General features: G+C 41.4%; 4 protein-coding genes and 1 long non-coding RNA gene across 12 annotated transcripts; 3 read left to right on the top strand and 2 right to left on the bottom strand.

The window, feature by feature from the left end:
• Positions 1-6275: 6275 nt before the first annotated feature.
• On the bottom strand, positions 6276-10214 carry tpgs1 (tubulin polyglutamylase complex subunit 1). 2 transcript variants are annotated; one of them, XM_055658444.1, is made up of 3 exons: positions 9983-10214; positions 7693-8293; positions 6276-6600 (listed from the first exon to the last, which is right to left on the bottom strand). In XM_055658444.1, the coding sequence occupies exons 1-2, from the start codon at positions 10172-10174 to the stop codon at positions 7715-7717; spliced, it is 771 nt and encodes a 256-aa protein (XP_055514419.1). In that variant the 5' UTR covers positions 10175-10214; the 3' UTR covers positions 6276-6600; positions 7693-7714. The 2 variants fall into 2 exon arrangements, with proteins under 2 accessions (XP_055514419.1, XP_055514417.1); XM_055658442.1 differs by having other exon boundaries at positions 6276-8293; positions 9983-10213.
• A 1575-nt stretch (positions 10215-11789) lies between these two features.
• Positions 11790-31779, top strand: LOC129711069 (G-protein coupled receptor 54-like). 5 transcript variants are annotated; one of them, XM_055658439.1, is made up of 9 exons: positions 11790-12730; positions 12973-13213; positions 14185-14309; positions 20245-20380; positions 21264-21502; positions 22963-23022; positions 27497-27579; positions 31496-31544; positions 31689-31779. In XM_055658439.1, exons 1-7 carry the CDS (start codon positions 12416-12418, stop codon positions 27551-27553), a joined length of 1173 nt encoding a protein of 390 aa, XP_055514414.1. In that variant the 5' UTR covers positions 11790-12415; the 3' UTR covers positions 27554-27579; positions 31496-31544; positions 31689-31779. The 5 variants fall into 5 exon arrangements, with proteins under 5 accessions (XP_055514414.1, XP_055514413.1, XP_055514416.1 ...); XM_055658438.1 differs by lacking the exon at positions 31496-31544 and having other exon boundaries at positions 11791-12730; XM_055658440.1 differs by lacking the exon at positions 27497-27579 and having other exon boundaries at positions 11793-12730.
• A 3389-nt stretch (positions 31780-35168) lies between these two features.
• On the bottom strand, positions 35169-46518 carry LOC129711071 (uncharacterized). 2 transcript variants are annotated; one of them, XR_008725775.1, is made up of 4 exons: positions 46401-46518; positions 45614-45736; positions 41937-42061; positions 35169-40641 (listed from the first exon to the last, which is right to left on the bottom strand). It is a non-coding gene; the product is annotated as an uncharacterized LOC129711071 (long non-coding RNA). The 2 variants fall into 2 exon arrangements; XR_008725774.1 differs by lacking the exon at positions 46401-46518 and adding an exon at positions 46035-46163.
• LOC129711068 (AT-rich interactive domain-containing protein 3A-like) lies at positions 45752-101428 on the top strand. 2 transcript variants are annotated; one of them, XM_055658436.1, is made up of 7 exons: positions 45752-46529; positions 76107-76179; positions 78832-79015; positions 83302-83546; positions 86068-86334; positions 88770-88856; positions 91195-101428. In XM_055658436.1, exons 1-7 carry the CDS (start codon positions 45813-45815, stop codon positions 91347-91349), a joined length of 1728 nt encoding a protein of 575 aa, XP_055514411.1. In that variant the 5' UTR covers positions 45752-45812; the 3' UTR covers positions 91350-101428. The 2 variants fall into 2 exon arrangements, with proteins under 2 accessions (XP_055514411.1, XP_055514410.1); XM_055658435.1 differs by having other exon boundaries at positions 45754-46529; positions 88767-88856.
• A 9267-nt stretch (positions 101429-110695) lies between these two features.
• Positions 110696-231422, top strand: wdr18 (WD repeat domain 18). The gene is made up of 10 exons (XM_055658433.1): positions 110696-110963; positions 114534-114644; positions 119440-119573; positions 122946-123087; positions 160557-160700; positions 185194-185258; positions 189922-190046; positions 211899-212065; positions 229242-229310; positions 230906-231422. The coding sequence occupies exons 1-10, from the start codon at positions 110736-110738 to the stop codon at positions 231032-231034; spliced, it is 1314 nt and encodes a 437-aa protein (XP_055514408.1). The 5' UTR covers positions 110696-110735; the 3' UTR covers positions 231035-231422.
• Positions 231423-233387: the final 1965 nt, after the last annotated feature.

Genomic DNA, 233387 nt, shown 5'->3' with positions numbered 1-233387 from the left:
GATCTGTTCTATATTCATGCTTACTATATTCTGTTGTGCTGAAGCAAAAGCAAGAATTTCATTGTCCTATCTGGGACATGACAATAAACTCTCTTGACTCTAATCAAAAATCTATCTATTTCTGCCTTAACAATATCCATTGACTTGGCCTCTGCGACTTCTGTGGCCAAGAAAGGTAGTCCAAGTTGCTAGCACACCTGAAACAAGATTCTTTGAGCAGACGCTATACTGACAAGAAATTACCAACAGAGGAAACATTCAACAGAGGAAAGAATTCAACAATGTTGTGGAAGCCTCCTTCAAAAAGTGTAACTGATTCATAGGAATCCCTGGTTCACAACTGCTCGAAATGGAGAAGGCACATTCAGGATGGTATTGAGAACCCGGAGTCTCTTCAAATGGAGCACACAGTGGAAGGAGCAAACCAGATCCCACATTGAACCAAACGATAATGGACCTTCTGGTCTTATTGTGACAGAGTTTGTAAGTCCTGCATTAGTCTCCTTCACCACCTAAGAATACATGGGTATGGAATGGAAGAAAATGATCCTCAAACCCCAAGAGGATTAATATAGTACGGTATGTTCATAGGTTATAGGAGCAGAATTAGGCCATTCAGCCCATCGTGTCCACTACGCCATTCAATCATGGCTGATCTATCTATTCCTGTCAACCCCATTCTCCTGCCTTCTCCCCATAACCCGACACCCGTACTGATCAAGAATCTGTTAATCTGTGCTTTAAAAATACCCAATGACTTGGCCTCCACAGACGTCTGTGGCAATGAATTCCAGATTTGCCACCCTCTGACTATAAAAATTCCTCATCTCTTTCTAAAGGTACATTCCTTTATTCTGAGGCTATGCCCTCTGGTCCTAGACTCTCCGTTCGTGTCGAAGTCAGACTTAAGTCAGTCTGAAGAAGGGTCTTGACCCGAAACATCACCCATTCCTTCTATCCAAAGGTGCCGCTGAGTTACTCCAGCATTCTGTGTTTATCTTCGGTGTAAACCAGCATCTGCAGTTCCTTCCGACCATGATGAACTGAATTTTCAGTGGTTCATCAATTTTATATTTGGAATAATCAGTACGCAGAAGTTGCAGGCTCAAATTCTGAGGTATATATTCTATATATATATATAGAACAGATGCATGGGAGTAAGATGAAGGCTAGAATTCATTCATGAATTTGTTAGTTGCCTCCTTTCCATGTTGATTCTGCCGTTTGTATATAATCCCCGGCAGAGAATGCCAAGTTAGGAATGAAGGAGAGAGTGTAATCATGTTGCTGTTGCCGGCTCCGATGAGGACCTGGACATTCTGTGTAACGCATTTCTAAATCGACTCAAGGTTTTCAATGAAGATGTCACAGTTTACGCTGCCCTCCCCCCGCACTGATTTGGCCTTGTACGACATCACACCAACATTGTGACTAAAGCAAATGATCTACGTTCGAGCTCGAGTCATTTCAATTCATTGTGTTTAGCTTTCAAATGAGGTGCAATGGATCAGCACACCTCAGCTGTATGGGTTACAAATATGTAGGATGGCTCTGTGGGAACTGTTAACACTGCTGTTCCCAGACTGGAGGATATTCGTTGCCAACATGTTCTTGGCTTGGTGGAAGTGGGCTGGGTTCAGGATTCTTGCTTCATTCGGATTGGATTTTGAAGAAGATGAAGACGTTCTCAAGTATGAAATGGACTCGACCTTTGAATTACCCACGGAAGATTCCATGGAGTCTATCACCACGCCGCCCCCGGTTGTTAAGAGGCGCAGAGCCTCCTGGGGAGGAGATGACGAGGTGAAGGTGGACCGGCTCAACCAGACCTTCCAAATGGGGATGGCTGATGTTAGCAGAGTGTACGCCAGAGACCTCTCTCGCACGTCAAAGTTGCCCCGGGGTAGAGGCAAACCAGAGACCAAGTTACCCCCCCGTAGGGACCACCGGCTGCGCGGGAGCAACTTCCACAGGAAAACCGGCAGGCGGGAGAAGGATTGGATGAAACGGTGGATGGAAAACATGTTGGAGAGGCAGAAGTAACTCCTCCCGCACCAACGTTGATTGCAAGATCTTGACTTCCAAAAGAAAGTTGTGAAACTTTGCAGGGAAAACTTGAGAATGCAAGCCACTGTAGCCCAAGTATATCTAAGCTGAATATATAAATGGAATTTTGAATTTAAAAATTGACCGCACTTTTGAACTCCCTCTGCAAGTGACCTTGGGTGCCGTGAAACCAACAGATTACTCAGTTGGTGCTCTGATTGAGGATTCCTCTTGCAAGCTTATTTACTTTCACTCATCCTTGGAACACATCATGAATAAAATGTCCGGTTTTTAATTGTTTTACTAAAGAGTTTAAAAAAAGGTTTTCAAATTCCCTGACTTGATAGCAGGGGGAGCTAAACAGATGGGTGTACAGGGAGGATACAAGGAACTGCAATTGCCGGTTTACTAAAGAAAAAAAAGACACAAAGAGCTGGAGCAACTCAGCAGGTCAGGCAGCATGTCTGGAGAACATGAATAGGTGACGTTTTGGGTCAGGACTATTTCTTCATTCCATCCCAAAACGTCGCCTATCCATGTTCTCCAAGATGTTGACTAACCCACAGAGTCTGAAGACGGAATGGTAACATTTGAAGCCGCCGTTTCGGTGATAAGCATTAACTATGTGTGTCGCCAAAACAAAACGGCTGCGCCAAAAAGTACCAGACCTTCTGAAGAAGGGTCTCAACCCGAAACGTCACCTATTCCTTCGCTCCATAAATGCTGCCTCACATAGAAACATAGAAATTAGGTGCAGGAGTAGGCCATTCGGCCCTTCGAGCCTGCACCGCCATTCAATATGATCATGGCTGATCATCCAACTCAGTATCCCGTACCTGCCTTCTCTCTATACCCCCTGATCCCCTTAGCCACAAGGGCCACATCTAACTCCCTCTTAAATATAGCCAATGAACTGGCCTCAACTACCCTCTGTGGCATAGAGTTCCAGAGATTCACCACTCTCTGCGTGAAAAAAGTTCTTCTCATCTCGGTTTTAAAGGATTTCCCCTTTATCCTTAAGCTGTGACCCCTTGTCCTGGACTTCCCTAACATCGGGAACAATCTTCCTGCATCTAGCCTGTCCAACCCCTTAAGAATTTTGTAAGTTTCTATAAGATGAGTTTCACCCGCTGAGTTTCTCCAGCATTTTTGTCTACCAGAGTTACTCCAGCACTTTTGTGTCTTTTCTTTTAAACCAGAATGATCCCTGGACTCCAAGGGCTAAAATATGAGGAGAGATTCCACAAACAAGTTTTCTTCCATGCATTTAGATGCTTAATAGATGATTAATAGATCAATATTTTCAAGATGTTTAGAGGACCTGATAGATTGGACAGAAACTACTCCCTCCGCTTGGGGAGTCCAGAACATAGTATTTTGTCAAACGAATTAGAGGCAGGCCTTTCTGGACAAAATTTTGGAAACATTTCTACTCATTCAGGGCAGTTGAACTTTGAAAGTCTCGTCCACAAATGATAATTGATGCGAGGTCAATTGGTCATTGTAAATTGATAGGCTTTTGATAAGCAAAGATAATAAGAGGTATGGTTCATACATTGTAGGTGCAGAATTAGGCCATTTGGCCTATAAAGTCTACTGCGCCAGTTAATCATGGTTGATCTATCTTTCCCTCTCAACCCCATTCTGCTGTCTTCTTCCTGTAACCCCTGACACCCTTACTAATCAAGAATCTATCACCACCATAAAAATATGCATTGACGGCCTCCACAGCCTTCCGTGGCAATGAATTCCACAGATTCACCACCCTCTGCCTAAAGAAATTCCTCCTCATCTTTCTAAAGGTATGTCCTTTTATTCAGAGGCTGTACCCTCTGGTCCCAGAGTCTCCCACTAGCAGAAACTAGGTATGTTGCAAAACCTACCTTTAGCAGTGCTGCAGATCTGTCGCTACCCGTGTGTGAGATTTTGGCGCCTTTGAGAGGGGGACGGGTTTAAAACACAATTTTCTCTTGGCTATTCAAATCGAGGTTGTTCAGCCTACTTAGTTGCTGATGAAAAATCGCTGCGAGGTTCGCTGCAGGTATTTTTAAACTATATTGGTTAATTTAATTGTTATAGTAGGTTAAAAATCATCCTCTAAACCCGCGACCGCCGACAACGGGACGGATCTCATGCAGGGGACAACGGAAGGTAGGTTGTTTATTTTTACATTAAAAAGCGCTTCTTAAGATCCCTTTATACAAATTTTTATGTTACGAGTAGCTAATTTGGGGGCCCATTAAATCCTGCAGTATTTTTCTGGGCATATGGGGTACAAATCCACCGCAATGGGAACGTTCCAAACCAGCGCGTTCCAGAGTTCCACAGGATCCCACTCGAAAGCTGATTTAAATGGCCATTAATTTACAGCAATTGAACACTAAATTCCTTCCATTTGGCCTATAAATTAATGTAAATGTTGGGGGGTGGGAGGGGGGGGGGAAACTTTTTAAATCTCTCCCTGCACTGGAGACCCGACCTTTTCTCGTCGGGTTTCCGTTGTCGTTGGGGCCGCAACGAGGAGCGGCCTCCAACAGGAAGAAGCCGGGGACTCTGGTGCTACAACTCACCGTCGCCGTCGCGGGGCTGGCCGAGTCCGGAACGGTTGGAGCGGTGGAGGAGCGCTGCTGCTGCTGCTGCCGCTGCTGCTGCTGCTGCTGCTGCTGCCGATGCCGCTGCTGATGCGGAGGCTGCTACTGCGGGTCTGCGGACGGCGGCACCGGGAGCCCGCGGATCCCTGGAGGGAGACCGCTTTTCGGGGCTCCTGCAACGGCGAATTCTCCCGCCCGTGTTGCGGGGTTGAAGAGCTCCTGGAGCGGGGCCTGACACCACTGCCCCGCGCGGCTGGAATGGCCGCGGGACTTTGCGAGCGCACACCGGGGGCTCCAACACCAAGATCCGGTGTGCGACCTCGCACCACCCGGCGTGGCTTCAATGGCCGCGGGACAATCGCCATCACCAGCCGGGGGCTTTGACTTTGACTCTGACATCGGGGGGGGGGAGAGTGCAGTGGAGAGATAAGTTTTTTTGGCCTTCCATCACAGCTATGTGATGGATGTTTATGTAAAATGTAATTATGTTGTGTCTGGGGTCTATTTGTGTGTAATGTATGGCTGCAGAAACGGCATTTCGTTTGGACCTCCAGGGGTCCAAATGACAATTAAATTGACTCTTGACTCTTGAAATGAGATTTCAAAATCATGGTTTATTGTGAATTCTTTGTGAATGTTATTTGGACACTTAGGCTATTTAAAAATGTTAATCTTTTCTTAAGAAATGGATAGATGTTTAGATCTAGTAATTGAAGTTTGGAATTAGCTACAATTGGGAAACTAACTAATTATATGCTTTAATTTCAGGTCATCCAAGTAAGATAGTTTAATATTTGTTTCAGAATGCTTCAATCTATAATAACTGAAAATGTCTTTCAGTTCTCTTAATTTTTAATAGAGTTATGGCCATTTCACTGTCCTTGATCACAGCTTTTGTGTTAAGTCAATGGAAAATCAATAGGGAACAAGATGCTAATTTCCAAGTATGAAAATGGCCAAAACCTTTTTAATACTGAAGATATGAAAGTGAATTAGGTGTCAAATTAAACTTATTGTTGTGCTTTATCTGATGGGATAAATTGCAGACTTGATTTTTAAAATCTCAAAATTTTGTAACATTGATACAGACACATCTCTCCACATCCACTATATCCAGGCCTCTATCCATGGTGTGCATGGAGTTACGCCTCCAATTGTTGGGAATGATAGGACACACTCCAAGGGCTGAATGGCGTCCACTTGTCCAAAATTTTCCACTTTGATGGGAAGTTTCTTTGGTGACAGGTTAACACATGCGAGCCACGAGATTTACCGTGAGAATTCTCCGCACCAGCGCCCTGTGATGGGGCTGTGATGTCTTTAACCGCCCAGCTTTCATAGGATACTGGTGTTCCACTGATCTACGATGAAAGTCCGGTAGCATCGCTGTATTTCACCAAGAAAGCGGCCCTCCGGCAAGTGGGTTGATAGGCCTCCAGGAACAGCTGCACTTGGCTGAGGAAAGAACATGGTGCGATTGTAGCGTCACCTACCATCGAGGAGAAACCCCCTGACCACGTTCACTGTCTGTCTAGTGCAAAGAAGTCCACACCCTTCAGAGGTGATACCTTTGGGAGATGGTTCACAAAAGAGATTGGGGGGAGGGGGGGGACTAAAACAGAGAGGAAACAGGAAATGTGAATACAATTTGTTTAATTTAATCTTGCAAAACACAGATATAAAATAAGAAACAACCAAGCAATCAACAATCATTAATAATACATCTAATCAAACAAATAAGGTGTACAAAAGATTAGTGACTTACTTTCATGTGGTAATGCTGTAATACCAGCATGGCACCACCAGGGACAGTCATGCACCGTGCCCTTGGGATGGGGGAAGAACTAAATCAGACAGTGGTTCTCCTCTTGGTCCCTTATCCTGGGATGAAAGTTCCTTGCTCCTAGCCCTCATCCAGTCCAAAACACAAAGTGCTGGAGGAACTCAGCGTGCCAGACCGCATCTGGGGAGGGAAAGAACAGGTGACGTTTCGCGTCGGGATTGAACCCACAGCTCCTCCGGCACATTGTGTTTTGCTCAAGATTCCACCTCTTGCAGTCTCTAGTGTCTCCTTACCCAGTCAGGTTTAGGTTCGGAAGAGTCTTGCTCCCAGTCCCCAGCAACATCCTCTCGGTTAAGGAGTTTGTGTGGCCAGGAACTCACTTGAAATGCAGTCATTGGCAGACATCACTCGGGTACAAATTTGGGAGGTGAGCCTAACTCAACACAAATGATTGATAAAATAATCACAATTGGCAAGTGGCACACCAAGTAAATGTCTCAACTTGAGCTGGAGTCTGAAACACACAGAGAGAAGGGAGCTGACAACAAACCCTTGTCTCCAGATGGTGGAGACGGACCACGCAGGTGACCAAGGCCTGGACTGAGTGGACGTGGAGAGTATGTTACCACTGGTGGGAGCGTCTAGGAACGGAGGCTATAGCCCCAGAATAAAAAGATGTACCTTTAGAGAGGAGATGAGGAGGAATTTATTTAGTCAGAGGATGGTGAATCTCTGGGATTCATTGCCACAATGAAGGCTGTGGAGGTCAAGTAAATGGACATTTTTAAGACTGAGTGATTAGTACGGGTGTCAGGGGTTATGGGGAGAAGGCAGAAGAATGGAGTTGAGAGGGAAAGATAGATCAGGCATGATTGGATGGCGGAGTAAACCTAATGGGTCAAATGACCTATTTCTGCTCCAAGAACTTATGACAGCAAGGGCACTAACTAAACCTCCCCTCTGCCTCCACCCAGCAAGTTAGTTGGCAAGAGAACTGGAGGATAGATGTGGTGGGCTAGTTTGGTGGAGCGCGAGATACAACCCAGGAACTTGGAGTGGAGGGGGGAGGCAGCATCCTAGGAGAGAGCAAGACAGAGCAAGGGCAAGGGAGGTGATGGTGGGGGATGGGTGAAAGTGTGGTTTGCCTCAGGAAGGACGGTAACTCGACAGCGCACTGCAGTCAAGCCAGGCCACAATATGCCAGCATCACTGGCTGAGGGGGAACATGCAGCAATCTGGTGATGACAACACTGGGCGTTCTGTATTTGGCACCTTGCTACCAGCTGCTCTCCAGTCAACACATGGGCTTCACTCTCTGAATGAAGAGAGGAGCGGTGAGCTGAGTGAAGTCCTCCCGAGTCATCGGCGGTGATGTTTCGTTTCTCCGCAACCTCATGGCTTGCTCCATGGTGTGCCCCAGCTGGTCAGGGCTGAGCTTGGAAGCGGTGTCCAGGCACCTGGTGCCTCTGGCTGACCCGCTGGTGCTCAGTGCATCCTGCAGGGCCTCGAGCAGAGCCTGGCACACTGTCCGACTGGCCTCGCCAGACTCCGCCACCACCTCAAACAGCCGCCGAGAAATCTTCACGTAGTCCAGGAAGACGAAGCAAGTCAGCACTCCGTGCCTGAAGACGCCGAAAGGGACAGCCTCGTGATCCCAGCAGCGCAGTTTGTGGATCAAGGAGCTGGAAGCGGGGCCTGCACTGCCACAAATCTGCTTCAGGAGCTCCGTGTACACTCTGCCTTTGAGACCAGGCTTCTTCCTCTTGTTTGTTGGGCAACTGAGGATCTGGAAGGCCAGGGCTGTGTTCCGGCTGAAGGCTGGTCTGTTGTAGTGACAGAACAGCAGCTGTTTCAGTGCGTTGGAGACCTGCTCCTGCAGAGAGAGCAAAGTGTGTTACTCTACTATCCAACTCTCCCTGTTCTCGCTCACCCCCAGACCTCAAGAGGCACAACCTCTCCCTCAAATGGTGGCGCAATGGAAGAGTTGTTGCCTCACAGCGCCAGAGACCCCAGTTCAATCCTGACCATGGGGGCTATCTGTACAGTTTGTACATTCTCGCTGTGACCAAGTGGGTTTTCTCCGGGTGCTCCAGTTTCCTCCCACAGTACAAAGACTGTGGTCGGCTTGGTCGGCTAATTGGCTTCAGTAAAAAAAAAAAATTGTAAATTGCTCCGAGTGTATAAATAGTGTTAGTGTACGGGTGATAGCTGGTGGTGCAGACTCAGTGGGCCAAAGGGCAAGTTTCTACGCTGTATCTGTAAACTCTAAAGGGAAAGGGCTTTACAGTAGGATTCTTTTTCAGAGTGGGTAGAATCTGGAATGCACTAGCCGCGGAGGCAATGGAAGCACGTACTCTCAATATAATATTTAAGAGGCACCTAGTTAAGTACTTGAGTTGTCAAGGCATCAAAGCAATAGACCAAATGTGGGTAAATGAAACCAGTGTGGATAAGTCTGAAGGAGTGTTTCGGGCCGAAACGTTGCCTCTTTGCTTCGCTCCGTAGATGCTGCCGCACCCACTGTGTTTCTCCAGCATTTTTGTCTACCTTGGATAAGCACAATGGTCGGCCCGAGGGAAAAACACAAAGTGCTGGAGTAACCCTCACCCATTGAGGCAATGCCTCCCTGACCGCCTCCCATTCTCGGCACCTTCTTTCCAAATCGCATTGAGTCCTAAACCTAAACGTTATCACGAGTACAAGCCCGCAGTCCAGGACATTGTGGTGAATAATCCGCCTGAACTTTGAATGAAAATCGTCAGTGGAGCCAGAAGCCAGTTGACAGATTGAGCTGGGTGTGATGACTGCATGGAACTCTGGGTTCAAATGTGGGGGATTCCGTCACTTTCCAAAGCTTCTCATACAGCCAGAGAAAGATACAACATAGATACAACTAGCCTTTCATGCCTACACCCACTATGCATCCCCCACCTCTTTCACTTACATCCCTCCCGTTTTGCAGTTCATTCCTCTTCTCTGACATATTTTTTATCTCCAGTTCATCTCCAGCTTTCATCTACCCATAAAACTCCCCTCACCTGTATCCACCTACCACTCGCCAAGCTTTGTTCTGCGCCCATCTCTGTCCTGGCTTTCTCCTCCCTGCTGCAATCAGTCTGAAGAAGGGTCCTGACACGAAAGAAGGGTACTAGTCTAATCCCTCTACAGACTACGGGCCCCTCTCCCTGGACAAAGGCCCCGGGCCGGGGGTAGACACTGGGCAAGGGCCCCTCCTACAGCAAGGGCCCGGGGGTAGACTACGAGCTCCTCGTCTGGACAAAGGCCCCGGGCCGGGGGTAGACACTGGGCCCCTCTCCGTGGGCAAAGGCCCCGGGCAGACACTGGGCCCCATCCTCACAGCAAGCCCCCCAGGAAGGGGTTAGACTACGGGCCCCTCCTCAGACAAGGGCCCGGGCCGGGGGTAGACTATGGGCCCCTCGCCGTGGGCAAAGGCCCCGGGCAGACACTGGGCCCCATCCTCAGACAAGGGCCCGGCCCGGGGGTAGGCTACGGGCCCCATCCTCAGACAAGGGCCCGGTCCGGGGGTAGACAAGGGCCCCACCTCCTGCGTCCTCGGGACGAGTTTCTCTTCGGAGGCCGCGGCCGCCGACGCCAGGCTTTGGAAGTAGTCGCCCAGGAAGGAGACGGGGTCCTGAGGCCGGTTCTCCAGCACCTTGAGCAGCGCCTCCCGGAGGGTGAGTGAGAGGCCGCCCGGGAGCGGCGGCTCCGCGCCCCCCGCCGCCGCCGCCGCCATCTTAGTGCGGGGCAAGGAGCGGCGTCACCTGCAAACCTGCCCCCGGCCCCACAGTAGCAGAACATTCGTACCGGGAACCTCCCTCGCGTTGGAGATCGCTACCCGGGGGGGTCATGTAATATGTATGGGGATATTGATCTTTTTGTCTGGAGGTGCTGCCTGACCCGTTGAGTTACTCCAGCACTTTGTGTTTCGGTGTTTGTGTTCTGCTCAATGTGTTTTGTGTTTTGCTCAATACTCCAGAATCTGTAGTTCATTGTTTCTCCATTCGTAAAAGCTAGTCGGGAATTTAACACACTACACAACGCTAACGTCAACTTCGAACTATGGTCGTTGGTTGCACGAAGGAATTCGTTGTTTTGTTTTGCTCTAGTGTTATGATGATTAATTTATTTAATTTTAATCCATTATATATTCGATGTGTATTGTGTTTACATGCCTGTTCTATCCATATCCTCAATCTTCCATCACTCATGTTGTCCTCTTGTTGTCCATAAGCTAAGGGAGATGTGTGTCGCCTAGTTATTCTATCTCAGTCCTTCATTATTTTATATAACTTGGTTTAAATCTCCGCTCTATTTTAAAAAGATACCCAGCCCATCCTTAGCTAAAATTTTCCAAACCTGCCAGCCTTCTTGAGAATCTCCTCCCCACTCTCCAGACCATGGCATATTTATGTAAAATGGTATTAGAACTGTACTCAGTTTTCCAGCTGAGGTGTAACTGGGGAGTCTATCTCCCTCCTCTTCTACTCTATGCTACAAAGGAAAGCATCTTGTGCGTCGTTTTAACCATCTTATTGACTTGCCTCGCTATCTATAAGCATCTTTTGGCATTTGTTCCACCTACCGTTCAATATCGTCCCATTTTAATTTGGTTTAGTTTACAGCGTTGGAAATAGGCCCTTCGGCCCACCGAGTCCGATCGACCATCGATCACCCCTTACACCAGTTCTATTCCACACACTAAGAACAATTTACAGAGACCAATTAACCTACAAACCCGCGTGCCTTTGGGATGTGGGAGGAAACCGTAGCGCCTGGAGAAAACCCACGTGCTCACAGGGAGAACATACAAACTCCATACAGACAGCACCCGTAGCCAGGATCGAACGCAGGTCTCTGGCGCTCTAAAAGTTTCACGGGTACCTGCCGTTATGGCCACGAGTCGCTAAGTTGCGTCCACGAGTTCCGACGTTCCCGCTACGACAATTGTACGTGATTACCACGAGTTAAATTCTCCAGAGGAACCCGCTCCCCGTAGGGGCAGAAGCTGATGGTGTGCAAGGTACGTCTTGTTCTTGGGGTGGCGGATGAGGGGGGCGCAGCTCGGGCTGTGGGCGAACTGCCACTTGTCGCCGTAGCGGCCCATCGGGGAGCGGGTTCCTCTGGAGTTGGAGCGGGGCTGGGCTGGAGTTGCTGTTGACTGTGGGTCTCTAGGTTCTCCGTGCTTGCAGTGGGCCTGGGGGTCGGTGTCCCGTTGGTCCTGACGTCTCCGGCCAACCCCCTGGGCAGGAGCTGAGACTGGGAACTGTACCGACCTTGCCCCCTCCCTCTGCAACGGCAAATAACCCTACTCTCCTGCTCACCTTTCCCTCCCAACTCCAGTCCCGACCCGCTGGGAAACTGAAGGGAGCGACTGCCCCGGGGCGACTGGTGCCTCTCGGGGTACCTCTTGTGTCAACTCGCAACGTGAGACTCAGCTTTACACCAGCACTTTGTGTCTATCTTTCATTCATGTAATTTAAAGATGTAGTCAAGAGTTTGTCGATAAACCAGGGCACATGATAGATGTGGCCCGCCATCCGCTCACAGACATGCGTCCTGGCCCCTAAGCAGAACAAGGTTGTCGACCCCTGATCTAGCCAGTCTCGTCAGCGTACTGCGGAATGTTATTCCCCTGCCAGCAGTTGGATGAAGGGTTTCACATCCCTGAAGCAATCTACTCTTACGAAGAACAAACCTATACGTCGCCAAAAATCAATTCGTTTTGCCAGACCCAATATGAACAAAGCTGCAGAAGGTGTGATTTGGCCATTGAGACACTGGTCCGTGCCTCATGTCGTTGCCTGACCAACCCCGTATTCACGGGCACAGTAGCATTGTTGATGCATTGAATGTTAAGGAAACTAATGTTGAGGAAACTTAAATGTTAAGGATGCTTTCAAGAGAGAGTTAGATTTTAGCTCTTAAAAATAGCGGAGTCAGGGGATATAGTGAGAAGGCAGGAACGGGATATGCCATGAGGCTGATCATCCACATTCTAGCTCGCTCAAAGGGCCGAATGGCCTACTTCTGCACCTATTGTCAATTGTCTATTGAAACTAGATTCGGGTTTAAAGCCTATGCGGAGCCAATCTTTATTGACAGAAATGGGAGTTTGTGGAATCCAGACATTGTCTTCATTAAAGGCGGTGGAAGTGGAAGACAATGTCAATACTCTCAGCGGGGCAACTTACCTGAGAAACCAAACAAATATCGCCATCTAGAGGAGTCCATAATGGATAAGTGTAACATGGCCACTGCCAACTTCATGGCTTTCTCATCAGTGCTCGTGGTACGTTGTTTTCACAAGTCTCCTTCCTTTGCTCTGACTGGTTCTGATCGCAGGTTGCAAAGAACCGACTAGGTTCCATCGGTCATGGACGACAGATATCAATGGACTCAAAATCCCATCTTCACAAGAGGAGGATAGAATAGCCTGCGCGGAGCTCTCGGGTGACGTTCAATTTATACCCGCTTTTTCCTTTGTAAATGTGGTGATTTTAACAGCATCGCGTTTTTATTATTTTACGGCAGAACATGAACTTTTCTACGAAGCTCTCGATAAATGAATCCTTTCAATATATCGCCGGGTCTTGTCCGGGATACATCTGTAGTAACACGACAGCTGCCCCGACCCCTCCGGTGCTAATAGACGCCTGGTTGGTACCTCTCTGCTTCGGGATTCTGATGGTGTTTGGACTCGCTGGAAACTCGCTTGTGATCTATGTGGTAATGAAGCACAGACAAATGCGAACAGTCACCAATTTCTACATAGGTAACAAGATCCATGTGTAAATACAAGGTCCACGTGTTTGTTTACTGAATAATCTATCGGCTAGTAGATTTACGTTCACTGTGGGTAGGAACTGCAGAGGCTGGTTTGCACCGAAGACAGACACAAAATGCTGGAGTAACTCAGCGGGCCAGGCAGCATCTCTGGAGAGAAGGAATGGGTGACGTTAATATACATTCAGCATATGTGTAGGTTTAGCCATGAATGATTAAAGTATTAGTCACGCTAAACATAAATTGAATTGAAATTAACGTTAAATTAATTAAAAAGGAACAATTTCAAGGTATATTCGATCGAGTTCAGTGCCTGTAAAAACAATAGCAAATGTATACATACATTTTCCAAGTTAATATTTTGTATTAAATTGAACCAGTGGAAGTTGTGCAGAGCATGATGTTTCATAACTGGAAATCTGATAGACCGGGTCACTGCGCAAGACGGGTCCCATTGACAGGTTAACTAGAAGGAATATAATAATACTTTAGATGGATCTTACTGAGAAATACATTCTAATTTATTTACTTAATTATGTCAGCATTGCATTGTTTAAGCATCAGCATTGCATGTAACCTGAAAGTACACCGAGTGCTGGATTCACTCAACAGGTCGGGCATCATCTCTGCAGAACATGGATAGCCTGGATAGGTGATTCTTTTGGCCCGTTGAGTAACTACAGCGCTTTTGTCTTTTTGTAGATTAGCCAGCATCTGCAGGAAGGAACTGCAGATGATGGTTTGAACCGAAGCTAGACACAAAAAGCTGGAGTTTCTCAACGGGTCAGGCAGCTTATCCAGAGAAAAGAATCTGTGACGTTTCGGGTCGAGACCCTTCTTCAGACCGAGATTCTTTGTGCCTAACCTGCATCTGGAGTTCTTTGTTTCCAGTAAGCAACTTGACTTGTTTTCCTAACCTCTTCAAGATTTAAATTGTTTTGAGCTTTTTCTTTTTTCCAGCAAATTTGGCCGCAACTGATATTATCTTCCTGGTGTGCTGCGTGCCTTTTACTGCGGTCCTGTATCCTCTACCAAGCTGGATTTTCGGGGAGTTCATGTGTAAATTTGTCAGCTACATGCAACAAGTAAGCTTTCCTGTCATTATGCCATCCCGTTTTTTTTTCGATTGACCCAATAAGGGCATTTGATTCCCTTGTCCCCTGCTAATCATTAACCACCAGTCACAGATGCAGTGACAATAGTAAGATCTTTGTGCCGTCTCAGAACATATATTCTCATCTTAATCTATAAAACATTTATATAAATCTATAAACATCTAGTATAATGGATTTCCTATTGAGGGGGAAACCGAAAATAGCCACAAAAAGCTGGAGTAAAAAACAGTCGTAGAGCTTGCCCGAATTGTACACTGGAGAGAGAGTAATTAATTGGGGGCATTAAGTCTCCGTCGTTTTAGCAAAACTGAAACTGCACTTACGCCAGGCTGAAAGGTAGACAACAAGAAGAGAGAAACTCCTCGGCCAGAGCCAGCAAATTAGGCCCCTGCAATCAATCCGAAGAAGGGTTCAGACCACAAGCGTTGCTCAATATTATCCAGTGCAGATATTTGGCAGTTGCTTCTGATACGAGGCTCAATATTCACCTCGCCACCACACTCTCATTGTAATCTACTGCATTCACCATTTCAATGTAAGAAGATTATTTCAATAACACCTTCCCATGGTAGAAACGTTACCAATGCAAAGGGAAAGTGCAATAACTCCCTCACTGCGAAAAACTGGAATCATTTAACACCTTAGTCCAGCTTTTCTCAACCAGGTTCACCCGGAACACTAGGGTTCCCCGAGAGGTCGCTAGTGTTCCGAGAGAAATAGCGATAAATAGGCTAATCATATGTAAATGCATTTTTGAATCATTTTTGTGTTTAATTTCATATTCATAATTTTATTATACACGTACGGCATATTTAGCAACATCCATTTAACATATTTAGCGACGTCTATAAGGCGCCAGTGTGAAATGGCCTTTAGTGGTCAGTGGACAGGAGCTGTACGTGACGGATTTGTGTATCGTCAAAGGACTCATTCGAGTACAGACGCATGCACAGTCCTGTCTGTGCTTCCTGCCGTGCACGCACAGTCCCTCATTCACCCACGCTATTTAGTAATTTTTACCCATCATTGAGGGATGTTATATGAATTTATAAATGTTTATCAAAAGTTTATTTATGTATGTTTATGAAAAGTTTATGTGTGTTGTTTTCTCTCTCTCTCTCTCCTCGAAGGTTCTGTTTGACTTTATTTGCTTCAGTTTTGAACAAGCAGTTTGATTTCAGTTTTTTTTTTGCATTGTGAATAAACTTGAGAAAAACGTTTTTTTTGCTTAAACCAGTTATCAGAAAAATTATATTATGTTTGCCTTAAGTTTATGAAAGAGAAAGAAGGAGATTAATAAAGATATAATATTAATAAATATATAATAATTTTTATGTAGGGTTCCCTGAGATGAAAATTATTACAAGGGTAAAAAGGTTGAGAAACGCTGCTTTAGTCTATGAGGATACAGTGGGTAAAACAACTTTTCAAGTTAATAAAGGATAGGTAATAATATGATTTTGTCAGCACATCACTCATGTCCCAAGCACATACATTTTAATAGCATCTGAATATAGCAGAGGCTTACTTTTTCAGTTTTCGTAAGTCAGAAGTATGACTCTTTCATTGCACTTCATCTTGATTAGGAAGCTTTTCACAGTGGAATTAAAATCCTGGAACTCCCTATATTTTTTTGCCAGTGTTATAATTGGAATAACCTGGATATAGGTTTGGGTCGTTCTAAAACACAAGACAGATGGATGGTCTCCTAGGCTTTAACAGATCAAATATTCTCAACGTTAACTAAAAGAGGCAAGCAAATCTCCTGATTACCATGTTTGATCAGATTCCATGAGACCTAATGAAGTCTGGGATCAATGCTCAAGACTCCCATTGCCACAGCTTCCTGCTTGTATTCCTCTGGTGTACTGTTCTGCCAGTGGGGTAGAACATCCCCCAGTTATTTGCGAGGAGAATTTTGTAAAGCCAATTGGTCAGGAACTTAAACATCAGATTCTTTCAATTCAATTCAACAGGCCTTCTTATCCATAGCCCTGTCCAAATGTGTTTTAAATGTAATTGCTTCCCTTGGCAACTCATACCATTTATATATGTTCCAGGTGATTATGTAATGTTTTCTGAATTTCACACAGAGTTACAAAAAGGCTGAGAGTATATTCCCCCGCCCCCATTTGCAAACCCATTTTAGTTAACGGAAAGAAAGCCAATTCATTTGTAATAGTATCCTCAAGAAGACAGCTGGAGAGCACCATCTGCTGTGGGCTAATCAATGCAATAGCACTGTGTTTTCACTGATGAGTTTAGTGGCTAGAGCATGTTTAAAAAGAACATTTCAGTTGCGAAGGAATAGTCAACTCATCCATGCCGATCAAAGTGCGTTCCTTAGCTTGTCTCACTTGCCTATATTTTGCCCACATACCTCTAAACCCTTCTTATCCATAGCCCTGTCCTAATGTGTTTTAAATGTAATTACTTCCCTTGGCAACTCACTACCACGTTCAGTGTGCAATTCAGTAATCCTGCTCCTTAGGTCCCCTTTAAATCTTTCCTCTCTTACCTTAAACCTATGCCTGAAGAGTCTGTAGAAAGGCCTCGACCCCGGCGACCCTGCTGAAAATAAAACTGCATAAGGTCATGTTTGCTCCAGCGAAAATAATTCCAGCCTATCCATGTAATGTTCTTAGTTGATCACAGCTAATTGATAGTAGACTAGCTTTAATTTTCCTCAATATATGTGGGTTAGGTAAGTTCCTTCTTCTGATCATATTGCTATGATTCCTTATTTTAAAATGAAAATTGGACAAGCATAGGAATGGACCCACTTGCAAATCTTACCATGGTAGAATAACCTACCAATATTCACAGAAGAAATTCACTCTGACAAAGAAATATATAAGGGAGAATCCACCATTTGTGGAAAAACAAAAAAAGTTAAGAGATAGTATTAAACTTTATTTATAAGCAAATATTGTGTAAACACAGTTGGCAGATCACAAGATTGGATGGAAGATTTTAAAAAAAAGCAAGGAATTACGGAAAGATTCAAAAGGGCTAAAGAATTTTGAGATGAAGCTTATCAGAAATAAGAAAAATGTGTAAAACTTCCACAGGTATTCCTATAGATATTTTAAAAAGTAACAGAGCATTAGTCCAATGATTTAAGCAGGTACTTTGCATCAGTCTTCACCGTAGAGGATACAATAACATCCCAGGTGTAATTCATGAAATGTTGGGCAGAGAGGAATCCAGAAGAAAATAGCTTCATCATGTAAGTGGCACAAAATAAATTGTCAGAACTGTAAGATGACAGGTATTTGGATCCTGATGGACTTCATCCTAGGGTCTTAAAAGAATGGCCTGTGAATAGGTTTAATGTTTTATCTTCCCAAAGTATCCATTAGATTAAAAATAAATGTAATTAATTTAATCAAAAAGAGGAGATAGAAACATAAAGTTATAAGCCGGTTAGCTAAATATCTGACATTGGTAAAATGACGGAAGCTGTTATCAAAGATGTTCTAATATTTCAGATAATCGGTCAGAGTCAAAGCAGTTTTGTGAAAGGGAAGATAGACACAAAAAGCTGGAGTAACTCAGCGGGTCAGACGGCATCTCTGAAGAAAAGAAATAGATGAGGTTTGGGTCAAGACCCTTCTTTTAGGTCTAAAGGAATCAAGGGAATGGGGACAAAGCAGGAACGGGGTATTGATTTTAGATGTTAACCATGATCATATTGAATGGCGGTGCTGGCTCGAAGGGCTGAATGGCCTATTGCTGCACCTATTTTTCTATGTTTTTGGTCTGAAGAAAGGTCTCGACCCAAAATGTCACCTATTCCTTTTCTCCAAAAATGCTGTCTGACCCACTGAGTTACTCCAGCTAGTGGGCTAAAGAGGGCTAAAGAGGGATCTGGTTGTGCTGGTGCATGTATTACAAAGACTATTATATACTGATAAAACAATAATAATCTACTATTTGATTATTTGGAAATCCCGATGGTTCAGCACTGGCTCATTGGATGATGTTTGCCGTGCTTCCCTGTAAACTCGTTGGGGCCCCGTTTCCAGGACTCTCTTTAAACACACTGGTTTTATTTCCTGTACTCCTTTTGAGATCAAAGGCCCTGTTCCCCAGGCTCCTTTGAAACTCACCTGGTTCTGTTTCTCGCCTACCCTTTAAACTTACTGGGTTGACTGGAAAAAGTATTATGCCACTGTGTTACATCTAAAAAAATAGTAGATTTAAAAAACATTGGGATATTAATAGGCATAGTCATAGGCAGTGTATAAAGACATAACTACCAATAGTCTAGAAAATCTTCCAGTCTGGCACCAAAGTTCTGAACATGCAGCATTTAACAGCAGTGCGAAAAAAATTATGCTTCATTTATGTAGTGCATTGGAAAGAACATGTCTGGAGTACTGTGTACCATATTGATCTCCTTATTTATGGAAGGATTTGTTGGAAGCAGTTCAGAAATTGTTTATTGCACTAAGGGATAGGAAGTTTGACAGGCTATCTGCATCTGTGGGAGTTAAGAAAAGTGTGAGGGAATTTGATTGAAACATTCCTGAGAGATTCTGAGTGAATGCGGAGAGAATGTTCCCTCTTGTTGGAGAATTTAGAACGAGGGGTCACTGTTTATGAATAACAGAGATGGAGTGACATCCATTCCTTTGGAGAGTTGCAAGTCTTTGAGATTCTCTTGATGAAGGGGTGATTAAAGCAGAAACCAAATATTTTTAAGATAATGGGATATTTAGTAGGGTGGATGGGAATGTGGAGTCGAGGTTGAATTCAGATTGTCATAAATGTTCAGCAGATGGATTAGTAAATTAGTAAAAAGAGACAACAAAGTAATATTCAGTGGTTAAGTGAATAGGTGAGAAGTCGGCAAGTAGAATATAACGTGGGAAAATGCATGGTAGGAAAAATGAAAAAGTAAGTTATGATTTAAAGGAAATGATGTGGCAAAATATTGCAGTACAAAGGGATCTGGGGTACCTGGTGCATAAAACACCAAGGGTTGGATTGTGGGTTCACTAAGTAATTAGACAGATGAAATGTTGGCCTTTATTGAAAGTTTACTGAATATAAAGATGGGGAAAGTTTAATGAAACTTTACAGGGTGCTGGTGACACCACATGTTGATTACAACAGCAGTTTTCATCTCCATATTTAAATTAGGATATACTTGCATTGGAGACAACACTGAGAAGGTTCACAAGGCTCTTTCCTGGGACTGAATGGTTGATAAGTGAAGAGGTTGAGCAGGTTAGATCTATACTTTCTGGGGTGAGAGGTGATATTGTGGAAACATAAGATTCTGGGGGGATTTTACAAGGTAGAAACTGAAAGTGTTTCCCCTAGCACTGCAGATGGGTGATATCTAAAACTAGGGGTGGGTCATTGTTTTGGAATAAAGAGTTGGCCATTTAAGACAGAGACAAGAAGTGAATCGACGAGTACTGGGAGAGTAGGATAGAGGCGTTGAGGCCAAAAATGGATCGGTCATGGCCTTTATAAATGGTATAGGCACACAGGCCTTTTGGTCTTCACCTGCTCCAGAATATTATATTCCCATATTATTAAATAGTAACACAGGCTTTGGTAGTTGAGTGGCACACCCCTGCTCCTAATTTGTTTGTTTGTATATTAATATGTAGTACTAACTGTAATAAAGTCATTGTTTTTGTATAAAAACACTATCACTGACAAGTGATAAATGATAAGTTCTTAATGCCGATTACTGCTTTTGCTAACGTTGAAATGGAGGACAGGGATCTAGGTTTGGACAAATAGTTATCTTGTGAAGTTCAAACTGTTTGTAATTATTTATTCATTGCACGCGATCAACAAAACCTTGCATAATTCAGCACAATCCTGTTGGTGAAAATGCTTTCTGTTGGCCTAGCTTTCAGATATGTACTCTTTGTTCTTGCAGGTATCAGTACAGGCAACATGTATTACACTGACTGCAATGAGTGTGGACAGATGGTACGTGACAGTTTATCCACTCAGATCCTTGAGGCATAGAACCCCGCGAGTGGCTTTGGGCATCAGCCTTGCGATATGGATTGGTAAGCCAAGAACAAAATACTTAATGCTGAAAATGTTTGGATAGTACTTTTTTTCCCAGAAGTCACTGATTCAATTGTCAAATATTATGAAATATTTACTTTGTGGAAAGAACCATTTACTGATAATAAGAATTGATTCATATCAACAAGCACTTTGGGAAAAGTGAGTTTCTACCTCATCTTTTTTAATTCATTAGCTTCGTTAAAATATCAGTTATTATTTTCCGACTAACTTAAAAAAGGATGAATCAATCTTTCCCAAGCAAACAACAATCATATAGCTCAATATTATTCCTTCAAAGTACAGATCAATATAGATAAACCACATTAAACTGTAAAATAAGACGATGTATTGATTACATGCGTTTTCTCCCCAAATCCGTGGCTAACCTAGCGGAATCAAGAGATATGGGGAGAAGGCAGGCACGGGTTACTGATTGTGAATGATCAGCCATGATCACAATGAATGGTGGTGCAGAATCGAAGGACCAAATGGCCTCTTCCTGCACCTATTTTCGATGTTACCATGTTTAACCTTATCATTTTGCACTACCTAAATTAATCAATATCTCCAATTGAAGTCTCTTCCTTTCAGACACTCTAAAGTTCACTGCTTTGAACAAACCTTTAGTCAAACAGCTCCCTGTAGTTTCCCAGTCTGTGACCTGGCATTTACGTTCACTTTTGATGTGTGCAGCACTGAGATATTCTTCTGTTATATGTAAACGGCTATTTCATCATTGTCACTTAATAATATGATCATTTCTATGAGCTTAAAGTAATAATTAAGACTATTAAGACAAAATATCAAATGAAAACTTTGTGGAGTGAAGTATAAAGAATCCCTTTATTTATTATGCTAACCTTTTGCAAACTGTTGTAGGTTCTTTTATCGTGTCCATACCAGTGGCTATCTATCAGAAGATTCAAAATGGATACTGGTTTGGGCCCCAAGTTTACTGCAGTGAATCTTTTCCATCAGCTTCCCTTGAGAAGGCCTTCATTATACATAACTTCCTAGCTGTTTATCTTCTGCCACTCACCACAATCTGTGTGTCCTACACAGCTATGCTACATCAGATGGGACAACCAGCTGTGGAGCCTATTGATAATAACCTTCAGGTAGATTTTAATTCTGTGAACTGGTTTAATTTAAATATTTTGTGCTTTGAATACATTAGGAACAGCCTCCCATGAAATGTACTCATCAAGCCATTACACTTGATTCAATCTCTATTTCTGAATAATTTCCGAGGTGATCATTCAATTGAAATGGTACTAAATTCCAACACCAGGTTTCTGGTTTGGCTTTGACAATCCTTTGGCATTTCCTGCAAAAAGGATTTGCAGAAAGTATCAGAAACAAGAGAAATCAGGAAGAAAGAATGAAAACTAGATAATTGGCGTGTTGAGATAGAGAAGGAAGAAGTCAACATAATTTGTTTTATTAAACATTTACAGAAATAATTTATTTTACAGGTAATTCAAATTGAATATTTTTTGGGCTCAGTTAAGGATTGTCTAATCAATGATTTAAATTTTAATCGCATAAACTAAATGGGGGGGTCTGCAAGCAATAAAATACTGTATGTCTGATAGATTTAAAATATACTGGAGATATTATCTTGTTATAATTTAAAAAAACTGCAAATGGTGAAAATCTAAAACCAAAACAGAAAATGCTGGGAATACTCAGCAGGTCCAGGCAGCATCTGTGAGACGAGAAACAGTCGATATTTCAGATCAGCAACCCTTCGTCAAAACTGAGGATAAAAAAAGCTTGTAAAGCCGTAATGGGTTTTTGATAAGGTTAAAACCTGGCTGATTATAGGGATTACCACATTACTGGTAACAATTTCTTGGTTCATCAGTGAATGAGAGCAGTTAGAGGGTGAGATTCTAGGTTCTCCAGGTTCCTTTGTCCATGTTTTCACTCGCTAACTACAAGCATTCACTCATTTACCTGTTTACAGCTTATGCCCAAGATCACCCCAGTTTACTCTATCAGAGAGATCTCTCTCTTCCATCCTGCCTGCAGCTTCAAAAGCTTCTATTGTCTTCTTTTCAGTCTGACAAAGGATTTCTGATTTGAAACTGTGCCTCGGTTTTTCTTCCCGCAAATGCAACCTGATCTGCTGAGTATTTTCTGTTTTCATTTTATGCTTTTGTTCTGGTTCCACTTCTGCTGGAGAGCTGACATTGAAATCTCAAAGGGTCACTTGGAAGGATGGATGAAAGGTAACATTTCCATGTTAGCTATTGGCAAGACAAGTTTATACAGGACTGAACTTCCATAGGCAAGTGATCATCCCAACTCTACTTTCACGTTTGTTCTCTGTGATTACACAATGTTTGTGCAAAGTGAAATGAATTTTTACTATACTGCACTGGACTGTGATGAAGGGTATGCAAGAACAAATTAAATTTGGATTAAATTTTGAGTGAGTAGTTACACCAAGCTTTCTCTCTGAAAATTAGCATATACTATAATAAGATAGGTTCCACAAAATGAATGCCCTTGATGGAACAAATTGTTCTTTCTCAATCCATGCTTCTAATCACAAACTAAAACTGTTTTGCAGGTACAGCTTCTTGCTGAAAGATCAGAGGCTATGCGTACAAAGATCTCCAGGATGTTAGCAGTTATGGTCTTTCTCTTTGCCATCTGCTGGGGTCCCATCCAGTTTTATATCCTTTTACAGACTTTTCTTCCAAACTTTATCAGGAATTACTATACGTACAAAGTGAAAATCTGGGCCCATTGTATGTCTTACACAAATTCCTCCATCAATCCTATTGTGTATGCATTTATGGGTGCCAACTTCAGAAAATCATTCAAAAAAGCATTTCCATTTATCTATAAGCAGAGAGTTGGGAGCATAAATAGTGGAAATGCTGCTTGTAATACAGAGATGCATTTTGTCTAAACCAGAACATAAAATTGTAAATAGTAAGGCACCAATTACTTAGTTTTTCAAATCAATTTGCATGGTCAAATAATTGTTCCTGCACTCCCTAGAATAATAATATAATAATAACTTTATTTATAGAGCACTTTAAAAACAACCACTGTTGCAACAATGTGCTGTACATGACTAATCATGGACAAGAAATTATTACACAACAATAAAAACATTAAAAGAGATAGTAAAAACAATAAAATTAAAAACATTAAAAGCAGTAAAACAGGAGGAAAGTCTCAAGCAGGATCAAAAGCCAAGGAATATAAATGTGTTTTAATACTGGTTTTGAAGATGGACAGTGAGGGGGCCTGTCTGATGTGCAACAGCAGAGAGTTCCATAGCGCCTGAGCAGCAACAGAGAAGGCTCTATCCCCTCTGAGCTTCCGCTTAGACCTCAGTACCTCCAGGAGCAGCTGATCAGCTGACCTGAGGCACCGGGCAGGAGCGTATGGATGGAGCAGCTCAGAGAGGTAAGGCGGGGCGAGCCCATTTAGAGATTTAAAAACAAATAAAATAATTTAAAAATGAACTCGAAAGTACACCGGGAGCCAGTGGAGGGAGGCAGCAGCAGCAGCAATTAATTTCTGCTTACTTATGATTCATGGTAAAATAGATTTGAAACAAATAATCCCAGAGCATGGTTGGCTTGGTCACTTAGACTCAAAATGCACTATCCTACTTAATCCACACCAAACTTAAAGCTCAGAAAAGTCCTTCAGTTGATCTTGAATCTTTGTTCAGTTAGCTTTGTTGGTATTGGTATCTTCCCCTGCTTTTCAATGTTTCAATGAACCAACAATGGGCTATTGATTTATTAAATGACAACACTGAAATAGTGACGAAATACAATACATACATTTTACTATTTTAGCAGAAGGCAGAAGGGATAAAGAGGGAGCTATCAAATTTCAAGACATCAAAAAACAGAGACTGAGAAACTGGACAGACCATTACACAAATGAACAGCAGGAAATAAAAACACCCCCATCCCAACTATGTTATTTAAGAAAAATCATCCATTGCTTTCGGGCATGCTTGGAATTGAATTGAAAATAAGCCCTTGTTGAGATCTGGGCTCAGAATTAGTTTTAGATAAGAGAGGTGAAAGGTGCTGCATTCATCCAAAACAGAGCTTTGATTATTAGGATATAAGGGACTGCAAATGCTGAATCATGTAGCAAAAATAAACAGCTGGTACCAATTAAGCAGTATCTGCGGGTTGGGAAGGAATGTGTGACATTTCTGGCCAAGACTCTGCATTAGCTGGCTGTGGAGATAGCCAGAATAAAGAGAAGGGCCCAGGTGAGATAGGGGCCAGCAGGTGATGAATGCACCAAGGAGGGGTGAAGGATGACAGGAATTTGAAGCCAGGTGGGGGAGGGGAATGGGTGGAGTTAGGAGACAGTGGTAGGTGGGTGATAGGAAGAAGCAGACAGAAAAAAAAGCAGGTGGAGTTAGATGGGGGAAGGAGAGGATGTGAGTGGAGACAGTTGCTGGAGGGTGCTAATTCCTGATACAAGGACAACTGGTGCTGGAATCTGATAAGTAATGATGGTGATAATGGGAATCATTATGGGAAACTGAGGGCAGATGGAACCAAAGAGGAAAAGATGTAATAAGTGTAAGGTGGGTGGGAGGGATAGGAAAAAGCTCAAGCAGAAAAAAAAAAGCAGGGAAAAAAAGTTCAGTGTGTGTATATTAGATAGACATACTCATAGAGGGTGAGTAGTGCAAGACAGTTGGGTCTGTTGCGGTTGTGGGGGGGGGAGGGCATGCTAATTCCTGATTACCCTTGATAAGGAATTTGGACAACCCTGGTGCTGGAATCTTGATAAGTAATGAGTAGGTGAGTGATAAGGGAGAAGCATTATGGGGAAAGGAGATGAGATGCAGATGGGGGGAAATGGGGGAAAATGATGTAAAGGTGGTGTAATGTGAGGGAGGTGAGGTGGATGGCAGATGGACTCAAGGTACACTGGAAATAAAAAAAACGGAGATGGGGGAAAAATGGAGAGAGGTGGAATGAAAGTGTGTGTATATATACAGTTTTGAGGGAGAGACATACTCAGTAAATGAGGGATAGTGGCAGAATACATGAAAGTGAGGTCTGTGTATAATCCCCCAAACGTGCGGTTGTGGGGGGGGGGAGGGCATGTGTGCGTCACGCACACTAATAATATCCAGTGAGGACAGTGACAGATACGTGGGAGTCCCCCCCCCCCCCCCCCGCACACACGCTTATTACGTCCCTTGGGGTAAATATTATTAAGCGTTTTGCACACTATTTTACCCCATAACCACCCTATCTACTGACGCATAGCACCCAACTTGGGTCACGTGCGTGTGGGGGGGGGGGGGAGGGGGGTAGAAGTCAGCAGAGAAGAGGGCAGAGAGAGGGCAGAGGTGGTGGGCAGAGAGAGTAAGGGCCAGAAGAGGCAAAGAGGGGAGAGGGAGGGGGCGGGGAGGGGAGTGGGGAGGGAGGGGTCCAAGGGGAGGGGTGAGGGATGAGACGGAGGACATTGAGAGATAGGAGGAGTGCAGTCACATCTAGAGGAGCCAGGGGATGAAAGTGCGGGAAAGGGGGGGGGGGTGAGAGGGGGGGGTGGATGGGGAGAGAGGGAGAGGGCAGAGCCCCCAGGGGAGGGGCAGGGGAGAGGGGGAGAGAGGAGGGGGAGGGGAGAGGGGGGGGGAGGAGGGAGGGGGAGAGAGAGGGAGGGGAGAGAGAGAGAGGGTTGAGGAGTGTGAAGGGGGGGGGGGGTGAAGGGGGGGGGAGAGAGGGGAGTGGGGAGAGGAGGTGACCGAGCATTACGTGAGAGGGTGTCATTGGGGTGAGGGATCTAGCGTGGGGGGGGGTGGGGGGGGGGTTAGGTGAGGGCAGGAGAGGGGCAGAGACAGAAAGAGGGGGCAAGAGGGAGGGGAGAGGAGGAAAGAGGGGGAGGGGGGAGAGAGAGGGGGTGAGAGTGATGGGGTGAGAGAGTGCTGAGAGGGGGGGAGGAGCAGGGAGGGGGAGAGTGGAGGGAAAGGGGTAGGGGGTGGGGAGGAGGGGAGAGAAAGAGGGGGGGGAGACCGGGGGAGGGGGAGGGGAGAGAGAGGGGGGTGAGTGAGGGGGAGAGAGAGGGGGGTGCCGAGAGGGGGGTGAGGTGAGGGGGAGAGGGGAGAGTAGGGAAGGGGGTAGGGGGGTGTGGAGGGGAGGGGGGTTTAGGAGAGGGAGGGTGGGGGGGGAGAGTGCTTTTTTACTTCAACCCAAACAACCATTTGCAGGCAGTGCCTTTTTACGTCAAACCAACCATATTTTCATTTTCAAACCACATTAAGGGCACTCACAGTTGAGTAGACATGTGTTCAGTGTTATTCAGAGCTCAGAGAGGTGTGACCTCCATCTTGCAGAGACTGAGTGAGGTACACCACTTCCTGGTTTTATAGTCCCACCCCCTCCCTCCAGCAGGGGCAGCAAAGAGAATGGTGATTTTTTTTTAAACATTAATATGTCTCTGATTTTTCATCGATGGGAAAAATCCTCTGGTCCAGGAAGGCGGAGGGGGCTTCTGAGCGAGGTGGCCAAACATGACGGCCGTAGGTGGCGGCGTTCTCTCGGAAATCGCAGCAGTGGGCCAAAAGCGGTCAAGATCAGACTTTTAGTAATATAGATATACATATATATATATACACACACGCACACACAAAAAAACAAACAATTAATGTGCAATAACAATAATAGCCTATAGTAGTTCAGAGCTTATTTGAGGTTGTAGTATTTAATAGCCTGATGGATGTAGGGAAGAAGCTGTTCCTGAACCTGGACATTACAGTTTTCAGGATGGTCCTGTACCTTCTGCCAAATGGCAGGAGCGAAATGAGTGTATGGCCAGCGTGGTGTGGGTCTCTGATGATGCTGGCTGCCTTTTTGGAGGCAGCGACTCTGGTAAATCCCTTTGATGGTGGGAGGTCAGAGCGGTATTTGTCTCTGCAGTGTTCACAACTTTTTGCAGTCTTTTTCGCTCCTGGGCATTCATGCTGCCGAACCAGGCTGTGATGCAACCATTCAATATGCTCTCCACTGCACACCTGCAGAAGTTTAAGAGAATCCTCTCTGATATACCAAATCTCCGAAATCTTCTCAGGAAATAGAACTGATGTGCTTTCTTTATAATAGCATGAATGTGCTGGATCCAGGAAAGATTTTTGGAAATATGCACGCCCAGGAATTTGAAGTTTTTGACTCTCCCCACCAAACAGGTTTGTGGGTCCCCATACTTCCTCATCCAAAGTCCACAATCAGTTCATTGATTTTATTGATATTGAGAGCCAGGTTGTTGTGCTGGCAACATTTGGTCAATCAGTCGATCTCACTTCTATACTCTGAATCATCACCATCTGTAATTCGTCCAACAATGGTGTAGTTGGCGAACTTGAAGATGGAGTTCGCATTGTGTCCGGCTATACAATCATGAGTATAGAGTGAGTAGAGCAGGGGGCTGAGCTTGCAGCCTGGAGGTGCTCCGGTACTGATTGTTAATGAGGAAGAAGTGTTTCTGCCAATTCAACCAGACTGTGGTCTGTGGATGAGAAAGTCCAGGATCCAATTCCAGAGAGATGCGCAAAGACCCAGTTCCGTGAGCTTGGTAACCAGCTTTTTTTTTATATCAAAAATAATTTATTTAATTACGTGCATGATACAAAACAAAACAAAACCTAAACCGTGGTGACACCCACCTCCATATTACAAAATCACCAAACTAGTCAGACATTAAATTACAACCAACTATGTTACAAATGACACCTGGTAGAATAACTGGTAGGAGTGGAAAGGCGTCAGGGGGAACGAGAACATCCATTGACTCATTGTCCAAGGAGTCCCCTTCCACCCACTCACTGCAGATGGAGACACCATTCCCATCCCCAGACACACCCTTCGTGCTTGATACTCCCGCCCCACCCTGTGCGCCAATTGCCTCTGCCCCACCGCTGGTCTCTCCTGCATCTCAGTCCCAACCCTTGGGGTCATGGCAAAGGGGCCTTCTATGGTCATAGTCAGGTCTTCAAGGAGCTTACATGATTTGTTCATTCTCAGGCACTGCACCATGTCCACCATATTTGAGCAATCATGCATGCTACTGTTTTGCAGTTTGCAAACAAGCGCTTTCTCCAGAATCTCCACTTTGCTGGAGGAACAGCACCTCATGGTATGCTTAAGTAGCCTACAAACCAATCATGTCAACAATGAATTTTCCAATTGCGGGTAACCCATTCTCTGCATTCCTTTCCTACTTTTAACAGTGCACCCAGGAACCTCTCTCTGTTTGTTCACCTTTTCCATACTGCCACTGGTCATCTAGACTCATCACCCTCCATGCCGTTCCATCTACCTGTCATTGACATACCTATGTGGCTCGGTTTAGATTTAGCTCTTAGGGCTAACGGAATCAAGGATTATGGGGAGAAAGCAGGACCGGGATACTGTTTTTGGATGATCAACCATGATCATATTGAATGGCAGTGCTGGTTCGACGGGCCGAATCGTCTACTCCTGCACCTATTTTCTATGGTTTCTTCTCCTATGGTTCTTCTTTCCTATCAACTACCCCTCATGGTCCTCTCCGCCACCATCCCTCCTTATCTGGTTCCACCTATTACCCCACCTATTACTTCCCAAAACCATATCCTTCATGTACACGCTCAGTTTCCATGCATGTTATGAACTTGAATTGTTAACCATTCCTTAGACTCCATAAATTCTGCTTGACCTGCCGAATTCTTCCAGCATTTTCATTCGTTGCTCTAAATTCCAGTTTCTGCAGACTCTTGTCTCCCTACATGAAGCAAATGGATTTGACCATTTCCTATTTAATACTTAGTTATGATTATTCAAATTTTAGATTTTTTTAAATCTGTGTGTCCTTTGTGATTTGCTGATTGTTCTGTGATATTTTGTCATTGAAGTTTGTGTACTTGAAAGTTATTAATACAAATATATTGCATTAAATACTCCGCATTTAAATTTATCATTGCAAATTCTATGAAATACGAACATGTGCACCATTTAAAAAAAATTATAAGCAGTTGGTTGTGTAATCTGAAGACATATTCACATAGTCAGGGTGCAGCAAGCTTCAGGCAAATTGGTCGTATTCTAGTGGGTAAACAAGCTCATGTTACTGGACCTACTAAAGTTTCTGTCAATTAATTTGCTAATAGGATAAGGGAGCCAGCTTTAGCTCACAGCTTTCTGGGAAGCTTGTCCTGCAGGTTTGCTTTCAATAGGTATTTACTAAAAACAGGGGCCAAAGATCCTACAAGATACAAAAGACACAGAAATACTTTCTTAAAACAAGTTTCCATATACAACTATTAAAAATGTTAAGTTATTCTTCTTATTGGTGCAGTTATTTCCGAGAAACCAAAACATTCTAGAGAAATTATTTTAATGTGGATTAAACGTTGTACGTAAAATATGGCTGCCACTTTTACCTGTTATTTTTAAAACTTATTTTGCCATTCAAATAAATGACTATGAATTTATTGTACTGCAGGAAAAATGTAGCTACGACACCTTGAAACTCAGGAAATAATGGTGCGACACAAAATGTTGGAGTAACTAGCGGGTCAAGCAGCATCCATGGAGAACATGGATGGACGATGTTTCAGGACGGGAGTTTTCCTCAGACTGAATTCAGACTTTTCTGCTCTACAATCTGAAAAAGGGCCCCGACCCAAAATGTCGCCTACCCATTTTCTTCAAGGATGCTGCCTGACTTGCTGAATTACTTTGCATTTGTGTCTATCTCAAGACATTTTAGATGTACAATGAATTACCACTCAATGCAAACAAAAACTAGGATTGAAAGAGCATGGTTTTATACTCAAACGTGGGATATGTCAAATTCTCAACCTTCTGTCATTGCCTTGTTCAGCCATGTGCTCTCATTGCCAGTTTATCTGATCTGCATTACTAAACTATAATAGATAATAAGTCGAGAAAATGCTTAACATCTGAAAAACAAAGATCCTCCCTGCCCCTGCTGAACAATACCACTAATTGAAAATAAATGTTCATGATGACCCTAGGAATTCTTCTGACATCTCGAGAGTCACCCCTTAACGAAGGCATTCGTCAATGATAATATTCACAGTTACCTTCAATGTGCTGGTTTAGACATAAGCCATTTTTGGAAAAATGTGTTTGAAGATCATGATCTCAAACCAGGCAAAAGTTATCCCCTTTTTCTCCTTCTTACTTCATCTAGAGAGCAAGAGTATTTAATTGTCGTATATACCGTCAACTGAATAATGACATTATTACTTGCAGCAACATAACAGACCTGTAAAACAATACACATGAATAAAGTACCTCAAAGCACTGGAGATATATCACATGCTTCTTTTCAAAACCTTCCAAATTGATTAGCAGGACATGAGTAACGTCAGCACCATTTCCCAGGCCAACACCCCTAGCTTTGAGACTCTAATTACATTAATTTGAATCCAATGGAGGGATACAGCATTTATAAAGCACCTGTAATGTGTGAAACATCCCATGGCACTTTTGTGGAACATTGTTGAAAAGGATACAAGTAGATACTATATCAACTAAGCTAAACATTTTAAAATCAAAAACAGATTAGAAAGGGGAATTTTAAATGTAAAAAAAATGAGAGTGAGAGAGGCAGATATGGGGTGGGAACCATATAGCTTAAGACCTCGGGAGTTAAAGACACGTCAGCAATGGTAAAGGAAGTTAATCCCTGGAAGAAAAACAAATTACTACATCAACTGACCACTTTTAAAGTATTTATCACAAATTCCAGCCATAACTGCCATCAGGTCTGTTATCAGATAATGCATAATATCGTGATTACATCAATTAACTTTTTTAAAGTTTACAACAGGGAGAGTTTTTCAAGATACAGATCTAGTACTTGCAATGTAAAAAAAAAAAGAATAATTTTACTCACAATGGGCATTCTTTAATATATTGTTGAAATGTTTAATTAAAGAGAGAGTATGTTTCATGCTCGATATCTGCCAAACAAAGGGCCTTTTAACTTTTGATTCATTTTACTACTCAATATATATTTATAATATTGGATCTGAATGGATTTAGTTTGCAACTTTAAAATCTGTCGAACATAATTTTTGTTTCACAATCATACAGATTTAGTATATAGCTGGAAATACACTGGGGAGATGTTTGCTGAGCGAAGGTATGTATCCCCTGAAGAATCAGTTGCCTATTTGGATTAGATGCTCTATGAAAGAAATTGTGCATTTTGCAATGTTTGCCACAAAGCTAATTTAACATCATACTGACTAGACTTCCCATCATTGTCTCCACCTACACTTCACAGCACCTCGGAAAAGCAGCCAACAAAATCGAAGACGTCCCACCCCAAGTCGTTCCTTCTACTCTCTGATCGCATCCAACAGAAGCTACAAATGCTTGAAAGCATGTACCACCTGACTCAGGAACAGCTTCTTCCCCTCTGTTATCGGACTTCTGAATGATCCTTCCATAAGCTGGGATAAATTCTGAATCATCTCCACCCCATTGTGGACATTGGACTTTGTCAATGGAACTGATTTGATAAAATGCATTGCAATGCTGAGAACTCTATTCTGTATTCTGTATCTTCCCCTTTGCTCTATCTATTGTACTTGAGTTTGACTTGTGTTTATGCATGGTATATCTGATCTGGTTAGTTTGCATACACAACAAAGCTTTTCATTGTACATCACTACCAATGACAATAATAAAATTAAACCTAAACCAATAACTTTCTTGCATCAGTTTATATTTCTCTGTGAACCATGTAAACAAATTCACAAATATATTTGAGGCTCTGTAGTATTCAAACACCTTCTTTACTTTAATGACAGTGGCACCTACATTTTAAATATGTTGATTTGACCGAGTGATTATATGAAAGTGATTATATAAGTGCCAATTCCTTCATTCTTAAATATTAAAACAAATATGGTTGGTTAATTTGGAATACCACAAGATCATAGAAGGACAAGGCCATTCAGACTGACCATGGCAGTTATATCTCTGGCCTCAACCAATCCTCTGTACCAGACTCCCATGGATCTCAACACTCCAATCTTTCAAAGATTTTTCTACTTACATTTTAAATATTTTTTAAAAGCTACCTTCGTAACTCTCTAGGATAGTGAGAAATTCCAGAGATTCTCTAACCTCTGCAAGAAGAAATTTCTATGTACCTCTGTTTTAAAAGACAAGTTCTTTATCTTGGAAATGTGTAACTTCACTCAAAACTCTCCTGCTCCTGATGGATCTCAGTGCTTCCTTTTGTGACCATATTTGTTACAGTAAGATCTCCTCTTATTTTTCCAAATGCTAAAGAATACAGATGCAACCCATTATATTTTTAAGGCATTAGCCAGTTGATTCCCCTTTGGACTGTCTCAAACAATATCCTTTCTTAGGAAAATGAACCAAAATCATGCACAATACTGTATGTATGGTCTCACCAACACTGTATAAATATGACCGTGATATTTTTTTGGATACCTTTCCATTACATTCACGATAGTTTCTGTTCTTCAAGTTTGCAACGGATTAAGCAAAGCATTAATATATTATGCTACTAAAAGGTGTCAAAATGTCACTTTTGTACGTCCAATATCAGTCCAATTCTTTGACTGTCTTTTTCATAGAGTTTCATTTCAATCTTAAATGTAGCCAATGAAGTTCAATTTATCCTTAACTCTGCAGCTGCACTGGGCTTCCTGTGTTTATGAATGCTCTCACATCTATTCACAAAAGGAACAATCAGCAAATGCCATAGCTTTCAGATGAGGAAAACAAGTCTCCACTTCCTTAAGAATGGTTAGTTTCTGATAGTGTCAAGTTTCATAGCCTCAAAAAGTGGGTTAGGTGGTCAACTAACATTAAAAACTACTGATGAAACTTAATCTGACTTGCTTTGTTTTAGGGATAATCTTTTTGCACATCAGAAGCATAACACTTGTCAATTATTCAAATAGTTACACAAATTTTCAATCATTTTTCCACTTCATTTGTAGTAATGTGTGAAGCATATTATTAAATAAAAGTAGCAATGATGGAAAATTAGGGCAGAATACATAATCAAACTGAAAATAAAAACTTGTAACAGGCCCCAGAGGTTAACTGTCAACTATCGTATATTTGTTCCTAAAATGTTATGGCGGGCGAATAAGCAAGCCATGCATGGTGAAACAAAGAGATCTTTATTGACAAAGTAAAGAGAACAACACACACGCGAATGGGGGAAGGTTAACCCGGGGTTCATTATATATACCAGGGCACACTCCTAAACCCCGTGACGACTCCTTCCCGCCAAACCCAGCCACATGACCTTGACGACGAGGCTGGGCCACCAGCACAGGTTGACTAAGGTCAACATGGGCCGGCTTCAAACGAGCCACCGACACAGTCTCACACCGACCCCCCATGTCCAAATCAAAAGTTGTAAGTCCATGCTGCAGCACCCGGAAGGGCCCCTTACCAGGGTCTCTCGGGAAAGGCGGTGCCACTGAACTACGGGTGAACGCAGGGCCTGGTCTCTGGGCCCTCCAGGGCACTTCCAACACCCGATCGATCAAACCACCTTGGACTGCCAGAGTTTGTCTGCACGCTCTGCTAACTGCAGGGGGGGGGGCAGCAAAATCCTCACCAGTGAGAAGCAGGCGGATGTCATCCAGCATCTGTTCCAAGAAGGCGTGTTCGAAGAGAAGGCAGGGCTGATGACCGTCCATAAGGGTGAATATTTCACTCATGAGCACCAATGGCTTGCGTCGCCGAGGCAACACCGTCCCAGCGGCTGAGCCCAAAGGTACGCAGGAGTACCATTTTGAGGCCCTCGTATTTGTCGTAATCTGGCGGCGTTGGTAATGGACCAGGCGACCGGCCGTCTCCTGATCCAACACGCCGACCACATAATAGTCCTGGATTCATCAGCCATGATGCGTCAGCTGTGGAACTGGGCCTCGGCCTGCTAGAACCACACTTGGGGCTGCGATGTTTAGAACACGGGCAGCTTCAGGGAGACAACATACTGCTGGGCTGGATTGACAGCGACCTCAGGTTGTTGAGGTTGATCATTGGCTGTGTCCATAGTTTAAATCTAAAATGACTGTTTTGGATCGTCGGAGTCACCAATATGGCAGGCGAATAAGCAAGCCACGCATGGTGAACCAAGGAGATCTTTATTGACGCAAATGGGGGAAGGTTAACCCGGGGTTCATTATATATACCAGGGCACCCCCTAAACCCCGTGACGACTCCTTCCCGACAAACCCAGGCACGTGACCCTTTCCCTGACTGCTGAGGGTTCGCACAGTAAGTGGCCTAACCACCGGGTGGCGCCACAATGTTCGTTTTCTTTAAATAGTTATTTTGTATTTAATTTTGATTTTAAGTGTGACTTTGCTGCTTTGTACAATCATTGGTAGTAGGAAGTTGAAGAGAATCATGACGTTACTATAGGGGCCAAGAAATTGAATGTTGCATTAAGAGCAGGCAAACTTCAGTAGCCTGAGCCCAGGGTATTCCAGAAAGCCTCTCTACTGCAAAGAAAATCTAAAGAAAATCAGATAAAGCTGGGTCTGGCTTACAATGGGAAAGAGTAGTTAGGACAGTCCACATGGAGGAAGGGAAGTAATGAGAGTTTGGTGGAGGCAGGGTAAACTGAGGGTGATGCAACAAATTGCTCGGGATCAGTAACGATGATCAGGCCCAATTCTGCTGTAGGGGATCAATAATAGTAACAAGTACTTGAAAATGATTTTAAAAAAAGGCTTTTATCTTAAATTTGATTGAATAATACCATTAGCATCAGAGATATCCGAATGTTTCCATCCTGTAAATTCAGTGATAGTGACATTATTATTCTGGTGGCTGCAATAAAAGACTCATTGCCAAAGCTATGCAGCTGACAGAGATAGTGTTAATCATGATAAACAAGTAGATTGTGATATCTGAATCTTGTATTAACCGTCGAGCCTTTTGTTCCAAAATAATACTTGTGATCTTTGATTTGATCATATAAGTTGAATGATCAATGAGTCAGAGGTAACAATCATTTATTTTCAATTAAATAAAATATATTGCTAATAATGTTTAATAGTTAATAATACAATTATATAATATTTAAAAACAGCTGGAACAACATGTTATTATATACTAACAGTTAAGCGCTGCATTCACAATTGTATCAACATTAGGCAGTGGCTGTTTATCTAACCACAAATTGCTTTATCAGTAAAGAAGTCTTGAAAAATGTCAGAGATAACTCCTGGTCTTTTTCATCAAATTATGCATTAGATGATATAACATTCAGAAGGCCTTGGGAGGTCATTTATTTACCATCATATTATTCAAAGGAACCTGTACAATAACTTTCTAAATATATCTTTGCAGATGAAAATGCAAAAAAACATTAGTGCACTTCAATTCTAGTCTCTGAATATTGTGTCAATTGCCTGGTTTTATTTGCAGGCATAACCTGTTTTTTAGTCACTTTCTGATTTCTGCTACACGATAGCCTGTTTGCCAAGTCAAATTATATAGCCCAGTAACGATCAACTGACTCTATTACCACATTCAAATTCATTACCATTTTTAACTGTCAATGTTGTCTAAGCCACGAAACAAAGGGCGTGCCATGAAAAATATCTGAAGAACGATCTCGACACAAAACATCACCCATTCCTTCTCTCCAGAGATGCTGCCTGTCCGGCTGAGTTACTCCAACGTTTTGTGTCTATCTTTGGTTTAAACCAGCATCTGCAGTTCCTTCCGACATTCTTCTCATTTTGTTTTGTCTGGTTCAATCACTTGTCTTAAAATTAATTATTTATAATCATGTCTGCATAGTTATTATATGCATGAATTGTATTTCTTGCAGCTGGTATCATAATTTGTTCCTTAATTTAACATGATGAAACATTCTTCAAAAAGATCACAGTGAAGTTATGTGGGGGAAATTATTTAACTAATTCTGGAATTGAATAGGCCCGATTTCATTAAAGCAGATCATCTAATCGCAACTGCTGTACGTTAGAATTGTACTTGAACATTTGGGTTTTCTAAAAACCTTATATGTGTGGTAAATTGCAAATAAAATGAAGCAAACCTGAACATCACAAGCTCCACTGCATCTCATTACAATCACATTGAAGGATTGAAATTCAAACAATAAACGGTGAGGGAGTGTCAAGGACAATGAGTGTAATTTTGTAATAATTTGCTGAACAATGTAGTCATATTATTTGACAGGCTTAGAAAACATATTGTGACAATTTATTTGATTCCCTCATAAGATCAAATAAGTAGCACGGAAACCAAAATAGTTATTAGAAAGGTAGACACAAAATGTTGGAGTAACTCAGCGGGACAGGCAACATCTCTGGAGAGAAGGAATGGGTCACGTTTCGGATCGAGACCCTTCACTGTTAGTACCAAACTGATGCTTAACTGTTAGTACCAAACTGACGTTTCGGGCTCGACACCTCTCCCCAGACTGAGGAAGGGTCCCGATCCGAAAAGTAATTAGAAAAATCAATTATAATGATACAATTGAAAATAAGATCAGAAAGTGCTGGAAATGCACAACAATCCTGGGAGCAGAAGTGGAGAGAGGAAGTTAAAGTCAATATTTCACGTTGATGAGATTTCTGTATAGCGCGTTGATGTGAAGTTTTAGCTTTATTTTCCTGCCTTCACAGTTGCAGCATTGTGTGGAGAATTTTTCCAGATACTTTGTTATTATAAAATAGATCAAATAGTTTGACGAACAATTTCATTTCATACTGGATGTATTGAAATATTAAAATAAATGTTAAAGCAAACCGACTGATACATCATTTCTAGTTGGTACTTCAAAGAAATGTATTAAATAATTGAAAGCAATTCTCACATTTCCATTGGCAGTTGAATTACTTAAGGAAATAGTTTTGTTTGCAGTATATAACAGTGCAATACGCAACTTGTAATAAATTTGAACTGCTTCAGAGTTGTCCAAAGAATATCTAGGATGTGAATGGAAAACTCACACTAGGGTATTTCAGGATGTTTTTCATGAAATTAATTTGAAGTGGAATGCAGGGCCTCACTCCAAAGGTCCTGTCTCTATTTTACTTGAGGTTGCAATGTTTGACTGAGGCACCAGTATATAAAATGTAAATACATACTATTATAGTTCTCTCCATTCCATCTAGTTACATATTGCAAGATTTAATTGACCAGTAGTATCACAGATAGAGCTGGCCAGATAGAAGTACAATGTGCATGTTTGAAGGATGTGTTCAATACCTATTCAGAGCAGAACATGTTCTTGGTTCTACGAAGGACATAATAATAATAATCATAATAATAATAATAATAATAATAATAAACTTTATTACGGACTCGAGGTCCAGACAAGGGGCAACATTACATTTAAAAAAATGCATTGCATATTAAAAAAAAAACCATAAAGTATATATAAAATCTTAGTATATCACTTATAAAAGCATCATAAATTATATATTTTTAAAAACCCAATACATGAGTTAAAAATTCAGATTGAAAGAATGATCAATGTCCTACAACGAGACAATGATACCAGTGTCTCCACAGCTGGGATTCATAGCGTGTAGTGCTAACCCTTATGTTTGACAAGGCTGTAATAATTACATTTTTAGAGTCATTTATCCTGCAAATGAATTTATACATGTGATTTCTTGGGATAGCTTCTAAAGTACTGACTCCTGCAGCCACAAACATATTACGGGCACTACACCATCTAGGTTTCCTTAGCAGTGTTCTCATGGCATCGTTATATGCCACCTTTAGTCTCTGCAAACTTGTCTTTCCATAGTTCGACCACAGGTGCGCAGTGTAGAGTGGTGTGCAGTATGCTCTAAATAGCGACATCTTCACCACATCTGCACACGCACCAAATTTACGCAAGAGAATATTCGCCTGTACATACAGCATGCGTTGTTGCCAATAAATATCCTCATCATCGGAGTGACTCACGTCGCAGCGGCCTCTGCAGTCCGTCTGTCGTTTTTTATTTTTTGTCTTGTTTGAATGTAGCTTAAAGTGTTATTTTTTAAAACTGGGTATGTGTGTGGGAGCGGGGGGTGGGGTGGGGAAACTTTAAAAATCTTTCCCCTGCACGGAGAACCTGACCTTTTCTCTGTCGGGTCACCGTTGTCGTTGGGGCCTAGCACCATGGAGCAGCCTCCAACCGGAACGACCTGAGGCTCCAGTCGCGGAGCTGCGGACTTACTTACCATCGTGGAGCTGGCCGAGTTCGGAGCGGGAGGAGCTGTGGTGGCTCGCTGCTGCGGCCCAACCCCAGAGATTCGGAGGCTCCAACCGCAGGTCTGGTGGACGGTAACACCGGGAGCCCACGGGTCCCTGCTGGGAGACCGCTTTTCGGGGCTTCCGCAACGGCGATTTCTCCCGCTGTAGTTGCGGGGTTGAGGATGACCTGGAGCGGGGCCTTACATCGCCCGGTGCGGCTTTAACGGCCGTTGGATTTGCTAGCCCACGGCGGGGGCTCCAACACCAAGACCCGAAGCGCGGCCTTGCATCACCTGGCGCGGTTTTAATGGCTGCGGGACACTTACCATCGCCCGCCGAGGGCTTTGACTCTGACATTGGGAGGAGAATGAGGAGTGCAGGGGAGAGGTAAGACTTTGCCTTCCATCACAGTGAGGAGGAGATTCGCTGTGATGGATGTTTGTGTAAATTGTGTTGTGTCTTGGTTCTTTTTCTTGTGTGTATGACTGCAGAAACCAAATTTCGTTTGAACCTCAATGAACCTCAATGAGGTTCAAATGACAACAAATAAATTGTATCGTTGTATTAATCATCTGTCATTTGTTCTGTAATAATATGCCCTAGATATTTTACCTTATTACAGACACTAAGATTATTGTCAGACAATTTAAAATCAGGAAATTTTAGACATTTATCCTCTTTGGTTCTACAGATCATAACAGCACTCTTACTAGCATTATATTTAATATCATGTTCCACACCATACACAGAACATATAGTAAGGAGCTGCTGGTGACCAGCGCTAGATGGACTAAAGACCACAAGATCATCTGCATACATAATATGGTTCACTAAAATATTTCCAATCACGCACCCAGTATTACAGGCTTTCAATTGTTTAGACAGATAATCAATATATAGATTAAAAAGGACTGGGCATAAAATTCCACCATTGCTAACCCCAAATGGGGCTGAGACCCTATTGCCCCATTTTATTTGCATAGTCTGGTGGGCATATCAGGAGGGCAGAATTCTTACAATGTATTTAGGCACCCCTCTTTGACTGATTTTACCAAACAGCTTTCTGTGATGAACACGGTCAAAGGCTTTGGAAGCATCAATAAAGCAGATAAGGATTGAAGAGTTTTTGCCTCTATATTTGTTTACAATCTCTTTTAGGGCATATATGCATAAGTCAGTGCCGTGTTTAGCTTTAAAGCCAAACTGGTTATCTGTGGAGTTAACAAACTCATTTATTCTATCCAGCAGAACTCTTTCTAAAACTTTTGACAATATGCTGACTAAAGCTATGGGCCTGTAATTATTTAGACTGCCTACTTTACCAGCTTTGTCCTTAATGACCAGCACTAACAGAACAGACAACATTGAGTCTGGTAACAAGCCATGAATCATAAAGCCAGTAAAACAAATAGCAAGGAGAGGAGCTATCCTCATGCTCGCATACTTAAGATGTTCAGCAGAAATATGATCCAAGCCACTTGCTTTGTTGTTGGACAGCTTGTTCATGGCATGATACACCTCATGTGACATAATCGCCATCGAGTCATTACTCTCAATATTGTCCACCCTATACAAGTCACCTTGGACACAGTTGAATAAAGTACTATAATGTTGTCGCCATAACTCCGCGATATTAGCTGTTCCGGAGATTCCATCTACAGTGCATGGTAGAGATGTTTTGCAACTGTTAAGAGCTCTCACTTCCTTCCAAAAATCTGTAGCATTGTTACTTAGCAGCTTCTTAGCCATGGAATCAGCCCTCATAGCTTGCTCATTTTTACAGATAAGCAAACAGCATACTTATCTCTGCATTAGTGAGCTTCTTGTGCTCAAACACAGGCCCCTGTCTGGGTCTACCTGCCATAGCCCATGCATAGTCTGTGACAACAGTAAAATTAATCTGAATTCTTACAATTTTGACATATCCACAAGAATAGCTCTGTTGCATTTTCCTTTAAAAGATCTTATCCTGATGTCCTCTTCCACTTGATAATTTGTTTCATCTACAGAAGTAGTAAGATACTTTATTGAATAATTATACAATACTTCTGGCAACAAACAGACACATGAAGATGGTTAGAAATTATTTAACACATTTTTGAAATGATGTATCAATCAGTCTGCTTTAAAATTATTTTTGTTATTTATACTTATCCAGTTCTAAAGTTGGAAATAAATTTGTTCATCAAACTATTTGATCTATTTTACAATCCTTACCAATCTGAATAATTCAGCATTTTGTTTTAGGTAACTACACATTTTAATCAGCATTTAAACTATAAGGAGGGGAATCCTCAATTTGTATTCTTTGACATTTTTCAAGATGACTATTCAGAGAACATTTGGAGATTGTAGGAAAGGGGACAGTAAAAGGCTAGACCCAATGAAGGAATAATGTACAAGTTCTTTCCTTTTCTTATCCATCCATTAGTTCATTGTTTCACTCATCAAACTAAACAAGGTAAATTAATCTTCTGACAGTGGAAAAATAGATTACCATCATCCTAATTTGCCTAGTTCTTTTACCTCTTCTCACATCACACAAATCACCATTATATTACATTTAATGATTAATCAGTAAAACTACCCACTTTGATTGAAGAATGAATTTGACGGAAATGCTTCAAATAATTCACGTAAAAATAATGGGAGCAAATAATACCGGCACAGAAAAAAGAGGAACCAGCTGAGCACCCCACATACATTCTGTGTAAAGGGGACCTGGATACCACCATAAGTCAAGGTTTTGAACATGAAAGACTACTGCAAGTATAACAAAGTGTGCCTTTAAAATTTTAGCATTTAAGTGTGTGCACAAAGCGTTTTAGCTGAGACAGATCGGATATAAACTCACTGTCACCTCTCAATTATCTCTGTTCCATCAGTGGCCATTGGTTGTGTAGTTAGCAGGATCTCTCTTTGCTTTTCCATCAAGATGTTACAACTGAATTGATGAAATAGATGCTCTCTGTTGTAGTTGTAGTCTTACAATTGTTATGTATATATCCCAAGGTTGCATGATGACTTTCAGCAATGTCTGAATTTAAAGATCACTTTCTCTTTAAGAGGTGCAGGTGTAACATCAATTAGTAATGCCTAGTTTCAATGGCTGACCAAAACTTACAAAATCTCTCTCAGTTGATATGCAAAAAAGATTAATAAAGAATGAGCAGCAGTTCCAAATTTATTATATTTTACAAATACAAACTTCACACCAATGACCCTGGTAGAAAATGGCATGGATCTATCAACTGGGTACCACTTTATTACATTTACGGACAATGTAATTTCAAGTCACCTTTTCATTCTTTAATTCAGCTCCTAGGATTTTCAAATAAAACGTTGCCTGTTATTGGTCTCAGCATGGACAGCAATTATGTGTGTACCCTCTCCAATACCTGCGCAAATCAATTTGAGATGTTCCTCAAATTAACAACAGATGAGCAACATTTTATCAGTGCTAAAAATGAAAAAAGACACTGGAAATACTCAGCAGGTCAGGTTGACATAAATGGAAAAAGAAATGGAGTTAATGTTTCACGTCAAAGATTCTTCAACAAAACTGATTTGATTTTCATATTATCTTTTGGTTCTATTTACAAAGGCTACTATGTTTTACTTTAATGACTGAATTGTCTACAATATCATTTTGTTGAAGAATCTTTTGCATTCCCGCCTATGATCAGCCTTCATTCCCAGTCACAGATTCAGTATTTTAGTTGTCCTATCCATTTTAATCTTCATCCTAACATGATGCAAGTTTTTTATTCCTGCTGGATAGGATTGTTTTCTGCAATTTCATGTACTCAATCACACTTGCGTTCCATCTCTCAATTCACTTTCCATCACATAAATATCATGCACCTTGCTAAATTTATGGTCAAGGTCTTGGGAAAACTGGCCAGTGTATTAATTCTTCCTCTCTTATGTATCAGAGTATTTTCCATTCGGATTTCTGCTCAGGAAAGAGTCAATATGGGAATATCTAACAGAGTGATTTTTTATTGCAACCTTGCTTTCTTTCCATAAGCTCGTACACACTGGAGTCCAGACATGAAATCATGTCTGCCCTATCCTTGCTGTATTATTTTTTTAAATCTGGTGAAAGTTGACATGTTTTGGGGGGAAAAGAACATCATGTATTAAGCACGAAAACAGTGGACCCAATGAATTGATGAATCCAGCTTATAAGAACTCTCACAACTACTTGATACAAAAAAGCAGCATCTCTTCCGCTCATCCTTTCACCATATTTGCACTCAAGCTTACACTCCTTACAGCTCCTCTGGAGAGTTAAATGAAAAATAGTTAATCATTTAGTCAGTATTGTGTTTGCTTCCATAGATTTTTACCACTTTAATTCCTCTTCGTTACTGTTATCATGCAGCTTAGCCGAAAAGTCAAAACCATTTTGATTATTCAATAATTGTCCATTAGTTATAAAAGAGATGCGTATCTTGGCACAATGCAGCACTTTATTTCTTCAGATGAGACCGGTCCACTGAAGTTGAGGGTGCCACCTTGTGACTTAGTGAAAAATTATTGAAGCTTTCCCAAGGGCTAGTGATTACAGTAGTATAAACGAGAAGCTGCCACTGCTGATTCAATAGTTATAAATACCAAAAGATAAAAGATAGAAAAGCAAAATGTGAAATTAGCAATTTGGTGCTTTTATACTTAGTTAATAACTGATAATTACTTCAAGAAAGTGTATATTTATATAAATATTATATGTTTATAATGTTAATGAATTGTAGATGTTATTGTGCTACAATACATTTGACGTGATGTTGACAGTACACAATTATCTTAGAGAATATGACAGTTTTTGGTTTAGATTGATTTAGTTTTTTGTCACTGTATTAATGTACAGTGAAAAATTATTGTTTTGTGCTATCAAGTTAGCAGAAAGATTATACATGATTACAACCAAGCAATCCACAGTGTACATATACAGGTTAAAGGGAATAACATTTAGTGCAACATAAAGTCCAGTAAAGTCTGTTTTATTGTCGTATGTCCCGAAACGGAACAATGGACCAGAGACCCTGGATCGATCCTGACTAAGGGTGCTGGATGTACAGAGTGTGTACATGCTGCCCGTGACGAAGTGGGTTTTCTCCGGGTGCTCCAGTTTCCTCCCACACTCCAAAGACGTACAGGTTTGTAGGTGAATTGGCTTCAGTAAAGATTGTAAATTGTCCCTAGTGTGTAGGATAGTGCTCGTGTAGAGGGATTGCTGGTCGGCGTGGATTCGGTGGGCCGAAGTGCCTGTTTCTTTGCTATACCTCTAAACTAAACTACTCTGTAAAACCCATAATAAACAACAAATAAAGTTCAATATATATAAAATAGACAAACAGGCAAATAAATAGACAATAGTAGTGCAAAGTCAAAAATAAGTCCCTGAATCTATATAGTTTGGAACCTATTTGGAGGTTATAGTGTTTAATAGCCTGATGGTTGGAGGGAACAAGCTGCTCCTGAATGTTACAGTATTCAGGCTCCTATGTCTTCTTCCCGATGGCAGGATTAAAATGAGAGCATGGCCAGGATGGTATGGGTCTCTGATAATGCTGGCTGCCTTTTTGCACAGTGACTCTTGGAGATCCCTTTAATGTCAGGGGAGATCAGTACACGTGATGGGCTGGGCAGCATTCCCTACTTTCTGCAATCTACTTCGTTCCTGGGCGTTCGAGCTTACGAACCAGGCCATGATGCAACCCAACATTATGTTCTCTACTGTATACCTGCAGAGGTTTAAGAGATTATTCATTGACATTCGAAGGAAGTAGAGGCAATGATGGGCTTGCATGATGATTGCTGGGTCCAGGATAGATTTTCAGAGATATACATGCCCAGAAACTTGAATCTTTTGACTATCTCCACCAAAGATCCTATAGCGGAGCAAGATAGACCACTCTTGCTAAATGCAATGGGCTGACGTGTAGTGCGCAATGGAACGGAACGTGGGCCTTTTTTTCATCCATTTCCGTAACCGGACCGGACCCAACCCGACTCGCAGTGTAATCAATGTTGCGAGGGAACAGTTTGTGTTAATAAATTAAAATTCTGAAAATGAGGAGAAGATTTTTACCAAATAACTTTTATTTTTACGAGGATGTTTCCGTAACCGTCTTTGCACTATTATCCTATGGGATCTTTGGTGCGGAGACGGAAGCCAGTTACGGAAATGGGTCCTTAAATTACCCATGAATCTGCCCATGACCGTACTACATCTTTTTCGTCGAGTTGACTATCTTGCTCGCTATAGGATCTTTGATCTCCACCACCGTCCCGTCAATTAAGACAGGTTTGTGGATCCTTGTTCTTCCTCTTCCAAAGTCCACAATCAGTTCCTTGGTCTTACTGACATTGAGAGCATGGTTGTTGTTGAGGCTTCATTTAGTCAGTCAATGGATCTCCCACCGATACTCTGACTCATCGTCATTTATAATCCTCTGTGTCCAAAAATACCAGTTAAAGAATCTTTGCCATTCTTTCATATTCTGATAAAAGATGTAAACAATGTTATCAGTTGGTCTTGATAGGTGTTCCTTTTACTTGTTTTTTAATTGTATTTTCACTAGCTGCATTTATTTTCTTATTTCCTTTTCAGTTGTCATGAAATATTTTGTAAAATAATTTCAAAGAGAAGAACATAATTAACTTTCCCTCAACATTGCTTATAAATTATTTGCCACCCAGTCCTTTTAAAATCTTTTTTTCAGATCATGTTGAAAATATTGCCTCATAACAGTGTGTCTTAACACTTTACATTTTCTGTCTTTCTATAGTGTGGCTTAACAGCTTTTTTTTCTGCCTCGGGGACACCAGAACACCTGAAAAGCAATCTATGAAAAGTTGCGGAATCTCTCTGCACCCTCCCCCCACTACTCGCCGAGACTCATAAATAGTTACCAAGTCTTTCTATTAGTCAGTCATCCCATCCACCCGTTGATTGTCGTTTCTTACCAGTAATAGACACGAAAAGCTGGAGTAACTCAGCGGGTCAGGCAGCATCTCTGGAGAAAAGGAATAGGTGACGTTTCGGGTCGAGACCCTTCTTCAGACAATATCGTGTCCTGGTAAATCCGCCTGACAGAGCGAGGGTGTGGGGGAGAGAGAGAGAAAAAAAGCGTGAGGAGGGGAGGGGGGACGGCCCGTGGAGGCCATGAAGTTGCAGGCGGTGATGGAAAACCTGCAGAGGCAGCAGCGTGCGCGGCTTGAGCTCGAGGCCCGGCAGCATCAGCTGGCGCGGGAGCATCGCCAGCAGCAGCCGCCGCCGCCGCGCGCGCGGGCCCGGATCCAGGCCGGGCCGCAGCAGCAGCAGCAGATTCAAATGGAGCAGCGCGAGCCCCGGGGACCAACGGCCGAGGGTTCCAGGGACAAGCACCTGGCAAACGCGCAGCAGCGGCAGATCGCTGCCCAGCAAGCCGCGGCGCTGGCCGCCATGAGAGCTGCAGCAGCGGCAGCCGCCTGCGGCACCACTGACGACTCGGCCCAGCGCGGCGGCGCCCAAGAGGAAATGGACATGGAGCGAGGCGACAGCCCGAGGCTTTCCGAGAGCAGCGAGGCCTTGTCTGGAGGAGAAGAGATGGAAGGGGCGACGGAGCAGCGTTATCCCGACCCTCTAGAGTCTGAGGAAGAAATGGCTGCCGAGGAAGAGGAGGAGGAGGAGGAAGGGAGAGAGGAGGAGGAATTCGAGGACGAGATAGCCGAGGAAGGGGGAATCGGAGTGAAAGAGGAGCCGGGGACGCACCACTGCAGTGAAGTTCTTCGGCAGCCGGGGCAGCGGCGCCCGGGAGCCGGGCTGCCTTACCCCTCACACCCGCAAATGCAGCAAGTCCAGGATCAGGCCGACTGGACGTACGAGGAGCAGTTTAAACAGGTAGTTACACGATTTATAAAATCTTATTTATTATCTTTAGTTTATACGGTTCCATTTGCAATATTAATTGAATTTTCATTTTTGCAAAACTGATATAATGAATGTCATGACAAAACTGTATTCTGTCATAAAACGATTTGTGGATTACTGTATTTTCAAGTTCATTTATATAAACAGATTCTTTCAACATTGAATGTGAGACCGAGGGAATGGATAATACAATATACGTATGTTCCTAAATCCACTGTTTATTAAGTATATGCAATAAATACATACACGTCTGCAGCCTGTATACAATCATTGGGCTACTTTAATCTGCTGGATGATAACTTTCTTTCGCAAATCACCATAAACATTATTTTCTATAGATTATTAATAAAGTAGAAACCTGTACTAATATTTATATTGCGGTGAAAAGTTAATATCTCCACATAATTCTGTTTTAATTAATGCTTTTGTGACAATAATGAGCAGACCTGGAGTCTTAATTTTTTGTTTGTTTTGCAGTTTTATGCACAAGATTTTATTTCTAAATTCTATCATTTCGGTTAAATAGTAGCCTTTAAATATTTACAAGTCTTTCTATTTGTTAAATCTCAAGTTATTAAGATACAGTCTGAATCGAAGGAAATCTTGTTAAGTAAGTGCTGTATATTTTACCATTTTGTATTGAAATAAAATAGATTCATTTTATCTTTGGCATCTGTGTATATTGTTAAGAGTTATCCTGATCACTGAGGAAATCAAAATGTTTTGTGAAAATGTCATTTTAGCTTTTGCAAATCGTGGGAAATTTTAAATTGAATATTTGGCAAAAGATCAAAAGTTTAGTTTGGTAAATTTTAATGGAAATTAGCCAAACCATTTAGTGGTTTGTAGGTTTGGCAGAACTTAAAATAATATTTTGCAATACATTTTTTTAAGGCTTTGGAGATTATGTTAATCGGTTGAGCGAGAATGTAAATATAAGATGGCTCCTTGCCAAATAGCAAAGACTGTGCTGTTCTGTAGATAAAGTTATTTATCTACTACCTCTGTCCATTTTGAGTCAAGATGTTTTCTTGAATGGATTTTATTTACCTGATAAATTTTGTAATTCTGGGTGTATATTGCTAATACGGGTAAATATTACTATTCTGAGTGATAGCTGTTTAAATAACTGATAATTAGAAATGAAAATTAAAATGTTGATTGAAATTTGCTGCCTATCTCTGAAAGGTTGCGATTTAAACCAAAATCACACTTTACATGTTTTATTGATAATAAATTCTATACATTGAATATTGTGTTAATGAGCCACAGTGCCCTACATACTGTTTGGGACAAAGACCCATCATTTATTTATTTGCTTCTGTGCTCCACAATTTGAGATTTGTAATAGAAAAAAATCATATGTGGTTAAAGTGCACATTGTCAGATTTTATTAAAGGCCATTTTTATACATTTTGGTTACACCATATTGAAATTACAGCTGTGTTTAGACATAGTCCCCTATTTCCCCCCCCTCCCCCCTCTTCAGGGCATCATAATGTTTATAGAAACATAGAAATTAGGTGCAGGAGTAGGCCATTCGGCCCTTCGAGCCTGCACCGCCATTCAATATGATCATGGTTGATGATCCAACTCAGTATCCCGTACCTGCCTTCTCTCCATACCCTCTGATCCCCTTAGCCCCAAGGGCCACATCTAACTCCCTCTTATATATAGCCAATGAACTGGCCTCGACTACCCTCTGTGGCAGAGAGATCCTGAGATTCACCACTCTCTGTGTGAAAAAAGTTCTTCTCATCTCGGTTTTAAAGGATTTCCCCCTTATCCTTAAGCTGTGACCCCTTGTCCTGGACTTCCCCAACATCGGGAGCAATCTTCCTGCATCTAGCCTGTCCAACCCTTAAGAATTTTGTAAGTTTCTATAAGATCCCCTCTCAATCTCCTAAATTCTAGAGAGTATAAACCAAGTCTATCCAGTCTTTCTTCATAAGACAGTTCTGACATCCCAGGAATCAGTCTGGTGAACCTTCTCTGCACTCCCTCTATGCCAATAATGTCCTTCCTCAGATTTGGAGACCAAAACTGTATGCAGTTTGGGACACATGGCTTCACAGGTCTTTGTAATTGCTCAGGTGCCTCCTTAATGCAGGTATAAGAGAGCTCCCAGCACCTAGTCTTTCCATCAACTTTGGAAACTTTTATTGGTGTTTATCAACATGAGGACCAAAGTTGTGCCAATGAAAGTCAAAGAAGCCACGAGACTGAGTAACAAGAATAAAACTGTTAGAGACATCGGCCAAACCTTAGGCTTACCAAAATCAACTGTTAAGAACATCATTAAGAAGAAAGAGAGCACTGGTGAGCTTACTAATCACAAAGGGACTGGCAGGCCAAAGAAGATCTCCACAGAAGATGACAGAAGAATTCCTTCTATAATAAAGAAAATCCCAAGCACCTGTCCAACAGATCAGAAACACTCTTCAGGGGTCAGGTGTTGATTTGTCAATGACCACTGTCCACAGAAGACTTCATGAACAGAAATACAGAGGCTACGCTGTAAGATTCAAACCATTGGTTAGCCACAAAAATAGGATGGTCTGATTACAGTTTGTCAAGAAGTACATAAAAGTGCAACCGCAGTTCTGGAAAAAGGTCTCATGGACAGATGAGAGGAAGATTAACTTGTATCAGAGTGATGGCAAGAGCAAGGTATGGGGGGCAGAAGGAACTGTCAAAGATCCAAAGCATACTACCTCATCTGTGAAACATGGTGGTGGGGGTGTTATGGCTTGGGCATGTATGTCTGCTGAAGGTACAGGTGCACAACCTTTTATCCGAAAGCCTTGGGACCAGACACTTTTCGTAATTCAGAATTTTTCGGCTTTCGGAATGGAAGATTTTTAGCGTAGATTTTAACGGCTGGCGCAGTGGTAGAGTGCTCGGCTCATATCCGCAAGGTCGCGAGTTTGCGCCTCGATCCCGGCAGTTACTCGATCGTGAGTTTGAGTCTTCAGTGTAGTTTTTTCTTGCAGAATAGGAGAGAATAGGGAGGGTTAGGCTGGGATCATTCTCTGCGAGATGATCTTAGTGCGAGAGACAAGTGTAGGAGAGGTGTACTGACTGTGTGGGCAGAACTTTGGAAGTTATTGCCCACCATTCTCAAAAGCCGCTGTGTCTCCCTGTCCCTCCAACTCCAGAGGAATCCGCTCCCCGATGGGCCGCTACGGCGACAAGTGACAGTTCGCCCACAGCCCGAGCTGCGCCCCCCTCATCCGCAACCCGGGTTCCTCTGGAGTTGGAGCGGGGCTGGGCTAGAGTTGTTGCTGGCTGTGAGTCTCTGGGATCTCCGTGCTTGCAGTGGGCCTGGGGGTCGGTGTCCCGATGAGGGGGCGCAGCTCGGGTTGTGGGCGAACTGCCACTTGTCGCTGTAGCGGCCCATCGGGGAGCGGCTTCTGGTGATCCTGACGTCTCTCAGCTCCTGTCCAGGGGGATGGCCGGAGACGTCAGGACCAACAAGAACCCGCTCCCCTATGCGCCGCTACAGCGACAAGTGGCAGTTCGCCCACAGCCCGAGCTGCGCCCCCTCATCCGCAACCCGGGTTCCTCTGGAATTGGAGCGGGGCTGGGCTAGAGTTGCTGCTGGCTGTGAGTCTCTGGGATCTCCCGTGCTTGCAGTCGGTGTCCCGTTGGTCCTGACGTCTCCGGTCACCCCCCTGGAATGGAGCTGAGACTGGGAACTGTACCGCCCTAGCCCCCTCCCTCTGCAACTACAAACAACCCCACAGTTCCCAGTCTCAGCTCCTGTACAGGGGGGTGGCCGGAGACGTCACAGCCCGAGCTGCGCCGCATCATCCGCAACCCCAAGACCAAGATGTACCTTGCACACCATTAGCTTCTGTCCCTACGGGGAGCGTGTTCCTCTGGAATTGGAACGGGGCTGGGCTGCTGCTGGCTGTGGGTCTCTGGGATCTCCGTGCTTGCAGTGGGCCTGGGGGGCGGTGTCCCGTTGGTCCTGACGTCTCCGGTGACTGGCACTGGCTCCGACGTGAAGACAGTGCAAAGCCCCCGCGCCGGTGCAATGGCGGGGGGGGGGGACTGGAGAGGGGAGGGAAAGGGTCACACACATGGCCGGGAAGCAGAGGGGTGTAGGTGGGGTGAAACTGAAGGGAGCGACAATCTGCTGCTACCTGCCCGCTGAATTAAAAAGTTCCCACGCAAGACTCACGATACACTGTGTATCGTGAGTCTACCGTGGGAACTTTTTAACTCAGCGGGCAGGCAGCAGCAGATTGTCAATTATTAACCCTCCCGCGCAGTATACCCTCACCTTCTCTTTTATGAATGGGGATTTAGTTCCCCTTTCTTCGAGGACCGACCGGAGGTTCCGATGTCACTTCTGCGGGCCGCCCTCGGTGAACGTCTTCAAGGACCTTTCTTCAAGGACCTAAAAAATGTCCACTATTCGGAGCTTTTCGTTATTTGGATCTTCGGATAAAAGGTTGTGCACCTGTACTGGCTCACTTATCTTCATTGATGATACAACTGCTGATGGTAGTAGCATAATGAATTCTGAAGTGGATAGACACATCCTATCTGCTCAAGTTCAAACAAATGCCTCAAAACTCATTGGGCGGCAGTTCATTCTACAGCAAGACAATGATCCCAAACATACTGCTAAAGCAACAAAGGAGTTTTTCAAAGCTTAAAAAATGATAAATTCTTGAGTGGCCAATCACCTGATCTGAACCGAATGAGCATGCCTTTTATTTGCTGAAGAGAAAACTGAAAGGGACTAGCCCCCAAAACAAGCATAAGCTAAAGATGACTGCAATGTAGGCCTGGCAGAGCATCACCAAAGAAGATACCCAGAAACTGGTGACGCCCATGAATCGCAGACTTCATGCAGTCATTGCATGCAAAGGATATGGAACAAAATGCTAAACATGACTACTTTTATTTACATGACATTGCTGTGTCTCAAACATTATGCTGCCCTGAAATGAGGGAGACTATGTATAAACACTGCTGTAATTTCTACATGGTGAAAGCAAAATGTATAAAATGGCCTTTATTAAAATCTGACAATGTGCACTTTAACCACATGTGATTTCTTTTTTTTCTATTACAAATCTCAAATTGTGGAGTACTGAGGCAAATAAATAAATGATGGGTCTTTGTCCCGAACATTATTGATTGCACTGTATTTATATGAATGAAGTTTGAAATTTTAGTTTCAAATTTAATTCATTTATTTGCTGTTACTTTAGTTCAGTATTAGGATAATATAAATGAAGATCAAAACGTACCCAATTAAATTGTGACAACTCAGTATTGTGGAATGTCAGTCTGTGTGGGTGTTTTTTCCCTCCTAACATAATTTTTGTTGTGCTTGATAATTGATTGACTCTCTATCAATTATTTAAGATAGGAGGGAGGAAAATTCCTGAGGATTGTCAATTTAATGTCATTTGGAGGGCCAATTACTTGGATCGATTTTCAGAAACAACGTAACTGAACATTTTGAAATATGAGCATATCAAGGAGAATTGAGAAAGATTTATGACTGATGGCTTGCATTAGCTTTAAAACAAAAGTAAAATATTGTGGACACTAGAAATCTAAAATAAAATCTGAAAATACTTCACAGATCATGCGAAGAGAGGACAGTTAATGTTTCAGGTCTGTGGCTTCCTCAGTCTCATAAGTGGTCATGTGTCAAAAATGTTACCATTGTTTCCCTTTCTCCATATTTGAGCCACTTATTAACAGGATGGATGTTTCTTGCATGGATTTTTGCAAAAGATATTTATAGAAACCTTGTACTAAAATGTCCTTATTTGACTTCAATGGTTTTTCCTTCCATCAATTTATCCAGCAGTCAGTTCAGAATGTTTGTGCTTTTTGGACAGAAGTTTGAAGGGCTGTTGTGTCTATAATTATCTTTAATTATCAAAAGCTTCATCTTAGAAGCTCACTGCAAGCTGGGCAAATTTGCAAATGGTCAGACTAGGAGTGCTAACAACATCAAAGAATGCTGAAACAACAAGTACAAGCAAGCAGCACATAACAAAGCAAATTAAATTTAATTTCAAACATATGTAAAGATCTATACACAGGAAATGAAAAAAATACCAAATCACAAATAACGTTGAATAACAAGGAGAGAATGCAAAACTATTAAATCTGTGCTACAAAGTTTAAACAATAAATACATTGGAAAGTTCTGGTCAGACCCCACCTTAAGTGCTGCGAATAGTTCTAATTATAAGAAACAAAGGCACATTGAAGAACTTGAGGCATGCTAAAGGTTTGAGCCTGGGGGGGGGGGGAGGAGGGGGGGGGGGGGGGGGGAAGAACTGTCAAGATTTTCTATCATTGAAAAAGAGGTCACCAAAGAGGTGACTTTATAGGAGATGCATAAAAGAGTTAAAAAAGTGGACAAAATAAACTGGAATGCATTATGTTAAAAGAAGCTGACAGATTCAAATAAGCAATTGTTAAAATGTGCAGGAAGGAACTGCAGATGCTAGTTTAAACTGAAGATTACACAAAAAGCTGGAGTAACTCAGCAGTTCAGATAGCATCTCCTGAGAAAAGGAATAGGTGACGAAACATCACCTATTCCTTTGCTCCAGAGATGCTGTCTGACCCGCTGAGTTACTCCAGCATCTTGTGTCTTTCATTAGCATAGGTAAACTTGGAATCAATGATTGTGTAGAAATGGCAATTATGTTTTTTTGGTATATAACTTGGAGAGGAACTTGCAGATAGTGATGTTTCCATTTGCCTATTATCTTTATTCTCCTTGGCTGTAGTTTATATGTTTGAGAGTTGCTTTGCTGAGGTATTCCAGTAGGTTTTGTAGATAATATATGCTGCAGCCATTGTGAGATTGTTTTTGAAGCTGTATCCATTCAAGAAAGTTGAGAATATTCCAACCTGAAAGTTGAGAGTATTCCAACCTGACTTGCTGTAGGCTACCCAATCACTGTTATATTTCTAACATCGGCACTTTTTGAATTACTTTAGTTTTTCTTGAAAAAAAACATTTAAATTTAATGTATACCTAACTAATATGAATCACAGAACATGCAACAAAACGGAACAGTACAGAGAAGGAGCAGCCCTACAGTTCACCATATTTGCACTGATCATAATGCAAATCTAAACTAATCAAATCTGCCTGCATATGGTCGATATCCCTGCTCCCCTACCTGTGAATGTTAATCTAAACATTGTTGTCATCTCTGATTCTACCACTTTCTCTTGCAGCCTGTTCCAGGGACCTATTACTCTCTGTGTGGTGGGGGTAGGAGAGAGAAACTTGCCTGGCACATCCCCCTTAAAGTGAATGTTTGATCGTAGTGGTTCAGTCTGAAGAAGGGTCTTGACCCGAAACGTTAGCCATTCCTTCTCTCCTGAAATGCTGCCTCTGAGTTACTCTAGCTTTTTGTGTCTATCTTCGGTTTAAATTAGTATCTGAAGTTCCTTCCTACACATTAGCTATGCTTGATATGGCTGCAACTTCCATTTTCTGTAATCTGTTCATTTTTGATCCATGCATCATTTAGTTTTCCAGCTTTCTTCTTCACCCCCCCCCCCCCCCCCCCCCCCCCCCCCCCCCCCCCCCCCCATCACTGAAGATGGGTTTCAACCCGAAATGTCCCGCTGGTTTACTCCAACACTTTGTGTCATTTTGCAAAAATTAGTTGTCACAGTACCAATGTTAGTGATAGTTTCAATTGCCTGTGGGATTGCTGAGTTAGTTATATAGATTCATTCTTTTGTTTGGTATGAAAAGCTTTGTGCTGCACTGTCCTTCATTTGAGTCTGGCATTGGATCTTTGTTCAATTATTATTATGCTTAATAAAGCATAATTGAACAAAGACACTCTCCTCCATTTAAATGAAAAGACCCTCGGTCCGAACATCTTAATTGACCGGAGGAAATTTTTTTTTATCTCCAGCTAAAATTTTCAGTTCTTAGAGAAAAAAAAAAGAGCTTTTATGACTAGCATTTTAATGGCTTATTCTAAAGAAAGACCATCATCTCCAATTTCTCAAATTATTCTATGGTTTAGATATTTTGGCTTGAAAATTTCAATTTATTGGATATATAGGTGACATCATCCCACCTCCCACAATCCCAGAAAACTATGCAAATAGCAATTTTCTGTAATGCGACGCCACCTCATCTGTGTATGTGTCAAGAAGTGAGTGTTGAAAATGATACATTTTGTGTATTTAGCTTTTCACATTTCGCAAGAGGAAATTAGAATAGAATTTGTGAATTTTGTGAGGGTGAATTTTTGTTAACTTAACTGCCCGAACATGGGGGTTGCCAGTAGTTCTTATCTGAGTAAGGCATTAAGTATTTCTAAATAAGTTGATAATGTTCGTTAACTGAATTTAATTCAAGCTCCATACCCTGATGCTGAACTGTGAGATGGAGCAGTTTGTAAGCAGCGATTGGCTCTTCGATGATGGATCCTTAGGCTTTGCCCTAAATTACTCTTTGACGGCTTTCTGTAATCAAAGGTCTCTTTACTACTATTACATTTGTTTTTCTGGTTGCCGCTGGATTTTGAAATGTTCAAAATTTTTCGACAACAGTTGGCGGTAGTGGGTTTGATGTCAATGAGTGTAGCTTGACTTCTGACGTTGGTGCTGTCAGGATGACGTATGTTGTCGCCAGGTGATATAGGTTGTCGCTGGTGCTGACTTGAGTGAATTCCATTGGCAACTGCCTACGTCAACCGGCGACTGAATTGTCTTCAATTGTTGCCTACAGGGTCATACCTTGTCGTAACTTGTCACGGGTGGATGTAGGTGGAAGTTGTAGATGATATGTGCATGTACTTTTAACATAGTGACCTCACCACTACTAACCACTCCCCATATCACAAGTATAATTACAACCTCCCCACCCACTGATCTCTCTCTAGTTCCCGTGACAGACCACGTACAGCTAGTGCAGTAATGTATGTTACAGTATGAATAAAGTGAAGTAAAGACACAGTGCGTTGATGACACTTCTTTACATGGTGTCATAAATCTTACCCTTGCGCCTCCTGTTTATCGGTTGTTTATTCACTTTTGACCCAGTTCCCCGTCCCCTTTCTCTATTTCCTCGTTATGGCCACTTCCTGCCGCAAGCCAGACGTGCTTGTCTTTGATTCTGACATTGCCCATCGGTGAGATGTCTTTCAATGTGACTTCGACCACTATGTCACAATCGCTCATCCTGCCGCCACCCCTGAGGTCAAAGCTTCTCTGCTTCTCAACCTGGCTGGTCCCGATGCCCTGGAAGGGTCTGACTCATTCGTCTACGCTGCAGATGAAACTGCTCGGGACCCGGTATGTTTAATGGCTAAGTTTACCGCGATGTGCGACATCCCCTCTAACTGCATCTTAGAGCGTTTTAAAATGTTCGGGTGGCGTCAGAACCCAGGTGAATCCATTGATTCGCTGCGCTGCGACACCTGGCCAGGCGGTGCCGCCTGGACACGCTGACCCCCGATGAACTGACCAGCCTGACGAACTCCATATGTCTGACTCGAGTTCCTCCCAGGGGGAGACCAGCATATTTTCAGTGTTGGATGCACCTGCACTGATAACGGACCCTTCAGTTCGTGTAGCTGTGAGCAACTCGACCTTCACCGCGAAAAATCGACACGGGGGCGGTCGCAAATGTAATGTCAACAAGCCTTTTCAGGAAGATAAGAACTAATGAGAAAGTCACTTAGTGCCTATGGGGGAGATACTGGAGACCTCTCGGCCCCTCACTCTTTATCTGCTAGATACAAACTGCATCACCCTGTTGGGCATCCGAGCTTGGGCCTGGTCTCCTTCCACCGTGACATCCACCAGGTGCAGACCCTTATGAACCCCCTGATTGAATATCCAGACCGCTTTGACGACGAGCTGGGCAAGTTGCCCTGCTACAACAAGATTGTTGTCGACCGCAATGTCGAGCCAGTGATTCGTCCGCCACACCGCGTCTCCTTCGCCATGAAGGATAAAGTTGAGTCGACGCTGCACAACATGGTTACCATGGGCATCCTGAAAGAGGTGAGCGAACCCACAGGGTGGGTCTCCACTATGGTTGTTGCCGCGAAAAAAGACAAAAGCGAGAAATACGCATTTGCATCAACCCCAAGGACCTGAACCTTGCCATCAAACGACCACACTACCCCATGCGAACGGTAGAGGACGTCGCTGCACAAGTTGGCCCGGCCACAATCTTTTCCGTTCTCGATGTCAAAAGTTCCTTCTGGCAGATACCGCTTGACGAGCAGTCCTCATACCTGACAACTTTCAGCACCCCTTTCGGCAGGTTCCGGTTCCTCCGGATGCCATTCGGGATCAACTCTGCCAGCGAGGTGTTCCAGCGGACAATGGAGCAACTGTTTGCCGGGTCTACCATGTGCCATCATCGTTGACGACATCCTGGTCTACGGTAAGGATGTTGCTGAGCACGACTTCAACCTCCGCCAAGTCCTGGACCGGGCCCGGAAGATTAACCTCAAATTAAACCCCAAGAAGTGCCGATTCCGCGTCCCGGAGGTCACTTATGTGGGCCACGTTTTTACAGCCTCGGGGCTGAAGCCCGATCCGCAGAAAACGTCTGCCATCTCCGGAATGTCTTCACCTACTGACGTGCCCAGCCTGCAACGTTTCCTGGGCATGGTTAATTACCTGGGGAAGTTCATCCCCGACCTCAGCGAGCTGAGCACGCCCATGAGGGAGTTGATTTAGAAGGACACTGCCTGGGCCTGGTTCCCTCAACACCAGAGAGCTTTTGACGTCCTGAAGTCCAGGTTGGTCAGCACCCCCACGCTCAAATTTTTCGACCTACAGCGTCCCATTGTCATCACCTGCGACGCCTCCCAGTTCGGTCTTGGTGCCGCTTGTCTACAGCTCCACGATGGCCTGCAGCTGCCTGTTTCCTGCCAAGGATCCTGCCCTGCAACAGCTTGCAGACGTCATCCAGCAGGGCTGGCCGGACCGTCGCTCTGCTTTGCCGGCAGGTGCCGTGCCCTACTTCCTGGTCCGGGGTGAGCTCGTGCTGCACGACGGCGTGGTTGTGAAGGGACACAAGGTGGTTGTGCCTGCTGCGCTGCACGACCACTATTTTCAGGCCACCCACCGCGGTCATCCTGGGGCCGAGGCCACTTTGTCTCACGCTCAGAGCCAGTTCTACTGGCCCGGTATGGCTCGGTACATCCCTAATGGGTCGCTGGTTGTTGGTAGTTGACATCGACTACGTCGTAGGTTGTTGTAGCTTGTCTTACACATTGTCGTAGGGGGATCCAGTCGTCAGTTTTTCGGCGATCTACTACGACTATGACCCTTAAGTGATGAAATACTCAGTTGCAACAACACTTGACTTCCATGTTACGATGCACAGGTATTGAAGCCATAAAAATGTGCTGACCTGTGCATTAAGTAATTGGCAAAATGCTGGTATATTTTGATTTAGTATGTTCAACAGCCAGTTCCTTTTGTTCAAAGCATAATTTGGATAAACGTAAGCATTTACACAAGAAAACTTACTGCAGGAAAATACTATGTATGATTCAATTCTTCTTGGGTTGAATTCAAACTCTTGCTCTCATGCATTGATTGTTGTTGATGTTTCATTTGAAAATATCCTTTCATGGTAATTTTTGGCATAATTTAATTATACAGTATACTAAAACAATGTAATGACCCAGTTCCTGTTAATATGATTTAGTCTACAAACTACTAATCTTGCTAAAGTAAGAAAGTACGTATTTCTTTCCTTTTCCAGACTGTTTCTTAGTTATATTTTAATCGGGTTAATAAAGTGCAGTACTATATATGGATGCGTTTTAAGTTAAACTAGGTAAAATGTACCCTTTTCACATTGACAGATTGAGAATTTTCTTCTGTTTATATCTGCATGCTGGTTCTTTACAGAGAAACATAGAAAATAGGTGCAGGAGAAGGTCATTCGGCCCTTCGAGCCAGCACCGCCATTCATTGTGATCATGGCTGATCGTCCCCAATCAATAACCTATGCCTGCCTTCTCCCCATATCCCTTGATTCCACTAGCCCCATGAGCTCTATCTAACTCTCTCTTAAATCCATCCAGTGATTTGGCCTCCACTGCCCTCTGTAGCAGGGAATTCCACAAATTCACAACTCTCTGGGTGAAAAAGTTTTTTCTCACCTCAGTCTTAAATGGCCTCCCCTTTATTCTAAGACTGTGGTCACTGGTTCTGGACTCGCCCAACATTGGGCACATTTTTCCTGCATCTAGCTTGTCCAGTCCTTTAATAATTTTATATGTTTCTATAAGATTTTCCCCTCATCCTTCTAAACTCCAGTGAATACAAGCCTAGTCTTTTCAATCTTTCCTCGTATGACAATCCCGCCCCAGGGATCAATCTCGTGAACCTATGCTGCACTTCCTCAATCACAAGGATGTCCTTCCTCAAATTAGAAGACCAAAACTGTACACAATGCTCCAGATGTGGTCTTACCAGAGCCCTATACAACTGCAGAAGAACCTCTTTACTCCAATGCTGAAATCCTCGTGTTATGAAGGCCAACATTCCATTAGCTTTCTTCACTGCCTGCTGTACCTGCACGCCAACTTTCAGTGACTGGTGTACAAGGACACCCAGGTCTACATGCACCCCCCCCCTTACCTAACCTAACCCCATTGAGATAATAATCTGCCCCCTTTTTTTGCTGCCGAAGTAGATAACCTCACATGCATCTGCCATGGATCTGCCCACTCACTCAAACTGTCCAGGTCACCCTGCAAACTCCTAACATCCTCTTCACAGTTCACACTGCCACCCAGCTTTGTGTCATCCACAAACTTGTAGTGTTGCTCCTAATTCCCTCTTCCAAATCATTAATATATGGTAAATTGCGGCCCCAACACCGAGCCTTGTGGCACTCCACTCGCCACTGCCTGCCATTCTGAAAAGGCAGAACTCACTCCTACTCTTTGCTTCCGGTCTGCCAACCAATTTTCTATCCATGTCAACACCCTACCCCCCAATACCATGTGCTCTAATTTTAGTCACCATTCTCCCGTGCGGGATCTTATCAAAGGTTTTCTGAAAGTCTAGATACACTACATCCACTGGCTCCCCTTCATCTATTTTACTTGTCACATCCTCAAAAAATTCCAGAAGATTAGTCAAGCATGATTTCCCTTTCATAAATCCATGTTGACTTGGACTAATCTTTTTACTGCTATCCAAATGCTCCATTATTACCTCTTTAATAATTGACTCCAGCATCTTTCCCACCACAGAAGTCAGGCTAACTGGTCTATAAATCCCTGTTTTCTCTCTCGCTCCTTTCTTGAAAAGTGGGATAACATTAGCTATCCTCCAATCCACAGGAACTGATCCTGAATCTATTGAACATTGGAAAATGATCACCAATGCGTTCACTATTTCTAGAGCCACCTCCCTGAGGTCCCTGGGATACAGACCATCCAGCCCAGGGGATTTATCATCCTTCAGTCCCATTAGCCTACCCAATACTATTTCTCGCCTAATGAAAATTTCTTTTAGTTCCTCTACCCCCTTAGATCCTCTGTCCTCCAGTACATCTGGGAGCTTGTTTGTGTCTTCCTTAGTGAAGACAGATCCGAAGTACCTGTTCAACTCTTCTACCATTTCCTTGTTACCCATAATAATTTCACCCATGTCTGCCTTCAAGGGACCCACATTTGACTTAGCTACTCTTTTTCCCTTAACATATCTAAAGAAGCTTTTACTGTCCTCCTTTATATTCCTGGCCAGCTTCCCCTCGTACTTCATCTTTTCAGCCCGTATTGTCCAGTTTGTTTCCTTCTGTTGTCCTATGACAGTTTCCCAATCATCTGGCTTCTGGCTACTCTTCGCTGTGTTATACATATCTTTATTTTATTGGAGTCAACATTGTGAATTTTACCCTGTACATTGACCACTCCCCACCGCCCTGCCTGACATGGTCGCACCACCACCCCGGCTGGCCCTACGATATCCCTTGCTTTTAATGCCACCGCTGGCTCACACAGCTTCCTCATTCGCTCTCAGGCCACGCTTGCTGCCTCCACCATCGACCCTTACCTGCACTCTGACCGCCTGCCGGCCGTCCATGACTATTGACTGCTGACCTTTGGGCCATCAACTCACCTGGATTACAGGTCGAGTTCTGACTGAGAATCTGAAGAAGGGTCTCGACCCAAAACATCACTTATGATGATAGGTTACTTGGTTATAGTGGACTAGACCAAGTGGGACCCGTTAGGTTCCTGTCTCACGGGAGGCCTGGTCCCCCAACACAATATTGCACCACTCACCCATAGCCCCCACGGGACTGTCAGAAACCTCTCATAGCACAGTAACAGTTATTCTGAGAATTTGGCTTTTTGAACCGTTTAAATATCAATAACGTGAAATATAACATCAAATCTGAAGGAAGCTTGACAGGAATGACCACGGGACAAAGGTGCGTAAAGTGATGCAAAAATGTATGCGCTACTGTGTACCGTTTGGCATAGGTCCCCCCCCTTTATTACAAAATCTTGAGTTTTTAAGTTTAAAAATGTAAAATTTCTTGTAAAATATAACATCAAATGTGAAGAAACTTGATAGGAACGTCCACGGGGAAAAAGCTGAGTAAGATCCTGCAAAAATGTTTGCGCTATTGTGTACCATTTTGGCGTAGTTCCTTGATCTCACAGACAGACAGACAAACAAGGCAAGACTTTTAATAGTATACTAGACCAAGTGCAGACCCGTTGGGTCTGCTCCCCCAATGGTGTGATCCCCCAACCCAATATTCCACCATGCACCCGTCTCCTCCAATGGAACTGAAGCCGTTCTCAAAAGTAAGATTCCAGCACTGCCCTGCCTCCCTCAGCAGTGGATTTAAAAAAAAAATCCAATGGCACCTACCATGCCTGCTGCAGCAGTGAAAAGTTCAGAGTGTTCCTGTCTTGCAACTTTGTTTCGAAGTGTGTTGGAAGCTGACATGTAAATGGAGAAGCCAGTTTATTTTTGAAATACTTGGGGGTGGGGGGCGGGGGGGGGAAAGAAGGATTTGATTAAAAACGTGTACTTCAACACGATGAAATGTAATGAGGAGCGGATACTTAGAAAGAAAAGCGAAATCTCTACCGAAATGGAAAAGATCTCGGCGATTGAGCGTCTGGATTGGGCGTGGCAATGAATCGAAGGAAGAAATGCAGCCGGCAGCCGTACATGCAAATGGATCCATTCCCATTGGACATCTGCGAGCATCGGCCATTCCGATTGGACATCTGCGAGTATCGGGCACGAATCAAAAGGCAGAAAGGGATCTGGACGGCAGCCGGACGGATAGCCCCAGAGTTTTATAGATATAATAGAAGATAGATATAGATAGATAGATATAGATAGATAGAAGATAGATAATGGAAAATAACCCCCCCCCTCCCCCAACACCACCATGTCTGTTATAAGAGTTTACTGTTCATAAATCTGTATATATGGTTCCCAAGCATGACAATTTGCATGCTGTTTACTGCATACTAATATCTGCATTTATCAAGGCTGATTGCACTTTTCTAAAGATAAAACAATTTATATAAAAAAAGCATTTACTCCTGCCCCTGAAATATAGAGGCATGTTCCTTCCAAGGTCACAAGAGCAGTAGATCAATTTAAACAGATATGTATAAGGAAGAATGCAGATGTCCTGTCTGGACGTTTTGAGTCTGGAGAGTTCCTTTATTTCTTTGTTTTCTTTATCTGATGTTGAAATTTAATGGTCAGGAAATGTATGGCAGGCAAACCTTTTTTTTTTAATGCATAAATCTGGTTAATTCTGTTCTAAACTTTTTTTTGAAGTTTGAAATATCCTGTCCTTTTATAATTGTGTATCCACATGCAAAGTCAGGTGCCAGGCTCATTATTTTAAGGCATCTGCATAATTCCTCACCACACCCTGAATGTTCATAGTCAGCGTGTTAATAATGAATTTTGTGTGCTGATAGATTGTCTTGCCCAAATAACCAGTTGTTCTGATTCAAATTATGTACACAAGCGGAAAATATATTCGAAACTATTAGCAATGTTTTTAATTGCTTTTGGGCATTTTTAAAAATCATTTGTTTTGCCAGATCAATCATTGTTATAACAAGTGCGTAATTAAACTTAAGTAAAAGGTAGAAGTCCTCAACAGGCCAGGCTGCACCTGTGTGAAGAGAAACGGGAGTCAACACATTTGTAATTTTTTTAGAAATCTGTCTTCATACTCGCTTTCCCCCCCCCCCCCACCCTCTATCACTCGCTTTCTTTCCCATTCCCCAACGACCCCATCTGCCCATCAGCTGCGCAGTCCTCCTGCTGGGTCATACAGTGTGGCCCAACTTGCCCACGCCAACCAACATGTCCTGTCTACCACCGTCCCACCTGCCTGTGCTTGGCCCATAACCCTGTGAACCTGTCTTATCCATCTACCTGTCCAAATATCTCTTAAACATTACAATAGTACCTGCCAATACTATCTGCCAGTCTCATCAACAGGACTGAATAGCAGATCAAAAACAGATTATGATTGCTTTGCTTAATGTCATTTTTTTTTTAACATTTCAAAAATAAACTTTAATAATGGAATCAATGACAAGAAATTAGAAAATAGTTCATGGATTTATTTACATTTATAATGTTATTCTGTCTATAAATTCATTGTCATCCATTCTAAACATGCATATGTATCGTTAGTACTTTCTTTACAAAAACGTAACGGCACTCGTGTGACTTCCTTGGACGATACAAACTCGAAATGTTTGAGAAGGTTTTTGCACGGACTTTGCCTCCCATTGTCCAGTGGTAGCAGTATCTTAGACTACTGTTCGTCCCCACAAAGCTGTAATTAGCTGCACCAAGCTTCATTACATCCTTTGGCATGTAATTGTGCAGCTTGGAATTTGCCAGTTGACAGCATCCACTTATGGGCATCTTGATAACTGGAAGATCATCAAGCTTTTGGCAGACCAAAGTGCATCTTTCACTGTGTTGATGATCTTCCAGCAGCACATGATACTTGCCTTGGTGTGCCTATCTTAATAGCCCATAGCTTAGTGTCTTTGTTAATGCTGCTGTTCAGGATGAACCATTTCAGCAGAGGTCGGCAACATTGTTCTGCATAGGGGCCGGACGAATGTCTGTGAGCGGATGGTGGGCCACATCTATCACGTGCACACATGGATCTCGCCCCCATCCCGCCCCGGATGGCAGGCAACAAATCGCGTGTCACATAGATCCCGCCCCTTTGAGGACGCCACCCGGAGCGTTGGCCAAAGATCACAGATACTCCACTATGCAGTATATGCACTATGCAAAATATACAGTACTAACAATGCCAACCATTTGCATGGGATTGTAACTGAAGGTGCAGGGTACAAAGGCAAGGAGATTGTGTTGAACGTCGTTAAAACATTGGTTTCATTAAGGCTGGGATATTGGGCACTGCACTGTACAGCGCGAAAGCATGGCTGAGGGCGCAGGCAAGATTTACTAGAACAATGTAGGTAGGAACTGCAGATGCTGGTTTACATCGAAGGTAGATGCAAATTGCTGGAGTAATTCAGCGGGACAGGCAGCATATCTGGAGAGAATGAATGGGTGAAGTTTCGGATCGAGCCTCTTCTTCGTTTTTACGTACATAAATAATGGCAGTAAATCAACTGTACATACAGAAAGCATATGGACCACAGACACTCCACCTCTCCCATCCCACCATCAGTCCAAACCAGTTATATAATTCCATACAACGCCTCCACGGGGTCTATATTCCACAGAGATACAAAGAGTACTTGTGAATAGACACAATTTGCTGGAGTAACTCAGCGGGACAGGCAGCGACTCTGGAGAGAAGGAATGGGTGACATTTCGGGTCGAGACCCTTCTTCAGACTGAACTGAACTCTTGTCGGTGAGAGTACTTGTGATTGTCTGAAGAAGGGTCTCTACCCGAAACATCACCCATTCCTTCTATCCAGAGATGCTGCCTGTCCCGCTGAGTTACTCCAGCATTTTGTGTCTATCTTTGATGTAAACCAAAATCTGCAGTTCCTTCCCATACAAGAGTACTTGTGACTTGTAGCTGAATGTCTGGGTACTTAACAATTTGAGTCTCGTGATAAATTATTGTCCGAATATACGATCGGGTGTTCCGGGACCGTTTCTTCAGGAAACCCTTTTATTTCATGTATATGAATATTGGATGCATATTGGCAGTACATTTCATATGATTAATTATTAAAGCAGGCTTCCGTCAGTTAATGGCTAGTGTTTCATCACGTTTTGAGTCCATTTCGTAATACCCCTGATAATGAGACCAAACAACTATAATCCGTTTTACAAAATAATGTGGAGATTTATACATCAGCAGGTCAGAAAGAGTGGGGCGTATATTCACTATTTTTTAAAGTGTCTTTCGTTGAACATAAATGAGTTGCTCATTTCTTGTGGATTCCCTCAAGTTTTTTTTAATGTGGATTTGTATCAAGTTGCGTCGTTTCAGGTTTCACATTTGGAATTTATTTTGGAGCTGGGTTCAGCTGGAGGTCCACGGAAGTTGGAAGAATTTTGCTTACTGGGAATAAAGACCAGAGGCAGAGCAGCACGGACACTTCCCGTTTCTGGGGCGTGCAAGCTGGCACTAACTCACGGCGATTCATACTTGCACACACGTGGACATATGCCAGTGTGATCGTATTTTATGCACGGGCAACTCATAATGCCGAAGAAGGGTCTCGACATGAAACGTTACCCATTCCTTCTCTCCAGAGATGCTGCCTGTCCAGCTCTGTTACTCCAGCATTTTGTGTCTATTTGCAAGTTCAGAGTTAAATAAAAAAACACAGAGTGCAGAGCAACTCAGCGGCCACCAATCCAAGACAGGTGCTGAGGTGTGGGGAAAAAAATATGCCTGCTGACCGGAATGGTTCCGGGGCGCGCTGAGCAGCAGGCACCGGAGCCACTGCAACCACACTTTTAGATGCGGGAAAAAAAAAATTCCGACCACGGGCCGGATGAATGCGGGGAAAAAGAAATCGGCCTTCGGGCCGGATGATTTCGGGTTACGGGCTACATTCGGCCCGACAGCCGTAGGTGGCCGACCCCTGCATTACATTGCTATACTTTTCCAGACCTACTGCAAATTCACAATCCAGAAGGTGGTGGGAAATGACTTTCATTGCAGCTGTCTCGAGGGTGACGTTGAACTTCCTGTTCTTGCCACTTTAATTCCCCATCCCACTCCCACTCTGACCCATCAGTCTGTGCCTCCTATACTATCACAGTGTGTTCCAATGTATGCTTGAGGTATAGAACTTTTTATTTGGGCATATTGAGGTCATGTGGACTATATTGGTTCTACAAGTTCAAGTAACTTGATTTCTCCATCTGTAAAATAAGCTCCACTTTTTTTTGCTCTCTCTGCAAGTAGAGCACAGCCTAACATGTGGGAGGAAAGAACTGCAGATCCTGGTTTAAATCGAAGGAAGACACAAAATACTGGAGTAACTCTGTGGGACAGGCAGAATTTCTGGAGAGAAAGAATGGGTGACGTTTAGGGTCGAAACCCTTCTCCAGACTGACCTGTGGAATCTGCCCTGTTCTGCATTTTGCAACTCCCTCATACTTTTGTCAGTTTTCCCACTCTGTAACTGCTTTCATTGACTAGGTAACCTTGAGCTTATCCTCGTGGTCATTTTGGTTTTACCCAATTGGAGACATTGCTTCCTCTACCCTCCCTACAACTTTATGAGCTCCTTTTGTCTCCTTTGCAATTATGATGACGATCTCTGACCTGAAACCTAGAAACATAGAAATTAGGTGCAGGAGTAGGCCATTCGGCCCTTCGAGCCTGCACCACCATTTAATATGATCATGGCTGAAACATTAACTTGTTTCCCTTCCCACATATGCTAACTGACCTGCTAATTATTAGCAGCATTTTTCTGTTTTTGTTTTGTATTTCCAACATTGGCAGCCTTTTGATTTACACAAAAAGGATTTTTAAATTATTATTGATGGAGGGAGAAAAATGTTGACTTGCCTATTATGTTGCATCTGATTAAAAATGTAAATGATTGTTTGACAGAATTGATTAGTTGTAACTGTTAAATATATCAGTTTGGCATACCACTATATTTCTTATGGAGTACAAGAGCAGAGTCTAGTCAGGCTGAGACTTCCCTTTCTTCTGGATCCCAGCATCAGTCTAGATCTGGGCTAGAATTTGAGACTTTATTGATTTCACTTCCAGCTTTGCTGGCATTCAAAGGTTGTAGAATTAGCTTGACTTTATTGTTTCCCAGGTTTCCCAGGTCCTTTTGAAACTTTGTCATATCTGAAGAAGGGCCCTGATCTGAAATGTCATCTGTCCATTTCTCTCCACAGATGCTGCCTGTCCTGTTGAGTTGCTCCAGCATTTGTTGTTTACTGTCTCATACTATTGGATTCCAGGTGGAGGACCAGCAAAATGGCCTGGTTGGAGATGCCTAAATGCAGATACCATGTGGATGGTGGACTAGGCCAGCAAGATTATTTGGTCTAGATGATGATTATAGAAAGTATATTAGTAAGCACCTAAAATTAAAAATTGTGATCAATTGAAGTTACAGTGGTTGAAAATAATTATTTGAGGGAAAAACACCTCTTGTTTAGTTAAGTAGGGTAATATCTTGGTGCTATTGAAGTTCACATGAAGGGCAATATCAGTTAGAATCTCCTAAAATGAAAGGGTTTAGAGACTGTTTTAATTATGTCAATCAACTTGGATGCCATTTTTTAAAATGCCAAATATCCCTGAATGTACTTCTCTACCAATTAAGAACAGGCCAGGGGCATCTGTGGAAACAGAAACATTTAACATTTTCGATTGAAGAATCTTCTTCAGAATTCTATTATGATTGTCCCAATAAGCGGCCCCTGACTTAAAAAAATTAACTTTTTGTTTCCACAGATGTTGCCTGATCTGCTAAGTTTGTACAGCATTTAAAACTTTATTTCGCGTTTCCAACATCTGTATTTTTGAATTTTTATTTTTGAAAAGTCATTTTTTAAATACTGTGAAGTGTACTTTAAACAGTACTGTGAATATTTTAGAAGGATAGCTAAGGCCAGACAGAAAATGTGAATATTTTAGTAACTGTGCTGGAACGTCGTTTGAGGAGAAGCATAATATTGCACAAAGGAAAATGAGGTTACGGGGTTGGGGATGGGGAAGTCGGGGGATAGAGAGAGTCTGTTGGAGAGGCAACAACCCTACTAGATGCACCACTGTGTTGCTCTCTAACACTATACCTGTTTATAAAGTAATTTAATTATTTATGAAGTCATAAGAATTTTAGCATTAAAAAAATCTGAGGACATATTAATATTTTTTATAACTGACCAGATTGAAACTAGTCAATAGTCAGGTTCTGTATGACTTGGATTAGGTAGCCAGACTTTATATCACATTTCTTTCGCAAAAAGAATAATAATAATAAATCAGGATTTTGTTGCGCCAATCCAACATTTTTATTTCACTACAGATTTTTCTTTCTCTGGAGCAAATTGAACATTATTACTATTTGGTTTTCAATGGAAACTATTTTTACTAAACCAATATGTTAAATTATAATTTTCAGATATGAGTGAAGCTATTGTTGTATAGAGGTGTCTAAAATGTTCGCTTTTAAGTTCATTCATTAACAGTCATGTTAAGTATTAAGGATGTTAAGGATTTGAGTATAGGAGCACGGAGGTTCTACTGCAGTTGTACAGGGTCTTCAGGGCTCTCGCTTAACCTTTTTCCCCTGTTGCCAGCCGGGCAACCTTGGCAGCTTTTTAGGTTGCCAAATGACAGTTTAGGTGGTCATTTAAGATGGCTTGCATGACGCGTGCTCGGACAAAGTGCGAAGTTACCAGTTGTAATTATGCTCAATGAAGCATTCGCATATTATTTCTGCTTCAAATAAAGTCACAAACTAACATATTCACCAATCAAGACATGATATATACCTCAATGACATGCAGCAAAATTATAATATGGTATCTCAACTCTTTTTACACATTGCAATTAATGCAATTTTTATTATTTCTTTCCACTTCCAAACAAAAATGTGGTTGGATTATTCAGCGAATGATCAACCTGTGTCAATAAATCCTGGACCTTGATAACATGTATGCTTAACCATGCACACTACAGATTGATGCAAGCATGTCTTCTGTGAAGGACCGAAAATTATCATGACATGACATGGGTTGTTATTGCTATTGGTACGGAAACACTCTCGCTTCCCACATAATTTATCCACAACAAAATATACAGGTTGCAAGGAATTTTCTAAAGGCATTTTATGATAATAGCTGTTAAAACTGACTATACCCATCTGACAGGTTAAACATGACACTAGAGATGGCCAAAGGACACCTGGTGTATTGCGCCAGTTTTTGCTGGCTGTGGGCTGGGGTGCGCCCGCTGACTCCCGGGGGCCACCGCGGCGTTTGTGGAGGCTCCGTGCGGGATGGTCCACTCGGCCGCAGCGGCGGAGAGCCCGGATCTGCCACGTCCCCCCTCCAATCACCCCCCCCCCCCCCCCCACACTCTACGTCCGCCTCTGACCGACACCTCCCTCCTCCAAAGGTTTGTTTTGAAAGCGCCGTTATCAGGCAGGGCGGGGTGCGGGAGGAGGAGGAGATGGAGCCATCGCCGCTGCTGCTGTGTGGGGCCCGTCATTCGCTCCGACCCTCTGTTACGCCACACTTTCCCACAACTGTCGCCGACACAATACGTCACGTTCCTTTTCTCCAGTTGCCATAGATGGTCTGAGATGCTGCAGGACCCGCGGAGTTACTCCAGTGGCGGTTCGGCAACGATTGCATTTAGCGGCAGAGAGCCCCTGGGATCGTTAATCAAGCCCTGGTCTTGTTGAGCTGGTGTATTGCGGTCTCCTGATCTTGACTGCCATAGAGGGAATAGAGAAGGTTACAGACTGATTCCTGGGATGGCAGGACTTTCGAAGAAAGACAGGATAGAGTTACACGCAGGAATTTAGAAGATTGAGGGGGGATCTTATAGAAACTTACAAAAATTCTTATCCTTTGTTTCCAGAACTAGGGGTCACAGTTTAAGAATAAATTCGAACGCATTTTTTACACAAATCATTCTCTGCCACAGAATGGCCAGTTCATTGGCATTTAAGAGGGAGTTAGACTACAGATATGGAGAGAAATGATAAATGATTGATCATATTGAATGGCGGTGTAGGCGCGAAGGGCCGAATGGCCTACTCCTGCACCTATTTTTATGTTTCTATGATCTCTTGCTGATTTGCAAAGATCCTCAGAACAGCGTCCTAAAAGCTTCTTCAGACATTGCAGCATCTGTGATGGAAATGGACAGATAACGTTTCAGGCCAGGACCCTTCTTCAGACTGAAGGAGTAAAGTGGCAAAAGCTGGTAGAAAGTGGTGAGGGAAAGGAGTGGAAATAGAGCTGATACGTGAGAAGTGGATCTAGGTAAGGTTAATTGGCAGATGAATTGGGTGTAGAAGATAAGGGTGGAGATGATTACCAAGACTAGAGATTTGGGTAGTTGATGAAAGGGACAGAGGAGGTGGTGGAGAGTACGGCATAGAAAAAGTGAAAAGAAACGCCCAAGTTATCTACAAAGTAGTATTGGTGTAAATTGTTGGGAGTGTGCTGTAGAAATACTAAAATTCAATGAGATTGCAAGCTTATCGTTTCTCTTGAGATTCTGAGTCTGCACTTTATTTGGCATACATGATTGAGTGTGGTAGGAAACATGAATCTAAATTTTAAATTGCCAGATTAAAAAAAAAAGTTGTGTGTGATATCAACTGTATCCTTAATAGATCAACATTTTCTTCAAGTTGATGCTTAGTAAAATATTGCTTCATTTGAATAGTTCTAAGGCCATTAATAAAATGTGATGTTGTATTTCCAATTCTTTTATTCTGGAGTAGCAGTAGTATTTTGTATTTATGAACATGTAAAAAGATGTTTTAGCTCCATGGTAAATGAGCCATCAAACAGTGGAAGTGTAAATTGTACATGTGTAACAAAGAAGGAAATACTTCAGACATGAGCAACTGCAAATACTGGTTTATTTAAAAAGACACTAAGTGATGGAGTAACTCAGCGGGTCAGGCAGCATCTCTGGAGGACATGAATAGGTCTCCAGAGATGCTGCCTAACCCACATTCAGACTCATTGTAGTAGGGGGAACAATGCTGGAAAAGAGGCGGAACAGGATAAAGCCAGGCAAGTGATGGGGGATACAGATGATGCCAGTGATTGATTGGGCAAAGACCAGAGATGAAAAGACAAAAGGCTGTAAGATGAGAACCGGGGTGTGAAATGTGAAGCTAGAGGAAGGAATATGGCAAGAAGGGGAGGGGGGTTGGGGTAAGCAGAAAAGGGGTTGGATTATGGGAGAAATGGGTTGTACATCCAAGTAGGGCACATGAGAGGGGGGGGGGGGGGGGGGGGGGGGGGGTTGTTGGTTAGTTAACTAAAATTGGAGAATTCAATCTTCATGTGGTGGCCTCGCTCTGCCATTGGAGTAGGTCCAGGACCGAAAAGTCAGTAGGAGAATGGAAAAGAAGTAAAATGGTTAGCAACTGGGAGATCCATCTGGCCTTGGTGGACTGGGCGTAAGCATTCACCTAGTATATGTTTGGTCTTGCCAATATAAAGGAGGCCACGTCATGAGCACCAAATGCAGTAGATGGGGTTAGAGGAGGTGCATGTGAACCCCTGTATCACCAGATAGGGCTGTTGGGGTCTCGGGATGGTTGTGTGGGAGGAGGTGTAGGTACACATGTTACATCTCATGCAGTTGCCGGGAAAGGTACCTGGGAAGGGGGTGGTTGGATGGGGAGGGATGAGTGAACCAAGGAGGTTTGAAGGGAGTGGAAAGGGGTGGGGATAGAAAGATATGACTAGTGGTGGGATTACATGGGAAGTGACGGAAATGTTATAGAATGATGACCTGGATGTAGAGGTGGGTGGGGTGAAAGGTACAGACCAGAGTCTTTGTTCCTTCAAGAAGTAGGGGAACCAAAGATTGAGGACAAATACTTTGTTCAAAGTTCCTTGTTATTCTAAACCATACATTCAGTTTTCAATTCTCTAGTTAAAGTTAGAGTATTTACAGCAGTGACTTCTCTTTTCAACATTAGACTGTTGTCTCCAGATATGTCTTTTTTTTCTTCTCGGTTTCATTTTGTATCTGTGTGCAGCTGTTTGGTTGTATTGTTCAAAATTGGCATGTGTTTCCACCAAGGCTACTACCACCCAACTTCAACATGTCGCCTCTTCCAAGGTGCTTGTATCATCACAAAATTTCAGAATGCTTGACCAACCATTCAGTACTGTTCAGGCAGAAATTACCTTTAAATAAAAACACTAAAACTCCAATAATCTGGTATCCAGTTGTTCAGAAATCCTGTTAGTTTGGCACCTAGCCACTCATTAGTATCTGCTACTGAATAAATTTATTCTGGTCCAATCCACAACTTGCACTGCTGCAAACACAAAATAAATTATAGATTTAGTTACAAAATGCTGCAGCAACTCAGTGGCTCAAACAGCATCTCTGGAGATAAAACAAATAGGTGATGTCGGGACTCTTCTTCAGACTTAAAGTAGGGGTTGGATGTGATGTGAATAGCTGGAGGCGAGAAAAGACCAGGACCAATCAGGGCCGGCCACAAAAGACCTCGGGTAGGATGGTGCCCTGTTTGGCCCATTGTTGTTTAGAGAAGATGTCATCTCAAGGGGGATACAATGTAATGAACTGTGGAATTGGTAACTGAAACAACTGAACCACCCTACCAAGAACTAGAGAGCAGTCCCAAGCTATTACCTACCTCTTTGGAGATCCTCGGACTATCTTTGATCAGACTTTATTGTACTTTACCATGCACTAAACGTTATTTCTTTTATCATGTATTTGTACACAGTGGTTGGCTTGATTGTAATCATGTATTGTCTTTCCGCTGACTGACTAGCATGCAACAAAAGCTTTTCTCTATACCTCGGTAAACGTTACAATAAACTGAACTCAAACTCCTGTGGTTGCAGGGTAAAGTACCTGGGGAGGTGGTGGTTTAGGTGGGAAGGGATGAGTGAACCAAGGAATTGTTAAGGGCTTGGACAAGTTCAAGAAAAGGAGTAAGCAATTTAGAACGGAGACGATGAAACACTTTTTCTAACACAGAGTGGTGAGTCTGTGGAATTCTCTGCCTCAGAGGGGGGTGGAAGCAGGTTCTCTGGATGCTTTCAAGAGAGAGCTAGATAGGGCTCTTAAAAATAGCGGTGGGGATATGGGGAGAAGGCAGGAACGGGGTACTGATTGGGGATGATCAGCCATGATGACATTGAATGACGGTGCTGGCTCGAAGGGCCGAATGGCATACTCCTGCACCTATTGTCTATAATTGTGGAGGGAGCATTCTCTGCGGAAGGCAGAAAGAGGCTGAGATAGGAAGATGTGATTAATGGTTGGATCGTAGGAGGTGTCGGAAATGTTTTTGGTATAAACCAGCATCTGCATTTCTTTGTTTCCACAAATTGCAGAGTGTTTATTTTGAACATTCTCTTAGTTTTCTTTTCCTAGTCAAAACCTTGCTCCATTTCCTGCTCTCTTTATAGTCACCGGGCTCTGCTTCCCATGCATCCTTTAAACTCACCAGTTCCTATTTACCATGCTCCTTTTAATTCACTGGGTTCTGCTTCTCACACTCCATTTGAAACTCATTGAGTTCAGTGCATTATATAATTGTGAAATGAGTTTAAAAATGAAAAGTGAAATGTGTGTTGGTGTTTTGATAGGAATAATTTTCAATAGACTGGAAAATCTCCTAGTCTGTCACTATAAAAGTCTTGTGATTATTGCAGTGTGCAATATAATATTGCAGTGTTGTAATGCAGTATTATTACTGTTTAAGGAAGAGTGAAATTATTTCCTGTGGTTGCTGTTGCAAACTTTGTTCTATGGCTCTCAACTTCATTCCTTTCCCTGGTAACTGTCTGCAAGTGAACAAGATTGTTCACGAGTAGATGTTATATGATCTTGAGTTGAATTTTGAGCCATTGTCCATGTCATCTTCATCAATATTTGTCATTTTCATCTACAGCACCTCTGCCTTGTTCATTCTGAAGTCAAAACCTTGATCCATGTTTTACCTCAACTTTGCTATTCCAATGCATTCTTCGTTCTAGTTTTTATAAACAAAGTTATCTAAAACTTCACTGCTGAGGACCTAACGTACCAATTCCTGTTAAGCATTTATTCTGCTTGCTGATCTATTGTGATTCCTAGTTAAGTAATTCTCATAGGTGACGATTTGGGTTAGGACTCTTCTTTCTAATGCTGTTCAGAGATGCTGCTTTGTTACTTTGGCACTTTGTCTTTTATTTTGTAAACTAGCATCTGGAGTTCCATATTTCTACTACTTGGAAGTAATTATCATCCTATTTTCAAATCCCTGTCTGACTTTGCGCCAACTACCTCTGTAATTCCTCAACACTATGACCTCCTGTGCCTCCACCATCTGTAACAGTGACAAAGCATTTTGCCTATCAACTGAGTAACTGTTTGCTCACATTCCCCCTACCTGCCATTTGTTAAGGCTGCTCTAAAATGGAAAAAAATATCAATACCAACCTCTCATTCATAAAGAACTGTTTAAAATCATGGCAGTCTTTTAAGGAAACAACAGTCAATGTACTGGCTACTGACACGCACCAAATTCCAGATAGAAGGTACACATGGCTCCAAAAAAAATTGCAAGATGCAAATTACTCAGCGTGTGATTTTGGCCATGAACCCCAACAAGGAAGGCATCTTCTCAGCTTGCCTATTAAGATTTGTTGTAGGAGTCACCTCACTTCCTACTTCATATCTCAGAAAGTTATCAAGTAGATTGACTAACTAGACATGACACAAAAGTGTGACACTTTTCATATGGGGGGGAAAAAAACGTTATTGCTGTACTTTTAGAAGAACAGCTGGAAATAAGAACTTTAGTTATGAATGAACATCCAAGAAAAATAGTTGGGAGATATTCAAAACTATTAGGGTATTGATCAGGCAAAGATATTATGTCTGATCAGTTGTAAGTTTAGTTTGATGCAAAATTGTTTGTAAAGGATTAAGGAATAGGTCAGATTTTAAAACGAATAAAGAAAAATAAGTAGAAAAAAATAATTACTGGAAATTGAGGGCAGAGGCCAAGACTGAATTCATTTAGACTCTACATAAGGTTTAGAACAAAAGTATTTGTGCTCCACATATCCCACAAGACATTCAAATAGGAGTATTATTCATAGGCTTGCATTGGCCTCTAGCCATTTTCTCTCTTCTGTCATTATCTTGTTGCTGGAGTGCAGAGATTGCAGGACTTCATGCTGGCTTCAATTGAATTTGCAAAGAATCGTGAATTTTGCTTAGGTTTTGATTTTTGTTGGTTGTTTTTGTTTAGTAAGAACCTGGAGTTAACTCTGGTTCATTTTTGTGGATGATATTGTAATACCTAGGAACTGATATGGAAACTATGTAGACACAAAATGCTGTAATAATTCGGCGGGACAGGCAGCATCTCTGAGAGAACGAATGGGTGACGTTTTGGGTCAAGACCCTTCTTCAGACTGATTACTGGTAACTATGTCATCCGTAATATATTAGACCCTGGCCTTGTGGATGTGGAAGATAAAATGGAGGAACAAGGAACTGCAGATGCTAGTTTACGACAAAGTGCTGGAGTGGAGAATAGGTGACGTCTCGGGTCAGGACCCTTCTTCAAACTGAATGGGGAGTGATGAGAGAGCTGGAAGAGAAAAGGGGTGAGATTTAAAAAAAACAAAAAGTATGAGATAAGGATAGAGGAGTTGTAAATTCTGAATCCAAAGGATGAAATATAGGTGATTGGACAGTGTGTGTGTGCGAGTCCAGATGGGGCACCGAGAAGATGGGGGGGGGTAGAGAATCTTTGGAAGGGGGGGGGGGGGGATGAAGATGAGACAGAGGCTTACATGCACCATCTCTAACCTTGCTCACAGCATCCATTGTTATATCGGCAAAATCAAATGTAGACTCTGCAACTGTTGCCGAACATTTGCACTTGGTCTGTCAAGGCCTACTGAATCTCCTGGTTGCTAACCATTTTAACTCCTTCCCATTCCCATACTGATTTTTCTGTCCTGGGCTGCCTCAACTTGCTGTGTGAGGCCACATGCAAACTGGAGGAACAGCAACTTGTATTCCACTTGGGTAGCTTACAGCCCAATGCTACGAACACTGAATATTCCAGTTTTATATATCTAACACCCCCCCCCCGCCTTTTCCCACCCATCTCTTGTCTGCATTTATTAATTTATTGTTCTACTGTTTTTTGAATATCTTTTGAGAGTGCATTTTTTTGTATTCAAACATCTATATGCCTACTGAATGCTGTTTTTGATCAACCCATTATGATAATGGGCAGAAGTTAATTTGCTTATTTTCCTTTTTCATGTACTTTATTGTGTTCTTTTTTTACAGCTTTATGAACTGAACAGTGACCCAAGAAGGAAAGAATTTTTGGATGATCTTTTCAGTTTCATGCAGAAGAGAGGTAAAAGTGTCAAACCTAGTACCGTCCTCTGCCTCCATCATATCCCCCACCAACTCCCTCATCATGACTAATTTTCTCCTCTTCCGAGGACAATAATTTCATAATTTGTTGGCAGCTTGCTTAAACTTCATAAGACATTTATTCATGTGCAAATCTAGCCAGTAAGAGCTGGTAGGCTGTTCAACTATATTAGGGGTTGTGTAGGGGGAGTGAATATATCTTTAATTATTATCTACTTGTGGGACCTTGGAAGAGGAAACTGATTAACATGCCACCTTACCCAGTGTGTTTGACATTGAATTGTACAAAACAGATGATTGGTATAATTTTGAAGCAATGTTTTGCAACATAATTAAGTGATATTGGGAAATTCATTTATTATCTTAAGAATTTTATGGAAAATCCTACATGAGCCATAAAATTATTAAATCTGCTTCATTTGCAAAATTCCCACATAAAAATAAGAAAGTGATCCTTACAATCAATAGCCCATTCTTTAATGCAGGTAACTTATACTTTATAAAATGCTACCATTGGACTTTTTGGTGAGGTGGGGGACAGTGGCGTGGTGAGAACTGCTAATTGATTACATTTGTTTCATTTTCAACGTGTAGACGTTGTTTTCTCTATAAAGTACAATGTTCTGATGCTTTGCGATTTCAAAACAAAATCTTAGGAAAAGTTTCTGTAAATTATCTTATGTAGGTTTGGGGAAACCAGCATTCATGAATCAGTTCCACTCAATTTTTGATTAAAAGTTATATTTTGTAGTAGCCTGGTACAGATTTATTTAATCCAGTTTTGCCACATTCTCGGAATATACTGCTATTATGTGGCAGAGAGGTGGAATAGCACAAACATTAACGGAACATTCAAGGAAATTAGACGATGAATTTGAATTAAAAGAATAATATAAAAGCAGCCAGAATTTCTTGGTGTTAAACTGTTAAACAAATTTCCAATTCCTATCTAAATTTCTTATGGATTTGTTTGCAGTGTTTGGGTATCAGATTGGTATTGGACAGGTGTACTAGGATACAATGAAAAACTTTGTTTTGCATACTATCCAGGAAAATCATGCTATATATTGGTGAATCAGATAGTGGAAAACAGAGTACAGAATATTGTACCACAGCTACACAGAAAGTCCAGATAGATAAAGGTACCAGGTGGATTGGAAGATGGAAAATGAATCATGCTTCCCGACCATATTTTGCATGTCTTCTCTTTTATACTCTTGGGATTAAGTCTTTATTTTTTTTTGTTTTCAAAATATGTCTATTATCTGTTTACTGTGCTAGAAGTTTATAATCAAAATCTATTGTATATAGAGATTTGTTTTAGGGAATTTGTATTGGGGAAATGATGACACATTATAACAAGTGCTAATTTTGTGTAGGTGGCATAAGCTTTGTTTCAACAGAGGTTAATGTTCTTGGATAGTGCTTGTTTTCATCTAATGATGAAATATTCAAATAAATATTCAAATGATCTGTGGAATATTTCAGAATTAGTGGAAATATACCTAGCTGAAGCTAAGAACTTTATTCTGCTTATAAACTAATTCTGTACCCTAACAGCAGTGGCTCATAAATGCATGATAATTTCATTTTTTTTGTGGGGTTTTGATAGAAATCTTAATATAGTTATTTTATATAATATACATCCTTTTATTCTGAGTCTTTGCCCTCTGATTCTAGACTCTCCCATTACTGGAATCATCTTCTAAGGGTCCATTCTATCTAGGCCTTTCATTATCTGGTAGGTTTCAATGAGATCCCCCTTCATGCATCTAAACTCCAGCGAGTACAGGCCAAAAGCCTTCAAACACTCCTCGTATGTAAACCCAATTATTCTCGTAAACCTCCTCTGGACCCTCTCCAAAACCAGGACATCTTTTCTTGGATATGGGTCCAAAACGGCTCACTATATTCCAAATGTGGCCTCACCAGTGCCATATAAACCACTCAGGATTACATCCTTGCAATAGCACCAAATAGCTTTTTCTATTTGTCACATTGGGCTGCGATCCTTCCTTGGAGCTTAAGATGTAAACATTTTGTATGGTTGATTTAAAAAAAAAATTACAATGATTTAGCAATGCATTGTAGCTTTAACTCTTGATTGTTGACTCGTGAATGCTCCTGGAATTATCAGTAGGGGTGGCCATCTATTAAAACTGCTTAAGAAGATCGTCAACATGGTCAGCTTATAAAGGAGAATGCTCACTTAGCCAAATAGCTATAGACCTGGCTTTATCCATGGGACGTGTTTCAGCAAGATTCAACATTTTCAAATATAAAGGAGTGGGTAAATGTGGAGGGCCCATGTTCTAAACTAGTTTGTTAATATTGAATATATAAACAGACTTTTTTTTAAATATGAACTAGGCTTTTGTTGATATTTGTATTGTGGCAGGCAATTGGGGAGTAATCTATAAGTGGATATAGAAAGTCAGGATTTAATGGAACTAATCTGAACAAATTGTAATTTAAAGTGATATCAATGGTGATATGTGCAATCAGATAGTGTACAAGAGTTGGGCACAATCTTAAATGCAACAATAGACAAACTTGATGAATTAAGAAGATGTTGTGGATCATGTGATCTTTATTCCATTGAGTTATTATTAAATATGCCTCTTGTTTTTAGGGACTCCAGTCAATCGGATTCCTATAATGGCCAAGCAGGTTCTGGATCTTTATATGCTCTACGTATTGGTCACTGAGAAAGGGGGCCTAGTGGAAGTCATTAATAAGAAGCTTTGGAGGGAAATTACCAAAGGCCTGAACTTACCCACTTCTATCACAAGTGCTGCTTTTACGCTCAGAACTCAGTGAGTTAAAAATGAAGGTTTAAAATTGTGATATTTGCAGGAGAATTGCTGGGTGCAGTTTTAAAATGTGCCAAGCAACAGGATTGTACCTTTATGTAAATTAAGATGTCTTTGTTCTTAAATCAGTAATCTTTACTATGCCAGACAATTCTCCAATTTAACAGGCTGGCAACTTGAGCACAACTCTTAACTGCCTTCCTGCTGTGAGGTTGAACTGAGAACACTTTGTCACTGTGGGACTTTGATGACCCTATTGATGGATAAGAAGGGGCATTCTCTCTGCCCAGGCCAATAACTAAATCGTATTCTTCAGATTGTTTCTCATTGTTTATGGAACAAATTGACCAATGCATTTTTCATTATTACAATAGTAACCACACCTATCCTAAAAAGAAATGCAGTGATGTGCCTAGAGGTGCCCTCTATTTGTGAGGGAAATAACATAACACATTTTAAATTAATAAAATATTTATAAAGAATTTATAAAAATGTTCTGAACTTCAAGTAAAGTTTGTTGTTTCAAGAATACTATTGAAGATGAATCTGAACAAGAAAAAAAACATATATCCAGTTGAGGTTAACCTGAATTAATTTCTATGCGGAGAAAACCTAATTTATCTTAAAAACAGCATCAAAGCTGATTTGGAGCTGTTGAATACAGGGAAAGTGCATTTCATTGGCCAGTCTTTTTTTTTTTTTTAATGATTTTCAAGCTTAACAGTTGTATTCAGCGAGTTATAAAGCAAGGAAGCGGGCCACTCGGCCTACCTGATCACACGCCAACCAGTAGGAAGCCACTTGTATTAATCAATTCTTCCAACGCTTGGCCTTCTGTGCATTGGTGATCCAACTGCTTGTCTAGACGTTTCTTAGGTGCTGTTAGCGACTCTTGTTTCCACCACTTTCTGAGGCAGCCCCACTTTAAAAGAAGGCACCACATTTATAGTCCTTTAGTCATCCGGTACCTTACTTGTGGCCAGCAAAGATTGAAAAATCTCTGTCAGAAGCCCAGCAATCTCTTCCTTTGCCTCCTTGAGCAATTTGGAATAAATCTTAGCTAGCCCTGGGGATTTATCTAACTTTAAGCCCACTAAGGCATTGAGTATCTCCACTTCATGTATGGAGACTTGCACCAGAATTTCAACATCATGTATGAAGACTTGCACTAGAATTTCAACACTGAATCCTTCATCCACAAAATCGGTTTTCTTTGATATTGATGAAAAGTATTCACTCAGGATCTCACATACCTTCTGGCTTCACGTGCAAGTAGATGCTCTCAGACTACTTTTAACAGGTCCTCCCCCCCTCGTCCCGACACTCCCTTCATTTGACTCGTTATATACCCAAAGATAAGGTCCAATAATGTTCTTTCCCACATCTGCATATTCTGCATAACCTCAAAAATTCTACCTCTTCCGAGACTTTTGCACAAAGGTAATCTCGGTTAATATTTAGGAAATTGAGATCCCCTAATACTATAACCCTATTTTTATTAATTACTCTGTTATTTGCTTATTTGCCTACATATCTGTACCTCTACCACCTTTGATTGTTCAGAGATCTGCACTACACCCACAGCAAAATGCAGACCTTATGATCGTGTTTAAGGGGCCTTCTAGGATATCCTCCCTCAGTGCTGGAGTATTGCATTCCTTGCCACACATGCTTTCCATCCCTCTGTGTGCTGTCTGAAAATTCCATGCCCTGGAATACCGAGCTGCCAGTCTTGCCTGCCTTCAGTCATGTCTCAATGATGGCAACAATATAATAGTCTCACTTGTTAACTAAAGACTTAACAAGTGTTAAGTGCTTAGTTTGATAGCTTGCATTGAAATAAATGTGATTTAGCTTTGTTTTCCTGTGATGTGCATTTACTCTGCTGGGCTGACCAACATTCTTTCATCTATGTGCTGTGTGTCTTTATCTGAACATCTACTCTGAGCCCCATTCTCCTGCCAACTCAGTTTACATCTTCCCCAATAACACCAGGAAGCAGAAGATACACAAAGTGCTGGAGTAACTCAGCTGGCAGCATTTCTGGAGAAAAAGAATAGGTGACGTTTCAAGTCATAACCCTTCTTCAGACCAAAGGATTCTGACCCGAAACGTCACATACTACTCTAGAGATGTTGTCTGACCTGCTGAGTTACTCCAGCATTTTGTGTCTATCTGGTAGAACCAGCATCTGGCATAAACCAGCATCTGTAGTTCCTTCTTACACGTTTTACCAGCATCAACCTCTCCACAAGGATGTTGACTGCCTTCTAGTTTAGGTGCGACCCGTTACCTTTGTGCAGGTCTCGCCTTCCCCAGAAGTTGTCCCAAGGACTCGGGAACGTAAAGCTCATCAGTCTGCTCCATTCCTTTAGTCAGGCATTCATCTGACCAATTCTTCTATTCCTATAGTTGCCTTTTGAGTTCTTCCCCTTTAAGTATCTACTATCAAGCTCTCCAGACACATGTTGTAGGATCTCGTACCTTCTCCTACCTATGCCCCTGAGTATCAAACAGCACCACTATTACGAACATTTCCCTTGTTCTTCACAATGTCCTGCAGCTGCTGCACAATGCCTGCATTTGAGAGCATGCTATTTCTCTATTCCTTCCAGCAAAAAAGACTTTACATGTGATATACAGGTCCTCCACATCTTACGAACACTTGACTTGTGTGAAGCCCATTTGAGAGACTGCTGGTATGAATTCGCCGGCTGTTGTGGGGCTGCAGGCATCTTCTGCCATGGTTCGTGGTCGCAATTCTGAATTGCAAAATGTTTAGATTACAAACCATTCACAGGAACCGAGTCTTGCCATAACCTAGGAATGACTTGTAATCTGGGTTGGAAATGTTATTGCAGAATCATTGGATTATGAGAGTGTCATGTATGCGTATGCATTGCTCCTACAGCTTTTTCATTTGAAGTAATGGTTACATTTAAAATATATATATATTGTGAGACTGGTTACTTTGCTTTATTTTGTCACCCTTTGATTGTTGGTTTCAAATGAAATCTGCAAAATGATATAATAATTCCAAAAAACGTATACTAATTGTGAAAATTAAAATGTTCCTCTGTTGTTCCAGTATCTCAGTTTCATTTGTATGACTTAATTAGTAATTACTTGTTTTAATGATCATCACTTAGAACATTAAGCACAGTTACATGCCTAAATAGATTTCTATTTGTTGTACCTTGTGAATATTACACCTAGTTTGCATGGTATTGACAATTGTACCATGATTGTTGGATTTCAATAGGTGCAGGAGTAGACCATTCGGCCCTTCGAGCCAGCACTGCCATTTAATGTGATCATGGCTGATCATCCACAATCAGTACCCCGTTCCTGCCTTTTCCCCATATCCCTTGCTATCGTTAAGATCTCTATCTAACTCTCTCTTGAAAGCATCCAGAGAATCGGCCTCCACCGCCTTCTGAGGCAGAGAATTCCACAGACTCACAACTCTCTGTGTGAAAAAGTTTTTCCACATCTCCGTTCTAAACGGCTTATCCCTTATTCTTAAACTGTGGCCCCTGGTTGTGGCCTCTCCCAACATCGGGAACATGTTTCCTGCCTCTAGCGTGTCCAAACCCTTAATAATCTTATGTTTCAATAAGATCCCTTCTCATCCTTCTAAATTCCAGAGTATACAAGCCCAGCTGCTCCATTCTATCAACATATGACAGTCCCATCATTCCCAGGAATTAACCTGGTGAACCTACGCTGCACTCCCTCAATAGCAAGAATGTCCTTCCTCTAATTTGGAGACGAAAACTGCACACAATACTCCAGGTGTGGTCGCACTAGGGCCCTGTACAACTGCAGAAGGACCTCTTTGCTCCTATACTCAACTCCTCTTGTTATGAAGGCCAACATGCCATTCGCTTTCTTTTCTGCATGCTGTACCTTCATGCTTACTTTCAGTGACTGCTGAACAAGGACCCCCCAGATCCCGTTATACTTCCCCTTTTCCCAACTTGACACCATTTAGATAATAATCTGCCTTCCAGTTTTTGCCACCAAATTGAATAACCTCACATTTATCCACATTAAACTGCATCTGCCCACTCACCCAACCTGTGCCAGTCACCCTGCATCCTCATAGCATCCTCTTTACAGTTCACACTGCCACCCAGCTTTGTGCATTCTACAAATTTGCCTATTATACTTTTAATCCCTTCAGCTGCATCATTAATTTATATTGTAAACAACTGCGGTCCCATAATTGTAAATGTAACCAGTCTTTTTCTTGTTCCAAATAACAGCTTGTCTCAATTATTTTTTAGATATATGAAATACCTCTATCCATATGAATGTGAGAAGAGAGGTCTGAGCTCTCCTAGTGAATTGCAGATTGCTATTGATAGTAATCGGCGGGAGGGTCGAAGACATAGCTTTGGATCAAGTCTTTATAACTACTCTCCTGGTGGACCAGCTTCAGTGTTATCCTCTCCCAAAATGCAAGTGCCTATGCCAGGTCCAGCAACAACTAATGGCAGCCCCATAAGCCAGCTGGTGAAAATAAAGAAAGGTACGTATTATGATTTTGTAAATAATTTAGAAGAAATACCACTCCTCTTATTGGGCACATTGAGAATCTAATTTTTAATTAGCTTTTGAAAAGTAATTGGGTGGATTTCCCACCCCAGTGCCTGCACGAATGGAGGGAGATAGAAACATAGAAAATAGGAGTGGGCCATTCGGCCCTTCGAGCCTGCACCGCCATTCAATATGATCATGACTGATCATCCAACTCAGTATCCTGTACCTGCTTTCTCTCCATACCCCCTGATCCTTTTAGCCACAAGGGCCACATCTAACTCCCTCTTAAATATAGCCAATGAACTGGCCTCAACTACATTCTGTGGCAGAGAATTCCAGAGATTCACCACTCTCTGTGTAAAAAATGTGTTTCTCACCTCAGTCCTAAAAGATTTCCCCTTTATCCTTAAACTGTGACCCCTTGTTCTGGACTTCCCCATCATCAGGAACAATCTTCCTGCATCTAGCCTGTCCAACCCCTTAAGAATTTTGTACGTTTCTATAAGATCCCCCTCGATCTTCTAAATTCTAGTGAGTACAAGCAGTCTATCCAGTCTTTCTTCATATGAAAATCCTGACATCCCAGGAATCAGTCTGGTGAACCTTCTCTGTACTCCCTCTATGGCAAGAATGTCCTTCCTCAGATTAGGAGACCAAAACTGTATGCAATACTCCAGGTGTGGTCTCATCAAGACCCTGTACAACTGCAGTAGAACCTCCCTGCTCCTATACTCAAACCCCAGCATGTCCCAGTAACCAGACATGGGATCTCAGATAACAGTTGGTATGATTGTCTGGGCTGCTGCATGCCCCAAGGCTGTTAGATACATAGACAATAGGTGCAGGAGTAGGCCATTTGGCCCTTCGATGTGATCATGGCTGATCATCCACAATCAGTACCCCGTTCCTGCTTTCTCCCCCTAACCCATGATTCCGCTAGCCCGAAGAGCTCTATCTAACTACCTTTTGAATGCATCCAGTGAATTGACCTCCACTGCCTTCTGAGGCAGAGAATTCCACAAATTCACAACTCTGGGTGAAAAAGTTCTTCCTCATCTCAGTTCTAAATGGTCTACCACTTATTCTTAAACTGTGGCCCCTGGTTCTGGGCTCCCCCAACATCGGGAACATGTTTCCTGCATCTAGCATGTCCAATCCCTTCATAATTTTATATGTTTCTATAAGATTCCCTATCATCCTTCTAAATTCCGGTGAATATAAGCCCAGTCGCTCCTTTCTTTCATCACATGACAGTCTCGCCATCTCGGGAATTAACCTTGTGAACCTACGCTGCACTCCCTCAATAGCAAGAATGTCCTTCATCAAATTAGGGGACCAAAACTGCACACAATACTCTAGGTGTGGTCTCACCAGGGCCCTGTACAACTGCAGAAGGACCTCTTTGCTCCTATACTCAACTCCTTTTGTTATGAAAGCCAAAATGCCATTAGCTTTCTTCACTGCCTGCTGTACCTGCATGCTTATTTTCAGTGATGTGCAAGGACACCCAGGTCTTGTTGTACTTCCCCTTTTCCTAACCGGACACCATTCAGATAATAATCTGCCTTCCTTTTCATGCCACCAACCTTCCTGTTCTGGTGAACCTCCATTCAGCACAAGCATGGCAGATCCCATTCAAATGAATAGGAGGCCCCAGCTTCTGGGAGCTATTTAAATCTTTGAAATGTTATTACTTACTTAGTTCTAATATTTTTATCGGTAAGGTCCAAATGCTTTGTAATGACATGTTTTAACAATATTTTGTTTACATTAAGTATTACTGAATATTTGTGAATAATCATTCAAAGCCCCCCAAACACACATAGTTAAAAGGGTGGTGGATTGCTTCGCCAGTTGTCAGTGTTTTTCTTTTTGAGAACTGTTAAGTTGGCTGCGCTGACACAGCCTATTTGCTGTGCTGTGTTTTGGAGAAGTGCTGGGAGCCAGAAGACTCTGCTGGAGGCCATTGTGAACCAAACAGCATGATCTAGGTGGAGGTAACTAGCAATTTTAGGACAACAAAAAAATCTGCCTCAAGATTACACCGATAGAAACATAGAAAATAGGTGCAGGAGGAGGCCATTCGGTTGAGATGGTGGAAAAATTGCAAATGTTGGAAATCTCTAATAAAAACAAAGTGCTGGAAATACTCACATTTATGGGCAGAGGCAGCATGTTAAGGATATTGATCTATCAGCTGAACATCAATTTATTGATATTTTTTGGCTTTGTGATTATAGAGAACTGGAGAGCTTATACAGGTGATTTAGCCCAGTAGAAGTGTGTGTTTACAATCAACATTAGTTTTAGATTAATTAATTGTTTTGAAGCATGGAAATCGTCTCACTTTTTTGTAACGAAAGGGAGAAAGTATTAGACATTGTTTTTGCAATTGTTCTTTATCTTCACTAAGTCTCATATTGTTTGAGCGTAGAGTACTAATAATTTCTAAATATTAGTTTTGCATAGTTTCACACAACTTGTGTTGATGTGTATCATTGGTTTTGCAGAGGAAGATTCAGTTATTCCACTGACGCTGGGGGCTAGACTTCCAATTTCACTAACTGGTCACCAGGTAGCTGCAGCTCAGGCTGCAGTTGCTGCACAAGCTGTAGCATTAGACCAGTTGAGAGAAAAGCTTGAGTCCGGAGAACCTCCAGAGAAGAAGTTGGTAGTTGGGATGGAAGAACAGCAGCGACTGATGCAGCGGGTTATTCAACAGAATCTACTGGCTATGACAGCCCAAATACCAATGAATATCAGAATCAACAGCCAAGGTATAATTATCTTTACAAGATATTTTTGTTTCTAAGATAGAAAATGTATAAAAGGGGTGAGATGTGGGCTTACTGAAATCTAGAGCACATGTTAAAGTATATTACACATGTATCTTTCCCTTCTATGTTTTGTGATATTTCATAAAGAGCCATTTTTAAATTGTGGTCTTCATTCATGAGCATGTAAATCTGCTTAGGCCAACTGACTTTTACCCACCGTAATAACACAGAATATCGAGATGTCTTGGGCATGAGCTGAAGCTGAAGTCCAGCTTTCTGCTCAACCATACTAATTCCTTAATATCTGTGCAGTCTAACAGTACAACAGTCCAACTTTCCCAACACATAGGAAAGTGTCCATTGAATCTGTGGTAGATTAGGTGAAGTAAAAGTAATATCCTTTCTATTTGAATTAAATGAAACACGACAATTCAATTCTGATATGCCAATGCTTCAGCAAGAGATATCTTTAAGTAGTGCCTCAGTGACCACCCTTATACAGAGTGTTGGCAAATTACAAGATGTTATGATAATTTACAGTACCGGTTTGGAAGGAAAATGATAACCAAAAAATTCACACTGACGACTTTGACAATTGGCAGCAAATCTGGATTTGACCTATTGTAGGTGGAAGTTCTCACTAGCACATGTGACATATTTCAGTGGGATATCTGAAATGAAATATAAATGCATTGCTATTCCATGATCATAGGAAAGGTTCTGTTGGGAGTTCTGTGTCCTTTCTCCTCACTGTCACCACAACAGCATCACACTTCCTGTCCTGCTCTGTCATGCTGTACTTGAACAATTATGATTTATAGGGCACCAGTTACTGGTTTTTGAAGGCCAATGCAACTTTTTCAGCATCATCATTAGAATGATAGAGAATTACTGAAATAGAGGCCAGGCAGCTCGTTGTAGCCATTTCATTGGATTTGAGCAACATTGTAGAATGCAGCTGCCAGTAGAAATCAATCATTAATTTGCACAAAGTTGATATCTTCAAATTATGCTGATTGTAGCAAAGGGGGATCCTTCCTCCAACAGCACTTAAATTTAACTTGACTGTTTGGAGCACATCACCATTAAATTTGCCCCCTTTCACCTTATAGCTAAGCCTTTTAGTATTGGACATTTCTACCCTGGGGGAAAAAGGTTCTGATGGTCTATGCTATTTACCCTACTTTCCACCGCAACCCTTTGTGTTTTATGAATAAGCCAGTTCTACATCCATATAGCCAAGTCATCGTGAATCCCATATATCTTCTGAATCGACCTACCATGAGGGACCTAATCAAAAGCCTTACTAAAATCTATATATACAAAATACATCACCTAATCTAATCAATCTCCTTTGTCACTTCCAGTTGGACAAGAAGTTCCAGGCCTTAGATTCAGCAGTGAAGAACTGATGATATATTTCTGACTGGTTTGCAGGTGGACTTGTAGGTGGTGGAGTTTGATTGCTTAGCTCAATTAATTATTTTGTTTTTGCTTTTTATTCGCTCGAATCATCTGCAGTGCAGATTCACCATGTTTACCAGTCATCATTTATGCATTTGCCTGATACTACTTCAGGCAAGCCCTTCTGCACTCTTCATTGACCCAGAGGTGATCCCTTGGCTTGATCGTGATTGTGGACTGAGGGATATGCCAGATCATGAGATTGTAGATTGTAGCAGTAGAAGTTTTTGTAGTATCTGATTGGCCCACAGTGCTACAAGGGTAGTGTTACAGAATGTGGAATCATTGTGTCAAAAAAAGAAATGATTTTGCTGAAAGTCAATGTCATGTAACAAGGGGCTGCTGTGGATGAATTAAAGATACATTTTGGAAAACTGAGGTGGCAGAGGGAAAACCATTCCTAATTAAGTTATACCTGGTAGGAGTAGCATTAAAGACAATCAGTCACTTCATCAATGAAGGTCATGTGGAACTGAATTCCAAATTAAGACAGGTGCTTTAAATTACTGACTGGACAACAGAGAATCAGCTCTTTATCGTCATTGAAAGGATGGAAGTTACTTTAATCTTTATTGGAACTTTCCTATTGAGATCTTCCAAAGTGCTTTTCAAGCCAGAAATTTTACAAGGTTCTACAATCACAAATGGAACAAATAATTGATTTTGGTGGTGTTGTTTGAGTGATTAATATTGGGATGGAACCTGGAATAACATCAATTAAATATTTAATGTCCACCAAAAGAAACAGAAGTAGCCTGTGTTTAATGTGCTCTTGAAATACATCACTTTTAATAATGCAGCATTCTGTTTTTTATTAAATTGAAAGTATTCAACTTGTTTTGTCTTCCCCGAGATCCTATGGGAGAATATTTATGATTTAATCGGAAGTTATTTTTGACCTATTTCATGTCATTGCTTGTATCTATTTTCCACTGTGAAATATTAACATTGCTGTGTTTGTTTCTTAGCAGAACGCCAAGAATCAGCATTGAACCTTGCCACTAGTGGTATGAACAGTATCAGTATGTCAGTGGAGATCAATGGAGTTGTCTACACAGGTGAATTTGTATAAAGCAAATGATTATAACAGTGTCATAAAATGAACTTTTTATTACCTGTTAAATGGGAAACTGAATTTTCTATTCCATATGAAATCTGATAATATAATTCAAGCACATAAACGTGAAGTCAAAGTGAACAAAGGTCCCTTAGAAAATAGAACTATAGAAATGTGGGGAAAAGAACAGACCGTTTATATATATTTTGCCTTTAAGGTAAATTAAACCATGAATATTTATTAACTAGTAAAATAATGAGGGAATGCGTAAATACCACTACTGTCACCAGAGATTTCATATTAGGCATTTAAGAAGGAACTGCAGATGCTGGAAAATCGAAGGTAGACAAAAGTTCTGGAGAAACTCAGCGGGTGCAGCAGCATCTATGGAGCGAAGGAAATAGGCAACGTTTCGGGCCGAAACCCTTCTTTCTTCAGTCTGAAGAAGGGTTTTGGCCCGAAACTTTGCCTATTTCCTTCGCTCCATAGATGCTGCTGCTCCCGCTGAGTTTCTCTAGCACTTTTGTCTACCTCCAATTCATATTAGGCACACTAATAAGTTATAACTGATCACTGACAGATAATCTGGATCTGATTATTTGTATCCTAGGATATTAAAATAACCGGCTACAGAGATAGTAGATGCACAGGTTGTAATCTTTCCAAAATACACAGCTTCTGGTGATTTAAGAAAGGAATGGAAAAATGGCAATGAGTGACACTCTTATTCAATAAGATTAAGAGATGAAAAAATTGATAATTATAGGCCAGAATATGTAATGTTAATTGTTGGAATCACTTAGTAGGGAGATAACTGAGCATTTGGAAAATCACCATTTGATCAAACAGTATCAGCATGGAGAGGCATAGAGGTAGACTAGTAAATGTAACAATGTATTTGGATTTTGAATGGATTTCAACCAGATATAAAAGGTTACTTCACAAGATAAGACCTCATGGTGTCAGTAATATATTGGCATGGAGAGAGGATTGATCAACCGGCGGGAATCAGTGTATATTTTGTATTAAGGATTATTTTTAGTTTGCCAACCTGTAACCTCTGGAGCGCTGCAGGTGTTCACAGTGTAAGAGATTTGGAGCAAGGAAGTGAATGTATTGTAGTCGGGTTTGCTGATGACACAAAGGTGAGTGGGAAAGTGAACTAAGAAATTGCATGGTACGGTTTACAGAGGAATATTGATTGGTTAAATGTTGATGTAAATGTTGGTTGGAGAGTACAATGTAGGAAAAATATGTAGTTCACTATGGAAGGAGAGCTGATGAAACAGATTATTATGTAAATGGAGAAAGCTGCTACTAAAATAAATGTGCCTGAAACACAGAAAATTAGCACGCAAGTGATCAGTGGTTGGCGTGGACTGGGTGGGCCGTCGGGGCTATTTCCATGTTCTATCTCTAAACTAAACTAAAACTGAAGGTAGACAAAAAGCTGGAGAACTGAAACTGAGATTGATTTTAATTGAGGTGTATGATAATAGGGTGGGAAAGTGGACATGGACCATTAGATCAGGATCTCATTCAATAGTGGAGCAGGCTCGAGTGGCCAACTGACCTAATCCTGTTACTATTATTTTATAATTTTAAGATCTGGTGTATAATTTATAGCCTGGCATTTATTAGTATTGTAAAAATTTATCTTGTGTTCTAATTCTGCAAGTTGGTATTATCCTGTAATTTATCACAACCTCCTTCTTATTTTGTTGTTAACCAAAAGTGTTGATATTTTCCCTCTGATTGCAGAGCCCTGGTCACTTGCATTAATAATGAATAACAGGCATTTAAGTACCAGTCCCCATAGAACGCAACGTCTAACCTTCCGCCCCTAAATACATTTAAACCTTAATCTACTCCTTCCTGTAGAAAGATACCTAATATTTTACTTGAACTCCTGTCTCATCATAGCTCCAAAACCATAGTGCTGAATTTATATTAATTGCATCAATCTTGTCAGTAATATTTAAATAGTTTCTAAGAATTTATTCTGTAACCGCCCAACAAATTACCCACTAGCCACTATATAAATAATATGATAGTTACATTTCAGTTGCTAGGGATTGATTATGTTTTAAAGTATGTTAGCCATTAGAGCTGTGCTTCTCGAGCTATTGGAATTAATCCCCTTTCCTGAATTATATGCATTGTAACATAACCAGGCCAGTTGCTAATGCTGTAAGATTGTTCTAGTGATTATATTTTTAGTGATTCGGATATTAATTTATTTGATTGAAATATGGAAGTGAATTTTGGGTATTTCTGGTTACTTCAACATTTTCAAATGGCATGTTTAGTTATGCAAGTGTTTTATTTTTTTTAAATAGGTGTCCTGTTTGGTCAAGGACCTGGAGTATCTGGTGCATCCGGCACTAAGGGAAATAGCAACAAAAGTAACAGTTCGCAAAGCATACCTGGTCTCCCTGTAACTCGTACACCTCCATCCTCGTCATCACATGCTTCAAAAAACTCATCACCATGAGACTGCATCTATAATAATGCCAACATGAGCACAGTGCATCACCGCCAAACACTTTAAAAGGATTTCTCAGGCTTTTAACTCTCAAGGAAAATTAAGTTTTATTCGTCAGAGGTTTAATTAGAGTGGCTAAAACAGGGATCCCACAGTTGAGTATATTCATCTGTGTTATAAAACTTTCTATGGTTACCTCATGGGATCCTGGAGCAGCTATGTACTACTAATACCTCAAGCATCTACTTAATCAAGAAGGCTGATTTATTATTGGTTACATTTTTTTTTCTTTCAGCCATGTTCAGCTTTTAAAGAATATATGTGTATTTCCATGATGTGCTATTTTAATTGAGATTTATAAGTGAATATTGATATTTTTTGAAGGAAAGGAATATTTCGGCTACATCTATGATATTGCTTATTTACTATATTCAGTTACTGCCGATCAAGAAAAGGATAAGCTATTTCAATGTTTATCCACTTATGTATATCATTCTTATACTTGTAGCAATATACAGACTTTTACAGCAGTTCAGCATATTTATTATAAACATTACTTAATATATTTTTGAGTTTCACAACAGGACCCTAATACAGTGGAGTTTCTTCAAATCATAAAGCAGCAAACTATTCTAATCAAAGTCAGTTTTTAATGCATTTCGGGGGAAAGAAAATGGTAAATTTTAACCGTGGTGCTCATCATGGCTCTTTTAATTCTGATCGTATATGTGCATAAAGATCTTCATTTTTCATTTAATTGGTTCATGTTTAGCACTACTGCAGCGATGTTGGGACTACAATTTGTTTCATCATTTGTTAAGAACTTGCGTGCTACCCATTAAATTTCCAAGAAATCGCAATGAACAACATTCCCTTTTGACTGTATAGTTTCCAGAAATATTTATATGCCATTTTTCTTGCAATTCCATTTTTTAGGCAACTAATCTGAAATTCTGCTAACCAATTGCCCTGAGGTCTCGCTGTTACAATCACAGGGGAAACGTACTGAGCCAACTGTCCTCCCCTAAATATGTGGCTTTATTTTATAAATGCAATGTAGAAAACTATCCTTAAACCTTTAACCTACAGTTTGCATATCATATTATGGTGGCACACCTCGGTCAAAATATTAGTAGTAACAAACATTTAGATGTGTACAAAGACTTGCAATCATAAAATATTTATTCCTTTTATCTGTTTTTGAATTGAGATTGAATTTGCTTGGCATTGGTCTTCAGCAAACTCCACTGCATTTACTGTAATATTTAATGTGGCATTTGAAGTCAAATATTTTTTTAGAATTGGCTTTGTGGTGTTCAACTTGTGGAAAATATACTATTTTGGAATGTACATCACCTTTAAAGCAGATGGGATATAGAAAAATGTTCTGCTTAATAGATAATCACAATCCAAGGATAGATATTTTTGCAGTGATTGTGAAAGCCAACCTTATGCAAGTGCTATATATTCCACGAGAAGATGCAATTAGTAAGTTGTTTTGTATTTATACATTTTCAACTGAATACTTCCACTCTCTTAAAGTAAGTTTGCTAAATAACAATTTTTTCTTGTTCTGTTTTACATTTACACTACTGTTATTCATATAATTTGTCAAACATGATGTTGCACTAACTGCATCATGTCTTATGTGTGTTGAAGATGACTTATCAGCGTGCTGAAATGTTCCTCAATCGCACTGGGATGATTGAAAGGCAAAGATTGTTAAAGACTATATATTTACTTCTGTTACAGGTTATTTAGTTTTACTGGCTTTAAGTGATCATGGTTGATGGTGAGATGCTTGCGATCTGGAACCTTTGGAAGCTAATATCAACTTCTTAAATAGAAAATAAAGCAAATAGATGTGACGTGTTATAAAGCTGTTAAAAGCACTATCTGCAGCCTGTCCTACAAAAAATGCGCTTTATGGTCATGGTTTTTTAGTTTACAGAGCATTGTTCTATTGCTCTGTTCTACCTCTGCCTAATAGGTTGAATATAATTGAAAATGTAATGCAGATCAAGCTTTTATTATCATTGGTAAAGGGTGTATGGCCTTCAAGTACATCAAGTTAATTTTACTTGAACCTCACCTAGCATTCAGAATGCATTTAAGATGCATGCCAGAAATGGGAGTGCTGCCTGAATCAGTTCGAAAAGAGGGTCATTATATCTGGCACTGGCATTGGTCGAGCACCAATGATGCAATGTGCTCTCATTGACTAAGGAAACATGAACAACCTGGCTGTGTTCAGGACGTTGTCAGGACGCATTTGATGAACTTGTACATTTTGATCTTTTTTCGGTTTCAATATTTGTAAAAGTTTTTCATGAGCCATGAGCGCTATAGTCGCTCCACATTCTGCAAGGTAGCGCTGAGTGGGGCACCAGTGTATTGTTTTTAACTTTATTTCCAGTAGATTTAGAATTAAGTTGTTTTATATGTCCCTGGATAATATAGACATATTTAGACAACTTGTGAGTAAGATTTGTCATGTTTTAACCCATTTACTGCCATGTATTCACCCTATTTCAGAATTTGTGTATTCTTGCTAGGATGTGGTTTGATTGGAAATCATCATCTTGGGCAATTGTATGCAGCAAGTATTGATAGGCTACTGAACTGTGGGTGGCATGATTGACACGCCCAACTTGTCCTTATGCAGTCCAGCTTGCAGACAGGGTAGGAAATGCAGTTTTGTTGTTAATAATGCTTATGTTAGTTAACCCTAAATATTGTGGCCTAAACCCGGTTGTGGTGCCCCTTCAGTTCCAACTCTAATTGGCCGGGTTGTTCTAGTATTTCATTGGGTTTTGAGTTGTAAACAAAAGACTAATGCTTAAACATTTCACAAGGCAGAGACATTTTCAGTTGAAAGACGTTGCATTTGCAGAGATTTTTCATATTTTTGACACAAAGCACTTCATTGTCAATAATTTATTTCTGAAAATTGTTCACTTACCTGCAGTCAAACATTAACAACTAAATTATGCATATTACATTCCCTCAAATGATAAATGAGATGAATAGTTGATGATCTCTTTGGTATTTAAGTAAGAGTTTTACCCTGTTGGATGCTATGGGAAACTTTTTACCTGACGACTGAACAGAATATCAACTTAATATATCACTGATAAACATAATCTTCATCACTCTTTCAGAACCTATACTGATATGGTAGTTAAATTACACGCGGAAGTTCCAAAATGTTAAATCTAATTTTTCAAAAGCCACTATTTGTAAGAACCAGATGTTTAGCTGGGCAATGCCAAATGTTTATTATTTAAGAGCTGAATATTGGTCATAATGATGCTTCAGATTAACGATATTGTTAAAGCATAATCTAAATATTTTATTGCACATTCTTTCCATCATTCAGTATGAACACATTCAAAGCTGATTGCATAGTGCATACGAGTTTTGGATGGTATTACTTTTTGTGGCATTTTCTCCAGTTAATGCAATTTAATAATGTAGCTGAATGTATTTATAGTGCTGTTAATTGAGAGATATAGCTTCCTAAATTATCTTTTTACTCTGGCACTAAAATTAAATACAGATAACTACCTCATCTTTCTAATATTATCAGTTTTAATTTGAAAGCAGCATAAATTCGCTGAATGCATTACGGCTTGCTAAGAAGAAAGAGCCTGAGGGCAGTTGTTTTATCACAGTGGAGCTGTTTGAGATTTTTTGGTGTTTGGGGAGAGAAATGGTTGGAAGGTTGCAATGATGTTGGTGCTTTGTCTGCCCCTGGATTATTGACCTTTTATATTGGAACAAGATAACAGTAGAGAATAATCTATTAAATTTGCAATTTCCTGTTCCTCCATAATAATGCTTTGCTACTGTCTAATTGCTGTGATAAAATGATAATTTATGTTCAGAGATAATAGCACAGGGAGGTTATATTGGCTTTAAAAAAAGAGTCGATATGTTGTTGTAGTTGACCGAGTGACCTTATCCTTTTGGGATATGAGATGGATCCTCAGTTGTTGCTAGCAAACGTGATTCTTCAAATCTTTTTTATGGTGTCATGCTGTGCCAGATTGATTTTTTTTTTAGTGTGATCCAGTGCATGTACAAGCACATCAGAAATAATAAATTAGTAATCTGAATTTTCTTTTGGTCTTTGTTTAGTTGATATATGTATTGAGTTACACTTTTGACATTTTGACATGGTTCTGCTCTGGGGTTTAAAAGGTTTATATTGCTTTACCATTCCAGGGAGTGGAAATAGTTTACCTGCATAATCTACGTCCTAGTTGTCAACTTTCAGATATTTTCCCCAACTTTTATTTTGTTAATTGATTTTTTTCTGGAGTGTGTGGGGTTCTTTCGTACTTTTAATTTAAATAATCTGCATTCAACTTCATATCTTGGGGAAGATTTTTTTAATTTCCCGATACGTTAGTGATATTGTAAATGTGGTGAGGGTGGAGAGGGAACATAGCTGTAGCTAATGAAGTTGCTCAGATTTCATTTCATTTTGCAATAGAGAATAGTAAAGTTGTTTATCATATTACTTCTTGGAAGCATTTTTCCTTGCTATCAAAAACTCTTGCTTGTTTACTAAATAACCATATCTTAGAGTGCAAGAAATAAAGGGTCTCAGTGCCTTACACAAAATATACCTCCACCCTTTCTACATGAGCATTGTGATTTAAATACTGAGTTGCTGATAAACTAACTTTAGATTCTGAATTAGCCTGAATTAGAATTTAGATTCTGAAAGATTAAGAATTAGCCTGGAAAGCATAATTATGGTTAATAGTTGTCAGTCAAATTAGTCCCAAACCAATATTTGCTACCTTGATGAGCTTTAAACATCAATGTAGATTAAATTGTGAACTGTATTGTACTATAAAAAAAAATGTCCTTTTTCTGATAAGGAAAGAAAATTCACAGATGTTGCAAATTGGGTAAAATGATCACCAATAAAATGGAAAAGCTTAGGTACCAAAAGGTCATCATGAGGAATTTATTTCTTAAATCCATGTTGCCAAATTGATAAATCGATTTAAGTGAGTTAGTAAAAATATTGTAGCCATCAAAGTTTGATCATTTCAATAATCATTCAATATGAAAACTTTTTTCTGTTTGGATATCCTTAAAGCTTTATGGCTTTTTCATTTCTTTTGTTATATCACTTTGTTCTAACTCGTAAAAAGCTTGATCATTTCAATAATCATTCAATAACAAAACATTTTTTTACGATTGGATACCCTTAAAAGCTTTATGGCTTTAGCATTTTGCTTTTGCTATATCACTTTGTTCTATCTCACCCCGCGTTATGCAGTCCCAGCATGAAATTTATAATCCAATCCCACATTCAAGAGTATAACTATTATCACAAATTCCTGATGAGGAGATGCACTGTTGTATTAAGCCATATAGACGATAATATAAATCTTGTGACTTTAGAAATGGAAATGTTTCCTGTATACATATTCCTAGTTGTATCTAAAATCATTAGTATGAATGGGATAAGAACATTTCAACCTCCAAGGAGTTCTGGGAATTTGAATGAGTAACATAAATGGTTCAGACAGAAAACTTTCAGTAGTTATGACTTCAGAATTTTAGAGTCATTGTTAGAAATAGCTTTGGTTTGCTCTCTGATTTCCTCTGAGGAACTAATCTGGTAATTAAGACAGCATTCATCTATTGCACTAACCCATAAAGATCAGTGTCCATACTGTGAAAAATTGACTAATCTCAGTTGGCGGAGTGGAGTCACCCTGTTTGCTGTGAGCATTTGACCACTAAGTTCTGCATATGGTGATTTGACGTGAAATTCACAAATTACATGAAATATAGCTCCCCAAAGTTAGTAACAATATCCCCATGAAAGAATTTGGCAGAAAAATAATGCAGAAGAAAGTCATACTGTTAACTGCTATGTTTCTTAATGATATACATTTCTATTTGTAGTTGATCCCTTTGGTCTTTAAAGATAATTGCCCAGTTATGCGACGCTGATGTATACCCTGTGATTCGAGGGAGCTCTTTAATAATGTACTGTTGTCGATCTATACCCAAATATATTGCTAACCCATGGATTAAATGTTTTGAAAATTATGAACTTGGAAAAGCCCATAGCAAACTTTCAAAACTAAAGTGCAAGTAAATTATACATTTTAACAAATGTGCTCAGGGTTCGGGTGTGTGTTTAGTATGGACAAGGGCTTACTGACCATTTGTCATTGTACAATTGATGCAAGTCGCTGGATATCTCTATCTTCATGCTGTGGTAAAACAGGAATGGCAGATTTATTGATATTGTTGTATTTAAGTGACCTTAAAATGTCAGTGCATTTGGGATTCTGAATTTTAAATATTATTATTAGCTCCAATGGCTGGAAATTTAATTGAAGAATTCAAGATGGAGACATTAGAATATCAAAATTCCTTTTATAATTAGCAAAACATATTCCAGGAATAACTTATTATTAAATGGACATAATTTGAAAAAAATAATAACATGATTGTTTTGGAATCCACAACTATAAACAGTATCAGCCTTGCAGATTGAAATTCCATGTTGAATTTTCTTCCATTTAACCGTTGCACTGTAATCGTTAAATTAAAAACTTTCTGAATGCAAACCACTGCAATCTTAATGTGGCTATAGAAGCTGTTCTGGATGACTATTTTGGCTTTTAAAGGAACATTGGTTTTGAAAGCTTATACAGAGATTTGCACTTCCAATCTTTTGTTGGTATTCAATAGTGATTTGTGCTTTGACAGTTACATTTGTGTACTTATGATTGGTAATATCTAGTCAGGTGGTCCATCAAGATTCAAAAGACAGATTGGAATTCAGCTTAATTTGCTTAGTTTAGTAGGATGGTTTATATTGCATAATTGTGCAGAAACCTGAACCAGACATCAGTAACACGAAGTGTTTACCTTGGGGCTAATTGTGGTCTGAATCTTACAAATGAGAATGAAAAAAATATTTTGAAAAGTGAGCAAGACCTCTTGCAGTCCAAATCTCTTGCCCAGGAATCCTAATTTGATTTGCTTCTGATGTTTTATAAAATGTGGGTATAAATCTTCAGAGTAACAGAACTGTTTAATATAACCTCATCAGTAGCATGATCGGTATATTGAAAATGTTCTTTTCAAATAATATTTTTTATTTATCTGTCAATTGAATGAGTGCATATTTAGTAATCCTTCAGATTTCCTTTTCATATTATGAATAATATGCATCCAAAGGGCTTAGAACCCTGACAAAGAATTGTGAAAATTATTAAGGTATACAACAGGAGCCAGTAAATGGACAGAAATTGAAACGTCAATTCAATTTAATTGACATAACAAATTGGTTGGAGAAGATGTAATTACGAGTACAGAATTGGTTTCAAACTATGGTAAAACAATAGTTCTTAATGTTAACTAATTTATATTGATTTATGTTCAGTCTTATTGTGGACGCATTTATTTTGAACATAAATTATTGTTTTTAGAAATGTGTAGGAGCCATTAAGCTATCAAAATTGGATTTTGAGAACATTGTAAAAACTGCCATTATAAAATGTTTTTAGTTTTAAATCACTTAGTATCTGCATGTTAACAAGAATTTAAAAATACAAATAAGAAAAAGGCTTGCTACCCACTATTGATCTCAAATAAAATGTGAGTGGTAGTGTAATTCTATATCACAACAAAGTCTGATAAAGGATACTCTTTATTGGCAGCATTTCCTAAAATGTAAATTACTTCATTTCTGTCCATTTACATAGGATTTTCAATAAGGGCAGTACTTAATGAGTTGGCAAGTTCAGATACAATGACTTGAATCTATGTTAAAACAACTAAATTAAAGCTCACCTGGGGTAAAAATTACTTTGGGCAAATATTTCTTGCAGGTCACTGTAGAGTCATAGAGTGATCCAGTGTGGAAAAAGGCCTTTCGGCCCAACTCGCCCACACCAGCCAACAATGTCCCAGCTACACCAGTCCCACTTGCCTGTGCTTGGTCCATATCCCTCCAAACCTGTCCTATCCATGTACCTGTGTAACTGTTTCTCAAATGATGGGATAGTCCCAGCCTCAACTAGCTCATCTGGCAGCTTGTTCCATACACCTACCACCCTTTGTGTGGAAAAAGTTAAATCTTTTCCCTTTCACCTTGAACCTATGTCCTCTGGTCCTCGATTCCCCTACTCTGGGCAAAAAACTATGTGCATCTACCCGATCTATTCATCTCTTGAACTTAACCACCTCTATAAGATCACCCCTTATTCTCCTGCGCTCCGTGGAATAGAGACCCAGTCTACACAACCTCTCCCTATAGCCCACACCCTCTAGTCTTGGCAACATCCTCGTAAATCTTTTCAGAACCCTTTCAAGCTTGACAATATCTTTTCTATAACATGGTGCCCAGAACTGAACACATTATTCTAAATGTGGTCCCACCAACGTTTTATACAATTGCAACATGACCTCCCAACTTCTATACTCAATACTCTGACTGATCAAGGCCAAAGTGCCAAAAGTCTTTTGACCACCTTATCTACCTGCGACTCGACCTTCAAGGAACCATGCACCTGTACTCCTAGATCCCTCTGCTCTACAACACTACCCACAGATAATGCAGAATCTTGGTACAATTTAACAGCTTCTGGTAGACATGTCTCAAACAACACTTGAAACGTTTACCTATACTGCATTAAGCCATTTTCCGTCTTGAAACTACAGTATAAGAGAAACATGCAGATTGTTTTGATTATTATCAAAATGTAAACCCAGTTGCTTGAATAATTTCTTGCAGTGTGTGATTAAAGGTCATTCCTGCAAGTTGAAGGGTTTTTTAGATGTTATTATTTTAATCATTGTGTTTAAATATTGAAAACCTAGTATTTGCTTTTCCTATTTTCTTCTTAATCTACTAGGGTGATGATTGCTGTATACCAAAGACATAAATGAACACACACTTTAAAGAAAGCAAAAGCACTATGGAACATACAGCTTTGATATTGTCCATTTGTCCTTGCTGTGTACATGCTAATAATTAATGCTATATTGATAGAAAATTGATAGAATTAGAATGAATAATGACTATTAAATATATACTTTTGTGTCAATGTGCTGTTTACAATCTAGTGCCGAATATTAGAAGCTAGATTGTGATTCTCAGGGTTTTTTGAAAACATTAACTGCTGTATATCTTTCAGTGATTGTAATAATCAAATATTGTGCAGGCCTATCTTACCTCGTTATTTCCCCTCAATATTAATTCATTTCTTGACATATTTGTGGGAGCCTGTTTTAATTTAAGAAAATTACTAGGCAAATGTAAGACTAGCAGCCTTAAATCTAGCATGCAAGAAGGTATAAGAATAGACATTTCCAGTTGAAAAGTCAACATAGTTGAATATATTTCTTCTATCCTTTTAAATGAAAAGGTAAAGACACGTGGGGAAAAAAAAAATAAAGATGCGATTTTTCAAGTGTTTTATTCAACGTGGAAAAACTAAATCTACAATGGGATTATTGGTAAAAGTAAATTAGTAGTCTGATGAGTAAAATAATTTGAAATGCGAATAGAACTTTAGAGAGCAGTCAAAGTAATGCAAAAAGGTATATCCTTGCAAATGTAAATTGAAGAATTATAAAAAATGAAATATGGTACTGAGACATTGATTTAAATGTTTTATTCCATCTGCAAACATGAAGACAGAAATCAAAAATAAGCTTCCACAAATACGGCTTCAAGTTTTATTTTGTGCTATGATTGTTTCCTTGGTTTTTTTTTGTTTTCAATGTTTATAAATACTGAATATTTTGTATTTGTTTTAAAATGTCACTTATTCAAACTGGTTAGAACAGGAAAGTAAATTTCCCAACTCAGGAAAACCACTTACACAGAGCCTCAGCTATAAAAATGTGATTTTTATCCCTTTCCGTTGCCTTGTTTTGTGTTCATATTTCTCTATTGTACTGGTGTTATGTGACTTATCACTAGTGGTTTACATTTTATAACTGCAACAAATTGTATTTAACCCTCTGGATATTTAAAAGGATAAAAATGCAAATGTAAAATTGGCAGAATATTGATAATAAATCTAAAAGTTCTGACTTTTACTGTTTTTTCATCTTTTAGTGAAAACTATGTCCTGTAATGGCATCATACTCTGTGCCGTCAATCATGCCGATCTATACTACACCCACGTGACGGGATTTATTCCTAATCGCTCAATGTCTTGCTCATTCATGTACCTGATAAGATATAAATTGTTACTGTTCCTGCCATCAGCACCCTCACTGGCATCCCATTCTGGACACCACCTACTCCTCATGTGAAAAATGTACCCTTTGGATCTCCTTTAAGTCTTCCCCTTCTCACCGTAAGCCTATATCCTCCAGTTTTACACACCCCTATCATGGGAAACAGTTACTGGCTATTTATCTTTCTTCAAAGTGACTATGGGGTTTCTTTTCCCGTAATTATGACCACCTCCACCGTTGGCGACAAGGCTCTTAAGTACGTCTTCTAATTGACATACTTCTGCTTACAAACATGTCCTCCCTTCAGATAATGAAGAGTCCTGGTCTCGTCAGCCTTCTCATTCAACGGATCATCCTCTGTCATTTTGCCACTTTTTGAAAAATGCCACCACAAAGCAAATCTCTTCTCCTTTCAATTTCCAAAGGGACTGTTTCCTGTGTTGCTCCTTAGTTCAGTCTGCTACCTTCACAAACAACCACTCCCCTTCTCATGAGATGCAACCCTGCCTTTTACCTCTATCCATCATTCAGGCATCCAAATATTTCCTCCAGGCGAAGTAATGATTCACTTGCGTTTTATCCAATTCAGTTTTGCTACACCTAATGTGCCCAAAGTTATCTCTTTTACATTATATAAGCCAAACGCCGGTTATATGATGTTCACAAAACACCACTAAAAGTCCACAGAGGCAACTGAGCTTCTAGCTGGTTGCCCATATCACTCCCACTATATTTGGCCGCCTATACCACTCCGACAATGCCCAACATCAGTATTAACACATCTTCCTTCTAGGCATGGTATCCAGCATTGAACTAAACAATCTCAGATAACCAGCCATTCCTGTTTGTGTGGGAATTGGCACTTACAACTGATGCTATCTGACCTGCTAAACATTTCCAGCATTCCCTTTTCTTTCGGATATTCAGCAGCTATTGTACTCGGTCTCAAACGTTTGGCACTGTTTTTCAACTTTCCTCAACTCAAATCACTTATTTTCTCATTACTCCAATTCTGATGAGGAGCCATTAATCTGAAAGGTTAACACTTTTTGCGTCTGCAAGGATGTTCCTTGCTAATTAGGGCATTCTAAAACAGAGTATATTACCTTTCTCTGTACCCTTGGTGGTGAAAAAAATCTGTTTTATTGTCCGTGAAGGAAACCTACCTGACCCAGAGCAGGAAATATATTTTCCAAGAATTTTGTAATTTTATTCTGTGCAGATGGTCATTTGTCAAAGTTTCATTTTGATTCTAGATATGCCATTTATTGTCACTATACATGTACAGTGAAACTGAAAGCTGCTCGTACTCAGTGCATACATACAATTTAGCACAAAAAACAAGAGAGAAAACAAAAAACAGAAGGGAGATGGGGGGGGGGGGGGGGGTGGGAATAGGTGCACAAATTCTGCGGCGCTACATTCATATATACATATATACAGATGGAAGTCCGTGTTGGGCGGTGTAGTCAGTGCATGTGTGAATTTGAATTTATAGTAGATATAATTCTCGGAAAGCAACTATTCCTGAGTCTGTTTGTCCTGGATTTGATGCACCTATAGCGCCTTCCAGAGGGCAGCAGGTCGAACAGTCCAAACGCAGGATGGGAGCTGTCTTTGATGATCTTCTTTGCCCTGCTAAGGCAGCGGGAGGTGTAGATGTCCATCAGGGAGGGGAGAGGGCAGCCAATGATCCTCTGCGCTGTCCTGGTTACCCTCTGAAGCCTCTCCCTGTCTGCCATGGTGCAGCTGCCATACCATGCTGTAATGCAGTATGTCAGCAGGCTCTCGATGGACGAGCGGTAGAAGGTCAGCAGCAGGTTAGAGTCCAGGTTGTGCTTCCTGAGGACCCTCAGGAAGTGCAGCCGCTGCTGAGCCTTCTTGATGACCGCTGTCGTGTTGTCTGTCCAGGAGATATCAACAGCGATATGGACACCGAGAAACCGGAAGGTGTTGACCCTCTCCACACACTCGCCGTTGATGTGTAGGGGGGCTAAGTCGGTGCTGTGCCTCCTGAAGTCGACAATCAGCTCTTTTGTTTTCCTGGTGTTCAGAGCCAGATTGTTTTCTGAGCACCAGGTTGTCAACTTCAGGACTTCCTCTCTGTAGGCTGCCTCGTCTCCCTTCGAAATAAGTCCGACCACAGTAGTGTCGTCAGCAAATTTGACGATGCGGTTGTTGTTGTGGGCCGGACTACAGTCGTAGGTGTAGAGACAGTATAAGAGGGGGCTTAGCACACAGCCCTGTGGGGAACCGGTACTCAACCTGCGAGTGGAGGAGAGGTGGGGGCCGAGTCTCACAGTCTGGGGCCGGTTGGTGAGGAAATCCTTTATCCAGGCACATGTGACAGAGGGGAGGCCGAGAGTGACCAGTTTACCTATGAGAATGTCCGGGATGATGGTATTAAAGGCTGAACTAAAATCCACAAAGAGCATCCGGACGTAGCTCTGCCCCTGCTCCAGATGGCTCAGCACAGAGTGGAGAGCTACGGTGATGGCGTCTTCTGTGGATCTGTTTTGGCGATAGGCGAATTGGTGGGGGTCGAGGTCTGGTGGTAGATAGTCCTTGATGTGCTGGAGGACCAACCTCTCGAAGCACTTCGTGATTACCAGAGTGAGGGCCACAGGACGGTAGTCATTAAGGCTGGTGATGGTAGACTTCTTCGGCACAGGGACGATTGTGGCTGATTTTAGGCAGGACGGAATAACTGCCTGGGCCAGGGAGAGGTTGAAAATTCTGGTGAAGATGGCAGTGAGCTGGTGGGCGCACGCTTTGAGCACCTTACCAGGGACTCCATCTGGGCCGGTAGCCTTCTTGGGGTTCACTGCCAGGAGCACCCGTCTGACATCGTGCTCCGTTACAGTGAGTGGAGTAGTACAGGAGCTAGGTGAGGGTGGAAACAGGGCTGTAGCAGGTGAGTGCTGCTGTTGTGATGATTCAAAGCGGGAGAAGAAGCAATTTAGCTTTTCTGCCAGCGGCGCACTCAGGTCTTCTGACTTTGTGGCACAGCCTCTGTAGTTGGTAATGTCTTGTATGCCCCGCCATACCTCCCGTGTATTATTGCTGGACAAGTGGGACTCTATGCTCCTCTTGTGGTCCGCCTTGGCTTTTTTAATACCACTTTTCAGATCGGCTCGAGCAGCCCTGTACAGAACTCTGTCACCTGACCTGAAGGCAGCATCGCGGGCTCTGAGGAGTGTGCGGACCTGGCTGGACATCCAGGGTTTCTGGTTTGGGAAAACCCGTATGTTTTTGTCTACAGTCACATTTCCGATGCAGAACTTGATATAGTCCAGCATTCTGTGCTTGTGTCTCTGCAAACTTATGCTACGATGGAGAAATTTAATGCCATATCACACTGGTAACCCTGGCTCAACAGTTTAGTTTATACATATAGCATGGAAGCGGGCCAAAGACCAAAGAGTCCACCCCAGTTCTATGTTATCCCACTTTCTCATCCACATCCGACACATTAGGGGCAATTTACAGACGCCAATGAATTTACAAACCAGCACAGCTTTCGGATGTGGGAAGAAACTAGAGCACTGAGGAAACCCTTGCTGTCACAAGGAGAACGTGCGATCTCCATACAGACATCACCCAAGGTTAGGATCGAACCCAGGTCATTGATTCTATGAGATGGCAGCTCTACCAAACAAGCCACTTTTGCCTGTCTTGCTTATGTTATTTATAATAAAAACCTGAAAGACACATTCATGCCAAGCCATCATTCATTCAAAAATAACACTATTTGAAGATCAATTTATTTTATTTTTTCTGAATAAATTAACAACTTCCACTTCCATCTCTTTCCCAAGGACAATAATTTGTGGTATTAATTTTATAGACTATCCTAATTTATTCAGATAATGTATTACTTAAAGCATCAGGAAAGTTGAGCCCATATTTCATATGACTTTATCCTGTAGTAATATACTATATTCTTGCTTAGTACAGGTGAGGGAGGTTATGGGGAGAAGGCAGGAGAATGGGGTTAGGAGGGAGAGATGGATCAGCCATCATTGAATGGTGGAGTAGACTTGACGGGCAAATGGCCTAATTCTACTCCTATTCCTTATGATCCATATGACTATAATTCTAGCAACCAACAGGCTGAAACCATCCTGTGGCTGTGTGCTGCTAATGTTTTGATCATTTAATTGAAACATTGTGCAGAGCATGTGCCTGTATTTCTGTTATGTGTTGATGTTGTTAAAAGCTGTTGGTGGCATAAACTTGAAAATTTACACCTCTGCTGTGGACACAGCTGCTAAAATCAACCGACATGTCCAATGCAAGTGTGAAAATTAGATGCTAAAGTGGGAGTATATAGGATACACCACATTTAGAGTAGTACATTGTTGCACATTAATTGATGAACATACTTTAAATCAACTTTAAACGTCTAGAATATTCATACTAAATTGCAATTAAGTCATGGGCAAGATAATGCATGATACTGTGGGATACTTCTCGATTTTTTAAATTTTACTCCATACATCAGCAGTCAGATGTACAATTTATAAACACTTCTATATAAAATGGCAGGTGGAATTCTATAGTTTTTCTTAATTATTTTCTCACGACCAACCCAGGCAATGAAAAATAATTCTGTCTAAATGAAAAAATGTCCTGCCCTTGAGAAAGTGAAGAGTAGCTAGTATGTACCCAGAGTATGAACATCATTCAGCATGGCTGAAGAGCACTCAGCCTGATTCTGCGTGCATTATATAAATGGCTGCAGTTGGCTCCAGGGATCATCTTTTGAATATTCTTTCAATGTGACAATATGATGGGTTTTGCCAGTAAAAGTAATAGGAGAGGAGGGAAGAAACTCATTTGGCAGGCAACATATTTATTCAATGCATTTATATGAAATAGAATCAAATAAAATTAACTTAAAATAGAAGCAAAGCAGATGATTGGAGTTAAACTAGTGAAGAATGGGTTTTATAAAAAATAATTAGATTTCTGGACCTTGGAGATACTAAGGTCATGCCAGCAACATTCCAATCTGCTGTTTAAATGTAGCTGCTTTTTGGCTCTTGAAAAAAAAAATCTGGCAATTGAGGGTTGGATTCCTCTTTTAAAAAAAAACTAGTTTGGCCTCATTCCTCAGATGAACAGGATTGTGTTTATTGTATTATAGCAAAAGGTTAAGGGTGGAGGCTGACCCCTCATCTTAGTAATGAGAAAGGTGATGACAGCCTGATAAATGTTCCTGCTCACAACAGATTGATTAAAATCTTAAGTTATTTGTGTAAATGAAAGGAGTAAAATGTACCTATACATGAAACTTGCTGCAACTGCAATCTTTGTGAACATACAGTGCCCTCCATAATGTTTGGGACAATACCATTATTTATTTGCCTCTGTACTCCACAATTTGAGATTTGTAATAGAAAACAAATCACGTGGTAAAAGTGCACATTGTCAGATTTTATTAAAGGCCATTTTTATACATATTGGTTTCACCATGTAGAAATTACAGCTGTGTTTATACATAGTCCCCCCATTTCAGGGCACCATAATGTTTGGGAAACGTGGCTTCACAGTCATTTGTAATTGCTCAGGTGTGTTTAATTGCCTCCTTAATGCAGGTATAAGAGAGCTCTCAGCACCTAGGCTTTCCCCCAGTCTTTCCATCACCTTTGGAAACTTTTATTGCTGTTTATCAACATGAGGACCTAACTTGTGCCAATGAAAGTCAAAGAAGTCATTATGAGACTGAAAAACAAGAATACAACTGTTAGAGACATCAGCCAAACCTTAAGGGGCTGTCCCACTTGGGCAATCTGCAAGTTAAGAAGAGTATCTTCGACTTTCAAGCTCGAGGGCACTCGTCTGGAAAGCCTCGAGCTGGATCGACCATCCACGTTGAAACCGCAAGCTGGATCGACTGACTGCACATAAACACATCGCAAAGGCGGGGGAACGTTGTCTGAAATTCACACCCGCGATGAAGAGGAAGGTAAAATGGCTGCACAGTACGTCCTTTAGAGAGAGTGGGGGGGGGGGGGGGGGGGAAGAGAACGAGTGGAGACACTTCTAAGAAGTATAATAAGGTTTAGCTGGCATTTTACCTACTGGTAGGTTTTCCTTGGTCCTGAAAACTCTAATGAGCCAATCAAAATGCCCAGTCAGCGAAGGATATTGCCTACGGCTGCCCTCGACTGCCTGTAACTAATTAACGACTCGCGGAACTAAATTTTACTCGCGGAAAATTTATCAACATGCTGAAAATGTTTCCGCGACCTAGCTGAGGCCACGAGTATTCGGGAACTTCCCTCGAGCATTAAATAGAGTTCCAGCGACCTAATAGGACCTCCTAGGACCACGTGTCGACCATGCTGCGAAGTTGAAGGTCGAAGACCCTCTTCTAAACTCGCAGATTCAGATTCGGATTCAATTTTAATTGTCATTGTCAGTGTACAGTACAGAGACAACAAAATGCATTAATTAGGTCGCCCAAGTGGGACAGCCCCTTTAGGCTTACCAAAATCAACTGTTTGGAACATCATTAAGAAGAAAGAGAGCACTGGTGAGCTTACTAATCACAAAGGGACTAGCAGGCCAAGGAAGACCTCATCAACTGATGACAGAAGAATTTTCTCTATAATAAAAAAAAATCTCCAAACATCTGTCCGACAGATCAGAAACACTCTTCAGGAGTCGGGTGTGGATTTGTCAATGACCACTGTCCGCAGAAGACTTCATGTACAGAAATACAGTGGCTGCACTGCAAGGTGTAAACTACTAGTTATCCGCAAAAATAGGATGGCCAGATTGCTAAAGCAACTAAGGAGTTTTTCAAAGCTACAAAATGGTCAATTGAGTGGCCAAGTCAATCACTCGATCTGAACCCAATTGAGCGTGCCTTTTTATATGCTGAAGAGAAAACTGAAGGGGACTAGCCTCCAAAACAAGTGTAAGCTAAAGATGGCTGCAATATAGACCTGGCATAGCATCACCAGAGAAAACACCCAGCAACTGGTGATGTCCATGAATCGCAGACTTCAAGCAGTCATTGCAAGCAAAGGATATGCAACAAAATACTAAACATGACTACTTTCATTTACATAACATTGTTGTGTCCCAAACATTATGGTGCCTTGAAATGCGGGGGGACTATGTATGAACACTAATTGTAATTTCTACATGGTGAAACCAAAATGTATAAAAATGGTCTTTATTAAAATCTGACATGTGCACTTTAACCACGTGCGATCTATTTATTTATTTATTTATTTTATTTATTTAAAAAAAAAAAAAATTACCCCTATTTTTTTTTCTATTACAAATCTAAAATCGTGGAGTACAGAGGCAAATAAATAAATGATGAGTCTTTGTCCCAAACATTATGGAGGGCACTCTGACGCTAAAACTCCTTCTGTTCTGGATTCCAGCACAATCAACAAAAAAATTAAATGGAGGGCCTATCCCCAAGTGTTAAATATTGAAACGTTTCAGTTTGCAATAGTCATCTGAGGTGGACAAGTAGTTTACATAATTACACCAATTAGTTAAACTCTACTGAATCACAATCAAAATAGTACAGGATAAGAAGAAGCTATTTAACCCATTGTCTATGCCAGTTTAAGAACAATCATATTGACCCCACTTCTAGCTCTTTGTTTTCTTGCAATTTTTATCTCCCTGACATTTAAGTCATTACTTTTAGAGAGCTATTATTGAATCTGTTTCTCCCACCCTATTAAAATATTCTGAATAATTACATTTAAGTCATAGAGTTATATAGCATAGAAACAGTCCCTTTGGCCCAACTTGTACATGCTGACCAAGATGTCCCATTTATGAGTCCCACCTGCCCGTGTTTGGTCCATATCCCTCTGAACCTTTCCTATCTTATCCCTCTAAACTTTTCCTATCCTGCATTAAAAATCCTTTGAACAGGCTGTGGTATGGATTTTATACAGTTGACAGAATTTTATATCCAGTCAACTTTATGGAAGCTTGTGCAGAAAGCAATCTATAGAAGTATTTGAATACTAAAATTAAAGAAATAAAGGGATGAATGTGTGTTTTAAGAGGAAATTAGTTAAGCTAGGCTGGGAACCAGCAAGGTTGCGGAGATGGAATTAGTGTTCTTGATGATAGGATACATATGTGCCTGGTTCAGCCTTGTCACTTGTTTTTGTCGTTGCTGGGAGAGATCAAAGGTAGTTATTCAGATATCCTGCATATTTAGTTGGAAGAGGTTTTTACTCAACATTATTTTGAATTTCAGGCAAAACATAACAGACAAAGCAAAAAATTGCTGGGAGAATTCATCAAGCAACTTCATCGAGCAGCATCTGGGTGATCGTTTCGCTAAACACCTTAGCTCACTCCGCCTGGACCTACTTGATCTCCTGGTTGCCAAACACTTTAATTCCCATTCCCACACTGACCTTTCTGCCCAAGGCCTCCTCCATTGTCAGAGTAAGGCCAAATGCAAATGGGAGGAACATCATCTCATATTTTGCTTGGGCAGCTTACAACCACACGGTATTAATATTGACTTCTCTTACTTCAAGTAACCCTTACACCACCTCTTTCTCCATCCCTACTTTTTTTCCATATCTTTCATTCATTTGTTCTATATCTACATCACCGGTTTTCCTTTCCCCTGACTCTGTCTGAAGAAAGGTCTCTCCTTTTCTCCAGAGATGCTGCCTGTCCCGCTGAGTTGCTTCAGCATTTTGACTCTATCCACAACTTTCAATTTGACGGGAAAGTATGGACGCATTGGGCCGAAGAGTCTGTTTCCGAGCTTTACTTTTGTTAATGCAACTTGGAAACAGGCCCAAGCCCTTCGGCCCGAGTCCATGCTGACCAGCGATCTCTGGTACACTAAACACGGACAATTTACAGAAGCCAATTAACCTACAAACCTGTACTTCTTTGGAGCATGGGAGAAATCCGGAGCACCCGGAGAAAACCCACGCGGTAACAGGGTTTTTACATACAAACATAACAGGGCCAATTAACATACAAACTCTGTACAGACAGCACCCGAGGTCAGGATCGAACCCGGGACTCTGGCGCCGTGAGGCAGCGGCTGTTACCCGCTGGGCCGTTGCCGGGGAAACGGCTGGGCGCCGCCGCTCTTGCCGCGCCGCTCCTTGGCGGCGGGGATTGTGGGAAGGCTGCAAGATGGCGGCGGCGGTGGCGACGACGGGCGCGCTGGAGGTGGTGTTGAGCTGCGATGCCGGCGGCTCGCTCTGCAACTGCAGCGTGTGGGAGCCGCGCTCCGGCACCTCGCTCACCACTTACCGCGGCGGCAACTCCTCGGCCCGCGCCCTCTGCACTTTGGGTGGCGAGTACCTTCTGGGAGCGCAGATCGGCAAGAGCTACATCAGCGTGTGGGAACTGCAGCGGAAGGTGAGCACAGTAGGTTTCGGGTGAAGGGGAAACGATTTAATAGGAACCCCAGGGGCTACGTTTTCACACAGAGGATGGTGCGGGTATGGAACAAGCTGCCAGGGGAGGTAGTTGAGGCAGGTACTATCGGTATGTTGAAGAAACAATTAAACAGATACATGGGTACAGGTTAAACAGGCACAGGATAAGTTTAGACAAGAGACATTTATTGTCACATGCACCAATTGGTAAAGTGAAATTTGGGGTCACCATTTAGGGATATGCGCCAAACGCAGGCAGGTGGGACTAGTGTAGATGGGACATGTTGGCCAGTGTGGGCAAGTTGGGCTGAAGGGCCTGTTTCCACGCCTTATGACCCTTTGACTGTATGTGGGGTAGGAAGGGTGGGAGGAGAGCATGGGGATAGGAATGTGTGGGGAAGAGAACACAGGGACTAGAGGAAAAGGAGGTAGAAAGAACATGGGGGTGGCGACTGGATGGCATAGCAATGAAGTTCGGGGACTTGAGGGGGGAGGGAGCATGAGCAGAGCACTAGAGAGGAATGGGATGTGGGCAGGGGGCAGGAGGACAAGCGTTTAGTTTATTATTGTCATGTGTACTGAGCTACAGTGAAAAGCTTTTTAAGTTGTACGCTATCCAGTCAGCGAAAAGACTATAGATGGACACAAAAAACTGTAGTGGAATAACTCAGTGGGTTAGGCAGCATCTCTGGAGAAAAGGAATAGATGACGTTTTGGGTCGAGACCCTTCAGACTGTATATGGTTATGATGAAGTGGTCCACAGGGCACAAATACAGGATAAAGGGAATAGCGTTTAATGCAAGTACAGAAAAATCTGATTAAAGATAGCCCGAGGGTCACCAATGAGAAAGCTAGTAGGTCAGGACTGCTCTTTAGTAGGTTCAGTTGCCTGATAACAATTGGGAAGAAACTGTCCCTGAGTTGTGGCTTGAATGTTATCAAGCAGCAGAATTAAGTGAATTTCTGAGGCTAGTTGAGTTTGAGAAGTTCTCTAGATTGACCACTAAGAGCATCAGAAAGGATAACTGAGGTCATGTACTTGACTGAACTTATCCTTTTCACAATGGCAGGCAGTGACTAGTGGGGTACCCCAAGGCTCAGTACTGGGACCCCAGTTATTTACAATATATATTAATGATCTGGATGAGGGAATTGAAGGCAATATCTCCAAGTTTGCGGATGACACTAAGCTGGGGGGCAGTGTTAGCTGTGAGGAGGATGCTAGGAGACTGCAGGGTGACTTGGATAGGCTGGGTGAGTGGGCAAATGTTTGGCAGATGCAGTATAATGTGGATAAATGGGAGGTTGTCCATTTTGGTGGCAAAAACAGGAAAGCAGACTATTATCTAAATGGTGGCCGATTGGGAAAGGGGGAGATGCAGCGAGACCTGGGTGTCATGGTACACCAGTCATTGAAGGTAGGCATGCAGGTGCAGCAGGCAGTAAAGACAGCGAATGGTATGTTAGCTTTCATTGCAAAAGGATTTGAGTATAGGAGCAGAGAGGTTCTAATGCAGTTGTACAGGGTCTTGGTGAGACCACACCTGGAGTATTGCGTACAGTTTTGGTCTCCAAATCTGAGGAAGGACATTATTGCCATAGAGGGAGTGCAGAGACGGTTCACCAGACTGATTCCTGGGATGTCAGGACTGTCTTATGAAGAAAGACTGGATAGACTTCGTTTATACTCTCTAGAATTTAGAAGATTGAGAGGGGATCTTATAGAAACTTACAAAATTCTTAAGGGGTTGGACAGGCTAGATGCAGGAAGATTGTTCCCGATGTTAGGGAAGTCCAGGACAAGGGGTCACAGCTTAAGGATAAAGGGGAAATCCTTTAAAACCGAGATGAAAAGAACTTTTTTCACGCAGAGAGTGGTGAATCTCTGGAACTCTCTGCCACAGAGGGTAGTTGAGGCCAGTTCATTGGCTATATGTAAGAGGGAGTTAGATGTGGCTAAGGGATCAGGGGGTATGGAGAGAAGGCAGGTACGGGATACTGAGTTGGATGATCAGCCATGATCATATTGAATGGCGGTGCAGGCTCGAAGGGCCGAATGGCCTACTCCTGCACCTAATTTCTATGTTTCTATGTTATCTATGTATTGAGCATGGAAACAGGCCTTTCAGCCCACCAAGTTGACGCCAACCTTTGATCACCAGTTCACACTAGTTTTGCGCTATCCCACATTCTCATCCACTCCCTACACATTTGGGGCAATTTACAGAGGCTAATCAACCTACAAACCCACATGTTTTTTTTACACAGAGAGTGGTGAATCTGTGGAATTCTCTGCCACATAAGGTAGTTGAGGCCAGTTCATTGGCTGTATTTAAGATGTGGCCCTTGTGGCTAAAGGGATCAGGGGGTATGGAGAGAAGGCAGGGATGCGATACTGAGTTGGATGATCAGCCATGATCATATCGAATGGCGGTGCAGGCTCGAAGGGACGAATGGCCTACTCCTGCACCTATTTTCTATGTTTCTATGTCTTTGGGATACAGGAGGGAACCGGAGCACTTGGAGAAACCCACATGGTTACAGGGAGAATGGGTAAACTTCACACAGACAACGTCTGAGGTCAGGATAGAACATGGCAGTGGTGAGGGTAGTAGCCCTATCAACATTGATACTGTTTCCTATATTTTACATGGATGTCACATCCATTGTACTATTTGCTATTTTACTCTGCATCTGGAGGTACATGCTTTCAAGCTTATGTATCTTCTGGAGAAGGGAGAAGAAGGAATGATTGGGTGTGAGAACGCATGAAGTGTAGATAAATTTGATTTTGAGGGGAATGGGATGGGGTGGGGGAGGCTGGTTTGCATGACGGGCTGGGCTACATTCAAAATGCTCTGCAATTTTTTGCTGTCTTGGCAATGTGGTTGGACCAGGACAAAGTGTTGACGATATTGATACTTAAGAACTTGAAGCTCTAACTTATCACCATTTTAGCACCATTGATATAGATTGGGGCATGCATTCCACTCTGATTCCAAGTTCAAGTTCAAGTGAGTTTATTGTCATGTGTCCCTGTATAGGACAATGAAATTCTTGCTTTGCTTCAGCACACAGAACATAGTAGGCATTTACTACAAAACAGATAAGTGTGTCCATATACCATGATATAAATACATACACACATGAATAACTCAGTGCTGCAGACAATGACCAGTTCCTTCATTTTGTTGACATTTGAGGGAGACGTCGTTGTTTTGAACTAGCTTCCTCAAAGGGTAGTGGAAGCAGTCTTCGGATATATTTAATGAAAAAGTAGTTAAAATCAAGACAAATAAGGGGCTGAAAGTTACAGACCGCATCTCCGATTAGACGAGCCAAGATGTTGGTATTGGTTTTAAGTTCTGAGCTGTAAATATCACTTTACAATTTTCACAGTTCCAAAAATAAATATCCTTATAAAAAATATTTGTACGTGGTAGTGCAAATCTCCAATGAGTAGGTACATGAACAGTGGGTAGAGTGATATTAGTTCAGTGTGTGCTTGTAGATTTTTATTAACTAAATACTTTCATCTTTTTGCTTTAGGATCAATTGCAGCAGAAGATAATCTGTCCTGGGATTGTCACCTGTCTTGCCGTGTCACCCAATGGACTTTACATTACTGCCGGCATTGAAGAGAGCATCTATTTGTGGGAGGTAAACATTAAAGTTGTTGCTTATCATTATGTGCTATAAACTTTTAATTTTCAATTTAATATTTACTGACGGCACAGTGTTTATATAAAATTGGGATTTGGGGAAATAAGGCAAACAAACTTTCTGGTGTGTGCTTCTTGTGTAGGAAGGAACTGCAGATGCTGGTTTACACCGAATTAGACACAAAATGCTGGGGTAACTCAGCGGGACAGGCAGCATCTCTGGATAGAAGGAATGGGTGACATTTCGGGACGAGGCCCTTCAGACAGAAAGTCAGGGGAGACAGAGATACAGAGATTAAAAAAAGTGTAAGGTGTGAGAACGAGAAGAGATATGGGGAGAAGGCAGAACCAGGGGCCACAGTCTATGAATAAAGGGGAGGCCATTTAAAACTGAGATGAGAACAAACTTTTTCACCCAGAGAGTTGTGGATTTGTGGAATTCTCTGCCACAGAAGGCAGTAAAGTCCAATCCACTGGATTAATTTAAAAGAGAGTTAGGGGCTAGCGGAATCAAGGGAATTTGGGGAGAAGGCAGGCACGGGTTACTGATTGTGGATGATCAGCCATGATCACAATGAATGGCGGTACTAGCTCAAAGGTCCAAATGACCTCCTCTTGCACCTATTTTCTATGTTTCTATGAGACACCTAAGGCGATGAATTTCAAGGAAAATGTAGAATAGATCATTGTTAGCTAGGAGAAGGTGACAACAAAGTAAACAGAGATAAAATGTAACCGGGGACAGACTGGTTGGAGAAGGGGGAGAGATGGGGAGAGGGAAAGCAAGGGTTACTTGAAGTTAGAGAAGTCAGCTTGTACCCCAGTGGTATGAATATTGACTTCATAATTTAATTTCCACGGAAAATTAATATTTCAAATCTACTTCATTCATCGAACATTGAAATAGAAATGTTTAATTTAATACTTATGATTAAATGTAACCTTTCCGCTTTGCTTTTTAAACTGTATTAATGGTCATTATTGTTTCAGAATATATAGAAAGATGTTCTGATGAAGGATCTTCAACATGAAATCTTAAGTGTTTCTCTTTCTGTAGATTCCAGCTGACCTTTGTGCTGCCAGTATTCTCTAGTATCTTTGCAAAACGTTGTTACTTATTAGAATTAAATTGAATGTATTTATCAACAACTTGAATTAAATATCAGGCTCTGTAACTTGAAGTTCTTGAAAGTAACCACAATGTGGCAGTCTTTGCACATTTAAAGCCAGAATAACATTGTTGCAATGCCAAATCTCCTTTGGGATTTGATAGTGGCTTGTGCTGTTTCATAGTTATGAAATGCAAAGTGAACATTAAAAACAAGGGAGTAACCAGGGAGAGGTAAGACCACCTGAGAATAAAGGAGGAAAATTGCATTTGAAGTCTGGGGATGTAGGTGAGGTACTAAACAAGTATTTTTCATTTGTTTTCACCAAGGAGAAAGACATGGAAGGCAGTGAGATCAGTATGGAGATTACTAGTATGCAAGGGCAGTAAGAAGGGCATTGAGGTTAATAAATCCCCTGGACCTGATGGGTTCTAAGCAAGGTTATTGGGAGAGGCAAGAGAGGAGATTGCGGGAGCCTTGACAAAGATCTTTGGTTAGTAACTTTGCAGATGACACCGAGATTGCTGGGGTTGCAGACTTTGAGGAAGGCTGTCAAACTATATGCCGGGATACAGATCATCTACTGAAATGAGTGGAGAAATGACAGATGGAGTTTAACCCGAACAAGTGTAAGGTGTTTCACTATAGAAGGTTGAATGTGAGGAGAAAATATACATTTAATGGCATGACCCTTAATGGCATTGATGTACAGTGGGATCTTGCGGTCCAAGTCCTTATCTCCCTGAAAGTGGTAACACAAGTAGATGGAAAGGTAAAGAAGGCATATTGTATGCTTGCGTTCATTGGTTGGGCATTGTGTATAAAAGTCAGGAAGTCATGTTGCAGCTTTGTGGGACTTTGGTCAGGGAGTATTATGGTGTATTTGATGATGGTAGTAAGATTGACATGGCCTGGATGGTTAGAATCTCTTGCTGGATGGCCTTTGCTTGGTGATTGTGTGAAATGAATATAACTTGGCAGTAATCAGTTTGATCTTGGCTTGAATGTTGTCCAAGTCAAGTCAAGTCAAGTTTATTTGTCACATACACATACGAGATGTGCAGTGAAATGAAAGTGGCAATGCTCGCGGATTTTTGTGCAAAAGACAAACAACAAAACAACCAAACAAATTATAAACACAATCATAACACACATATTCTTTTACGTAATAAATAATAGAAGGAAAAACGTTCTGTAGAGTTAGTCCCTGGTGAGATAGGCGTTTACAGTCCGAATTGCCTCTGGGAAGAAACTCCTTCTCAACCTCTCCATTCTCACCGCATGGCAACGGAGGCGTTTGCGTGACCGTAGCAGCTGGAACAGTCCGTTGCAGGGGTGGAAGGGGTCTCTCATGATTTTGTTTGCTCTGGAGTTGCACCTCCTGTTGTATAGTTCCTGCAGGGGGGTGAGTGAAGTTCCCATAGTGCGTTCGGCTGAACGCACTACTCTCTGCAGAGCCTTCTTGTCCTTGGCAGAGCAATTCCCAAACCAGATGGTAATGTTACCGGACAAGATGCTTTCCACCGCCGCTGCGTAGAAGCACTGGAGGATCCTCGGAGACACTCTGAATTTCCTCAATTGTCTGAGGTGGTAAAGGCGCTGCCTTGCCTTACTCACGAGTGCTGAGGCGTGTGATGCCCATGTCATATCCTCAGAGATGTGGACTCCCAGATATTTAAAACAGTTCACCCTATCCACAGGATCCCCATTTATACTCAATGGAGTGTACGTCCTCGGATGATGTGCCCTCCTAAAGTCCATGATCAGCTCCACTTATTTACAAGTGCAATCCATTGAGTTGCCAAACAGACCTGAACACTTCACTGGTTTATACTCTCTAGAATTTAGAAGATTGAGAGGGGATCTTATAGAAACTTACAAAATTCTTAAGGGGTTGGACAGGCTAGATGCAGGAAGATTGTTCCCGATGTTAGGGAAGTCCAGGACAAGGGGTCACAGCTTAAGGATAAAGGGGAAATCCTTTAAAACCGAGATGAGAAGAATTTTTTTTCACGCAGAGAGTGGTGAATCTCTGGAACTCTCTGCCACAGAGGGTAGTTGAGGCCAGTTCATTGGCTATGTTTAAGAGGGAGTTAGATGTGGCCCTTGTGGCTAAGGGGATCAGGGGGTATGGAGAGAAGGCAGGTACGGGATACTGAGTTGGATGATCAGCCATGATCATATTGAATGGCGGTGCAGGCTCGAAGGGCCGAATGGCCTACTCCTGCACCTAATTTCTATGTTTCTATGTTTCACAAGCATGAGAAAACATTCTCATTTCTGATCTTGCGTCTCTGTAGAAATGTCTTGTTGCTAAGATAGTTAGCATGTAATAAGAAAGCCATCTTCCCATCAACTGAAGACTATTTTGCCCAACACCCAATTACCATAACTTTCATTTTATTGAGGAATGGCACCACCTGGAAATTGTCCTCCAAGTCCACAATATGCTAAGCTGCAAATATATCATTGCTCCTTCACTGACACTGGGTCAAATCGTGAAACACCCTCCCGAACATTATATTCACAACTTAAGGACTGAACTGGTTCAAGAAGGCTTGCACAGCCTACATTCCTTAAATGAATGAAAAAAACTTTGCTCAATCCAACACAAAATGCCACATTATTTCAAGTCTCCCCTTCTCTGGAATTCAGCAATTTTGATCCAATGCTGTAATGGATCAGAACGGAATGGTATAGGCGGAGACCAAAATGCGCATCAGTTAGAAGTTTGTTTTTGAATAATTGCCATTTGATAGCATTGTAATTTACCCTCTCCACTGCCTTGCCATGAAGTTAGGCTTGTGAGGTAGTAATTAGCTGGATTGGATTGGTCATTTTTGTGAGCAGGGCATAGCTGGACAGTATTCCACTTTGGCAGGTGGATGACAGTATAGGGACAGTACCGGAACAGCAGAAATCACATTTGCCCTGGATTTTGAGCTATATCACCAGAAAACTTTGCAAATATGCACATCTTATTACAATAGCATTTGTTCCAAGGTTTCCTGAGCTTCCCCAGCACCTCCCCTGAGGAGACAGGAGTGGAATCAGGTGTTAGAGGCTGTAGTTTGGTTCTAGAGGCGATGGAGGGATTCTGGCAGGTCTACTGACAATAACATTGGAGATAGTGAAGGGAAACAATAGTTAGTTCAATATAAAAGGTTGGGTGAGTGATGGAGAGTGGGTTGAGACTGGAACAGCTGCATGGTGTGAAGAATGGCTGATTCCAGAAATCATTAATGGTATTAATTTATTTAATGGTATGCTCTTTTAATGGAAATCTTAATGAACAGAGAGTTTGAGCTCCACCCATAATGGTGGAGCTTAATACTGGTGAGGATATTTTGAATACAAATATAATTATGACACCGTGTTTAATTGCAGCAGGGTGTGGATTGAAGGAATCTGAACGTTAATGATGTAGAAAAACGAAATTGATCATTGCTGAATCACTGGGAATAGGTAAAAATCACAAATCAAGCAATAATCAGAGTATTGCATGTATTTTAATCCATCGAATGTGTATAGGTGTATAATGTCACCCAGATTGCAGATTTAGTTTAGAGATATTAAAGTTGTGCTATGAACCCTACACCCGCAATAATTTCAGAATTATTGTGAGGACAATTTGAAACTAATGTGAAAGTTTGGGAAACTGACACATTGCTGTTTTTCGTCTAGGTGTCTACTGGAAATCTTCTGCTCACGCTGTCCAGGCATTTTCAGGAGTTGACGTGCATTCGCTTCACTGATGACAGCAGTCACTTCATCTCAGGAGGGAAGGATAATCTTGTGCTGGTGTGGAATTTGTGCAGGTATTGAATTAAACAGGAGAGAGTTTGAAGGGCACTTCATCAATAAAATGAACCATCCAGTTGGGAACGTTTTTTAAGAATGGTAATTTATGTAGCAGTTGCAGTGTTGACTCGAAGGGCCGAATGGCCTACACCTGCACCTTTCATTTCTATTGTCTATAAGTCGCACAACCCTGTGAGTTGATGCATTTGGCGAAAACTATTGCGGATAGATAGATGTAATGAATAGCAGGACCTTAATAACCCTAAGGAAAAAGCGAACATGTACACAGATGTAGATGTTTGGTGTCCCTGAAGATAGTAACACGGGTTAAGTGATTTAAAAGGCATTTGAGGCATTTCCCTTCATTAGCTGGACCTAAAATATAAATGCAGGAAGGTTATGGTACAACGATATAAAACGCAAATTGGGCCACAGCTGGTGTTCTGTTTGTGATGGTGACTGATCACTAAAGTGGAAGGCCATCTGCTGATACAGGCTGGAAGCATTGAGTTCTCAGCTATGCAGTGTGATGAGGTGCCCATTTGGCAGTTGGAAAATCCACGGTTTAGCAATTTACAAGTGGTTTCTGCCTAGCTGGCTCCATATATGTTGACGTTAATGATCGGGGATTTCTCACAAACGCAGATCCTACTTTCATTATAGTGAATGAATGAAGTGAAATATCTTTTTGAAATTTTTTTGAATGCTTAGTTCCGGCTGCCATAAATGTCACTGGTAACAATTGCTGAGCCCATGGCAAAAGCAAAAGGGGCGGGGGTGGGTGAAGAGGGGGGTAGAGGGAGAGGGTGAAGGGGGTGGGGGGTGGGAAGGAGAGGGTAGTCGCAGCAGACACAGCTCGCTCTCTGCTCACTCCGCACCTTCAGCTTTCGGCCTCACGCAGCAGCTCCCGGCCCCAGTCTCACTCTGACTTCACTCAGAGGCTTTCTGTTCAACTTAACACGCTGCTTATGGACTCAGCCCCGCCTCCGGCGCTTTATTATCTGCGGGGGCCGGAGGGGGCGTCACCTTCATGGTGACTGACAGATGAGAAGACCAATCTGCTGATCTCACGATCTTTTAAACCTTCATAACTTATCTAATCTTTCACTGATTGGAACAAAACTTGGTGCGCTTGGAGCAGAGGAGAACGATGAGTAAGGTGGCAAAGCATCCTAGCGATATAGGTTACCGTTTTTGCGCAAATTAAATGGTCAAGGTGAGAGCTTTAGTAATGGTATAGATTATTGGGTGAGGAGGTGGACCACATAGACTGTTCTAGGCTTGCGAATAATGTGTTATGCTTAATCCTGTAACGTGCCTGGAAAGGGAATTCCTTAGATATGTTGGTACACAACAATGCTGGAGAAACTCAGCGGGTGCAGCAGCATCTATGGAGAGAAGGAAATAGGCAACGTTTCGGGCCGAAACCCTTCTTCAGACATGGACATGTTGCTCACTGTTCTCTGTTTATTATTGTGAATGACCCCGCACACATGATCATTACTGGTCAGGCCACAAACTGACAAGTGTAACACCAACGTTTGCCATGTCATTCATCTGAGAGGAAGGTTATGTATTTTTTTATAATCCTGGATCCTGCTTCACTCTCTTTTAATGGGTCAATAACCCCCACCAACTATGACCAAAGTTCAGAACCATGTTCCATCCCTGACCCAGAGATTATCCTACCCAGGCCATCCTTCAATTCTTCACCAAACCCACTCCCCAAATCTTTTATTTTCTTCTCCTTGCTAAGTCCCAGACTGAGCCAGAGGCCCAGTTCTTTCCTGGATCCATTGCCACCAGGGACCAGTGATGTCGGGGAAGCCATCTGCTAAGTTCCCAGATGTTCCATATGCTGAGGAACCTGGATGGGTTGTTGGTGAAAAGTGGTTCTCCTGAACCAGCTCCATTGTCAAGGTTCAGCAGCATCTATGGAGCGAAGGAAATAGGCGACGTTTCGGGCCGAAACCCTTCTTCAGTCTGAAGAAGGGTTTCGGCCCGAAACGTCGCCTATTTCCTTCGCTCCATAGATGCTGCTGCACCCGCTGAGTTTCTCCAGCATTTTTGTGTATCTTCGATCTTCCAGCATCTGCAGTTCCTTCTTGAACCCATTGTCAAGGTTAATTGGCTGTAAAGGATCTCTCCAGCAAAACTAGATTTTACTCTCATTATCATGGTAAATGAATCACATTAGGTGACTTAGGATATATTTATGAATTGTATTTTCATGGCATGCTGAGTATTTGATGCAAAAAACATTTCCCTGGTAACTGTTGCTGAGTGTGTGGCAAAAGATGATGAGTGTTACTCTTCGGTCATCTACTAATTTTAGTGGAGGCACCCGACCATGCTGCAGGGTTTCATCCAGAAACGCCAACCATTCCTTTCTCCCCATGTATGCTGCTTGACCTGAGTTTCTCCAGCAGATTGTTGTTTCTGATTTGAATGTTTTAGTTATAAATTTGCTCTGAATGCAATAATCAGACTTAATATAAAGTGTGTTGCTTGGGAATACCTTTTGCATGAATGTAGAATTTGTTAAATAAAGGATCAAAAGATAAACTTATTTGCAGGAGGTCTAGTAGCTCACCGGATTGGATCTTTCCAGAATATCAGCCTGAATACTTGAATGAATTAATAAGTTTATTGGCCAAGTTTGTACACATACAAGGAATTTGTCTTGGTGCTCCGCTCACAAGTAACAACACGACATGCAGTAACAATTAAGAATGACACATAAAACATTAAACATTAATAATAAAACATTATTGTTTAAACATGTGAATGAAATAAAATACCCGAGCAAAAGGAGGCTACAGACTTTTAGTTATTGAGTAGACCTACTGCTCGTGGAAAAAAAATGTTTTTACGTCTGGCTGTGGCGGCATTGACAGTCCGGAGTTGCCTTGAGGGAAGTGATTCAAAGAGTTTGTGGCCAGAGTTTGGGTCAGAGACTCGGAGATGATCTTACCCACTCGCTTCCTGGCCCGTGCAGTGTACAGTTAGTCAATGGGGGGGGGGGGCAACAACCTTTGCAGCTGATCGGACGATTTGCTGCAGCCTCCGGATGTCGTGCTTGGTGGCTGAGCCAGCCAGACCGTGATGGAGAAGGTGAGGACAGACTTTGTTACAGAGGTTAATTGTTGAGGGATTTAATCGCTCTGATCATGATTGTCTTGTCTTGGAAGTCCAATATCATGACTCTAATTTTCACGGCATTCTCTTAGTCAAGTGGTTTTTCAATCAGAGATCTCCTCCTTTCGGTCTTGGTCCTATGCCATATTCTGCTGCTGCCTTAGTGCATTCGTCCCAGTATTACATTGTGCTTACTGCTGTCAATTAGGACAGGATAAGTTAGTGAAGTACTGATATTATTTTCTAATTAGTCTTTTGCAGATCGGTTACGCTCGTGTGCCTGAACCCCAGCATGTTTGGTCTCGTCATACCTTGCCAGTAACAGACATACATTGTGGAGTTGGAGGTCCCCTATCTCGTATTGCGACAGCATCCCTTGATCAAACTGTTAAAGTGAGTTTGTTCTTTTTAATGCTTAATTGCTATTATATTGCTTTACAATAGATTCAATGAACTGTTTAGCTTAACAGGTTAAGGCAACGATTATGAACTATCCTCTGAGTGTTTGAAACACAGATTATTATTGAACTAAAAATGGTTGAAGGCATTTTTTTTTTCTTCTTTATTCAAATTCAGGGAAATATACCAAGTACTCTGTGCATGGCAGGATGTTCTTTCATTTTGAGAGAAGAATCTTGATCACTGGTTGTAACCTGTTTTTATACTTAAAATTGGGAATTTGGGAATAGTTAAACTTGGCAGACCCTGAATGTTTCATCCAAAACTGAACAGTTTTTTAAAACATTTACTTAACATTAAAGATACCTATAAGTGAACCCTTAGTTTGTGCCTTAATCTATGGGGTGTCTGGTAAAATGAAGCTTGGGATTGAATAGTGAGTTTTAGATGACAAGATATTATTAGTTCTACGATCTTTTAAAGTAAGTACAATATAAGTACAATAAGTACTCATTAGGCTATAGCTTGGACTTTAAAGAACATTGGAGATTTATTGCTCTGTGCAAATGGCAATAAAATGTGTTGATAAAAATACAAAACATTTGTTTTTCCGGAGTATAATAGTCATAGCGCTGCACAGCACAAACAGGCTCTTTGGTCATCCTTGTCCCAGCTGACCAAGTTGACTATTCTAGTTTTCCTTCATTTGGCCCATATCCATATATCCATCCATTTCCATATATCTGTCCATATCTATTTATCTGTCCAAATGTCTTTTAAAAATCATAATTGTATGTGCTTCTATAGGTTCCCCTGGCAGCTCATTCCAGGCATGAACTGCCCTCTGAGTGAAAAAGATGCCCCTGGTTCCTCTTAAATCTCTCCCCTCTCACCTTAAGCCTGTGCTCTCTAGTTTTAGAATCCTCTACCCTGGGAAAAAGACTGAGCGTTCCCATGATCCATGCCCTCAATATCCTGTACATCTCAATAAGGTCGTCCTTCAGTCTCTTCCGCTGCAAAGGAAAAAAAAGTCCCAGCCGATCCAATCTCTCCCTATAACTCATGTCTACAAGCCCATAAAACATCCCGGTGATCACTTTTACACCCTTTCCAGCTGATGACATCCTTGTCGAAACCACAAATAAAACGAGTTATTCACCATGGGTTTCAAACTGAAATGTCTTGCTTGGCCAGTTTGTTATATTCTGGAGGGAAGAATGTGGTATACAAAGATAAAGTATGCAGTAGTTGTAATATAGTACATTTATAAAAGTCTTGTGATAAGGTGCCATATAATAGACGAGTGAATAAGGTTGGAACTTGCAGAGTTATGTGGTGTTGCAAAATGGATAACTACAGTCATGTCACCACCCAGTGGTGCCGCGATGGCAGCTTCACCAACAGTCTGTCCTTTTGTCTTTTTAAACATTTTTTAGTGTGTTTTAAAAGTTTGTGTTAATGTTCTCTGGTTTGTTTTATGTGGGGGGTGGAGGAGGGGGTCGGGGGAAACTTTTTTTCAATCTCTTACCCTGCCGGAGATGCGATTGTTTTCTGGGGCGTATCCGGTCGCTCTGCGGCCTAACATTGTGGAGCTGGAGGCCTTGCTCGGAACTGACTTTGAGCCCCACCGCAGGGCGAGGACTTACCATCGTAGCCGATCCCTTGCCTGGGATCGATGCTCCAACCGCAGCCTGCAGATTTCAACATCGCAGAGCTCGCAATCTCAGGTAGAGACCAAGTCGGGAGTTCAAGTCGCAGATGGTTTCGACTAGCCCTGACCTGGGGTCCGATCACCCGGCACGGGGAGCTGACATCCCCCCCCGATGCAGGAGTTTGATCACCCCGATGCGGAGGGCCTGCCTCCGGCAACGGGAGTCAGGATCGTCCCGTCAACGGAAGGCTCGAGGCCCCCGACCGCAGGAGTCTTCTGCAGACAGTGATCATTGACAAATTCTTCTGTCATCAGCTGTGGAGGTTTTCCTTGGCTTGCCAGTCCCTTTGCGATTAGTAAGTTCACCAGTGCTCTCATCTTAATAATGTTCCAAACAGTTGGTTTTTATGGTGCCCTGAAATGGGCTTGTCTATGTATAAACACAGCTGTAATTTCTACATGGTGAAACCAAAATGTATAAAAATGGCCTTTAATAAAATCTGACAATGTGCACTTGAACCACATGTGATTTTTTTTTGATTTTTCTATTACAAATCTCAAATTGTGGAGTACAGAGGCAAATAAATATATGATGAGTCTTTGTCCCAAACATTATGGAGGGCACTGTAGCTGTTTAAAAGTTAAACTCAAAGTTAAAAAGTAGCTATTTGGAATATGTTTTCTCCCCACGGAGCATTGTTGGACTATATTAATTTGTAATTTGTATTAAAAACTTAAGCTCTGATGTCAAAATGGCAATTTGTAAACATTACCAAATTGCAAAGAATAGTCAACACTTTAGGTAATAGTACAAAAGTGCTGCAAGACTTTGACCTAGATGTTAGTCAATTATTAAATATTGAAGCTGGAATCCATTATTAATTTTAAACATTAAAAAGCTCTTGAAACTATCCTACATTTGACCAATTTTAAAAGGTAGTCATGAAATTCTAATACTTAGTCCTTTACAAAAATGAACCATTAGGGCGCGTGTGGGGCAGTTTCTAGAAATTTCTCCCTCTTTGCCAGACTTATAAAAATCACAGACTGAATTAATTCTTTAAACCAAGCTTTTACCCTGAAATTGCATTAATGAAAAGATGCCTTGAAAATATTTAATGCACAATATTTTATGTATTATTTATATTTTGTTTTAGGACTGAATTATGAATCTCTATATTATGTACTCATTTTGGAATTGAGTGAAATTACTTCAATTCTTCTCCCTTTTATTTCTCTCATTCTCCTCACTTTCCATTGATAGTCGTAACTAACAGGGCACTTGTGAAATGCGTGGCTTTAAATCATGGTTCATGGTTTATACTTGAAGTGTCAGTAGAAAAATAATGATTATGCCTGTCTTTCTATTGTGTAATCTGCTTGTCCGATAGTCCTTATTCATCATCTCAGAAGCTCCCATCACTCCCACCATCTCTGATGGATCTGTATCTACCAGTGCTTAACTCAATGTTAATTTTCTAAACATTTGGAAGAGCAAGTGTATCATTTGTCTTTGTTATGTACTATAAATGTTAATCGAATGAATATTCGAGATGTTGAATTACCAATTACTAAATCCAACTTCTACCCAGTGGAAAGACCTATGCATCAAACAAAAACATTTATATCCTGAACCACTCTGGCACATTAATTATTAATTAATTTTGTAATATATAAATGTGGGCCGTATTGTTTAGTTGTTTTTTGGCACCAAATATTAGGTTACGAAATGTGTAAAATAACACCATTGCATGGGATCTTTCATCAAATTCTTAATGTAAATTTTTATGGTGGTATGAGGCAAGATTTTCTCACAATACATCAGGTTGTGACTGATGCAATACATTGAAATTTGATATTTAAGAAACAATAATCATTAAAACAAGAAAAAGTTAATGTTTTGGGTCTGAGATCCTTTGACAGAACTGATGAAGATGGAAATCTAATTTGTTTGCACAAACAGAGCTGGTAGGAGAGGGTGTAGATAGAATAAAGAAATATCTTAAATAGGGTGAGACCAAATGGATTGTTGTTGCAGTTAGAAGTATATTATGTGTAGGAAGGAACTGCAGATGCTAGTTTATGCTGAAGATAGACACAAAATGCGGGAGAAACTCAGCGGGACAAGCAGCATCTCTGGATGGAAGGAATGGTGACATTTCAGGTTGAGTCCCTTTCAGAGGAGAGTGAAACGAGAGACATGGAAGGGTTAGATGTGAAAATGAGAGATCAATGGGGATGAAGTTCAAGGAAAAAATAGAATAGATCATTGTTAGCTAAGGGAAGGTGACAACGAGGCATGCAATGTAAAATTTAATCAGGCGAACGGTCAGACTGGTCGGAGAACTAGGATGGAGAGAGAGGGAAAGCAAGGGTTACTTGAAGTTAGATAAGTCAATATTCATACTGCTGGGTTGTAAACTGCCCAAGTGAAATATGAGGTGCTGTTCCTCCATTTTTCATTGGGCTTCACTGACAGTGGAGGAGGCCCAGGACAGAAAGGTCAGTATGGGAGGGAGAGGTGATGTGTTTAGCAACCAGGAGATCATGTAGGTCTAGGTGGACTGACCTCTGCTCAGTGAGAATTTGTGACTATGTTTATAAAGTTGATTTATGATCATTTGAAAAATGGGTTGAATTCATGCCGAAAGTCTTGCAACCTCAGGATTTCCTAATGTATGTTATGGCAAATTAAGTTTATTTACAAATAATATAGTTGTCAATAGGCACAAAAAGCTGGAGTAACTCAACGGGGCAGGCAGCATCTCTGGAGAGAGGGAATGGGTGACGTGTCAGGTCGAGACCCATCTTCAGACTGAAGTAACTCGACCTGAATTGTCACCCATTCCTTCTCTTCGGAGATACTGCCTGTCCCGCTGAGTTACTCCAGTTTTTTGTGTCCATCTTCAGTTTAAATCAGCATCTGCAGTTCCTTCTTACTGAGAATATAGTTGTCAATTTGTGCGCAGTATAGCAAACAGTCATATGATTGTGTTTCATGTTGTGTTGCCTTGGGGAGAATTACCGACCAAGACAGATTGACAAAGAAAGATTAGAAATTTGTTCATATGGTCTTTTCCTCATTCTTGAAAAATATTATAGAACTTTATATTGCAATGATTACTTTTAAACTGTGGATATTACTGTGCAGAAAATCATATGGCCACTGAAGTAAAGTCAGTTAATTATGTTTCTATCATTCAAGGAAGGGAAGTGGACCAGAACACGTACCTTTCAGATTTTCCTTCATCTGTTAATGTCAGCTTCAAATCATCTTATGAAAGCTTGTTCTTTTGACTCCTTGTGCTTTTTCCAAAAGTTAAACTAGGTTATATGATGGGTTCTGATAGATCAGGGTTTCTTGTGTATTCCAACCTCTGCAGGCTTTGCTGTAGTTCAGTTAACTATCACTGCCCTCTATCCTACCCCTCCAGACATAGGCAGAGTATTTCCTGCAAATGATTCTCTCCCCACCGTGACTTCTAAAGAGTACTGCTAGGATCTCTCCTTTGTCTCATTGAAGTGCTACCAATTCATGAAGGAATGATTTCTCATTTGTATGCTGGTGATACCTTACATCACCTTTGAAATCCTATGCTGCTGTGCGCGCAGTGTACTTAAAATCCAGATGTGCATGAATTTCCCCAAGTTGAACATAAGAAAAATAAATAATGTTACCTTTATCCCATATGCCAAACACCGTTTCCTCCCATTACAGTACTTGCCCATTTTAACCTCTGCCTCTGGCTGAACCAGACACTTCACAATATAGGAGAAACAACAAACTGTAGATGCTAGTTTGCAAAAAGGGGCACAATGCTGGAGTAACTCAACAGGTTAGGCAGCATCTCTTGGGAACAGAGGTGACATTTCAGCTAAGGATCCTTCTTCAGACTCCACAGTCCAAAGAAGGGCTCAGACCCGATAAACCATCTATCCATATTCTCCAGAGATGTTGCTAGGCCCGCTGACTTACTTGGACTCTTTGTTCTTTTCTTCACAATATTGCTGGTCTCCCTGATCGTGAGTTAAATTTTTGCCTGCATACTGCCTTCCAGTGGAAAGGTTGGGTATATTCTTCCAGAAAAGGAGGTAGAGAGGAGATTTGAAACTGTTGTGGAAAAATGTATGTCTAGTTTATGTTGAAACAAAGAACTACTGATGCTGAAGAAGGGTTCGGCCATTATGTCACCTATCCATGTTCTCCTGCGATCCTGCCTGTCCTGCTGAGTTATTCCAGCACTGTCTCCGTTTATATTTAGTTTATATCAGGTAAGTAGAAAGAATCTGTCCTCGTTAGCAGATTTTGGAGAATTGGGGCACAAATGTATTTTGGGCAATGGATGCAGTAAGAATTTGAGAAAAAATGTTTTTAATGCAAAGTGATCATATAGGGCTTGCTGCCTGTTAGGGTAGCAGAAACAGAATCAATTACACTTTCAAGGAGTAATTGATGGAAAATAATTTTCAGGGACATGGGATAAGAGCTGGGAATCTTGTTGCTTGATTGCTTTGGAAGTGGACAGCATCATTTCAATGGGCTGAAAGGCATCCAACGTCCATGTATCTATATAACTAAAAGTCTCATCTTGACCACTTCCTGTCTGCACTGTATGTTGATTTTAGAAAAAATGCTACCCTATATTGCTATGATTTTTGGCCATCCGCTGAGAGAGCCCCGAGGGTTTTTCCAATTAATGAAAAATAAAAAAGTTATGAGTGTTTTAAAGATCTTGAGATCAGCTGATTGGTCCTCTCGCCTGTCAATCACCACGGTGAAGGAAGGCAACGCCACTTCGGGGGGGGGGGGGGGGGGGGGGGGGGGAGGAATATAAAACCCCGGATGCCTGGACGTGAGTCAGTCACTCTGGAAGATCGCGAGGGAGAGACCACGGCTGTCATTCTAAGCTGTGAATCGACTGAGCTGTGAGTCTGCAATGTACTTGCAATAAATGATCTGCGAAATTGAATGTGGTGGCCTGCACTCTGCCTGAAATGCTGTGAAATTGAGTGTGGTGGCCTGCACTCTGCTTGAAATGGAATTTCATGGAATAGCCGTGTGAACTGCCAGCCCACCAGCCCCGAGTGACTGTTCTGCCAGCCCACCAGCCCTGAGTAACTGAGCTGCCAACCCACCAGCCCTGAGTGACTGAGCCACCAGCCCTGAGTGACTGAGCTGCCAGCCCACCACGCCTGAGTGACTGAGTTGCTAGGCCAAGAATCCATTGTCCACACTAGCCCTCTGGAAACCTTCCTTTTGACCCACAACATCCATATAAGCACTCCAGAAAGCCCCCCCCACTGGCCATCAATATTGGAATTGGTGGAGAGGTGGAATATTGTGTTGGGGGACCAGCCCTCCTGTGTGAACATGGGACCCAACAGGTTCCACAGTCTAGTAATTATTTATTTTTGATGTTGCTTTTGCTTGGAAGGCTGCTGTTCATTGCCATTACTTGAGAAGGTAGTGAGCCACTGCAGTCAATCATATGAAATAGGAAAGAGAGCAAGTCCCTTGTAGTTGGTTTGACATAAAATAACAACATGAATGACCAAATTGTAATTGTTGTACAAGAAGATGGAAAACATGTATGTTAGGGGCGATGTAGATCATGTTGTTAAGGAGGAAGGGCAAACTATTCCAATACAAAGGCAGAGAGAGAATACAGAGGGGTTTAGCGCTCTAGAAATATAATAACTGACGAGGCTCAGGTAAAGTATATCCTGGGCTGTTCTGAGAACCAAGGCAGGAATTAGCACCAGCTGCTGTATTGTTATTTACAAAGGATGAAAGCACTAGACTGAATAACTATGGTCCAGACAACCTAATGTAAGTAGTGTAAAAATTGGGCACAGTTTAAATAATCACTTGGAAAGGCATGGATTATTCTAACACAGTCACCCTACGTTTGTTGTAGGATGAACATGTCCAGCTAATTTCATGGCATTTTTTGAGTGGTGAATAGGAAATCAGAGGGGAATGGTCCAATCTGCATGGATTTTAACAGTTAAAGTTCTGCATGAAAGATTGGTTAAGAAGGTAAAAGCCCACAAGATGCACGAGGGGAAAAAGGCAGGTTGGACACACAATTACGGTAATAGCAGAAAGCAGCAGTATACAGTGCTAGGTTGCTTCTCCTTTTGTGGTATATAACAGGAATATACAATGAATGTCGGAGGCCTGATTTGGATGTTGGAATATTCATAAGGTTGGTATTGAGGAAGAAATCTGCATGCTGATGAATGATATAACTTGATAGGTGAGGTTGGTAAATAAATGACAAATGAAATTCATTGTGTAGGAAAGTGAAGAATGCATTTGAAATCAGCAAATAATATGGAATGACTAGTTAGCTACTGGGAAGCATAGAGTAATAAAGGGTCCTAGGTATGCATATACATTCCTATAGTTTGGTCCTGGAACACTCCACTTAAAAGCACAGTACACAGTACATAGGTACACAACACTCTGAAGGATGAGAGGGAATCTCATTAAAACATACAAGATTGTTAAGGGCTTGGACACACTAGAGGCAGGAAACATGTTCCCGATGTTGGGGGAGTCCAGAACCAGGGGCCACAGTTTAAGAATAAGGAGTAAGCCATTTAGAACAGAGACGAGGAAACACTTTTTCTCACAGAGAGTGGTGAGGCTGTGGAATTCTCTGCCTCAGACAGGTTCTCTGGATGCTTTCAAGAGAGAGCTAGATAGGGCTCTTAAAAAATAGCGGTCAGGGGATATGGGGAGAAGGCAGGAACGGGGTACTGATTGGGGATGATCAGCCATGATCACATTGAATGGCTCGAAGGACCAAATGGCCTCCTCCTGCACCTATTGTCTATTGTTCCAGGAGCAGAATTAGGCCACTCAGCATATCAAGTCTACTCCGCCATTCAATCATGGCTGATCTATCTTTCCCTCTCCTGCCTTCTCCCCATAACCCTGATACCGTTACTGATCAAGAATGTGTCCATTTCTGTCTTACAAAATATCCATTGACTTGGCCTCCAAAGCCATCTGTGGCAATGAATTCCACAGATTTGCTACCCTCTGACTAATGAAATTTCTCCTCATCTTTTTAAAGGTATGTCTTTTTATTCTGAGGCTGTGCCCTCTGGTCCTAGACACTCGCACTGGTTCAAACATCCTCTCCACCTCCACTCTATCTAGTCCTATGAGCATTGTGGGAATGTCAGACTGAAGAAGGGTCTCGACCAGAATTGACACCTATTTATTTTCTCAATGGATGCTGCCTGACCCGCTGAGTTACTCCAGCATTTTTGTGCCTATCTTAATAGCTGCTGGCCTTGCCATCAACGTTCATGCAAACTAACCACGTCAAAGTGTAGAATTGAATTCTGCCTTTTCAATAACTACTTGTATTTAAAACGTTTGTGTCCCAATCAATGCCTGATGGTAATGGTAAAAAAATATTGCTTTACCTCTGAGAGAAAAGCCAGAGTTGGCCAGCATACCGACATTGTCCAAAACCTAGAGTAATATTCAGTAAATTAAATTAAAGCTCTTTTTCTGTCGGTCCCATAACATAATGGAGGTTGAATTTTGGGCACTTGAAGCTTATAGGATAATTGAATAAATGCTCTAATTAAGTTTAGTGTAATCCTCTTATATAATGTTATCCAAAGTGCCGTTCAACTGATCCACTCAGTTCTGAGAAGCAGGGAAATAATAGCCTGAAATAATAGACTGGACCTCCCAGTCTACTGGAAGAATTAACATTTTCTTTCAGTAATGCAGAATAATAATGTAAAATATGTTGTAGTGTAAATTATTTACCATCTATCGTGTGTATAAAATAAATCCAGTCGAAGCTTCTGCAAGGTAAAGCATTCATAAATTCCAGTGTGATGCTGAGATGTGGACAGAGAGGTATCACGATTGCTGGTTAATATTTTCAAAAGAGATAAATTTACCTCTGAGTCTTCGAAGCAATGGCCCTTTATTACAAGGGTTCCCAACCTGGGGTAAATTTACCCCCAGGGGGTAAATTTGTTGATTCTGGATTTGTACATATGTTTTCTCATTGACTGACTGTGTTTGGTTTGGATATACCAGTATTTGTTCATCATTAGTTATTTCATAAATAAGTAAAATTACATTTATGTCCTATTAAAATTGTCGGGGGGGTGAACAGGATGAAAAAGGTTGGGAACCCCTGCTTTATCAGATTAGATACGGGAGGTAAAGTTGTTGAAATGGGATTGGTAGTATTATGTTTAAAGAAAATTTAAAGACACAGGTGAAGTCGATAAACAGGATAGCAAAATGGAAATCTTAACCAGAGTATATGAACACTTCCTGTTGGAAATAGAGCTAGATCGAATGGGAAAAGGACAAAATTGAAGGCATTTTGTTTGAATGTATGTAGTATCCTTTGTAGAATGATGGCACAAATAGAAATAGATGGGTACGACCTACTAATGATTGCAGAGATGTGATCAGGATTTAAAATTAAATATTCTACAATTTCATATAAAAAATGAAAATGGTTATAAATCAGGAAAAAAAGTCAAATATCTAACAAAAATTACAAAAGGCTGAGCCATGAGCTGACAGTAGGTTGGGAAAATACAACAAAAGGTAAAATAATAAACAGGCTATAGTTAAGGGTCTCAACCCGAAATGCCACCTATTCCTGTTATCCAGATATGCTGCCTGACTCGCTGAGTTACTCCAGCATTTTATATCTATCTTCGGTGTAAACCAGCATCTGCAGTTCCTTCCTGCACAAAACACTTCTTACACAAGCTATAGTTAACATTTAAAGGTTTACTATGTAGTTTGCAACAAATATAGACCCAAAAAGATACAACAGCCTTGCGGATAAATGGAGCAAGAATGGTTAACTAGATGTGAAAATGGTTAACTAAAGTGAAAGATGCTGTTGGATCAAAGGATTTAATAACTTTCCCAAAATAAGCAATGAGCCTAAGATTCAGGGGCATTTTAGAATTCAGTAATTAGACCAATTGATAAGAAAGCAAAAATTATATTTACAACTAGCAAGATATGTTCAAACAGGCTGTAAATTCTTCTGTAGACATGTACAAATGAGAAACTAAAGTGGATCCCTTCAGGTCGAGACAGGCAAAATTATGTTGGTTGTACATGTCAAGAGAATTTAAATGTTTTGTGTCACCTCATTCATTTTAGACTCATTCACCACAATTTACAGGAGATTTTATACGCAGCTTTTTGTGAACAGAGAGTTCAAAGAAATTAGTGATAAAAGTAATAGGATGGGACAAATAGTAACTGCTTGCTGCAACTGGAGATGAATTTTAAATGATTTTGTATGGGGACATCTAGCACGGAACAAAAGCTTTTCACTGTACCTCGGTACACGTGACAATACATTAAACTGAACTCTCTGAAAATCAACATCGCTCAATCTTTATAAAACAAGATGTTTTTTTGCCCACTGAAGTGGATGGTTTAATTTCCTTTCACATTGCATTCTGTCTGCCATACCCTCAGCACGGCACTTAATCAGTAATTATCTCCCCCAAACCACGCTGCATACAGCTCAAGGCCACACATTGCAAACTAGCTTAGTATTTTCAGTAAACTTGATGCACTCCTGCCAATTAGTGATTTAGATTGGGAATAGCTAGGGGCCCCACCACCAATACATTTTCCCTCAAGTGATCACCACATCCCAACCTTAAATTAACCCGTTTATTTCTCCTTTCTGTTTTCAAGCTGTTAAATAATCCTCATACCTCTACGTTTGTGTTGGGATGAACCCCACTGTCAATAATCATTATAAGCTACACAAAAATGTTGGAGAAACTCAGCGGGTGCAGCAGCATCTATGGAGCGAAGGAAATAGGCAACGTTTGGGCCTGAAACGTTGCCTATTTCCTTCGCTCCATAGATGCTGCTGCACCCGCTGAGTTTCTCCAGCATTTTTGTGTACCTTTGATTTTCCAGCATCTGCAGTTCCTTCTTAACAGAACAGAAAAATCATTATAAGCTACTTGTTCTTTAAAAATGTGAAAATCGTTCTATCATAGCTTCAGGTCTGAGTCGTTTAAGATTCCGAGCACTTTCGCTGTGGGTTTAACTTGGGCCATGTTGATTAGAGTCTGTGTGATCGCCTCTGGTATCAGGCTTCAGATTCAGCTTCTGGTATGAAAGTCATATCTCTTCCTCTAGTTTAATATTTCTGTGAATAGTGAGCATGTGATATATAAACTAAATTGTTGAATTACTGAATTTTACACACAGTTGGAAGCCATCTGGCCTATCATCTCATTTCCATTTTTAATGCTTCATTTCATCCTGCACTACGCATTCCTAAAAATCATATTGCTTCTGATTCATTGACTTAAAGTAGATTTTTCCTGATAATATGTGTTAATTTTGAATAATGGCAATTATCCGGAAGGTCTTTCTGCTATTCCATTATGTCAGTTTTGCTGATTTCTTTCTAATTAAAGTCTTTCATTTTTGAAAACTTCCTGTCCAACTTTTACACTAAACAAGGCTCTCACACTTCCTGAGTATTAGTTTGGCTTCGACTTAGTAAAGACGTGTGATGTTAAAGGTTTTTGGGTAAAAACTCCAAAGACGTGTGGATAAATTCATCTGACACTTGCACCGTGCTGAAGGAAAGCAGCGCTATTGGAGATGAGCTGTCAAACTGTGAGGTCTCTTCTGTTTCAGATAGAAATAGAGGTGTCATTCAAAGCCAATGAAAGAAATGTGTAGTTTGTCAGTTGTTTCCTCCCAGTTACAATTTTGCTTGCTTTAAACTGGGGTGGAGGGGAAGAGGAATCATCTCTTCCATCTCATTTCAACCATGACCTAAAATGTAAGTCAATATTTCAAAGGATTTGGAAAAAAAGACTGCCAATGCTGGAAATCTGCCATTTTGGGCAGCTGTGGAGGAAGAAACAGTAATGTTTCAGGTTGAAGACCTTTCATCATGCTGTCCAGTTCTGATGCAAGCTGAAATAATATCTCCATCCCATGCCAGCACTGATCTCTTTATCATTAGCATCTTACACTTTTGAATTAAATCCAATTTAAGTATCAAGAAGTGACACATGACACATTGAGCTCTTGAAGCTTCACATTGAACTCAACAACTTCAGGTAATCGGCCTTTCCTGAAATGTTAACTTTTGTTTTTCCTCATTCTACAGATGCTCCCTGACATGCTGAATCTACATTCTCTGTCTTTTATTTTAGATTTCCACTATCTGCAATGTTCATCTTCAACAGTGACGTACATGTATCTCACCGTTCAATTTTTCTTTTCTTTTTTTTTGATTGACCTTCTATTTACATTTCCTTCTGCCAAAGCATCTACATTTAACAAGCCTTCACCACCCTCCCTTGCCTCACACTGTCATCACTATATTAAATTTGTGTTATTTTGGCCACTCGCAGATGCTTCCTTTATTCTCTCCACCTTCTCTCCCTTCCCCTCCAACTTAAAACGCGGTTGGGTTCTATCTCTTCTGGCTTTTTGATGTAATCCTGAATCTGAATTATCGACTCTATTTCACTACACGATTATTGCCTGACCTGGTGAGTATTTCCAGCATTTTCTAGGTTCATTGAAGGTAAAGCTGCTAATTTATCTGTTCAAGAATAACAAGAAAACAAGTGGTTTAAATGTACAATTATTGTTGTGTCCAAAATATAAAAGGAAACACTTGTTAACGGTCAATGATATCAGCCCTGGGAGTTCCTCAAGGGTGTTTGCTCAGCTAGCCTGCCCTTAGTTGCTGTCCAATGACCTTGAAGAGTCGGTCTACCAGCATGGAAGATACCCAGTCGATGCTTGGAGCGTTCAGTTCCACTTAAAACTTCTCAGATAATTAAGCATTCTGTTTAATTCACATTGAGACCTTGACAATGTTCCGACTTGGACTGACAAGTGACAAATAATATTTGCAATGCTCACATGCAAGGAAATTAACATTTTTCATTTTCATTCATCACCCCATGAATATCACAGAGTTGCTCAGCTGCAGCAAAGTTATCAATTTAATGTCGGGGGAGGATGGATGGTGTTGGGTGGACCTACTATTAATATTGTTTAGTTTATTAATGTCACGTGTACCGAGGTACAGTGAATAGCTTTTCTTGTGTGCCCATCCAGTCAAAGAAAAGACTATACATGATTAGAATTGAGCCGTCCACAGTGTACAGACAAAGCATAAAGTGTGCTCCATCTGCTCATTATTTGATATCTGGCCCACTATTGTAGTGTTGTCTGCTAACTTGTAATTTGAGTTGGATTGTTATTTGGCTGCACAATCATGAGTGTATGAGAAGCATAACGGGCTGGGAAAGCCTTGCGGACCATCAGTGTTGGGGATTATTGTAAAGAATCAGACTATTCAACACAACTTCAAACAAACTCTGAACTATAACAGCCTATTGCACTTTATCTGTTTATTTATGTGTGTGTGTATATATTTTCTATGGTATATGGATGCACTGATCTGATCTGTATTTATGCCTTCAATATTCTGTTGTGCTGCAGCTAGCAAGAATTTCATTGTCCTATCTGGGACACATGACAATAAACTCTCTTGACTTGACTTGACTTGAATGATTTGTTACCTATCCTTGCTGATTGTCTGTTGGTCAAGAAGTCAAGGATCCAGTTGCAGAGCAGAGTGCTGATTCTAAGTACAACAGTTTTGGAGCTGAGCTTGGTTGGGGTAATGGTATTGAAAGCAGAGCTGTAGTCTATGAATTAGGAGTCTGACATAGGTGTCTCTCGGATCCAGGTGTTCCAGGGATGAGTGTGAGGCCAGCGTGATGGCATCAGCTGTGGACCTGTTGTGGTATTAGGTGAATTGTAGTGGATCAAGGATGAGTTGGCTGGATTCAATGTTTGGTATAACCAGCCTTTCTAAGCACTTTGTGATGGTGGATGTCAAGGCCACTGGACGGTAGTCATTAAGGCATGACATCTTGCTTTTCTTGGGTGACAATGGTCTCAGAACGGAGTAGGGAGCAATCAAAGATGTCCGTGAACACTCCCGCTAGTTGGTCTGCACAGTTCCAAAGGACGTGGCCATGGACTCCATCTGGGTCGGCTCCTTTCTGTGGGTTCACCCTCAGGAAGGCCGATCTAACTTCTGAAACAGTGACCCATGGAAAAGGCACACTCAAGTCTGATGGGACAGATGTCATTGTCCTATTGGCCTTCTGCTCAAAGTGAGCATAGAATGTATGAAGTTTATCAGGGAAGGCCGCACTATTACCAGCGATGCTGCCTGATCGCTTTGCAGCCAGTTGTAGTATTCAGGCCTTGCCATAGTCCGAGTGATTATATTGGGAATCAAATTTGTCAAGGTATGTACTTTTTATCAAGGTATGTACTTGGTGGCAAACCACTCGCTTCCTGTCTCTTCCAATGCTTTTCCAGCCTATCTGTGGCGCAAAGGTCAGGAAGATGTTGAAATAATTTCCATTTGCTTGGATACTAACAGCTCCAACTATACTGAAGCAGCTTAAAGCCAAGGAGAAACAGATTGGCATCCCATCCACCACCTTAAAATATTTCCCTCTCCCTCTACTGTTCCATTGTGATAAAGACACATTGCAACAACTTGTCAAAGTTTGTTCAGCAACTCTTCCAAAACTGCTGACCTCCACTGTCTGGAAGGACACGGGAGGCAGGCAAATGGGAACAATATATTTAGCAACTAAATGACCAAACCACAAACCATATGGACTTGAACATATGGCAGCAGTATTTCATTGCTGGGCTAAAAATTTACCTTCCGCCATAAGAGGACCATAACAATAAAGACTAGTGAATCAAGATGACACCTATCACCTGCTTTTCAAGGGACATTGGAGATGAGGATTAAACACTGATCCTCCCGGTGACATCCAGATTGCATACTTTAAAATTAAGCATTGAATGAAAATGATATGCTAATTTTCTTTTGTTATAGTTAGGAAAGAACTACATATGCTGGTTTATTCTGAAGATAGACACAAAGTGCGGGAGTAAAGAGCCTGTCCCATGAGCATGCGACCTGCATGCGGCAAGCGCGACCAAACCGGAAGCGGGGGCCACGCGGAGGTCGAGTGATACCCGTACTGGGCCGGTCCCACCAGCATGGGCCTGCATGCAACGAGCGCGACCAAACCGGAAGCGGGGGCCGCGCGGAGGTCAAGTGAGTGACGTGAAGTTCGAGCGGAGTTCGCGGGAAGTTCGTGCGTGAAGTACGGCGTCGAGACGCTGCGCACGCCCGTCAAGGAGGTGTGTACGGTGTCGAGGTGGCCACGGGCCGGCAGGCTGTTGCCGCGCGGAATTTTTGAACACGGTCAGTTTTTCTGAGCCCCGCGCGATATCGGGACCAGCTCCGCTCAACTCCATACGGCTCCGGCGATTGAAGTGGGACCGGTCCCGTGAGGCTGTACGGCTCAAGCGCTTGCCGCATGGAGTCGCATGCTTGTGGGACAGGCCCTTTACTCAGCAGGTCAGGCAGCATCTTCAGAATGGGGAAGGGTCCCGGCTCGAAACATCACCCACCCTTTCTCCCCCCGAGATGCTGCCTGTCCCGCTGAGTTACTCCAGCACTTTGTGTCTATCCTCTTGTTCTAGGTTTATGTTAAGTGACGTGATTGTTTAGAGCCTGATATTCACTCAAATGTTTGACACAAATGAGACCATTAAATTTGATATCTCCCTCGATCCAAGATGATTGTCTTGCTAAATGCTTAATAGGTTGAAATATGGAATCTAAGTGAGCAGAACATTACCTTTTCAAATCTTCCTGATTAGGCGAATAAACAATCACTGAATTTAGCAAGAAGCGCGCATTATTAAATACACAATAAAGTTAGCTAAACATGTCAGTCATTCACAGAATAACAAATTATTGTGAAAGATTGCAATTCATTGTCATGAAAAGTTGGATTTAGTTCAGCGAATTAGTGATTCTGGAAATAGTCCAAGTTACAAATATTACAAATTGGCTATTTCTTTATCATAAGCAATTTAGAAAAATGCTGATCCAAGAACAACATTACTTGCCAAGTCTGTTTTACATTTACTAATGCTTCCAGTGTTCTGAACGACCTTATCTAGTTCAAAATAGGTTTATATTTTCCCCTTTGCCTCCATTAACATTGTTTAATAACAGAGATATTCAGTAGCAATTAACGGTTGAAACATTTAGTGAATAAAATGTATTGATATTTTGTAAAAGTCTTGTATAATTTCTGTTTCCGTGGATGTTTTTTCGGGTGACTTTAATGGATTTGGTGTTCATTGAGGTAAGGGTCTTGCAAAGATAACAAAATCCCTTTCTGGGCATTAGCATAAAGCTTTCCCATATCAGATGTAGAATGGTTAGATGCAGAGTATGGACCCACTATTTTGTTACAACTAAGTGATTTAGCCATATCTCATCCTGCTATAGAAACATGATAATTTTCCATTTCCAATACCAAATGTTGCTCCATATTTTTCTGTAGGAATGAATCTAATACAGTCTCTTATTATCTGCGATGCACAGCTTTATTTTATTTGGATTGATGATTTGGAGCATTTATGAGGGTCATTCATGTGAAAATGGAAGCCTAGAGCGCCTGATCGCTCCATGTTGCTTTCATTTCAACGACACTCTGACATCCAATCCTCAAGAAGTCAAGCAACAGACCACTGACATGCTGTGGTTTCCCAGTAATTATGTTGAGAAATCTGGCTACTGAACCTATGTTTATAGTATTTTAATTTGTAACTTTAAATAGTTTGGGAATGCCAGAGTGATTAATGGACATTCAAAGAACTGTGACAATATTCCTGTGGGCGTGACCATCAAAGCACCTCGGTGGGCCAGTGCTTGAAATAAGCCAAGTTGCTTTAGCAGATGAATGTACGCAGGGAAACGGTGGGCCCAGACTGCTTGTGGGTATAGCTCATCAAAATGGGCCACCAAGTGAGTTGCACCTGGTTTGTAAATTCAGACTGTTTGGTATGTTACTGCGAGTGCGAGTACTAGGGGGTGGCACTAAGCTGCCATCTACCTTATTGGAGACCCTCGGACTATCTTTAATCGTACTTTACTGAACCTTATCTTGTAATAAACGTTATTCCCTTTACCCTGCACCTGTATGCTGTGGACAGCTTAATTGTAATCATGTATAGTCTTTCTGCTGACTGGATATCAAGTAACGAGGGCTTTTCACTGCACATTGGCACACGTGACAATAATAAACTAAACTAAACTAAAACTAAAGATGAATTTATGTAGCAAGGGAAACAATGTCCTAAAATTTGAGCAAAATGTGCGACGATTGTGTTTCCCTTCCTATCCAATGAAGTTGAAGGTTTGTGAAGTTATTGAGTACAGATTGAGAAGAAGCATGAATCAATGTGTTTGCATTCTACATCAAACCAGAGCAGGAAATATTGTGAGAGAAAGAAGCTTTGGTTGAGGTTAAACTAGAATTAGAAAACATTTTTTTTAATTGTGTTTAAAATTTCCAATAACCATTTACGCCTGAAGGAATGCAACTTCACACTGGTAATAGTTCATTTTTAGTTGCAGTTTGATTGGCTGTAATTAACACCTGTTGTTAAGTGTACTTAAAATTCAGCTTTTGAAGTTAATAACTTTGTGCCTACTGTGTAAGTATAGCAGTCTCATGCTGCTCAGTGCATTTCATACATAAACCAGCGTCATGGTAACACATTTTTGGATGCAACTCCTTGATGGGACTTTTGACCTTGCCAGAAATTGGTGTAACATTTGAACTTAATCACAATTAGACCATTGGCACGTTACTATAGTAAATAAATGTTAAATGCTTAAATATATAGAACCTACCTCAACTACTCCCATATCTATCTTGACTACACTTCTTCCCACCCAGCTTCCTGTAAAAACTTTATCCCCTGCTCCCAATTCCTCCGTTTGCACCGCATCTGCGCCCAGGATGAGGTGTTCCATACCAGGGGAATGGAGATGTCCTCATTCTTTCGGAAACATGGGATCCCCCCTTCCATTATAGATGAGGCTCTCACTAGGGTCTCCTTGATATCCCGCAGCACCGCTCTTACTCCCCTCCCCCCCATTTGTAATAGAAACATAGAAACATAGAAAGTAGGTGCGAGAGCAGACCACCAGGTCCATCGAGCCCGCACCGCCATTCGCTCATGGCTGAACACTAAACAGACAATAAGGACAGAGTCCCCCTTGTCCTCACCTTCCACCCCATCAGCCGTCGCATACAGCATATAATCCTCCAACATTTTCGTCTCCTCCAACAGGATCCCACTACTGACCACATCTTCCCATCTCCACCCTTTTCTGCTTTCCGCAGAGATCGTTCCCTCCGAAACTCCCTGGTTAACTCGTCCCTTCCCACCCAAACCATCCCCTCCCCAGGTACTTTCCCCTGCAACCGCAGGAGATGCAACACCTGTCCCTTTACCTCCCCCCTTGACTTCATCCACGGACCCAAACAGTTTTTCCAGGTGAGGCAGAGGTTCACTTGCACCTCCTCCAACCTCGTCTACTGTATCCGCTGTTCCAGGTGTCAACTTCTCTACATCGGCGAGACCAAGCACAGGCTCGGCGATTGTTTCACTGAACGCCTCCGCTCAGTCTGTCTTAACCTACCCGATCTCACGGTGGCTCAGCACTTCAACTCCCCCTCCCGTTCCCAATCTGATCTTTCTGTCCTGGGCCTCCACACTTGTTTGAGTGAGGCCCAGTGTAAATTGGAGGAACAGGACCTCATATTTCGCTTGGATAGTTTACACCCCAGCGGTATGAACATTGACTTTTCTAACTTCAGATAGCCCTTGCTTTCCCTCTCTCCCCATCCCCTCACCCGTCCCAGATCTCCAATTGGTCTTACTGTCTCTGCCTACAATCTATATTTGTTCCGCCCCTCCCCTGATATAGTCTGAAGAAGGGTCTCGACCCGAAACGTCGCCTATTCCTTCTCTCCACAGATGCTGCCTCACCCGCTGAGTTGCTCCAGCATTTTTGTGTCTATCGACCTCAACTATCTCCTCTGGCAGCTTGTTCCATATACCCACCGCCCTCTGTGTGGAAAAAGTTGCCTATTAAATCTTTCCCCTGTCATCTTAAGCCAGTGTCCACTGGTTCTTGATTCCTCTACTCTGGGTAAAAGGTTCTGTGCGTTTTTATTCCCCTCATGATTTTATACACCTCTAAAAGATCACCCCTCATCATCATGTTGTGCTGCTGCAAGTAAGAATTTCATTGTTCCATTTCAGGACGTATGACAAAACGCTCTTGACCCTTGCTCTCCAAGGAATAAAGCCTGCCCAACCTCTCCCTATATCTCAGGCTCTCATGCCCAGGCAACATCCTTGTCAATCTTCTCTGCACTCTTTCCAGTCCAGCAACATTTTGTCTCGCAGAGAGTGACCAAAACTGAACACAATACTCCAATTGTGGCCCCACCTACGTCTTATACAACTGTAACATGACATCCCAACTTCTCTACTTAATACGCTAATTGATAGCCTTCTTGACCACCCTATCCACCTGTGATGCCACTCTCAAGGAATTATGTACTTATATTCCTAGATCCTTGTGCTCTACAACACTCTCCGGTCAGTCACCGTGGATGTCCTACCCTGGTTTGACTTCTCAGAATGCAACACCTTGCACTAATGCATTGAACTCCAATAACCATTCCTCAGCTCATTTGCCCAACCGATCGGGATCCTGCTGTAGTCTTTAATAGTAATCTTTGCTATCTATAATACTGAACAGGAACAAAAATTTCAGTGTGCTGTAGAGCAGGAGGAGATTAGCCACAGGTAAACGATAATGTGATGTGAAAACAAAAAAAGTGAGCTTCATAATCAGTTAGCTGCCAGATCAAGTCGAGATATGTCAACAAGATGAGGAGAGTGCGAGTAATAATCCGCTTTGAGAGAATCGACCACGAGGTTGAATAAGCGGGACCATTACAATGAAAGCAAAGGCCAATGGGTGACTTTGGGAGAACACATCTGCATTTTCTATGTGCGGGAATGTGGCTGTAGCATCAGAGTTTTGAGTCATCTTAAGATCCATCAGTGAACCATGATAAAGATCATGCTTGAATAGTGTGACTAGTGAAAACAATGATCAGACCAGAGCCACGGGTGATGTAATTAATGCTACAATATATATAGATTTCAAAATATTGGCATATTCACAAAGACCATTAATCCGTTACAAATTGAAGCTGAAAGCTTGCCACTGTGCAGTAGACTAATTAATAGGCTTCCGTTGTCTCTGTTCCTCAATCCCCATAATTGCAATGCAACAATAACATTTAGAAGAAGAATATTAATAGTCTGACACAGCAGTGCTATTGTCGCAATTTCACCTTTATATTGTGAATTCTTCATCCAATTAGGACAAATTTTAAAAATCAATTCCAATGATTTTAGCATGAAATTACTGAGTGCCTAAGGAATTTACTTATTATTTTGCCAATTTGTAAATTGAATGAATCATAAAAGCAGTTGTAAATTAAGGAAATAATATAAAATGTACATCATGAAGTGATAACTTTACAGTAGGCTCATTGGCTTTGCTCACAAAGTTGGTGAGTTGATGGTGACCATGTGGCGACAGCCTAATCGCCTGTAGTCACCTAAAAAATGCCCAAAATCCCAAAGGAATAGATCGGGTAGAGTCTCTTGCCCAGAGTAGGTGAATCAAGGACCAGAAGGCATAGGTTTAAGGTTAAGGGGAAAAGATTTAATAGGAAAATTGAGGGGTATCCTCTTCACACAAAGGTTGGTGGGTTTATAGATCGAGCTGCCGGAGGAGGTAGTTGAGGCAGGTACTATTGCAAGGTTTAAGAAACATTTAGACAGGTACATGGATAGGACAGGTTTGGAGGGATTTATGCCAAATGTAGACAGGTGTGATGTGTTGGTCAGTGTGGGCAGTTTGAGCCTGTTTCCACCCTGTGTGACTCTATGACTATGATGTAGGGTAAGAGGGAAGAGATTTAGAACAGATATGAGAGAATTATTTTCAGCTCATTGGCATTCATCAATTAGGGTATTGAGTAAAGTTATTGGGATGTTAAGCTACAGTTGTGTAAGATGTTGGTGAGGCCACATGTGGAGTATTGTGTTCACATTTGGGCACCTTGCTATAGGAAAGATGTTGTTAAGCTGGAACGAGTGCAGAGAAGTTTTACGAGGATGTTGCCAGAGCTTGAGAGCCTGAGCTACAGGTCGAGGTGGGGCAGATTAGGACTTTATCCTTTGGAGCACAGGTGGATGAGGTGTGATCTTATAGAGGTGTATAAGAACATGAGGGAAATGGATAGAGTTGGATAAATGCACAGAGCTTTTTACCCAGAGTACAGAAATCAAGAAGCAGCGAACATAGGTTGAAATTGAAATGATTCAATTTATTGTCATTGTCAGTGTACAGTACAGAGACAACGAAATGCATTTTTAGCATCTCCCTTGAAAGGGAGACACAGGGCGTCGCGGTGTGCCCGCGCCTGCCGCCGTAACATTCCATTACAGGCAAAGGTGGGTGAAGTGTCTTGCCCAAGGACACAACGACAGTATGCACTCCAAGCGGGATTTGAACCGGCTACCTTCCGGTCGCCAGCCGAACTCTTAGCCCATTGTGCTATCTGTCGTCCAGGTGAGAGAGGAAAAATCTGTTTAAGGTGAGAGAGGAAAAATTTAATAGGAATCAGAGGGACACATTTTTCATACAGAGGTTGGTGGGTAAATGGAATGAGCTGTCGGAGGAGGTAGTTGAGGCAGATACAATGTATATGGAATGAGCTGACAGAGGGTGTAGTTGAGGCAGATACTTCAATAACATTTAAAAGACATTTGGACAGGTACGTGCGAGAGAAAGATTTAGAGAGATATGAGCTAAACACAGGCAGGCGAGCCTACTGTCGATAGGGCATCTTGGTCAGCCTGGGCAAGTTGAGCTCAAGGGTCTGTTTCTGTGCTATGTAACATTATGCAGTAAATCAAAAAGTGGCACGAGAGAAAGGGATTAATATTGACAATGATAAGCTGACTGTGACAGGAAAGGATAGTGAGCGTAAACCTAAATAGATGAACAGAAACAATGGAAGTTATAAAAATAAACAAAGCTAAAGACACTTTTTCTGAAATTAAGTAGCGTTTGAAATATAACAACTGAACACAATTAATAGGTAGAGTCAGATGGCCAATTGAGAGATAGGGCTACAAGTTAAAATAGATTGGGAACTGAACATTGAGGGTGCACAGCAATTGGGAAGATCAGGAAGTTAGGTAAAGGTAGAGGAATGGCTGTGTGGGTGATGGATGGTCCTGATGTGGTAATGAGGGATGGATGACCTTAGTTCAGGATGTTGGACTGGTTTGGGTGAAGATTAAAACAGGTAATAACTAATGGGTGTGGTGCACAGGTCGCTTGGCAGTAACAAGAGGTAGGATTGGGTACCAGAAAGGTGCAGTTATAATCATGGTGAGTGTTTTACGTATAAACTGAAGCAAATCAGGAGGAGAAAGCAAGCCTAAATCAAGAGTATTAAATTGTCACACTCTCAGGAGCAGATCAATAACATTCTTGCTTCCTTCAGCTTTACAGGCACATTAATGCAGGAACACAACTATATATACAATAATCAATAATACAATAAATTATCAGTAATACTAGGTAATCACACCGTAATAGTGCAAATCAAAGTATGTGGTGCAACTTGGATGGTGCAGTGTGGTTCAAAATTCTGATGAATGATGGGGAAAGTACTATTTTTGAACCTGGATGTTCTAAAGATCCTGTACCACCTTCCTCTTCGCAGCAGTCAGGTAAGAGCACGGCCAGGATGGTGTGAGTCTTTGAAATCAGCTGCCTTTTTGGGGGTAGTGTTTGCTGTAGATCCCTTCGATGGTGGGGAGGTCAATACCCATGATGGACCAGGCAATGTCCTCCAATGTCTGCAGCCTGCTTTGTTCCTGGGATTCGAGTTAGCGAAGCAGGCCGTGGTGCAACCAGTCAGTATGCTCTCTGCTGTACAGCTGTAGAGTATTTAGCGACATCCCGAATCACCTCAAACTTCTGAGGAAGTAAAAGTATTGATGAACTTTCTTTGTCATTGCATCCACGTGCACTCAGAAATCAGTGGGGAATTGATCAGTGAGGAGAACATCAAATTCTGGAAATAACCAGAAAGAGTAGGCTATACCATAACTGAGCAAAATGCAAAGTTCTGGAGTAACTCTGCACACTAGGCAGCATCTGTGGAGGGAATGGATAGATGACGTTTCTAGTGCAGATCCTTCAGCCAGTTCTCCTCATATCTACCTCTTGATACCACTCAAAACTATTATAACTATCCTCGTGCAATAATTTAGGATTAATGAATAACTTTGAAGTGAAAATACAGTGATTATGAAGCTTAAAAAAGAATAGTGACAATGGCATAAAAAACATACCTCGATAGAATGAACAGGCAAGTTAGATTGTGTAGAAAGGAATTGCAGATGATGGTTTATACTGACGATAGACACAAAGTGTTGGTGTAACCGTGGGTCAGGTGGCATCTTTGGAGATGCTTTTTCACCAGGCAGGTTAGATTGAGAGCTATGTTTAATAAAATGTTTAATAAAATCATGGGAGACCCTTCCACCCCTGCAACGGACTGTTCCAGCTGCTACGGTCAGGCAAACGCCTCCGTTGCCATGCGGTGAGAACGGAGAGGTTGAGAAGGAGTTTCTTCCCAGAGGCAATTCGGACTGTAAACGCCTATCTCACCAGGGACTAACTCTACAGAACGTTTTTCCTTCCATTATTTATTATGTAAAAGAATATGTGTGTTATGATTGTGTTTATAATTTGATTGGTTGTTTTGTTGTTTGTCTTTTGCACAAAAGTCCGCGAGCATTGCCACTTTCATTTCACTGCACATCTCGTATGTGTATGTGACAAATAAACTTGACTTGACTTGGCTTGAGTATGTTCAGGGCTAGGATTTAAGGGGATCTTCTGGAATGGGCAGTATATGCACTTCAACAGTAAAGAAAAAAAATCAATGGGAGGATCCACCATCCTTGGTTAATTAAATTTGTTGAAGATGATAACAAGCTTAAACCATCCCTAGATAACTAAAACAGTTAAATATGGTAGCAAACTTAAAAATTGGAGAAGCAGAGCATGCAGGAAACGGCCAGCAGACTAAACACCATCTATGGAAAGAGATGCAGATGAAAAAGATTTAAGACTGAGAAACGTTCTTAAAAACCCTGTAAAGATAGCTAACTGGTTAGAAGATTGGACATAAACGTACAATAAAAGCAATGAATGATTAATTGATTAAAAGGGAAACAATTAGACCATGTGATAATACTACCAGACCCTTAAAAAGTTCACAAAGTGATCATAAATCATGTTGGAAGTAATAATGGAAAATAAACAAAAATGGGTATTTTGCATCGGGGTTTACTATAGAAGAAAGCAACATCTTAGAGATAGCTGTAAGTTCAGAAATGGAAAGATGCAAGAAGATTAAAGAATATGTACAAGTTAGCAATGCATGTTCATGGGTTGATCATCAAACATTGTTTTCCTATGAAGGTGATGCTGAATTTCATCAGTATTGACTGCAGGTCGCGGAGTCTCAAATATGGGAAGTGGTCCTAATTTTCTAGGATTATCATGACATTTATCCTTGGAAGGCTGTGTGTCTGTGGGAGCATGTTGGGCGATCTTCGCTTTGTAGATATTAAGGTTATATTCATTCAGGGATATCCATCACTGAATGTCGTTGACTTGGAATTTGTCCTCCAAATATGTGTACGTGCAGGTGTCATTTGCGTGCCATAGTGTGATGACAGAAATTGAAATAACCTTCGTCCCTGAACTGTGCTGTTTGAATGGTTTCCCATTAGTCCAAAGGATTAGCTCTACTCCATTGCACAGCTTGTTTAGAAGCAAGTAAGATTGCGAAATGTACTTGGTGCTGGGGAAGGGGAAGGGGAAGGCCTGCTCAGGTTTACTTGACCTGACATTGCAGAAAATATGATCTGTTGTGAACTTTTTCATTAAAGTCACCGCTTGCATGGTATAAAAATCAAGCTTAAATTTGCCTGTACATAAGTGGAAACAGAATCACTTTGTGACGGAAGAAGGAAACTCGTGCAGATATTTTTATTGAAGAATTTATAGTGAACCTTTTTCCCAGGGTGGAAATGCCATAAGGTGAGAGGGGGAAAGTTTAATGGGATGTGCAGGACAAGTTTTTTTACACAAATAGTGGTCGGGGGCTGTAACGCATTGCCAGGGGTGGTGGTGGACGTAGATATGATAGTGGCATTTAAGAGGCTTTTAGATAGGCACATGGAAGTGTGGGGAAGAGAGTGATATGGATCCTGATCAGGCAGATGAGATCAATTTATCGTGGCATCTTATTCGGCACAAACATTGTCAATCACTTTGGATTTTAGAACAAAGTTCCAAATTTGCAATTTATCGAGGAAATAATTTGTGGAATAATTGATCTGACAAGTAACTGATCTTAAGGTAAGATCCTTTTACGAGGATGTTACCAGGACTAGAGGGTCTGAGCTATCGGGAGAGATTGATTACTTTGGGACTTTATTCCTTGAGCACAGGAGGATGATGGGTGATCTTACAGAGGTGTATAAAATCATGAGGGGAATAGATCATGTAGATGCACTGAGTCTCTTGCCCAGAATAGGACAAGAGGACATAGGTTTAAGGTGAAGGGGAAAAGATTTAATAGGAATCTGAAGGGGGTAACGTTTTCACACACAAAGTATGGAACAAGCTGCCGGGGGAGGTAGATGAGGCAAGGACTATCCCAACATTTAAGAAAAGGTTAGACGGATGGACTGGTTTGGAAGGATACGGGCCAAACGCGGGCAGGTGGGACCAGTGTAGCTGGGACATATTGGCCAGTTTGGGCAAGTTGGGCCAAAGGGCCTGTTTCCACGATGTATCACTCTATGACTTTATCAATGAAAATGGGTAAAAATGAATGTTGACAATGAGAAATAAAACGGAAAATGCTGGAAAGAAACAGATTCATGGGGATCAGTAAAGTGACAATTGAATATGGATTTTCACGCAGTCGTGATCCTGGTGCCCCAGATAAGTGTAAACACGTCAGTTCTTTTGCTGTCATTTGATGAGTTTATTGAATTTCAGATGTAGGCATGGATAACCCATATTTGACCTTTAATTTAGCAAAGTAGATGCAAGGTAATTGGGATAAACAGATGGAACACAGTATGAAAGTACTGGGGATCAAAACACACATAGCACGAAGATACCTCCTGGGTGCATTAATTTAGAATTATAGCTGCATAGAAGGAGACCATTTGGCCCATCAAGCATGTCGCATCTCTTTATAGAGTACAGTAATCCACTCAGTCCCTTCATCTATCCATGTAGCCCAGGCAAGTTTGCCAATTTTCATTTGAAATCTTTAATCATCTCTAATTCCACCATCCTCATGGACAATAAGTCCAAAGCCATTATTTGTCGCTGTATACGAAATAAATGTTAATGTTTCCACTGTGTTTCTTGCTTAAAACTGTCTGTTTTCCTTGGCCCTTGTAACACGAGCTAATCCAAACACCTTTTCTTTGTCTTAAATAAAGCAATCATGAGTTTACACTTCTCCATTAAGTTTTCCCTTATTTTCCTCTGCTCCCAGCTGAATAACCTCAGCTTTTCCAACTTAAGCTTGTAGATAAAATCCCTCATTCCGGGAACCATACAGACACTCCTTCCCATCCCTCAAGAACTTTAATATTGTTCATTAAGAGTATGTTCGGAGCTTGTTGCAAAGCTCCAGTTGTAACCTGACCCGATCTTTATTAAGATTTAGTATAAACTCTGCCATTTGTACTTTGTAACTCTATTTATTAAATCTAAGATCTGAACTGCTTGTATATCCTCCAACACCCTCTACCCCCCACCTCGCACTGCACTGCAAAACCCAGGACCCTGCGCTTTGGCATTGTGCCTCGCCCCATCTCTTCTGTCATAGTGGATCGCTTCATACTGTGTATGTATTAATTCCTTCCTTCCACCTGTCTGCTCACCACACTAACCTAGTTCCGTTGCGGTTGACTGGCATCATGCACGCTATTTGCCATGTCACTAAATTTTACATACAGATCAACTGTTATAATTTAAGTGAAATAGAATAACCGTGTTTCGACTGAGTTCTACAGTTCTATTTGTGTTGTGTGTGTGTGTTTAAAGTAAACATGAATTGTGACTATCGAACTGCAAAATAATCACTGCTCGTTTTCATACAGCTAGCTTGAATATTGTTCACTTCCGATATAATGTTTACTGAAGTTGTTTGCTGCTATTTTAAAATCATATCTTCTCTCTGCCGCCTGCATTCCCAGAAAGAGACATTTTGGTTATATGCCAAGACATTGTGTAATATTGATATTTAACTGATGTTAATGAGGATGTAATTCAAAAGTTAATCAGCATCAAATATTTTTAGAATACTGGTCATGATAACATTTCAGCAATGATTCTTGTAGTTCACTAATGGTCTAGGCATGCAAACTGCTGCTGAAGAACAAACAGGAAAATGGGGAAATAAAGGGAAGAGGAGAATTCAATCACTGAGAAATTGATCTTCCTTTGCTACCTGTTTACGATGGTTACAACAGAGGCCATTGGATACATTATGACGTGTGTCAGTGATCCTGGTGATGAACCATTATGTTATTTGATGACATGTCAAATGAAAGTGTTTTCTTTCCTCCAGCACTGTGTGGCTCTCTACCATGCTGGGATATATGTACCCTGTCCTATATATCAGAATGTTAGGAACCCCAGTAAAATATACTGTGAATGAACACCAAGACTGATATAATTTATGGTTGATCATAACATACTGCAGTGCATGCAAGTACTTTGGTAGAATTAATCAACTACTGTAATCCCTCTCCCATCTTCTTTTACCATTACCTTAGCTTTCATCTAATTCTCTTTTGAAGTATACTTTTGAATCTTTCCAAGACAGATTCAGATGGTGAATTTTGCAACACAACACCATGAATAAAGAATGATCATAAATTACTTTCAGCAGTGGTTTGTGATAAACCCTCTTGAGAGCTCTCTAACTTGGTACATTCTTTATTAACATACAAAGCCTTTGTTCCTGTGTGTGTTCATCTTATTTTACAAAGATCTGTAATGGATGGGCAAAAAGCTTTTTGGTTTCTTTGACAGTATTGTGTAATTTTCAAAGAAGAATTTTTAACATAGGCTTTTAATTAAATTGAATAAATTACTTAATTGGTGCCTTGAAATGACAGATTAATTTAAGAATGCTTATATCTGGATTCCAATTGAAGTGAACCTATTATTTTGTCAGATTTGATTAAATTAAAATTTGATAATTTTTGATATTTTACAAATAATGCATTTACTGTATTCTTTCCCACTAACAAGTATTCAGTGGTGCTAAATTACAGATAGCACTTTGTAATAAAACTTTTAAGGTTTTCGTTTTTAGTTCTAGTTTTAGAGATACAGCGAGGAAACAGGCCGTTCAGCCCACTGAGTCCGTGTTGATCAACAATCACCTATACGATAGTTCTATCCTACACATGAGGGACAATTTGCATAAGCCAATTAACCTACAAACCTCCACATCTTTGGAATGTGGAAGTAAACTGGAGCACCCGGAGCAAACCCAGTTGGTCTCAGGGAGAATGTACATACAGGCAGCACCCTTAGTCAGGATTGAACTTGGATCTTTGGTGCTGTAAGGCAGCAACTCTAGTGCTGCGCCACTTATAGTATACTGTGCCACCTGGTTATAAGCATTAAGTAACCATGATCTTGTCAGTACCTCAAATAATGTATAAAGGGAATTGGTAATTCGGTAGAACAGTGTCATTCCTCGAAAGCCCTGACCACTTGTCAACTTCAATATCATAAATCCTGTGTTCATTGCGGGATATTCGCAAATATGGCTAATGGAAATTAAAACTAATAATATTGGAAACACTTGGTAGTATGTGCTGACAGAGGAGCACAAGATGAGCACAAGATGAATGTGAGGGAAAAGAGGTAACAGGATGGAGGGCAAAAGAAAGATTAAATAACAGAAATGATGCTTCAAGATACCAGTGCGTGTTTGTAAGTGAAATTGAAGAAGAAAAAAAATTTATGTGAGGTCTATGTGAATGATTTCAGCAGATGTAGAAGGCCGGCATGAGGACACAGCATTAGAGTTGCTGCCTTACAGCACCATGGACCCAGGTTCGATCCTGACTGTAGGTGCTGCCTGTACGGAGTTTATACATTCTTCCTGTGACTGCGTGGATTTTCTCTGGCTAATCTGGTTTCCTCCCACACTGTATGCTGTATTTCTAAAGTTTAAACTAGAGGATGCAAGACTCATTCAGTTATATGGGAACCCCCTCTCCATTCCCATCAGTTGAGATTCATCTGTTCTGGATGCCTACTCTCTGAGAAGCAATGGATGATGCTTAAGTTCTGTATCTATTAAATCAATGTTAAGGCCAGAAGCCAGGAAAGCACCTTATAGAAGATGTAGGTGTACTTGCTCTGGTTGATGTAGAAATTTATATTGTTTCTATCTCTCATGCCTGTCACCTTCTTTCACCTTCACTAATACCAATTGATGAGTATTTCCAGTGTTCCCGGTTTTTATTTCAGAATTTTCAGCATCTGCAGTATGTTATTAATGTGTTCAATCTCAGTACCATGTTGTGATGTAAGTCTGTCTGGACTTGCATAGTCAAGTCCTGCACTGTGTTTGATTTTCCTTTGTCTTCTGGCTTGGAGGTGAACTCTACTAGCCAGCCATAGGTTAATTAACATTTGGTGTAATTTTATCTGCGTTATTTGTGCTAATGAGCAAACACCATTGATTCTAAACAATTTCAAATCATCTTCATGTTATAGGAGAGGAATTAGGTCATTTGGCCCATCGAGTCTACTCCACTCATCAATCATGGCCGATCTATCTTTCTGTCTCAACCCCATTCTCCTGCTTTCTCCCCATAACCATTGACATACTTGCTAATCAAACTCTGCTTTAAAATGACCCAATGACTTGGTCTCCACAGCCGTCTGTGGCAATGAATTGAACAGATTCGCCGCCCTCTGATTAAAGAAATTCCTCCATTCTAACGATGCAGCCAATGTTAAATATAGAATTGCTTAGCTTTGAAATTTTTGGAAGGTTTTTTGTATTTGTTTACCGAGTGAACAAGTTTTTTTAATTGATTTGTTCGTGCCCCATTAATATTTCCTGCTTTTATTATGAAATGATATCTTGCCACGTCTAAGGGAAGGAAAACATTACAAATGCATGCCACACAAAGCTGTGTGATAGATGGATTAATTGAAGAAGAAAAATCTGTCATTCTGTCTGTACCTGTTTGTAAAGTGCCTGCTCTGCAGCATTTTGATTTTATTTTTGGGAACGTGTGTGTCAAAAAATGACATGCACCGTGACCTTGTTGCCTGAATGATGCTGAAGTTCTGAGCAGAAGGCTGTTTCCAGTAACGCTGAAGGGATTTCTGAGGACTCAGTAAAAACAACACTTTTCTTTGGTTTGACCCCAAATTACTTTTGAACACCTGTTCCTAGTATGCAGAATAGAACTAGTAATTTCTCTGTCAGTTGTATTGTGCATCTTTAAAAGATTCCCCTCAAATATGCCCCTCAATCCTTCATTTTTAACAAGCCAAAGTGAAAAGCTGAATCTTTTTTTTTGAATAATCCATCTTTTCAAATGTAAATTATTTTGGATATAATATGGGTTGAAAAGGATAATATTTAATTTTCAAGAAATCTCATCAACCTCAGATTTAAAAAAAGCCAAAGAAGCAAGAAAAATATAGCAATGCTAATGTCTGTTCAGTATCCTCTTGGAACAGATTATACTCAGTAAACACAGTACAGACTTGCTGTGCTGCAATTCCTAAAATTGTGCTGCAATTCCTAAAATTGACCATTAATTTATCCAATAAATTGTGAATTTAAGGACTAAGAAAGGGTTTGAAATATTTACATTTATTCTGGTGGAACGAAACGAGTAAGCGATGTTTAATTAAATTGTATGCAGACCGAATTTCCCTTTCAATTTAAGGGCTTTCTTGTTCAAGACCATGTAAATAATATTTCTATTTTGATATGAGGTCTGACATTTCAATAATACATGGAATGATTATGTCATAAGATTAAAATTTTCAACATCTGAACATGTTCTGATGCCTTGGCACGTGCTCTTTTACAGCTTTCAGTAGCACTATTGAAAGCCCAATGTCAAAGTTTCATGTTTACCCAATTCTCGATTTATGTTGCATGTTGAATTAATTCCAGAAATTATCTTGAGTTTAGTTTTGAAATAAGGTGCGGTAATAGGCCCTTCGGCCCACCCAGTCAAAACTGTTCAGCGATCACCACACACTAACATTAACATTATCCTAGGGACAATTTACATGCCATGCCAATTAACCTACAAATCAGTATGTCTTTGGAGTGTGGGAGGAAAACGGAGTTTCCAGAGAAAACCCACGCAGGTTACGGGGAGAATGCACAAACTCCGCACAGACAAGCACCCGTAGTCATAATCTCTCCCCCCGCTCCAACTATCCGTGTTGACATGATAGTTCATAAGTGATCGGAGCAGAATCAGGCCATTCGGCCCATCGACTCTACTCCGCCATTCAATCATGGCTGATCTATCTTTCCCTCCTAATCCCATTCTCCTGCCTTCTCCCCATAGGTAAGGTAGGTAAGTTGGCTTTGACGTACATGCTATGCAGTGGGAACCATGCTGCTGCTTTCTCAATGGGATGATGTTTAAGGACTCTCTGCATTCCCTGCTGATAAATAATTTATGCTACCACGCACCTGAGTGAAATGGTTAATAGGTGAGGTCAAGACCAAGTGTTGTCTTCACTAGGTTTAAGGATGGAGGACAAGTTTTGATGATAGTTCAATGATACTTTATTGTCACATGTACATATATATACACAGTGAAATGCTTTGTTTTGCATGTAATCCAGCTACAACGATAAAGTTCAGCCCCAATTTAAATTAGATTAATTTATTTTTTGTATAAAGTAAATTCTGCAATAAGTGACTAGATCCACATTTATAATGGAAACTACTTCAGTAAACTTTCACAAAATCCAGCCAGAAACATACAACCATAAAAGCATAAAATACTTTGACTTGAATACAGTTTTTAATTGACATTGCCGTTAATATCTGTAAATTACACAAGTGTTTAGATATTATCTTTGAAAATATATTATCTCGCACTCTTTGGTTTCTACTTGGTGTGCCCTCATCACAAAGTGCATCTGTATTTAAATATGAAAAACATGACAGAAGCTTTGTTTGACATTTGAAAGGAGGAAAGGTCAGTGGGTAGCATGCGAGTACTTGTGGCATTTTGGTTCCTTATACTCTCTGAGGAAGTTCTGACATCCTGGATATAATTTGATTGTGAGAAAACAGGAGGAACTGGAGCATGTAGTCGAATCTGGTAATCCATAGAAACATAGCCCCAATTACAGACGAGTGGCCATTACCGTAAATCTCCGAGTTCGAATCAGGGCAAACTCGGGAGAACTCTTGGAATGAACTCGTACCGTGGGACACGGCTTTATTAGTCTTGCATTCTTTTCTTTCCTGCTCTGCCCCTCCTTATAATGTTATGGATTCAGTTCAAACATCCAGTTCCAACAGCTTCCATTTAAAAAAATGAAACAAAAACATTTAAAATGTTTTAAATATGGGAAAATTGCGACACAAAAATATTTAGGTTTGTGTCTATTGGCCCTTCTTATTTCCAGTGGAGGAATGAGCTGAGCATAGACTGGAGTAAACCAGATATGGGTATCTCACACTGCTGAGAGGTAATGTGTAGACCAAAGGGGCTAAGCGAGAAGTAATCTTTAAAAAAAATCTGATTTTGTTTTTGTGATCTTGAGATTAGAATGAATATCTTGTTTTCCCCTTCAATGGACAGTGGCTTTCTGCAGACTTTCATGTAAATGTGTTTTCCTACATTGGATTAGAGCTTGATTAATACTATTTCAAATTCATGAACTCGCTTGTAGATCTTACGTTTTTCTTCGAATAGGAACTGCAGATGCTGTTTATAACGAAGATAGACACAAAATGTTGGAGTCGGGCAGCATCTCTGGAGGGAAGGAATGGGTGATGTTTCGGGTCGAGACCCTTCCTCAGAGTGAGAGTTGGGAGAGGGGAACGGAGATATGGAAGTGTACAAAGAGAATGTACGGTTCGGTGGGTCAGTCAAGAGGAGAAACAAAAGGTGGTTGGATATCGATGGATATGAGGATGAAGAAGAAATACAGTGTTTCATTTAGTTCAAGTTGACTTGATCTTTGTTGTTGAAAATAAAAACAAAAGCTGTGGGTATTGGAAATGTGAAATGAATACAAGATGCTGGAGATAGTCAGGGAGCATTTCACGTTAGTGACTTTCATCAGCCTTTTGTTACATTTGTCATTTCCCAACTGTGATGGATGGACCATTATTGTATTATTGACAATACGGGCAGCTTTACAGGAAGCTCCCTTCAAAAAATATATTTATGTAGCTCCGGTGTTTAAGTAGTCCATGTGTAGGTACTTTTACCTGCTGTATTGTGATGTTTGCGGGAGGAAGAATATTTTATCTTCAGACATATAATGCAAAAAGCAAGTTTTGATCAATATTCACAGACCAGTTTGGATTTTGATTGGTGTATTTTAGAGTTGACATTTAATCCAAAGACTGGCTGAGATGAAAAAGGTTCTGCAGGATGTCCTTTTTTTCTAACTAAAAATTGCGATGTTTAATTTTGTGGATCATGGCTCTGCACGGGGCCGTGGGTTTGTCAGAAAGCTCCATGACGTATTCAGAATTTAGAAGCTCCGATTCTCTTTGTGGTTTTAATCCCATGGTACTGAATTGCTCAATTCTACTTGCATTGGATCAAGTAATCAAGAGGATTTCATAAGATGTAAATAAATAAGTTAATTTAGTATCAAAGTGTTCAATCATACCATTTCAACTGTACAGAGATGCTGCAAGGTCACTATTTTAAGTTTAATATCAATATTACTTTACAGGGGAAGAAGGAATTTTTTTTTTTTAATCACCATTCCTGTTTACCAGAACCTATACATTTAATAATAGGAGGCCATTTGGTCCTTTGGGTCCATGCTGGGTCCCATGGGAGAAATCCGATCAGTTTCATTCTCCTTATTATTACTGTGTACCCTGTGTCCTTCAACTTCCTTTTGATTTTTTTTTGCCATTAATGTATAGTAGTGAATAACATAGCAGGCAATCAATCTACCAGCACACTCTTTAGCAGTGAATCAGCTAAAGAATTCCATGCAGTTGCAGAGAAAATGTGTAAAATCAACCTCGACAGCACAGAAGATCAGGATTCAACTCGAGTATCAGTGTGCAACTGTTTTGCCCATCATTTTTGTGTTCTTTCCAGCAGTGATAAAATCTCTGATTAAAACCTATAGTGGTAGCACAGTGGCACAGCTGGTAGAGCTACTGCCTCACAGCTGCAGAGACTCAGGTTCAATCCTGACCTTGGGTGCTGTCTGTGTGGACCTTGTACATTCTCACTGTACTGACAAGTGGGTGTTTCCTCCGGTTGCTCAGCTTTCCTCCCGCATCCCAAAGATGTGCAGGTTAATTGTGAAAGTGAGGTAACGGAACTGGTGTGAATGGGTGATCAATGGTTAGCATGGGCGCTGTGGACCGAAAGGCCTGTTTCCATACTGTATCTCTAAACTAAACTAAAAGAGATTCAAGGTATTAGACTACGTCTTGTGGCTTTCTAGGGGAAGGGGCAAATTCAAATTGGGCTGCTGGTGTTTGGGAAATGATCATGAGGCAGATCTGGCCAGAATTTAATGTTGCAACTATGGCCCGTTAACCCCTAGAAATGTTTTGCAAAGGATTTTATTTTACTAGTGAAACGTGTGTGTGTGGTCTATGCATTTTGTCAAAAGTGTCATGGAAATTGTAATGAAAGCCAGGTCCCAATTCCAGCAAATAATAGTTTTTATTGTAACCCATTATAAAATACCAGGATTGAAAGGATTACACTATTATTAAGGCATGTCATGGACTTCCCGAAGAAGGAATCACAATGTAATGCTGGGCTAACATAGAACAAAGGGACCATTTTGATCATCACACTAAAAGTACTATTCATTTAATCCAATTTGCCATCATTTGTTATGGACAGTGAAAGCCACAATTTCTATCTCACGACTTAAAAGAAGTAAGTTGAGATGGATGTTGGATATAATACATTGGGATCGGGAAAAAAAGGCTGGTGAATCAGAAATGGGGGGAGATGGGAAATGGGAATAAAGGTGTACAGGGAAAGAGGGGATATAGTAGTACAAGAGGAAGAGTTTGGAAAAGAAAAGAAAGAACACAGACAAAACTGTTGATTGCATATCAGTTAATCTATTAACTTGAAAAAGTGAGCATGTGGACGAGCGGATCAAAGAGAATTGAATATGAAGATAGACATAAAAGGCTGGAGTAACTCAGCGGGTCAGAAAAGCATCTCTGCAGAAAATGTGACGTTTCAGGTTGAGGCCCTTCTTCAGACCCGAGCCGAAATGTCACCTATTCCATTTCTCCAGAGATGCTGTCTGACCTGCTGAGTTACTCCAGCTTTTTGTGTCTATTTTCGGTTTAAACCAACATCTTCAGTTCCTTCCGAAACAGAATTGAATATGGTTGGAAATGAGTAGCAGAGTAGAGACGGAGAAAATAAAGTCTAAGATTCACTGAATCATGGTGCTGTCCGTTGAGCTATACTTGCTCGCAGCTTCTCATTACATATTTGAAAGTATGAAGGGTTTGTGGTTAGGAGACACCAGGTTTAAGTGTGCTACTCCTTTGCTGACATTTTCATGCAAGAGCAAGTAAGTTTGGATTTCCATGTATCCATGCACAAAAGTGAAATTTCCGAGTTTGCTGCGAGCTATTCATTGGTAATTTCCAGACCTGGAATAAAATTTTGGGGGGAAAAGTTTAGTTTATTGTCACCGATGTACAGAGAAAATGCTTTTTGTTGCATGCTATCCAGTCAGTGGAAAAACTATACATAATTACAATCAAACAGTTCATAGTGTACAGATACAGCATAAAGGGAATAGAAGAGGATTTAAAAGAGTTTAAGAAGGGACTGCAGATGCTGGAAAATCAAAAGTAGACAAAAATGCTGGAGAAACTCAGCGGGTGAGGCAGCATCTATGGAGCGAAGGAAATAGGCAACGTTTCGTGTCTGAAGAAGGGTTTCCACCTGAAACCTTGCCTATTTCCTTCGCTCCTTAGGTTTAAAAGAGCGGAGTGATTGTATTGAATAATTGCAGGTCCGCTTCTGTGACCACTACGCAGAGAGTTTAGCTAATAATAGCTTATTTCATAATACTGCCTAAAATATCAGCGGAGAGTACTTAAGGGATTGGTACAGTTGCTTCCAAATACTCAATTATTCTGAACATGGAGCTTAATGTTTCTGCTCATGTGTTGTAATAAATTGTTTAATTTCAATTATTTATTGTAATAATCTAGCCCTTTGAATGAGGATCAAATCATAGCTTTCTCAATACTTTTCTCCCCAACCTTCCTTGTCAATAATACTTTCTCTCATCTCCCCGTATCTCGAGAACATGAAGCTTTCTGACAGAAATGATAGTCCATTGTTAATGTTTTCTTTTAAATTGTCCTTTTGCTCTCTCTCCAGCTCTGGGAACTATCCTGTGGGGAACTCCTAATGTCTGTGCTATTTGATGTTGGAATCATGTCCGTGGCCCTCGATCCTTGCGAATACAACCTATTCTGTGGAGGACACGATGGATCCATATTTCAGGTCAACTTGTTCACTGGGGTGAGTGGGGATATACATTTATAGGTGATTTGTTGGCAATGTGAAGTCTTTAAATATGCATCAAATATATCAAATAACCATGTTAAACGTTTCCTGCAGGAACCACTTAAAATTGCAAATGAATCCAGATGTCTAAGGTCACCATTAGAGACTTGAGACATTTTATGTCATTTTTCGTTTCTGTACAAGACATGGAAAGTTTTTGTATGATTATTCGCTAAAATTTAATGATTGTTTTAATCATAGAATAATGGGGGTACTTTCCCCCTCACTTAACTTACTCTTACTAAGGTTATCATAGGATTGGCAACCAATTCTCTCAGCCAAGTGATCCTTTTTTGAGAACCATTATAGTGCATGTTTTCAGGACATTTATTTGTAGAGATGGGGGTGGATGATGTGATAGTCCAATATCCAATGGAAGGGATGGTAAGAAAAATGTGTGCAGGCAGGGGGAGAAGGGAACCTGAACTTAGAAAAATCAACGACAAGGATTTTGGCCTGAAACGTTGCCTATTTCCTTCGCTCCATAGATGCTGCTGCAACCGCTGAGTTTCTCCAGCATTTTTGTGTACCTTGGAGAAATCAATGTTCATGCTGTTGGTTTGCCGGCTATCCAAGCGCTATATGGAGAAAGTGAAGTGCAAGAAAGTAACGATGATAAGGGAGACAGGCCATTGTTAGCTGTTTGTGGGGTGAAAATGACAAGCTAGTGCGACTTGGGTGGGGGGGGATAGATAGAGAGGAAATGCCGGGGCTACCTGATGTGAGAGAAATCAATATTCATACCACTGGGCTGTAAACTACCCAAGTGAAATATGAGATGCTGTTCCTGCAGTTTGCCTTTAGCCTCACTCTGACCATGGAGGAGTCCTAGGACAGAAAGGTCTGTGTGGGAATGGAAAGGAGAATTAAAGTGTCCAGCAACCGGGAGATCAGGTAAGTTCAGGCAGGCTGAGCGAAGGTGTTCCTCGAAATGATCGCCCAGTCTGCGTTTGGTCTCGCCGATGTATAAGAGTCCATATCTTGAACAACGGATACAGTGGATGAGGTTGGAGGAGGTGCAAGTGAACCTCTGCCGAGCCTGAAAGGACTGTCGGGGACCCTAGACGGATTAGAGGGTGGAGCTATAGCGACAGATGTGTCATCTTCTGCAGTTTCAGGGGAAGGTACTTGGGGAGAGAGGCAAGGGATGAGTTAACCAGGGACTGCATCTGTTCTTTTATCTCTCCACATCACCATCTATATCTCTCGTTTTCCTTATCCCATACCAGTCTGAAAAAGGGTCTTGACCCGAAACATCACCCATTCCTTCTCTCCAGAGATGCTGCCTGTCCCACTGAGTTACTCCAGCTGTTTGTGTCTATCTTCAGTTTAAACCAGCATCTGCAGTTCCTTCTTACGCAGGAGAATTGATATTCGTTCATTCACTCGGAGTTGTTGAGGTGTGCAAGCCACTACCTTTACGAGTTGGTACCACATTTGAAAAATATTTAGATGGACACTTGAAGACCCATAACCTTCAAATTGTTAATGAACATGACAAACAGGGAAGGATCCAGCACAGATCTATCTGGTTCACCACTGGTCATAGGCTGCTAAACTCTCAAACCTCAAGCATTAACCTCAGTCGCCTAATAGCAAACCAACGTTTTGATCTAATTTGGCAACGTATCTTGGAGCTCATGGCCTCTAGCTTTCCAAATGTGACCTTGTGGAAGACCTTACTGCCATCCACATCTACATTAATCACCCTCTGTAACTGATTCAGAGTATTTGGATTTCCAAAAAGTAATTAATAAAATGATGCAGAAAAGAGCTCTTCAAGTGAAGAGTTCATGATGTTTTGATATAAAAGAACATAAAGAGGATTGGCTAATCAATAGATAACTGTGTTGGGAAAAACAGGTTGATTTTCAAGTTGGCGAGCTGTAATTATTACAGTGCCACAGGGATCAATGTGAAGGCATCCAGTATTTATGACCTCTATGTTAATGGCTTGGGCAACGTGAAGACATTCATTGTGGCCAAGGTTGTTGAAAATACAAAGATAGGTGTGAATCCAATTTGTGACGAGAACATAGAGCATCTTCAAAAGGGGGACATAGACTGTGGATACCGGAATCTGGAGCAGCAATCTGCTGGAGGAGCTTAGTGCGAGAGAGAAGAAAGGGTTGATGTTTCCTCTGGAGACCATGCATCAGGACTTTAGAAAGGTGGAGGGCATGCGAGGTGTCCAGGATGTAGATGGAAAGGTCTTGAAACATCAACAGTTCCCCCCCCCCCCCCCCCCCCCCCCCCACAGAAGCTGCTCCTCCCGCAGATTGTTTAAGAATCTACAAAAGGGTGATACTGATTGAGTAGCACCGATCTGGCAGATGGAGTAAATTGTGAGCAAGGATGATGTTATTCCCACTTTAGTGGGAGGAAAAGAATATCTTTGAAATGATAGATTGCTGCCGTACAGAAATATGAGTGTCCTTGTTCATAAAGCACAAAGTTGGCATGAGATCTAGCAGGTAATTCAGGTGTGCTAAAGAGTGTTATGCTTTATTGGCAGATGGATGAAGAATTAAAGTAAAGAAAGCTTTTAAGTAGGAGTGCTGTGCCGTTTTGGTGTCATTCTCGAAGGAGAAACATCCATGCACTGGAGATATTTCAGGTGGCATTCACTCGATTCAAGGCAGCTGTCTTATGAAGAAAGATTAGGCAGATTGGGACAAAACTCAGAAGAATGGGAAGAATTTTGAAATATCAAAGATTTTAATGCCGTGTCAAGGTAGCTGCTTAAATGCTGATTCCCCTCGTCGGAGAATCTAGAACTAGGGACCACGGTTACTGAATAAGGTTTCACCCATTTAACACACAAACGTGGTACAATTTCTTCTGAGATTCGTAAATCTTTGGAGTTTCCCCCCCCCCACCAGAGAGCTGTGGAGGATGAGGCATGAACAGATTTAGTGCCCAGACAGATTGACGTTTACAAGAGAATCAAGGATTGTGAGAAACGGACAGGTCCCGAGTTTTCCCGCCCATGATTTTGATGGATCAGACGCGCCTGAGTAATTTCCCACATTGTCAGACATGATCAGATGTTGCTCATGTACATAGTCTGCATCATATGTGACAGGATCATAATTAGGTTTACTCGATCAGCTGTTCAATTATGGCTGATTTCTCCCTCCCTTCAATCATGGCTGATCTATCTCTCCCTCCTAACCCTATTCTCCTGCCTTCTCCCCATATCTCTGACACCTGAACTAATCAAGAATCTATCTCTTCCTTAAATATATCCACTGACTGCCTCCACACACAGCCTTCTGTGGCAAAGAATTCCACCGATTCACCACCCTCTGACTAAATAAATTCTTTCTCATCTCCTTCCTAAAAGAACCTTTAAAAGAACGTAGTGTATGTACACTAGTTTGGGAGTATGTCTTTGGTACCACACCTGGCATGCTCTCCAGTGATGTGATATTTTGCTTCGTTGCTGCTCTATCTTTTACACTTGAATGTTTCTTGATAATACATAGAAGGAATCTGATGTTTAAATGTGCTGAAAACTGACTTTGATGATTCATTCATTCTGCACATCCAGCTGGAGGTGACTTCAGGTATTCCAGCCTTGTCTCTTACACTCCCCCACTGGGCCAGGCTGTTGTGAAATAGATTAATTTAGTTCATACTGTGACAGCATCAATTTACATTTATATAACGCTACAACCAAACATCTCAAGAAACAGTTAAAGCAAATAGTTAGGTAAATTTATAACTGATTTCAGGTTATTCATGGCTGATCTATCTCTCCCTCCTAACCCTATTCTCCTGCCTTCTCCCCATATCTCTGACACCTGTACTAATCAAGAATAGTTAGGTAAATTTATAACTGATTTCAGGTTATTCAGTTCAAGAATAATCCCGATATGGAATGAAATATTAAAAGAACAATGCATGTAAATATTCTGGGACAAATGGTGACTAATAGAGGGGCAAGGGTGTCTTTCTGAATGGACTGGAGAAGTTATTAAATAACTCTTCTCTGTTTGTCATTTTAAATGTATGAAATACGAATCTTGTATTACTCCAGAAAACATGCTGGCCGGCTGTTGTCACAACAAATTTCAAAAGAAGTCGATAATCAAAAATTTTTTATGTTTCGAATAAAATATAATAAAACGGAACTGCAGATGCTCATTTATATCAAAGACCGACACAAATGCTCGAGTAACTCAGGGAGTCAGGCTATATCATAGGAGAAAATGGATGGGTGATGTTTTGGGTCAGGACAATTCTATCTTTTATATTATTGGGCTGGTTTAATCAGGGTACTGACAGCTTATTGGATAAATGCAGTGTTTGGTGTGTGTCGTCAGCACTGTTGTCTGATCTGGTATGTTCGGTATCGGTGCAATTTGTCCGTATTCTTGTGCATGCCAAATGATAATTGAACACTGCCCAATTACCCGTACTGGAAGGAAGGAAAGAGGCAGACATCAAATATATGTTGATATACCATTTGACATATCTCAATAAAATTAGTCTGTCGTCGTGGCTATACCTCGAGGCAAGGATGATGGTCTACGTTCTGTTGTTTTTATGGACTCTCAGATGGCTTATGAGTCCAATCCCCACAGTGAAAGTTGTTTGACATTCAGGACAGGCAATTCCAGATGGCAGATCGGGCTTTGGTTGTTGCTGCCTCTCTTTACGTTTTCTTCTCTTTTCTTATAATTCTGAGCATCTCTTGGCTTGGAAGGTCGCTGTTCCTTCTTGGATGATGGTTCGCCAGAGTTTCCTGTAATTGTCATTGGTTTCCCAATTGCACATGCTGGCTTTTAAGGCGTCTTTGAATCTCTTCTTTTGTCCGCCTCCTTTCCGTTTGCCTTCTTTAAGCTGGGAGTAGAAGGTTTGCTTTGGTAGACGCTCGTCTTCCATCCGAACAACATGACTGACCCATCTTAGTTGGTTCTTGATGACGAAGGCTTCGATGCTCGATGTTTTCGCTTCATTCTGCACGCTGACGTTGGTTCTTCTGTCTTCCCAACTGATATTTAAGCTGCTTCGAAGACATCGTTGATGGAACTTTTCAAATGTTTTCAGATGGTCGTCGGTATGGTGTCCAGGTTTCTGATGCATACAGGAGCGTTGGAATCACCACTGCCTTCTACACTAACATTTTGGTGTCTGTTCGGATGTCACGATTTTGAATGACTCTTGTTCGAAGACGTCCTAAAGCTGTTCCAGCACACTTCAGACGAGGTTGGATCTCGTCATCGAGGTCGACATTGGTGGAGAGGTTACTTCCAAGCTACGGAAATTGATCCACATTTTCCAGAGTTGTTTCACCAAGTTGAATTGATGGTTCTTTCTGATTTGTCTCAGTTGGTGACGATTGGAAGATAACCTGAGTCTTCTGGGAGTTGATGGTAAGTCCAAGTTTTGTGTATGCACTGTTGAAGGCAGTCAGGATCTGTTGCAGATAATTTTCTGAGACAGCTGCAACACAGTTGTCATCTGCGTATTGGAACTCGATGAGGGAGCTCGCAGATGTCTTAGTTTTGGACTTGAGACGGGCAAGATTGAAAAGTCTGCCATCTGTTCTGTAAACAATTTCGATTCCTGGGGGTAGGTCGTCCTGGATGATGCGGATGGTTGTCGCAATGAAGATGGCGAACAACGTTGGGGCAATCGTGCATCCCTGTTTCACTCCTGATCTGACTTGAAATGGCTCACAGTTGCTGTTGCTGGCCATGACTGTGGCAAGCATGTCATCGTGGAGGAGTCTCAGGATTCGAATGTACTTTTCAGGACATCCAAAGGTGGATAGGTTAACCCATAAGAGTTCCCTTGATACTGAGTCGAAGACCTTAGTGATCTCGATGAATGCCATGTACAAAGGTTGAAGTTGTTCACAGCATTTTTCTTGTAGTTGACGCATTGTGAAGATCATGTCAGCTGTTGCATGTGATGGTCTAAAACCGGCTTGTGTCTCTGGAAGGATCTTCTCAGCTAAAGGCTTGAGTTGGCTGTTCATGATGTGGGCGAGTACTTTGCCCGCTGTTGCTAATAGGGAAATTCCACGATAGTTCCCGCAGTCAGATCGATCGCCTTTCCATTTGTAGATGGTAACGATTGCCGAGCCTCTAAATTCTCTTGGTACTCTTCATTTTTCCAGATCTTGATGAGATATTGATGCAGATGGTAATGGTAATGGAGCAGGTTACCTCCAATTTTGTAGACCCCGTATTACATCGAGCCCAGTTGCCTTGTTGTTTTACAAGGTTTTGATGGCTTCCTTAACGTCTTCAAGTGATGGTAATCTGCTTCGGGAATCGTCAACAACACTGCCCAATTACCTTACTGGAAGGAAGGAAAGAGGCGGACATCAAATATATGTTGATATACCATTTGACATACCTCAATAAAATTAGTCTGTAGTCCCCTATTGTTGCATAGTGTGCCAACATCATTCACAAAAGAAGAATAGGCACTTTGTTAAAATCTAAAGGATTGTTTTTGCCCAAGGACATCAGATTGATGCCCTGCAGAGCAAGGATGTTCGCATGATTAATATCCCATATATAAAATACATAGGGAAGTTGTGATACTTTGAGTAACATCAGTTGTATTTCGATCAAGAGCAGTTGAGAGATACAGCAAGGAGGTAGATTGATAGAATGATCAATAATAGCAAATAGCTTGATCAACTTAAAATGGATTTTTCAAGCATGTTGCTTTGATCAGAATTTTTTCTAAATGCTTTTAATTTTAACTTTGAGTGGTGTTGTTGGGTGTCAGCTCCAGAACGGTTTCAATATTTTCATCTTTCTTTTATTTCTTCTCATGGTCAATCTGAAACCCTTTTTATTCCATCTGTATAAATTGTGATACCTTTCCAATGTCATAAGTTTATTTACTAATGCTTTCCAGTTATTAATGATAAAATATTCTTAATCTGTGTGATAGCTGATTTTTTTTTTTTAAAAATGGCATAATTCCAAATCTACTTGGAACTCATTCCTTACGAAGCTTTACATAAAATGAGCACAGCACTGCCGGCACACGCCTGTACTCCAGGTCACCATCGTAGACGTGAGATTGGCCTTCCTGAAAGAGTGAACTACAGAAAGAGTGCTGTGTTCTCAAAACCCGTACAGACCTGCTGGCAAGAATATTTGCAAGCATTATTTTTAACCTCTCCTTACTCCAATGTGGGATTCTGGCCTACTTTAGGAAGATTAGTATCATCCTAGTGTCAAAGAAAAAGTAGCCTGCATGCCTAATGACTCCCATCGACTCCGACATCCCAGACAGCCTTGATCTGTAATGTACCTCCTGCTGGCCCATGGCAGTCGCTCTCCCTGGCCCTACAATCACCCCTAGAAATTCTGTATAACAGAGACAGATATGTCAGACTCCTATTTATCAACTATGGTTTTGCTTTCAACAGCGGAGAAGGGTTCCGATCAGAAATGTCACCTATCAATTCTCTTCAGAGATGCTGCCTGACCCGACCTTGTGTCCAACTTTGGTACAAACCAGCATCTTGTTCATTGATTCTCCAAACTCCTGGGCATGGCTCACAGCTCCCCCTTCTGCAACCAGATGATTTATTTCCTGATTCATAAGCTGCCGTCAGTAAGGATAAGTGACAAAACATACTCCACGGTCATTTTCAACGCGGGTCTCCTGCCCGGTTGTGTTCTCAGCTCCTTGCTATGCTCCCTATACACTCATGACTGGGACCAAATTCTGCTCTAACCCAATTTACAAGTTTACAGATGACACCACCATAATGGGCATAATCAAACAATGATGAGACTGAGTTCAGGAAGGCAATAGAGAGGTGAGCAGCATGATGTCAAGACAACCACGTCTCTCTCCATGACAGCAAAATGAAGGAGCTGGCCATTGACTTGACGACGTGGGGTGGAGCACACTCCCCAGTCTGTCTCAGTGGTGCTGAAGTGCAGATGTCCTTGAAGTTTCTTGATGTAAATATTACCAACAATTTCTTCTGTTGCAATCACATTAAGGGTACGGCCAAGAAAGTACACGGTGCCTCTACTTCCTCAGAAGAATAAGGAAATTTGGCATGTCTCCAATAATTCTTAACATATCAGATGCACCATAGAACGCATCCTATCTCGATGCATCGCAGCTTGGTATGACAACTGCTGTGCCCATGACAGCAAGAGATTGCGGAGAGTAGTGAGTACAGTACAGACCCGTGCATTACACAAACCCCCACCCCCATTGACTCCATCTGTACTTCATGCTGCCTTTGGAAAGCAACCAATATAATCAAGGATCACTCGCACCCCATTGATTCTCTCTTCTCCCCTGTCCCGTCGGGCAGACGAAACAAAAGCTGGAAAGCATGTACAACCAGATTTTAGAGTAGCTTCTTCCCTTTTGTTATCATATTCTGGAACGGACCTGTGGTTTGCTAGGGCTTAATTCCTGATCTTCCAATCTACCTCATTGCGGCTTTGCACTTTTTAATCTGCATTTTCTCCATTGCTGTAACTGTATATAATGCATTTTGTTTATTTTCTCTCTTGCACTGCCTGTTGTGCCCATGTATAGTGTAATTTGCCTGGATAACAAGCAAGGCAAATTTTCACTGAATTTCATAATAAACCACTACCAATATGAAACCCAGCAAAAACTGTAAAATCTGCTGTCACAAAATCTCCGTTTCATCAAATACTGCTTTGCATGACTGTGTATTTCTGGAAAGTGTCTTGGGGGGGTTTTTCCTGGACTTTGTGGATTTCTCTCCATTCGGAATGGGATAAAAATCAGCCACTGTTTTTTTCTCAATGGTAATGTGATTCAGTTTTCAAAATTTTACATGTAAAATATTTTTTTTAAATCGGCAGATGCTGTAAATCTGAAATAAAAAGAGAAAATGCCTTAAAGAAATAGCAGGTCAGGTAGCACTCACGGGAAGAGAAAAAGTTAACATTTCAGGTCTCGGATCTTTTTCCAGAACTGGGAAAGAGAATGATATCGGTTGGTTTTCTGTGTGAGTGAAGATGGGGAGGGGTGTGCAAAAAATGTGAATGTCTGTAACAGTGAGGATTGTAATGGCTTAATGGGAGCAGTTGTTTGGTCTGTACAATGTGTTGTTAATGATAAGGTTGTGGGACCTTCCGACAGGCCAGACTTGTATGAGTAGGATAAGAATATGGTCGTGTTCCTTTGTATCTCAGTAAAGACCCCAGTTCTGTAATGTGTAGGAAGAAACTGCAGGTGCTGGTTTAAACCAAAGATAGACACAGAAAGCTGGAGTAACTCAGCGGGCCAGGTAGCATCTCTGGAGAGAAGGAATGAGTGAGGTTTCGGGTCGAGACCCATTCCTTCTTTCCAGAGAGGCTGCCTGTCCTGCAGAGTTACTCCAGCTTATTGTGTCTATGTCCAGTTCTGTAATCTCAGGGTTTCTGTGCTTCTCTGATTCTAGCCTCTTGCAAGTCTTCATGTTTAGTCTTTGGAAATGATGTTGCAGGCTGTCAGGGTCCTAACCTCTGACATCATCTTAATTCTCCTTTCTCTTGTTACCTTCTCCTTTACTCCTTTAAAAACTGGCCTTTTTATTGAGTTTTTGGTCATCTTTTATGGTGGATATTAATCCTGCGATAATATAAACACAAGTTGTTTTGTCATAATCGTTGCTTCGAGGCTCTGCTGAAAGTATGTTTTTCACCTCTCTCCCTCGCCACCTAACACACTGAAAGTGATCATCTAAAAATTATATTTGAGCCCCAATGCAATATGAAGTTAAGTGCTTTTATTGGCATCATGAATGCAATATTGGAAAACTGTTAATGGGGAGAAAATTAAAATCATAATTGCATTGTTAATAATTTATGCCGTTAATTAGTGCATGCCGCCAGCTGAAATAATAATGAATGTGAGCTCCCATGTGTTTATGATTAATTACTTTTTGTGGACACTTCATTTAAACTGTAATCTGAATCTGAGCCAAATAGGGCTAAACCATGCAGATGAAGCTGTTAAACATCAATCATTATTCCAATTGCTTGGCATACAACTAGTTTAACCTTCTATGTTAGCATCTGAAGAACAAATAAATAAATTATCATCATGAAGTCTCTCTTTCAGAAGCTGTCTGACAAGTTATTAGCACAGTAGGTTTATTTTCACCCTGTTGAATTTAGATTGTTTCTCAATGCATCAACTATTCTACCTTTAAGTCAATCTTAAGGTTCTGCAACTGTTGGGGGCAGCTTGCGTGTTGCATTGACGTTCTGAACTGCCACTCTTTGCTTGACCAATTATGTGCCCTCTCTGTTCTGGCCTTGTTTATTGCTGAAATCTTAGCCCTTTACCAGGTGATCTTGTGTCTCTTTCCTCATCCCCTCCACAGTCCCTTAAATTATATGGTCTTGACCAGGGTAACCACCATTGTAACCTCCTGTACCACATGGCATCGAACAGCAATTTATAGGTTCCAGTTTATTGAATGAGATCCAGGTTAACCTTGCTTCACAGCTAAGGCTGTGAGACTCACAACAATGTCCGAAGGTAGCGCATGTCAAATGCCTCTTTTTTTCTCTCGTATATTTTGTTAGGTATCATTATGTAGCAGCTCTACCTCATTGCAGGGATGACCACATCTTTGAGTCGATATCTGTTGTATTGCGACATCCTGTGAAACTCATCTGTCTGAGATTTTAAAATATTCCACAGTCCCTCTATCTTCTACATTTCATAGCATCCATATTAGGTACCTTATTTATCATCTTTCCCTTCCAGGTATAACATATAACAATTACAGCACGGAAACAGGCCATCTCGGCCCTTCTAGTCCGTGCCGAACACTTACTCTCACCTAGTCCCATCTACCTGCACTCAGACCATAACCCTCCATTCCTTTCCCGTCCATATACCTATCCAATTTATTTTTAAATTATAAAATCGAACCTGCCTCCACAACTTCCACTGGAAGCTCATTCCACACAGCTACCACTCTCTGAGTAAAGAAGTTCCCCCTCATGTTACCCCTAAACTTTTGTCCCTTAATTCTCAAATCAGGTATACCAAGTTGTGTTTTATATTGAATTCCAATTACCACCCATCTGACAATCGGCAACCTTCAGATTCATTCCAAGCACAAAGCAATTTCTGAATTAGCTGAAAAATCATTAATTGTTGATTGATCATTTAATTCTAAATCTTTAATATACACCACTCAGCTAACTTTGGATGTTACCTGTTACAGTCCCTTTCATTACATAGCTTCCACATTTCTGCCCAAACTGCAACCTTCTCCATTACTACTGTGCAATTAGTTGGCCAAATGGCAAGTGCTAGTTGATTTAATATTCCTTAATTTCTCTATTGCTCAAGAATATACTAGTTAGTCATATACATTCTTATTGACCCTTTGGGGCAGAGAATTTCAGACACTTACAGTTAAACAGCTGATCTCTTATGCTAACTCTGAGGTTTGGTCTAGGTTATATTTTTGGAAATGAAGGATTGGAATCAATAAAAACAAACCCTAGATACGAATCACTTGTGTGTTTTTGCCATCTGCCAGAAACACAAAGCGTTCTTGGGGAAAAAAAATCAGAATTCATTAATTGAAGATCTTCTTTCAATTATGCATGGCACTAAAACCAATTCAGTCAAAGCATGCTGATCCCTAAAATAGCCCATAATACTCACTCGCATGAGACCCATTACAGAAGAACAGTTTTGAAAGGGCAGGATGATTGAAATGGAAAAATAATTTTCATTGTGTGCATTGTGATGGCTCAGGAGAATTCCTTGCATAGCATTTACAGTGAAGGGTGAATTTGATGAACTAAATCATTGTCTACCACTGTAAATCGGACTCTGCTAGGAACTGAAAATTGTAAAGATTATACTACACAACAGCTTTCAAAACAAAAACTTGCTATTACCAGACTGGTACTGATTTACCTTTTGTTCTTCTGCTGTTTTTAACCTTGATGCTATTCTCTCCTGTAGATTTTGACCTTCACTTTTGAACAGAAATCACTAGTACATTTTGTGCGATGTGACTTGTCTGCTATATTAACGTATGCGAAAACCCTTTTAAAAAGAATAATGATGCTGTTAAAACAGCTGAATAATTTCACACAAATATTACTCTGTGATGTTACACGTTGTTCCATACATATCGATCTGTACAATTCTGTGCAAATTCTTACAAAACCATTTGAATGATAATGAGCGATGTGATTTCATCAAGGACAGATATACAATATAATAAAAAGAAGAAATAAATGTAATATTTCCCAACATGAATGAAAATTAGTATTAAAATCTGAATTTGAAATCATTTCCATACACTTTAAGATAAACAATCTTTATAAGTGGACAGTGTGGATTATGTTTTGTTTTAAAAGCAGAATTAGTGTCGATTTTGATCAGGATTCCTTCAGATCCTGATGTTAAATGAATGGTTGGCTTCATATTTATTGGCCTCGCATCTAACTTTTCCTTTCTCATTAACCTTTTCCAGCCCAACAATGTTCCAAAATATTTAGCTTCAGATGATTAAAACCTAAGCTGTGGAATTCAAGGTTTAAATCTCACCAATTTGGTTTCAACAGTGTTTAATTGTCATATTCACAGCAGCGTAACAGATATGCAAACACAGTACTCAATAGATAACATAATAAAACAAACAAAAGTTCAACGAATAAATAAAACAATATGAGTGCAAAATAATACAAACATGGTTTCTTTATAACTATGTGTAATCCAGTGAAATACATTTTTTGCATCAATTCAGCAAGATTCTCACCCTACATCCCCCAGTTAGTACAGAATGTATCGAATAGCCCACTTAGTCTATATGTAAGAGGTGTCATTTTGGTGCCAGTTTACAATCCCAACTGCAACTGGCCACATAGGCCTGTTGCAGCTATTTGCCTCCATTCCGACCCTCCCGCGAACCATCGTCCCTCTTCAGCCCTTGTTCCCCCGCTCCCTGGTCTTAAAGCCCTTTCCAAGGGTTCATTCCAAAGTTCATTCCAAGAGTTCTCCTGAGTTTGCCCTGATTCGAACTCGGAGATTTACGGTAATGGCCACTCGTCGGTACTCGGGGCTGTTGTGGACATTTTTCATCGTGTTGAAAAATCTTCACGCGTATTCCTGTGCTTACCTGCCGTCTTTAGGGCTAAGAAACGTCCCCGAGCTCCGACATACCCGCTACGTTAATTCTCCGTGCTTACCACGAGTTTGTTTTTTTTTTAAACTCGGGAGAGTTTAGCCATGATCATATTGAATGGCGGTGCAGGCTCGAAGGGCCGAATGGCCTACTCCTGCACCTATTTTCTATGTTTCTATGAGAGCTCTTGGAATGAACTAGTACCGTGGGACAGGGCTTTTACTGATTTTGAAAGCAAGGTTTTTATTCTGGCACCATTCAATCACATGATCGATTTCCCTCTTATACTGTGGTTGTTAACAGTTATTGGTCCCGCAGCGACGTTAACATCAATGAATTTAAAGATGGAGTTGAAACCGTGTCCGGCTGACAAGGTAATTGGATGGGGTGATGGTGTTGAACGCCAAGCTATAGTCTTGTTTTACTGTTCATGCCGTCCTGTGCGGAATGGGGAGTCAGCGATTCCCCATTGATCTATTGTGGTGGCACGCAAATTGTAGTGGGTCCTGGCTCTTGTTATGGTAGGAGTTGATATGTACCATAACAACCACCCATAAAAATATACTACTTAAGACTGTACATCTCGGTAGAGGTATAAGCATTAAATTGTAGTGTGACTAATCAATCCTTTTAATTTGGAAGAGGATCAGGAGTAATAAAAATTGAAAGTGCTTTCAGCATTTTCTGTTTTAATTTCCGATTTTCAATGTCTGCAATTTTTTGATTTTTTATTTACTGAGGTTCAAGGGTCCTTTTCTACATTCCATCGGAAATGTGGCGCCAGCAGAAATCTAGACAAGGATACTTAAGACAATGAAGATTTTCTGTGTAGCTATGGACTGGATGAGATTTGTCAGTTGTTAACGATTTCAGTCACTAATAACATCAGCTGTCAGGTAATGTCTGGTAGTAGAAACAACTGCAGCTGCTGGTTTATACCAAAGATAGACACAATGTGCAGAAGTAACTCAGCAGGTCAGGCAGCATCTATGGTGCAAAAGGATGGATGACATTTCAGGTCAGGACCCTTGAGGAAGAGTCCCGGCCATAAATGTCACCCATCCTTTTGGGTGACCCACCATAGATGCTGCCTCGCCTGCTGAGTTTCTCCTGCACTTGGTGTGTATCTTAGGCAATGTCTGGTGCTGACCTGAAGTGTGTGAGAGAGATACATTTTAGCATGAATTAAATCTTGGCATAGCATTAGTGCAGCCATTTCAATAACTTGTTTCTAGAAAGAAGCCTTTTTAACGAGCTACTGAAAAACGGGCGGATTGTATTTATGCATTGAAATCAAAAAGGTGGTAATTGATGTGCCAGTAATATTTGTGTTTGCCAGTCATCTTTGAATTCCATGATCAAACTACCACTTAGCCATCGTGGTTTCTGCGATGCCGTTTTTCTTGTAGCAGTTCCTGATTGATGTTATTAATTTCCTTCGAGGATTGTTAACATAGGCTGGGAATATCCAGTAAATGATCAGCAGACTTAGTTTAATAAATTCTGCCTCTGATTTGCCTTGATTGGCAGTAAGTTACATGTGCTAATTTTTTAGACACGAGTCTTTTCTTTTAATGTCAAATGATGTGTTCATAGCATTTGATTTTTTTTTCTAATGGTATTTCGTATTGTGGCGGTCCCTGGGGGGTAGGCCACTCCTTGGATCATCCCCCTCGCCGATTGAGGGACAGGGGCGTTGGTCTGCCACGGGGTTTACCGGTCGACTCCCGAGGGGTAGAGATAAGAGTGTCGGTGTGTGTTCTTGGACTGTTGGAATTAAAAAGCTTCTTTTGAATCCGCCTGGCGTCCGGTCTTTTCCTGACCTTGACCAGGCCACTACAGTATATCTATTTGTGTCTCCAATTCGTCATTGTCTCCATTTACCTGTTTCCATCCTTTTTCCATTATTCTAATAAGTTGTATGATTGCAGATAACTAAACCCTACCATTGCATGCATTTGGGCACAGCTGGAATTGTGGTTCTCTTGATTCGGTTCCATGCTCAAGTTGCCTGACTCTTATAAGAGGGTTGTACCCTTTCTATAAGGAAAGGAAAAAATCAACCTATGTACTTTGTAAGTATTGCTGTGACGGAATCTTAAACAGGTGCACAGATACAGATGACACTAAAGAAGGGTAGTTTTGCAGATAGCGAAGATGGTTGTCAAAAATTGCAACAGAATCTTGATTGTTTGCGCAGGTGGGCTGTGGAATGGTTAATGCAGTTTAATGCAGATATGTGTGAGGTGTTGCATTTTGGGAAGTCTAACCAGGACAAGACCCACACAGAGCTCTGGGGAGTGTTGTAGGTCGGATGGATCTAGGAGGGCAGGTACATTGACCCTTCAAAGTGGTGTCACAGGTCAATAGGGCGATCAAGTAGACTTTTTGCACATTGGCCTTCAAGTCAAGGTACTGAGTATAGAAGTTGGGAGGTTATGTTAAATTTGTGCAAGGCATTGGTGAGTCCACATTTGGATTATTGTGGCTGGTTTTGATCATCTGTTATAGGAAAGATGTTATTAAGCTGGAAAGTGTACAGAGGGAATTTACGAGGATGATGCCAGGACTTGAGGGCTGAGGAATAGGGAGTGGTTGGGCTTTATTGCTTGTAGCGCAGGAGGATGAAGGGTGATCTTATAGGTGTGTAAGATCATGAGAAGAATAATAGGGTAAATACACCATTTTTTACCCATAGTAGGGGAATCAAGAATCCGAGAACGTGGGTTTGAGGTGAGGGGGGGGAAAGATTTAATCGGAACTTGAGGGGCAATTTTTTTACACAAGGGCGGCAGGTATATGGAACAAAATGCCAGAGGAGGTAGTTGAGGCAAGTACTATCACTATGTTTAAAAAAAACCCAATTAGCTTTTTAATTTAAATTTAGCTAGCTTTACCGTGGAATCTGAACACACGATAAATCTATTTAATGCCTCTCTTAACATCCTTAAGTTCCCTTCACCATGTTGGCCTCTATTCCCATCATGCTTCCCCAGTATTTAAGCTCTTGGGTTAAATATATTACAAACTGCTCATCTTTCTTATCATTTTCAGAATTCCACACATCAGCAACTCCTCAGCTTTTTTTTTGATGTTCCCAATCTCTAGGTGCTTGTGTTCACTCATTTAACTAGATAACCCTGATTTCAGTTTATTCCCGTGGTCACCCCGGTTTTACCCTGCCAGAGACATTCCTTTCCCCTACCCCCCGTGTAGCTTTTTTTTGGGTCTCCTTTCCAGTTCTAACAAAAGGTCAGAACCTAAAACACTAACTCTGCTTCCCTTACAACTATTGCAGGCTGACCTGCTGAGTATTTCCAGCATTTTCAGATTCATTGTGTTTGTTTAGTTCAGTTTAGAGATACAGTGTTGAAACAGGTCCTTCGGCCCACCGAGTCCGCACCAATCAGTGATCCCCGCACATTAACACCATCCTACATACACTAGGGACAATTTACAATTATACCAAACCAATTAACTTACATACCTGTACGTCTTTGGAGTGTGGGAGGAAACCGAAGATCTCGGAGAAAAGCCACACGGTCACGAGGAGAATGTACAAACTCCGTACAGACAGCATCCGCAGTCGGGATCTAACCTGATTCTCCGACGCTGTAAGCGCTGTAATGCAGCAACTCTACCGCTGCGCCCCCCCCCCCATGCCGCCCTTTTGTCTTTTGATCTCTGTTAAATACTGTGCGGCAAATTGATGTAAGCCTTACTGCATTTTGAATTACATGGCAGAGTTTTAATTGCAGTGGATCTATAAAAAAAGTGGAAAGAACTTTAAGATCTAGATCCAATGGTGGCTTTTCTATAACTACCAATGCTGAGGCCAGTTTCCACAGGACAGTCTGAAGGTTAAATTGGATTCATCTGATTAGCCGGGTCCTTTGTCATTCAGGCATTTTAATGATTTTAAACAAAAAAAAGAAAAATACAGCTTAATATTATTGTTTACCAAGATAAGAAAAATAAAATGTCAATAATTTAAATACAAGGGATACAAATCATGTATAGAGATGATGAACTGCATTTTATGGTTAAGGATGAAATGAATATGAATCATTTTATTCCGAGATCGGTTGCACTCTACAATGGCAGCAGGACATAAATATAGTGTGACTACAAAAGCAGTTTCCATTATAATTGTAGACCTAAGTATTTATAGTGGAAATATAAAAATGAGGACAGATTGTACTTTTTCTCCTGGAGATGTGCGGCACGGTGCGGAGTGGCAGAGTTGCTGCCTTACACCTTCACAGACCCAGGTTCAATTCTGGCCATGGGTGCTTGTCTATACGGAGTTTGTATGTTTGCTCCATGACCTGCTTGGGTTTTCTCCGGGATCTCTGCTTTCATCCCACACTTCCAAAGCGTGCAGGTTTGTAGGTTAATTGGCTTTGTGTTATTGTAAATAAGATAGTGTTAGTGTGTGGGGATTGCTGGTCGGTGCAGCCTCAGTGGGCCGAAGGGCCTATTTTCGAAGATGTATCTCTAAACTATATTTGCCCAATTTACTTTCTTGATCGTTCAACCTCCTTTATCTGAAGACCCCATTTAGTGTTGAATACATTGTACAACGCCACAATATTTGTGTGTTATGTGCAGCATATCTATCTGCTTCATGTCAGCATCAAAACAGTTAAAATCATTTATTTGTTTCCCTCATTTTGTTCTGAAGACCTGTATAGATTTCAGCCAAAAGTTGGGTATGACACTATAGCAACAATCGAACACAGTCGCTCCATTTTGATGCAATGATCTGGAAAGTGCATGTCCAAGAGGATTATCTCGAACTTGTACCAATGTGCCTTTGAAAGTATTGTGATGAGAGACATCTCAGCCTTGAATGGCAATGCCTCTGCTTCTGACCACCGGGATTGCACCAGTGCATTCCGGGCTCATCATTCCCTTCCCATGATAGACACAAATTGCAGGAGTAACTCAGCAGGACAGGTAGCATCTCTGGAGAGAAGGTTATATTTCGGGTCGAGACCTTTCTTCAGACCCAAGTCGTCACCCATTCCAACTCTCCAGAGATGCTGCCTGTCCCTCTGAGTTACTCCAGCATTTTGTGTCTATCTTTGGTTTAAACCAGCAGTTCCTTCCTACACACTCCCTTCCACTGATATTGGCGTTGCTTTGTTATGTTCACGTTTACTAAGATATAGTAGATAAAACTTTGTTTTGTGTGCTGTCCTGTCAAATTATGCCATACATGAGTACGTTCAAACCAGACACAAGAACAACAGGCAGTGCCAAGAGAAAATTAAGCAATGCAGAATATAGTGTTTCCACTTTAAATTTTACCTGAGACTTTATAGATACAGCGTGGAAACAGGCCCTTCAGCCCACCGAGTCTGCACTGATCAGCGGCCTGCACATCTACACTAGCACTATCTTACACACTAGGGAGAATTTACAATTTTTACCGAAGCCAATTTACCTACATACCTATATGTCTTTGGAAACCGGAGCACCCGGAGGAAACTCAGGCGGTCACAGAGAACGTACAAACTCCATGCAGACAGCATCAGTATTCAGGATCAAACTAGGGTCCCTGGCACTGTACGGCAGCAACTGTGCAGCCACTGTTAATTGACAGAAGGTGTCTGGCCGTCTAAGTTCTCCCGGCACCTTGTGTTTTGCTCAAGATTCCAGCATTGGTTTTCTCTGGTGTCTCCTTGATTGTGTTGGCTGTTTTCACGAGGCAGCATGTTGTATAGATGGAGCTGATGCAGGAGGAAGGAAAGGCTTGCTTACATCCAGTCCATCTTCACGATGCTTTGCATCAGGAAGGCTGGAAATTTCGTCAAGGATTCCTGCCACTCCGGCTATTTCCTTTTCTGTCTTATACCTTCTAGGAGAAGGAGCAATGGCTTGTAAACTCAGCAGGTTTTTCTCGTTTGCTATTTAACTTCTGAACCAATCTCCTCTTTCACACTCCATTCCCAAAAGGTACTGCCACATACTCTCATTCCACTTTTCACTGTACCGCGATACATGCGACAATAAACTAAACTGAACTGAACCTCATTCGGTTATTACTTTAATATTGGCTTGAACTTCTCAGATTTTTACACTGCTGTCTTTGCACCATTTTGCTGCTTTGTACTCATCATATCTACTGTATTTATCATTATTTTATGTATATTGTACACTTTGCAATTCACGTGAACAAGGGATTGCATCGCATCCTAGTGCATATAATAATAAACTAATCTATTATCCTTGCTTGAAGCCCAAGATTTACAAGTAAAATCCCTTTGCAATACATAGAAACATAGAAACATAGAAATTAGGTGCAGGAGTAGGCCATTCGGCCCTTCGAGCCTGCACCGCCATTCAATATGATCATGGTTGATCATCCAACTCAGTATCCCGTACCTGCCTTCTCTCCATACCCTCCGATCCCCTTGGCCACAAGGGCCACATCTAACTCCCTCTTAAATATAGCAAATGAACTGGCCTCAACTACCCTCTGTGGCAGAGAGTTCCAGAGATTCACCACTCTCTGTGTGAAAAAAGTTCTCCTCATCTCGGTTTTAAAGGATTTCCCCCTTATCCTTAAGCTGTGACCCCTTGTCCTGGAAGCATTAAATGCTAATTGATATTAAACTTTTTGCTTAACTGCACCAATTGCGCTTGTGAACATAAAAGTGCGTAAGCATACTCAAACTTTGCATCAGAATATTGCAAAGAGAAAGTTCTTCAGACGCCGAAACTCTTAAATGAAAAAACGATGAAGGTACTGACGAGCCCCAAGCTGGCTCTTGCCAAGGGTAAGCTGAAGTACAGCCTCTGCTTGGCCGAGTACAGTGCCTTGGAGCTCCCACACAGCACCGAAAGACTAGCACGTTGCCAATTTCCTCAGCTTTCAGGTTGGGAACTCTGCCTGCTGAGCTAGTGCCAGGTTAGTCCCTGTGCCCTGGAATTCAATGGCCTGTTCTAATTCATCTTAAAATTGATTATCAGCAAACTCAATATCAAGTTAAACATTTGCATTAAAAATCCCACCAATCTTTATTCTACTTTTCTCTCCTTCTCTTTACCTTTCCACCACTCCCACAGCACTCAAACTATAGCGCGTGTGCAGTGTGTTCATCTCACTGTCACAACTTGCTATTAGGAAGCAGTTTGATGCATGGGAACTGCAGATGCTGGTTTACACCGAGGATAGACACAAAATGCTAGGGTAACTGAGTGGGACAGGCAGCGTCTCTGCATAGAAGGAATGGATGTTGTTTTGGGTCGAGACCCTTCAGATTGAGTCAGGGGAGAGGGAGACAGAGATCAGGAGATGTTGGTGTGAAAATGAGACATCAAAGGGGATAGTGTCCAGGGAAAATGTAGAATAGATCATTGTTAGCTGGAAAAAGGTGACAACGAAGCATACAGAGATAACATTTAATCAGGGGGTCAGTCAGAATGGTCGGAGAACCACGAAGGGGGAGGGATGAAGAGATAGCAAGGGTTACTTGAAGTTAGAGAAGTCAATATTCATACCACTGGGGTGTAAGCTGCTCAAGCGAAATATGAGGTGCTGTTCCTCCATTTTGCGCTGGGCCTCACCCACAGTGGAAGCGGCCCAGGACGGAAAAGTCAGTATGGGAGGGGGAGTTAAAATGTTTGGCAATTGGGAGATCGGGTAGGTTATGCGGACTGAGCGGTGTAGAAAATAAACCACACGTTGCTGGAGTAACTCAGCATGTCGGGCAGCCACTCTGGAGGACGTGCCTAAGTGATGTTTTGCGCCGGGACAATTCTTCAGACAATGGACCCTTCAGCGGAATTGAATATTCACTTTCCATCATCACCTCCATTGTTGACTTTATGATTAAAAAATGGTGATTGAAGTAGCTGACAATGGTTGGATCTGGTAGACTCTCTTGAGGAACATTTGTGGTGATGTCTTGGGTCTGCAAGCTACCTAATCATATTGCTATGTGTCAACTTGGAGTGGTTTCTCCTTGATGCCCCAGTCTTGCTTCACTGTATTCCTCAGTGACATGTGTGTTCACTTTTAAAATGTAGACATGATTGACTTACCCAAGAATGACAATTGACTTTGGGATTGCAGATGTCTGAGCACCACTCCGGCACACTCATTGATAAAATACCTGAAGTACACAATCAATTAGAGGATTTTAGGTTCTGTATAATATAAAGTTGCTTTTTCGGGCTCTGGTTAAAGTGCAGGGAAATAAAAACTTCAAAAAATAGATGGGATTGAGAGGGCTTAATGGAATTTTACTGCACTTGCTTAACCATCGCTGCTGAGCTCAAAGCAGTCATTTAAGTGCAATGTAAGTGCAGATCGTGTGACATTCTGCCAGGAGTAGAAGGAAGTGACAGTGTGTTAGTCTTTGAAATTAATTTATTTAATTATCTGAAGAGTGCAATAATTCAGTGGTAGAGTTTTATTGCTTAAAAATTGTGCAATATATTTTAAAAAATCACCATTAGCCTGCCTTTTTTAAAGAAGCAGTGATATATTCATGTGAAGAACTGAGGCTATTGGCACTCGATGCCATCTTGATTGGGAACAGACCGAGTAGATCTAGCATTCAGGGATTTATTTTATTTGATGAGTCATTAGATTGAATAAACAAGGGGAAAAAAATTGCAATGGTTGTTTCAAGCAAGGTAACCAGTATAAAAGTATTTCCTAATTCTCCCCAAGAGCATGGTGGCTTTCTTAAATGTTTACTGTCCTTGTGAGAGAGTTCTAGTGTTTTGACCTTGTAGTAATGAAGTGTTGGTGACATAGATTTGTGCAGGAAGGAACTGCAGATGCTGGTTTACACCAAAGTTAGATACACAATGATACTGCCTGTCCCGCTGAGATACAGAGTAACTCAGCGGGACAGGCAACATCCCTGGAGAAAAGGAATAGGAGATGTTTCGGGTCGGGTCGGGTCGCGACCTGACCCGCTGGGTTACTCCAGCATTTTGTGATTATATTTCAGGTCAGAATGGTGTGTAACTTGGAGAGACTGCATGAAGTAGAGACTTGTTCCTGCTGAGCTTGCCCTTCTGGGAGTTGTGAATCTGACAGAAGGGGTCAAAATATCATAGCGATTAACCACGTTGAGTATTGTAGGTGTTACACATGACACCCACTGAGCACAGGTACTGGAGCAAATGTTCAGGTTTAGACATGTTATACCCTGTCAGATCAATGCAGTTGTATTTATGTGTGTCATGTGAATGATGGCCTGCATGTGGGTGTCAGGATAGTGTTGGTGAACTTGTAACAAGTGGTGTTTTAGTTTAGTTTATTGCCATGTGTACCGAGGTATAGCGAAAAGCTTTTGTTCCGTTCTAACCAGCCAGCAGAAAGACAGTAGGGTGATTTCACCAAATGTCAAATGAGCGTAGATCCCCCCTCACGTGACCGAAAAATTTAACTGGAGGACATATGTCACTTCGGTACATGTTAGTGAATGGGGAAACACGCACTTTCACACCCGTTAAAAACATGGAAAACGGCCGATTTTTGAGCTGAAAATTTCTGTACTAGTCGGGGTGACCGTGAAGCACAGCGACCTAAATTTTCAGGCAAAAAAAGATAGAAAGTAAGGTAATTACAAGAGGGAACTGAAGGTGGAAAAACAGCGGAAGTGAACAGCAGACATTTGCCGTGGAGATTTAAAGGTCCAAAATATCGGGAATTATCGCGTTTGCTCGCTGAATTTCATCAAAAGTAAGGCATTGTTAACTTACTTTTGATGTTTTCCATGTTTTTAACGGGTGTGAAAGTGCGTGTTTCCCCATTCACTAACATGTACCGAAGTGACATATGTCCTCCAGTTAAATTTTTCGGTCACGTGAGGGGGGATCTACGCTCATTTGACATTTGGTGAAATCACCCTATACATGATTCCAATCGAGCCATCCACAGTGTACAGGTATATGATAAAGGGAATAAACTGAATAATGTTTAGCAAAGTACGATCAAATATAGTCCAAGGGTCTCCAATGAGGTAGATGGTAGCTCAGGACCACTCTCTAGTTGGTGGTAGGATGGTTCAGTTGCCTGATAACAGCTGGGAAGAAACTGTTCCTGAATCTGAAGGTGTGCATTTTCACACTTCGATACCTTTTGCTGATGGGAGAGCGGAGAAGAGGGAGTGGTCAGGGTGCGACTCGTCCTTGATTATGTCGGTGGCCTTGTCGAGGCAGCGCGAGATGTAAAAGTGTTGAATGAGATTTTTGCGTTTACCAGTATTTCTCTTTAAAAAAGCGTAATGTGTTGATGCTCTGAGAATATTTTTAATATTGCTTGAATTTCCTTTCATTCCACTCTACATTGGTAGGTTGTTTACAGGATACTGTCAAAATATCAATAGAAATTATCATTTTTGTTTGCTGCGCATCTACTTTGCAGTTTATGCAGAATGTTCAGTAGACCGTGGACATGGCATGCACTGCTGTGCTTGTCAGTACAGGACCGCCAATGCTGAAGATTTCTAGAGAAAAGCTGACCTGGAAAGGATTGTAAAAACGCTTGATAATTTGATGGAGCAGATGATCAGAAGAGTCAGTTACGTGGAAGGGGTGAACTAAAGGTGTAGACGCAGATAACGGAAGTTGAGAGCCGAATGAATACTTCATTGATTAAGACTTTGACTGCTGTGTGCTTGCTGAGCTGATTCTCATTCTAAGCAGCATGTTATTTATTGCTTTATAACTGAACTTTAACCACTCTCATCAGCATCGGTGCTGGAGCAAGGTTTATGCTGCGAGATTCTTATTTTTTTTATTCCTGCAGCCTATATCCCTATCTCACATTACGTTAATCCTCCCCCGTTTAATAAGTGCTCAAAGCAATGAACTTTAGGTTGAATATTGTCGAGAACAGTCCTCACTACAGCTATACGCATTGAAGCATGTTGTGATGGTAAACTTTGTACATGATCCTACTCAGCAGTGATAATATTCAACATTTAAATTGATCCATTTGAAGCCTTACTTACTCATGATCTTAGTATTTCATTGCAAAGGCATAATCTTCTGATTACGGCTAAACTGTCTTTCATACTTTTTTCCCCATCACGTCTTGGTAGCCCAGGAGCCAAAGACCAGCGGCTTTTGCATCTTCCAGTCTCCCTCTTAAGTATTCAACGAGTAAAGGTGGGGGATGTAACACTGGGCTATTCTGCACATTCTTTACTTGGGATTGATCATTAATACAATTGCAGATTTGCAACACATAGAATTATTTTTAAATGTTTAAATAGTTTTTGTTTGTGTCTCAAAAAAAAATGTATCTTGGTCTGAGTCCATGCGCTTATAATGGATTTTTCTCATTTGCAGCCCGTTGAGAGAGAGAAGAATTTTCAGACTGATAAAGATGCCAGTCAGATATTCAAGGGACATCGGTAATTAATTGTTCATTAACTATTTAAATCGACTTTTGGCGTGTTGTTGATCGAGACGGGTGCTGTGAATGAGCTCCAATAAAACCACTGTTGGGGAGCTTCAGTTGGTTAAGTAAAGGGAATTTCACTCCGTTTCACTGATTACAAGGCAGAATGAATATTTTTTTCCAATAGACTGCCTCCCCAATACTATTTCTAAATGAATTTAAATTTTCGACATTTCTCTGTCTTTCTTTCTTTCTTTTAAAATCTTTTTATTGTGTTTTTTTTTCCCAATAGACTGCACCTCCATTCAATATGATCATGGCTGATCATCCAACTCAGTATCCTGTACCTGCCTTCTCTCCATACCCCCTGATACCTTTAGCCACAAGGGCCACATCTAACTCCCTCTTAAATATAGCCAATGAACTGGCCTCAACTACCTTCTATGACAGAGAATTCCAGAGATTCGCCACTCTCTGTGTGAAAAATGTTTTTCTCATCTCGGTCCTAAAAGATTTCCCCCTGATCCTTAAACTGTGACCCCTAGTTCTGGACTTCCCCAACATCGGGAACAATCTTCCTGCATCTAGCCTGTCCAACCCCTTAAGAATGTTGTAAGTTTCTATAAGATCCCCCCTCAATCTTCTAAATTCTAGCGAGTACAAGCCGAGTCTATCCAGTCTTTCTTCATATAACCTAATATGAGACCAGTGTCAAAATACACATTGAATATAGACCTCCACGGTCTCTATGTAAATATAGTTAAATCTTTAAAAGAAAACTTATAAATGTAAAAAAAACACATAGATAAAAAGACAAAAAGAAAAGGAAAAAAGGGAAAAACAAAACCCCCCTAAACTAAAGGGGGGGAAAAATAAATAAATTAATAATAATAACGACACTTCTCAGTTATACATGAACATACTTATACATGAAAATCATCAAACTGGGCAAATAATAAATTACCTGAACAATGTTATCAGGGACTCGAAAGAGGGAGCACATATCGCCAATTCTGGCCTCCCTCCACTGGCTCCCGGTGCACTTTCGAGTTCATTTTAAGATACTGTTATTTGTTTTTAAATCTCTGAATCGGCTCGCCCTGCCTTACCTCTCTGAGCTGCTCCACCCATACGCTCCTGCCCGGTCCCTCAGGTCAGCTGGTCAGCTCCTGGAGGTACCGAGGTCTAGTCGGAGGCTCAGAGGGGATAGAGCCTTCTCTGGTGCTGCTCCAGCACTCTGGAACACCCTGCCGTTGCACATCAGACAGGCCCCCTCTCTGTCCATCTTCAAATCCAGTGTTAAAACACATTTGTACTCCCTGGCTTTTGACCATGTCTGAGGCTTTGCTTCTGTTTGTGGTGTTTTTAATGTTTCTTTATTTTACATGTCTTTTCCTACTATTTCTTTTGATTGTTATTTTTGGTGTGTATTAACTTTTTTGTCAATGATTAGTGATGTACAGCACTTTGTTGCAGCTATGTTCGTTTTTAAAGTGCTCTATAAATAAAAATATTATTATTTATTATTATCATCTTTCACTCTATTGCATGCATTAGTGTCACTGCATTCTGTTGGTCACCATCTATAATCAGCCCATTATTAACGCTTCTAAATTATGATTCTTTCACATAGACGTTCAGCAGCAATTTCAGCTTAATTGCTCTTTATGTACACATTTCTGCAGCAAAGTCAAACATTTGAAAAAAAAACAAAGTCAAAAGCCTTTAACACTTCACCAGTATCTGACACAGCGTGTGATGAGCCTTGGCAAGCTAAATAGACAGATGCTGGCATTTACAGTAGTTGCCCTGGCAGAAAATTATTTTGAAATTTCATTAAACCTTTGAAATTGCATGCTAATTGTTGGCTGCATGAGACAGACTTGATAAATATGCAGTGGTTCAGACGGGCTCACAACTTTTGACGCATTTGCAATTTTTTCAGTGATAAAGATCCAACTCTCTTATTCAATCCCACTGACTCCCACAACTATCTCGACTACACTTCTTCCCACCCTGCTTCCTGCAAAGACTCTATCCCCTACTCCCAATACCTCTGTCTATGCCCAAGATGAGGTGTTCCATGCTTGAACGTCCAAGATGCCCTCATTCTTTAGGTAACGGGGGTACCTCTCTCCCATCATAGATGAGGCCCTCACTCGTGTCTCCTCGGTACCCCACAGCTACACCCTTGCTCCCCCTCCTCCTAGTCGCAACAGAGGCAGAGTCCCCTAATCCTTACCTTCCACCCTATCAGCCATGCAATGCATAATCCTGTGAAATTTCCACCATTTCCAACGGATCCCACCACTAGCCAAATTTTCCCATCTCCACCCGTTTCTGCCTTCCGCAGAGACGTTTCCTCCGCAACTCGCTGGTTAACTCGTCTCTTCCCACCCAAACCACCCCCTCCCCCGGTACTTTCCCTACAACTGCAGGAGATGCAACGTTGACCTGTCGCTATACCTCCTCCCTCGACTCTGTTCAGGGACCTCTGGGCTCATTTTGTGCTTGTTTCTGGATATTTATTATCAGTGCGTATCTGCCTAATTCTCTCTCCATCTCTCTCTTTCATTCTCTCTTTCTCTCTTTCTCTCTTTCTCTTTCGCTCTCTCTCTCTCTCTCTCTCTCGTTCTCTCTTTCTCTCTCTCGTTCTCTCTCTCGTTCTTTCTCTCTCTCTCTCTCTTTCTCTCTCTCTCTTTCTTTCTCCCCCCTCTCCCTTTTTCTTTCTCCCCCTCTCCCCCTTTCCCCCCTCGCTTCCCCGCTCCTCCTCCCCCCCCCCCCATTCCACAGCACATCTGCCTTCTCTGTTTAATCCCACCCTTTCTTTACCTGCCTCCTTCCTGCAATGAAGCTTTCCTAGCTGGCTTTACCTTCCAGCTTTTAGCTTGCTCAAATCTCTGTTGTGCATCCCTTGATCTGTATCCCTATTCCGTTGAGCATATCGCCTTATTTTGTTGACACAACTCTTAATTAAAATCTTCGCCCTGCCACCCATCCAAGTATCACTTGAGGTTTCCTGATGAGATTTCTTTGCTATTCTTTGTTATTCTCCATTGCTTTCTGTACTGATTGATTTAAATGGCCCTTTTCAATTCCTTTTCTTCCCTTTCCCCCGGTTAAATGTCTTACTTTTCCCTTTAAATTTCTCCCTACACGAAAAGTTGTAATACTCTAAAGTCGCCCAGATAGTGAGTAAGGTGCGAGTCCAATAAAATTCAATAAGCCTGAAACCCACTTGATTAGGATCCCATCCACAACCTGATAATGTCCTTCACCACAGGGTCATTGTATAGTTGCAGTGCTCACCATCTCCAAAATGTTTAGCAAAGCCATTCCTTGAGCAGATATCAAACCCACAACCTAACCCACCAAGAACAAGTGCCTGAAACACTACCACCTACACCACAACTCAGAAGACTAAGGAATTTTAGCTTGTTTGAAATTACTCATCCCAATCTCTATAGATGCATCATACAAAAGCATGCTATCGGTCATGCATCACAGCTTGGTTTGGCAACCGCTTAGCCGAAGAACACAAGAAATTGCAGAGAACTGTAGACACAGGCCAGCCCATCACGCAAACCTGTGGTGGGAAAGCAACCCACTTAATCAAGGACCACTTGCACCACTGCCAAGCCCTCTTCCCCATTTCCTGTCAGGCAGAAGATACAGGAGCTTGAAAGTACATACCACCAGATTCAAGGACAGCTTCTTCCCCACTGTCATCAGACTCTTGTAAGCTAAGGATGTATTCCAGATCCATCAGTCTACCTCCATGTGGCCTTCACACTCTTACTTTCATCTGAACTTTCTCCGTGACTGTCACTCTAAATTGTATTCATGTCGGGGTGATCTACCTGGATGGCATGCAAAGTAAAGTGTGTCACTTTTTCTCACAATGACAATAATAAACCAATACCAAAACAATGTTTCCCTTCAAGTCTCTCACCATTCAGACCTGGAAACATATTTCCATTGCTTCATCATTCTCAACATACATTGTTTTTGCCAGGGAGGCTTCAGACCTTCAAGAAGATAATTTACTACTACCTTCTCAGAGATGAGCAGGGATATGCATTTAACGCTGGCCAAGATAGTTGCATTCTTTAGACTTTAGAGATGCAATGTAAATACAGGCCTTTCAGCCCAACGAGTCCACTCTGACCAGCAATCACCCCAAACACTTGCACTAGGGACAATTTACAGAAGCCAATTAACCTACGAACCTGTACGTCTTTGGAATGTGGGAGGAAACTGGAGCACCCAGAGAAAACCCACGTGGTCACAGGGAGAAGATGCAAACTCAGTACAGACAGCATCTGTAGTCAGGATCGAACCCTGGTCCCTGGCGCTGTAAGGCAGCTGCTCTACCGTTGCGCCACTGTGCCACGCAACACCTGATGAAAATTGTCTGAAGAATATTCCTATTCATTGCCAGAATATCTGCGGCAAAAATTGCAAATGCATGGAGTGGATTGAGGCTTCCAGCAAATCTTTGTGGTTAAATATTCTGTGATTATAATTGTAAGTGTAACTCCCAACCAACGGAGATCTGGGTGGGGTGGTCAGTGCTAATGGGGCCATATCCCAATCAATGTCATGGGTACAGAAGAGAACATGGCAAAAATAATACATGTGGAATTGTTGAACTGATTGGGAATTTCTGTCCTCAGGAACCAGGTGACTTGCCTATCGGTCTCCATTGATGGGACCTTGCTGTTATCAGGATCGCACGATGAGACGGTGAGATTATGGGACATTCCAAGCAAGCAATGCCTCAGGACAGTTAATCACAAAGGTACAACTGAGAATGCTTGTTCGTCTAAGGTGTTTAAGCTAATTGTGAGACCTATTTGAACTTAAACATAGAGGTTCTATTATGTTCCCTTACTCTGCTTACATAATTCCATCAGTATCACTTCAGTATCGGAGTAACATTACAACATTACTGGGTGATTGAATAAACCCAGCCTTGGTATGAAATGCTCCCAGCTAATCGTGCTTTCAATTTTCATTTCATTTCTACTGCATAATTACTGTTTCAGCAAGAGGCTACAAATTAGTCGTGATCTGATTATTTTTGGTGTGTTAATCACATGCAAAAAAAAAATTCTGATAAGCCGTCCTGTGCTTTTTGACTTTCATGCAGTGAGAACATGTAAGGGCAAAAGGTTCAGTTTTGTTCAGTTGCTTCTTTTAAATATGGAGACTCTAGGAAGCATATTTGGAGTTGTGAATAAAATTACAGAATGCTAGAATTACACAGCATACAAGGTAAGAGAAACGATGAATCGGGTCTGAAGAAGTCTCGACCTGAAACTTCACCCATTCCTTCTCTCCAGACACGCTGCTTGTCCCGCTGAGTTACTCCAGCATTTTGTGTCTATCTTCGGTTTAAGCCAGCATCTGCCGTTCCTTCTTACACAATGAATCAGGTTAATTGTTTTCATTGGAACGGATTTATAATGAAAATGGTTTTCTTGTTGACTTCACAATTTAGTCGGGAGAGTCCAAAATCATTTTTGGACTGTAGAATAACCACTATAGAATGATAAACAGGGATGATTTTGAAAATTACAATCTCTCAGAGGGACAGGATCAGTTCCTGCTGGATTTCAATTTTCTGCACATCTTCCAACCGGGATTACTTGCTGTTAGACACTGTAATTTCTTATTCCTTTGCATTTCCATGGGATCATTCTGATTTCAACGGGCAATCAAAAAAATTCACTCTTGATAAACCAGGCACTTTTCCAACAGAGAGTAAACTCACCAGCTAGAAAAATTCGAAAGTACAAACCAAACTTTAAAAAAAAAAACGATAGTTTTGACACTGTAGAGACCAAATAGAAATTGCAGTTTTGGCACCCAGCAGTGAGATGTACAGTTACATTCAATGCCTAGTCTGTGCTACGTTCATTGATCTCAGTTGGAGCACTGAAACGTATCTCTCAGCTAATACTAGGTATGTTACAAAACCTACCTGAATCGTCATTGGGAATCTGCCCTCAGCCATGTCGGCGATTTTGGCGCTGTTTGGAGGGGGCGGGTTTTAAACGCGATTTTTACTAGGCTGTACTAATCGCACATGTTCAGCCTAGTAAATCATTAACGAAAAATCGCTGCAAGACCCGGTCGCAAAAGGTATTATTAGTTTTATAGGCCTCGATAATATAGTTCTAATAGTTTTAAAATTACTCTCTGATTCCGCAATCTCTCGCAGCCCCAGGGTTTTATAAAGTAAACAATTAAAGGTATGTACCTTATTTTTACATTAAATGGGGCATATATATAATCCTGTAATTAAAGTTATCTATAGCGAGTGGTTCATTTTGGGCTTTTTATATCCCGCAGTATTTTTCTCGGCATTTGAGGGCACTAATCCAGCGCTATGTCAACGTTCTAAATCAGCGCGTTCACAGGAACCCACTGGAAAGCCGATTTAAATGGGCATTTATTTACAGCAATTGAACACTAAATTCCTTCCATTTGGCCTATAAATTAATGTAAATTAGATATAAAAATCATGTTATATTGTGAATTATTTGTGAATAATCTTTGGACACTTAGGCTATTTAAAAATGTTAATCTTTCCTTAAGAAATGGGCGTTTGACTATCCAAGATCACAGCTTTTTTGTAATGTCCATTGAAAATCAATAGGGAACAAGATGCTAATTTCCGAGTATGAAAATGGTCATAACTTTTTTAATACTTGAGATATGAAAGTGAATTTGGTGTCAAATTAAACTTATTGTTATGCTTTATCTGATGGGATAAATTGCAGACTTGATTTTTTAAATCTCAAAATTTTGTAACATTGCTACTAATACAAAACTAGACGGGACTGTGGTGAGTCAAGAAGTTGACCCACAATCACTCTTTCAGAGACAATTAGATGTGTGCATCGCCTTGCAAATGACACCCCCAATACAGAAATTAATCAATAGAAGTTTATTGTTTCTGAATGTGAGTGCATTTCTGCTGACTACTCAGACGGAAACTTGCTGGGAAATGGTCATCACAGTTCCACATCATCATTTATCTTCTTGTAAATGTCAGGGTATCTGGGCCTCTGTGCAAACACAGTAGCTAACCCTGAACTAGCCAGTCGCTCTTATCTGCTTCAGTGGTTAGATTAACAGCAAGAATATGTAGTTCACCACCAAGAGAAAGTTATGACCTTTGGATCAGAACCAGACAGGAGACACAAGAGACTGCAGATGCTGGGTCAGTCAAGGCTTGGCTATGATGCAATTTACAGTTCATAGCTACTAAATTTTTGCATGATCTCCAATACTTGGAAGAAAGCGTCAGATAACAGCTGATGCTCACATAACCCATAGCCCTGAAAAGAAAACTGGCAAAAACTGTTACAAAAGCCTCTCCACTTGTACTTTTTCGAATTCATATAAGACTCCCAGAAGTATGATTTTGTATTGATTATTCTTCAACTTTTTGATCACTATTTTTTATCTTTAAAAATGTGAGATTGAACTTAATTTTGACAAAATGGTGTGCCTCCAGGTGGCATTTCTCTCCCTTTCATGTCTTCAGTGATTTTGAAACTGAGAAAATGGGGAATTACAATTTCAGAGATAACAGCAGAAAGTAATGACTGGAGCAATGTAATTTGTTGAATCGGTTAAGCAGTTAGAAATCCGATAGCTGAATTATTAAATACATCCCTTCAGGGAATCCCGTTCACAGGTATGATTCTATTCTGTTATTTGACATTTAATGAAGCCTAGAATAGTTGTAGGTTGTATTTTGCAACTGGTTCTGGTCACCAAATAGGGCCTGTCAATCATTTGCACTAGCAAAATTGCACTGTCACTGGCTGTTTAGCTCCTCAAGATTGTTCCGCAATTCTCTCAGATCTTGAGGAAGTCTCAAAGTGCTGGAATAACAGTGGGTCAGGCAGTATCTCTGGAGGACATGGATACGTGACGTTTCGGGTCAGGACCCTTCTTTAGACTGAAAAAGGGGGTGGGGGGAGGGACAGCTGGAAAAGAGGAGGGGCAAGACTAATAGAAACATAGAAAATAGGTGCAAGTGTAGGCCATTCGGCCCTTCGAGCCTGCACCGCCATTCAATATGATCATGGCTGATCATCCAACTCGGTATCCTGTACCTGCCTTCTCTCCGTACCCCCTGATCCGTTTAGCCACAAGGGCCACATCTAACTCCCTCTTAAATATAGCCAATGAACTGTGGCCTCAACTACCTTCCGTGGCAGAGAATTCCACAGATTCACCACTCTCTGTGTAAAAAATGATTTTCTCATCTTGGTCCTAAAAGATTTCCCCCTTAACCTTAAACTGTGACCCCTTGTTCTGGACTTCCCCAACATCGGGAATAATCTTCCTGCATCTAGCCTGTCCAACCCCTTATGGATGGATTGATACAGGTGAAGGGGAGTGTCAGACGGTTGGACGAGATGAAAAGATTAAAGAGGTGAGTTGAAAGGATTGAAAAAGTTGCAAATTGTGAAGCTGGAGGAAGGAATGTGGGGGGGGGGGGGGAATAGTTGTGTTTAGGTGGAGCATGAGGAGGGGAGAGAAAAGTAGGGGAGGTATAGAGGGGAAGAAGGGAGAGGAGGAGGATTATTCAGTTACTTAAATTTTTGCGGTAAATATTATTCCCTTATCTGTACACTGTGAATGGCTCGATTGTAAACATGTATTGTCTTTCAGCTGACTGTTTAACATGCAACAAAGGCTTTTCACTGTATTTTGGTACACGTGACCATAAGCTGAAACTGAACTGAGAATTTGTTCATACAGTTGGGGTTTGGTTACTCTTTCAGACCTTGGTTCTTCTTGCGTATGGCGTGCACAGCCTAAAGTTGTAAGACAACTTGTTAAAAAAAAAATGAAATGATTCAATTTATTGTCATTGTCAGTGTACAGTACAGAGACAACGAAATGCATTTTTAGCATCTCCCTTGAAAGGGAGACACAGGGCGTCGCGGTGTGCCCGCGCCTGCCGCCGTAACATTCCATTACAGGCAAAGGTGGGTGAAGTGTCTTGCCCAAGGACACAACGACAGTATGCACTCCAAGCGGGATTTGAACCGGCTACCTTCCGGTCGCCAGCCGAACTCTTAGCCCATTGTGCTATCTGTCGTCCCATGTTTGTTCTGTTTGATCTTCTGTTGGTGCACGCCAGGTTGATTGCATTCGCTGAAACTGGGTGGACCACATTAAGGTTGCAATCTCCCACCCCAGATCTTGGTTGATCTGTGAACCATCTCTTTACATGACTTCCTCAAGTTGAAAATCTTCCTACCTCAGATTTACAATTCAGAATTGGCTTCAGAATCTATCCATAGTCTCCAACACCAGAGTGCAATACCCATTGCTCCTCTCAGCGCCTCTCTTTTTCACCCAAGGTTCCCCATCTCGCCATCTTTCTCTCTCACCCTCATCAGTGCATGCACTCCCTGAACCCTTTCTTCAGTCTGAAGAAGGGTCTTGATCTGAAACGTTACCCATTTCTCCTATCCAGAGATGCCACCTGACCTGCTTAGTTACTCCAGCATTTTATGTCTATCTTCGGTGTAAACCAGCATCTGCGGTTCCTTCCTACACACAAGGTTTGCCAGTATTTGGCAGCAGTGCATCCTGACCCAGTGGTCCTTGGTGGATTTGCAGTCTTTATTTGAATGGGAGCTGAGAGAAGGATTTTGTCTCAGAATAGAACATAATGTGCTCGCATTTTTAACTGTGCTTCTGTATTTTAAAAAAAATGTCCCAGCAGCAGTCTAATGTTACTTATGGCTTAAAAGTGGCAAAAGCTAATATTTGTTGTAATTTAATGAAAATGCTAATCAGAAGACATTGTTTTGGTGTATTGGTAAATATATTTCTTAGAACATGCTGATTAAAATCTTTGGTTCAATTATAAATAACTTACGAAAATCTGGCAAGGTCAAAGTGTTAATGGCAAGATTAATACTAGCTACAGTAAATCAAGTAGCAAATTGTGGAAGCACATGTGAGGTGTCTGGTACAATCTATGGAGAGAGAAACGGACTTGAGATTTTAGACCAGTGGTTCAAGGTTCAAAGTTATTGACCAGAAACATTTACTTTGTTTTTCTCTCCACCTTTGCTGCGTGACCTGCTGAGTATCTCCAATATTTTAAGGCTTTACTTCATATTCCCAGCATTTGCAGTTTTTTAACTAGTTAAACATGGAGAAGGGACACAAAAATGCTGGAGAAACTCAGCGGGTGCAGCAGCATCTATGGAGCGAAGGAAATAGGTGACGTTTCGGGCCGAAACATGGAGAAGTATTGTTTTCCTACAGGCCCAACCCCTGTATTCTCACAGCCTTTTTAGATAAAGTCCTAAATTTTGAGAAAAGTGTTATTAAATAGGAACTGAATAATCCTCTACATGGCCAATAATGATTATATCCTAACTGGGGTTCTTTTGAACACATCGTAACTGAGAAATACCTTATGCAAACATGGTATTCTTGGAAAACAAATAGGCATTTAGCAGTCAAAAGTGTTTTGGCCTTTGATCTTGCTCTTCAAGATTGCAACCTTGTAATCAACAAAATCTTGTTGTGCACTTCGATAGCTACCAAGGCTGCATTTTGATCCGCGCGCAATCAAATAAACGAATGCTTCTGCTTGAACATTTTAATGAGAGATGCAGTAGATCCTGCAAGCACTATTTTTTTTGCCGCAGAGCAGGTGAGAACCATGCCTGGGTCCCATCTTCCACTGCAAGGTAACAGCAAGAAGTCATGCTCATAAACTAGTCCATTTCAGCAGCTGCTGTGCACCCCAGTCACATAAGGTGACCTTGTACTGTGCTCCATTAATCCTCCCATTAATGTCCTAGTCACATATCAGTGGCTTCAAGAAGTGTTTTTGTTGGAGTTGCAAAAAGAGATGACTGCTTTGCTACTTTTGTAACATGGTTGGTAAAATACCAGCACCGAATGGTAAATTTCTCTTTATTATCTTTGTCAATGCAATGATTATGGTTGTAGAGTATTTAGTCTATATATTTTGGAAAGAAAAATGCCTTTTGAGCTGCACAGTAACATTATTTTGATTAAGGTGCTCGTTTTTTTATATGTGTTCAAATGGACTTTTGAAGTAAAACTCTTATCTGTAACTTGTATTATGTGATTTTGCAAACTTTGTCATTTTGATCTGAGTTTCATCGCAAGGATTAGGTTTAGTTTTCACAATTGGCATCACCTTCAGCAAAATTATCATGCAAGTCATTTCCATGCTAAAGCCAGGGCTGTTTGGCAGTTACCAAAGTTATCGACTTAAACGCACTCTGGATCAGAGTTGATCTTTTGGAAATGCACCAAAGCACATTCCTGTGTGGAAACTGCATTCTTGAAGGTGTAATCTATTAAAATTGGATGTTAAAACAAGGCAATCTGTCTTCCCATGGTTTCATTGCAGATGTTCATGGGAATTCTTATACCAAACTCGGAGTAAGTATTATTTCTCATTTGAGAGGCCTTGCAAATTGGATCCACGGTGCGCTCCATAATGTTTGGGACAAAGACCCGTCATTTGTTTATTTGCCTCTGTACTCCACCAATTTGAGATTTATAATAGAAAAAAATCATATAGTTAAAGTGCACATTGTCAGATTTTATTAAAGGGTATATTTATATATTTTGGTTTCACCATTTAGAAATTACAGCTGTGTTTATACATAGTCGTCGTCCCCTCCCCCACCCCATTTCAGGGCCACATAAAGTTTGGGACACATGACTTCACAGGTGTTTGTAATTGCTCAGCAGTGTTTAAATGCCTACTTAATACAGGTATAAGAGAGCTCTCAGCATCTAGTCGTTTCTCCAGTCTATCCATCACCGTTGGAAACTTTTGTTGCCGTTTATCAACATGAGGACCAAAGTTGTGCCAATGAAAGTCAAAGAAGCCATTATGAGACTGAGAAAAAAGAATAAAACTGTTAGAGACATCAGCCAGAGCTTAGGCTTATCAAAATCAACTGTTTGGGACATCATAAAGAAGAACAAGAGCAAAGGGACTGGCAGGCCAAGGAAGACCTCCACAGCTGATGACAAACAAATTCACTATAATAAAGAAAAATCCCCAAACACCTGTCCAACAGATCAGAAACACTCTTCAGGAGTCGGGTGTGGATTTGTCAATGACCACTGTCCGCAAAAGACTTCATGAACAGAAATACAGAGGCCTCACTGCAAGATGCAAACCACAGGTTGGCAGCAAAAATAGGATGGCCAGGTTACAGTTTGCTAAGAAGTACTTAAAAGAGCAATCACAGTTCTGGAAAAAAGTCTTGTGGGCAGATTATATCAAGGTGATGGCAAGAGCAAAGTATGGTGGAGAGAAGGAACTGCCTAAGATCCAAATCATACCATCTCTTCTGTGAAACACAGTGGTGGGGGTGTTATGGCCTGGGCATGTATGGCTGCTGAAGGTACTGGCTCACTTACCTTCATTGATGATACAACTGCTGATGGTAGCAGCATAATGAATTTTGAAATGTATAGACACATCCTATCTGCTCAAGTTCAAACAAATGCCTCAGAACTCATTGGCCGGCGGTTCATTCTACAGCTATTGATCCCAAACATACTGCTAAAGAAACAAAGTTTTTCAAAGGAAAAAAAAAGGTCAATTCTTGAGTGGCCAAGTCAATCACCCGATCTGAACCCAATTGAGCATGCCTTTTATATGCTGAAGAGAAAACTGAAGGGGACTTGCCCCCAAACCAAACATAAGCTAAAGATGGCTGCAATACAGGCCTGGTAGAGCATCACTAGAGAAGACACCCAGCAACTGGTGATGTCCATGAATCGCAGACTTCAAGCAGTCATTGCATGCAAAGGATATGCAACAAAATACTAAACATGACTACTTTCATTTACATGACATTGCTGTATCCCAAACATTATGGTGCCCTGAAATTGGGGGGGGGGGGACTATGTATGAACACAGCTGTAATTTCTACATGGTGAAACTAAAATGTATAAAAATGGCCTTTATCAAAATCTGACAATGTGCACTTTAACCACACGTGATCGTCTCTATTACAAATCTCAAATTGTGGAGGCAGAGCCAAATAAATAAATGATGGGTCTGCGATCCAAACATTATGGAGGGCACTGTATTATCTGTTTGCAAAACAGACATGGCAACACTTCAACATTAACTACCATCAAATACAACTAGAGAAATGGTGGCGATAAAACATATCATTCCTTGCTTCCTTTCTTTTCTTGCTTTTCATTTAAAATATTTTCTGGCTGGTGATTATCATGTATATCGTTTTTCTTTCCCCTGAAGACTCGGTAGGGTGAGATGGAAGGGCCGTGCTTTTGGTAATTAATGTCATTGGGTCAATAGATAAAATATTAGTTTCCCGAAAACTTAAAATGCCCTTACGATGTGATTAAATTGAAGAACTAACTACATTGATCTGACTTCTAACCTTTGGAAATAAATGGAAAATTAATACAAAAATGGTTCAGAGACATTTTGAAGGAAAGTGAGAGCAACCTAGAAGTTGCAAGGCTGGAATATCTCGTGCCAGCATCAGTGTCATGTGGTATTTCACTGAATGCTGCGGAAACCCACAGGGAACTAAATTGGAAATGTCTGTTCCTCTGGTGGTCTAAAACATTAATTAAAACTCATTCCACACTTCTATGGTGTCTCTCTTTTGATATCTCGGTTCATCCATCAATGTCTGAATGCTTTGTCCTTTCCCAGGCTGGTGATCTCTATTGACCTATGATGTGTGGGTGGCTCTATTGGCCTATTTATTTGTTTCCTTTGATGTTTGACTTCCATTCTAAAGTGATCCATCTTGCTCACGTAAGGCTGATCCATCTGACCTTAGATAAGACTGATGTGTTCCATCACAAAAATTCTAAAAGATGAACTCTGAAGTTGATTTGATAGTTAGCTGGCTCCACCACTTTATTTCAATTGCTGCTAAAAGAATTGTGGTTTCAAACATTTCCCGGATAGATTTCAGTATTTTCTTTTTACATTCTGTATTTCTAAGTGTTGTTGATCTCTGCTGTATTAACTTTATGTATGTTTTCTATCATATACTCCTACCCATTCGGCTGTGGTTTCTTCAGCCCCAACTGTGAGCTACTGCTGTTTTTATATTTTTAGACATAAAATAGTTATTCACCCAAATTGATATAAATATGTTCAGACTTTATACTTAAAAGCTGTCAGAGAAAATATGATTTGGGTATTCATTTTATTAATGAAACGGATTGATTGGATTTAATTCAGTTTAGAGAAACAGCATAGAAACGGGCCCTTTGGCCCACCAAGTCCACGCCGATCAGCGATCCTCGCACACTAACACTATCCTACACATACGAGGGACAATTTACAATTTTACCAAGCCAATTAACCTACAAACCTGCACGTCTTTGGAGTGTGGGAGGAAACCGGAGCTCTTGGAGAAAACCCAGGCAGGTCCCGGGCAGAACGTACAAACTCCAAATGACTTTGTTAATCATGTTTTACTACTTTGTGAGCAATATTTCATTTTGTGCAAATCATGCAAGCAAGAATGTCATTGTCCTATCTGGGATACATGACAATAAACTCTCTTGTCTTGATATACGTGTTCTGTCAGTGATTTTTAAAGAATTACCAGACCTATTTGTTAATTCTTATTGGAAAAGTTAACAACATAATGCTTACCCCTTTCAACCAAGGTGCAATGCTATTGGCTTTGATACCTGACAGCATTAGACAGTAAATTAGCTGGATTGGATTCATTCTGTATTTTGTGAACAAGATGTCCCTAAGCAACTTGCCACAATGTTGGAACAGCTTCACTGGAGTTCTGAAGCACAGATCTCCAGTACTGATGAAATATTGACCTGTCTCATGTCCTTTGCTATGATGACAATTAGTATCATGTGGAGTGAATCAGATTTGGCTTCTAAGGTAAAGATTTCATGGTGAAGTCAATATGGATTATCTCCTTGGCACTTCAGGCTGAACAAGGATGTGAATACTTCAGGCTTGTCTTCGGCTCTCACATGCACGTTCCTTCCAACATTTGCAGTTTGGGGACACTCTTGGAGTCATCACCTCCTATTAGCTGCGTAATTGTTCACCATTACTCACGCCTAGTTGCAATCGCACTGCAAAGTTTTGATCCGATCTGTTTTGCGATGGCTTAGTTCTCTCTGGTTTGCAGGCTGTTTGAAAGTGTATACTAGTGTGTTGTACACATGTTTTAAAATTTAGGATTTTTAAACTGGGGATGATAAATCTTAGAGTACACCGTAATGGGTAGCTTGAGCAATTCTTGAAGTGAGTTTTTGCCATATGATTAGAATTGAACAGGCCATTCGGATTGGTTTTTTATTGTCACGTGTGCACTTGGTGCAGTGAATTCCTTATCATCCATATGCCTACACAATTTAATTTTAAATGATACCAATGAACCTGCCTCCACCACTTCCACTGGGAGCTCATTCCACACCGCCACCACTCTCTGCATAAAGAAGTTCCCCCTCATATTACCCCTAAACTTCTGTCCCTTAATTCTGAAGTCATGTCCTCTTGTTTGAATCTTCCCTATTCTCAAAGGGAAAAGCTTGTCCACATCAACTCTGTCTATCCCTCTCATCATTTTAAAGACAGTCTAAGGTCCCCCCTTAACTTGCGGAATTTCACTAACTGGCAACCTACTCTGGTACTTAGCCATTGGTAAGGCAAGTGACAGTAAATGCTCTGCATTCTCAGGTATTTTGTTGAATATCCTTCCTTCATTTGGCACAAATTGCACCATACTCCAGATTTTGCCGTCCTTGTACTTTGTGGTTACATCCCAGTTCTGTACTCAATGCTCTGATTTATAAAGGCTAGCATACCAAAAGCTTTCTTTACCACCCTATCTATATGAGATTCCACCTTCAAGGAACTATGCACGGTTATACCCAGATCCCTCTGTTCAACTGTATTCTTCAATTCCCTACCATTTACCATGTACGTCCTATTTTAATTTGTCCTGCCAAGGCGTAGCACCTCATATTTATCAGCATGAAACTCCATCTGCCATCTTTCAGCCCTTTTTTCCAAATGGCCTAAATCACTCTGTAGACTTTGGAAATCCTCTTCATTATCCACAACACCCCCTATCTTGGTATCATCTGCATACTTACTAATCCAATTTACCACACCTTCATCCAGATCATTGATGTACATGACAAACAACAAAGGACCCAACACAGATCCCTGAAGCACCCCACTAGTCACCTGCCTCCAACCCGATAAACAGCCATCCACCATTACCCTCTGGCTTCTCCCATTCAGCCACTGTTGAATCCATCTTGCTATTCCTGCATTTATACCCAACCATTGAACTTTCTTAACCAACCTTCCATGAGGAACCTTGTCAAAGGCCTTACTAAAGTTTGGACAACATCCACTGCTTTACCCTCGTCAATTTCCCTAGTAACCTCTTCAAAAAATTCAAGAAGATTAGTCAAACATGACCTTCCAGGCACAAATCAATGTTGACTGTTCCTAATCAGACCCTGTTTATCTAGATGCTTATATATATTGTCTCTTAAGTATCTTTTCCATTGATTTACACCATGAAGTCAAACTAACAGGTCTATAATTGCTAGGTTTACTCTTAGAACCCGAAGTGAACAACCGCAGTCATCCAATCCTCGGGGACTAGTCCCTATCCTAACACATTTGAAATATTTACTGTCATAGCCCCGGCTAATTCTACACTAACTTCCCTCAATGTCCTAGGGAATATCCTGTCAGGACCTGGAGACTGATCCACTTTTATATTTTTCAAAAGTGTCAGTACTTGTTTTACTTTGAACCTCATAGTATCCATAGCTACTCTACTAGTTCCCCTTACCTCACATAATTCAATATCCTTCTCCTTGGTGAATACCGAAGAAAAAAAATTGTTCAATATCTCCCCCATCTCTTTTGGCTCTGCAGATAGCTGTCCACTCTGTCTCTCCAATGGACCAATTTTATCCCTCCTTATCCTTTTGCTATTAATATAGCTGTAGAAACCCTTTGGATTGCATTCCCTTGCAAAGCAACCTCATATTTCTTTTAGCTTTTCTAATTTCTTTCTTAAGATTCTTTTTACATTCCTTATACTCCTCAAACACCTCATTTACTTCATGCTGCCTATAATTATTGCCACCTCTTTCACGAAAAGCTTTGGGCAGTGAAAACCAGGGCTCTTGCAATTTTTACAGGTTCCTTGCGATCTGAACAGGAACACAAAGATTCTGTACTCTTAAAATTTCCCCTTTAAATGTCCTCCATTTCTCTTCTACATCTTTCCCATGATGATTAGAATTGATTAGTTGATTGGTACTTTATTGTCACGTGTGCTTGGTGCAGTGAAATTCTTTATTTTACATACAGTACACAAGAATACAAAGAGTAGCCATGTAAAGAAAGTCGACAAAGTTACAAAAGTGTTCAACATAATCCCTCTTTCTCCCCCATCCCAAAACGCCATGTCCCAGAAAGACCACTAGGCTGTATCAAACAGTCCAAGATGGTCCACTTGACGAATTTCACACCTGGCACCTACTCAGGTACTGGCCATTGGTAAGTGAGTGACATTATGCTTTCATTCCAGGTCATTGAATATATCATTCATGTCACAAATTGCCCCTCAGTGCCGTCCTTTCCTTTGTGGTTAGAAGTTTGCATCTGGATAAATTGATGGAATCAATTTAAAACTAAATGCTTTCATTGTTCAAAGTCTGCAAAACCTTTCAAGACTAAAGGGGTTTTATCGATGTTGGTTTAATTGATCGAGGGAGTTTCACTGTGCTCTATATGTCTATTGCTTTCATCTGTTCACCCTGTGCAGGGCTCTGCGCTACAAATGATCTCTTATGAACAGTAAGTAGTTGCTTAAAAGTTCATGCACAATCTGGATATTTGACAGGATTGTGAATCGTGTTTTCAAACTAAAAGTATTTGGGCAAGGTTATTTAGACTAGTAAATTTAAGTAGCTGTAATAAACTAATTTTGCTGACTAAATGCATGGTCAAAAGGGAAAGCCTCTGTTTGGAAGTATGGCTTGTCATCATTTACTTTCCCAGCCCCCAAAGGTGATTTGACAGATGTGGAAGTTTTAATGGTCAGCGTAACAAGATTAAGTTTAGTTTAGTTCAGTGATACAGCATGGAAACAGGCCCTTCAGCCCACCGAGAGTGCCAACCAATCATCCATACACTAGTTCTATCCTACACACTAGGGCTAATTTACTGATGGCCAATTAACCTACAAACCTGCACGTCTGTGGAATGTGCGAGAAAACTGGACCACATGGTGACAGGGAGGACATACAAACTCCATACAGACAGCACCCGTAGTCAGGATTGAACCTGGATCTCTGGCACTGTAAGGCAGCAATTCTACTGCCGCACCACTATACCGCCGTAAGATAGTTTCAGAGAAATGAGACTGATCTCATGATGTAGGACTGATTGCCTTCCAGTGCATTCCCAGGCACAGCCCTCTATTGGGAGGTCTGTTTTTAGATGAAAGGTACGCCGTCTCTTATGGCCACCTCTGTCACGAAAGGCTTTGGGGCAGTGTATCCGGGCTTGCAGGTTTTACAGGTGCATTGCGATCTGAACCCCTCAGTTACAAAGCAGTGAGGATATGATCTGCCACCCAGCTCTTTAGGTGGGGACAAACCTTTAACAATGATTGAATATTTGTTTTGCTAGCCCAAAACCAGAGGCAGATAAAGCTTGTGTTCACCAGCTGAGTTGAAGAAACAACTCCTCAGCCTGCAGTCCCTGGTGCCCTTGTCTGTGTCTTGGCCATAGGACATTAACTCCCAAGTGAGAGAAACTAAATCCGTTGCTGGAGGAAGCTGAAATGATTTGCTGTAACGTGACGGGCATTCTCGAATGCTCCGGGGTTTATTCAAATTCAGCAGCTGCTTCACTCGGGGCTAGTGGGTGAAAACGTCAAAAACTCCGACATTCCTTTCCATTGTTGGCAGAGCCAAAATCAGCACTGTTGAAGCAGGGTGGGGACCACAGAGAACTCAAGCCCTTTTCTCTTTTCTGTGCTCTGTTATGTGATGGACAAAGAAAAGATTGAAGAATATGCCCAAAGCCTCCTTGATGAAATGCAACATCTCCACCGAGTCTTAAATAGCTTTTGTGGCCTTTGACCATACAAAGTGGAGGAGGAGCAATTGGGATGGTATTGAGAACATTAGGGCTATCAACTGGGATAACTGTGTGCCCATGTGTAAGTGATGGAATGAGTAGACCACCCGCCAATCCTCATGATGTTCCAACCTTGACCTCATCTGCCTTTTGCAAATCACGAAACTAGATGAAAGTCACCTGTGATCCCAGGGGAATGCCATAGAAGAAAAGTTCAGTTAATACTAATATTTGGGATGGTGATATTATGTTGTAATTCCTCTCTAATACTATTATTGACAGTTGCTTTGTCTCCGCGACAGAGCTCCCCCATTTTGTCTCCGTGCTGGAGCTCCCCCCGCAGTCTCTGTGCCGGAGCTCCCCTAGTGGTCTTCACGATGAATAGAATAGAATAGAATGCCTTTTATTGTCTTTCAAACAGCTTGGTTTGACCAAAATTGTATATTCTACACAACATTCCAAAAAAAACCAAGACACACACTTAACACAGTTTACACAAACATCCATCACAGTGAATCTCCAACACCTGTGATGGAAGGCAAAAGTCTTATCTCTTCTCCTGCGGTCCAGCAGTCCAACTGCAGCGTTGAGGTGACTGGGGCTCCCGATGTTAAGGCCCCTGGCGGGCGATGGTAAATCCCGCGGGGGGCTTAGTATCGCGATGGATAGTAAATTTACCCGTGCGCTGTAGCAATTCGGTTTCCAGCAAGTAATACCTATACAAGGTTCAGCAGGGCGTAACCCTTGCGTAAGTCAGGCAGTGTCTGTATATTCCTTTCCACATAACTCTGCTTTGTCAATATGTTTGAGAATTGGAGTTTCACCTTTCCAGCCATACTCTCCAGGAAACAATTTGGAAAAAGGAAACCTTGTTCATGGGCTCATAATTGTAGGAGCAGAATGAGGCCATTTGGCCCATCGTGTCTACACCGCCATTCAATCATGACTGATCTATCTTCCCCTCTCAATCCCATTCTCCTGCATTCGCCCCATAACCCATGACACCCTTACTAATCATGAACCTATCAATTTCCACCTTAAAAATATCCATTGACTTGGCCTCTACAGCCTTCTGAATTCCACAGATTCACCGCCCCCTAACTAAAGAAATTCCTCCACATCTCCTTTCTAAAGGTACGTCTTTTTGTTCTGAGGCTATAGCCTGTGGTCCTGGACTCTCCCACTAGTGGAATCATCCTCTCCACATTTACTCTATCCAGATCTTTCACAGAACTGAACTGTGAATTTATATGTTACTTTCCCCCTTTATCTTATTGTTCATTTGAGACCCCAAGTCAATTTAAAGAAATTACTATGTGAGGAATAAGAATCACCTTCTATCATCTGCCTCGATTGACTGCATTGTTGCAGATGCCTCTGGACTACTAAAACGACAGATACTGAGATTTTTACAGAGGAGCTGTGACTCACCTCGTGGTAAACCACTTGCTGATGCATTGGTTCATTTATAATTTTCAGGATTTGTGGGAGAGCATGTGACTGTTTACTCACCCTTGTAAGAAATGTCTCGGGTAACCTCATCCATTCACTCTCCCCAGCACAGGTTGGAAATATCCTGTCAGTTGTGCTACATTACGTACATGGATTATTAATTCTGACACAAGAGATTGCACTTTATGGCTGTGCATTTGGTGCCAGGTGTTCCATCGCTCTGACAGGGTGCTGAGAGATGCTGGTTTCAAGCTCCTAACACTTTGAGCTGATGCACATTATTGTCACAGAATGGGATGAAGCAGCAAGCTGATAGAAAGTCACATGCCATTTACAGCAGACAAAATGTGTCGGAAGGAACTGCAGATGCTTGTTTACACCGAAGCTACACGCAAAATGCTGGAGTAACTCAGCGGAACAGGCAGCATCTCTGGATAGAAGGAATGGGTGACCCTTCTTTCAGTCAGAAGAAAGGTCTCGACCCGAAATGTCACCCATTCCTTCTATCCAGAGATGCTGCCTGTCCCGCTCAGTTACTCCAGCATTTTGTGTCAATCTTTGCTATTTACAGCATCCAAGCTTGTTCTTTGTTTACAGATAATTCTAGACTGCAAATACAAATGGGTCAGAACTGAGTTCTGAAAAACAGTTTAATATTCGAGCTATTAGTTCCACAGTATAACACATCTCTCAGTGATATTCCAGTAGAGTTTGCATTTGCTCCAAGGAAATAAAGCTTGTATTATTGAGAGTGGCACATCCTCGGGACATCCCACAGAGTGTTGTTCCACAGTGGAATTCTCTGCCTCAGAGGGCGGTGGAGGCAGGTTCTCGGATGCTTTCAAGAGAGAGTTAGATTGGGCTCTTAAAAATAGCGGAGTCGTGGGATATAGGGAGAAGGCAGGAACGGGGTACTGATTAGGGATGATCAGCCATGATCACATTGAATGGCGGTGCTGGATCGAAGGGCCGAATGGCCCACTCATGCACTATTGTCTATTGTTCCAAAGTATTTGGTGTGGTACATAATTTCCCCCCATCAAAGCCTAATGAAGAGAGATAAATGATCAAGTAAGACACAAATTGCTGGAGTAACTCAGCAGGTCAGGCAGCATCTCTTGAGAAAAAGAATAGGTGACGTTTTAGGTCAGACCATATCCTCAGACCCAGCTGAGTGTGAAGAAGGGTCCTGACCCGAAACATCACCTATTCTGTTTCTCAAGAGATGTTGCCTGACCCGCTGAGTTATTCCAGCATTTTTGTGTATTTCTTTGGTATAAACCCACATCTGCAGTTCCTTCCTACATAAAATGATCAGGTAATCTGTGTTAATGGTGTTTGTTGATCCAGCGAGACAAACTCACAAAACAAAATGGAGAACTGCTGGAGGGGGTCGGTGGGTCAGGCAGCATTTGTGGAGGGCAATAGATAATGTTTCAGGCAAGAAACCTTCATTTAGCCTGGCAGACTAGAGGGGAAGTAGCTAGTGTGAAGAGGTAAGGGAAAGGGCGAACTGTAGGTGGCTGAAGGTGAGGAAGCGTTCAGTCGTAGATAACAGACAGGTGGGGGAGGAGAAGGTGGAGATAGTGACACAGCACATGTTGCTCTCACTGGATGCCCTCCTCCCTCTCCCCCCCCCCCCCCCCCCTTCACTCCCCCCACCACTCACCCCTCCCCCCCAGCTGCTAGCATCCTCCTCATTCCTACAGATTCTGACTGACCCACTGAGTTCCTCCAGCAGATCTACTATTTTTACTGCACAATCCAGCACCTGCAGTCTCTTGTGCCTCCGTTTAGACAAGCGTACAATCCAGGTTGTTTACCTATCCAAGCAGTCAGAAAAATTTTGGCTTGTTATATAATCTTTATCCTCCTGGTACCATCCCCCGCTTACCTTCCAGTCTCAAGGCTGCACTGAAATGTCATCCTAGATTGTAATCATGTGAGGGCATTGATTCACAACTCACCGGCTCTTTCGTTAACCCTTTTGGGACAAGTTGAAACACAATGAAATAACTATGACGGATGGGATCTAACTTGGAATTCTCACAGTGGAATACACTCCTATATTTGCTGTTTAACCTCAAGAATGAAGATTGAGTTGAAGTGAGAGTCTACTCATTCTTGACAAGCGTCAATAGCTGACTAGAAGAAGAAGAAACGGGAGTCTTGGTAAATTAACAAGTCATTTATTGGTCAGCATTAACTGGTTGCTGCCATGGACTATTAAATAGTAAAATGACAAATAACCTATTTCCCATTACTAGAGACAATGTGCAGAGTGATAAAAATGGGCGAGCTGTGGCTATCACCACATCCCCACCACTCCCCTCATGATGAACTGAATTAGTTACAGCAAACCTATGATGATAATTGCTGCACATTTTAAGACCAAACGCTCTTTTCAGCAGAAGAGTTGAGAGAAGACTGGGAATTAGCTCTTTAGCTTCAGCAGTTTGTCTTTAGTATATTCATAATAGTTTAATGGATTAAACTATTAATCCATTAAATGTACCTTTTCAACAAGGAAATGCTAGGGCAGATTTCAAGGTAAAAAGGCAAGGATATATAGAGATTGCATTGCTTCTGTATAAAACAGCTCAACAGGTTACATATGGCCTCATTTTGCTGTTCCTGAAAAGAGTGTATTAATATGCAAAAAACGTGCATCCAATTTATAATGCATTACATCTTAGATTATGCTATTAAGATCCATGGCAAAGTGTTTGGTTCTTATTTGTCTTTCGAAATGACTCGGGAAGTAATTTGGTTCTGTCAGCTAAAGGATTGGAGAAGCAATTTCTCAGCAAGGCTGGACTCCATCGGTGCTCCATGTAGTCCAACAACAGAGCACAGTGGTGGATGCTCAGCGAGGTAACGCTCTGTAAACTGTGAAAATCTAGATTTGGACAAGTCTGGCAATTGCTTCCATCCTTATTGTTGAATGTATGAGTAGGTCCTTTGAGGAGCACCAACCATATTGAAGAAGACTTAACCCAAAAAAGATGGAAAGTGGATGGATTACCTGCCGTCAATCTTGGCAATGAATTTGAAGGTTTCAAAGGGCTTTTATTGTCACATGTGCCAATTAAGGTACAGTGATATGCGAATTACTATACAGCCGTACAAAAAAAAAGCAACTACATAAACATCCACCACAGCTGATTCCCCACATTCTTCACTGTAACGGAAGGCAAAAAAGTCCAATCTTCTTCCTCTTTATTCTCCCGCGGTCAGGGCATTCGAACCATCCATGCGTCGGGGCGGTCGAAACTCCCGCGGCTTGGAGTTCCAGAAGTTGGACTGACCAGAGACTGTGGACTCTGCGATTTTAAGTCCGGAAGCACCCACGGTTGGAGCTCCGAGGTCGACCCTGGCAAAGGGATCGCGGGCTCTGCGATGGCAAATTCGCAGGCGACTGCGGTGGAGCTCTCAAAATCGTTCAAAGAATATCTGGATTTGTTCTGGGTTATTTTTCAGATTGTTCAATAGGAAAAGTCATGTAGTCTCCTCCAGTCTCGTGCTCTTCCTATAGAATAGTATGGGAATAGAACAAAGTAATAACGCTTGTTATTTACAAAGAACACAGTCACAGTGCTCTGATCACTGGCCTGGTGACTTTGGCATCATGGGGCTGTGGTTTGCGGAGCTGCTAGCTGCGGGCATGGCGTGGACTTACCATCCGGCGGCCTGTGATCCCTTGCTGGGGATCGCCGGAGAAGAGCTCCGACCGCAGGCCTGCGGCCTATAACATCCTGAAGCCGCGGAGTGTGTTCGACCCTCCCGACGTCGGGGTTTCGATCATCCTCACGTGAGGGCCTGTACATCTGGTCGTCCGTTGCGGCGACTACGGACTACGGCCCCGACCACGGATGAACAAAGGAGGACTGACTGAACTTTGTTGCCTTCCACCACAGTGAAGAATGCTGTGGTGGATGTTTACGTTAAATTCTATTGTGTATTGTGCTCTTTTTTCAATTGTATCGCTGCTGGCAAATTCATTTCACTGCACCTTAGTTGGTGCATGTGACGAATAAATTTGTATTGTATTGCTAATAGTTTCGTAGATAATATTTTCTTGTATTTGTGTTAATTAGAACAAAGGTTGAGTGAGTTCAACATAACACAAATATACATTATATTTATAAAACAAATATGCAAGGGCTTGGATCCTCCTTCAGACTTCATCCATATCAAGGAAGATGTTAACTTTCACTTAAGGCCCAAGATTGGATCTTTGATCTTGTTGATTCAAAGACTTTAGTTTAGATCCCACTAGGTTCGTTGGGGAACTTAAACACAAATATTTAAATCATGCTGACTATGAAACTACACGGTTGTCGTTTGGTTTAGGGCATAAAACCTGCAAACATATTTGGTATGATTCCAGACCACCAATGCACTTGGTTCTTAACTACTCTTTGAAATAGTCTTGTAAGCCATTAAGTTCAAGGGCAATTAGTTATGCATCGTTAAAGGCAGCCCTAATCTGCCACATTAACATCTTGGAGTGAATGGATTTTGAAAAAAAAAAATGATTTAGCACTTTTTAAGGGCTTCGTACAAAAGAGCAGTTTTATGGATGAGATACCAAAGGGCAGCCAGAACCCATAGAACTAAACTCGAGGAAGAGACAACACTTTTAGAAGTAGAATAAAAAACTAACAGAACAAGAAATGGCAGATCGTTAAATATTCAAGTCTTAAGGCAGCAAACTCATTTATTTAACACTGAGCTTGAGAGACTACTAATATGTGAAAAAACTGAAAGATTTTGTCCTTAAAATATCTAACTTTTATGAATAATTAAATTTAATCCGCTTGTTCTCTATAATTAATTCGGAAAACTACAGCCACAAATATCGGTTAAATGCAGAAGACTTGAAACGTGAATTTAATTTTTCTTTCAGATGCTGACAGACCGTTTCAGTATTTGTATTTGTTTTCTTGTAAAAGCTCCTTTTTCCCCTCTGTTCAAGATTGGCAGATTATTTAACTCATAGGTGATCATACCAGACCAAAATTATCCTTGCGTTAATCAATTTGTTTTGAACTTCCAAAAGACCCTTAATTTTGGTGTATATTCCGTCGTGTTCTCACTTGCTCACACTTCTTCGTTTCACTCTCTCGCTGCCATGTTCTCTGCCACTCGCTCGTGATCTCCTCCTCCTTCATCCTTATCTAATGATCCGGGAGTCCACGTATTGATGTTGGCTCCCTGTATTGGGAACTATTTTTATGTAACAATATTAATATCTCTCCCAACTTTTTTCTCACTATTTCCCAACACTAACAGCACTCTGCTAATGAGAAAGAACCATTATTTGTATTAAACATAGACACAAAATGCTGGAGTAACTCAGCAGGACAGGCAGCATCTCTGGAGAGGAATGGGTGACATTTTGGGTCGAGACCCTTCTACAGCATCTGGAGTTCCTTCCTACACATAATTTGCATTAATTGAATTGCTTTGATTTGAGAAATGAAGTCAAGAGAGTTTTATTTTCATGTGTCCCAGATAGGACAATGAAATTCTTGCTTGCTGCAGCACAACAGAATATGTAAACATAATACAGAACAGGAGATAAAAGTTCAGTGTGTCTATATACCATAGACCATATATATACACAATAAATAAACAGATAAAGTGCAATAGGCTGTTATTGTTCAGAGTTTGTTTGATGTTGTGTTTCATAGCCTGATGGCTGTGGGGAAGAAGCTGTTCCTGAACCTGGATGTTCCAGATTTCAAGCTCCTGTACCTTCTTCCCGTGGGCAACGGAGAGATGAGTGTGTGGCCAGGATGGTGTGGGTCTTTGATGATGTTGGCAGCCTTTTTGAGGCAGCGACTGCGATAGGATTCTATTGTTGTGTGAATTAATGATGCCTAATTCTATCAACTGATTTGTTTCAATGCATAGATAAATAGTGAATAGAATTTCAGTGCCTTATATAAAGTACGATCCATTTTAATAACAGCTCACTTTATTTATTCCTAGGACCAGTGACAAATGCCTTTTTGACGATTGCTTCAGCCAATATGTTTAACCCTGACTGCAGACCCAGCATAAGTCTTCCAAAATTTAGTAAACATGTGCACAGCTCTGAGATCACAGAAAATGAAGAAGGATGTGCTGTAACCCTATGTCTTCAGCATGGCCAGAAGGTAGGATTTTACAGCTTTCTGTACTTTAGTACACACAATCCACACTGTTGAACTGACTGCTGTATTATACATGTGCTTTTCGCTTCATATTCTCCGAGAAAGGAAACCAGTCAATTGGAGCGAGGTATATTTTCTGTTGTCTGAAAAGTAGATGTATCCTCTAATTTACATAGATCCTGACAAAACAACAACTATACAGATTAATGTAGGAAGGAACTGCAGCTTCTGGTTTAAACCGAAGATCGACACAAAATCCTGGAGTAACTCAGCGGGACAGGCAGCATCTCTGGAGAGAAGGAATGGGTGACGTTTTGGGTCGAGTCCCTTCTTCAGACTCCAAGTTCACCTAGACTATATGCTCTTAAAATAACATACCTTCAATATAATGGAACAATATGTCTGAAATATAACGTTTTGGGTCTTTCATTTCGGTATGAGCTTACAAGGAAGTCTATTTAGAAAGCTTGCCTTCTTGTAGAAGCAAAGAACTGCAGAAGCTGGTTTATACGAAAGGTAGACAAAGTGCTGGAGTAACTCAGTAGATCAAGTAGTAAAAACGATGGGTGACGTTTCAGGTCGGGACCCTTCTTCAGAGTGAGAGTAGAAGGGAGGGGAGGTGGTGTTGAAAGGCTGGAAGCAGGAAAAGAACAGGAACAGCCAAAGATGGTCTCAGCCAAGGGGATACAACAAGAAAACTTGTATGGGGACTAGCTAGTTCTGCTGTTGATTTTCCATCTGAATTTTCCCCCTCCACTGATTCTGCCTGATCTGCTGGGCTTTTCAATGACCTGTTTCTCTCTCCACAGATGCTCACTGACTTGCTAGTTTTGGTTTTTTTCTCTTGCAGATGTACTGTATCCACAGAATTTGCCACAATTAAACCGATAAGCAGGTTTTTATCCCTCATTACTGTATCCTTGCCTTTCAGCACGGGCATCTCATGAGAAGTTCTCTTGGTCTTTGCAGTGATTGAGTTCAATGATACAAACACTCCTTTTTACTCTTCTCTGTGCATATTCTGCAATTATTTTTCCCACCTTAATGTACTGATCTTTGCAATTGCCCATGGGTGAAACTTCCTCTCTGTCTCCCTGTATTGAAAAGGATTTGAGTACAGGAGCAGGGAGGTTCTACTGCAGTTGTATAGGGTCTTGGTGAGACCACACCTGGAGTATTGCGTACAGTTTTGGTCTCCTAATCTGAGGAAGGACATTCTTGCCATAGAGGGAGTACAGATAAAGTTCACCAGACTGATTCCTGGGATGTCAGGACTTTCATATGAAGAAAGACTGGATAGACTCGGTTTGTACTCACTAGAATTTAGAAGATTGAGGGGGGATCTTATAGAAACTTACAAAATTCTTAAGGGGTTGGACAGGCTAGATGCAGGAAGATTGTTCCCGATGTTGGGGAAGTCCAGAACAAGGGGTCACAGTTTAAGGATAAGGGGAAAATATTTTAGGACCGAGATGAGGAAAACATTTTTCATACAGAGAGTGGTGAATCTCTGGAATTCTCTGCCACAGAAGGTAGTTGAGGCCAGTTCATTGGCTATATTTAAGAGGGAGTTAGATGTGGCCCTTGTGGCTAAAGGGATCAGAGGGTATGGAGAGAAGGCAGGTACAGGATACTGAGTTGGATGATCAGCCATGATCATATTGAATGGCGGTGACGGCTTGAAGGGCCGAATGGCCTACTCCTGCACCTATTTTCTATGTTTATGTGTCTCATGGCCCTACAGCAGGCACAGAATATTATCACACGTTGCCTGGTGCTCCAAAGGCGCATCATGCTATTTGTTTTCTTCGTTCACAGGATGTGTTATAAATTGCTTAACTAAGCTTAATCAAATTAAGTATCATTGAGCTAATAAATAGTCATAGTCAAACATCACGGAAGCAAGCCCTCTGGCCCAGCTTTCCCATGCAGACCAAAGTTCCCGATCTTCATTAGTCTTATCTGCCCGCATTTAGCCCATAACTCTCTAAACCTTTCCTATCCATGTACCTGTCCAAATGTCTTTTAAATGTTGTTAAAGTTTTTGCCTCAACTACCTCCCCCGGCAACTCATTCCATATACCCACCACCCTTTGTGTAAAAAAAAGTTGCTCCTTACATCTATATATTACTAAAGGTCTGATCTTGACCGCTTTTGGCTCACTGTGCTGCGATTTCAGAGAGAACGCCGCCACCTATGGCCGTCATTTTTGGCCACCTCGCTCAGAGCCCCCCTCCGCCTTCCAGGACCAGAGGTTTTTCCCACCGATGAAAAATCAGAGAGATATTAATTGTTTTTTTTTAAATTGCCATTCTCTCTACTGCCCCTGCTGGAGGGAGGGGGAGGGACTATAAAACCAGGAAGTGGTTTGCCTCACTCAGTCTCTGCAAGATAGAGGAAGCCAGAGGGTCACGTCTCTCTGAGCTCTGAATAACATTGAACACATGTCTACTCAACTGTGAGTGCCCTTAATGCGGTTTGAAAATGAAAATATGGTTGGTTTGAAGTAAAAATGCACTGCAAATGGTTGTTTGTGGGTTGAAGTAAAAATGCACTGTAAATGGTTGTTTGGGTTGAAGTAATTGGTGGAGAGGTGGAATTGGTGGAGAGGTGGAATATTGCGTCGGGGGACTGGCCAATTTTTGTGCCTTCCACCACAGTGATGAATGCTGTGGTGGATGTTTGTGTTAAATTTTTTTTAATTGTGTTTGTGTGTTCTTTATCATTGTACCGCTGCTGACAAATTCATTTCACTTGCACTTAACGTGCAATGTGATGAATAAAACCGTATTGTATTGTATTGTATTGTATTGGAATACCCTCCCGTGTGAACATGGGACCCAACGGGTCCCACTTAGTCTAGTTCCTATTAAATCTTGTCTCTATCACTGTAAACCTATGTCCTCTGGTTCTTGATTCCCCTACTCTGGATAAAAGACTCTGTGCATTTACCCTAATTATTCCCCTCATGATCCTATATACTCTATCCCCATCCCACCTTCCTGGATTTCTAGCTTACACTGAACCACGTGGTATTCATCCATCATGTGTCGTGTTTGGTCCAGCTCTGAATTGAGTTTTATCCTAAAACAAAAACAATCCATTATCACAACTTTGTCATCTTCCTTCACACCATTGACTCCGTGCCATGCCTCATCATAAATCCCACTTATTTTCCAAGCCAAGCAGTTCATTTAAAACTCCACAGCTTGTCTTTCTCTTGCCCTGCTGATCTGCATGCTCGACATGCCAGCACTTGGCTTTAAAATCTCCTTTGTCAATGAAGAGGACAGAGTCTTCCAACCAGCGCTACTCCAAAAACAACAAATCACAAGTTAGAGCTGAAAATAAAGGGTATAGAGTACACAATGTATCAAATTGAAAGAGTTGAAGACACTGTGGCTTCTTCATTTGCAGCATTTAGACTATTTAGCATTTCCCATTTAGGTCTGTAATGCACAGTGTGTTCTAGATTACTATCAGCTGTGCCAGGTGCTACTCACATCGCTGATTCTGCAGCAAAACCCTGGCAAACAGTTCCTAGTTTCTGTTTTGGCAATTTCCAGATCAACTAAGTTGGAACATGTGTTGCATTTTATTGCCTAAGAGTAGAAAATGGCTGTTTGATTGAAATGCTGCAGTCACGTGCAACATTTTAATACCTGTACTTAACATTGGAATTTCAGTTTGGAAATCAAGTTATATAAAAATTGATTGCTATCATGAAACCACTGATTAGTCAGGGTAACTACAGTGTGATAAATGTGTAGTTCGCTGTGTCACAGTTTCATGTGATTTTATTGGATTTTCAACCAAGAATAAAGATTGTTAAAACTAGAAACTTGAATCTTTCTTGCTGGCTTTAAAGATACAGCACAGAAACAGGCCCTTTGGCCCACGGAGTCCGCGCCCACCTGCAATCATCCTGTACACCAGCACTATTCTACACACTAGGGATTAGTTACAATTTATAGAAGCCAATGATCATACAAGCCTACATGTCTTTGGATTGTGGGAAGAAACTAGATCACCCAGAGAAAACCCACAGGCAGAACGTACAAACTCCGTACAAACAGCACCATAGTCAGGATCGAACCCGGGTCTCTGGCGCTGTAAGGCAGCAACTCTACTGCTGCGCCACTGTGTCGCCCCTTGGCTTTGTGTTGCTGGAGCTAACTAGACTGAAGAGACTGAAGTTGAAATGCATTTCTAAAATTGGTAAGTTGAACTCCATTGTTATTGCTAGTTCTTGAACCAAAATATGTTCTCTGTATCCGTAAGACTGCCTGCTTCCATCTCCTTACTTCTACAATAGTGCTCCTACCACAATGCTTTCCTCCCTAGCCATTTCTCCATAAATCCCAAAACAGCTGTCTATAACTAAATTTGCAACAAGTCTCCATTTCTGAGCATCTGTTCACTTGCATAGAGTGCCCTCCATAATGTTTGGGACAATATCCTTTGCATGCAATGACTGCTTGAAGTCTGCGATTCAAGACATCACCAGTTGCTGGATGTCTTCTCTGGTGATGCTCTGCCAGGCCTGTGTTACAGCCATCTTTAGCTTCTGCTTTTTTTGGGGGCTAGTCTCCTTCAGTTTTCTCTTCAGCATATAAAAGGCATGCTCAATTGGGTTCAGATCAGGTGATTGACTTGGCCACTCATGAATTGCCCATTTTTTAGCTTTGAAAAACTCCCTTGTTGCTTTAGCAGTATGTTTGGGATCATTGTCTTGCTGTAGATTGAACCACCGGCCAATGAGTTTTGAAGCATTTGTTTGAACTTGGGCTGATAGGATGTGTCTATATACTTCAGAATTCATTATGCTACTACTATCAGCAGTTGTATGATCAATGAAGATAAGTGAGCCAGTACCTTCAGCAGCCATACATGCCCAGGCCGTAACACCCTTACCACCGTGTTTCACAAATGAGGTGGTATGCTTTGGATCTTGGGCATTTCCTTCTTTCCTTCATACTTTGCTCTTACCATCACTCTGATATAATTTCATCTTCGTCTCATCTGTCCACAAGACCTTTTTCCAGAACTGTGATTGCTCTTTTAAGCACCGCCATTCAATATGATCAGCCATGATCATATTGAATGGCGGTGCAGGGCCGTATGGCCTACTGCTGCACATATTTTCTATGTTTTTATGTTTATTTCTTGGCAAACTGTAACCTGGCCATCCTATTTTTGTGGCTAACCAGTGGCTTGCATGTTGCAGTGTAGACTCTATTTCTGTTCATGAAGTCTTCTGCAGACAGTGGTCATTGACAAATCCACACCTGACTGCTGAAGAGTGTTTCTGATCTGTCGGGCAGGTGTTTGGGGATTTTTCTTTATTATAGAGTGAATTTGTCTGTCATCAGCTGTGGAGGTCTTCCTTGGCCTGCCAGTCCATTTGCTCTTGTTCTGCTTTATGATGTCCCAAACAGTTGATTTTGGTAAGCCCAAGCTCTGGCTGATGTCTCTAACAGTTTTATTCTTGTCTCTCGGTCTCATAATGGCTTCTTTGACTTTCATTGGCACAACTTTGGTCCTCATGTTGATAAACAGCAATAAAAGTTTCCAAAAGTTATGGAAATACTGGTGGAAAGACCGGGTGCTGAGAGCTCTCTTGTACTTGCATTTAGGAGGCAATTAAACACACCTTAGCAATTACAAACACCTGTGAAGCCATGTGTCCCAAATATTGTTATGCCCTGAAATGGGGGGACTATGTATAAACACAGCTGTAATTTCTACATAGTGAAACCAAAATGTATAAAAATGGCCTATAATAAAATCTGACAATGTGCACTTTAAGCACATGTGATTTTTTTTCTATTATAAATCTCAAATTGTGGAGTGCAGAGGCAAATAAATAAATGACGGGTCTTTGTCCCAAACATTATGGAGGGCACTGTACATTAATCCCTAATGTCCTGATTTTAAACTTTGCATGTATCTTCATGAATTCCATTGTCTCATTTCAGTTTTACAAGCCTCCATAATCACAGTGCTGCTTCAGTTCTGCTAGATTGCACATTCCAATTTTTTATTGCTGGCCTATTGGCAATTAATATTAACTTGCAGATTTGCCAAGTAGCAACAAAGGCAAATGGTATTTTGGCCTTTATTATGAGAGAACTTAAACCCAAACAGAAACGTATTGTTCCAGTTATAGTCAGCCTTCATTACTCTATAATTGGAATATTTATTCAGATCTGATTTCCTGAAGAATATATCCTTGCAGTGGAGAGGTTGAATAATGATTCACCACTCACTGAGTGTTTGTAGTGGAGTGTTGCAATCTTACATGGAGAGTTTGCATTTAGGATAGTGTTATAAACCACGCAGTAGTGAAGTTTTAAACGAGGGCTGTGGAGGTTTAGTTGCCAATGTAATCGAGACAAGGGAGGACAGATTATAAAACCTTAAGGGAATTCATGAATATGGGATTAGTACAGTAAAGTAAAAGCTCAGTCATGATCTGATTGAATGGCCCAATCCTGCCTCATGTATTATACATGTGCAGCCATCTAGGCTGTAAGTACTGCAATCGCCTCCCTCAACTTTCTCTCTCTGAAGAAAGATCCCAACCCAAAATGTTCTCTGTCCACTTCCTTCCATAGATGCTGCCTGTCCCACTCAGTTTCCCTTGAGCACTTTGTTTTTCCTCAAGATTTCTGCAGTCTCTTGAGTCTTGCACCTCGTTCTGTTTCACTTTGTCAGTCCTATGTTAAAGGGAAATTGTTTCTTGATCAATCTCTAGTGAATGAAAGGAATAGATCGGGTAGATGCACAGAGTCTCTTACCCAGAGTAGGTGAATCGAGGACCAGAGGATATAGGTTTAAAGTGGAGGCGAAAAGATTTAATAGGAATCTGTGGGGTAACTTTTTCACACAAAGGGTGGTGGGTGAATGGAACAAGCTGCCAGAGGAGGTAGTTGAGGCAGGGACTATCCCAACATTTAAGAAACAGTTAGACAGGTACATGGATAGGACAGGTTTGGAGGGATATGGACCAAACGCGGGCAGGTGGGACTAATGTAGCTGGGACATGTTGACAAGTTGGGCCGAGGGGCCTGTTTCCACGCTGTATCACTCTATGACTGTAATTCATAGCACTGTACCACACTGCAGATGAAAAAGCACAGGCAAGGTAAAATGAGGAGTTTTAAGAATTTTGTTTAGTTTTTAAAAGCTTGTAGGACGATTAGGATTAGGACGGAGTAGAATGGAGATAGAATTCATTGTGTTTACTGCTTAGAAGAAAGGGGCTGTTCACCGACAATTGTTTAATCTATGTTTGATTGCTGACTGTACATGCTTTGCAACATCCTGATGCTGTAAAATGCATGCTATAAGTAAATTATTGCTACCTGAGTCAAAGGTGACACTGCCCAAGTTTCCGTCGAGGTAGGAACTCAATTTGTGATATGCCAATTTACAGAAATAAGTACTGTTAGATTATTTTTTTTTTTTAAATAAGCTGACCTTTTATCTTTGGAACACAGGAATATCGTAGTGGCATTGAAAATTGGAAAAGAAAATATTACTTAGTTCCCCAGTAATTCAGTGGGTTAATGGCCTGCAAAGCTGTTAAGCCCAACAGATGAGAAAAGTCACATCTTCAACCCTAGCCATCCATACATTCTCACCAAGGCATGGAGGAGAAATATAATTGACCTCAATGTTGGAAAAGGCAGCCAGAAATCCCAATTTAGTGATAGTCCCATTTGATCACCATTTAGTAACTTGTTGGGATGCGTTCATGTGCATCTTGTTTGTGGGCAGCAATGTCCCTCTATCCTCCGCCCTCCACTATCAGGTTTAGGTTTATTATTGTTGCATGTACTGCGACAATCTGAGTAGGATTTAAAATCCTTTACTGGAGTCTGTTTGTCTTGTAAGTGTTCCACAATTTAAATGACTATCCACTTTGTTTAAAATCCCAATGCCTGGAGTAATCTTGTGTCACAGCTTGTAAAGCATATTCTGACATATAGATGGCATTAACTAGCACTTGGGGGACAGGGTAACGTATTTATCTTTCTGCTTCACACATAGATTACACTGGTTGTATGAAGCACATCTCATGGTTATGGAATTTATCTCAGAAAATAAATTTGAGGTCAAGAGTGGTAAATAAACAATAAGCATTACTCTGCCCCGATGTGGTTGGTCCACTTTATTTTATAGGGTAAGAGGGTAGCAGCTACAATATTATGGATCCTATTTCGTAATTCCTCTGCAATATTTCTGATGATGTTAGCAAATCCGCTGAATCTCCCAGACTAATCTTGGCAGGACAAATCAAAATAGGACGTACATGGTAAATGGTAGTGAGTTGAGGAATGCAGTTGAACAGAGGGATCTAGGAATAACTGTGCACAGTTCCCTGAAGGTGGAATCTCATGTAGATAGGGTGGTAAAGAAAGCTTTTGGTGTGCTGGCCTTTATAAATCAGAGCATTGAATATTGAAGTTGGGATGTAATGTTAAAATTGTACAAGGCATTGGTGAGGCCAATTCTGGAGTATGGTGTACAATTTTGGTTGCCTAATTATAGGAAGGATGTCAACAAAACAGAGAGAGTACAGAGGAGATTTACTAGAATGTTGCCTGGGTTTCAGCAACTTAGTTACAGAGAAAGGTTGAACAAGTTAGGTCTTTATTCTTTGGAGCGCAGAAGGTTAAGGGGGGACTTGATAGAGGTCTTTAAAATGATGAGAGGGATAGACAGAGTTGACGTGGATAAACTTTTCCCATTGAGAGTAGGGAAGATTCAAACAAGGGGACATGACTTGAGAATTAAGGGACAGACGTTTAGGGGTAACATGAGGGGGGACTTCTTTACTCAGAGAGTGGTAGCTGTGTGGAATGAGCTTCCAGTGGAAGTGGTGGAGGCAGGTTTGATTTTATCATTTATAAATAAATTGGATAGGTATATGGATGGGAAAGGAATGGAGGGTTATGGTCCGAGTGCAGGTAGATGGGACTAGGGGAGAATACGTGTTCAGCACGGACTAGAGGGGACGAGATGGCCTGTTTCCGTGCTGTAATTGTTATATGGTTAATCCCATGCGTTGTCACTTTTGGTCTCTTTCTGGATTTTTAATTTATTCCACTTCTCTCTTGAATGCAACAGTGGCGTAGCGGTAGAGTTGCTGCCTTGCAGCGCCTGAGACCCGGATCAATCCTGACTGCGGGTGCCTGTCTGTACGGAGTTTGCACGTTCTCCCTGTGATCGCGTGGGTTTCCTCTGGGTGCTTCAGTTTCCTCCCACACTCCAAAGACATACAGGTTTATAGGTTAATTGGCTTCTGTAAAAATTGTAAATTATCCCTAGCGTGTGGGATAGTGTTAGTGCACTGGGTGATCGCTGGTCAGCGCAGACTCGGTGGGCCGAAGGGCCTGTTTCCATACTGTATCTCTAAAACCTAAAGTCTAAAATGCAGGCACTGCCTCTACTTCCATGTGCACTCTGAGTTCAGTAAGCATTAATACTGGCATCGCTACATTTTCATTTTCCAGCAAGGGTGGTAATCTAAGTGGCAGCTTGGACTAATGTTTCTTTCAAGTCAATTCGAGTTTAATATTAAATGCACAAGTATATTGAGGTGCAGGTACAATGACAATCTTGCATGCAGCAGTACCACAGGCACATGGTCTTAAACATCGCCCAAAACATCAATTATAAATCATACATCAATTATACAAGAAGGGGAAAAGAAAAATACTGCACAAATGTAAGGCATTTGTGCAACACATTTTTAGAAAAACATGTCTATGGTAGACATGGTCCACGGTGCTCCGTTGCCGAGGTAGGATGTGCACTTTGATGGTATGTAGGAAAGTGGCTGCTCCTGGACTTGTGTCGTGGGACTTCAGGCTTCAATGCTTGAGAAGAGGGCATGGCCAGGATCAAAGATCCTATAGCTCTGCTCTGCTATGGGATCTTTGACCCGGATGGTGAGGATCCATAGTCATAGTCATACAACGTGGAAACAGGCCCTTAGAGCCGTCTTGCCCAGGCCGATCAACATGCCCCATCTACACTAGTCCCACCTGCCTGTGCTTGGCCCATAACCCTGTAAACCTGTCCTAATATTTCTTGAATATTATGATAGTACCTGCATCAACTACCTCCTCTGGTAGACAAAAGTGCTGGAGAAACTCAGCGGGTGCAGCAGCATCTATGGAGCAAAGGAAATAGGCAACGTTTCGGGTCGAAACCCTTCTTCAGAATTCATGAATTGCAGATTCTTCAGAATTGCAGATTCTGTCCTCCCAAGGAGCGTATTTTGAGCTACGCTATTAGTCGCGGTGATGACATAAATCAGTCTGAAGAAGGGTTTCGGCTTGAAACGTTGCCTATTTCATTCGCTCCATAGATCCTGCTGCACCCGCTGAGTTTCTCCAGCACTTTTGTCTACCTCGATTTTCCAGAATCTGCAGTTCCTTCTTAAATAGCTCCTCTGGCAATTGCCTCCATGAAAATGAAACTGCCTCGTGTATATACGTTCAATGCTCGGGAGGGTTGTGCCTATGATGGCCCAGATGATCCATCATTCTGCATCCTCCTTATTTGCATGCGAGTCAGAATTGCTGTAGCAAGCCATGAGGCAAGGATACTTTCTGAAGCGCATCAGTAGAAGTTAGAGTACTTGGTGACATGAGGAATCTGTTTAAACTGCTGCGAAAGTAGATGCATCGGTGCACCTTTCACTTCCCCTCCCTAGGGTTTTCTCTCGAGGTAAATGAAGGCTTTCTTCTTTCACCGTTCTCTGTTGGCATTTATCACGCAAGAGAGGTTCAGGCATAGAAATAGGTTTGCCTTTATGGAGAAAAACATAGCTTTCAGTAACATGGACGTTACTCAGAAATAGTACCACTTAGATTATCTGTCAATTGTGATGGTGAATACGAGAGGATTGTCAGCTCCAATTATAAAATACGTGTGTTAAATTGCAGATTCTGTCCTCCCTAGGAGCGTATTTTGAGCTACGCTATTAGTCGCGGTCATGACATTAATCAGATTATTTTTGAGGATATAAGTTTTTAAAGAATTAAACAAGGAACATGTTGCATTATGTTAGCATTTCTTCGTCGACTCCATTGCCTGCAAAAGAATATTCACAATTAATGCCCATGCAGTTAGAATTAATCTAATAGTACAGCTGCTAATTCTGCGCGCATTTGGCTTTGCTGTTCTTTTCATTGAAGTCCAGTAGATTGCAAAGATGAAGACAGCATTTAATCTCCATAGCTGTGATGGTTGCATATGGTTAAGTAGCACTCAGTAAGTAGAGGCCCCCACTCCCTCATTTTTACTACGGATGTATTGTCACTGTACACCTCCATCCCCCACCAGGAAGGTGTTAAAGCCCACCGTTTCTTTCTCGACCGCAGTACCAGCCAATTTGGGTCGACCAATACTCTCCTCCGCCGAGCAGAGCTGGTCCTTACCCTCATCAACTTCTGTTTCAACTCCTCCCACTTCCTCCAAATCCAAGGCGTAGCTATGGGCACTTGCATGGGCCCCAGCTATGCCTGCCTCTTTGTAGGATATGTCGAACAATCACTGTTCCAGGCGTACACTGGCCCTATCCCTGAACTCTACCTCTGCTACATTGACGACTGCATCGGTGCTGCCTCCTGCACCCATGCAGAACTCACTGACTTCATCAACGTCACGGCTAATTTCCATCCTGCATTCAAATTCACTTGGACCATCTCCAACATCTCCCTACCGTTTCTAGATCTCACCGTCTCCATCACAGGAGACAGACCGACATCTATTACAAACCCACTGACTCCCATAGCTATCTAGACTACCTTTCCTCCCACCCTGCTTCCTGTAAAGACTCTATTCCCTACTCCCAATTCCACCGTCTACGCCCAGGATGAGATTTTCCATATCAGGTCAACGGAGATGTCCTCATCCTTTAGGAAACGAGGGTTCCCCTCTTCCATTATAGATGAGGCTCTCACTAGAGTCTCCTCGATATCCCGCACCTCTGCTCTGGTTCCTCCTCCTTGTCCTCGACTTCGCATACAGCATATAATCTGCCAACATTTTCGCCACCTCCAGCGGGATCTCACTACTGGCCACATAATGCCCTGAAATGCCCTGAAATGGGGGGACTATATATATAAATACCGCTGTAATTTCGACATGGTGAAACCAAAATGTCTAAAAATGGCATTTATTAAAATCTGACAATGTGCACTTTAACCACATGCGATTTTCTTCTGTTACAAATCTCAAATTGTGGAGTACAGAGGCAAATAAATAAATGATGCGTCTGTCCGAAACAATATGGAGGGCACTGTAAGTATCTCTTCATTATAATGACTTTTAATATAAACTGAATTATTGTGGATCCATTTTTAAATTTCACAATTATTTCAGTTCATTAAGATAAAACAAATGGCCAGCCAGAATATACGATATATGTATAGTTGGCACAAAATTGCTTTTTAGCTCTTCAATTTGAATGCATATGTTGCATTAATCAGTACGAGGAAATCATCATTCAAAAGGATATGATGTATGAAAAATAAATGAACTTGAACTAGTAAAACACTTTATTGTGCCTTCAGCATGCTCCATGATGTTTTGCCATTCATTCCAAAGCCGCACATCTCTGGGTTTGGAGATGCTAGTTGTAGGGGCATATGGGTCAGAACAGCAAGAGGACTACACTGCACTTTAAGTAGCATCAAAATTCTGCGTGGTTTGCCATTTTAAACATTTTCAGGTCTTGTTTTGGTTTCTTATTTAAATAAAATAGGGACAGTGCTGATGCAGTGTTCTCCCAGTACTGCTGTAAACTGATTTCCTGAATTACATGTTACCATATTGTAGATTAGACCCACGGTGAGAATAGCGAAACCAAGCTGATGTGTACTGTTGAATTGTACAGTCGTGTGTTTCCAGCAGGGGAACTGAACCCAGAACCGTACGGTTGTAGCAGATACTTCATCTTAAGCTCTCTAGTCCTCTGGTAGATGAGTAGAGAGCAAAGGATGGAAGGAGAAATGTTCAACATTGTCTTCCAAAGTTGTTCCTCACTCTCAAACCCAATTCTAATTTCATGACCCATTTGCCAATAACTTTGCAACCAGGATGAAATGGTAGCTCCCTATTCACAATCAAAATCATTCTAAAGATTGGGAATCTTTATTAAAGTGCTTGGCCATCGCCCCTCCATTGGGAATAATCTCAGCTATGGATTTCTCAGAACTATTTATTCCAATTTTTGGCAGCATCTGGCTGATGATACATTGTACATTCTCCAGGGTTTCAATGTTCTTTCTGTAGCACAGCTCTAGAGAATTACATGCAAATCTTACATTTTAGGTATCATTATTTTTCATTATCTTTTTTCACAGCTTCCTTATTTACTCATAAATTGATTTAAATTAGAATCCTGCGGCAAGGGAAGATACAGAGAAGGTACAGGGCCAGCGGTAGAGTTGTTGCATTGTAGACCCAGAGACCCAGGTTCAATCCTAACTACGGGTGCTGTCTGTATAGAGTTTGTACATTCTCCCTGTGACCGCTTGGGCTTCCTCCGGTTTCCCCACACACTCCAAAGACGTAGGGGTTTGTAGGTTAATTGACCGGTGAAATTGGAAATTGTTCCTAGTGTGTAGGGTACGGGGTGATCACTGGTGCGCCGAAGCGCCTGTTTCCGCCTTGTGTCGCTAAAGCTAAAGAATTGTGTCTTAGCGTTTGAGCGTGTGGATATTGGGCAGAGATTGGTGCTAGTACATACCATGGGGTAATGTTAAAACTAACTGAACATGGACATAAAATGGTAAGCTCTCTGAGACATGTTCCACAAACAGACTCATTTCTCAACTTTGAAGTTGTTGAATTCTTTTAACATTATTTGCAAAAATGGCTCGTGATATGATGGACTTTGGGTGACATACAAAATACGTATAGATGCCAATGAAGCCTGTATGCTAAAGTGAGTTGGTGCTTTCAGAAGAGGAAACAGAACAAGAAAGCAATTTAAAATGTTACTTATGATAAATGTTGCTGTTTTCTATATAATGAGTACACCAGGTGCTCTCAGCAGGTTATTCCAACAGTTAATGGAATCTGTATTGGATTCTACTAAATGTTAAGAGTTTGACAAAATTGCCTTCCTATGAGGTACATTCATCAAAATTGTATCTAAACACATAGTTTAATGAGATTGATTCCCAAACTATAGTTTGGAGGAAACACAATAACCTATCACAGTTGCTCTTCACATTTCCAGTAACCTGGGTTCATTCCTGACCTCAGATGCTGTCTACTTGGTGTTTGCATCTTCTCCCTATGATTGTGGACGAGTTTCTCCACATGCTCTGGTTTCCTCTCACATTTAATGCATGTGGGATCTGCAGCGAGCTGGGTAATTGGCTCCAAAATTGGTCTGTGGCAGGAGGCAGATGTTACTGGTGGAAGGATGTCTTTTGTGAATGGAAATCTGTGACCAGTGATGTGTCACTGGGCATGGTGTTCGGACCTGTGCTTGTTGGTGATACACTTTAGTGACTCGCAGAAGGTACCATGAGTAAATCTATGGATGACACCAAAATAGGCGGTGTCATGGATAGCAAGGAAGGTTGTCTAAGATCACAACAGGATATAGGTCACATGGAAGGTTACGGAGCATAGACAGAGGATTTGTTCCTGTCAAGCGTGAAGTGATGCACATTGAAAAGTCGGTTAGGTTAGGACATGTATAGTAAATGGCAGGGACCTCAGCAATGTTCATGAACAGAGATCCAGGGGTCCAAGTCTATAGTTCTTTGAAAGTGGCGAAACACGATAGGGTGGGGAAGAAGGCATGTGGCATGTTTGTTTCTCTAGGTTGGAACGAAGACTGTGAGAGTTGGGATGTGATGCTACAAAATACTGGTTAGGCTGCTTGTGCAGTATTGTTTGTACTCTGTTCACTGCACCATAGGAAGGAGGTGCGGCATTTGCAGGATGTATGGAAGAAATTCAGTGGGATGTTGCTTGTATTGGAAAACTTAAGACATAGAGAGAGGGGATGAGCTGCAGGGCTGCCAACTCTCACGCTATGAGCGTGAGACTCACGCCCTCAAGCAAACTCTCACACCCTCACACTGATCAGAAATTTCTCACGCTCAGTGGTGCGAAATTTTGTGATGAACAGAAAATTTCAAAACTCGGATAAACTGCATGGTCCGCGGGTGTTGGAGAGCCGGGGCTGCAGGAGGAATGGAAGCAGAACCAGCGGCGGGAACAGTTGCGGGGAGCCGGGACTGGCGAGTGTTTGCGGCGTTTGCGGCGCTGATGAGTCGCTCGCTGCAGCTCTGGCCATGGAGCACTACGGACAGTGCAAGTCCCAGGCGTCGGAGCCGTCGGAAGCGTTGCGCGGCTACCGCGAGAGTCTCTGTGCCGAAGGGACAGACTCACAAAGGGAGGTGGAGAGAGAGAGAGGGGAAGGAGACAGGGAGACAGTGGGGGGAGAGTTAATTCAGTTCAGTTTTATAGGTTCTCACATGTACCGAGTACCGTGAAAAGCTTTTGGTGTGGAAATACAAAACATGTTTGCAATCGAGCCATTTACAGTGTATAGATACATGATAATGGAATAACGTTTAGTGCAAGGTAAAGTCGGCAAAGTCCGATCAAGGATATTCCTCGGGTCAACAGTGAGGTAGATAGTTCAGCACTGCTCTCTAGTTGTGGTAGGATGATTCAGTTGCCTGATAACAGCTGGGAAGAAACTGTTCCTGAATCTGGAGGCGTGCGTTTTCACATTTCTATACCTTTTGTTTGATGGGAGAGGGGAGAAGAGGGAGTGGCCAAGGTACGACTCGTCCTGTTATGCTGCTGGCCTTGCAAAGGCAGCGTGAGATATAAATGGAGTCATGAAAGGGAGGTTGGTTTGTGTGATGGTCAGGGCTGCGTCCACAATTTGCTGCAATTTCTATACGAGCTGTTCCCAAACCAAGCTGCGATGTACCCTGATAAAATGTATTCTTTGGTGTAACTGTAGGAGTTGGTGAGAGTTGTAGGGGACATGCCAAACTTCCTAAGCCTTCTAAGGAAGTAGAGGCGTTGGTGTGCTTCCTTGGCCATCGCTTCATTATGAGTGTTCCAGGAGAAATTCTTGGTGATATTGACTCCTAGGAATTTGACGGTTTCAACCATCTCTACTTCAGCGCCATCAATGCAAAACGGGGTGTGTGTACCGCTAGGCTTCCTGAAGTCGATCACTGTCTCCTTTGTCTTGACATTGAGAGAAAGGTCGTGCTCTCGACACAAGGATCTCAAACTCCTTCCTGTACTCCCATCTCATCATTATTTCGTATCCGGCCCACCATGGTAGTGTCGTCTGCGAATTTGAAAATTGAATTAGATTTCTACATGTCTGTACAGTCGTGAGTGTACAAGGGGGCTGAGAACGCAGTCTTGCGGAGCACCAGTGTTGAAGATTATCCTGGGGATTACAAGTAACATCAGATCTGAACTGGACTTTGAACACTGCTGCCACAGTGAAAAAAGCCCAGCAGAGACTGTACTTCATCAGGCTGCTCAGAAAAGCTGGTCTACTCTGTCGCTCTCTCACCCAGGTCTACAAAGGACTGATAGAAAGCATCCTCACCACAGGCATCACGGTGTGGTATGGAAACACCACACAGACAGAGAGGAAGGCTCTGCAAAGAGTCATTAAGACTGCAGAGAGGATTATCAGAACGGAACTCCCCTCCATGGAACTTGACTTGACGTGACTCTCTGAACAACCGCACAAGAGTTCCTATGTGTGTAAGCACAAATGGCAAATAAAGTTTTTGACCTTGACCTTTGACTTTTGATTTGTCCCCTGTCCCCTGGGGTGTGTTGGTCAGGAAGTCGTGGATCCAGTTGCAGAGATGACACCAAGTCCCGTGAGTTTGGTGATGTTTGGCTGGTGTGTTCAAGTTCAAGTTAACTGCAGTGTAACTTAATTTCAAATATGAGAAATATATTTGCCGTTCAGAAATAATAATGTCCTTGCACTCAGACATTATGGAATAGACTTTACATGTCTGAATAAGTAATTCATGGACTGGGTGATTTTTACTTTAGTTTTGCATCATTTACTGTCCTTAGAGTATTTTTATTTGGGAAAATAAATCATTTATGTTTCTGTTCTAAATTATTTTTCAATAGGAGGCTCAGGAAAGCAACCTGGAAAAAGCGGAGCAGTTGTATTCCCTCATGTGTGCTGCTGCAGATAAGGTTTGTCTCACTTCAGTGGATTATTTGTCATGTAGAGTTTAAATTACAAATGTGATTCAGCCTTGGCGCAGAAACAAGCTTTTCTGTCCATCGACCGTCCTTTTACACCAAACCGGCATTCATATATTTTTAGTCACCCCACACATTCTTTCAATTTAGCTTAGAGATACTGCGCGGAAACAGTCCACTCGGTTCGCCGAGTCCGCGCCGACCAGCGATCCCCGCACACTAACACTATCCCACACACACTAGGGACAATTTACAATTTTACCAAGCCAATTAGCCTGCAAACCTGTACCTGCAGGAGTGTGGGAGGAAACCGGAGTCCCAGAGAAAACCCAAGCAGGTCACGGGGAGAACGTACAAACTCTGTGGTCATTATCAAATCCAGGTCTCTGGTGTTGTTAGGCAGCAACTCTACAGCTGCGCCACCGTGTCGACCTCATCTCTACTCTTACTGGACTCTTACTATTCGTGTCCTTGAGACTCTTGAAATGCGCCCATAAATAAAATTTATTATTATTATTATTCATCTAAGTGCAGTGGCCAATTATCTTACCCACCTGCACGTCTTTGGGCTGTGGCAAGACATTGGACCATCCGGAAGGAAAGCCACGTAGCTGCGGGGGGAATGTGCATATTCCATAGGGTCAGCACCGGAGGTCAATGTTGAACCTGAACATGGTGCTGTGTGGCAGTGGCTCTACTAGCTGTGCTGCCGTTCTTGAAGAAACTACTGATTTGATATGCAAAATGTTATGTCATCATTTGCGCAACTAAAGTTGTGGAGGTCGTGTTCTTTCACGGAAAGGGAGCACCATACATGTAGAACCCTACGCACATGTCTGTGGAGCTTGTCCAGCTTTGACTTATTCCTCGGCAAGAAAAGCAGCAAATGTTTTTCTAATTTAGTTCTAGTAGAGCCGCTGCCACACAGCACCATGTTCAGGTTCAACCTTGATCTCCCGTTCTTGACCTCTGGTGCTGTCGGTTCTTTTAATACCCATTGGCCAATACAATATTCATGCATGCTTAATATATTGAAATAAAAAATCATGTTCCTGATACTTTGCATCTTGCACATGTGGAGCTCCTTGCTTTATACACTCGTTGCTTCCTTTGATAAGCTTATGAAATGGTGCCAGAATGTTTCAATGGAAAGATGCTGAGCAAAATCTGCTCTCATCAAAGGCTAACCTGAAGTTATTTTACCCCATTCAGCTGCAGTAAAATCAACTTTTTCCTGCCTAGTTTCTGAGGCAACTGAAGAATAGATATTTAAATTTTTTTTTTTTTAAAGATGCAAATCAAACAATAGTTCCTGGATCCTTCGAGGTTTTTGGGGGGAGTTGAGGGTGGTATCAATCTTCAGAATATACATAAAGATCAACCTGGCTTTTTCTCACCAGATACCAATGGGCCTTGAAAATAAAATGCAGTCTTGAAAATAAAATTGGTTTGATTTCCAGCATAATTTAACATATAATTTAGATCCTTTCATGCGAGCTAATTAAGATCATTACTGTTGGTATTAAAAAAAACTGTAGAGAAATCTGCAATAAATGAGTAATGTAATTTCATATTTTGCTCTGCAGCATATGTTGGGAGACGGTGAGAACACCAAAATGCGTGTGGCTGAGTTAGAGGATGAAGTGAAGACATTGAAGAAGATCAACAGAGACTTGTATGATTTTTCAGTGCAAGTTCTGACAAAACAGACATAAGTAAAAGGGATGAAGGGAGCAAATCCTGCAAATTGTGAGGCACTTAGTGTCAAACGTTAGTATTATATCAGCCTCACCTATGTAAAATGATGTGGTATGCTCGAACATTTCCGACTGTGCCCTATTTATACAAGTCTGTTTCATTTGAGTTATTTGTGCTGAGCTTTCAGGGGTCAGAGATGTTTGTCTCCTACACTTCTTCCCATTTGCACAGTCAGGTCCACTTAAGTCAAGTATTTGTTGAGCTGCTTTCACATTGTCCACATGGGCTTGTTAGCTTTATTGATTCCTAATAGTTCTGATACCAGGAGTGGCTGAATGTAAGCGTGCCAGATTTTTTCAATCTTGACGTGAAGAGGCCAATTCATATTTGGTCTGCTGAGGATTTTTTTATTACGCAAGAGGTATTACATTTTTTTATTATGCAAGAGGTATTACATTTACTTGTATTTTTCTTTGCCATTTGAGTATCTGTTTGCAAACCTAACAGCCTAATGCCCCTGTCCCACTTAGGAAACCTGAACGGAAATCTCTGGAGACTTTGCGCCCCACCCAAGGTTTCTGTGCGGTTCCCGGAGGTTTTTGTCAGTCTCCCTACCTGCTTCCACTACGTGCAACCTCCAGCAACCACCTGCAACCTCCGGGAACCGCATGGAAACCTTGGGTGGGGCGCAAAGTCTCCAGAGGTTTCCGTACGGGTTTCCTAAGTGGGACAGGGGCATTGCAGACATAGACTATGCATGGCCCTACATGCTGGTAATTGCAGCTCTGTTTGCACATGGTTTTATTTCTGAATCCTGAAGAACCAAGTTCCCTTTTCGAGTCGAGATCTATTATATCAAATACTTAAGATTCACTAGAACATGGACTAAAAGCTTACTATAGTGGTTTACGCCATGGCAGACAAACGATACCTCAAAGACTCAAAGCTCAGACGTTTAGAGTTTCTAGTTTTCTGCAGCGTGGGAGGCAATGGGTAATTTCTGTTGTGATTGTGCCAAAGGCCTGTGTTTTATATTCAATGTACAATAAACATCTTCAGTCTTAATGAATAGTACACGTTCCATAACATAGACCGACGCCCAGTTGTTGGACGTCACTGGACAGCATATTTATTAACCTTTGTGTCCAGATTTCTGTTCACCCAATCTCTGTGTGAAAAGATGTTGTGCTCATTGCGGTCCCTAAAGATTTCCCCTTATCCTAAGATACCCTTATCCTTAACTGTGCGAGGGCTCCTGTTAGTAGTAAATCATGCAGGAATTCAAAATGAATGCTTAGCGGCTTCCCCTCTTCCCCCTGGGCAAGTTGCCTTTTATTTCCCAATTGCACTGAGGTGCAGAAAGGAACTTCAGATGCTGGTTGACAGCCACGATAGACACCTATTGCTGGAGTAACTCTGCGGGTCAGGCAGCATCTTTGGGGGAAAGGAACAGGTGACGTTTCGGGTCAAGACCCTTTTTTAGAGCCTGCATGACCTGCTGAGTTACTCCAGCATTTTGTGTCCATCCCCACAGAGGTGTACATCACAGCTGCAGAGATACAGTGCTGAAATTGTGTTATCATATATGGTGGATAGTTTCATGCCGCATGTGAACAGCTTTTTGTTGCGTGCTATCCAGTCAGCGGAAAGAATACATGATTCCAATCGAGACATCCACAGTCACGATAAAGAGAATAATAAGGGGACAAAGGGGATGCCAAATATATTACCTAATAAGATTATTACTGCTGCAAGATTGATTGATTTATTTAAGGTCTCTCAGCATTTAATAATCTAAAATTCAATTTGAACCTTTCCACTGAAATAAGATGATTTCTCATGTCAAGGTCTGGAGAGAGTGGACGTGGAGAGGGTGTTTCCACTGGTGGGAGAGCCTAGGACCAGAAAGCACAGCCTCAGAATAAAAGGACGCACCCTTAGAAAGGGGATGAGGAGGAATTTCTTTAGTCAGAGGATGGTTAATCTGTGAAATTTATTGTCACAGGTGGCTGTGGAGGTCTAGTCATTGGGTATTGTTAAGGCAGAGATTGATAGATACTTAATTAGTAAGGGTGTTGAGCATTATGGGGAGAAGGCAGGAGAATGGTTGAGAGGAAAAGATGGATGGAGTGTACTCAATGGGCAGAATGGCCAAATTCTGTTCCTAGGAACTGCTCCACAGTTCATATATACACAAAAATGCTGGAGAAACTCAGCGGGTGCAGCAGCATCTATGGAGTGAAGGAAATAGGCAACGTTTCGTCCCGAAACGTTGCCCATTTCCTTCACTCCATAGATGCTGCTGCGCCCGCTGAGTTTCTCCAGCATTTTTGTGCACCTTCGATTTTCCAGCATCTGCAGTTCCTTCTT

Source organism: Leucoraja erinacea, chromosome 29 (genome assembly GCF_028641065.1).
Source record: "Leucoraja erinacea ecotype New England chromosome 29, Leri_hhj_1, whole genome shotgun sequence".
In the NCBI taxonomy this organism is placed as follows: domain Eukaryota; kingdom Metazoa; phylum Chordata; class Chondrichthyes; order Rajiformes; family Rajidae; genus Leucoraja; species Leucoraja erinaceus.
Note: the sequence above shows the minus strand (reverse complement) of the source record. Positions and strands in the feature narration are given on the sequence as shown.

Coding starts and splice junctions, on each gene's coding strand:
- tpgs1 (XM_055658444.1), bottom strand. CDS start 10,174: ATGGCGGCGGCGGCGGCGGGGGGCGCGGAGCCGCCGCTCCCGGGCGGC. Junction 8,294..9,982: donor TCGTCCCGAGGACGCAGGAG/GTGGGGCCCTTG, acceptor CTCTCTCTGCAG/GAGCAGGTCTCCAACGCACT.
- LOC129711068 (XM_055658435.1), top strand. CDS start 45,813: ATGAAGTTGCAGGCGGTGATGGAAAACCTGCAGAGGCAGCAGCGTGCG. Junction 46,530..76,106: donor ACGAGGAGCAGTTTAAACAG/GTAGTTACACGA, acceptor CTTTTTTTACAG/CTTTATGAACTGAACAGTGA. Junction 79,016..83,301: donor GCTTTTACGCTCAGAACTCA/GTGAGTTAAAAA, acceptor ATTATTTTTTAG/ATATATGAAATACCTCTATC.
- LOC129711069 (XM_055658437.1), top strand. CDS start 12,416: ATGAGGCTGATCATCCACATTCTAGCTCGCTCAAAGGGCCGAATGGCC. Junction 13,214..14,184: donor AGTCACCAATTTCTACATAG/GTAACAAGATCC, acceptor TCTTTTTTCCAG/CAAATTTGGCCGCAACTGAT. Junction 14,310..20,244: donor TTGTCAGCTACATGCAACAA/GTAAGCTTTCCT, acceptor TTGTTCTTGCAG/GTATCAGTACAGGCAACATG.
- wdr18 (XM_055658433.1), top strand. CDS start 110,736: ATGGCGGCGGCGGTGGCGACGACGGGCGCGCTGGAGGTGGTGTTGAGC. Junction 110,964..114,533: donor TGTGGGAACTGCAGCGGAAG/GTGAGCACAGTA, acceptor TTTTTGCTTTAG/GATCAATTGCAGCAGAAGAT. Junction 229,311..230,905: donor TGTGTGCTGCTGCAGATAAG/GTTTGTCTCACT, acceptor TTTGCTCTGCAG/CATATGTTGGGAGACGGTGA.